Source organism: Antedon mediterranea, chromosome 4 (genome assembly GCF_964355755.1).
Source record: "Antedon mediterranea chromosome 4, ecAntMedi1.1, whole genome shotgun sequence".
In the NCBI taxonomy this organism is placed as follows: Eukaryota; Metazoa; Echinodermata; class Crinoidea; order Comatulida; family Antedonidae; genus Antedon; species Antedon mediterranea.
Window position 1 is genome coordinate 30,146,311 of NC_092673.1, and position 225,168 is coordinate 30,371,478.

General features: G+C 33.0%; 10 protein-coding genes across 12 annotated transcripts; 5 read left to right on the plus strand and 5 right to left on the minus strand.

The window, feature by feature from the left end:
- The first annotated feature begins 441 nt into the window (after positions 1-441).
- Positions 442-13,393, plus strand: LOC140047242 (uncharacterized). The gene is made up of 9 exons (XM_072092142.1): positions 442-501; positions 2,935-3,013; positions 3,235-3,397; positions 3,812-3,933; positions 7,669-7,818; positions 8,613-8,927; positions 9,323-9,377; positions 9,683-12,114; positions 12,306-13,393. Exons 2-9 carry the CDS (start codon positions 2,935-2,937, stop codon positions 12,479-12,481), a joined length of 3,492 nt encoding a protein of 1,163 aa, XP_071948243.1. The 5' UTR covers positions 442-501; the 3' UTR covers positions 12,482-13,393.
- Positions 13,394-14,944: 1,551 nt separating this feature from the next.
- Positions 14,945-17,813, plus strand: LOC140047244 (uncharacterized). Its single transcript, XM_072092145.1, has 2 exons — positions 14,945-16,934; positions 17,142-17,813. Exons 1-2 carry the CDS (start codon positions 15,143-15,145, stop codon positions 17,315-17,317), a joined length of 1,968 nt encoding a protein of 655 aa, XP_071948246.1. The 5' UTR covers positions 14,945-15,142; the 3' UTR covers positions 17,318-17,813.
- A 394-nt stretch (positions 17,814-18,207) lies between these two features.
- Positions 18,208-65,633, minus strand: LOC140047243 (short transient receptor potential channel 4-like). The gene is made up of 11 exons (XM_072092143.1): positions 65,539-65,633; positions 61,456-61,706; positions 32,757-32,881; positions 31,307-31,804; positions 29,660-29,993; positions 29,343-29,479; positions 27,184-27,890; positions 26,516-26,717; positions 24,719-24,895; positions 23,175-23,219; positions 18,208-22,793 (listed from the first exon to the last, which is right to left on the minus strand). Exons 1-11 carry the CDS (start codon positions 65,625-65,627, stop codon positions 22,149-22,151), a joined length of 3,210 nt encoding a protein of 1,069 aa, XP_071948244.1. The 5' UTR covers positions 65,628-65,633; the 3' UTR covers positions 18,208-22,148.
- Positions 65,634-72,864: 7,231 nt separating this feature from the next.
- On the minus strand, positions 72,865-126,508 carry LOC140047247 (coiled-coil domain-containing protein 180-like). Its single transcript, XM_072092149.1, has 35 exons — positions 126,275-126,508; positions 125,555-125,647; positions 125,116-125,303; positions 124,913-125,001; positions 124,257-124,366; positions 123,734-123,800; positions 122,951-122,988; positions 122,400-122,534; positions 121,871-122,130; positions 121,456-121,575; positions 120,966-121,134; positions 120,652-120,774; positions 120,004-120,177; positions 119,462-119,577; positions 118,848-118,974; positions 118,236-118,355; positions 117,783-117,830; positions 116,970-117,232; positions 116,746-116,827; positions 116,301-116,575; positions 115,701-115,847; positions 114,181-114,357; positions 113,745-113,928; positions 105,342-105,407; positions 104,553-104,803; positions 104,055-104,107; positions 102,485-102,650; positions 91,127-91,204; positions 87,292-87,358; positions 85,676-85,820; positions 81,319-81,479; positions 80,373-80,510; positions 77,317-77,428; positions 76,889-77,124; positions 72,865-74,204 (listed from the first exon to the last, which is right to left on the minus strand). Exons 2-35 carry the CDS (start codon positions 125,624-125,626, stop codon positions 74,076-74,078), a joined length of 4,686 nt encoding a protein of 1,561 aa, XP_071948250.1. The 5' UTR covers positions 125,627-125,647; positions 126,275-126,508; the 3' UTR covers positions 72,865-74,075.
- A 5-nt stretch (positions 126,509-126,513) lies between these two features.
- LOC140047248 (OCIA domain-containing protein 1-like) lies at positions 126,514-128,374 on the plus strand. 2 transcript variants are annotated; one of them, XM_072092151.1, is made up of 2 exons: positions 126,514-126,636; positions 127,021-128,374. In XM_072092151.1, the coding sequence occupies exon 2, from the start codon at positions 127,022-127,024 to the stop codon at positions 127,811-127,813; it is 792 nt and encodes a 263-aa protein (XP_071948252.1). In that variant the 5' UTR covers positions 126,514-126,636; position 127,021; the 3' UTR covers positions 127,814-128,374. The 2 variants fall into 2 exon arrangements, with proteins under 2 accessions (XP_071948252.1, XP_071948251.1); XM_072092150.1 differs by having other exon boundaries at positions 126,530-126,682.
- On the minus strand, positions 128,253-131,370 carry LOC140047250 (uncharacterized). The gene is made up of 4 exons (XM_072092153.1): positions 130,998-131,370; positions 129,838-130,123; positions 129,358-129,549; positions 128,253-129,074 (listed from the first exon to the last, which is right to left on the minus strand). Exons 1-4 carry the CDS (start codon positions 131,046-131,048, stop codon positions 129,019-129,021), a joined length of 585 nt encoding a protein of 194 aa, XP_071948254.1. The 5' UTR covers positions 131,049-131,370; the 3' UTR covers positions 128,253-129,018.
- Positions 131,371-133,664: 2,294 nt separating this feature from the next.
- Positions 133,665-145,859, minus strand: LOC140047245 (TNF receptor-associated factor 2-like). 2 transcript variants are annotated; one of them, XM_072092147.1, is made up of 8 exons: positions 145,725-145,859; positions 138,755-138,928; positions 138,135-138,210; positions 137,338-137,436; positions 136,337-136,501; positions 135,877-135,951; positions 135,510-135,599; positions 133,665-135,209 (listed from the first exon to the last, which is right to left on the minus strand). In XM_072092147.1, the coding sequence occupies exons 2-8, from the start codon at positions 138,898-138,900 to the stop codon at positions 133,770-133,772; spliced, it is 2,091 nt and encodes a 696-aa protein (XP_071948248.1). In that variant the 5' UTR covers positions 138,901-138,928; positions 145,725-145,859; the 3' UTR covers positions 133,665-133,769. The 2 variants fall into 2 exon arrangements, with proteins under 2 accessions (XP_071948248.1, XP_071948247.1); XM_072092146.1 differs by having other exon boundaries at positions 138,755-138,925; positions 145,725-145,825.
- Positions 145,860-153,221: 7,362 nt separating this feature from the next.
- On the minus strand, positions 153,222-180,432 carry LOC140047246 (early estrogen-induced gene 1 protein-like). The gene is made up of 9 exons (XM_072092148.1): positions 179,838-180,432; positions 176,391-176,511; positions 167,760-167,903; positions 166,757-166,803; positions 161,105-161,262; positions 160,495-160,805; positions 160,081-160,204; positions 159,657-159,729; positions 153,222-159,324 (listed from the first exon to the last, which is right to left on the minus strand). The coding sequence occupies exons 1-9, from the start codon at positions 179,972-179,974 to the stop codon at positions 159,279-159,281; spliced, it is 1,161 nt and encodes a 386-aa protein (XP_071948249.1). The 5' UTR covers positions 179,975-180,432; the 3' UTR covers positions 153,222-159,278.
- A 4,359-nt stretch (positions 180,433-184,791) lies between these two features.
- On the plus strand, positions 184,792-187,340 carry LOC140046292 (uncharacterized). Its single transcript, XM_072090876.1, has 4 exons — positions 184,792-185,348; positions 185,615-185,674; positions 186,176-186,262; positions 186,592-187,340. The coding sequence occupies exons 1-4, from the start codon at positions 185,090-185,092 to the stop codon at positions 186,888-186,890; spliced, it is 705 nt and encodes a 234-aa protein (XP_071946977.1). The 5' UTR covers positions 184,792-185,089; the 3' UTR covers positions 186,891-187,340.
- Positions 187,341-189,120: 1,780 nt separating this feature from the next.
- On the plus strand, positions 189,121-193,007 carry LOC140047765 (uncharacterized). Its single transcript, XM_072092800.1, has 5 exons — positions 189,121-189,821; positions 190,235-190,288; positions 190,575-190,670; positions 190,769-190,858; positions 192,256-193,007. The coding sequence occupies exons 1-5, from the start codon at positions 189,209-189,211 to the stop codon at positions 192,615-192,617; spliced, it is 1,215 nt and encodes a 404-aa protein (XP_071948901.1). The 5' UTR covers positions 189,121-189,208; the 3' UTR covers positions 192,618-193,007.
- The last annotated feature ends 32,161 nt before the right edge of the window (positions 193,008-225,168 follow it).

The window sequence follows — 225,168 nt, forward strand, 5'->3', positions numbered from 1 at the left end:
AATATAACCTTTCATCATTCATGCCCCTTAACAGACACCGTGCGTCGTGGAGAATATGTACATAATTGATAATACAGTAGCCTAACTGTTGGTACTCGCAGCCAGACATAAGATCAAAGGACTGTTGTGACTAGGCGTAAGTGTCCTGTTGTTAGATTGCCATGGTATAACTAGTTCCTACTGACCATTGACCATGATTTTCTGTGTAGGTACATCTGTGTACTACAGATATATTTTAAATTGCAGAACCAATCTAAGAACTTAATCTTAATGTATTGTTGTAGCTGTTACATTAATTCAAAGAACCACACAACTACGGCGTCAAAGTATGTTGATAAGGAAATATATTGTACTGTAGTTTTTGATAATCTTAAATCGGATGGATGAACAATTGAAGATGAGCCGTTTTCATTGGACAATGCGTCGTGAATTGCACACGGAAGACTGTCAACGGTTTCATTACGGGATAAGACCGTATGTACTCGACATCCATGATTTAATGTAAGTATTTCTGTTTTTAAAATATATTTGTTTCCATTTTTAAACCGTAATACATGTATTCAATAAGAACAATTAAAATTAATATAAAATTTAAAACTTCATCTCCTTCAACAAATATTATTTGATAATAATTTCGTTTATGGTGACCTTTTTCCTTCACCATAAACGAAAGTTTTATCAAATAAAATTAATATGTTAGTTAGTTAGTAGGCCCTGCCGAAGAAGTTGAAATGCTCCAATCTTATGTGAAAAATTAAGTTTAGTGTTTTGTGTATTTGAATATTTAGTTAATCAGATTATAATATTTTAAAGTAATAGCAACATTTGTTATTGAGTGCAAAAAAACCCGATATTATGAGAGATTAGAGTAAGTTATAGAAAATAACGACCTAGGTAAGGACCCCAATGGAAATAGGTTTATAATATTTAAAACTTTCTTTGGTTGGCCTGGTTCAATTAGTTTCGTTTTTTATTGTTCCATATTTGTGTGTCACTTTTTAATGTTTTTAATCAAATGAATTAAATCAAGAAAGCTTTTACTAGATGACGATGTGTTGAAGAGGCCGATGTTTAATTGTTTGCATGAGGTATTTCTATATAATCTTCATGTGTTGAGGTTCCTTTCATTGAAAGCAGAAAAATAGGATGCATGTTTTTTAGTAATACAGTTTTTCTTAACTGAAAAAGTAAAAAGGCCTCCGTATTGTACCATACGGTATCCCATGATTCTAAGCTTAGGTTTACGTTAGTATGTGTTTGATTTATAATTGATCAGTTAGAAACCTACTAACTTTATCTTTACATTATGGCATTATCTTTCCAGTACTATAGGCCAATTCTTAATACAGTGTCACATGTGGGGCCTGTATTATGTTAATGTTACTTACTGTAGGTGTGCGGCATATGATAGTGGCGTCACATGTGATTTATATGTGATACTGTATTACAAAATCTGTCTAGGATACTACTGGAAAAGTTGTAGATACATTACCAAGAATTGGATAGTTTTGTTCGTATTAAGAGGGTTTTAGTGGTTAAATTGATCTTCCGGTTAAAATAATTATTGGTATTATAAGATTATCTATGGCAAGTAATATAAAGAGAGATTAGATAGGAAAAAAAATTCATTATTATATATGAAGTCTGTTGTTTTTTGGAGTTCCTAATTGTGTAATATTATTTTTATTTTATATTTTTGTTTTGAGGAGCTATGCTTTCAGTTAGGCTCCTCCACTTTATAGGCTATAAGTTATTAGTAAAGTGAAATGAAGATTTGGGGCTCTCTTGAAATAATACTAGTATTAGTAAAAACAAAACCACACACATCCTCGTGTGTCCCGTGATCTTTTTTCCAACACATAATAATTATAATAAAATAACCAAAACACGATTGAATGTTTATGTTGTGTTGTTATTTTCCTGAAAGTTTTTTTTTTATATATATGGGGAAATGGTTATTTTTAAATAAACAACCCGTTTTAATTAAACTAAGCTATTTTTGTAAATTGTCTGGTCTTCTTTTGTTAAGTCAAACTTATAAATTTTCTTCTGCTGAAATCCGAAAGATTTGTGAAAGTGAATGACAGCGCTAGAGGAAAAGGTAGGGCTAGAGAGACACTCTTGAGAACACTCGACAACGAAATTAACGTTGATAATGCACGATAGGTAATCCAGCGGTAATGGATCCGGTAAAGGTGTGTCAGTGTAAATACAAGGATATCGGAAACCTCAGGCATGTTTATATTTAAGACGAGCGGTGACCGGAATTTTACCGTTCATTCCCCCTTCCCGGTATTTGGATTAAGTAGGCCTTAGGAACTTTGATACCAAACCTAGACCTATAATATAGAGATATATCTCCTGGTGCCATATACGGTATATAATAGTTAAATATTATATGGAACCCCAAAAGAGTTAAGATTAAGATTATTATTATAATAGGCACAAAAATGTACAAAATATAATACAAACTGTCAGTAAAGCACAAAAGCAGCCTAAGCCACTGTCACCAATTAGGTGTATACCTCCCACCAATGATTAAATGGATACTTCCTGCAACAAACAGGAAATAATCTCTCAAAAACATGAAAGTGTAGTAGTGTGGCTTGGTGGTTATGATGCTTGGCTACCATTCCAAGGGTCCTGGGTTTAAGTCCCGTCACATGTCAGGATTTTTATTTATTAAGGACAAAATTACAACTCCACTCCCAAAGACTTGTAATAAGATTTTGTTTATAGAGCATCTTGTGTATGTTTGTCTTGTGAACCTCTGAGGGTCCCAATGATCAGCAATTGCTGGATGGATCACCCTCACATGTGCCAAAGACAATGCCGTATGAAAGAATGTATTGTCACATAACTTTGGGTCTATCCTTAAATTAATATGTAAAACATTACATCCATATTACGTAATTATATGTTATATGTTTCTAGATGTATTTGAATATTGTCTTCTGCTTTGTCTTGGGAATCAGTCTCACCAACTACGCACTAATAATCGAGGCTGTTAATGGTAAGACTTTTAGAAAGTACATCCAAATATGGAAGTGATATGTCCAAATATAGTAGTGATATGACATCATCGTGTCCATACATTTTCTTGACACATAAAGTGTGATAGTGTAGACAGAGCCTAAGGAAATGTAAGACTGTCATAACGCAGTACAATGTAAAGAAAGTACAATTAAGACCAACGTATAAATGTTTACAAATTGTAATTAACCATTTTATTAGAATGTCCAAATGGATGGGATAGATTCTCTGGAAGTTGCTATCACACACGGTACAGCGATGAGGCCGTCAATTGGAGAGGGGCAGCAAAATACTGTGAAGGCTTGGGCGCTACATTGCCGGTCATTTCATCAATAATTGATAATATTGAGTTCAAAACAAGATTGTACGTAACATATTTGATTACTATTTATAAAAAACAACTTAATAAAATACATGACATCATCAGGGGTTCAACAATTATATAATACGGTTCTAGTCAAAACGACCCATCCGATACTGCATACTATAATCCCACTAGAGACGCAACACAAGGACGTAACGCAACGTAAGTGAGTTGACCAATCACAAGCGATGGATTATTCGAACTGTCAACACGTTTGCGTTGCGTTTACGTCTTTGCGTTAGGAACCGAGCCAAAACATCGGCTTACAACCGCATCATATACCCGATAGTTAAAATATTACAGTTTTTGGCAAATTACAGTATAACCTCGTTAAGTTCCTACTGGCCTTTGACCAGTATTATTTCTATGAATGTTTATACTACAGATATAATATATTCTAAATTTGAATTGCAGAACCAATCTAAGAACTCGTCTTAATCTAAACGTAAATGATCCAGTGTTTACTTGGCTAGGATATCGGAACGACGGTGACGGTTGGAAATGGGTAGAAACCGGAAAAGTAACTACTTACGAAGGTAAGTTCAGTAGATTCGCACTATTTATTGATGTGCTTGAACATGTAGGCCCTACCTAAAGTGTGGTTCCACTAGGAAAGCAAATTGCTTTTGAATTCAAAATTGTATATCAGCTGGTCTGTAATTAGGTTATATGCATGATATGCATATAACCTCTTGATTCTGTCAGAATCTTTATTTATTTATTTATTTATTAGTTATCCGCTTAGTAGCGGATAACTCCTTGTAATCGTCCTGTTTCATCAAATTTTTTTTCTGTATTATACTTCTTTCTTTCTGTCATTTTTGTGCGTCGCGTTTCTCTAAAACGTGTAGACAGAACATATCGTAACTTTGTCAACATATCAACATTTACGTGAACTTGTGCACCTCCTATTTTTGAATGACGTCAGAGTTGCGCAACGTGACTTACGTGCGATTTTATGAATTTCAATGATTGATCATAGACTAAAAACCAAACATAATTTTGTTTTGAAACTTTGTGAAAATTTAAGTCATATCAAGCGCAAACTTTCTATGGATTAAAAATAGCATATTTCACAAAAAGTTACGCGCGCACGCGCGTTTAAAATTTTAACGTGCGAAATATAAACTTCTAATGAACTTTCTATGCGTTTCATGTCATTTTGAGCATGTCAAAAATTCCCACGCGCGCGAACATTTTTACGCACGCGGTGCACACGTAGCGTTAAAAACATATTTTTTTCGCTTGATTTATGTTTTTTCAGCCTTTTCTAGTAATGTTACCAAATTTTAAACAATTTCGACTTAAAATTACGTCATACGAGCACGTCGAATTAGATAATTTGCACGCGTATTTGGTGAAAAAGTTCAAAAATTCGTCAAAATTATGCCTATTTTTAAACAGTCATAGATTCTAAACTACATGGAGAACTTTTTTTTAATTACATATTCTGGAAGTTGATGAGTTGTAGATATCGGATCATGCATTAATATGGCTAACCGGACATTGTGACGTCATCGTATGGCCACGCGAATATAAAATATAGGATTTTTGTCTCTTTCGTCATAGCTCATCACATTTAATAGAGCGCATCTCCACTTATTCGTTGTCCATTTTCATTCCGATTTTAATATATTCTAGATCTATCAACTATCTTTTGCATGAATTAAAAATTTTTTAATTTTTTTAACGTCATTATGCCTAAAAATTTAAATTACGTTGGTCATTAATTTCATCTTTACAGTAAATTTTAATCTGTTATGCCTCGTAAGAATAAAATGTGATAATCACAATTAAAACGTTTTCAGGAAGCTATTGTATTGTAGATACAAAATCATGTGTAAATTGTGCCAATTGAATGTTGTGACGTCATCATATGGCCAGTTAAATAAAAAAAGTCGTATTTTCATCTTTTGCATTATATTTCATTACATTTAAAAGAGCGCGCATCAATATTTCACGTATTCAAATTTCTTCTACACATTAATACGTTGTTGCTGAGATAATTTCATTCAGAAATTTCTACTTTTACATTTCATTTTGAAACCGTCAAGATGTTAAAAATTACAATAAAATACGGGTCCCGTAATTTCACCTATTTTACACTGTTTGTGATATGTATACAGATTGTACTGTGTATACTATATGACACAAAATAACAGAATTCAGAAATAACAACATATCATATTCTTCAGTTCAGGTCATAATGCCTTAATATTTTTCTGTGTGCAATATTCTAACGTATGACGTGCACGTGGCGTTTGTCGAGCGGATAACTAACTCGTCAAAGTGACGAGTTTCATGTCTAGTTTATTTATTCTTTCCTTAGCACTATTTGTCCGTCAATTATCTTGATATCAGTTTCATCTAACTAAGTCAATTTTTCAGAGTATATTCCTTATGGCCAGGAATCGATGTGGTTATGTTTTCACGGTGCGCAATCAAACATTACGCGGTCTACGCGCGATTTAACGAAATCACGTTTGTAATCATATCTTCACAAGCATGAATCACTTTTAAACAAAATTTGGTACTCATAAATTTCAGGTCATATTTCATCATATGGCAATACAATTACGTGCGTAGCGCATATAACGCATGCGTACGCGCGCTTAAAATGTTCAAAATTGTCAGAATTTATTTTCGATGAAATTAGAGTACGTTTCAGGCAATTTTAGGCGTTTAAAAATTGCCATAAGTGCGCAGATTTTTGCACGCGCACTGCGCGTCAAACGTTATTGCGCACTGTTTTTGTCCGATTACTGTTGTATAACCTTTCTTTAACAATATCATCATATTGTATTAACTTTTCAACGCCAAACAGCGTTATACGAGTACGTCAAAAGTGACAGGCTACGCACGTGTAAGTTAACAAAATGGTGAAAATATGCTAAATTTTAAAATTAATATATATCGTTAGAATGCTCGGGAACACCGATTTTTTATTTTATTTTCTTGAAGTGTATGTATCATATGTATGATTTATTATCAAATAAAGAGAACAAAAGTTGATTAAGTCATCATTAATGGCATATTAAATTTACAAAAATTAATTTCGACAATCAAACAAATTATACAATTTTCCTAGGCCGAAATAACAAACTTAACATTAACTTTCTTCCTTAAGAAGTTCATATATTAAAGTTAAAAGTATATAGTTTGACAGTGCATCATTTTTAAAAATCTTTAAAGATGTCATCATAGTAAAACATTATAATTCATTACGGTATGTAATAATCTATCTGCACCAAAGTGGTTACTGCATAGTAAATACACGGAGGAATATTTCCATATTTTTTAGTCAGTTGTGTATGGCTCGGTGGTCTTTGCTCGTGTCTATAGCATTTAAGGTACCGAGTTCGAGTCTCACCTTGGGAAACGAAACAAAATAAGATTTTTTTTTATTATCCGTATTGTTTGTTCAATTGTATTTCTTAGTGTATAGATTACACAAAATGTGGTTTATGACATTATATACGCAGAAGGATCTTTGATCGGATTATGATACCGGCTATTGTATTTGCGTTAACAAGATCCTATCATATATTATAAATAACTAAAGATTCTGAGAAAATCAATCAATCAAAATATCTTAAATCAATCAATTATCTTTATTTAAATCAATGCATATAACCTATAATTCGTCATAGTGACGAATTAAATCTAGTTGTATATTAGATTTTATATACTCATATATGCATTTTTAAAGCTTTTGTATGTTTTTGCTATACATTTTATTTGCGAAATAAAGTTTTTATATATATAATAGCATCTCCAATCAACTACTTTCTTTTTTTTTATACCATATTTAATGAGGGTGATCCATCCAGCAATTGCTGATCATTAGGGACCCTCAGAGGTTTACAACACAAACATTATACACAAGATGCTCTATATAAATAAAGTCTTATTACAAGTCTTTGGGAGTGGAGTTGTAATTTTGTCCTTAGAAAAAATCCTGACATGTGACGGGACTTGAACCCAGGACCCTTGGAGTGGTAGCCAAGCATCATAACCACCAAGCCACAACTCCACTCTCTCATTAAATGGTAAAAAGAGTAATAATAATGCCGCTTTTATCATTATGCTTGTACCAACCCATTATACAGCTGTCACTAGGTAAATCTTAACTAACTATTGACAGTCATCGAGATACGAGTCTAGGTGTGTTACGTACTTTAGATACACGTATTTCTGTCACTAGGTTCGTAGAGACAATGTATACTGTTCGTTCACTATGTTTTTTTATTTGTCACCACTGTTACTTTAAGGTTTTAAAAGCAACGTTTTGGTGGAACCCGAACCAGGAATGTCAAAATGCGCTGCGATGGCCTTATACGGAGACGATACGGGCAGTTGGGATGACTTTGATTGCGAATTTGATTTGCTTTTAAAATACATTACCTGTGAAAAGGTTGTTGGTAAGTTACTTTTTCATTCACAAATTGGTAACCTTGGGTCCGTTCGGGCTTGGTTATTTACTGGGGAATGTTGGTAACCTACACACTAAACTAAGTGATCATTTCCAATGTAACTAATCTATTGGGTAAATAAGTTTTTTACGGCCTGTATAAAATATAACAGCAAATTGATTTAAGATAATCTAATCATATTAGAATTTACAGAAGATACATAAATAAAACAGTAAAAAGTAAATAAATGAGGTAGAAGTACTTAATGTTGAAAAATGAAAGTACTTACATAAAACTATAAGAAAACTTATATAAGATAACACATTACAAAATATCTATAAATTGACTAATACAAATAAAATGGTTTTACTTTACAACAAAATAAGGACTAGTATTCTCGTATTTTCCTGGTTTGCATTTTCGTTCTAATATAGTAGTATTTTATTTTATTATGGTCATGATTATGCTATCAAAAAGAATGAAATATTCTATGATAGAATTCTTCTTTACCTGACTCAAAAAAGTATTACTTACCGATACAAAATACAAAAGCGTTTTAATTTTCAAAGATTGAAATGAAAAGTTTGTGCGGCAAATTTTCGGATCGAACGTCAATATCATCATTGTTAATTCGTGTTACTGCAGTGTGCCACGCCAATAAGCTATTCTCTCCACTCCTTCCAGATCGCGTGCCATCTTCGGAAGTCATTTATTGACGTCATATTACGCTTGCGAATTTATAACTTGGTTTATTTTAAAATTGATTACTGTTTACCACTGTCCAATTGTACTATCTTTGTCAGAACCAAATGTAAGACTAGCCGACGGGCCGAATGATCTGGAAGGCAGAGTTGAGGTTAAAATAAACGACAGATGGGGAACAGTATGCGATGATTTTTGGACAACCGAAAGCAGCGACGTTGTTTGTCGTCAACTTGGTTATCCAATGTCAATTATATTTCGACCCGGAAGTGAAAACCGTGCGGGTCGCGGTAAGATTCTTTTGGATGATGTGAAGTGTACGGGCGACGAGCGCTTTGTGACGTCATGTCCACAAGCAGAGATTGACACAAGTGACTGTGAACATAAAGAGGATATCTGGATAAAGTGTTCAAATGGTAAGTGTTTTTCGATTTCTTTGTAGTTTCATTTACCGGTAATCAGCATAGGAACTGATGCAGACTATAAGTTTTCCCGCTTATTATTCCAATCGTATCATTTATAACCATAGACCAAACCACCAAAAACGTGAAAAATAATAAAGTGTGTATCATTAAACTGAACCTTTCGGTTCTTTTACCGTGATTTTCGCCACATCCATATCGATTTACTTAAGGAAATAGTACTTTTGTCATAGTTCATAGGTAAAATTATTTAAGTATTTATTCAGCATTTTTGTTTCTACAGATTCATAGCCAATTTATATCATAATTACTGATGTTAAACTTTGTCAGATTTACAATAGAGATATCAATATACATACATATCTATGTCTTGACATTTTTTATTTCAGAAACCAAGCGAAATGCTGTCATTCCAAAATGGTTTACGTCTACTAGGCCTACCGAGTATGTAACTAATATTTCTATATTTTAAAAAAAAGCACCTACTCTCTCTAACAACCGCTTGTTTATATAAAATATGTAAACCTAAAATGCAGTTAATCATAAATCGACTTGTAAAAGAGAGATTTTCTTTCTTACGAATACAAGTTAAGATGTTCGGAGAATTGACATTGGCCTACATTACTACTGTGTAAATATTTCTATTATAAATATTTATAATGCCACGTACGTAGGCCTATAAAGGCCTACTATATTTTTGGATTATATAGTATTATTTATTACATGACTGATTGCTTATTTTGTTTTAGATGTCACGACTGGGACTCGGTATGTGCAAATGGTAACTGTTATTCAGTCTGCGGTGATAAGAGTTTTCTTCAGGAGATTGACTCGGAAAACAATAGGCTTCGTGTCTTAACAATACACTCGGATTTAGGTTCTTTAGACAAATATATCCCCGAAGGTTATGGGGATGTCACCGAGATGCAGATATTTTCACAAAACGCTGTGTTGAAACAAAACCTACAGCTAGAATTTAACCTCCGGGTGGTAACACGACGTCTCCAGTTAAGAGACACGGATATCTTAACTTATAACTCCGTCAGCAGATGTTATACCTTTAAAATTGTAGATCATAATGGTGTGCTCTATCACGTGTTTAATGGCAGGCGTCATGGATTTTCCGTAGATATTTATGCTGAAACCATTGATATTCCAGACACTACTTGTTTACACCTATATAAATCGTTACCAGGAAGTTTTCCAATTATACCCGAAGAATATATATCGTTGTCAGCTACATGTGCTGGAGTTCAAACGCTATCATTAGTCGATTCTTCAAAAAATGAGAAGTGTGAAAAGGGTGTTATTCTTGATACAATCGAGTCCGTTATCAACATGCAACCATCTCGAGAAATATTGGAATGGGTGATTAATATCAGGACCAAGGTGCTTAGAGGAAACAGCGGAGTCAGATTCGTTCCAAGTCTGTCACACAATAGCTATGAAACAATACTAGAAACATACCAAAATGATCTTGAAATCTTATCAAATGGCCTACAACGTTTTAAGGACAAAGACACGGATTTCTTTGAGAAACTAGAAATATTAGAGTTGTTTAGAGCAAATGCTGAGGATGTACTTGAAGCAAGAGAATTGGAGTATGCCAATGGACAGACACAAATTGAAATATCGAGGCAGACCATAATACTTCTACAGGAAGAGTTTGATGAACTTCTACCACAACTGGAAGATGTAAGAGAAAAGTTTGAAGACGATGTCAAGAAGTATACAATTAGGCATTCTTTTAAAGCCTTCTTCACTTTGGTAGAAGGTATTGCGTCAGTTTTTTCAGTAGGTGGAGGTGAAGAGAAACTGAGTCCTGGAGATGTCGGACAAATCTTTACCGGGATCACTGATATCTATACACAACTTGTAGATTTAGAGGTACTTATTATTGGTATAAGTGGATTATTTGAAACAATTGATGACGTCGGTTCGTATATCGAGGATAATTCTAATCCATCCTCAGATGAACTTGAAAAGTATATGACATCAATGAGGGACTTTGCAGATTTAAAATTGTCAGCATTGGCATGGCAATCGTTAGAAAACACAGCAGATGGACTTCTTAGCATTGGGACCGTTACTGAAATTCCTTCAGCTGGTGAATATCGACAGATTGTATCAGATGTTGCTGACTATGGGCGTGCCATCACTGAGGAAATGATTAGACATACGCAACTACTACTTCAAAGTGTTGAAGACAGGCAGTGGCTACTTGTCAGCGAAAACGAGGTGAATCGTCTGGAGATTGTTATTGAAGATACTGACTTCGAACAACTTCAACATGGACTGTTATACTCTGAGCTTGATTTACAAACGTATTATCTTGTCTACACCATAAAGGATACAGTCAACACGTTTTGCAAGTCAAAGTTTTACTACCAATTTGTTGAATGTGATCGTGCAAGTCTTCCAGATATGTCTGATTCTTTGCGTTTAGTTCGCCAGAAGATCGGCTCCTTGATAAGAAGTCAAATCAAAGGGTTGACACAATTTGTAGATGGTCATATACAACCAATATTTATTACGAAAACAGTAAAAGATAAAAAATCTTGCGGAAAAAGGAGCAAATATGCAAATATTGACGATTGTCCCATACTATCTCTCAAACGAAAAAATAATTTATACTTCAACATAGATTTGAACAGCACAGAATTTCTTGATCTTTCTCGTGTTAGAATTGAAAAAGTTAGAGTTTATCTAGGGGGAGAGCTTAGTGAACAAGAAGAAGAAGAGGAAGAGGAGGAGGAGGAGGAGGAGGAAGAAGAAGAGGAGGAAGGGAAACCTAAGAAGAAAAGAAAAGGCAGATCTTCTGGTAAAAAAAAGAAAGGAAAGGGTGGTGATAAGAGTGGTGGTGGTGGTAAGGGCAGTGGCGGTAATGGTGGTGGCGGTAATGGTGGTGGAGGCAACGGTGGTGGCGGTAATGGTGGTGGCGGTAATGGTGATGGAGGCAACGGTGGTGGCGGTAATGGTGGTGGAGGAAACGGTGGTGGCGGTAAAAATGGTGGTGGCGGCAACAGGGGTGGAGGTATAATCGAAGAAGAAGAGAGAGGTCCCAAAGTAAGATTGAACATTCATACTTCAGGAGTATTTTTTGATCGACGTGGTATACGCAATTACGAGTTCACCGGTGTCCAAGTAAACAAGAGGTTTGAATATCGGATTGGACAAGAAGGTGAGTACGAAACCAGTAGTGACGTCACAAAAACGTCTGTAAATGACAATTTGACAACATAAAAAACATAGTGGTTAAGTTAACTATTCAAATAAATGCACATCTGACCTCTAAAAGGAATCCTTAATTGTAGTCACCAACAAACATTTTATTTATCTTTTACTGACAATTCTAAATGAATTTTTTTTCAGAATCCCCAATACTGGATGGTGATATATACAGCAATGAAGCCGACTTATATGTCAACACAACTCCATTCACAACTTGGTCAATTCGTGTTCCCGTCCAAGACAATCGAAAATTGCATTTGGAGGGGCTTACTATTATCAAAGTGCTCTTCTATGGATCAGCAATAGTTGAATATTAAAGATGTATTGTCCCTTTGACCAATAAAAAAAAAATTTTTTTTTAAATATTTCGAAAAAAAGTGGGTCATTTTGAAGTATCATTAATAGTTATTAACTTTCACCCAAAATTAGTAAAAAAAAAATAATTTAACCGAAATACAGACATTTTTTTGTTCAAAAAATAACTTTGACTTCCCGTCAAAGTTTTCGATCAAAACATATCTCATAATGCAAGGCGCTTGTTTGGCTACTCTGTATGCATAATCATAAAACTTCCTCGCGATCTGTGTGAAAACACCTTCTCAACCGCGACGAGTTGTAAACAATCCTAATTAGCATCATGTATAATGCATACTCGTGGTTTGAAATCTTTGTTTACTTTTGCTTGTGATGATTTTCCAGACGAAATGTAATCAAGTTAATTTAGCCTACCTGTTAATTACGTAAACTTGTTTTTGGCTCGAATTTTAGACTTAAAGTGAATACCTTTAATATTACTTTAATATGGCCAATTTAAATTTAGAATATTTTTTTTTTCATTTTTTGTGTTTCAAGGGACAATACATCTTTAATATTCACCAGACATATTTATAAATACACAGACAAGTTGGTAATAACAATGATCTTAGTGTAGACATTTTAATACGCTTGAATTAATCAATTACATATTTAGTGAATCGCTAATGTATTTTTTATTTTAATTATTAAAGTATTGGAAGCTTTTATTGAATCGATGGAAAAACAGAAATAAATGAATAATTTTCTATTTCATATCAAAATCCTATAGCAATATTATACCACATGTTATTTTATTTATGGTAACAATTTGTTTTAATTAATGAACTATAGCTTTTTCTTCTTTTTATAGTTTACATAATAACTTGACCTGTTTTAAAATGTACCATTTTTACTGTTTTAAAATACTATTTTGCTATCAACATTTTTCAAAAATATTTGTAATGTTTCTTATTCATTAAGGCGTTTGCTTTATAATAAATTGAATAATGATGAATGAAATGTGATTTGTATTGTTATTAAAATTCTGTCAAATACATAATTTGTTATTAAATACACTTATTAAGATTTAAAATTATAGCAGACTATACAATAATTAACTAAGAGCCAGAGAAAACAACTTTATGCAAAGTAAGTATATGTACACAACTTATAAAAAGAAAAGAATTCTTCTAAAAGTGATGGATTGTTTGAATTAACACTGTGGACAGTTTGAATAAACACTGCAATTGAATTTAACTAATTATTAATATATGTAGGCCTACTCATTTATTGAGTTAATCTTCTTGTATTTTATCAGAACCAAATGTAAGACTTGCTGATGGTCCGAATGATCTCGAAGGAAGAGTTGAAGTTAAGATAAACGACAGATGGGGAACAGTATGCGATGATTTTTGGACAACCGAAAGCAGCGATGTTGTTTGTCGACAACTTGGTTATCCAATGTCTATTATATTTCGACCCGGAAGTGAAAACCGTGCAGGTCGCGGTAAGATTTTCTTGGATGATGTGAGGTGCACTGGTAAGGAGCGCTTTGTGACGTCATGTCCACAAGCAGAGTTTGACACAAGTGACTGTAAACATAAAGAGGATATCTGGATAAAGTGTTCAAACGGTAATTTTCTTCAACATTATATATATTCAAATTTATTAACATTCACCTTAACATCAAGGTATGATTAACAACAACATTTACAAAAATAAACAAAGATATAAAAGAAAAAGCAATAATAAAAGCATTCAATGAGCCTGTATGTTGCATAAAGGTCGCTCAGTATCAGGTGGAGGCCTGAATAATCGAGTGCCTTTCAAACGCCGAACATACATACTTCATCACTGGCTTGATGATATCGGGATCATTTGTATGTATACCATTTAGTTCATTCAGAAACAAATATTTATATCTGTCTATATACAAAATTAAACATATTAAATACATAAATAGACATCATTTTATAAGATTGTCAAAACAACTGCTGTTGTATTAACTCGTTTCAGAAACGCAACGGGAGAATTTTATTCCAAAATGGTTTACAGAAACGAAAAGGTACGTAAACTTTGTTTTTATCAATTGGATAATGGTATAATAAATGAAATCGGAATTGGAAGGATTGCCTACTATTATTGTTAGAATAACATATCTTTATAGAGCCATTAAAGATACTTTTCTTTTAATAATACCAAACAAGTACAAAATATGCACGTTTGGACTGTACTGTACTGTTTGAATGTATAATGATGATAAGCATACATATTTTTATATTTGATAGTTGTGTTCTAATATTGCGTTTATGTTTATTTACAGTTGTAATGACTGGGATCAGGTTTGTGATGGTAACTGTTATTCAATCTGCGGAGATAAAGGATTTGTCCAAGAAATTGATTCAAACTTAAACAACGTTCGCGTCTTATCCATTCATACGGACCTTAGTTCTCTCGACAAATACATTCCAGAGGGATATGGAGATGTCAACGAATTGCATGTCTTCTCTCAAAACGTTGTTCTGAATAAAAACTTAAGACCGAACTTTGACCTTCGCGTTGTGACACGACGTCTCCAGTTAAGAAACACTGACATTCTTGATTATAACCCCGTATCTAGATGTTATCAAGTTTCGTTTCTAAATCATGACGGTGTTCTTTATCACGTGTTTAATGTCAGACGAATGGGAGTTTCTGTAGATATTTTTGCTGAAACCATTGACCTTCCTTACAGTACCTGCTTACACTTGTCAAAATCGGTATCAAAACGTTTCCCTGACATCCCAGTACAATACATAACATTATCAGCTACATGTACCGGAGTTCATTCGCTATCTTTATCTTTTTCTAAAAACGAGAAGTGTGACAAGCGTGTCATTCTTGATACAATTTCATCAATAATTAATATGCAGCCGTCTAGAGAAATATTGGAATGGGTGATTAATATCAGGACTAAGGTGCTTAGAGGAAACAGTGGAGTCAGATTCGTTCCAAGTCTGTCACACAATAGCTATGAAACAATACTAGAAACATACCAAAATGATCTTGAAATCTTATCAAATGGCCTACAACGTTTTAAGGACAAAGACACGGACTACTTTGAGAAATTAGAAATATTAGAGCTGTTTAGAGCAAATGCTGAGGATGTACTTGAAGCAAGAGAATTGGAGTATGCCAATGGACAGACACAAATTGAAATATCAAGGCAGACTATACAGTTACTGCAGAACGAGTTTGAAGAACTTCAACCAAAACTAAACAAAGTCAGAAGAAAGTTTGCATCAGATGCAAGACAATACGCAATCCGAAAATCATTTAAAACATTTTTTAATTTTGTAGAAGGAATTGCAAATGTCTTTGCTTCAGGAGACGTATCAATTACAGATTTTGGGAGTCCTCTGTTAGCAGCATACGGAGACATTTCTTTACTGATGAAAGAGATGACTCAAATATTAACGATATTGAAGAAAGTGAATTCGTATATTGATGGTAACTCGCAGCTATCGTCTTCTGAACTTGATTCGTACATGACATCCATACGTACTTTTGCAGGTTTAAAATTGTCAGCTTTGGCATGGCAGTCATTGGAAAATACAGCAGATGGACTTCTGAGTGTTGGCACTGTTACAAAAATTATTTCAGCTGGGGAATATCGACAGATTGTATCAGATGTTGCTGACTATGGGCGTGCCATCACTGAGGAAATGATTAGACATACGCAACTACTACTTCAAAGTGTTGAAGACAGGCAGTGGCTACTTGTCAGCGAAAACGTGGTGAATCGTCTGGAGATTGTTATTGAAGATACTGACTTAGAACAACTAAACCATGGACTGTTATACTCTGAGCTTGATTTACAAACGTATTATCTTATCTACACTATAAAGGAAACAGTCAACACGTTTTGCAAGTCCAAGTTTTATTACCAATTTGTTGAATGCGATCCCGCAAGTCTTCCAGACATGTCCGATTCATTGCGTTTAGTTCGCCAGAAGATCGGATCCTTGCTAAGAAGTCAAATAAGAGGCCTGACACAGTTTGTAGATGGTCATATACAACCCATATTTATAACAAAAAGAATACGAGATAAACGAAGCTGTGCTAGACGGGGGAAATATGCTAATATCGATGACTGTCCTATACGTTCCCTTAAAGAAAAAAATAATGTATATTTTAACATTGATATGAATAGTACGGAGTTCCTTGATCTTTACCGTGTTAGAATCGACAAGATTAGAGTGTATTTGCAAGGTTATTTCGGTCAAAACGAAGAAGTGCATGGTTCCGAAGAGAAAAACAGGCGCGAGGGGCGTGAGGCAGAAGGTGGTCGAAGAATTATTGAAGAAGAATTGAGTACTAAAGTTAGGTTAAACATTCATACTACAGGTGTCTTCTACGACCGACATGGAATTCGGAATTATGAGTTTACAGGGGTTCAGGTTAACAAGAAGTTTGAATATTTTATTGGTCAGGAAGGTGCGTACTTTTTTTATTGTTTGAATTATGATTTCAATTATCATTATTATTATGCTAAATAATATGTTAAGCGTTGATTTACTGTATTTAATGATGTACTCTCTGTCAATACGTTACTTTGCTAGGCAATTTTTCCATAAATTTTATAAACTATTGCTGTATGTCGATGTGAACATGTTGTTGTTCTATTGTATTTATATTTTTCAGACACTCCAATACTAGATGGTGATATATACAGCGACGATGCCGCATCGTATGTCAACACGACTCCGTTCACGACTTGGTGCATTCGTGTTCCCCCCAAAAAGAATAGAAAATTGAACCTTAACGGCCTAACCAGTATCCAAGTACATTTCTATGGCTCAGCTGTAATTGCATACTGACAAGCCTACACATTCAACTACCTCATTGTGCTTGAGCTAAGGGCTTAGCATTTGAAATCTAAGCCATCAAACATTCTTATAACAACAATGTACTTGATGTACCTAATTAATTATTAGCTAGGCCTACTTACCCCATTTTGTAGCATCGTTTGAAATGCTGCCTCTGCGCGCGTTCAAGTTCGAGTAATATAACAGCATTACAGTTACAGCATTTAATCTAGGCGGTAACAAAAACAGCGCGATATCATTAACCTGATTGGATTAAATTGACCTCGATTAATTGAGAATGCGCAGTAGATTTACGAAGTAGTATAGAAAACACTAGACAACAGATAACAACCATATCTGAAATATTATACAGTTTAAATACTTACTCCCTTTAAAATTAGTGATTAAGATATAATTATGTAGATATAGATATTATTAGATGGCTATTTTGATATTTAAACAATATAACAATAATACTAGCCTTACAAAATAGGGTTGGTTGTTTTACAATGTTTACTAACTCACACTAATATGTTTCACATTGTTTTTGCATTATTCTAACTTAAATATTTATTTAATTTTCTTTATTATGTTAATAAAATATTGTTTAATATTATTGGTTGTTGATGAGCATTGTAATAATGACGACGAGTATTATTTCGTTTTAGTTTACAGAAAGGAAATCAACATTTGTACGCGCGCGTTCACCAACGAAAGTTTCTTTCACCATTAGGCCTATGCTACATTCTTTCTTGCAAAGAGACAATTCAGTCTAGTATATCTACTTTTAATGATCTAAATTTCGTACCTCGACAAATCGAACAACCAATTTACTAAATGATATCGTATAAATAAATAACTATAAATATCAAATCTGAGACCAGCTCTGAATGGTTAGTTACCCGAATTAAAATCAAGGCCTAATCAAATAATGTAAATAATGACTACTTTTTTAGTTGATATTTCTAATACATATTTTGAAGAATCATAAATGTAACATCAAATTTTAGACCTAATTTTAAAGCAAAATGTGTATTGAAGTCTAGCAAGACCGATAGTTCATTTTTTATTTAAAAAACTTCAATAGATCATGTTGCATTTTATAATAATTTATTCAACATGACGTTTATGTAATAATTACGTTAAAGAAAAATTGTTAAAATAAACAGATTCAATAGAGCCTGAACCTACCCCTCTAAACCAAAAATTACACGGCCAATATTTTTTGGCGGCGTAATCACTGGTTATACCCGTAAGGCGATTGGCGTCAAAGCAATGAAACGATCGTCCAACCAAACGCATGATTAGACTACTACCAGGCCCACAGCATAATACTGACCCGATCGTTCGAAATTACGATCGTTCGAGATCCCGATCTTTTGAGGTCCTGATCGTTTGAAATCCCGATAGTTCAAGATCCCGATAGTTTAAGGTCCCGATCGTTTGAAGTCCCGGTCATTCGAGGTCCTGATCGTTCGAGATCGTGATACGGTCTATTCCTCCTCAATTGTTGTTCTTTACACCCTCTAGTAAACAACAAATTATAATATAATGTAATACTTAAAAAGTGAAAGTCACAAATGCCAATTTTTCGTTCAGCAGAATTTGAACAAATGCCGGAAAATATTAATAGGTGATTTTTCAGTGCTTATTTATATATATTACTTACAATTTGACTTTTTAAGTAAAGCAAATACCAACGTCTGGAAGCGCTGCTCTTTGCATTGCATTTTTCAAGTTATCTTTCGTAAATAAAGATTTAAATAAAACGTTATATATTTTATTGTTTTAGACTACAATAGAGTGGGGAGAATGCTCTTTATAATGAGTTGTTTATAGGCTACAATTATTTGTTTGTAAAGGCCACTCTCTTAACATTCGCTGAAGATCATTACTATTATCCAGGCAATAATAGAAGCTTTTATATTCTAGTAATGGTTGCTTCTTCAAATCTATACGCAGCAGTATAAACTACGCATGCGCACAATATATTAACGGCATTCAGGTTTAGTGGTTGTCATTGTTGGCAAAGAAACGGGGTTTTAAGTACGCAGTAGGCCTACAATTTAGCATAGATAATTCCATTATAATATATTTGCTTTACTTTAATAACAGTAAAATAATGTTAAATAGGGTATCACTCCACAATAAAATTACCACTGTTCTTACAAAATGATTAATATGTAATGTCACGGCTCGACACTAGGCTCGACACTAGGCTCGGCACTAGGCTCGGCACTAGCCTGGTGTAACGAAACGAAATTTGTACACATGTTCAGAAATATGGGCCTCTCAACATGCTCACAATGTTCATTAATCTCTGTACACACTATCAAACTAGATTGACAAAAAAGTGTGATGTACCCAAATATGGTAGTGATATGCTCAAATATGGTAGTGATATGACATCATCATGTCCATATAGGGGCACATCATACTTTGTTTGTCACAAGTTTGATAGTGAGTAGACAACGCTTTAGATTGCTGAATTTGTTATGGCAGTTTAAGGCGAAATACGGCTCTACTCATAATCAATTTTCGAGCATTTACCGTACTAACTAATATGTTACGTGTACATTTTAAAAATTCCCATGGTAGTTAAAAATATATAAACTTGCCCTTATATGGCTTTTTTCATTCAAAATACTAACATTTGAACATAGTAAACTTACTTAATAAATATGGTAAAAACACCTTATACTACAGCCTCTCTTTTGGAAACATTAATACATCTACCTTATCATTAACAGCTTAGAAAAGAATTATAAAATCAGTATAATATATAATATTATGAATAGAACGTTTTGTTTGTACACTGCACTTTCATATGCATGGTCAATCCATTTCGAACCCACTTACGATTTACATAATTATATCTCTATAAAATGTTTAATGTACATTTATTATATATATTATAATATATTCAGCTTGTCAATAAATCAAATAACCACAATATTGGTAATTGTTATGAAATATCTTTTGTACGCAAGCGTAAACTTTGTTAATGGCGTATCACCGGTCAAATTCTAAAAAAAAAAAGGAAACCCAAGTACCAATTTTAAACTTTACCAATAAACATACGTAAGAGAAACTAGAATTCAACATCCATATACCTCTTACTGCATAAACTGTAAACAAACATGTACTACTATCCCAGGGAGAATTGCAATTAAAAATAGAGACGACTGTTAGAAGGAGCCTATATATCATAAACCCAGACCACGAAACGACTAGTCATAGACTAATTGCAACGGTCCTATTTTAATATCTTCTAAACAGTCTAAGATATAGAATTAACAGTGGTTCCATAGCTCTAAACCAAAAAAAAACATCCATTGTTTTTAAAACCTATATCTTGAGAATTCTCTAAGTAATCATTATTTTCCCCCATAGTGCCCCTTGCTTAGATCATGGCATCTGGTTAAAACAAGAAGTCATCGTAACAATTCAGTAACAGTTTTAACGAATCTTCAATTTCCCCAAGTGCCATATTCATTTTCAGACCAGCGTGGATCGGAAGTAATGGCAAATAGGCCTAACTAGCCTAGTTTGTGACGGCGTTTGCTCAATGTTTACAATATAGACATTATACTTATTTGAATTAATTACACAACCAAGATGTCCCATAATTATATTTCACGAGAATGGCGACGATAATTAGTTACAAAAAAAAAAGAAAAACAACAAAAATGTCGTTGTCATTTGGTGTCTTTTTAAAATCTCATCGTTGTCCGTATGTATTTTAATGCTTTTGTCATGTACATTGTCCTGGTTGGCATTGTTATTTTGTTGTATCATTCATGTCATTAGGGTTTTTGGACACCAAGCAGAAGAATATTTTGCGCAAGACTAAAGTGTTAAGCTTGGTTTCCACTAGAACGTAACGCAAGGACGTAAACGCAACGCAAGCGTGTTGACAAGCAACAGTTCGAATAATCTATCGCTTGTGATTGGTCAATTCACGTACGTTGCGTCCTTGTGTTGCGTCTCTAACGCTTGGTTCCCACTAGAACGTAACGCAAGCGTGTTGACAAGCAACAGTTCGAATAATCTATCGCTTGTGATTGGTCAATTCACGTACGTTGCGTCCTTGTGTTGCGTCTCTAAAGCTTGGTTCCCACTAGAACGTAACGCAAGGACGTAAACGCAACGCAAGCGTTTTAACCAATGACAAGCTTAGTTATAGACAGGTAGCAATCACAAGCGAATAAGCCATGGCTTGTAATTGGTCAATTCACTTGCGTTGCGTTACGTCCTTGTGTTGCGTCGCTAGTGGGAACCACGCTTAACCAAGCATTACACTTATATTTCTATATCACCTGGACCCATCCTACCCAGCAGAAATGTTTTTAAAATTGTCATTTGTATTGTCGTCGTTATATAATCCTTGTCACTGTAGTAGGTCTTTTCTATGGTATACACTTGTGCTGTTATAGTGTTCGTTACGTCATTCACGTTGTACACATAAAGCTCAGTCTACACTATCGAACTTTATGCGACAAAAAAATGTGTGTGTGTGTCCATATTTGGACATTATGATGTCATATTGCTACCATATTTGGGCATATCACTAACATACTTAGGCACATCTCACTTTTTTTGTGAAACTAGTTTGATAGTGCAGACAGAGCTTTACACTTCAGTAATGTCAAATGTCATTGTCAGTTTCGTCGTGTCATCTTCGTCATTGTAGCCCTCTCCAAAATGTTAAATCATGACGTAATTATCGTTTTGTCACAAAAAGTATGACAGTTCAAAACAAATAAATATTACACTAAAGTTTTTGTAAACAAACTACTATTTACCAGTTTTAAACTAGTTAACCCGTTAACCAGTTAACTAGTTAAACTCTCGATGTGTGATTCATCTTTTTAGAATTTCTTGTATTATTAGCACGAACGCTATTATGATTAATATTATTTACACTGTGTCTCCTTCGCTTTGACGAAGAATGTCTATACGTTGATTTCAAATGCGCTTCATATTCATCGTCTATAAAACGGATGGGTTCGAATCTCTCCCACTCCTCTGGAATTTGAAAACCTCCAATATTTGCCGGCATTGATGGAGACTTTGGTTTTACCTTCTTTCTATGAATTGCTAAAGGTGTGAGCATCTCGCCAAACTCACCATCAGCCCATAATGGAGTTTTCGAGTCTTTGAGGTCTTTGGATATAATGGCACAAGCATCTGACACACCAGATTGCACGGATTGTAGACTATCTGGTCTACTTAAAGGCTTGATGACGTCTTGCATGGCATGGTAGAAACCGGTACCAATGACGCGATCATCAGAATTTGATCCTTCCCGTATCTGTGTCTCCATGTCCTTCATTCGAGAGTCCATCTCTGTTAAAGCTTCAAACATTTCATATTTGAAGCTTGAGATGTCTTCTTTTAATTGGTTGATCCATTGATCCTGGTTACCCTCGTCGTCATCGCGTTTCGCGTCGAAAATATAACGCGATACAAGTTTTCCTATAATTTCCTGTTGATTGAAAAATATTAAGATATCTGTTGTTGATGATTATAGTGATTACATAAATACAGTAGAATCCGTATTAAGGAGAAATTTTCGGGAGACAACCAAAGTGTCTTCGTAATAGGGGTGTCCTCCGCATAGAATGTCTCTTGAATAAGAAAGGGTCTCCCAGACAATGTTAAGCTGGCCCACAATTCAGTATCTAGGACATGTTTTGGAAGAGCTCCTAGTGGCTGTCTGAGTGGCGGTTTCTATATAGTTCGTTACTTGTTATAAAGTAGGCCCACAGTACGATATTGAGTCCCCGTTCGCCATTATAACATAACACACTAACAAGAAAATTACCGTATGTTTTTGTTTTTAACCCTATTAAATTAATTATTTTACCTGATAAACTCGCTGCTTTTCCTCCATAAAAACTTTATTCCGTTCCTATTTAAAAGTAAAATAAAATAATTTTCGTCAATTGAATATAAAATTGCAATAACATAATCAACGTGTCTAAGAACGACAAACTAATAAGATATAATTTCGTTTTACTGCGACACTTACAGGCTCCCGTATATTATACGCTAAAACAGGCCTATATAGAAACAATCCAGAATGTGAGTGTGTTGTGTGATTTATGAAGATGAATCCGGCCAGATGCCATGCTAGAAAGGAATAACCATTTAAATAGCTTCATCATAAGCTTTGATATCTATCGTACATTACATTATCTGTTTATTATAAATTATGCAGTACCCATTTACGTTGTCAATTATGGAGAAAGAATTTCTGTATATATAGTTAGAACAAGTCTGTATAAAAAAGTAATTTTTATTAATAGCATAATAATACAATTATTAGTAATATTGATAATTGAGAAGACAGAATATACAATTTCCTTCTCTTTCTTTCGTTTCGTGTTTAGCTTTTCGGCTATTTCTTTTGTGTCTCGATTTAACATAATCAGTCACTGCTATAAACAGTGTTTTGTTCAAAATGCTGATTTATGATTTTAAAATCACGCGTAATACCGTTTTATTAAGTTGTATTACAGAATCAGTAAATAACCAAGTTTGTTCATACATCGAAATTGGATAAAAAAGATTGTGAAAAGAAAAATTAATTGAAAATAATGTCCAAAAAAGACGAGATAAAAATTGGTCAGCAAATTATATAACAATATTACAATTATTAGTGACACCGGAAAGGACTTTTTCGTTTGACGTGTGTGTTCAAATCACGATAAAAATGTTATGGCCTTTTGTACGCGCATGTCACAAATGTGATGATTAATAATTAATAATATACTATATCATAGTAAGTTTAAAGATTAGTTTAAAGCCCACATGGAATACTGAAGCGGCTTGTTTATAGCCCCACCTAACGCTCAAATTACTTTATAAGTTCAGACATGGGGGAATAAAAATTGAAAATTACTACGAATCTCTGACATCCTGTAAATGCTCAATAATTCAAAACTCATTGAAGCGTCGAGGTTAGGGGGACCCCAGTGTGTACATCCTTTTAAATATAATCTCTCAGTTTTATATACAGATAACATGCCCGGCTAAATGAAACACACGTGATCCCCGTTGATATGGTAAATACAAAAAAATGTTTATTAAGCGTGGTTCCCACTAAAGCTTGATTCTCACTAGAACGCAACGCAAGGACGTAAGCCGCAACGCAAGCGAATTGACCAATCCAAGCGATGGATTATTCGAACTGTTCCTTGTGATTGGTCAATTCGCTTGTGGTACGGCTTACGTTCTTGCGTTGCGTTCTAGTGGGAATAAAGCTTAAAATGCAACGCTACGTAACGTAGAGACGTATCGACGCAAAGTGCGTAATCACAGGTAGGAACTAACGATGCAAAAGTGCTGCAAACATCGTTACGGGAAATAATTTTTTTTTCAGATGGGAAATTAACTAAATTTACTTACCATTTTCTTTTTTCTTGCTTTTTGCATACATACTTTTTCTCTTATATAGTTGACAATATACCAACCCGTTTTAAGCGTTGGTATGACGTTGAAAGGTGGTGGTACCGTTCCTCTTCCTTCAAAATAACTCATCCAAAGTTTAGATCTAGAAAATTTCCATTGCATATCAGCATCTTCCTATAGAAATAATTATAATACATTTTAATTGTAATGCTGTATTACAAATGTCTATAATTAGGTTGTTAAGCCGATTCGTTAAGTTAGCATCCGGTCGTCAAAAACGGGTTGTATATCTGAATGTTTGATTATCGCGGGTTTTAGAGCCTGCATTACATTTTCGACAACACTTTGTTTTTGATACAAAAATCCCAATAAATTCTTAAATTAAACAATGGTTTATGTTGTATCGCAATACTCTTTGATTAGGAACATGACGCGGTCTTCTACTATTTAATTTTAGAATAATTTTACTAACCGCAGCAGTAAAACTCAGTTACGTAAACCCATTTAGGTCACAAAGACCCCCAGTGGGTATAACCTCTTAACGTTATATTTACCAGAGTATCAACTATTGTTTTATTCTAATCTCTCTCTAACAAGGCCAACAGCCATTAAGTCGCGTGCTACAATGCATAGTGATACCGGACCGACAGACAAACAGACCGACAGACAGACAGACCGACAGACAGACGGACCGACCGACATAGTGAACTATACTGACCGAAATTACTGAACATGTTTAAAAATGTTGAAATGTTTAAAAACATTTATATTTTTTTAATTTACACGTGCGTAGCCTGTCACTTTTGACGTGCTCGTATAACGTAATTTCGAGTTGAAAAGTAAGTCAAGAAAACAGAAATCGGGCAAAAAGAGTGCGCAATAAATGGCAATTTTGTAAACGCTTAAAATTGCCTGAAACGTACTCTTATTTCATCGAAAATAAATTTTAAAAATTTTAGGCGCGCGTACGCATGCGTTACATGCGCTACGCACGTAATTGTATTGCCATATGATGATTTATGCCCTGAAATTTATGAGTACCAAATTTTATTTAATTGTGATTCATGGTTGTTAAGATATGATTACAAACGTGATTTCGTTAAATCGTGCGTAGACCGCGTAATTTTTTATTGCGCACCGTGAAATCATAACCACATCGATTCCTGGCCATAAGGAATATTCTGTGAAAAATTGATTTAGCTAGATTAAACTGATATCAAGATAAGGTCATAAAGCGATAAAACGCATAGTGATACCGGACCGACAGACAGACAGACCGACAGACCGACAGACAGACCGACCGACCGACATAGTGAACTATAGAGTCGCTTCCACGCGACTAAAAATGGGATAATAATTCATCAGTTACTTTACAAAATGTTTGTAAAGCATTTCTTGTCTTGTTTGATTGTTGGCAAGATAAAATTCATATTTGCAAGATAACTTCACGATTGTATTGCAAATAGATATATACCAACATACAATGCCTATTATTTCGATATAATTGATGACTTTGCAAAAACTGATTAACTCGAGTTATTTGTATCTTCAATATTGGCCGAAATATTAAAAAACACGCCCTCTGTGGTTCTCAGCAGTACTTCGCAGAGTTTCGAGTGAGAGCAGAGTGCTTTTTTTTATATTACTCTATTGAAGAAAATAAGTCTGTTTATGACCTTATATTTTAAAGTTCTGTTTGATTTATCATAAATATTTTTCTTTTATCTTGTTCATCCTGACAAAAATTGTGCGACAATAACTAAAAAACAAATTGAAAAGATGAAGACGACATACCTCAACACGTGTATACGTACTGCTCATCATAGCAATAAGTACATTTAAAAGAACAACAATGGCAATGATGTGATATGCAGCATACAGCAATGTCGCCACGCTTTCAGTAAACTCATGATTGACATCTCGGTGCAGTCGCAGAATATCAACGTCAGGCAGTCCAAATAACGCCCAAAATAATGTTGCCATTGTATTTAATAACCTGTTTAAAAGAATTAACAATCGTTATATAATCCAATGGCTGCAAACAACGAATATGAACATAGAGAGGTTCAACTCACATGTCTTGAAGAAAAAAAGATGGAAATAATAAAGGTGGGTTGTTTCTATGAAAGACAAAACAAAACTCACATGTCTTGTTAACCTCTCTTGTAAATACCTTTTTTGGGTGGTTTAAGGTTAAAGATTTATTGTCCCCAAAACTTGAGATGAATATTGTAATTTTGTAGTTTTAATAAAATTATTCACTTCCACAGAAGCCAACGCCGCTTGTGCGTTGACCTGTACCATGTACCCATTTGTACTCATGGGTAGAGAAAGGCAAACGTGTCCTTGCCTAAGGACACAAGCAATGCGACTTGAATTGGACTCGACTTTCGGATCTCGCGAACAGAAGTCCATCACACTGCGCCACATGCTCTCAACACGCTCTTATACTAATTACTTACGTTTTAAATGGTGAAAAACATCCATCACTTCCGGAGCCAGAACAGGAAAGAAGATCTTGATCTGAATAATACCAATATAATTGATACATTCCGATAGAGAAAGCAAACCAAACAAACGAAAAAATCAAAAGAAACTTCAGAATGTCTAACATCATTCCTCCAAGAGAAATCTGCATAGGTCCTACATGTCGGTTCATTACCGTCAGACAAATTGGCCTCAGCAAGCTGAGAACCTTAGCGATTGCAAACAATGCTTCCGAGACAAGTATTGGATTAAACGCCTCCCACTTTGCTCTGCCTTCGGCCTGGATTTGCTTCGCTGTTTCTTTATTACCACCTTTATTTCTTCGACCAATAGATGTTGACCCACCGGAAGATGTGTCACTAGTTGATAATGATTTGACGCTTTCTGAAAGTTCATCTATCTTTTCATCTAGAGTCTTTAACATTACGTCCATTTCATAAAGACTGCTGTTGACACCTCGGTTGAATTCTGACTGATCATTTTTAAGACTCTCCACTTGCTTGTTTAAATCATCAATCTTGTCTTGAATAACCTCTAGTGGATTGTCCGTCATGTATGGAGTCGTCAAAGTGGTTCCTCCGCTACTCGTGTAATCAAAATCATCTGTTGTCCCAAGAAAAGAAGCTGTGGCTGTATCTGTCACTATTGTAGCATTCGTTGGAATTATAATGTCTTCAGTATTCTAAAGTACAGTTGAAATAATTAAATTTAGTATCCATTTGCGCAAATAACATAACTCGTCCTGGTGACGAGTTAATTTCTAGACATACTAAAGTATACAATTTGAATAATCATATTTAGTATCCATTTGCGCAGATAACACAACTCGTCCTGGTGACGAGTTAATTTCTAGACATACTAAAGTATACAATTTGAATAATCCTATTTAGTATCCACTTGCGCAGATAACACAACTCGTCCTGGTGACGAGTTAATTTCTAGACATACTAAAGTATACAATTTGAATAATCATATTTAGTATCCACTTGCGCAGATAACACAACTCGTCCTGGTGACGAGTTAATTTCTAGACATACTAAAGTATACAATTTGAATAATCATATTTAGTATCCACTTGCGCAGACAACACAACTCGTCCTGGTGACGAGTTAATTTCTAGACATACTAAAGTATACAATTTGAATAATCATATTTAGTATCCACTTGCGCAGACAACACAACTCGTCCTGGTGACGAGTTAATTTCTAGACATACTAAAGTATACAATTTGAATAATCATATTTAGTATCCACTTGCGCAGACAACACAACTCGTCCTGGTGACGAGTTAATTTCTAGACATACTAAAGTATACAATTTGAATAATCATATTTAGTATCCACTTGCGCAGACAACACAACTCGTCCTGGTGACGAGTTAATTTCTAGACATACTAAAGTATACCATTTGAATAATCATATTTAGTATCCACTTGCGCAGACAACACAACTCGTCCTGGTGACGAGTTAATTTCTAGACATACTAAAGTATACAATTTGAATAATCATATTTAGTATCCATTTGCGCAGATAACACAACTCGTCCTGGTGACGAGTTAATTTCTAGACATACTAAAGTATACCATTTGAATAATCATATTTAGTATCCACTTGCGCAGACAACACAACTCGTCCTGGTGAATTCTAGACTAAGTATACAATTTTAAATAATCATATTTATAGTATCCATTTCCGCAGATAACACAACTCGTCCTGGTGACGAGTTAAATTCTAGACACATTAAACTATCTTTGTTTAGATTAATTCAAATTTAATAATAATTATATTTTGGTTAAAAATAATCAACAACACATAATACATATTTATTTTCACATACTACTCTGTCACATTCTTATCTAAAAAGTTAGCATTTGTTATTAAGAAAGTTTGTAATTTATGTTGTTAGCTTTGTCATGATTGCAAATTTAAATTCAACATGCTGCTAGATGGAACGTATTATTATAAGGTAATAACAAACATCATGTTTATGGTTCGTTCGTTCCTTCGTAAAATAGACCGTTTGAATGATATTTTATATAAGATATGTTCCACTGTACAAACATTAGCATAAACGAGACTGTAATTTTTATGTACATTATTTTTATTTTTTCCATCAATTTATAACTATGGTTTTACCTGAAAATGAATAACAACACGTAAAACGATTGCTCCCCAGTAGAGTGATAACATGACGAAATCCATAAGATTCCAACGGTCCTTCGTATAACGTAGACCATAGTACCAAATTTCTTTAATTTCGACCCATGTCAAACCTATCAAAAAATAAAACAGGTACAGAAAGTTAGATTAATATATGAAAAGGTTGTATGGAACGCTAGTGGTGTAAAAACTAGAGGCATTCTATATTGGTTACAAAATTGTGTAAGTTACTTTATTGGGTCGAAGTGTCTTCTTAATAGGAGTTTTAATGTAGGCTACTACTGTCTACTTACCTATTACCCAGGCGACAATACACCATTCCCACAATGTTGGCGTCGGAGTCATTTCGTCCACCTGGTCATTATTTGGCATCGATTGCATTCCGAGTAAGAGCAAAAAAAGTACATTTGATGACGAGTGACAAACAAACTGAACATAAGGAACTCGCATAAAACTTCTAATTTGACCATACGGATAAATAGCATAAGCGGTACAAAGGACAGGGAAGAACAGAGCTATTAATACTGTAAATGCGAGAGAAGCAGACCAATGGTAGTCGAACCAGGCTGGTAAATCTTCGTACCAAATTTGTGTAAGACATTGCTGACAATGAGGATGAGCAACGAACTGCAAAACGAAGAAAAATGCTGTTAAAATACATTAAAATAAAAGAAAACATTGATAATTGCATCTATCTGTCGTGACTTTATAAACCAGCAATATATAGTATAGCAATATGTTGTTATTGGTTCGACTTCCAGAATTCACTCTATTATTCGATTGAGACAGATTTGTTCGACTCGAGTATGTCTACCGTAGTATGTATAGCTTAGGTAGGCATATTACTTGGTGAATGTATCATTTTGTAGTTCTTAACGAAGCTTGGATCTGGTGCAGGCGAATTGTCAGAGCCAAAATTGGCAAAAACGTATGTAAAATTTAAAGAAGAACTAACGAAAACAAGGGTAGGCCTACATTAAAAATATCTAAACCGGTTTCAGATATTGCACTTTGGAGTATATTAGCATTGTTCCATTAACCCTATCTATTAAAAATAATAGTCCTACTACTTATGTTTTTATTTAGTTCACAAAGTTTAGTTCTGATATTATAATTGAATACAATCAAATATTCAATGTGAAACGAAAAGACAAAATAGTATTAGCTAATATTAATAGCTACATATTGCAGTATATTTTGTCTGCACGTTAACCGTTCCTCGGTAAGTGCTAGTCACAGTAATGAATCATGAGGCAAGCTATTACATTGACAATGTTGTAAATAGTTTCCTATGTTTATGTGACAATCAGTCTGTTAGGTATAATCAATGCATAATGACATTCCAGCAATAACGAGATACAGTAAACTATTATAGTGAAATACGTAACGGAATAACAAAATATCGCGTGCGTTTATGCAGTTTACAGGCCTATGCAATAGTGCAATACAGTAATGCAACGCAGTAGAACCTTCATATTAAACTATTCATCGAGGATAACCCAGAGGACACTTTGTTGGACTTTAAAGTTTATTATTATCTGTGGCTGTTGCTTAAGCTTGGTTCCCACTAGCGACGCAACGTAACGCAACCTACGCAACGTAAGAAAATGCCCTTCCAATAAATTGTGTTTGTCACCGCCTGCGTGAAATCGAACCTGCGATTTTTTGCAGAACTATTGCGTCGTCGGTTCATAAAGCGTGGTTCCCACTAGCGACGCAACACAAGGACGTAACGCAACGCAAGTGAATTGACCAATCACAAGCGGTGGCTTATTCGCTTGTGATTGCTAACTGTCTATAACTTCGCTTGTCATTGGTTAAAACGCTTGCGTTGCGTTTACGTCCTTGCGTTACGTTCTAGTGGGAACCAAGCTTTACTCTTGCGTGCATTGCGTTCTAGTGGGAACCACGCTTTATGTATTGTTTACGCAATCTCTTACCTTTCTTTGTTCAAAGTTAATAGCTATTTTTACTTTATATGGGGCAACTGAATTGGTCATGTCCTCGAGTTCTTCGCCCCAAGGGTCATGATTCAAAATACATTTCTGTTCTTTAGAGTCCCGAATATGTCCTAAAATATCGGCAGCAAACTGTTCACATTTTTCCGCTAGGTCACGGAACTCGGCGGAGAATTCATGATTCTTCTCCGATAGTTTCCGAAGTTGGACACACCTCTCGAAAGCTGTGTTGATTGGATCTGAGCTAGTTAATGAAATATAAGCAGGACTAGCAAGTCCTTTATAGATATTCAACGTCCCAAGGCAATTTTGTAATGTGTTGACTTCTGTGTGGAATGCATAATCTTCCGGGTCATCAATACGAACACCGTATTCTAGAAGATTTCGTATGATGTCATAGTTGTTATGATGCGCAGCTAGTACTATTGGAGTGACGTCTGGATGGAAGTCGCCATTTAGTGCCCGACAATTGAGGTATTCCTACAAACATAAATCAGAAAAAAAAAGAAATTATTCAACATCGATACATAAGCAAGAAAAAAACATCGTATAACTATTATCAACATTCTATCAATATTACTATCAACATTACTATCAATATTATTATCAACATTACTATCAATATTATTATCAACATTACTATCAACATTACTATCAATATTATTATCAATATTACTATCAATATTATTATCAACATTACTATCAACATTACTATCAACATTACTATCAACATTACTATCAACATTACTATCAATATTATTATCAACATTCTAACAACATTACTCTCAATATTATTATCAACATTACTTTCAATATTATTATCAACATTCTAACAATGACTGTAATAACACAATTATTGAAATTAACATTCTATTTTTATTAATGCTGCAGTTTGTTCTATGTTGAAAAGGCAATGCAATTTTATCATCATCAATATTATCAACATTCTCATTAACATAATCAATATTATTAACATTATCTTTATCACCATTACTATCAACATTCTCATTATCAATATTATCAACATTCTCCTTATCACTATTACTATCAACATTCCCATTAACATAATCAATATTATCAACATTATCTTTATCAATATTGCTTACATTCTTATCATTATTCACATAATGATTTTGTATCAACATTGTAATCCCATTGTTGTTATTATCAACATAATTAACAATTGTTATCATTATCACCACGAACATTTTCATCAATATTGTTATCAACATTTTCGTAATCAAATCAACAATATAATATAGTTGTTGAGCATCAATATCATACCCCCCCCCCCACCCGCCAAAATCTTTTTCTCATTATTGTCATTATCTATCAACATTTTCATCATTCTTGACATTATTCTTAAAACGATTCCTCAATCTTGTTATCAACATTTTCGTAATCAAACAATACAATAATTGATAACATTTACCGGTAAATTCTTTCTCTTGATATGTTCGCATATAAGCTGTACGCCTAGAGTAAACTGCTCGTCCACTGATCGTAGCAAGGAATCCCCCAACTGGATACCGTGTTCCAAAAGCACTTTGATGATATCTGAGAATCAATTAAAAGACAATTTACACAATTGAATTACAAGTTAGAGGTTAATAGTGTATCGATATCGGGTTAATGATATGTTTCCTTTATTAGGTGGATTGTATCGATAAATGAATGGAGAGAGAATTACCCATTTTCAAGAAGATGGTTAGATGAAATAATTCTTATTTTCTCAAGAAATTATTGCTCAACAAAATGCCGTGCAAAGTAAAGATTAAGAGACATTTACATGTGAAACGACCTGGGGACAATGATATATATGCTTTAACACTACGAGAAGTTCAGAAGACACTTTATTAGGGGGAGGGGGGTAGATTTTATTAGGGGGACACTTTATTGAGGGAGAAACTTAGGGGAAACTTTATTATGGGGAACTTATAGGGAAGACACTTTTAAATATTAGGGGTGGGGAGGCATTTTTTATGGGGGTGGGTGAGACACTTTATTGGGTTCCGAAAATGTTCTCTTAAGCTTTTATGAAAATATTGGTTCTATATCTTATGCAATATACATACACAGAAGATTATGTTAATTAAGGGGTGGGGGAGGGTGTGGCTATGGTGGGGTGTATGTTTTTTCACCCAGCCTGAAACATGGCATATTTTAAATATTTGATTTGATTTCAAATAAATGAATGGTAACCATTTATAATTAAACTGGAGAAACAAATTCTGTATTACATATACACAGTCTAGTGGTGTATATAAACACACTGAAACAGTTTATGATCACCGTCCATTCACTTGACATAATGAAATGGTCTATCCAGTAATTACCCAATGGTATAAATGCCGACGTTAATATCCTCACTATATCATTGTGTAATATATGGGTCAACTGATGACAAAGGTCACAGAAGTTATTGCGGATTTGGAGGTTTAAAACGCCGGTCTTGTCACGAAATACTAATTTATTTAAAACATCAATTTGAAAACAAGTTGCTGTAACACGCAAAGGATCACACGGACTATACATTTGGGTAATAGACAAATTACCCAATAGTAAATCGTTCTCTGGCGTAGGTTTTAGATAAGTTTTAGCTAATTTGATATACTTAATTTGCATTTAATTTAAACTGATTATTTGGCATAGATAAAATATCCATGCGTACTCATTCATTTTAAATGAAGGTATACAGTTATTTTACATAAAGGAATAATGAATATCACACCAAAATAACATTAAAATCGATTCCTAGGATTCTACAATATGCCTACATTTCTTACCAGAAATCATTTACTATTATGTGTGATAGACATGTAATTTCGTGTGACAGACATGTAATATTCGTGTGACCGACATGTAATATTCGTGTGACCGACATGTAATATTCGCGTGACAGACATGTAATATTCGTGTGACAGACATGTAATATTCGTGTGACCGACATGTAATATTCGTGTGACAGACATGTAATACTCGTGTGACCGACATGTAATATTCGTGTGACAGACATGTAATATTACAGACATGTAATATTCGTGTGACAGATATGTAATATTCGTGTGGCACGCGAGTACCAATTCAATTCAATTCACATTTATTTAGCTGATTGTGTGTGAATATAAAAAAATCTAACACGCGATGATACGCCTATTATGATTAAAAGGATATTTGTTATGACAGAAATTGCCTTTAAAAGTACACGTAGCCTAATAGTGATTTAATTGATTTTTGTTAATAAATGGAATAAATTGACTTACAGTAACAAAGCAACAGAGACAATATTACTCAATATTATACATACAAATTAATATCTCAGCCAACAAAAGTACAATGGGTTTAGACAGAAACAGAACAGACAATATTGTGTGTAACGACTGACGGCTTGGCACGCTTACAAAAACGTAATTAGTATTTTAATTTCAATTAGTACAATGTACAATGGATAGGTTGAAACGGTCTTGTAGCTTAAGCGATTAATTCAATTCAATTCAATTTCTTTTTATTTCGGAAATATCATCCATATTAATAAACGTATAAGCAGAAAAAAAAAATTCGTAAACTCTAAACTTAAGTATATAGAATGCTTCTCCATCTACAATACATTTTGGAGTTATGGAGCATATTTACCCAACATGTTTTTCACTTGCGTCGTGGGTTCAGTGCTAGTCGCCGCTCTTGAGTAAGTTAAGACATGTGAATGGCACTATTGATGTAGTTTAAGATAAACCACTTAAAAAAACAGCGATAAACATACGATGTAGACTTGAATAACATATTGGGAATGAATGAATGTAATATTTTCTATCCTATTATAATGTTTTCAACTTTACTAGCGTGTGCATTATGTTATACCGCCCTCTGCCATACGATAACGCCATAAGATAAAAACTAAAACTGCTTAACTGAAGTTTAATTATAATGATATTTATCGGCAAATTTTAAAAAGTACATACTTTGCAAGGAGCAGCACTAATTGGTTATCCACTTTTCTTTTACTTAAGGTCGATCAAAAACAATAATAGGTCCTACATTGCCACTAGCTAACTTCAACAAATTAACAATAAATATATTTGATCAGTCTTATCAGATTAATTTAAAGTCTGTAATGTGTTTGCATATATAGGCCTATATATATATTTCATATATAGCAGAACACTCGATTATGTATTTGTACAGTGGCTTTATATATTAAGTAGCCAGGTTATGTAAACAAATACATAATATTAATAATAATGCAACAGCAATACTGCACCCGCCACTTTGTTTTAATTTTCGGTTTACATGTAATCGTGTACTAAACCAATAAAAGAGCCAATCGTCATGACATATATTATCGATCAAATAAGTATACACAATCATAAACTAATAGACTTTTAAATAATTCCACTACTAAAAAGAAATGTCAAACAATATCACGACATCAAATAATTACGGTTTATCGAAATGGTCCGAGTTGGCCTCTAGCAGAAAAATTCGATTAGTTAATAAAATGCACAAATGAATGGCCTCGTCTTACAACTAAAATAATGACACAACCATTATATTATATTTATTTATTACTATAATCGTGAATTGATTTACATAGAGGGAAATGGCGAACAGACATTTAATATATTCATAATAAACCGTTAAGGGCACAAATTGTTAGTGACGTCATCGCGGTTTATCAGTTCCTTTCCTAACAATCAATTATATTGTTAATTTTATATGAAAAACAGGCAAAGCATGTAATGAAAACTTATCTAGTTGGTCAACACAGAATGAAAACAACAAATTATAAGTGTAGTATTGAACAATTGATGTGATGGCACTAGTTACAATCCGTTACGCGTGAGGAATTTGTGAATGACGTATACAATGCATAAACGGACATAAATAGAGAGAAGATCGTACTCCTCGTTGCTTAAGATGATTGTACATAATATTGTAGCAAGCTAGAGATGTTTTGAATAAAAGTACGGCACTCGTCATCAGAAGATTTCATAGACGTCACATTTCTAAACAATGTTTAACACAAAATTACACATTTAATTTTACATAAATGGAATTGCATTAATTTATTAGATTTTTAGACTCCGTTTTCAAGCATCACATAAAAACTCATATACTTTTTGCGTCAGATTTTTATTTTTAGTATGGATCGTACTAAAATGATTTATAACTAGGAGAGTAATCCATCTAGTAGATGAAGTGTCCAGGTAGAACACTTGAAATCACGCTACATACACGTTTCATACCTCATTATAACATTGACAACATTGACAAAATGCTTTGGACTTTGAAAAAACATAGTTTCAATAGTAATGTTACGGAAATGAACGCATGGGCATGTTTAAGCAATGCATGAGATTTATGATGGATGTTGTTTAATCTTGCAGACGAATACAAACTTTCTTAAATAAGCAAAATCTATTTGAGTGAATCGGACATTCATGAGTTCTGATTGGTTGTGCGCGATTATCGCACCGCAAAAAGTACATTTAAAATATTGAATACACGCACGACGACGGGTAAATCAAACCAATTCGATTCGTGGTTGTATTTGTGTCGTTTTTTCTATGCTTGTTTTTGTTTTTATGTAATTTATGCTTTGTATTATTGTATTTCTTTGTCTGGGAAATAAATGAATATGAATATGAAACGAAAAAGAAGAAGAACGACGGCTTTTAATTAATATATCCACTCAGTGCTGTACCTCATATTAAAGAAATTGTAATAATTAGTAATATGGACCGAAGGTGTCTGAATCCCAATCAAACACAATTGAAAAAAGAGCTATCAACCAGCCAATCTAATTATCTAAACGAATTAAATTTCACTATTCCTTGCAAATATAAATACTTGCTTTGAATTATTCAAGTGATTCTTGATTTGCCATTAGTGTTGATTGCAATATCACGAAATATACTATCCTATGAATTAAGTTGTATATTGAAATGAGAGTGTACACTCTGTCAGACAAAGTACTCCGTAGGCAGACAGAAGTGATATCATAATTATACATTTGGCCATTTGAAAATTAAAAGAAAAATAAGGAAGAGAATGCATTTGAAGGTTATGATGTCAAAACGTGCATTGTCAATTTATTATTGAATTGTTTGTTCCAGGAAAGATTGGTTTTGTAGCGCGCCTGTATAAAGTCAAATGGCAATCATATGTGTTCTTATTGGCTTAGTCATTAGAAGTGGAGCTAAAATTATCGGTAGAGTAATATGCCTACCTATATTACCACAAGAGGATGGAGAAGATAGTGAGTTGACGTGAGACCGAGTTGACTGAGGTCTTCCGAGATGGTTCAGGGCCGACTAAATGAAATTCGATTCAGTAAAGAAAGGGGAAAGAGAAGAGAGATGGAAAGGGTTCTAAAAATAGAATGGTAGAGAGGACGACAAATCCTCTTTTATATATCAGAAGATGGTATGGTATCAATTCTGTTGAAAACAAATAAACAACTACATCTACTTCATTATTCAACAATACATTTAATATATTAGACTAGGTAATATACTGCGCAATCATCCGCATATTGGTGGGTCCCATGTGGGCATATCAAATGGGGACTACGTTAATGAGGTATTATAGCCTATAAAAATATTCTCTTTCGGGAAAAATTATTATGGGCGGGCACTTCGACATAAAAGAGGCTTGGTAGTACCGTTAAAACACAGAGTAGAACACCTCAACGGTATCCCCCGAGAGAAATCAGAATGGTTGTTTTATACAAATATTGCGCATGTAATTTGGTTTTAAAGACGTTATATTGTAAGGCTATTATCTCAATGTGTAAAAACTTACAACTACGACATGATTGCATAAACAGCAAATCTAAAAGATATCATTAACATAAGCAATTTCCACAAAGTGCAATGTTTTCTATGTAAATGAAAACGGGTGATATAGGAGTGAGTCATTTGTTGATCCACAACTATTGAAAGATCAAAATATACAGTTTTATGTTTGTTAAAATAGGCTTATTTTTAATTTGCAATGTTGGTAAATTTACAGTAGGCCTAATACTATTATTAGTAGCTGTGGTTGAAGTTCGGCTATTATATTATCCGTTTTGCCTTCACTCTCACACTAAAATATATACGGTAACTATAATATGGTTCAGGGTTGCTTAAGCTTGGTTCCCACTAGCGACGCAACGTAACGCAACCGACGCAACGTAAGGAAATGCCCTTCTAATAATTGTGTCTGCCCCCGCCTGCGTGAAATCAAACTTGCGATGTTTGCAGCAATATTGCGTAGTCGGTTCCCTCCCACGTGATTACGCAATACAGCACTTTGCGTCGATACGTCGCTGCGTTGCATTTTAATGGGAACCAAGCTTTACACTTTAATATAATAGACGTAGGCCTACGTATTGCCTGGTATGGTAAACCAGCCTAGCAGATTCAGGGTTGTTGTCCACACGAAAGCATCTACTGTAATATAATGGTTCAATCTATATATCCGATGTAAACTAATTTAGCCTTATGTAAACCAACCTTCGCAGGATTAAACGTGTTTGATATTAATTGCTTTTTACCTTTTAAACATGTCACAGCAATCATCCAATCACAGCGCGGAACTATGTGAAGCTGTATTGACATTTTATTGCATTTTAACTGAGGCTAGATATATTGCATACTGCACACGATCATCAATGTTATCGTCAAGTAATGCGATAAGCATTCAGTAAAGCACGACAGTTTGAAATGTCAAGTTTCTTGTAGAAGGCTCACTATGTTTTAGATCAATCAACTTCATACTCAAAGTCGGATCTATATCACTACCCTTCGGGCAATAACTTTCTGCAAGTCGAGTGTTAATTAAATAATCTTCGTCGCTCGTTTTACATCTTTACTGCCATTTGAACCATTTAAGTTAAAGAGAGCGCAATTGTTGCAAGATATCAGGACACACAGCTCCAATCATGCAATTAAAACATGGTCTGTTTCACATATAAGATTTGTTATAAGTAAAACCATTATCTCTATTAATACACCCTTTGATATTATAGTATATCTATCTTAGGAACATAAGTCATCCGTAAATGCCACAAGTTAAGTTCACAAATAGAGTGAAAGACAAATCAGATTCATAGTCCAAAAGACGTTTTTTAATATAACAATCAAAGTCTCTCTGCTTTGTTTTACATAATTCAAATTTATAATCGGCCTCCTCTCATCAAATTTTCCAGGAATTGATGGGACACGTCATAGGGAATCGTGAATGTGATGTCACTCTTCTCTGATGATATAGTGGGCGTGGCAACTATACAGTATCTTGGTGGAGTTATTTAACAAAAGTCTATAATTTATAAGATAGCTTCTCAAAAGATATCGGGCTTTGAAAGTATCCATAATTGGCAAGTTTAAGTTTTAATTGATGCCAGGTTGTCTATTGTAAACAACTGGACTTCTTAATTGTGTAAACATAAATGAAGAGGTTGAAGTAGAAAACAGATAAAACAGCTTTACTTTGAATTATAGAGCAAATAATATAAGGTAACCGAACTCCTGCAAGATGATTTAATGTGCTTAAAGAGTATAGCTCCGGGTTTATTGCAGAATAATAAATAACAAACAATATTACGAAAAAGTATAGAACGCCGTTTCGCTCAGCAGCTGTCGAATAAGTAAAATTATTATAAATGTTGTTATATAAGGTTTATGTTTTAACCCTTTAATACCCTATCTATCCCTCTCCACCATTTTTCAATATCTGTTCTACTAGAATATTTATGCAAAAAACATATGATAGTGATAACAACAGCCGAAGTAAAACACAAACAAGTTGTTATTATTAACTTAATAAGTTTAATCATGGAGATAGCTCCATGGTTTAATACAGTAAATATAAATCATTAAAAACTATACTGTTTATCATGTAAAGTAAAAAATGGAATCGCATTTTCCAGATTTGCCTATCACAATAAATGTTTTACCTGCTATATACCACAAAGATAAATATATTTAGATTTTGACCTCATGATATTAATATTATGAGAAATGTTACGTTTCTATTAGCAAAACTTTAATAAAGCAAAACTCGTCAAAATGTTATTCTATCTAGTATTTATATTGAAATTGGAAAAGATCTGATATTGGATTTAAAACGTAATAGGCTAACGTTATATTTCAACTGTAGAGTAATGAAATATGTTTTATATAATTACAGCTTGGTTCACACTTGAACGAAACGCAATGACGTGGGCATATTAGTCGACCAATCACAAGCAAAGATTGCGCCAAATTGCGATGCGCTTACATTCCTAGTGGAAACCGAGCTTAAACGACGAAAATGTCAACGATTACAAAATGCCTTGGTTTGTTTGAAAGTTTAACAGACGTTGGAATGTTGCAGAATAATTCCATAACCTACAGGAAAATATGATTTGTGTGCCGAAAAAAATAAAAAATGTATGTAGCTATGTAGCCAATGTGACACACGTTATTTATGCAACATTTCCGTTCCGCACGAGTAAAAATACTTCTACGCCACAACTCTGGACTGTCGTATACAACACCGTACTAACTAATGTTTTGACAGACCGCGCTCTTATTCGTAGAAATTCTAGAAATAACCAAATTTGTTTACAGGTCCTCTGTTGATAGAATCGATAAAAACCATGTTAATTGGCAATGTCGGTTCTTTGGGATACCGTTAGCAACTGACGCCATACAATTATAAAGAGAATAGATTTTGTAAACAATGTCAGGTAACGAAGATAGACCTACACATTCCACAAACACTTTCATCATTACTTAACGTACACTATGAAACATTAAAGAAAACAACACAATCGAGTAGGAAGATTTCTTTCTAAGAAAGCTAAGCTAATTTAGGCATAATCATTAATTATAATAACTTGTTTCAATACATATCCGAATTAGGTAATTTTAGTGATGGTTTAGGATTAGTCAACATGGCATTGCTAGATTGAAGAGGTTCTTTTATCCGAATAAACGAAAAAAAGTATAAAACATCATATCATCTAATAATCCTGCTCAGTTATTATACTTAAGGCTAGTATTATTATCAATAGCGGATCCAGTATTTTAAAAGGGAGGGCCTAAAAATGGTGAAGTGAAGTGCTGGACATCCTGGTTTGAATCTAGCTCTCAAAAAACTGAACCATTTTTTTGTATCTTCTCCTAAACCGAACAATACGTTGTTTTCTGTATTCTTCTAAACCAAGGAGTTTCAGCTAGGGTCTAAATCCTAAAGTGTCTAGTACGACGATTTCCCCAAAAAATAGTATTTTTAGAACAATATTGTTCCTATACTGAACGCACCCCTACACGGGCTCGGCAACAAAAGGTGCATCAGATAGTAGGAACACTTGATCTAAAATTATAACATTTTAAAGATTATTGATAACTCACTCACATACGTTTAATGTTTAATAAGCTGTCATTTCTCAATGAATAATTGTAACTTTGTAATAATACAGACACGCCTGATTTGACACACTTCTACGTTGCCTTCATTTCAAGTTATCATTTGTCAATAAAGAAAACAAATTTATATTGCAACAAAAATACAAGACAATGTGATTTACAGACACGTGATTAGCGAACAGAACATAAAAAAAAAGATCAAATCAGCGACACTTTCCTGTCATTTAGTTTTAATATTAACATTTTGATTATCTTATGGGTAAAGTATACATTGAAAAAATTCAATGCTGCAACGATATACGTAGTGTGCTGAGACAATAAACATTTGATTTTCAAATGTTGTTTTGAATACTAGTCCTGTACTACTCCTAAACTAAAATACAAAATTCAAACACCGATAGAGGGCACGCTATTTAATAATTCAGTCCCTATTGAAGATACAGAGAGATCGAGATTTAATCATCTGTGTGACGTCACCAATATATTGATTTTTATGAGAAAAAAATTAGGCCGAATTTTGTAGCTACCAACAGGACGGTTATGACTTCAAGAATATTTGATGGTTGTAACATATTTATTGGATCATATTCCCAAGTCAGTAATGTTTGTCCAATGTTTACCTGTGAAGTGTCACAGTGCCCTTGCGTGAGAAAAATAATTTGCATTTGCTTGAATGCGTATGTCTAAAACAGGAGTTGAGTTGTATTTCACCAGTTTCTATTTAGGCCTAATAAACTCACGCTTATTACAGTGATATTCGAGTTCGTCCAATTGTCACACACAATATCGATTTTCAACCAAAAAAATTATTCATTTGAATGATGAGGCTTATTGTATTTCAAGACGAAGTTGTTCATGTGGCCATTAGGGAGAGGGAATACGATAATTACCCGATTGGACTGCTTAAGTTGCCCTAATAAAATCTTAGAAAAGAATACACTTCCCTCATAATCGATTTTTTCTGATACATAATCATCTTCAAGAAAATAATAATTCAATACATCTCATTGCCCAGAATGGTTGTTATACAATCTATGCTAAGGTATAATTTACGTTAAAAGGAAAGGTTGGTTTTCAAAAAAATGTACAGTATTACTACACTTAAAAGAAAGTATTGGTTAACGTATTTTAGATTAATTCATTGTGTTACGTAAGAAAATGATATTGTTATCTAGGCTAAAGTAACCGAGTACGTCTAGACTTGAAACGTGATTTTAAGCCATGGAAAACAATAATTTCGAGATGCAAAATAAATAAGTAAATTCGGTGAAACAAAAATACAACAATAACAGGGAATAACAAAAAAGAATCATCTACTAGACTAGACTAAACAAGACTAGACTAAAAAATAGTAATAATTTCCATAGTAGGCGTTAGTTAGTTATCCCAAATACTTTAATGTATAGTTTTGTTTGTTTTAGGAGGCCTTATTAGTTATCCCACATACTTTAATGTACCATTTTGTTTGTTTTAGGAGGCCTTAGTTAGTTATCCCAAATACTTTAATGTACCATTTTGTTTGTTTTAGGAGGCCTTAGTAAGTTATCCCACATACTTTAATGTACCATTTTGTTTGTTTTAGGAGGCCTTAGTTAGTTATCCCACATACTTTAATGTACCATTTTGTTTGTTTTAGGAGGCCTTAGTTAGTTATCCCAAATACTTTAATGTACCATTTTGTTTGTTTTAGGAGGCCTTAGTTAGTTATCCCACATACTTTAATGTACCATTTTGTTTGTTTTAGGAGGCCTTAGTTAGTTATCCCACATACTTTAATGTACAATTTTGTTTGTTTTAGGAGGCCTTAGTTAGTTATCCCACATACTTTAATGTACAATTTTGTTTGTTTTAGGAGGCCTTAGTTAGTTATCCCACATACTTTAATGTACCATTTTGTTTGTTTTAGGAGGCCTTAGTTAGTTATCCCACATACTTTAATGTACCATTTTGTTTGTTTTAGGAGGCCTTAGTTAGTTATCCCACATACTTTAATGTACCATTTTGTTTGTTTTAGGAGGCCTTAGTTAGTTATCCCACATACTTTAATGTACCATTTTGTTTGTTTTAGGACCTCATGATAATAAAAACTAGTTGTTAAGAACCTAATACAACGGTTAATAATTTCAAGCACACACAAATTATTCAATCAGAAACCAAGTTGTGAGCAGATATTGTGACAATTAATTATACATTTCGTTTACATTTGACTGTAGGATTATGGTAATTGGAAATAATAGAAAAGTGACATTTGTAATATTAAACATTGTAAATGATATTACGATTGCAAAACAGTGTTTAAAATTTCATAAGGAGGAGAGATAAGAGATAAATTTATTGAACAAACGCTTTTGTATCGGAGGATTAAGTGATTGCTTACTTGATCTCTGTATATTACTACTGTTGTGTTTACCAGCATAATCATAGCATTGACTTGCCAATAATTAATAATGACGTGGGTGCAGACAATACAGCTTGATTTTTCCCTCATTTTTTTGTGGTTAAAAGCACTTTCAAATAGTTATATAAGGGCCTGTTCAGACTTAGTTATTTACCCGCTAAGTTGGCTTTATGTACCAATTATTGCTACCATTGGTGAGTTAGTAGGTTAGTAATGTCCAAATTTTCCCAGGTAAATAACTAAGCTAAGTTGCACTTGTACTGTCGCATGCCACGCGTATCTCTTGTAATTTCAAACCATGACTACGGCCATGGTTGTAAAAAATTTATAAATCCAAAACCATTATCTTAAAACTATATTATACAGTATTATAAAAAACTAGTTTGAAAAAAAGTGTGATGTACTAAAATTATGGTAGTGATATCCTCAAATATAGTAATGGTATGGTATTATCATGTCCATATATTATGGTCACATCACATTTTGTTGTCGCATAAAGTTTGATAGTGTAGACAGAGCTTTAGGGGATACATTGGCTTGTTTTCCGCAGGGACCCAAACAAGTGTCCTTTAATAAGGGTGTCTCTGCAGATTGAACGTAAAGTGTATTCATTTAATGGCAAAGTGTACACATTCACGTGAAATGAACGAAGAGCAAATAGGCTATCTCCCTTATATAGTGTTCCCTGAATAGAGTGACAAACGATGGAAAAGACGATAGGGTTAACTGTACTACTATTATATTATAGTTTTAAAATGTATGAAACGCCAAAGAAGAAAAAAACATGCAACGATGATTTAATATTAAAACAAAGCAGATCACTGTTTATATAGGCCTAAATCTACAGCATACTTTGGAGCGATGTTTACTTCGTTGATAACTCTCGCCCTATTTAATATAATTAGCATTCGTAAATTGCAATAATTGATTATCAACTATGAATCTTACCAAAAGAATAAACGACATCTATAATTTTAGAACTTTTTGCACATAATAATCGTTAAATATATTATTATTATTAAATAATATTAAAATGCCATATATACTGTACGATATCGACCTGATGCAAATTAGATTTTGTCATTTAATACGTAATGAAATAACTACAATCAGTTGTTACAGGTAATAGAATAAATAAATACATAATGACCACGCATTCATTTTCAACACCACGTGACAGTGCATGTAAAAGTGCCTAAAAACATAACTATTTTATGTATAGTATTCAAGGTTGAAATATTGAAAATAAAGTACGTATAGTAATTATTCAATGTATAAATGGACGGCCTGGATATTTTATTAAATAACTAAACTTTTGAAATATTGATTGTTGAATATAACTCGTAATTTTTATTGACTTGTGGTTGGTTTGGTTTTATGTTGGATAAAATAATGGGGACAATTGAATGATTATATTGATGTTTCTAAAGATAGATGATAGTAATAATTATGGTAACAGACAACAAACAGAGTGAAGAAGAGAAGGAGAGGATAATGACGAAAATGGTAATTTTGATTATGACAACGGTTATTTTGAGGATTAAAATGGTGATTTTGATGATGACAATGGTGATTTTGATGAAAATGGTGATTTTAAAGATTAAAATGGTGATTTTGATGATGACAATGGTGATTTTGATGAAAATGGTGATTTTAAAGATTAAAATGGTGATTGTGATGATGACAATGGTGATTGTGATGATGAAAACAGTGATTTTGATGATGAAAACAGTGATTTTGATGATGACAATGATGATTTTGATAATAATTGTTAATTTGATGATAACAATAGTGATTGTGATGATGAAAACAGTGATTTTGATTATGACAATGGTGATTTAATATGCATGGGCCAAATGGAGAGAAGGAAGGTAAATATTGATATCATTATCATATGATGTCAATCATCTTGAAAATAATTTTAATGATATATATTTGACAATGACAACTTCTTTTATTTTCTTTGTACGATGAAAATTATAAAATAACAACAACAAATACAAACAAAGAAAATGGGAAAATTCTACAAGCAGATGTATATAAAAGACAGACCTCATTTTAAATAGAAAATAAATAAACGTAAATCAGCTCTTAAATTATATAGCTATGTCTTCGCTATTAGGAAACGATAAGGATGGTATTAATTACATTGATGACAATGATGTTAACAATGATGATGAATAAAACTGTTATAACAATATTGATGAAATCTTCATTGTGCTCTTAAAAAATTAAACTGTAGGCGGAAGAAAAGAGAAGAGAGATTATAATAATGATATTTATGATACCTAATTTGCATAACAGATGCGCCAAGAAGTCGCAGACGTAAACTTTTCAGAATGTTTGTCGGAATGAAAGAATGGTTGAGATGGTGTTGTTGATAAAAAGATGAAATGCAACAAGTACGACTTAAATAGTTTATTCAAATATTTAATATTAATTAGAATTTCGAAGATTACAAAAAAAAACCAATCAAGAATTAGTTGAATCATTTCATTTCCTGTGCTGTAATAAAAAAAAATTATTCTCAGTACTGTAAAATTAGAAATAATAATTGTTTGGACGAAAATAATGTTTTTCATCTATATTTACTATTAATTAGAATTTTGAATAAAAATAAATTAAGTATAGTTAATAATTCCATTTTCAACATAATGCATTGTAATAACAATCATATAATATAATATTTATTCTCAATACTGTAAAATTAGAAATAATACTTGTTTAGACAGAAAGATATTATGTTCTGTCTACCAACTTTAATATAATAATCATCAAAACCATTATATAAAATATTAACGATTACTGTATAACCGTTATCGCCATGGCATCGTTACTCAGGCATATTTACAATAAAAACAATGTCTGTAAAAATATCATTTGAGAACGAACGAATTCTTAATGGTCAAAGACCTCGTCCAATTTCTAAATGGCTAATGATAATATTTAGCCAGGTAATCAACGAAGAGGAAAGAATTTTGAACGAATACCGCACACGTATCATTTACGTAATGGTATCAATGGGTTGTTTTACTACGCATAGTTGATTCTAAAATGTTCCTAATACGCACGTTTAGAATTACCAAACACGACGACTAAACTTTCATTTTGATAATACACATGAATTGAATTCTCAATCAAGCTTGGTTCCCTGTACTAGGACTCAACGCAACGACGTAAGCGCAAGACGAGTAAGTCGACCAATCACAAGCAAATTATTATCTAAACTGTCGGTAGTGATTGGTCAACTCGCTTCCGTGTGTATAGTACCTTTAGTTGGAGTTATCCTGGTTTTAATCTACCTGGAATTATTCTGTGGATCTTCTATTAGGAAAAGTAATTAAACTTTTGGACAAACTAAGAGTCAATTACCACCAGGGCCTGGTTGACCTTGAGTGGGGGTGCGGGAAGGGGATTGTTAAAGAATTATCATTGATGTAAAACTCCAACAGAGTGTATATGGATGAAAAGCTAAGAGTAGGCCTACACATTTCATGAACTGTCAATTTAGCAAACAGGGTCAATTAAGGGTCTAGTTGATATAATTGAGGTAGGAGGTAGGGCTGTTAGTTATCGACTGAGATTAATTTCGATGGAAAAAATGGGCTACTGATAGTTGTTTTAAGCAAACTAATTTCTCTATGGTAAAGCAAGAAATGAGAAGAAAGATGAACAGGATCAATTAATTAGGGAGAGGGGCCGGGAGAGAGAGAGAGAGGGGAAAGAGGGAGAGAGAGAGGGAGAAGAGGGAGAGAGAGGGGGAAGAGGGAGAGAGAGAGAGAGGTGGGGGGGGGGGGGGGGGGTTGTCTGTTGTGGGCTGTTGGGGTTGGAAGGAGGTTGTGGGAGAGGGGGGTTGGTGTTGGAGGAACGTTAGAAGGGTGTTAGCAAGTGCGATTTTCATCTAATTACCATTAAAATTAATTCCTCTATGAGGGATGGAGACTGATACTTCTATACCCCATATTAGTAACTGTATCTAAGAATAAGTAAGTAGCTAAGCAACGCACATAGGAATGTCAATACGTCGTGTCCGTTGAGATATTAATGTTTTATCGAAAGATTGAAAACACTTACTAAGAAAATGTGACAGCTGGAATGTTATTTCCAATCACTGAATGAATAAGACACATTTGTTTATTATTTGATTAGGGGCTGAGATTGTTACAGTAATGAGAAAAGGTCAAAAAAAGTTAAAACGATCAACTTTTACGGTTACGTTTATAGAACTGGAACGATGCTAAAAGATCTTATGTCGCTCCTGAAGATTGGTTCCCAATAGAAAGTAAATTGATAAAACTTGGTTACAACTGGACGCAGGACGGACACGCAATGCTATTGACCAATCACGACGATGGATCACCCGAAATGAATAACAGCAATTGGTTAACAACATATTATTGGAAATAGTAAAAAGGATATGGAACCTCCTCCAGGAAAACATTTCAGGAAAAACTGGAGTGCAATTTATTTTTAGTAAAGAGAGCATAATTTTCGGATACCAAGAGGCGCATCAGTTTTTTAATTTAAAAGCCATTAATGCAATTATTCTATTGTAAAATCATTTATTTATAAATGTAAACTAGTTAAATGTAAGCCAACTATCAAAATGGTTATGAACGAGTTAAAAAGGTTTTATGAAACAGAAAAATTTATTTATCATCAGAATTTTGAGGACAGTATTTTTAATAGAAAATGGATAAAATTAGAAGAATTTATAAATCAAATATGAAATGGTTAGAGATTAGAATAATTTTTATGAACCTTTATTTAATTTGTTAGATGGATATCTTTGTTGTTTTTGTTTGTTGCTTTTAATTTTATTTTTCATTTGATTATGTTTTTCCTTTGTAATGTATTATATGATGAAATAAAAAAATAAAAAATAAAAATATTATTGGAAATAATAATAATAACAGCCAAACATGGACCCAGATTAGAAATATTCTTAGCTATTGCCTTTTAATGTTATTGACAAATCATAATTATAATGTATATGTAATCAGTTCTGCTCGAATCGATTAGAACAAAGTACGTTGGTAGAATAGCGACATAATGTGTAGTAAATTTATCCCAGTCATTTTGTGTTCATATTACCAGACTCGCTTGACTGCTTTCTCATTTTTACATTAAATATTCTCATATCAATCATTGAAAAAACAGTAAACTTAAAATCGTTATGTATGGCTCACTGGTTTAATGTTGTTTTAACAATCAATAATAAGCACCGCATTCATCTTTCCAAAAAGTATTAACATAAAACCTGAGATAATTTGTCTGACAGATAAAACTAAATCTATAGATCCATACCACTTTTTTAGAAATTCTCTATCTAATAATAAATAGGTTAACCCACACTCCATAATGGTATTAAATACACAGTACTGTGGAAATTCCACGCCTATTCGAGAATTGCTGATATGAATAAATTGTAAAGGATGTAAAATAATTTATGTATAGGTCTAAAAAATAACAACAATAATAACTACACGAAGGTTTAAATATTTGTATGCAGTTTGAGTTTAAAATAATTAAAATACAAGGATTTGATTAATAATAGGTTAAACAAACATGAATTTATAATACTGTGATTCTACGCTGAATTAACCTCGAACAAACATACTATATCTACATACGTTGTCTATCTAACCTAATAATTAATACAGAAAAAAACTAAATATTTTATATTATAGGGCCCTATTTTCATTCAATTTGGTGACATTATAATGTTTGTAGAAAATAAGTGCCAATAAAAAACTGAAATACTGATTTTCACTTTTAATTTTCCGGAATATACAGGATAAAGGCCTAGTAAATGATATTTGATTGTTAGACAAGTACCGTAATACAAGAGTTATGTCCAATAGGCAGAACTGCACAGAACCAGAATTTCCCGATACAACTGCCATTTATTTAAGCGTGGTTCCCACTAGCGACGCAACGCAAGGACGTAACGCAACGCAAGTGAATTGACCAATCACAAGCGATGGCTTATTCGCTTGTGATTGCTAACTGTCTATAACTTCGCTTGTCATTGGTTAAAACGCTTGCGTTGCGTTTACGTCCTTGCGTTACGTTCTAGTGGGAACCAAGCTTTAGAGCCATGATACAGTATATTGGATTAGAGGTTTATCCACCAGTATTAAAACTATTTCAGTGCATTATAACCATCCCTGGAACACAGCGATGCGCAATCAATAATGAAAAGTAATAAAACACTAATAATATTAAACTATATCTCTTGTGTATCATATATTGCTAGGCATTGAGTACTGAATAACGTATATAAATAATATCAATATTAATATGTAATATGATATTGTACAGATATGCATTGAGCCTGGTTCAGTCGATACTGGTACCTTTCTTACACTACCATGCAATCCGACTTGAATAACTACTTAACATAAATTAAAATAACTAGATGGTACGCTCGCTTCGCTCGCGTACCATCTAGTTCGTGCCCACAGATGGTTCTCGAATACATAGTAATTTCAGCGTAAAAAACTGGCGATTTCAAATGTACGTACGGCAGGACTATAAAACATTGTCGTTTACAGAAACAAATAAATAGACACAATGATTTATGTAGTCAACCAAAATTAGCACCTAGAAACTTGTCACAAAATGAGTCGAAATTTGTTATTTGAACTCATTTAAACAAACCCAATTTTGTTAAATTATTCTTTATATTTCTTTATTATCCAATCAGTAACGAAATATTTTTTTTATAGGCCTATAAATAATATACCAATAAATAGAGTAAAACATTTCCGATTTAATAATTTATTAAAACTGTCACTGTCTCATGGTCGATTGAAATAGTAAAGTACATTTAAAGACCACTAATACGTTTATATTTTTGTAATTATTAATTAATACAAACGTTGAGAAACAACTGACAGTAATAAAGTATATATTATTATGTGTTTATAATCTCAAGTAGGGGCTACCCACACTCACAGTGATAACGTTTATTAGTATATTTGTTTATATTATATATAACAGTACCAACACACTTTTGATTCAAATGGCGATCAAAAGTGGTTAATACCTATTTGCAGTATTGTATAGCATTACAATACTATTTCTGTTTATTCTCCAAGGGTCTATAAATTTACCTACTTGTGTTAAACCATGGAGGTATGCAATAATTTGGAATTTTCCATTCATTGCAAATCAATACATTTCTATAAACGTATATTAAATCTATCAAAATAGTATTTTTAAAAAAAAATCGGCCTGTCTTCAACATTATGATGCTGTACTCGAGCTGTTCAACCGGTTTTCAGTCATTAAAAACAGTTATCGTAGGAGGAGATAGGAAAATGCGAAGCATCCTCGTATTATTGTATGCGGGTATTTTTTACGATGGACATGTATTAGACAGTGTATACCACGATCGCAAAACATCCCTTATTTGGGGCAAATCGTTGAACCTAAATTCGTTTTAATTGTCAATAACTAATTATCTGACTCAATTTAATTAGTAAAAAGGGTTACATCAGGTGGTTAAAATCAGTACCGAAATTACGAACCAACTTTATATACCATCGAGTAAACATTATAGAAGTAAGACGCGATTTACCGAATTTTGCCCTTACGTAAATTTATATATAGATTAACTATCACACACATTCACTCAGATTTAACAGTGACAAAATATTGCGTTTGCTTGGTTCCCACTAGGACGCAACGCATTGACATAAGCGCAACGTGAGTTGACAGTTTACAAACGATTTTCAATAATCCATTGCTTGTGATTTGTCAAACTAATAGCGTTGCGTTTACGTCATTGCGTTGCGCACTTAGTGGGAACCAAGCATTTACCAATCCAAGCAATCCGTTCCTTGTGATTGGTCAATTCGCTTGCGTTGCGTCTTACGTCGTTGCGTTCTAGTGGGAACCAAGCTTGAACTCGATTGCCTCTACGTCATGGCGTTACGTTTCTAGTGGGAAGCACGCTTAAGCTCAGAAAGACGAGATACTGCCGAATTAACCCTCATGAATAGGCCCTACTATTTACTTTCATTTATTTGACATAAAGTCGGGGTCTTCTAACATACAAATAATCTCTATGACTCACAGGCCAGAAGTCGCAGTACAAAATTACAAACGCACGCAATAAAACAAATTTCGTACAAAATTATCAAAATTATACATCACATTTTACAATCAGAATTGTACAGATACGCGTCGACTTAAATCTATAGCATAACAAGCCATTACAGAGGTCGTTTTTATATGTCAAAATAATCACAAAACAATTTTACTAAACGATTATAGTGATTTACAATAAAGATCAAACTATAGACGGTCATTTGTATATCACAGTCTTAAAGTTTGTTGGACGCACCGCTAGGACGTTTAAGCGCGCCACAAGTAATTTGACTAATTATGGCGCGTTGAATCATGTACGTGTGATTTGTCAATTGTCTCACGTTGTGCGTCGCCATTGCGTTGGGAAACAAAACTAAAATGGCAAGTAGACATGTATTCCTACTACAGTTATACAAACATTCCACAGTATTCAAAATATTTAACACAGCTAGAATCTTATCTAGATGACTTGCGATAGTCAGTTAGAACCTATTCAGTGACAGCTTCAGATTCTGGTAAAAAATTAATCTAATGTAAATGCATGTTAATGTGAACCACAGCAATGAACAAATGAAGTTCTGTCTATGCACATGTTTACATAGTCATACTAACATACTGATTATAACGATATTATATCTGACAATTGCATTGCTTATTGATACATATTTAAAAAAAGTTTATGTCTATATTATTTAATTAAACAAAACGTCGGAACCGAAAGTGCTTTGAACCGATTCCTTCTTTATTAGAATGGTAGTAAAAGCAAATTCAAAAGCGTTCAAGAAGTAATGATGCTGATAGTCGATATTAAAATTAAAGGTTATTTGTTTTCTGATAGTACAATGACTTATAGGGAACGAATTAGGTTTCTCAAAATAAAATAATATAAAACAGTGATTGTTCTAAAGGGTTAGTCTATGTTATAGATATTCATATTATATCTTTCATTATATACTTCTTTTCCTGTTCATCATGGATTTTTACATTTTCAAGAAAATATTGATTTACATAAAAACTGTTATATATACTCGATATTTATTAGTTCAAACGTCTTGTTTACAAGCAAACATATATGCACATCAACGTCAACAAACATAATGGTTTCATCATTGCGCATGCTCTGTTAGGAATACTGGATTGATTTATAAACCAATATGTTTGTTAATCATATTCCGTGTTTATAGTTTATTATCTGTCATCAACACCATTTATTGAAACAAGCTTCATACATATTTCATTAGACACAAGAAATTCTGACCTATAAGCAATTCTGTTGAAAAAAACAATCCTTTCAATTTAATTAAATAAGTTTATTATTAAATTCCAATCATCAACACAAATTTCATAAATAAATTAAATAAACCGACTTATCTGATGGTTGGAAAGGAAATAATTTTACCAATAAAAAACACACTTGCACCAATTAAACAATAATGACTAATCGCGTTCAACGTGGACGAGCATGAATGTCTTGGTTACTACGAAATATATTCTACGTTTATAAAGCTCTGTCTACACATCAAACTTTATGTGACCAACGATGATGATGTACCGATATAATGGACATGTTGATGTCATCACTACCATAGTTGGGCATACCACTACCATATTTGGGCACAAAACACTTTTTTGTCAAACTAGTTTGAAAGTGTAGACATAGCTTTAGAGTTCTTTTACCAAATTTCAATTTGAAATTTGAAGATTATATCAACTAGAGTTTATTTTAAAAGTAATTTATTAAAGTCATTGAACGCTGTAATCATGTAAGTTTTTTTTTATTGAGTGCGGCGATGGACGATTGGCTGTTAATACGAATATTTGCTGATTTTTATCATTAAATAAATTCATTTTGACATTTTGAAGTACTTCTATTGCTCCCGCAGGCTTCTAGATGTTAGATTTGTCTTCAATAAATGCAATCAGGTTTCGGTGTTAATGGATTTTAAAAGACCGAAGTGTTCTTGCAAACTTATGAATTGAGTTCACGATCGAAATATAAATATAGCGCTTAAACTGCAGATGTGCGATTGGGTTTCATCAAGGAATTCACAGCACACGTGCGTAAACTATCAACCAAAAATAAGTAATCTTTAAGGTTGTTCATCCGGAAATAACTCGGCAGTAAGCTCTATGTATTAATTCATATCACATTTTTAACAGTTCCTATCATTAAGTGTTTAACCTTAAGCACGATTGGAAAGGTTTTTAGTTTATGAATAGATGATCCAGGGAGTTAATTAACAACTCCCTGGATAGGGGCGAATAATTATAGGCAAGGGGAAAAGGAAAAATCATGGATTAGTAATTGAGTCTGACAGAATAAACAAAATAGATGATTTAAAGAATTAGTAGTACTGTATACCTAATGATAAGAAATACCGGAATGGTGTCCATTAGTTAAGGTCCTATGTAAAGCACCTAGAGGGGTCAGTGATCCATTAGGCGCTATATAAATACTGTTTATTATTATTATTTTATTTATAATTACCTTGAGTTTTGTTTTAATGAGTAAGAAAAATAGGAAATTACAGTAATAATATTGAAAAACCAAGACACTTCTATTGTAGGCCTATTGTTTAATATTAAGGAAAGCATAAATAGAAAATTACATGTAATTCAAAATATTTAAAAGAATGTTAAATCATGCATGAATAAAGATGGCTGCTCCCACTAGGGACAACAACAATATATAAGGGAAGGAATGAATATTGAGGAAAATTAAGTTAATTAGGAACAAAAAATGGGAAAGATAAACTTATTAATATATCGAATTGTTTTCAGTAGTGCAATCGATAAAAACACGAATACGATATTTCCGTTACGCATGCGCACTAATGATAATACAGTTTAACGATTTGTCTTCGCATACATTTTATAAATTTTACCATTTGATGATAGGCCTACAATCGATAAAACCATATCATTGGCGGTATTAATGCTTCATCGGTATAATGTGGAATTTTCCAGATTTGGTTGGTATTAACGCGTAGGCGAATTCAAAGGATGCGGGAAGCAATGCAGTAGGCCTATGACTTTAGGTTAAGTTGAGTACTCATTTCCAAATGTTTAGTCCTTGGGCCTCACTTATTTATCCTGAAATCCTGGATATATTCTTCACTGAAAAGTTTTTTTTTTCAATTACGTGGAATTTATACTGATGTTCAGTACTGTATCTAGATTTCTCATATGTGTTTCAAGTGCATCTCTTAGTACCATATCCATGATACAGGCTCCACAAATGATACAAATGCAGATGCTGTATTACCAAATAATACTGGGCAAATACTGTAGTATGTGGAGATACAGCACTGAGACTCGGGTATCTCTCTTTATAAACCAGCTATTGACACTCATATAAACTTAATAAATCTAGGTTTCTCATATGTGTTTTAAGTGCATCTCCTAGTACCATATCCATGATACAGGCTCCACATAGGATACAAATGCAGATGCTTTATTACCAAATAATACTGGGCAAATATTGTATCTATCTTTGTAACCAGCTATAGACAATCTCAATAAAAATGTTGATTTGTGATGTTTATCTTCATACAATAGACTAACCTCAACATAATACAGGTGTCACATGTGACACATAATGTGACACTGTATTAAGATGATAAAGCAATTGATGCACGATGAGCTGCCAGGTGCTGCCTGAACATCCTCCTGTCATTATATAGCTATTATATTGGCTTTAGGCAGCTGCATGCATGTTAACATATATCACGTGCGAATTATTCATGATTTTGTCAATTTTACAGACCTACAATCTACAGATTAATATAAACCTCAATTACTAAATGTATTGATCAAAGATGTCAAATCACATCAAGCAGGGTTTGTTGGAATAGTCTGCTACCTTGAAACTCCAAATGCAGATTACATTTCACTCCCTAATTTAAAGCTCTGTATACACTATCAAATTGTATGTGAAAAAAAAATGTGATGTGTCCATATATGGACACGATGGTGTCATATCACTACCACATTTGGGCGTGTCACTACAATATTTAGGCATATCGCACTTTTTTTTTGTTATCAAGCTCGATCTTTTCTCTGATAGGCCTACACAAACTCTATAAAGACAACGATTACTACATTTTTAAAGTAAAAGTAAGAAGGAAAGACAAAATAATGATTTGTATTGATGAATTGAATTAACTTTCATAACAGTCAATAATGCGTGTGCTTACTGTAGGCTACATTCTATGGAACATCATCAGCATACTCCAGAAACGTATTCTTCGAAATTCACTCGAACAATACACGCGAGTACAACGTGTTATGGTAGCTCTATTGTACTAAACATAGATGAAAAACACGAAGTCGGCAAAGGGTTACTGTGTCAATGAGGAAAACCTCGCGTGCGGAAAATCTTGCGTGCGGAAAATATAAAATAAAGGACATTATAAAAAAAGGTTAACAAGTATCAACTGTATATCCCCTAGAGCAAACACCCTTATGAATGTTAACACGAACTTTACAAGACATTTTGCCATTTTTAATCATCAGTTGAACTAAGCTCTAGAATCGTCCACTCCGTTTACGTACAACGTGTAAATTACGGATCAAATTTTGAATATTTCTGAACATTGCTGTTAATTGCACGACATGAATTATGGATTTCCAATAAGATAGTTATATCTTAATTTGTTTTGCTTTTGACTATCATATTTATCGTTACTTATAACGTACAAATCCTACAATAAAGTGAAAACTTCATTTACAATAAAACGTTGGATAATTTCATTTTCGAGTCTGATACATTTTGTTAATGTTAGACGCTACCGGATGGATGTCAGGCCTACACGTACGTACGTTATAAACGACAAGGCAATTGTATGTTGATCTTACACTTACAGTAAGTATCGTCGAGGGTGAAAATTGAAGAGTCAGTTAGGCCTAATGAAGATCTGATTATTGGCAATTGTAAGATCTAAACTTTTACAAACGAAACATCTTAAACAATATTTTTTTTTTATTTATTTATTCGGTATATAAAAATATATTACAAAACGACAGTCAAGGACTGAAATGAAATGTATTACAAATGACTAAAAATTAGTTAAAATTGCTATAAAAATAGAAACATCTTAATAAAATTAGATATCGTACCATACAATTAAAAACATACATGAATAAAAAACCTTAAAACCTTCACTTATTACATATCTAAAAAAGAGCTAGTGGTGCCTATTAATTATATCCACCATGGTGGGAACTGGAGACGACCTAAGTCTGCTGGTTTTACAATGAGGTACTTCTAGAAAGCGGTTGACTCTGAGAGACTGAGCTGGCTTATGAAGAGGGGGAAGTATTTCTCTAAACAGCTCGGATTTTAATAAGCCTTCCCCGAAAGACAACACAAGTTTGTTTCTTCTCTCTACAAGAGTAGGTAAACCAGTAACAGACAATGCATGATCATAGCACAAATAGTTGTTACCTAGCATGATACGCAATGCTCTCTTTTGTACCTTTTCAATAGACTTGGACATGTCCTTAGTGATAGCGCCATGCCAAACAGGGGCAGCATATTCTAAAATAGGTCTTATATACGCCATATAAACAGTCAACAGATCATTAATTAAGATTCCTGCTTTCTTCAAAATGCACAAGGAAAATAAACGTCTAGAAGCTCTAGACACAATATTATTAGTGTTAAGTTCCCATTTCAGGTCATTTTGAATGATTACACCAAGAAGCGTCATGTGATCAACTACTTGTAAAATGGAACCACTCAGACTAAAAGAAGGCGATATAATATCATCCGACTTGTCCTTAAGAAAATTGACAACCAAGATATGGCATTTGGAGGGTTTGGGTATCATATTATTGGATGAACACCAAACACTCAGATCATCTAACAGGAATTGCATGGAAGGCAAATCACCTTTGCGAACGACCTCCCCAAGGGTGAGGTCATCCACATATTTCCATCGTCTGCAGCAATCAACACAAGCATCGTTAATAAGTACTAGGAAAAGTACAGGGCCAAGCAATGTCCCCTGTGGGACACCACAAGTCAGTGACTTTGAAGATGACAAAATCCCAGCAAACTTGGTGTTGAGAGAACGGGAAGTGAGAAAGCTGCAGACGATGGGAATTATGGACGACCTCACACCCAGTTCAATCAACTTTATAATCTAGCTGACTGACTTTTAGTCAACTCAAGCACAATTTGCCGAACTATGTTTTGGTAACAATGGGAACAAAAACAAAAAGTAACAAAAAAAACAAAAACAACCAAATAATTCAAAGAGTGACATTTAATTATGTTTATTTATGGTGGGAATTCCGGAATCCGTAATTGTAAGCTTTTGATTGAAACTATCGACGACCTACTAACTGTAGGACTCAAAATCAAAATTCATTGTACGCATGCGGTGAAGTTAAGATTTGATTCCTCGACACAGTTTTGGCGGGTTTTAGGCCCAGGCGACAACCGACTACACACTGCGTAGGTCAAAGTTGATCGTCTGTCGTCTAAAGCTCTCTAACATCGTGTACTGAAGGCCGAACAAGATAAACTCAATAGCAAAGCGTATACTAATTCTGAATTTAAATATTTTATTTCTTTTCTAGTTCATTTGACATGTAAAATATTCAGGAAGACGTGTTTTTAATGTAATTGTAATTCAGAGTGAATGAATAAAGAGGAATGAATAATTGTAATATACACAGGACGTGACTGACGCTTCGTTTTGTTCGTTTTAAGAACACAATCATTTCAAGGTATCTTTATCATCTATGTATAGTTTTATTAACGTGTGAATCCTGATGTATTCTGCTGAATGTTGGACCATATTCAACAAAATGAACAAACTCTTGTAAGATATACAGAAATCTTTATAACATTTTCTATGAACAATTTCTTGGTTTTATTTAACCTCTTTTTGGATGTGATTTGTTTCTGTGCTAAATCTTTCACCAGAACAACATTTAATGGGAAAAGTACGTCTACCAAAAACGCAGGTTCAACAATATAAAGCAATTTATCGAAGAACGTTGTTGTGTGTAATATTGTATTCAACCTCTATTTAAATGTGATTTGTTTCTGTGCTACGTCATATGAAATGTAATGTCTACCAAAAAGTAGGTCTATCAAAAACGCAGGTCCAACAATATACAGCAATTTGTTGAAGAAAGCTGTTTTTAAAAACGACAAAGGTTGTAAAACAAGGCCATATAGATGGCTGCAGTCACGTGCTCATTAGTGTTTACCGACCGACCGACCAACCTACCAACTGACCAAAATTACTGAACATGTTTAAAAATGTTGAAATGTTTAAAAACATTTATATTTTTTTAATTTACACGTGCGTAGCCTGTCACTTTTGACGTGCTCGTATAAGGTAATTTCGAGTTGAAAAGTAAGTCAAGAAAACAGAAATCGGGCAAAAAGAGTGCGATATAACATTTAACGCGCAGTGATGATTTATGCCCTGAAATTTATGAGTACCAAATTTGATTTAATTGTGATTCATGGTTGTGAAGATATGATTACAAACGTGATTTCGTTAAATCGTGCGTAGACTGCGTAATGAAACATAACCACATCGATTCCTGGCCATAAGGAATATACTGTGAAAAATTGACTTAGCTAGATTAAACTGATATCAAGATAAGGTCAGAAAGCGATAAAACGCATAGTGATACCGGACCGACAGAAAGACCGACAGACCGACAGACCGACTGACATAGTGAACTATAGAGTCGCGTCCACGCGACTAAAAACTGGATAGAAATTACTAATGGAATATGTCTACCTTCATGTAACTACTTTAACAAAGTAATCGTCTTAGAGAATTCATTTTAAATGATGAAATTATGTTTTTTCTAACAAACAACTAGTTTAACTGATTAAAATTATCGTTAGAGAAATAAATATTACATTAAATAATCACTTTATCATTCTATATTTATACTAATGGATATTATTCAGCACTTAAAAGGAATATAAGATTGTTGGAGAAACAAGTGAAAATTATGACTGATGGGACTACAGTATCATGATCAGTTTGCGATCTAATTTAGAAGAAGAAATTTAAATAAAAACTGGAATAAAGCATTGGTATGCATAAGTATATCTATTTCAATCTTTAAAAAAAATTCAAAAAATTCTGGTTTTAATTCAAAAAACATTTATTTTATCAAATGTCATACAAATAATACACAGCATAACATGAGGACCAACCTAGATGTAAACAGGTATATGGGTACATCCCTCTACCTTAAACAAAGTTTGGTGCGTACCAGTGCATTTCTCATATTTTACAGTGTACCGCCAGACCTTTGGTACATTATGCTTTCTAATAATCATGTAAAAAGCAACGCAACGAATGGAAAACTACGTCATGATAAAATCAGTCGCGTAAAATGGACAACAGAAAAAAAAAGTTGCAGCAGAAAACTTGTCGTTGGCACTTCAAAGAGGCGGAAAGCTGACGCGTCATGAAATATTGTATCAGCTTTTGAACGCGCGCGTACAATCAATGTTGTGTTCTCCGTGGTCTCACTTTACGATTTAGCTAAATTAATTTTGTATTAACATTAAAATGTGTTGAAGAATATGCATTCCGTAATATATAGTGCAGTGTCGATGTATTCATAGTACGTTGCTCTTAGTATCATGTTACTACTCTCAGTTGTGGCACGTGCAAATCAATCCAGTTATTAATATAATTTCAAATCAACATTATAGTAGAGTAGCTTTACTTGTATTGGCCTATTTAAACAATCAAGTTAAATTAACACAAAAACAGGCAAGGTAGACACAATATCGGACAAACCGTCATACAGGCGTGACCAACAGATACAAGATGAAGTCACGATTCCGTTGTTTCTTGAATATGAATCGCATGCATCGTTTGTGTCTAAAAAAATGAAATAGTACACTTAAAGAGTCGCGCGCTGTTCACATAAGTGCGCGAATAAACTGCCAATTCTCCTTAAAAGTAGGCATAATGTTTTTTTTATGGTGTTCCAAATTGCAAAACACAAATACGCGGTTTTCGAATCGAAAAGTCGTAAATAAAGGATGCAGTATGCTGTAATCCGGTATCAATTATGATTTATCTGACGATGATCATTGCGCGTTCGTTCACGACGACGTCCTACATATAAATGGTAGACGATATTGGGGCTTTTGTAAGCATTACCTTTTTTATCCACGCACCAAATGCTTACAAATAAGCGGGTAGATTTAGTTAGGCCTACAAATAAAAAAATATCGTACTCACCAGAATTGCCATTGTTGATTGCAATGATGAGAGCACTGCGACCCTCTCTGTCCACACAGTTGATGTTCAAATCAGGAGCATTATCCAACGCATATAGAATCGCTTTCTTGTCCCCTTTCTCAGCCGCGGCTAAAAATAGCTTTTCCATTCCTGCAATGTCGATAATGCGTACCCTCGGACATGAGCTGATACTCCGTGCCTCCACCGCATCATCAACCTCGGAATCCATAAAATCCTGCATATTCACCAAACTTAACAAACAAATATAAAAAATATCAACTCTGAAAAATTCAATTTATAAGAAATTGAATAGATACAATAATAATATCCGGTGATTTATTCCAAACAGGACGAGGTTCTCAACTGATCAAGCCCAAAGAAGAAAAAAAAAAATCCCAGTATTTAATTGTTCAGTAAGTTTATCTTTTAACAAAGCCTGGTTACGTACTCCATCTCTTGTAAGCTGCGTCAAAATGAAAAGATTTCGTTGACAAAATGTTCTTGCGCAGTCTCACTATTATCCAATGTTAACGAATGGATACCACAAAAAGTAGACTCGAAAGCTAATGGCTCTGCTGTAATGTTTCATTTTTCTACGCTTGAGTAAGCTCGAAACTTGGGACTGATGTATTTATTATACGGCTGATTGGAGATGAATGCTTTGCGCAAGCGCCAAAATAAGTTCACAGTAACCAGGGGAAATATAAAAACGTAGACATTTAAATTTATAAAATGATATTTAAAAGAAATGAAAGATATTGCGATTAACATTAACATGTTATAACAATTATTATACGTTTCATTATAGACTAGGCGTATGAGTTTCGAGGTACTACATTGATTCGTCCACTATCACCTCCCCCAATGCTTTACACCTTCAAATTTGACGTCAGCAAATAAAATGTATCTTTTATATAGCGTCATCGATGCCACGCGTTTTAGATGTATTCATGTGCGTTAATCAATACTGTCGACGCGTCACTCGGTAATGATTTCTCTAATTTACTCGTTTTGCAACTATTCGGCTACAGTAATAAAGAATACACAAGAAAGACTAATTGCATTCAGGTTTTTCTAGAGTCGATAAGTAAAATATTAATAATATTAACATACCTAGTTAGATTTAAATGTAATGTTGATTCTTAGAGACTTTAATTATCGAATTATTTTGATTGAGTGCGTGATTTACCAAAGACTCTGAATCGAAGAAATAAACAATAGGTGCGGCAGAATCAAAGACGTTATTACTTTAAACCCCAGACTAAAAGCATAAACTTAATGAATCGTGAAGAGCGCCTTTGGGATTTTTTTTTCTTGAATTCATTTCATTTTATATCCGGGATATACGTGTCAATTAATGTATAAACCTTTAACGCACTGTAGAATGTGATCAAAGAAATATTTGATGTAATGTATTACCCACCACACAGATATGTTACAAAATCATGCCACATGATAACTAAGTAAAGGACCATGGGACAATTATTCTAATACAGTTGCTGCAGTAACTAAATTTTTTAAAATCTTTGACCAGTTTTTGCAATCATTTCGCAAGATATTCATTATGACTGTCTCAGTCTATATTGAAACTAAAAATCATTATATAACGCAGTAAGAAAATGTAGTTACTGCAGCAACTGCAGTATAAGATATGTCATTGTTCGAATGCTCTTGGTTCCCACTTACGCCATGTTGCGCCAGCTACAAATTCAATCGATAATTAACCGATAATAAATAATAAACGATAAAGATTCATCCCTGTAAAAAGGTTGTTGAACCCAGGGAAGATTGAAATTACTATTTTCACTCTTCCCGGGATTAATCGATTCCGTTTGAAAAAAAAATGATAATTTTATCATTCAAATCCGATAATTTTTAACCATTTATGAAGTTCAGGTTATAAAATATGACAACAAATAAATCAAAATTGTTATCTTTGTAATTACAATTCAAATAGAGGGGGCTCGAACTTTTGACCACTTAGTAATTTTAAGTATGAACTGATAAATAGATTCTCAGCCTGTTCCTTTTGCTTACAAAATCTGAAGTTTACTTCCAATATATTTCCCCCCTAGAATAATTATTAGATAAGTTCAATAATTAAATATTATCTCTGAGCAAGAATACAACATACAATCAGAAACAGTTATTGCAAAATATTGTATATATACCTACATTCTACAAACGAGTTTGACGTAGCGTAACGGATAATGATGCAAAATCACGCATTAACTTGCATGAATTTGCTTTTGTTGACGTGCATGTTGTAAATCACATTTATATATTTAAAATGTCACCCTTTCTTGGTTTTATTATGTTTAAACGTTATAATTATATAGATTAAACTGGGGGAAAAATTTTATGGAAATCTGGGCTTAGAATAAGCTAATTTGAAATAGGTCCAAATTAATATTCCATGGTAATTGAAGTTACCGCACCGAAAACAATCGAATTAACACAAAATACAATTCACATTTCAATGAAATAGGTCTAATAGTAATTTCCAACAAAAGACAATGGTAGATATTCGCTTATAAAATCGAACGTGATAATCAGCGTAAAATTAACGTCTTAATGTTTAACAAGCGTAAATATGAAAGTTATTATAATTAAGGTAATTTAAATAATGGTTTTCTACCTCCTTTGATCATTATTTCATTAAACGTCACTTAGACGAATTGAGTTTATTAATATCTATAAATTACCAAGTAACTACCGAGGAGTTATTCTTTCAAATACAATATTAATGGCTCGATTTTCAAATTAATATTTGATTAATATTGTAGAGAGATCAATGAGATCAAATCGGTGCTTTATAAGAAAATTCAACGAGGAGGAATATATGTAATTACGAATATCTAATTATGATACATTGTACTCTTATGTAATATAATAATTGTAATTTAAGTATTTCTGAGTTGTTGTAATTGTATTGTATATGTTAAACCAAGCTGTAAGTGGCGGATTTGTTTCTGCTGTTGTTTCTGTGGTATCAGTGGCTGGATATCAACGAAGATACGAAATAAAATAAGCAATGAAAAAATGACAATGCTGTGGGTATCAGTGGCTGGATCTCAATGAAGATACAAATAAAATAAGCAATGAAAAAATGACAATGCTGTGGGTATCAGTGGCTGGATCTCAATGGAAGTACAAAATGACAATGCTGTGGGTATCAGTGGCTGGATCTCAATGGAGATACAAAATGACAATGCTGTGGGTATCAGTGGCTGGATCTCAATGGAAGTACAAAATGACAATGCTGTGGGTATCAGTGGCTGGATATCGAGACATACAAAATGACAATGCTGTGGGTATCAGTGGCTGGATCTCAATGGAAGTACAAAATGACAATGCTGTGGGTATCAGTGGCTGGATCTCAATGGAGATACAAAATGACAATGCTGTGGGTATCAGTGGCTGGATCTCAATGGAAGTACAAAATGACAATGCAGTGGCTGGATATCAATAAAGATACAAATGAAATAAGCTCGTAAAAAATCAAAATGGTAAAGTAAAACTGCCATAGGGAAAGTGCCGAACTTTCCGAAAAAAGGTATATTTTTTAGTTAGGACTAATTTTACTATAATATATATATAATTTGACAGGAATTGGAACCGCCCACTGATTATATTGGAAAGAAATCATAATTTCTAAGCTGTAAAAATCTATGAAAATGAGAAAAAGCCACCCAAATCAAGATTTGAACTAGGAATCTTCATGATATGCAGACATCCTGTATTATAATATTTGTATTAACAAGGAAGAGCGAGATTACAAATATTCCTTGATATTAAGTATAAGTCTTTAATCTAGCTAATGTTGCGGGTTACAAGAAATGTTCGAACAAGTGTCAACATTACAATTTTCCTCCTTTTGTTATATTTATTAATGAGTAGTTAGTTGCTCGATAAGAACGCAACACAAGCAACCAGTAACAAGCGATGTTTTTTTCGAACGGTTGTTTGTCTGCGTCTACGCCATATGCGTTGCGTCTACGAATGGGAACCAAGCTTTATACATCCTAGGTTTATATTCAAAACTGCAACACACTATAATTGCTATATGAAACAATAGCCTACCTTCTGTAGTCATTTGAAGAAGTCCGTCCAAAAGCTCTGTCTTGATATTTTCCTTCCGATGATCCTCTACCGTATTTTAATACTATCATAACATCAGCACATTTTTAGACCAAATTGAGACTGGAATACAAACAATATTAACGTTTAAATAATATAGGCTATTTAATGTTTAATTAAGTAATAATAATACTATTTATTCGGTCATCAATGTAAAAATAAACAGGAATGATAATAGATTCTGCACTCACTCCATACAATACAAACAGTTAAGATAAAACCATATGCAAGAAAAATACAAATAAACTATACATAACATGAAATATAGTGTTTTGTTTGAGCATACTTAATTAAGTTGAAAGTGTAATCTATTATCGTACTGGGACTGAAGATCGCCAAAAATAAGTTTGGAGAAAATTTAGTATTTTTAAGTGAAGATTTTATATTTAAAACATGCTATGAGTTTTAGGTTAACAATAATCAACTCGATATGTCCTTGGGATTATGGAATTTTAACCATAACTTAATGAGTGTGTAATGCCATGCCACTTAACACGCAATACATTCATCTTTTAAAACATTCATTTTATTTAGCTTAAGTGACTGAGTTAGGTTGTACATCACACCTAATGCTTTAGTTAATTCAAATAGATGCTGTGCTTTTAACGCTTAGGTCGATCGTCTGACTAAATAAGCTAATCATTCCAATTTTGTTTTCTGTTTTACAGGCGCATTAAAAAAACGAAAACACATTCGTGCAGTTAAATTCATCATTTGAAAGCGCGCGTACAAAAGCCGTACCATTATTGTCATCAATCGAGCGCGCGCGTACAAAGGTATAGCACATTGTAATCATTTGAACGCGCGCCTACAAGCAATACAATTATTGACATTATTTGAACGCGCGTTACTGGCGCACTGAAGAAATGTGACCCAATTACGTAATCAAACTGCATAGCACGATGAGCTCAGGATGAGATTAGAAGCATAGGATATACCGGGAATACAAATAATGAACGAGTTGATATTTCCATGAGTTGAAAGATTGACTGTCCTATTTAACGAGGCGGAGCAGAGTTAAAAAGGACAGTCAGGCTTTCAAGGAATAACAATTCTTCAAAATATAGCTTACTGAAGTCTCAAAAGCTGGAGGTTATCAAAATGGCAGTGCTATAATTTTTGGCTACGGAGATTGGTTTTCGTAAACGTGCACTAGTCACCAGTCTTGCATTTTACACAATTCTCAAAATAACAAAAAAAGCAACGCAAATGCAATAGACCCATTGAATATAACTTTTACCGTGTGGTAAAACCAATACGGCATGTGATACGAGTACCAATTTATTGTAAAGGATATGTTTGTTGTAAAAATATAGAATTCATGACAGATTGTCGATGAAAAACCTCTTAGATGTAACCTTGAGAGAATTTACACAAACTTGTTTTTTATGAAAAGGTTAAGTAGGCCTACAACTGAATGAATGGATGGTAAGGAATATAAAAGAAATCCTAACTGCTATTAAACAAGTTCACTTTTAAAATAATTTTGTATAATAAAATTGATTTAAAAATTTGAATAAATTACAAGTAAATTGCAATTTGCATTCCTTACTTTATAAACTAATAAAATGTACTCTTAAAGTACATAGAAGCAATGTTTGAATCAAATCGGTAAGTGTTTTACGGTAAGTTATATTTTGAACCAATAAAGCGTTTTTAGACGCTTTACAGAAGAATAAAACGAGAGCAGACCAACTTTATCTTGAGGAGAAGTCGATAGGTTATCAATGAAACGTCATTAAGGTAAAATATAATTACGTTCGATTGATTGATTGATTTGAATTTATTTGGAAATCTTTTAATTTTTCAATAACGACCGTCTCATATAAAAAAGTACCGATCAATACTAGTAAATAAATAAATAAAGTCTATAAACAAAAATTTAAAATGCTACAAGTAGGTTGTTACCACGTGTAATAATATAAATTAGCTCGTACCCGTAATTATGACATTATGAATTATTGATATTACTAGATGAATGTATAATACATGTATTTATATGTTCATAAGTTCAGCTATTGTGTATAAGTACGTTACCACAACCACCAAGGATACATTCTCCGAATTAACAATGCTAAAAATATTTGTAAACACGTTGAATATTTATGAATAAAGTACATTATGGTATTGCCTGGATGCAACATACGGGTTGGTTACAATAAGCAAGGAATAACTACAGGTACGTGTATCATACCTTCTTTTTCTGATGAAGTCTTTCTGATGAACAACTACGTGTATCATACATTCTACTTCTGATGAAATCTTTCTGTTGAACTACGTGTATAATACATTCTCCTTCTGATGAAGTCTTTCTGATAAACAGTACTTGTATCATACGTTCTTTTTCTGATGATAAACAGTACGTGTATTAGACATGATCTTTCTGATAAATAGTATATGTGTATCATACATTCTCTTTCTGGTAAACAGTTACTGTACGTGTATCAACTCTCACTTTCTGATAAACAGTACGTATATTATGCATTCTCTTTATGATAAACAGTTACTGTACGTGTATCAACTCTCACTTTCTGATAAACAGTACGTGTATTATGCGTTCTCTTTCTGATAAACAGTTACTGTACGTGTATCAACTCTCACTTTCTGATAAACAGTACGTATATTATGCATTCTCTTTATGATAAACAGTTACTGTACGTGTATCAACTCTCACTTTCTGATAAACAGTACGTGTAATTATGCATTCTCTTTATGATAAACAGTTACTGTACGTGTATCAACTCTCACTTTCTGATAAACAGTACGTGTATTATGCGTTCTCTTTCTGATAAACAGTTACTGTACGTGTATCAACTCTCACTTTCTGATAAACAGTACGTGTAATTATGCATTCTCTTTCTGGTAAACAGTTACTGTACGTGTATCAACTCTCACTTTCTGATAAACAGTACGTATATTATGCATTCTCTTTATGATAAACAGTTACTGTACGTGTATCAACTCTCACTTTCTGATAAACAGTACGTGTAATTATGCATTCTCTTTATGATAAACAGTTACTGTACGTGTATCAACTCTCACTTTCTGATAAACAGTACGTGTATTATGCGTTCTCTTTCTGATAAACAGTTACTGTACGTGTATCAACTCTCACTTTCTGATAAACAGTACGTGTATTATGCGTTCTCTTTCTGATAAACAGTTACTGTACGTGTATCAACTCTCACTTTCTGATAAACAGTACGTGTATTATGCGTTCTCTTTCTGATAAACAGTTACTGTACGTGTATCAACTCTCACTTTCTGATAAACAGTACGTATATTATGCATTCTCTTTATGATAAACAGTTACTGTACGTGTATCAACTCTCACTTTCTGATAAACAGTACGTGTATTATGCGTTCTCTTTCTCATAAACAGTTACTGTACGTGTATCAACTCTCACTTTCTGATAAACAGTACGTATATTATGCATTCTCTTTATGATAAACAGTTACTGTACGTGTATCAACTCTCACTTTCTGATAAACAGTACGTGTATTATGCGTTCTCTTTCTGATAAACAGTTACTGTACGTGTATCAACTCTCACTTTCTGATAAACAGTACGTGTATTATGCGTTCTCTTTCTGATAAACAGTTACTGTACGTGTATCAACTCTCACTTTCTGATAAACAGTACGTGTATTATGCGTTCTCTTTCTGATAAACAGTTACTGTACGTGTATCAACTCTCACTTTCTGATAAACAGTACGTATATTATGCGTTCTCTTTCTGATAAACAGTTACTGTACGTGTATCAACTCTCACTTTCTGATAAACAGTACGTGTATTATGCATTCTCTTTATGATAAACAGTTACTGTACGTGTATCAACTCTCACTTTCTGATAAACAGTACGTGTATTATGCGTTCTCTTTCTGATAAACAGTTACTGTACGTGTATCAACTCTCACTTTCTGATAAACAGTACGTGTATTATGCATTCTCTTTATGATAAACAGTTACTGTACGTGTATCAACTCTCACTTTCTGATAAACAGTACGTGTATTATGCATTCTCTTTATGATAAACAGTTACTGTACGTGTATCAACTCTCACTTTCTGATAAACAGTACGTGTATTATGCGTTCTCTTTCTGATAAACAGTTACTGTACGTGTATCAACTCTCACTTTCTGATAAACAGTACGTGTATTATGCGTTCTCTTTCTGATAAACAGTTACTGTACGTGTATCAACTCTCACTTTCTGATAAACAGTACGTGTATTATGCGTTCTCTTTCTGATAAACAGTTACTGTACGTGTATCAACTCTCACTTTCTGATAAACAGTACGTATATTATGCGTTCTCTTTCTGATAAACAGTTACTGTACGTGTATCAACTCTCACTTTCTGATAAACAGTACGTGTATTATGCATTCTCTTTATGATAAACAGTTACTGTACGTGTATCAACTCTCACTTTCTGATAAACAGTACGTGTATTATGCGTTCTCTTTCTGATAAACAGTTACTGTACGTGTATCAACTCTCACTTTCTGATAAACAGTACGTGTATTATGCATTCTCTTTATGATAAACAGTTACTGTACGTGTATCAACTCTCACTTTCTGATAAACAGTACGTGTATTATGCGTTCTCTTTCTCATAAACAGTTACTGTACGTGTATCAACTCTCACTTTCTGATAAACAGTACGTGTATTATGCATTCTCTTTATGATAAACAGTTACTGTACGTGTATCAACTCTCACTTTCTGATAAACAGTACGTGTATTATGCGTTCTCTTTCTCATAAACAGTACGTGTATTATACCTTCTCTTTCTCATAAACAGTACGTGTATCATACTTTCTCTCTTTGATGAACAACTATGTATAATTCATACACTCTGATGCATTCAGTAGTTGTATATCAGTTGATAAAATGTAAACGGAAATTAGAGATGTTATATTTATCGGAATTCTGATTGATTTGTTTAGGCCTATTTTGCTTTATAATTATGTTTTTGTTTGTTTTAAACGTTGTTGCACATATATATTTTTAGAGAATCTATACTCCGTAGCATTGCTATATACTGATACGGGGATCACGAACTAACTGTGACCTCCATCCACCCATATATTATACACTGTATGTTTGTTTTAATTCATTTAAATAGGTGGAAAATAAACTAAACGAAATAAGGTTATTAAAATAAATTACCCCCCTTTAGAAACCCATACAACTCCTAAAGTCCTGTCTACACTATCAAACTTTATGTGATTTATGAAATATGATTTCATATCACTTCACTATTTTTGTCAAACTATCAAATTCAAACAAAACCGCGAGTATTACGCGTGTTATGTTAAATGATTTGTTTAAACAGTAAATTAAAATGGAATCGTTAGATACAGTTTGCCTTAGGCCGCATAACTCGAAAATCTCTCGGTTATTCGTACCATTAAAATTGAAAAGAACATGTATAAATAATTTCAATTTTTCTTTTATTTTACGATAGCTCTGGGTATTTAACACGTTATAATTTTGCAATAACTCGTGGCCATATTTAGAAGTTAAACGTTCATAAAATGAAAAAAGACCCACAGGAAACCACATAATTCCTATAAGTTTTATTTCTGACGATGATAGAATGCGCGTGTGACGTTGGTTGTTTAAAATCGTGTGAATGTAGGTCTATGTTAAGTTGTTTTTTAAAACGGCAGTTCACAACTCATCAGGACAAGTGGCATTCGGATAATAGAAGTACATACTTCATGTTTTACGCAGGCGCCAGAAGCTTCACGAATGCATTGATGACGTAATTAATGAGCATCATCATTATTCATGTGATAATTACATTAAAGCGGACAATCACCTGTAGGCCTACAAAGGAGAAACATTACACGAAAACGTAGGGTAAAGAAAAGGGAACGCGGTAGACTGAAGATGGAACGCGATAGATGGGGAAAAGGAACGCGATAGGCGGAAAAGGGGCGCCACATGGGAATTGGAGAACGTGATAGATGGAAAGGGGAACGCGATAGACGGAAAGGGGCGGCACATGGGAAAGGAGAACGTGATAGATGGAAAGGGAAACCCCATATATCGGAAAGTATGAAACAGACGGGAAAGGGAAAAACGATAGATGTGAAATGGAAACGTGCCTTCTCAATCTTGCCATGCCACTGAATCTTGCCATACGCTTGAATCTTCCCGGATACGTTATCATGTTGACGCAATACATTCATTTACTCGTGCTATCATTAGTGTGAACTGTGTAATGTGCTTTAATTTGCTTCTTGGAAGATGTGTTACAAGATACATTGTTATTCTTGTCTCCACGTGTAACAACAATCATTCTTTTCCCTGTAGCTATAATGACGTCTTGTCCAATTCTCCCTCGGCCATAATCATAAATGCAAACAATATATTAGTGTACCGTAACACTTTTTTTTATGTTTATAATAGCCACGATCAGGTAATTTTCTGAATAAGTAGTTCATGACACGTGATTATGGATATTATAAATTGTAATCAGACATATTGAGGAATATATCAGTTAGTAACTGTTACGACAAAGAATAAGATAATGATGATGACGTCTTATGGTGACGTAATAACCCAATCATAAATAAAATCATAATTATGAATAATAAATTTGCATATTCTCAGGAAAAATACTGAATTACAATGTGGTGGTATAACAAAAAAATATGTTTCTAAATTACACATTTGAGACCCTGTGAAGTGTCCCCTTAATAGAGGTGTGTCCAATAAATAAAGGTTGACCATATGTTGAAACATAATCGACGCTCGTCATTCGTTTTCAAATCAGGTGGCCCTTTAATGGGGAGGGGTTATGTCCCCTGAATAGGGATGTCACAAAGAAGGGGTTACTGCATAATAATGTCAACTGAAACCAGTCAATAAACTGCCTGATGCTTTCAAACAAGGACGGCTAACTAAACAAGTAAACTGTATTCTTTATCAAGCATTTTACTTAAGCTGTGACATGCCCAAATATGGTGGTGATATGCCCATATATGGTAGTGGAATGACATCATCATGTCTATATTTTTGTCACATAAAGTTTGATGTAGACAGTAGACAGAGCTTATATATTAGTCAATTAGACAATCCTTGACAACAAAATGAACATACTGTATTGATAATATTAACATATGACAAAATGACAATTAATTACGATTATGAATTTGTGAGAATTATTTCAAAAACAATACAAGGTAAATAAAAAACCATTAAAATAAATAGATAAACAAAAACAAAAATGAACACAGTTATTATTGACCATATTATATTTAATGAAATATTAGACAACTTTAAATGGACGGAATAATTACAATAGTTGAATAAGGCACCACAAATAATCTAACAATAATATTTACAATATTTAAATTAGAACTATTAACATCTTAGAGTAAATTCATTCTTAATATTTCAAAACAGTTTACATTATTACTTTATTTACATAAAAAGAAAACAACTATGTGTTAAGATTCACAATTTAATGGATATTGAATGAATTGGTATTTTTTAAAATAACAACACTCTCAAACTTCGTGGCATAGGTTTACCGGGGACTGAACTCTAATGCTCTGATTCTAAAAATTGCACAGTCCTAGAAATTATAATTTTATGCAGGCTTTTATGTACTACTACATACAAGGAGCAGATTTTGATATTTTCATCTATGGATTATATTATGTGTTTAAAAAAATCACAATCTGCTATAGGGTCATAGGTTAAGTTATGACACTGTTATTCATTGCCTGATAATTGTAAGGAGCTTTTAATTTGCGACAACCGAAGGCCTAGGAATAAGTTAGTTCATGTCAATTAATAGTTCATAGGTCGTTGCCTGGACCAGAAAACCATCAAAACTCTGACAAGTATACAGTGGTGAGCACTCACTGGCTAAAACCAGAGAGCCCCCGAGCCCATAGGGGCCCCTGGCATTAAAACAAGGCAATTGTCGTATTCGATTGGGAACTTTCGTTGTCAACGTAAAGATTCGTTGAATACTTTTTGTATTCGAATTGTAAATTTGTGCTCAACAGAAAGTCATTCGAATAGAAAACGTTGACAACGAAAGCTTTTTCGTTAAGAACAATCTCAACGCTCAAAATACTCCGTTAAAGAAGTACTCAACGGAAAAAATACTCAACGGTACACTTGAATACGACAATTGAAGTATGTTGAAAAACTAAGAAAGGTCCAAGGTCTCTACCGTTCGGGGGCCACTTATCATACCTAAAAAATCAGGGGTTTCAGGCCTCTATGTTACGCCACAACAAGGGAGCACCCACGTACCAGCTTGCCTACAATAAATTAGTACGACCTAATTTATTCCTAGGTTGTCAGCTGTCGCTAATCAAAAGTTCTCTCTGGAGAAACAAAACATATCTTGTTATCTATTTGTGCCATGAATTAAAAACATGAAAACTTTCGTGGCTTGGGTGAATGGTGTTAAATATTTTTTTTAGTATTATGAATATGAAGTTATTTTTTTTAATACAAATCTTTGACTTTTTTGACAGATTGTTCCCAACTTTCGTTCCAACGACGTTCTATTACTAGCTGTTCCTCCCTCTGCTTTGATATCTCTGTGAGCGTTCTAGTAAATTCCTTCTGGTAGTCCTATGGGAAGCAAACATGGTATTAATGTCAAGTTTCAATTACATATCACTTTACTCTGCTATATGACAAAGTTACTATCTGATTAAAACTGTAATGACAATACACACTGTCAACTTCTGTAAACTAATGTTTGGAATGGTCAATACAGACTGTACATACCATCTCAAACAGAAGTTTGAAGAAGTTTACAGTATGTCAACAAAACGTCACTAAGGTGTTTATACCAATTGTGTATGTATTTTTTTGGTTCAACATAAAAGTAATAATTTTCCAGTTAATTATATTCGGAAGCAGATGAATTTATTTAATAGTAATGTAATGAAACAGGCTAAATATTGGTCCAAAATATGGTCTTTAAAATAAAAGTGTAAATTTGTATTGTAAGATAATAAATGATGTAATTTCTGAGACAACAAGGTGCTGTCGCAGGCAACATGCTTTTGTACTGATTAATGGATTTAAGTGGCTATTGCTTAGTTATTTTTATTTAGTGAAATGCATTGTTATCATTATTATTCTTTATGGTTATTTTTTTATTATAACATTTATTAATAAATTAGATAGAGTCTATATTAAGGAGAAACATTCAGGACAAAAAAGTGTCCCTATAACATGGACATGTGTCTCCTAAGTAGTGGTTGGCTTTACTGTAGTGTTCAAACATATATATATCGGTGTTTCAAAAAAGGCGTTCTACTATAATATAGGTATCTTATATCAGTGGAGGAATTATTGATAGCTTAATCATGGAGGAATTATCAATAAATGTGTGACGTGCCTAAATATCGTAGTGATACGCCCAAATATGGTAGTGACATGACATCATTATGTCCATATAGGCACATAAAGTTTGATAGTGTAGACAGAGCTTTATACTGTATATACAGTAATTGATATTTTTAATATAGTATTCCTGTAATCAATATATTTTACCCACAAAAGATAACTGTAGGTGTTTACAGTCTTTCAAACAGTGAAGTAAATGTAATGTTATTATATAATATAAATTTATTCTATTCACCGTCTATAAAATAATTTTAAGTAACTGTTGGGAAATTCATCTCTATTATAATACATATTTTTTATTAGTTACAGCATGACAAATGATATCTAAAATCTATTCTTTTTGAATTTTATATTCTCAACACATATGGCAAATAATACACTAGTAAATATGCAAATAGCTATTTTTGTGTGATTAATATAATATCCAAATGCATCAAGGTATTATTGGATATATAAAATGGATATAACAGAATTATTAATACGCCATCATTTCGTTTAGTTTCAAGTTTGTGAATTTGGATGATGATTTCAAGTACGCAGCTGTTGCGGGATGTACGTTGTGTGACGTTGAAGTGTGACGCTCTGTGACTGTAACAAACTATAAGCACATGTAATGCAGATCACTAATGAAGTGAATATGAATGAATAATATATGTATTAATGCACTGCTTTAGAAAAAAAATAATGGCACTGTAGCTTGGTGCTTGCTTACTAATTCCAAAGTACTGGGTTCAACTCCTGGCTTACTACTAAGATTTCCTCATAAAAATAGATTTATTCATTTTGTGGATTTGTGAGTTTATAAACCATATTAATATTATTCGCTAATATTTTTGCATAAACCAATCTAATTATATTTTTAGATTTATGGGAAAATAAATAAAGTAATTCATAACCTAATATTAAAGACACTCTAATATTTGTTATTTTAATACTAATGAATGGATGCACAATCAAAAGGTGACGTCTAGAATTACAGGTCAAGTTAAAAGTGTTTGTTGTAATTTAAGTATAAAGTTATTAAAGAGCAATATAAATTAGTGTTTAATTTGTAAATTCAATGAATTTAATTTAAAATCTTCATTTCTTGTTTGAAATGGAGGAAGAGGAGAACTGTCAACAACAACGAATAAAAGTATAGTTCAAATGTCAATATGCCTAAATAGAAATGAAAAGGTATTTGTATAATTAATGTGCAAATTGAGGAAATTTGAACTAGGTCCTGCAGCGCAGTGTCTACCATGAACAACAGAGGCTGGGATGGACCAGTACCCTGAGGTAACCCCTACTCTTCCGAAAGATGCCCTGGGTTCTAATGAAAGGTCTTTGCAAACCAACCAGTGTTTTCCAGAGTGCAATGCCATTCACATACCTACAGTATTTCAGCATTAACACTGGCTGGTATTAGAATTCATCTTTTTGCTGGTTGGCTACAACTATGTTTCAAACATATTCTTGAAAATTATGGCTATTGTTATATAGCATTAAGGGCTTGGGTTTTATAATACATGTTAATTTAATTGTAATAGTTGAAATGAAAGTATATTTAAATTATTAGCAAAACTAGTATTAAAACAACAACAAGCAATATACATGACAATGGAAGAAAGATAAACATATCTTTGTTGATTTAAGCTCATTGGGAAAATATCCATGTGTCAGTTATTGTCAGTCAGTCATTACATTACAACAATTAACCTGTGTGTCGTTCATGGTAGGCGCTGCACTCTGGCTGGGTCTGGGCCTAATCTAAATGTTTAATGTGGATGATTGAAAGAATGTTAACAAAAAACAAGACACAGCCCTTGATGATGTGTATGAAAGGTAAAAAAAAAAAGAAAAATAGTATTTGTATGAACTGTGGAAATTCTACTATTATTTAAAACTACTCTATCTACCTTAAAAGCAACGTCCCGTGTCGTGATCAGATTACGATGGCCTAGCGTTGTTTTAGCCGTGGTTATTGAAGCAGTAAGATCATCGGTATCACCTTCCTCAACAAGGTTCTTAGTAAGACCTGACCACACCTTGCTACCTCGTTGAATAAGCGGTTCATATTCATCGTCTTCTAACGCCATGTCTGCTCGTTTTCTACGTATTAACGCACTTGTTTTCAACTTTTTCTTTTCAACTCCTACAAACAAATTTGTCGTAAATGTGAATTTTTTTCACATAGTTCATCATATTTAATAAATCGCATCTCTCAAATTATTATTGTTTAGGCAATTATCTTTCACTTGTGTTACCACAACGGTACCATATCAAAAATTACAAAATATGTAGGTTCCGTATTTTCAACTATGCTGGAAATTTCAAAGCAACTTACTTCCAGTAAGGATATCATCCACAGTGAGTAACTTATCAAACAGTAACAAAACCTGCTCGGATACGGTTGCCAATTTACTTATAAAATCACTTCCCAGGTCAAATGCGCAAGTCTAATTGGAAAGGATAAAACAAAACACAATGTTGTCACCCTTTGTTACTGTTAGTTATCATCATTAAGACTTTCAGTATACGCATCATTCATATCGAAATCATTGTGAATTATATTTAAAAAAAATATGTTGCCAAGAAGCACTAAACGACACAAAATTAGTGAAAAGTCTTTGTATTTTGGAAATTTAGTGTTAAAAATAATGTATTTAAACTAAACTACAGGATATGGATCCAGGTGTTCATTTATTTTTGAAAAACTATTAACACCATCTCTTCCCCGTTGAAAAATTCCGCCTATTAAAGTGAAACAGTTTTGTGACAAGATATTATTCATATCATTAACAAAAAATCAGATGACCCGGTTTATAAATTGATGCTATGTTTGGCAACATAAACATATTATTTTAAGCCTCATCATCATCATTTATTCATAAATACATCATCCTCCTTCCTAATTGTTATCTTAATCACTATAATCATATCACACATTCATTAACTAATAACTGTATTTCAGTATTGCTTCACATGATGAGCAAATTAACAAAATGACATAGCACCTAGATTCACGGTTATGAAACACAGCCATCGGCTAAACACTTTTGTTCACCTATTTCATCATTTTAATGGATTCCAAAAAAAAGCATATTTATTGGTAGATTTAAATGCTAATGGCTCTATTGCATAATTTTGGAAATTAGAAGAGCCTTAGGTTTTGACATTGACAAACACATACAATAATAATATTAGTAATTTGTTATGTTTGTGGTTTTACCATGTGTTTTAAAAAATTAGGCAAAGTGAGGTTATAAGCTCTGTCTACACTATCAAACTTTATGTGACAACCTAAAATGCGATGTGCCCATTATGGACATGATGATGTCATATCACTACCATATTTGGGCATATCACTACCATAGGAACATTACACTTAAGCTCTGTCTACACTATCAAACATCAAAGATTTTCTCAGCATTTTGGTTGTTACTCCAGAAAATACTTGTACAGTACCATAAACAACCGAAACACCAAAATTTCCTCAACAATACTTTATTATGTCCATTTTAAAAATACATGGTGTACCAAAAACCTAACTTTACTAGTGTTTATTCGCATGCAAACCTTTAACCAATATTGGTTTTAATATTATCATAAAGTAAGTCATTATAAAAGTTGAAAAGGCAGAGCCAGTCATCAGACCGAATCACTTTTAATTGGAATAACAACATCCAATAATTACTTGCTAGTTACAATAGTATATTGTTCTTTATTAAGTCACTCCAGATAGTAAAATTATACACAAGCGTTGAGTTACTTTTGGTATAATTGCTTGATTGACAAAAGAGGAAAAAATTGTGTTATATTACAGAAACACATTAAATTTGTCCAATAATTACACTGCACTTATAAGGAAATAAGATCTTGTTCTTACGGCGTATACTGTTATTACCATTTATAAATATATAATGTAGGTGGAATTTGTTTAAAATAATTTGATTAAAATGATGAAATAATTTGATTAAAATGATGAAATACAGTGTTCAGCACAACAGTATTCAATATACCAGCCTTCATTACAGCAGCGTTTTTTTAGTGGTATTACAACATTTCTGCTTGTTCGCATGCATGCTTTATGAAACCCAGTGTTCGGAACAATTGGAAACAATTTGGTACTGAAAATATTTCATTTCATTAAATAAAAGTTTTGGAGTTTGAAAATAACAATCACCTGAAATGACGGACAACTCAAGTACAGACGGAAGCGTCCATAGTGGAAACTACCAATTTTTTACGGCTCCGATTTCAGCGTTCATTGCGATTGAAAATATAATTGTTGTTGTAATAATTGGCTGTACTAGACGATTATGGAAAAAACAGAATATTTTTATCGTTTCCTTGACGTTGACTGATGTTTTGGCAAATTTGTTTTTATTTTTACATTTCACAGTAGAGCATAATTCGCTCAATGTTTTACATAGTAAGGTAAGCATCTTAACTTTATACTGTGCGCTATGCAACACATCTATATTGACCTTAGCCGCTGTGGCCGTGGACAGAGGCATCGCTATTGTTTGGGCACCATTTAACTACGATGTCATTGTGACAATTAAACGTTGTATTATTGTGTGCATTTTGAATGGGCTCATTCCTGCTATCATTTTCATCTTAGTCGACGAAACGTATATAACAATAGTGTTTCCAATAATATATTTTGTATCATTGAGTCTTATAACTTTTGTGTACTGTAAAATTTATTGGAGTTTGAATAGACAAAATCGACTTGTTCTCCAGCAAAATAAAAATGAGTTGGAACGTTCTAAGAAGCTTTTGAAGACGTTCTTAATTCTGATATTCGTATTTTTTATTTGCTTCTCACCGCCAGCAGTCTATTTGGCATTATATACATGTGGATTAACAGAATACAATGGGGATTTTGCTAATGTTGGTATTATAATTGGAAATACGAATGCATTACTGAATCCTATGATTTACTGGTGGCGGCTAAAAGATTTCCGATCTGTAGTTTCTCAATGTATTACAAGATGTAGAGGAACTTTGGAAAATACAGTACATTCAAGTAATTCAATATCGCCTGTCATGTCATCGGAAACATAGGTGAACCAATTTTGAGGTGTGATTCATTTTAAATTGGATAATTTAGATGAACTATATCTATGGAAAACCAATTATAGGTCGCCCACTAAATCAACTTGTATTGTAACATATGTACATAGGATCACTGGCTTAATTCCCATCTGTACATAAAATGCACGATGAAGAACTTTTACACTATTCAAATAGAGTAATGGGACTCACAAATAGAACCCAACACAAATTCCTTCAGTTTCTTGAGGAGAGAATACATTTACACAAATAATAAATTACATAAAAAACACAAACTTCTTTATTGTTACTTCTTTACAGAAAAAATAAATATTATGGTACCTTTAAAGTATTTGTTTGTTTCTCCACTCCATCAATGTATTCATTGTGCCTTGTTGATTCACTCTCGCAAAGCTCTGCCAACTTGCTGGCTTGATGCGGATGACCTAATGTTGGCCGTAACAAAGTCTTGTGGTCAATCTAAAAATAGAAATAATTTCATTTTTAGAAAACAAATGTTCAACAGATAATCTGTATACATTTGTAGCGATGAATGGTTATTGTCATTAATAAATGGAATTATTACATATGTGGCAATATAAATTTAAATTTTGTCAAGAAAAGCATTCTTCAAGTGCAACACTTAAATAAAATTGATTTGTTCGTTTGTACATATCAATCAAAAATCACAACGAAAAGATAGATCTTTGGAGGCTAGATCTTATAATATACTCATAACAATCTGGATTTGGTAAGAACTAGAGCTTTAAAGAGTGGATCCAGGACAGAGGTTAATGTAATGATAATATTTATTCGGTCATCAATGTAAAAATAACCAGGAATGAGAATAGGCTAAAGCCCAAACAGACTCTGCACTCACTCCATACAATACAAACAGTTAAGATAAAACCATATACAAGAAAAATACAAATAAACTATACATAACATGAAATATAGTGTTTTGTTAGAGCAGCCTTAAATATTGAAATTGTTTGTGAATCTTTTATGTCATTTGGTATTTGCTCCCATAGTCTAGGAAAGGAAACAAATATACAGAATTATGAGTACTGCCTTTCGAATTCCAACGTAAAAGCTTACCCGGACATCTTTCACTAGTTTTAATATACTCATTGAAAGAATGGGGACAGTAACCTTTCAAAATTCTGGATCCTTCCCTGAATTTTGCCCATTCGTAACCCCATTTAAACATTGAGCTGCAGTGGCTTAAGGTGGGCAAGAGCCACGTGTGTAGGCTTCAATGATATAGTTATTTATTTGAACAACTAACCCTCTGCTTCTCCCAGCGTTGAAGAGACTTGCTGAAGGTGTTATCCAAGTCAGCTCTCTTGCCAGCAAACAGCCCTCGGTGCTCTTTAAAGACCTCTGAAATTATGAGAGCTGGTACATTTGATGTGCTCTTCTCGGCACGTTCCAACTGGCCACGAAATTCTGAATAGGAAGAATGTAATTAATGTAAATCTTACTAAGGAAAATGCTTATGCAAAATTACACAATATTATTATAGATTAACGCAAGGTTTTTTCCACATAAATTGTAGAAGAACTTATTGTAGATCTGCCAAATTCACTCATTTTCCTCCTCTTCAATGCACCGCCAGCAAGTTTTGGAAATAAGTCCATTACTAATATTGTGTGACATTAGGAAAATATCTTTTCCCCCCGATTCCAAACGTTTGTTAAAATCCTATAAATAACATTAATTTACATTTAACTCCCCTTTTTCAACAAGTACATTCAAAATATATAGCCAAAGTGATTGTTCTTTATAATAAATTGACAATGGTATCATTAACAAGAATTGACACAATTTTATCTTGGTTAATCTACAATCAACTTCTTTTAAAGTTCACACTCAAATCAGTGAAATGGTTTTACTCGTTTGTTATCAACAAAAATACTCAAAATGAAAAATGTCATTACGATGTTATATCAATCTGAGGTAACGAAAAGGTATAAAAAGCCACAGGAGTTGAAAGTACTTTTCTTAATAAAACCCTATTGGCTAAAATGCTACCACTGCTATACAAACATATGCACATTAACACGTAGATTAATAATCTTTGTATTATTGAAAATGAAAACAGTGAAAGTAGAGAGACCTACTTAAATGAGAATAAATAACAATTCTGGCAAACTTTATCTTGTACTTATGAACTACAGTTTATAGGCCAGAATTCAAGGACTTACAATTATGTACTACTGTATTATTATAAAGGTAAACGAAAGATGCCGCACTACTAATAAGATATCGGGTGTACTATATAGAACTATATTATGCGTCGGATTGTTATCAACTTTAATAGGTTTTATCAGTATAAACACATTTATTTTGTTCATTTTCATCACTACATGTGACGTCTTGATTACCGTAAATATCAGATTGTTTAGGTACTTTTGAAGATTGCTTTGAAAATTTAAAATTTTAAGTTTATAGTAAACACAAACAATATTGGTTAGAAATGTTTAGGCAGGGAAGTACACCTCCCTGGGGTAGGCTTTAGACTTCAATACTGATGCAAGCCTGTGGATGTAACACTGAACATTTAGGCAGTTACAGTTAAAACTACAGAGGGACTCTAGTATTCATAAACTTGTGTAGAATAATTTGAAGGAACTTGGAAAAGCGAATAATGAGAATACTATAATATAAAGTTCCTGCTTAACCTAAAAACATCAAACCATTTATTTTCTTCTATTTTTGTCATAAAGAAATAAGTACAGTAACATTGAATGAATAAAGGTAAAGAAAATTAGAACAGTCAAGTGACAAATTTAACACTTTTGACAGGATGTATCTTAATCAAGTTTACACACATTGTATAATTCATGTAGGATATCCTTTGTATAATTCATGTAGGATATCCTTTGTATAATTCATGTAGGATATCCTTTGTATAATTCATGTAGGATATCCATTGTATAATTCATGTAGGATATCCTTTGTATAATTCATGTTGGTGATCCATTGTATAATTCATGTACAGTAGGATATCCTTTGTATAATTCATGTAGGATATCCATTGTATAATTCATGTAGGATATCCTTTGTATAATTCATGTTGGTGATCCATTGTATAATTCATGTAGGATATCCTTTGTATAATTCATGTAGGATATCCTTTGTATAATTCATAGGATATCCATTGTATAATTCATGTAGGATATCCATTGTATAATTCATGTAGGATATCCATTGTATAATTCATGTAGGATATCCATTGTATAATTCATGTAGGATATCCATTGTATAATTCATGTAGGATATCCATTGTATAATTCATGTAGGATATCCTTTGTATAATTCATGTAGGATATCCATTGTATAATTCATGTAGGATATCCATTGTATAATTCATGTAGGATAGCCATTGTATAATTCATGTAGGATATCCATTGTATAATTCATGTAGGATATCCTTTGTATAATTCATGTAGGATATCCATTGTATAATTCATGTAGGATATCCTTTGTATAATTCATGTTGGTGATCCATTGTATAATTCATGTAGGATATCCTTTGTATAATTCATGTAGGATATCCTTTGTATAATTCATGTAGGATATCCTTTGTATAATTCATGTAGGATATCCTTTGTATAATTCATGTAGGATATCCATTGTATAATTCATGTAGGATATCCTTTGTATAATTCATGTAGGATATCCTTTGTATAATTCATGTTGGTGATCCATTGTATAATTCATGTAGGATATCCATTGTATAATTCGTGTAGGATAGCCATTGTATAATTCATGTAGGATATCCATTGTATAATTCATGTAGGATATCCTTTGTATAATTCATGTAGGATATCCATTGTATAATTCATGTAGGATATCCTTTGTATAATTCATGTTGGTGATCCATTGTATAATTCATGTAGGATATCCTTTGTATAATTCATGTAGGATATCCTTTGTATAATTCATGTAGGATATCCTTTGTATAATTCATGTTGGTGATCCATTGTATAATTCATGTAGGATATCCTTTGTATAATTCATGTAGGATATCCATTGTATAATTCATGTAGGATATCCATTGTATAATTCATGTAGGATATCCTTTGTATAATTCATGTAGGATATCCTTTGTATAATTTATGTAGGATATCCATTGTATAATTCATGTAGGATATCCTTTGTATAATTCATGTAGGATATCCTTTGTATAATTCATGTTGGTGATCCATTTTATAATTCATGTAGGATATCCTTTGTATAATTCATGTAGGATATCCTTTGTATAATTCATGTAGGATATCCTTTGTATAATTCATGTTGGTGATCCATTGTATAATTCATGTAGGATATCCTTTGTATAATTCATGTAGGATATCCTTTGTATAATTCATGTACAGTAGGATCCTTTGTATAATTCATGTAGGATATCCATTGTATAATTCATGTAGGATATCCTTTGTATAATTCATGTTGGTGATCCATTGTATAATTCATGTAGGATATCCTTTGTATAATTCATGTAGGATATCCATTGTATAATTCATGTACAGTAGGATATCCTTTGTACAATTCATGTAGGATATCCATTGTATAATTCATGTAGGATATCCATTGTATAATTCATGTACAGTAGGATATCCTTTGTACAATTCATGTAGGATATCCATTGTATAATTCATGTAGGATATCCATTGTATAATTCATGTAGGATATCCATTGTATAATTCATGTAGGATATCCATTGTATAATTCATGTAGGATATCCTTTGTATAATTCATGTAGGATATCCATTGTATAATTCATGTACAGTAGGATATCCTTTGTACAATTCATGTAGGATATCCATTGTATAATTCATGTAGGATATCCATTGTATAATTCATGTAGGATATCCATTGTATAATTCATGTAGGATATCAATTGTATAATTCATGTAGGATATCAATTGTATAATTCATGTAGGATATCCATTGTATAATTCATGTAGGATATCCATTGTATAATTCATGTAGGATATCCATTGTATAATTCATGTAGGATATCCTTTGTATAATTCATGTAGGATATCCATTGTATAATTCATGTAGGATATCAATTGTATAATTCATGTAGGATATCAATTGTATAATTCATGTAGGATATCCTTTGTATAATTCATGTAGGATATCCATTGTATAATTCATGTAGGATATCAATTGTATAATTCATGTAGGATATCAATTGTATAATTCATGTAGGATATCCATTGTATAATTCATGTAGGATATCAATTGCATAATTCATGTAGGATATCCATTGTATAATTCATGTTGGTGATCCATCATACAAAAGTAATACTGTCTGTATTTCGCAGAATTGTACACAAAATAATTCAAATTGATGCAACTTTAGGAAGGAAATACAATTGTACATAACAAATTGGTGCACTCAGTACTGCAGCCAGATTTTTTTATCATGTTGCATAAGTCTAGATAGTTAAAGCAGTACTAAAGTTAAAACCTTAAGTGAAGAACTTAAGGTTTTATTAGAACTGACTTAAGCTAAGTCATTGACTATAACAAAGTTAAGCTAATTATTGCAAAGTAAGTTTGACCTCTGCACTTTTAATATTTTAATCAAGCAAAAACAATTCATGAAAAATGGTTATAGTTTTTCTTACCTTGTAAACAGTGGTTGTGATAGTTATCAGCTTGCGTATAGTACGATTGTAATTTGCTAACGATCATATCAGCGCACAACTCAAAAGTCTCATGAATCGCTTGGGGACGTGTCGGAGGACGCAAGCCCTTCTGACGATAGTACATCTGAAATGTCAAGTTTTACAGTGTGTACTTAATCTGTACACATTTTCATATCACTTTGAACGACAATTTAAAAACTGGTATTGACTTTAACACTTAAAATGAATTGCTTTCAATGAACTCTTGAGTAAATTATATTCTATTATAATAGGAAAGCATTACATCAAAAAAATGACATCAGCAAAAAGTAGCAAATTTAAGAATTTTGAATTAAAAAGTGATTGTTGAAGAATAGAGGTCCTATGTTAAGCAATGGTGTTAAGTAAGAAAAACTTACATTAAAAACAATGAAAAAGAAATATGTACTATATTGTGATCAAAACGGTGTATAATTATAATATATAATCATATTTTGTATAGTATCATTTATTTATTCAATATAAAACAATAAAAACATAAAACCAATTGAGGTATTAATTTTATTTTAGTTTTATTATTTAAAAACATTTAGTAATGGATATCAAATGACTGCTGCACAATAAAAACCAGAATTTAATGACAGAAAAGCTTATGTTTTAATGTGGAAAATTGTGCGATAATGATAAAAGGCTTGTAGCCTTTTAAAAAATGCATTTGCTTAAAGTTTGATCACTAAACTATGACAAACAACGTATGGACTTTAACTAATTTAACGACTTGAACAAAAATAAGAAGAGCCTAAACTGTACAGCTGTTTTTAGCATTCATTGTGCTGTCAATTAATACAATAATCAGGGATTGTTTAGCTGGGTTGACGCAGAACTAGGCCAAAATTATTATTCACTCAGAATATCAATATACATAATATGCAAATGTTTGATAACATTCATGTTTCATAAATAAAATTATGTTTTAAATGCTTTGTAGTTTTACGGCCAATTCAGACAGCGTCGTACGAAGAGGACCGTCTTGAATTGTCGGTGCTGTCTGAGATAAATCCAGACGAGACAAGTTGTCTTGAGATAGCGTAATGCGTAGTTTTTAGGTCGTCTTGTCGTCAACGTTGTCCGAGTTGGCCTTTAAATGTCTGTTAATTTATTTCATCTTTATACTCAGTGACCTCCTCATGTATAATACTGAACTCACATAACACAGAAACACCATCATCCCTATTTATTGCCAACATTCTTGGACCCTTGGTATAAAAATCTCTTTCTATGACCAGATTTAAATTTAACTTTAGGAAGGACATGATACCAATAGAACTGGATCTAGTAGAGTAGGCATAAATATTTTTGAGACAAATTGAAACGATTTAACAGTGCAATTCAGGCATTTGTTAAAAAAGAAAGCAAGTGTAGAGTCTTACCATTCACAAGAAGAAAAAACAACAAACCAAGAGGAGCATGCAGATTAAATAAGTTTGTAGCCAGACCTAAAAGATGACAGACTCTCTACTCTGTAACCACCTACCTACCTACCTACCTTGTATCTTAACAATCAACAACATCATAAGTCAATGTTGCATCTTAAAAATGATTAATGTTAAACTTACATCTGCTGTTGTAAGAAGACCATCAAGAGATTCTTGCAATATCCGCAGAATAGTTGCCAGAAAATGTCTAATTTACACACAAAAAAAATTTGATTAATGATGATGAATTTAGCAGATGATGCAGTACTTTGGTGAGCTTTAGAACAACATAATTCTCAATTAGAACATTTGTTAGACCATTAGTGGCCATTAATATAGAAATTTATACTGGCTAGTTAAAATTACTTACACTGCTGGAATTATCGGGTATTGCCAAAACTGTTTACATTATACCTTTAATAACTACTGTATTAGCCTACTGTTGCATGGTACTGTAGTATAGTATAACCCCTATTCATTTAATACGGGTCCTCTACTGTTACATGGTATTATAGTATAGTATAACCCCTATTCATTTAATAGTGGTTTGGCCGTGGCCGTAGTTTTAAAACATACACTATTTTCTCTCATTCGTTTTACCACTTGAGTAATTACATCATAATTTTATAGAAAATGTGTGAACTCTTAAAATGAGTGTCCCCTAAATAAATGTCCCAAAGGAGGGATTTTATTGTATACCAATAATATATTGGAATAAGGGAGTTTTAAGAGTGAAAAACTGATGAAAACAATAAAAATTATAGGTTAATATTATTAATGATACTTTGGCAAATAAAACATTTAACTAGTAGTTAGTATTAGCATACATTGTTGCGAAAGAAAGTTTGATTAAGTAAATCCGATTCATTTCAGTGCAAATGATACTATTCAATTAATTTTAGATATTAAATTATTAATTTTATGTATTGAAAATATTAATTGAAATAAGTAATTAATTAACTTTTAAATAAGGTTTAGTTCAGACTGGCGACACACTTTTTTTTTTTTTTTTTTTTCAATAACTTTTATTTTCTCCTTTTATCAAAAACATTACACTCAACAGAACGTAACAAAACGGAAAACCAAAGACGTTTGAGGACGTCGCATTATCTCAATCGTCATTCTCTTTTTTCATTATTTCTTTCAATGTTTGATATACTGTACCACAAATACCTCATCATAATCATTTCTTAAGTTAAACCAGGCTATAATAACCCCTTGTCAATAATGATTACCAAGTTTTGCATTTTCAACTCTTATTCCTTAATTTAGTTTACAATACGTTTTTGATATGGACATTATACTTATTTCAATTTTTTGCAATGTTATTCTCCACAGTTTCAGAAAAGAAGAAAGAAAATCAAAGACGTGTGAGGACGTCACATTATAATATTTGATTAAATCACTATACCTCATCATAATCATTTCTTAATTTAAACCAGGCTATTATAACATATTAACAATAATAGTTACAAAGTTTTGCATTATCTACTCCTATACGTTGATTTGGTTTACAAAGTCAAATTCTTTTTCCCATAACCATAATTCACCAAAACAATATAAGAGAAATAAATTGTCAAATTTTACTAATGCGTTACAATGAATTATTTCAGTTGCTTATGGGTGTATTTCATTCAATTGTCGTTATCTCTTTTTAATACTGGTTCCTATTTTTTAATATGGACATTATATTTATTTTTAATTTTTGCGATATTATTCTCCACAGTTTCTGTAAAGAGTATCCATCTTTTAAAGTGAATGAAGTTAAGAATAATTTCATTTATCTTGCATTTATATATATATCTCTTAGCAAGAAGTAGAATCATATTAACAAAAGTTGAATATTTATATTTTAAAAAAAATACCAAAACATATGTCTATATTATTTAATCTAATAGGGATGTCTAATTTCCTGAACCAATAAAACACATCATCCCACAATTTAGAAGTTTTCTCGCCAGATCGTATTAGAAATTCTACTGTTTTTTTGGTTTTTTTTTCCTTACCACAAATAGAACATTTATCATCTTGAACCAGGCCAATTCTGTGCAGTAACTTATTTGTGAAAAGAATTATATGTATAAATCTGAACTGCAGGAATCGTGTTTTAGTGTCAGGATTACATTCGTAAGGCATCCTATAAATTAAACTCCAATCAACATTAAAAAGATCAGAAAAGGAAAAGAAGAAGAAAGAAAATCAAAGACGTATGAGGACGACACACTTAGTTATTGGAGTCTGAAAACTTTGCTTTGTAATACGTCTGAACATACCCTTATATCATGTTTTTAGATCTTAATTAGGTTTCGGAAACACAATTTATGTCGTCCATTACCGGGTGTTTTTTTCTTTAAGTATAAACATCTTTATAACAAATGCGAATTAAATGTTGTCACATTATCAATCACAAACATTCATTAAGGTTCCTGGAAATAAACAGGATGAGGGAACAAAACAAATTTAATGTTATGTGCTGAAAATCATCAATAGATAACTAATGGAAGTTTTGATTTTGTATATTTTGAAGTAACAATGCATTTTCTTCGCTTTGCATTTATGTAATCTGTATAACAGAGTGGTAAGCGTCTTTACAGAATATGATTATTATGTTGTTTGAAGGTTTGCATGGCGAAATAAATATGTTGATATAAAGTTTGTAGTGCACCACATATATTTAGTTCTGAAATGAACTGTTGAGTTTATAAACGTTTCGATCAATATACTTTGATCGCCCTCAGGAGTGAAGATGTAGAAGGTCCTGAGGCCGATCAAACTTATTGATCAAATGTCAAGAAGCTCAACAGTTCTTTTCAGAACTAAATATACATGGTGTACTGCAAACTATATATCAACAATATGATTGAAATAAAATGGTTGTACATTCAAACAATTGACTTTCCTACAGCGTGGTTCCCACTAGCGACGCAACACAAGGACGTAACGCAACGCAAGTGAATTGACCAATCACAAGTGATGGCTTATACGCTTGTGATTGCTAACTGTCTATAACTTGGCTTGTCATTGGTTAAAACGCTTGCGTTGCGTTTACGTCCTTGCGTTACGTTCTAGTGGGAACCAAGCTTAATACTGATCACTGGAAAACAAAAACTCTCTTAAAACCAGGGTCCAAAAAGGTTCCAAATTCTCAGGAGTGAAGATGTAGAAAGTACAGAGGGTGATCAAACGTCAAGAAGCTCAACAGTTCTTTTCAGAACTAAATATATGTGGTGTACCGCGAACTATTATAAACATATGATTAAAATAAAATGGTTGTACATTCAAATACATTGGTAGTCGACTTTCCTAATACTGATCACCGAAAAACAAAAACTCTCTCAAAACCAGGATCCGAAAGGTCCCAAGTTATTTTTTTGTAAAATTAAAGACACCAGTCAAAAGACATACTAGGGCAGGTCAAGATTGTTCAGATTTGGGATAGTTTACTGTGTATAAGAAAGTAGTCCATTTAATATTTATTTAGAATGCCCAACAATTTTGGTTCTGAGCCAGCACTTTATTATCATTCCTCCATTTTGAAAATCACCTTTTCAACATTTGCTGCATCTTACCTACTGTACCCATTCAAACTGGAATCTATAGTAATTAATTAATTTATTATTAACTTCTAGCTTCCTGTAGTAATTAAAAGATAGGCAAATTGTAATCTGCAACATCATAATATATTTATTATTGATACAATTTATGTATGCATCTTAAAGTTAATCTAAGATAATCTCCTTATAATATATGTTTGATCTTGTGTATAATAATAATAATAAATATACATATTTTGTTTGTAATTTAGATTTTCTAGTGTATATTATACTGTATTAGTAGCAATCTAAATATTTTTTAAGCATTTGTATTTTTTTTTTTCTGGAGTTGGAAAGACACATTATTGTCTTTCCTTATTATTATATTTTAAGTATCACTAAATAAATAATTTTATAATAATATATTAAATATATATACTTACACTTCAAGTTCAGGTTTTTCACCGAAGACGTAGTATTTGGGATCAAATTTTAAAGTGTGATTTTTATTCCGTTGATGACTAAAAAAAAAAGATACTTGTAAGTAAACAAAATAGTAATCCTATTAGTTTGACATATATATGCCATGAAAAAAAAATGTATTTCTTTTTAATTAAAAAAATATTTATCATCATCACCATATCATTTTTCATTTTTTTGATTTGAACCAAAACCTTAGTCTTGACAAGGCTGACACTTTAGGACATAAGCCACGTAAAACAACAAGTAACCTTGACAAAATTGATGAAATAAAATTAATCTTTCAAAGCATCATGTACTTCAAAATTCCCAAGTCATTTAATTCTAAACCATTAGTGTTCATTTTCTATCAAGGTGATGTAATGTATGCATACTCCTGGGTGTAGCTAGAAAAATAACAGGTATTGCTTGTCGCATCCAGTTATCGTAATTAGCTAGTCAGAAAAACTTGTTTTAATTTACAGTTCAGTTACAGTTCAAATTTGAATACTTCTCATATGAATTATGATGACAAGCAGATTACAAAAAAACAAATGAGAAAAATATGATGAAAAGTGATGTATTATACAGAGATGAGATTATAATTAAATACAAAATGAAAGAGACAACGATATAAAAACTTTGGAGCGATGAGAGTGTCAAATTTGTACTCAATTTATTAAAATGTAATATACACACTGTAACATAATGCCTTTACGGCACTATCTTTTTTTGTAGTGCATTGAGTGAGTGGCCAAGCGGTTAAAACAGTTGAATTGTAACACATAGGCATATTATCTTGAGGCCCACAAGGTTCTGGTGGTAGCATGAGTCTTTCGATCAGATCTATAAATTTTAGGCTCAGCCACTTTCAAGTAACCAAGTAAAATTCTTTCGGAATGAGTACGGGGTTAGCGTAGCCTGCTTGTTCGCACACAGCCACTGTCGTGGACAGACTCAGACAGAGCACCACAGACAATGATATATCCGTTGGAATGGTGCTATACAGAACTATCATACATTATATTATCATTCCCTATTTTTTTCTATAGTGAAAGCATTACATAATATCTTTTGATCATTTTTAATAATAGAACTTTGAACAACACTTGTATTTTCATTAAAATCAATTATTTTTCCATTTTCCCTATGTAGTTTATAACAATAATTGTCTGTCCAACATGAGAGACATCACAGATAAAGTGCAAATTTTATTCCACTGTGGGTCGATTTCTGACAGCCAAACAGACATATATGTAGGTTAATGGAATTAACAAGCACTTAATATCAGATACTATCATTAATGCATAAAAGTCATCCACGGCATAACAACACGTTCCAACTTAAAAACATTATTACAAGTGAAACTGATGATTACTAATTATCATTTTGCTCGTTAGGTGGGTGTTTTGCGAGCATGTACTTTATGGTTTGGCATGTTGTCGTTTAAAACTGGCATTTGTATCGTTATTTTTCAAATGCAAGATGTACTATAATTAGAAATATATCTTCGTCGGTTCGCTTAAAGACGTCGTTTGTTGACTTAGAAAGTATATCATTAAATATTCTTTTCGTGTTAAATGCTTGTGCGGCACGCATGTAACCTTTAAGTGACTTGCACGAGCAACTCTTTTATAAAAAGTTGAGAAGCATGTACTCAAGTGGTTAATAAAATTATCACTAAGTCTCAACATGGAGGTATACCTCCATGGTCTCAATATGGAAACCCAGCTTACTGTAAAGCTCTGTCTACATTATCAAACTAGTTTGACAAAAAAAGTGTGATGTGTCCAAATATGGTACTGATATGCCCAAATATGGTAGTGATATGACATCATCATGTCCATATATGGTCACATCACATTTTTTTTGTCACATAAAGTTTGATAGTAGACAGAGCTTTTAATTAATACAGATTATTTTGTAACAAAATATACGACAAAGCTTTTTTAAACTAATGTGTTTACCAATATCATTACTGTATTCGGTTTCTACAGTATTATATACAGGGTACATCATTTTTTTCTTCAAAAAACTAAACTATACACGTTACATAATACATTCCTCATTCAACGCACAACATTTTAAATTTGATGAATTATCATCATCAGACGTCAATAATTAAGAGTGTTTTTTAAACATTCATGAGGTATTAAATAAATAAATATTAACAAAACATTTTCAAATGAGAAACTAGACATGAAACTCGTCACTTTGACGAGTTAGTTATCCGCACCACGACAAACGCCACGTGCACGTCATACGTTGGAATATTGCACACAGATAAAGATTATGGCATTATGACAAGAACTGAAGAATATGATATGCTGTTAGTGCTGAATTCTGTCAATTTTGTGTCATATAGTATATACATGCAAAGACTACAGTATAATCTGTATACATATTACATACAGTGTAGAATAGGTGAAATTACGGGACCCGCCATTTATTCCAATTTTTAACATGGCGACGGTATCAAAATGAAACACTTAGATAGCAATTTCAGAAGGAAATTATCTTAGGAACAACATATTAACGTGTAAAAGAAATTTGAATACGTAAAATATAGATGCGCACCCTTTTAAATGTGATGAACTATTACGCAAAATATGAAAATACAACTTTTTTTATTCAACTGGCCATATGATGACGTCACAACATCCGATTGGCAAAATGTTTACATGAATTCGTATCTACAATCCAATAGCTTCCAGAAAACGTTTTAATCGTGATTATCACATTTTATTCTTACGAGGTATTACAGAATAAAATTTACTGTAAAGATGAAATTAATGACCCACGTAATTGAAATTTTTAGGCATGATGACGTCATAACAATTAAAATATTTTTATCTCATGCTAAAGAAAGTTGATTGACCTACACAATATATAAATGTAGGAGAAAAAGGAATACAGATAAGCGTGATGCGCTCCATTGAATGTGATGAGCAATAACGAAAGAGACAAAAATCCTATATTTTACATTCGTGTGGCCATACGATGACGTCACAATGTTTTTTTAGCCTTATCGATGCATGATCCGTTATCTACAACTCATCAACTTCTAGATTTTGTAATAAAAATAAACGGTTCACGGTTTACTTTAGAAACTATGACTGTTTAAAAAAAGACAAAATGTTGACGATTTTTTAAGCTTTTTCATAAAAAACGCGCATGAAATGTTTAATTCAACGTGTTCGTATGGCGTTATTTAAATTGGAAAAGGTCTAAATTGTTTTCAAAATTACTAGGAAAGGCTTGAAAAATATAATTCAAGAGAAAAAAATATGTTTTTAACGCTACGTGCGCACCGCGTGCGTAAAAAATTGCGCGCCCGTGGGAATTTTTGACATGCTCAAAATGACAAGAAACGCATAAAAAGTTGATTAGAAATTAATTTTGCGCATTTTGAAATTTTAAATGCGCGTGCGCGCGTAACTTCTTGTGAAACATGCCATTTTTAATCCGTAGAAAGTTTGCCCCTGATATGACTTAAATTTTGTCAAAGTGTCAATACTAAATGACTTTTGGTTTTTAATCTATGATCAATCATTGAAATTCATAAAATTGCGCGTAAGTCACGTTGCGCAACTATGACGTCATTCAAAAATAGGAGGTGCACAACTTCACGTAAATGCCCATATGTTGTCAAAGTTAAGAAATGTTATGTTTACACATTTTAGAGAAACGCGATCCACAAAAAGGAAGGATGGAAAGAAGAATAATACAGAAAAAAACTGTTGATCTCATACAATCACAAGGAGTTATCCGCTTGGTATACCAAGCGGATAACTAATAAATTATAGAACATATAAATGCTAATGAACACAACATAACAAAAGATAGGTTCAATGACTTAAATATGATACTTAGAATAACATAAAAAAATACTGTATGTTATGTTGATTTTATCGTATTGTTGCTTAGGTTTGTACTTTGTTTAAAATATGTAAAAAAAAATGTAAATATAACTGTCATATTTTATGGAAACTTTGAAAACATGTGAATTGTGAGCATGTGCAGATCTTGGTTTTACTCTAGCGATTTTGTAGGAATTGAGAACACTTCTTCATAGTTATAAAACATTATCATTTAAAAAGAAAATAGCATGATATGACAGATCAAGCTACGTTGATAAAGTGTGTAAAGTGCTATCAAATGACTAATATTGTTGAAAATTAATAATGTAATATGATGTGATGTAATTTGATCTCGAGCATCAGTATGTGTGCAATGTATGAAGTTTACATTTTTTATATACTCAACTTTTTTTTATCTGTACGTGTTTTTTTTTTATCTGTACAACGTTTTTTTTTTAATCTGTACAATGTTTTTTTTATCATTTGCATAATGTTTTATTATCTGTACAACGTTTTTTAATTTGTATGTTTTTTTTATCTATACAAGTTTTTTTTATCTGTACAACGTTTTTTTTATCATCTGTACATTTTTTTTTTATCTGTACAACGTCTTTATCTGTACGGTTTTTTTTTTTATCCGTGCAACGTTTTTTATCTGTACAAAGGTTTTTTATCTGAATGTTTTTTTATTTGTAAAACATTTTTTATTTGTTATTTATAGATATACATTATTATGAGATTATGGTATTTGATAGAAGTTTTAAATAAATAGATTAACCCTATTGCTGAAGAAAAAAGAAGTTTTTTGTCCATTGAAGTTAATTATATAAAACCCGATGTTACTCCTTAATCATAACTATAGGAAAAACACTTTTTTGTCTTGTCTGAAGTTATATAAAACCTATAGATTTTACTTACATAACTACTGTATAGTGGTTTAAGTATGACATGAAATATGTAAGTGTTAAAGAGGGTGTTTACAACATAACAGCGGTACCTCTCACTCTTTTTAAGTACCTAATAACAAGAATGTATAAATGCAATTAAAACAAGCAAATTAACGAAATATGCAGAATGAACAACTAATTGACGATTGGATTTCTCATGGGAATGTTAAACTAGATCTACAACTGGATTATCAGTTGTTTTCCATAGCATCAGTGGAATTAGTTTGTTTTTAACATATTTAATAATTATCAAATGAAAATTATTGAAATCCACTGGGCCAACATTCCATTTTTATTCATAAATTTACAAGCCACATTAAATTATTCCACAACAATGTAAAGTTAATCAAAATCAATCAAAATAAACATTTATTTACTTAAATTGCAGAATAGAAACATAATCAAGAACAACAATGAAACTTAATAATAAAGCCTGTTTTCCTGTCGACGTTAGTCGACGCTATCATCATTAATCGTTAAAAGTTCAACGACGATCGTTTGAAAACGATCAAGTTGAAATGTTAATGATAGCGCGAACATTTGATTTCTAGCGTTGAACGTTAGAGTTGAAACTCCGGTCTTCTTTCTCGACGTCGTCGTAACGCGCAAAAATGAATAGAGGACTCCCCTGCCTCTAGCAGTAGGCTCACAGTGTAGGACACGTACGGGCCTAGGCATACTAATATCTCTATACTGATGGTTCTTCGTTTTCAGTAGGCCTATCCTAGTCCAAATAGCATTTGGGACTAGGCTGAAGACTTTGACCTACCTAATATTCCCGCACTTACTTTCCAGAACATCATTTTATAGTAACTTTGGTAAAGCTAGGCCTAGCTTTGACCGCGCCGCGATGCAACAAAAATAAATGTAGTAAGCAGAATTTGCCATCAATTATGTGACGTCATGTGCTGTATCGCCATGATGATTGGTCAGTTCTTACGTTTTAGCGTTGCGATATCGCTAGAGTTGAACTGGATTCAACTCTTGCGATTGTCAACTCTTGCGATTGTCAACGATCGCGACTTGTAGCGTCGATTACCGTCGATTATTACACCTTTTCCTGTAAATCGCCGACATTTTGTATTGTCATCGTTAGTTCAAAAAGTCCCTTTTCCTGTAAATCGTTAACATTTCTATGTTTACGTTGAAGATCGCCGATTTTTGTTAACGATAGCGTCGAATAGCGTCGACAGGAAAACAGGCTTAAGGTTTAAAAAAATAAGAAACAAAATGTAACATACAAATCATAACTATCATCAGAGAATCATAAAAAGAATGTCAACATTTCAATTCCGATAAATTTCTGTGCAATAAAAAATAGAAAGCAAAAGAAGGTGGCAACCTCCAAAAGGCAAGCCTGAGTGGGAGGAGTCAGAAGGTGGCAACCTCCAAAAGGCAAGCGTGGGAGGAGTCAGAAGGTGGCAACCTCCAAAAGGCAAGCCTGAGTGGGAGGAGTCAGAAGGTGGCAACCTCCAAAAGGCAAGCCTGAGTGGGAGGAGTCAGAAGGTGGCAACCTCCAAAAGGCAAGCCTGAGTGGGAGGAGCCATATATTAACTATGGTTCGTAACAAAACGTGATTATTAATTATATTATCTAATAAAAAACAAGGTATGCCTATGGTTGATATTAAAGAAGATCCAATTACGGAACAATGATGTTATGGCATTTATTAACAACTCTATTGTTGGTGAAGGTATCGGGAGAGTTGGCTGTATTTGGAAACTTAAAGATATGGTTCGGGACCAAGGTTAAACCTGTTATTTTTCCAAATAAAAAGCTGAAATCATAAACCACTGGACAACCAAGGAATTTTGGGTAAATAAAAAACGTAGGCCTATGTCCCTACTGTAGAAATGTTACCACAAAAAATAAACTGAATTCTCATATTCATATAAAATAGTAATAAACAATAAAACTCTTGGGAAATTAAATTTTTTTTTAGTTATGATAACCTAAATTTATGAATCCGATTTAATAATAATCTGTTGTAAAACAATACTGAACAAACAGAGTGGATATTAAAAATGATGAACCATGCCCTTTTCAACATCAATTAATATGAAAATAACTTAATCCTAAATAGAATTGTTAATCATATTCCATTCCATTTGGTATTGCATCATAAAATATAATATATTATCTGAGCTTAAACTCATGAATTTTTATGTAAATAAGGCCGGCTATAAAATAAAACTTTTAATACTACTTGTCCGGATCAAATTATAATCTGCACACTAATATCAATCTTGCCAACAAATAGTAATACCTCTGTCACTCACCTACTAAAACACAAGAGTTTGCAGACACACCAAGCATGGAATTTTTTGGTCAGCCAAATTTCAAAATTTAAAAAAAGGCAGAAGATAGAACATTATTGGTTCCCATATTTCATTTTTTGGTCATTAAATTCTTGCACAATTATCATCTCAAACTATAACACTTTGTGAAAATAGGAAATTACTATTACAACAATTATTAACCAGCATGTAATGCTACAGGGACTGTTAATCACAACATTGGTGATTGAATATAGCAGACATCAATTATAACAGCGTGTTAGTCTTATAAAGTGTTTATCACCAAGAACGACCTCTGGGCGCGTTGTTACGTTTATCCCAGTCGTCTGTCTGAGGAAATACACACTCAACTCCCTCGTGAAAATTCTCATAATTTTCAATTATGTTTTTAAGTATGTTGGCAGCTAGTTTCTACTTGGTACAAAATGGAACAGTGATAGAATTGACACTAATATAACCTGGAATGGCTTGAGGTCTGGTTGTAAAAAAAGTTAAAAGTACATTAGGGCGGGTCAGTTGGTCATCACACGATTGCTTATGTGTTATGGAATGCTGAGTTAGCACTAGCAAAAGATTTCATTGAGTCTTTTATTTAGTGTATCTTGATCAAGACTTTACATCCATCTTTATTTTTTATTTATTTATTTTTATTTATTTATTTTATTTATTCAACTTCTCACTAACTCAGTTAGTGAATGATCTGGACCAACAGGTGGTAAACACCTCTAAAACGGCCCAGTCCCAATTTGCACAGTGGCTGTGTGTGACAGTGGCTGTGTTTGTGTGGACTAGTACACCGGGGTAACCCCCTACTCGTCTCGAAAGATGTACTAGGTTCTTTAAAGTGCGCATGAGCTATGTGTACACTGGACCTACGGTTAATAGTCCTTTTCCGAGAAGACTCGTTCTACCACCGGAACCATGGAGCGAGTGAGCCTCGAACCCTTGCCGATGTTATGGCTACGTAATTACGGTTCCACTGTCTTAACCGCTCGGCCACTCACTCGCTTTATACTCTATGCCAGCCATGACGGCTTGTTTTTGTTACATACCATGGGGTAAAAATGATTTTCCAGTCGGTTTTAATTACATAAACTATTTGCAATTTAAAAGGAATGTTTTTTTTTATTGTTATTTTGATTTGAAAGAACTAAATGTTAACTTGAATTGAATTTTTAACAAGCAGGATTAAATTAAACAAATATGTATAGTACATAAGGCAAATTAGTTATTATGGAACTTTGCTATGCTTCATAAAAATAATGTAGGGATACATGTTATATAAACAATAAATAGAAAAACAAAGAAGATGCTGCAAAATGGTAAGGGGGTAAATATGTAATACTCTTTTAAACCATGTTCATAGCCCCTTCCCTGAACCTCTTGACAAGGCATTCAACTCAATTGTCAAATATTGTAGTACCTTGAACAAACTATGTAACAAACAGTTGATGGTACAAGTCAAGATTAAATGCTAGGATAACACAGGAGGGTCCCAAGATGATGAACAATTAACCTTCCTTCAAGTCTTCACAACTCCTAATATTATTATTAATTAATCACTTCCTTCAAGTCTTATTATTGATAAAAAGGAAATATTGTGACAGTTTCCATTATTTCATAGGCATCCTACAGCGAGTAACTTGCAAATTACATGTTGGATAAACTATTTAATAATTTATCATGCTTATAAAGTCTCATTTGAGGCTTAGGAGGTGGAGTTGAAAAGAAATGTCCTTGCACTAAGTCAGGACTGAACCTGGAACCTTGGAATTGGAAGACACGTTAACCACCAAGCTATATACAGCTCCACTACCCAAGCTACAACTTAAAAAATGTAAAAAAGTCAGAAAGTTGGGCAAAATAAAAGGACTTTGGCTTTGATTTAAAAAAAGGTGGTTCCAAAGAAATGGAGCAGGACAAGTAAATGATCCGTTATCCCATGATTTTTAAGTTTGTGGTATGGTGAAGAGACATTTTGTATGATGATCACAGACTGCAAACAGGTTTTAATTTGTACGTTTAATTATTATCACTGTAAATATAATTATCTTGTCCAGACAATTGACCATTACATTTATTATGATGATAAAGTTTATCTACGGGTAAGTCTTTACAGAATATTATTAATTGCTTTTGCGGCCGCAAACATCAGATGAATAGTCATAGATTCTCGTCGCTTTGATTAATTTTTTTTTTGCCAATGACATTAATCCGTAATCAACTACCACTCCCTGCTTACAAACATTTAGAAGTCGTTAAATTACATAATTATGAAATTTGCATAAATTCATTTTCTCCGAGTTCAAAAGATGACTGTAAGTTCAGTCACTCCAAAAGACCAATTAATAAAAAGTCAATGAAGTAATTCAACATCATTTTAAAGTCAATATTATTTCTTCAATATAAGTAGTGTTCTTCAAATTTAGAAATAAATTTTGGACAATAAATGAGGTACATTATCTATCTACTGTATGGTAAATACAAACAATCAAATAATATACTGTACAGTAAAATGTGTACCAAATTGGCCTAAACTTTTGCCAAGTACTTTTAGTACACTCCACCCAAAACAGAAAAATGTACTAATCGCATCAAGTTTAAACTGGTTGCGATGACAGTTTACAAATAGAGCTATTTCTGATGTGATATACGGTCTGTTGAGATTTAATTTCCGTAGCATAGACTGTATTAAAACTAATGCATAATAAAAACTGTAAACTGAAGCCTTGTTAATCAAGTTAAAAGCAAAGATTTAAAATTTGCTGGCCCTTAACAAGATTAATTAACATCATCGTATTATGTACTCTAAGCACAGACCTGATCTAATCCTAAATAATCCAGATCTTGTCAATTGTACACTAATGTAATTGCAAGTTGATTTGAATTTTAATCAGCAGATATAAATGTGTAAAAAGTTAAATGGACAGTTCTCAAACTTATCCTTTTCTTTATTAATTATTCAAGAATTAGCATATTCATGTAATTAATTAAAAAAAAAAAAGAAGTTGATTAAAAACTTTTAATTAGAAAGTTTTCAATAGACTAATATGTGAAGTTTAATAAATGTATCATCATAGTTTCTATAGGAACAATTGTTTATGATCAGTAACATCATTATTTTAATCATAATGCAAGAAGCTTAAAACTATGTTGAGCTGGCTGTTAATCCTGACGGTTAAAAATCTTTTTTTTTTAATCTAGTCGATTGGTTTATCATTACAGAATAATTAATGTGTTTGTTGTGTTCTTGTTGTTGTTTGTTGTGTTCTTGTTGTAATTTGCTATTAGCTTGCTTTATAACTTTCATTTTAACTAATGATAAACACTTTTGTACACTTATGTATTTTTAAATTTCATATATTTTGTGAGTGGAAAATAAATCAAGCATAAATTAAAACTTTATAAAGAGTTATTATGGAATAGGAAGTAGATGATCCATGAAAAATAATGACAATAACAATGTTGGGTGTAGGGCGCAGTGTGTTTTACTTACAGTACTACTAATCGTGAGGTCATGGGTTCGATTCAAACACTTGTTGCATTGCTGGTATCCTTTGGAAACACACGTTTTCACCCAGGTGTACAAATGAATACCTGGTAAGGTCCAAAGGCACAACTTTGTGCTGATTACTAGCTGCATTATTATGGGATTATGTTTCCATACAGGTTCGATCCGAAAATGACTGGGGTATTAATACAGTGCATTAGGCACTTTATTATTTATTTATATATATGGCCTTACTAGGTTGAAACACCGGTTCTCGTCAGATCACTGAAGTTAAGCAACATTGGGCCCGGTTAGAGCTTGGATGGGAGACCATCCAGGAATACTGGGTTCTGTGTATGGAGCTGGGGTCCCAGTAGGCATTTGAAATCAGCACTGCTGATTCTTATGGCAGCTTCTATAATAATATTATTATTGATTTGAAAGAAATTTAGTAGTAAAGAAGTAATACAAAATCATCAAGAGATTTTGAAAATTTTAGTATAGAAAATTATGATTATATTGCTTGTTTTTTTGTCCATCAGACATAATGTAAGTTTAAATTTAGCCCCAAGAAAAATGACTATTATGCAACATTCATTAGCTTAATGAAAATGTGGGCAGTAAAACAAGGTATGTAAACTCTGTATTTGTCATTATATTTAAGGTGACAGTATAAATATTAGTGAGATTTGTGATTTTTGATTTTGCAATGTCAGTTCCCATGCAAATGAAAATGGCATTAACTTACGCTGAGCCACTTTTTCGTGGATTGTCAATGCTTGGAGCTGTGCTTCTTCTGCTCGACATCAACTTGAGGCGGTCCTTATCGGTGGGCTTAGTATGGGGCCTAGATGATGACTTACTCTTAGAATCATCTACTAGACTGGATTGAGTTCCAGGTGGCTTAGGAAACCCTACAGAAAAATAAATATAGATTAATTATTTTTATTATATATTTAGGTACAGGATAGATTAATTCGCTTCTCTTGTAAAGGTGGCGATCTGTTCATAAGGAATACACATACACAACATGCTCTACATAAACAAAGTCTGAAACAAGTTTGGGAGTGGAGAATTTTTTTAAAATCTGACAGGATTTGAAACCACGACCCTGAGATCGGTAACTAAGCAACTGCCAAGCTACAACTCTATACTTCCACATACATAAATTTGGATAGGAAGTTTCCCACGATTTACAATTTAGTTACGTCTAACACAAACACACTTGCACATACATTTAGAAGACAATTCTAAATACATTTTCACATAGAATTAGACACATTTAACAATGTAAAAGAGCAGAGCTCTAAATGCAGTATAATAACAAATAATATAAAGAGCAGTTCAAAATAAATGTGGAAAATAACAATAATATATTTTAAGTGGATAGCTTCTCATAATCGACAACTTGATTACCTGTCAATCAAACACAAATGTACAAATAGAAATTTGCTTATTTCTACAAGATAAAGCTTTAACTATATTGATTGATAAATTACTGCTGAATATTGAATTATAATCATTTCTTCATGAATATTAATTGGATGCGGATTATGAATCAAGTAAAGCCGACACACTATTAAAATTTACAGGAAACTGTAAATTTGAATTTGTATTAAGTTTGTATAATGGAATAAAGAAAAAAAATGGTATCCTCATTTATATTAAGAATCGGTATCTTCATAAACCATACAACAACATGGAAGCCCATTGGTAGAATTGGGGAACCCTTAAATGCACAGGTGAATCACTGTGACACCCAACTGCATCATTGATATATGTGCCAACCACCATGTACAAGAACCAGCACTATCCTTTTAACTACCACAGAGGATGGCGTCGCAGCGAGCTCTGGACGTCGAGAGAAAATGAGACTGATAGAAAAAACGGAGGAATTTGGTGCTCCCTAAGAGGCCAATATGCAGCAAATTTTGACAAGACAAGATTAAGAAATAACACTTAGTATGGATTTAAATTCAAATATTAATCGATATATAGGGCTTAGTGACTACTTTATGTAAGGGTATAACCAAGCTTATAGGCTTTCATGAATTGAAATAGATTAAATTAATACATAAATGAAATTTGTTAATGTTAACGCAGCTAAATGAAAATTTATTTTATGTAACTATGTCGCAATATAGGACAGGGCAAAAGCAACATTAGTTTAGAATCATAACTCATATCTCAAAATCTTCTGAAATATATTTCAAATAATAGTATTAAATTACTGGGTATTTTTTTGCTAAGTGAAACTATAAATATGTTCTTGGAATGTAGTTTTACACAGAATTAAAATGTTAACAGTGAACACATACTTTTTTGGTCTTCATCCTGTCCAGAATCCAATCTAGCTTTTATTCGTTGTGATCTAACATAAAAATGAATTAAAAATGTCGTGTAGTATTGTCTCAAAATAAATAAAAAAAACATGTTTAATAATAATTAATGGTTTTAAAATTAAAGTCGGTCAATAAGAAAATTAATGGTTCACACAGTATTTTTTTTGTGGCAGCCAGGCGTACATTAAAAAGTATACTATTCTACAAATTTAGTGTGAACCATAATTGGCATTGCTCTTTATACTACTATTGTTCAATATTGAAATTATACTCTACTGTAGAGGCCCTATTACGGGGACACTTTTGGGGCCAGCAAAGTGACCCCTTAGAATAGGGGTGTCTCCTGCAGTGTCAAAACATATTTCCACCCCATTTGTTTCACTGGAAAGTGTTCTCTTAATAGATTTGTCCTCTGAAAGGTTGTCCCAGGGGATTCTATTTTAATGGTATACAACACATGAAACAAGTACTTACGAGAGAATGTTCTTGATAAGACCAATAGCAGAGTCTTCAACTTGGGCTTTTCCTGCCTTCGTGACAGGCACCACTTGTTGCTGGGCCTCGGCCTGGAAGCCTACCTTACCCCCATTTACTGCAATGTTGCCCTGTAGCGTGGCCGATGGTGGTGGTTGCTGGTGCTTAGAACAGTCTAAGTATTGGTTACGATCATCAAATGATTTGAAAATGTCCTGCAGACTATCTAACAACTCCCAGGATGTTATTTGCTGATTAGAAAACAAATAAAATTATTAATATTATAATAAATAATAATTATTATTAAGTTATACAAAATACACAGGAATTTATAATGTGGAAAAAGTATAAAATTATTGTAAATTGTTTAGTAGAAGTTTGTTACTTGGTACCTGGATAGGGCTTATAAAGTACACAGTCTGTTAAAATCATTACTGTACATGTTTAACATGTAAACTTTGTTTACGCTCTATTGGTGTCATAGTCAATGTGCCACATTATTGTACAATCACATGTTAGAAAAGAAAAATTAAAGTGCTAAAAACCCTATGTTTGTTGGTTACTAGGTAATAAACACTGATACCTATGTTTGATTGTGTTAGTTGCTAGGTAAAAAACATTGATCTCTATGTTTGTTAGTTGCTATATAACAAACATTGATACCTATGTTTGCTAGTTGCTAGGTAACAAACACTGATACATATGTTCATTAGTTTCTAGGTAACAAACATTAATCTGTACATTTATTAGTTGCTAAGTAATAGACACTAATGTTAATCCCGTACTTACATCTTGTGCTGTAGAGTTAGATGTAGAAATAGTAGGAACGGTAGAAGTCAAGGTAGAAAAAGAAGTCTGTCAAAGAAAACCACAGCAATCACAATGAGGTGGATAAACATCAACGAGATAGATGATTTTTGTGAGCAAAACGATTAGAAACTACCACCATTTTAGTGGGGAGACTGGGGGAAAATTTGTTTAATATTCAATATATTTAATGATTTTTTTTGCTTTTATTTTAAAGCAAGATTTTAAAGATTTTATGACAATATATTGTACTTTATATTTTAGATGAATTGTCAAATAAAATGTTTAATATCCATAATTGTGTTTTTAGTCATTGGCTACAAGTGTTACAAATGGTATGGTGTTCATATTAAAATTGATAAAAACAAAAATTTGTCACTAGTGATTTAGTTTTCATATCTCAAAGGAAAATGTTCAATCTCACAAAAATGGTCTATACTCAGATGAATCACAATATTAATACAAACCGACTATTAATAGAGAAGTGCATGCAAAAAAAAAAATAGCTACTATGTTAATAATCAATTGTCCCCTCTTCTGTAATGAAAACATAAATAACTAGAGGGTACTCCGAGAGTACAAACCTCCGCCTACTGTAAAATTCCCCTACATAAAATGCCCCCTGAATATTTTTTTTTTTACATTTTTTTTTATTAGTTCTAAGTGTAAATATGTTAACTGCACACTACAAAGTTGTGGATGACAGTGTGGTGTAATGGTTATGTATCCAGCCTCTCACAGTTGAGATCGCTGGTTCAAGTCCCACTGAGGGGGTTTTTTTTTTTAATTATTTTTTTATTTCTTTTTGTTTTGTTTTTTGTGGACCTTGATCTTTGACCCTGACCCTTCAAAATTTAACCACAATTATATGATGTGTCATTGATCATTGTGGCTAAGTTTGGTGAGAATCAGATCAAAACTGTGGTCTCTAGGCAGTAAAATAGTTTTTTGTTAGTTGTGACCTTGACCTATGACCTTTCCGCCTCAAATTCGAACTCGTCCGAGCTTTTTGGGCATAGATCATTGTGTCCAAATTTGGTTAGAATCGGATAAAAACTGTGGCCTCCAGGCTGTTCACAGACACACACACAGACACACACACAAACACACACACACAAACACACACACAAACATACAGGGGTGAAAACATAACCTCCTTGGCGGAGGTAATTAATACACATAACACTCAAGCCTGGTAAATAAGATGAGAAAGCGAAATCCTTAATCTTAACAATTTATTACACTCATCATCACGTAAATGTAAATATATATATTTACATTATGTGAAGAAAATAATGTGTGTTGATATTATAAATTAAATATCACATTAATTTGATTTGTGTTGAAAATAGAGAATAGTGTCGTCTGAAACTTTAATTTGAATACATTATAATGTGGTTGAATGACCGGTTGGTTATGGTCATGTCCATCGAATTTGACCATTATAGTATATTACAGAGCTTTTGATTTGCGACGATCAAAGACCTAGGCCCTATGAATTGATGGTCGGTCACCATAGGGAAAGAAATTGAGCGAGGGTTAGGGTACATCCCAATTCCACTGCATCTTCATAAAACATTTATTTGTTCAACAATGGCATATTTTTTAACAGTGCAATATATATGTGTGTACATTATTTAAATGAATTGACGTCCTAACTTGTTCCTACAGTACAGTACTACAGTGATAAATCATTGTAGAGAAATTAGGTACATTTGGAAATGGTACTCATGGTAATTCATACATTTAAATAAAATAAAAAATCGCATAAATCCGCGACTGATCTTGTCTTGTTCATGATATCAATGAAGATGCCAAGAAGTACTATCAACTGGACTGAGAATTTTCCAAAAAAATAAAAGTTTCATTACATTTTAATTAGTGTTCTATCTACCCACTGTAATCATAGACAAACATGCTAAACATAGATTATAAGAATAACAATGGGTATACAGTAATAGAGGTCATCATAGTGACCTGCTTTTCATTTCTATAGCAATGGCAATAATGTACAATTTTTAAATGTAAACACAATTCCTGGTTAAAACATGGTGCAGATCCAGGGTAGAGTTAAAGAGGGCTACCTCATGCACTTTTTTTGCCAATCCTAGATAACTAGCAGGCAAATTACCTTCATCTAATAGGCTAGGCCTAAATCTTAGTTCATGCCTGCACTTCCCTTTTTTGCGGAAAAAGAACCCCCTGTAAAAATCCTGAGTACGAGCTTGAGTCATAGATATCAAAAAGTAGTTCATAATTTTCATTTTAGCCTCTAGTACTACTGTACCCTCCTCTCACCCATGTGATTTTGGTATGCTTTGCATAAAGACGGGTCCAAATAACAATTGGGTTACTTTCTATAAAGGTAAATCATAGTAACCTACTTTTTAATTAATAATTGAATAATGAAAGGCAACCCTGCAAGAGAATCCTGGTTTGAGACAGACAGCCATGATTTGGTTTCATGTCTATAACGACAAACTTTGCCTGAATCATCCGTTACATTGCGTTTTTTTTAAAACAGAAGTAGTGCATAGTAAAAATCAAATTACTACTTTGCTCATTGAATCACTTTCTTTTTTCACATTTACTAGCAAAAAACACATGATTAGAGAAAACATGATTTCATGGTGCATATGTGATGGTTTGAAACATTGTTAAAATGTATTTGTGCATTTAAGATGATTTTTCAGAGTTTTCAAAGGTTACTTTTCAATTTAGACAAATGAAACTGGGAAAGTCAAAAATAGAGTATCGATTTGGAATAAAACGAACCGTACAAAAAAGTACTAAAACAATAAAATATGATTTCTGAAATATAGTTATTATGTTAAATGGTAATGATTTTTTTTTCAGTTAATATTTTATAAGTGATGTCATATTGATTAGGGAATTAGAGATAGTATTTGTGTCCATAAAATTGAATATTCTCTCTTATCAATTAATTGATACAAATTAAATTATGTATTAGTAATTTCATAGTTTTTCTGTCATTAATACAATTACGTGGGACATGGTGCCAAACACTCCATCAAGGAGGACAGTAAATTGAATAAATTTTGTATATATGTCATCCCATTAGTGACAAAGGAGTTTTTGTAACTTTTATCAATCGAGAAACAAATTTATTATCAATATTAATCTAAAATACATTTCTAAAAATATATTCAATAAGCATGTTTACAATTTTGTATTTTATTAAACATAAAAATCATGTCGTTGATAGAGATGATTTAATAGGAAAGAAAATAGATGAAAATGATAATAAAGAAGATGACAATGTTGTATTGTGGTAATAAAAATAATTGAAGATGATAATAATATTGATTGATGAAGCAGATGATTCTTGATATAAGGATGTTTGCAAAGTGGTGATAACTAGTACCATGATAGAAAGAGGTACAAGATATGATGATAATGATATTGATTGATGAAGCAGATGATTCTTGATATAAGGATGTTTGCAAAGTGGTGATAACTAGTACCATGATAGAAAAAGGTACAAGATATGATGATAATGATAATATAATTTAAATTTTAATCTGATTGTCTGATGATGATAACAAGCATGATAAATGATGAAATAGATAATGAGAAGTATAATGGATGATGAGGTCAATAACAATCATTATAGATGGTACTATATAACACCTAAATAAATTCCTGTCATTTGATTGGACAATGGTGGTTCACATGGTGTGCAATAGTAGGTACTATTTAACGATCATGTAATAGTTTTTTTTTTCCTTTTTTTGTGTATGAAAAAATATCTGCTTGAAATCTAATAGCAGCATTGTCTGTTCTAGATCTCACAGAAATTTCATTTTTCATCTTATCAAATTATTTGTACCATTGCATTTATAAACATTCATTATTTGTATACTGAATGGTGACATTTTCAGATGATGAAATATAGATACTGTACTACTGTATAATAATACAAATTAGTGGTGCAGAGGATAAACTATTATGATTGATGATTATGAATGACATATGACAATAATGATGATGATGTTGAGTGGTAAAAACAATAATAAGATGAGATAGAAACAGAAAAAAAGTAGCAATGAAACTTTTTCTAGGTAATTGTAGTTCTACAAGCAATTTAAAACATAATTAATATGTTCTATATTTATTAATATTTATTTTTAATAAATGTTAAAGTAGTTATAGCATTTAAAAAGGCATAAAATACCCATTTGTATGTAAAATTCATTTACTATGCTTTTAAAATAAATTGCAATCCTTTTTTAGGATTATAGAAGGTTATTATTGTATGTTGCAGTAATTTACAGCGACTCCCATGTGAATCACATACTATACATAAGCAAGCTATTGTAATGTTAAATAATCTGACCTTTAAAGGATATTATTAATAAATGGAAAGTCCAAAAACAATAAAAACAGACTACTGATAACGAGAATCATACAATACTGATGATTTTGCTGACATTGATGGTGACAATTATGGTGTGGTGATGATTTTGCTGACATTGATGGTGACAATTATGGTGTGGTGATGATTTTGCTGACGTTGATGGTGACAATTATGGTGTGGTGATGATTTTGCTGACTTTGATGGTGACAATTATGGTGTGGTGATGATTTTGCTGACATTGATGGTGACAATTATGGTGTGGTGATGATTTTGCTGACTTTGATGGTGACAATTATGGTGTGGTGATGATTTTGCTGACTTTGATGGTGACAATTATGGTGTGGTGATGATTTTGCTGACATTGATGGTGACAATTATGGTGTGGTGATGATTTTGCTGACTTTGATGGTGACAATTTTAGCATGATGTTGATGACATTGATAGTGACAATATTGGCATGGTGCTGTTGATGACATTGATAGTAGCAATGTTGGCATGATGCTGTTGGTGACATTGATGGTGACAATGTTGGCATGGTGTTGGTGACATTGGTGGTAAAAATGTTGGCATGATGTTGGTGGCATTGATGGTGACAATTTTAGCATGATGTTGATGACATTGATAGCGACAATATTGGCATGGTGCTGTTGATGACATTGATAGTAGCAATGTTGGCATGGTGATATTGATGACATTGATAGTGACAATATTGGCATGGTGTTGGTGACATTGGTGGTAAAAATGTTGGCACACGATGTTGGTGGCATTGATAGTAACAATGTTGGCATGGTGATGTTGATGACATTGATGGTAACAATGTTGGCATGGTGATGTTGGTGACATTGATGGTAACAATGTTGGCATGGTGATGTTGATGACATTCATAGTGAAAATGTTGGCATGGTGTTGGTGACATTGGTGGTAAAAATGTTGGCACGATGTTGGTGACATTGATGGTAACAATGTTGGCATGGTGATGTTGATGACATTGATGGTAACAATGTTCGCATGGTGATGTTGGTGACATTGATGGTGACAATTTTGGCATGCTGTAGTGTTGATGACATTGATAGTGACAATGTTGGCATGGTGATGTTGATGACATTGATAGTAACAATGTTGGCATGGTGATGTCACAGGGAAAAATTTCATTTTAAAATTTTGTTTAGCATTATTGCTAATCAAACTGATTTTTAGGCGAGAAACATAGTTTTGTATTGTCTTTTTTGCTACATAATTTTAGAAATGTGTAGCAATAAGGTTGTTTTGTATAGCTTTTTGCTATGCTACACTGGCGAAATTATTCCCTGGTCATGTTGATGACATTGATAGTGACAATGTTGGCATGGTATTGATGGTGACAATGTTGGCATGGTGTAGTGTTGATGACATTGCTAGTGGCAATGCTGGCATGGTTATGATGGTGACAATGTTGGCATGATGATGTTGATGACATTGATAGTGACAATATTGGCATGATGTTGATGACATTGATGGTGACAATGTTGGCATGGTGCTGTTGGTGACATTGATGGTGACAATGTTTGCATGGTGTAGTGTTGATGACATTGATAGTGACAATGTTGCTGACATTGATGTGGCAATGCTGGCATGGTGCTGCTGGTGACATTGGTGGTGACAATGTTGGCATGGTGTAGTGTTGATGACATTGATGGTGACAATGTTGGCATGGTGTAGTGTTGATGACATTGATAGTGACAATGTTGGCATGGTATTGATAGTGACAATGTTGGCATGATGTTGGTGACATTGATGGTGACAATGTTAATTCATTGTGGGCATGCAGAGATATTGGGACATGTGTCCTCACTCCTCACAGGTTTGTAGGTCTAGACAACGACCGACCGATTGACCTGAGCTAGGTTCGTCGATGGTTTTCGCAAATCGAAAGCTCCCTAATGTTGGTGACAATGATGTTGGTGACAATGATGTTGGTGACAATGATGTTGGTGACAATGATGTTGGTGACAATGATGTTGGTGACAATGATGTTGGTGACAATGATGTTGGTGACAATGATGTTGGTGACAATGATGTTGGTGACAATGATGTTGGTGACAATGATGTTGGTGACAATGATGTTGGTGACAATGATGTTGGTGACAATGATGTTAGTGACAATGATGTTGGTGACAATGATGTTGGTGACAATTATGTTGGTGACAATTATGTTGGTGACAATTATGTTGGTGACACTGGTGACAATGTTAATGTTAATGACAATAACAATGACAAACTGAAGTTGACAATTCGAGGTCAAGGATTAAAGATATATTGTCCCACTAAAAAAATATTTTTTTAAATTTTGTTGTTTTGTTTATGTTATTTTAATGTCACATAGTAGTTATTCACTCTCACAAAATATTGGGTCTGAAAAATTTTTATTTACCTGAGAAAAATGTAATTTAAAGCAAAAAATGGTCAAATTGTCTGGATAATTTAACTGTTTATTTTGTCTTTTTATAGGTGAAATCATTTTTTCCCCTGTTTTTTTTCTTATGGAAGTGAACAACTTCATTAAAACTGCAAAATGGCCTATTCAAAGTCCAATTTTAAAAATCTTTATTTTTCATGATTTTGGGGGACAATACATCTTTAACAATGAAGGTCTTAATTTCAATGATGGAAACTAAAAATAGGCCTAAATAGTAAAATTCACTTATCATTTCCAAACAAAATCCAAAACTCACGACAATAATACAAGCTTTAAAAAGAAACTTGATATTTAGAATGTTAGTTTCAAGGACATAATATCAGACAATTTCTAAATGAATCAATTTAACTTCCTAGATTAACTAAATTGAAAATATCAAAATAATCTTTCATGAAATTATGTACAAGAGTAAAAACAAATTAAATGCTAGTAATGTTGTTGAACAGTATCTGTCGTTGCAATGATATATGAAGCCGTCACATTTCTCTATCAATCTTAAGTACACTCCCTGGAGCAATACAGACTAACCAGTTTCATGCCTTAGGCTCATGGGTGTTTAGTTGCAGGGCCTAGGGGAGTATATCCTGTATCATTTTACAGTCTGATGGGTGTAATGTATCCCAATTTTCTCCATAACATAATCTATGAATTAATCTAAACCATTATTGGAGTTTAGTCAACAATATTTTGTTTATTGAAAATATTGTTTTTTTCAAACCAATAATTAGTAAAAACTAACCTTGACAGTTTCGCTGTCCTGATCGGACAGCTTCTTCAGAAATAATGACGATCTATCATCAAACAGATTGACCTCTAGAGTTTTTATTAATTATTGGTTTGAAAAAAAGAATATTTTCAATATACTTATACTAACAAACCAGATGAACATTTTCAATCATAATATTTTGTTTATGCTAAAGTGATTGATTATCTTTGTTGACTTCACTACTTAATTAATTTTGTAATTGACAAGTTTAAGTGCATGTGTGGATAGTCGTTTTTGGTTTGTTAATTTGTAAATACTGCCACTGAATGTTATGATTATTATTACAAATGATATTTCTGAACATTCACTGCAGCAGGATCCAGCAATAGAGGGTGCTACTGTATATAATGTTGATTCTGTGTCAAAAGTAAATTGTTTCTACTATCGCTATTATAGCGGCTACTATATAAACATTTCTGCAATGTCTTATTTCCAGAGTAACATGGTGAACCGTGTTTTAGCATTTCAAAGGGAAGACACTTCATGTGTAACACTCTTAGCAGGGAAATGATTATGTTTGACTTTCTTATTTTCTGGAATATGAAAATGTTTAACTGCAAGCTGTTACTCAAACAATTCTTTACTTCATATCAAATGATAAACAATACTGAACTACAAAAAAAAGCGCTGAAACACCGGTTCTCGTCAGATCATCGAAGTTTAGCAACGTTGGGTGCGGTTGTGTTCTGGATGATCCAAGTGTATATAAAAAGTTTAGTATTAATATGTGCAGTGCTGTCTACATAAACTAAAGCGCAGAAAAAAACAAACAAGTTTTTGGCTTACCTCTTTGTCCAAGTTTGGCTTCTGACACGCATCTACCCGTCTTTCGATGGTCTTCAGGTAGTTCAGGATCTTCTGAGCTTGTGAATTGCTGTCGGCTACCTCTGCTTTGATCTTTACTTGGGTGTTGGTTAACCATCGGGTGAGTTTCTCAATAAATGTCAGGTCAAATAAGTGATTCTTAAATCTGAAATTTTTCAAAAGGCTTCTTTATTAAGTTATTTTAGAGAAATGAAATATTAGAAGTAAGCAATGCTTGTAAGCAAAACAATTAATAAGTAAACAATGGGCCTTAAAGATGTATTTAGACACGAAATAATATTGTAGACATCCACAAGCATAGATTATTTACAAGATAGACTCTCCTACTTTATGTTACACAAAATGGAGGTAAGATTGCCCTTGTCTGGTCTTTATATCAATAAAAGACATAGATTACCTGTCTTCAAACTTGGTAGCAATCTCCGAAGCTTGCTGTAGACGTCTGGATTCCATCCCTTCAAGGTCTGCCATGACAAACCCTTCTGATGAATCAATTTTGGTGGCAAGCTTTTCCAACCGTTTCTTGTAACCATCAGTCTCTTCCGGACAAAAGTTACCTCCATCAGAAAACAATCTTACAAAAAAAAAAACATTTGATTGCATTAATTCATGTAGTAAAACATCAAGAAATAAAAGTTTGACAACAACATTTATATTATATTAGCAGAAAATGATAAATAACATTAGTGGCACAATGACATTACAAAAACATTAGTGGCACAATGACATTACAAAAACATTAGTGGGACAATGACATTACAAAAACATTAGTGGCACAATGAGATTACAAAAACATTAGTGGGACAATGACATTACAAAAACATTAGTGGGACAATGACATTACAAAAACATTAGTGGGACAATGACATTACAAAAACATTAGTGGGACAATGACATTACAAAAACATTAGTGGCACAATGACATTACAAAACATTAGTGGCACAATGACATTACAAAAACATTAGTGGCACAATGACATTACAAAAATATTAGTGGCACAATGACATTACAAAAACATAGTGGCACAATGACATTACAAAAACATTAGTGGCACAATGACATTACAAAAACATTAGTGGGACAATGACATTACAAAAACATTAGTGGCACAATGACATTACAAAAACATTAGTGGGACAATGACATTACAAAAACATTAGTGGGACAATGACATTACAAAAACATTAGTGGCACAATGACATTACAAAAACATTAGTGGGACAATGACATTACAAAAACATTAGTGGCACAATGACATTACAAAAACATTAGTGGCACAATGACATTACAAAAACATTAGTGGCACAATGACATTACAAAAACATTAGTGGCACAATGACATTACAAAAACATTAGTGGCACAATGACATTACAAAAACATTAGTGGCACAATGACATTACAAAAACATTAGTGGCACAATGACATTACAAAAACATTAGTGGGACAATGACATTGGTGGGACAATGACATTCCAATGACATTGGTGGGACAATGACATTCCAATGACATTGGTGGGAAGTAGGACAATAACACTACAATGGCATTGGTGGGACAATGACATTACAATGGCATTGGTGAGACAATGACATTGATGGGACAATGACAGTACAATGGCATTGGTGGGACAATGATATTACAATGACATTGATGAGGCAATGATATTACATTGGCATTGGTGGGACAATGACATTACAATGACATTGGTGGGACAATGATATTGGTGGGATAATGGCATTGGTGGGACAATGACATTGATGGGATAATGATATTACAATGACATTGGTGGGACAATGATATTGGTGGGATAATGGCATTGGTGGGACAATGACATTGATGGGATAATGATATTACAATGACATTGGTGGGACAATGACATTATTGGGACAATGACATTACAATGACAAAACATACTTACTTGAAAGACATAATGAACCTGGCATTTGATTCACGCAACATTTGCAACGTGTCATCCAAGTACTGGCGGAACTTGCGTAAGGAAGCCCGGATCACCTGCATGTAACTGTCAAGTTTTGTGCTAACTTGAGTTGACAAAACCGACAACCTGTAAATAACAAGTAAGCACTTAAATCATTTTGATGTGTTTTTTTTATCATGACAATAGAAATTGTGTGTTCTGAAGAAGATGAAACAGGTATCCTGGCTATTAATTTTCACCACAAATAATGAGAAATTAGTTTGATTTGGTGTTAAGCTTTTTCTACACTACACTTGTTTGACAAAAAAGTGTGATTTGCCCAAATATGGTCGTGATATACTCAAATATGGTAGTGATATGACATCATGTCATATGGGCACATCGCAGTTTTCTTTTCACATAAGGTTTGATGGTGCAGACAGAGCATTAGTCAACTCTCCAACCAGAGACCTAGAACCTACAATAGAAGTCCTGAAGGTCTCACATTTTTATACCTTATAAATTTACATTTGTTATACTTTTCAGGCAAGCCTCCAATGAGTGTGACTTGGGTATCATAAATGTTCTTTCAGTACTTACATAGAAGATTTCGTGGCATTGACAAAAATTGATTCTAAAGAATCAATTTCCTCTCTAAAATTATCCGCCAACTTGTCATGTTCAAGTTGCATGTTAATGAAGCGATCTTTACAGTCTTTTAAAGCAGAGGTAATCCCTCTGGAATGACGACTGACACGCTCCTGATGCATCACCAACTCTGCTGCTCTCACGTTGTGGATGTCGAGCTCTGCACGCCGGCAACGAGGGCCGTGTAAATGTAATCGTAAGTCAAGTTCACTGTTTAACTCCTCAATCTTTAGTAACAAAAGAAAACACATTTATTGTATTCCTTTTCACACACAGCATTGCAAAACTAGTCATAGAATCTATGACGATACAGATTAGTTCTCTATTCAAAAAACTGTTCCAATCACTGACAAAGCAGTTCCAGATATTTATGGTATGAAAACAAAAGAAATCGTACCTTAGCAGCAACCACACTGCTAGCCCGTTCAACAGCTTGGACAGACCATTCCTCAAGATTGTCAATAAAGGCCATTCTCATTCTGCGAAATAAATAATTTCATTAATTTTGTTTTTATTAATATTTTATTCAGATAGCAAGCTAAAACCTTAGATTTCATTCTAGTTTGATTTTTGATGAAATTAACTTTAATTCCAAAATAGTGAATGGAATTGAAAACTTACTCTTTTCTGACGTGCTGGAACAACTCCTGGTCAATAAGGACCTTCTCCACCACAGGAAGCAGATAACTTGAAGCTGGAGACTTCTCTAATGATGGCAAATCCAATATATCTTCATCTTTATCTGTTTGTTGAGAAGCATCTTCAGCAGATGTGAGAACGTAAAATGTTGTTCCTTGCTTCGAGGAAAGTACCTCTTTAACACAAAGTTGGGCGGGGTAGGAAGACGTACCTACTACAGAGTCTCGAGAAATTACAGACACACTCTGTAAATACAACACAATTCGCAATCAGTCTTTGGAAGGAAAATTTGAAATTTAGCGTTCCTAAAGAGCCAACAATATCGGCTGGTGGTGAAATAATTCTTCTCGGAAGGACTATAAGATGCAGGTCAAGTGTACAGTTTGCCTGTGTGCCACTTTAAAGAACCCAAGTTCATCATTTGAGATGAAAAGCGGGTTACGCTGGTGAACAGGTTGACAAAATAGCCCCTGTGTCAGGGGATTCTCACCTATCTGATAGGACAGTTACTACAATGTAAATATAAAAAACAACTGATTGGCATTGGTTCACTGATTGAAATTGGTTAACTGATTAGTAAAACAAGTAAAATTAAACAAATTAATAAAAAACTTGAATAACACACAATAGTATTAACAGCTAAAAATAAAAAAAACAATAAAGGTGGAATAAATAACAATTAAAAGACAAAGCAAATTTAAAAAATATTATAATAGTAAAAAAAAAACAATGTAATATAAATTATGTAAAAATAAAGTAATAGCAAAATGTCTACAACTTTTCTCTTTATCTTACCCTCTTCATTATTTTCTTCCATTTGTGTTTGTATTCAGGTAACAATGTCTGACATAAACATATATATTACTTGAAACCTCACGTTAAGGTTGTGTGTTTTCATTTTTTTTTTTTTTTTTTTTTTTTTTTTATTTCATTTCATCACATACATAATACAAAATTAATATATAAAGGCAACGTAACTATTAAAACGAAATAATACTCTCTCAAAAATAAGAGAGTAATAAAAAAAAAAAAAAAAAAAAAAAAAATATAGGATTATATATAATTATAGGATTTCATACGTTTAAAATTAAATCTACTTTTCTAAATATTAAAAATATCCAATTAAATCAGTATACATTAAATAAAACGTTTTTATGTACAGTATTTTTTAAGAACCTAATTTCAGGAAAAAAATATTCATCATCATCGTTCACCGAAATCATTAAATGTATGAGAAAGAGAACTAACCCCAGTTTTGGAAAGCCTTCTGCTGTCGGTTGGACTTGGTGTAGCTTGGTTACGAGAGCTAGACCTTTGTTGTTTTCTTAGTCTACTCTGCTCAGCACTCTCTTCTTTCTTTTTCTTTTCCTAAAAACAAATTATTTGCATAGAAAAATTTCAAAATAGATGCCATGGTGTTATTCTAGAACATCAGCATCTACAGTAAATAGGTGTTATGCCACTTGCTTTATGTAAATCAAATTGAACATTAATGTTTCGTTTTCATGCGGCTATGCGCATATTGATTGGCATATAGTTGTATGGAGCACAGTATGGAAACGTGCTGGAAAAGCTTTGAAAGACCCAAGTGTGCCATATGTTGATGTGCATTGTAAAAAATGTGTAACCAATTAATTTTTTGTCTTCAGTTAAACAAGTAGTAAAACCTGGATAATGGGATGGTTTTTTTGTATTCAAAACAATAGTGAGAAATCTCCTCTATCTCCATAGGGAGAAAAGAAACTGTGACGAAAGTGTGATGTGCCCAAATATGGTAGTGATTTGACATCATGATGTCTATATATGGGCACATCACAATTTTTCTGTCGAACTAGTTGGTAGACAGAGCTTTAGACTTACAGTTGGATGAAGTCTGTCCACTTCGAAAAACTTGCAGACGGATTTGTCATAACGCTTTAACTCATCCTGTACCATGCCTGGGTATTGTTTGACAATGCTGAACTGTTGCTCATGGAATGTATCATAGCTGCAAATAATATAGATTTGAAAAGTGAGGTTGCAAACAAAATTGAGCTGCCAAAAAAAACAGTCATTGAAGCTACAGTCTGATAGTATACTTGATGTTTTTGATACTTGAACAATCCGTGGATCAAGAGGTTTTTTTAAGGTTGTATTCTCAAAATTAGTCATGAATCAACTATAACAAAAATAAGTAATTTCAAAACCCATGCAAGAACTTAGAACAACTGTGGAAATGTGCAGTTTGTTTTTCCGTGTTCTGGACCCCAATTGAATTAAGTATTTTACTTTTTGGGGATTTCCATTTAACTCGAGCCTTACTGTTGTACTGATTGATTGTATTGTTTGTAACTCCTGTGGAGTAGCTTTGCGTCAGGGTGTTGAGTAATTGGTCAGATGTTTACAATGTAAATATTTATATTGTATGTATTTGTGTGACTCTGGTTAATCAATAAAATCAATCAATGAAAACTTGTAATAAACCATCTTCTTACCTGCTTTTGATGTTGTCCAGTGCTAGCATAGCCTTAGACAGTTTATCCTTAAGTGTATCTTCTGTGGCTTCTTGTCTCATCCTGTCCATTACAATATCTAGATTTGCTTCCATATCCTGTAAAGTTAACAAGCACAAATGTGATAAAATATTCTGGGACATGGGACACTAGTTTACTCCAAGCATATGATATCATCTATACACAGTGAGTGAAGAGAGAGAGAGACATAAGTATTTAATACAAAGTGTGCTTTGAGGAAAACAGGTAGCAATATTGTACAGTATCATAGAGTTGAGTTGAGGCTTGGTGGTGGATGCTTGGCTACCAATCCAAAGGTCCTGAGTTTAAGTCCTGTCAGTGCCAATTTATAACTCCACATCGAAAGATCTGTAATAAGACTTTGTTTATGTACACCCTCTTGTGTATGTTTGTCTTGTGAACAGGATTGCCACCTTTAAGAAGGATAGTGAATTAATTCACTTATGGTTATCCTTGGCAATTTTCCTATCCATGTAACACAATTTGCATTAGTAGGAACTAACCTGATTTAGATTGTCATGTTCATGACGACAAGCCTCTAACATTTCTTGAAGTTTTCTTTCTTGCTTTGCAAGGCCAATCTCGTGAACATCCCATAGATGTCCCGCACCTTGAGCATACTTGAACAGACTGTGTAGCTGACTTGCATAAGCTACTGACAGATTCTCCAAAGATTTCTAGTAAAAAAACAAAAATTAGGTTTAAACAATCTTTATGCAACTGATGTTCTACACAAATTATTATTATTACAACAAGAATGAGTGGACAACCAAAATATACATGCTGTAGTTTTTCTTAACAAAACAAAAATGTATTTCAGAGCCAAAAACCTAAATCTATGTGTAGAAAGCAAGGATGTACTAACACAAAATGATGCACAAAAGCTCTCTGACAGTGGCGTAAACAGCTATGAGTGCTCACTGGTTAAACTCAGGGGCCTCAAAGCTTTGAGGTAGAAAACAGGCACTCAAATAATGTTCAAAAAGGCCTAAAATTCCAGAGGTATCCAACGTTGGAGGGTCACTTAGGTTCCCTAAACAAGTGGCCTGCTCCATGATCTTCTATACCTGTTAACAATGGCAAAGTTCATGTACTGTACATGTCTATATCATCTTGTGTCTCTTTACGAAATGATTGATTTATTGACTTACATCCATGGTTTGAAGAATTTCTTCAAAGACTTTCTGTCGTTCGCCAATAAGTGGAAGAAACTTCTCTTCTATCACCGACAAGACTCTCTCCTCTGAGCACACTCCGGCCTCCATCAAAGAACTCTGTAAATATGGAGAAAGTAAATGCATTGTCAAGTTCACATTGGCATAATTCGGTGGAAACATAAAAGGTAACTGAAATCCTATGGCTAAGAGACTGTGTTTCCATCTGACAGGATTTGAACCCAGGACCTTGGGATTGGTAGCCAAGCATCTTCACCACCAAGCTACAACTCCACACGAATCATACACACCTTGTGATTCTCCATCTCCGCAAGACAACCTTGACAAATCCGTTCATATTCTTCATGCATCTTATCAAGATATGCAACATGGACTTGTTCGATTTGTTTGTTGATAGAGCCAATTTCATTATTCCATTGGTAAACAGCAGCCTTTGTAGAGCTCGGAGGCTTCATTTCCCTGAATATAATTGATACAAGAGATTACAGGTTAAAACAGGAGGTGGGTGAAGAGGAGAGGGGCAACAAGAAAAGGAATAAATTAATTTCACAGGAGAAACTTAAATGGAGAACCTAGGATTATAATGCAAGAATGTGAGTTGAGTCACATTCACATTAGTTAAATAATGGAAAATCATATAACAAATTGAACAGCGCCGTATTCTGTTCAGAACAAGTGTGAATGTAGCTTTAGCCTGTGTAGTGCCTCATGCTGTGCCAGGTGGCTTAAGCTAAGCCTTATGCTTGAGCATTGCAAGGAAATACTAGTAAACGTAGGTACCTAAGTGACTGGATTAGCTTAAGTCTTTTTGTATTCAGTTCATCTTGCTCTTCTCTCAGCTGTTGTATAAACTCATCGACTTTAGGTGGCTTGGTGATGTCATTGCTCTTCATAAAATTTCTAAAATATAAACAATATTATCATTAAATATCTTTGTGGTAAAAACTGTAAATTGACATAATATTTATATGCATTACTGTACTAATAATTTCAACTTACTAATTTTGACTAAACTAAACTCTGTCTACACTATCAAACTAATTTGACAAATAAGGTCTGATGTGCGCAAATATGGTAGTGCTATGCTTAAATATGGTAGTGATATGACATCATCATGTCCATAATGGGCACATCCCATTTTTTGTCACATAAAGTTTGATAGTGTAGACATGGCTTTAACCAGTGAAGGACTTACTGAAAGGACTTGATAGCTACTTCAGTGTTTAGTTGCCTCCAGTCTTCCACTCGGCCTTCCCAAACATAATGTAGGTCTTTCTCACGCTCAATGTCTGCTTTCATCAAGCGGACATACAGGTTACTATATGAGCGTCTATTATGAATTAAGGTTTGGTTGACAACCTGTGACTCTTTCTCTATGTATCGACTCACATCTGGTGGCATTAGGTGAGCTATCTGTTCAAGAGACTTGGCATATGCCTTAAGGACTTCTCTAATCTACACAAATAAACAAGAAATAAAGTATAAAAATATCTATAATAGTGCCAATTGTCTCAGACCTACAGTATTGCTAATCAAAATTACTGTTTACTCTACCATAGCAGAATCAGTTGATTTCACCCGGTTTAAAACAGGTAATTTACTAGGTCACTTAACACTAAACAGGTTTATTTGGTCTAGTTCCTATAACTGATCCAGTCTCAATGCAGGTCAATTTTTGACTGAGGAATACTAATTCTGTGCATCCCCCGTTACGATTCAATTACCTTTTGCATCCGTTGGCCTTCATAGCTTTGAAACTGCTTATCTAATTCTATGATCCAATTTCTACGATATTCAGATTGCTTAGCTATGTCATTCCACAATTCTATCAATCCTTGTAATGTGTAACCTCGCAACTCCTGCAAATAAAACATTTTCCAGTGAGGTTTACTGTGGCTGCTTTGTGAGTTGTTTATTACAGTGATATTATAGGCATAAGGAAACACAAGTGTCTTTACAGCCTTTTTGAAAAACAATTATATACTTTTAGTTAGAAATCAACAGCAAGTAAAATTACAGAATAGGAAAAATGAAATATCAAGTTTTTATAAAAGCATGTCCAAACTATAGAGGGTGCTATAACATTTAAAAAAATATACAAAATCATAGACTATTAGAAAATCTAAAGATTGGTTTCTATAGCAAACATGGGTATGTCGGGAGAGTTGGGAGGTGCGACATTCTTTCTAAACTAATTTTATGTACACAATTAATAAAAATACGAAAAAATAAACAATTTATTGCTTAAAAAGTGAAAATAAAACAGATATTTTACCACGTCATCTTGTATTTTAGACAGGAACTGTTCAATAACTGAAAAAAAAAAAGATGATGTTGTATAATGGCAATAGCTTCCTCCTTATAAATAAGTAAATCTAATATATTTTGTTAGTATCAAGGGATCTGATTTGGAAAGGTTAGTAAATTTCTTAATTTGTTCTGTACTTTTAGGAAAGTTCAGTGCAACATTCGTCACATGTTCCAACTGTACAGTAGAACCTCCATTTTACGTACGGTACGGGACCGAAAGGCGTACGTAAAACAAGGGATTCGTAAAATCCAGGTTGACCTTAAATTGACCCCCAAATACGTAGATCGTAACTAAAAAGGCTGCCGTGTTTGCCTACAGCATGCAGGTGGTCACTAACTTAGCTAGGCCTAGACTAATCTAGGCCAGGCTAGCAAGATGTGAGGCCTAGAAAAGTACAGTATATACAGGCTGTGCGACTTAGTTTAAATAAAGTGTTATAAATAAAATATCAATGTTCTTGTATTTTCTATCAATAAAACAGTCGCTGCTGTAGGGGAATGCATATTGTTAAATTGCGCCCTCAATGTAAGAAAATGATGACGTCATCGGTCATTTAAGCGTACGTAAAATCAAGGGAACGTAAAATCAGGGTACGTAAAACGAAGGTTCTACTGTATAAACAAAACAATTTTAGTGACTCTCTATCTAGGAAATTTGAATACGATACTATAGTAATTCACCAAGACTACATTATCTAAATTTTATTTTATTAAGTAGCTAAATACATAAAATAAATTATTATTGTACCTTTATCATTGTCTTGCATACTAGAAAGTAATTGTTTTCCAGAAGCAGTAATATGAGGTTCAAACTCCTGTCAAATGAAATATAAAGACAGATAACTAACATATTAGCATTTATAAATAATGATTATTACATGAAATGGTGCCTACACCCCTCATGATGGAAACAGTGGTGTAACGGCTTTGATATGAGCGTACACTGCGTACAAAATCAGGGGCTCCAGAGCTCAAGGGGTCCCAGAGCTCAAGGGGCTCTGGGACCCCAGAGCATGTGCAGTCTAATGCGTCGGAAGGCCCCTTAGAAGTGCTAAACCAGGGTCATTTGTCTTGTGCATTACGGCACTGGATGAAAAAATATCAGGATGTTGTCCAGTTGGGCATAGTTTGGGATATATTTTATTTATTTCTTGTTAAACTGTGTTTAATGAGGGTAAAACAAAACCGTGTACTTCGCATTCAGACTTAGTCGTATGCTGTATAAACGTGGTCTGGACAGGCACTAAGTTACATCAAACAGGGTTATTAACCTTAGCAATGATTGACAGTTCCTGCTGCAGATCTTCCACGGCTTCTTCGTGTCGTTGTCGCCTGCTTTCACTGATTCTGTCTATTATATCAGAACCAGATTGCTCTTTGCCTATAATAGAAATGTACAAACCAAAAATGCTGTAAGTTTTCATTACACAATCTAGCTAGCAGTCCAGCCTCCGTGGACAAATAAAGTTGAATTGAATTAAACAAAATGTGGGTATATTATACTATAAAGCATTATTCTTTGGCTCATCATATAAAATTTACAATTTATTGTACAAACTCATCAAGAATGAAACGTATTAAAAAGTAAAATGTATGGAAATATTTACATGCATGCAATTTATGCATTGTGGATGTATACACTAGGTATCAACCAAAACATCCCAAAGTCTTTAACTTTATAAATAAACTAAAACTACAAACCAGCTACACCAAATATGGTAGCGACATGCCCAACTATGGTAGCGACATGCCCAAATATGGTAGCGACATGCCCAACTATGGTAGCGACATGCCCAACTATGGTAGTGATATGATATCATCATCATCATCCATATATGGCCACTTAAAATGTTTTGTCACATCAAGTTTGATAGTGTAGACAGAGCTTTAGGTATTAGTTTTATATCAAAGATATTTAAATTCTTACTGATGATATCACTTAGACCTCTGACATCTCTAGCTGCCGTTATATGCTCTGGCTCAACTGATGCTTCTATTGATTTCAAAACCGTTTGCCTTAAAATAAAAAATGTAAATCAATAAAACAAAATTGGTATTATACTCTAGTTTAAGATATAGTTTACTCTTACAAAACCATCCTCCTGGACTTGAACTTTGACCCAAACCTACCTATACAATACAGGATTCTCCGACTTGTCATCATTTGGGTTACCTTCAATCCACAGCACTTGACGTTTATTCAGTGACCTTTCACCCATCTCCTTCCTATTTTCTTTAACAAGTGGGATGCCATTTTGTTTAGGAATAACTTTCTTAGGATTTGCTTTTGATTTCTCTAAAGCTTGCACAAGTTGAACCTATGAATAACATAATTTATAGTATTATCTAAAGTATTTTGAAAAAAATTTTAATATAATAATTACCATATATATTACATATTTTATTATGTAACTATATACCTGTGTGTGCTAATTATATGTAGTATGTACAGTATACTTTACAATAATTTGGTAAAAAATATGAATACTGTGTATGTGATAATTAGAAAACAGTACAATAGTTACAAAACAATGATACATTTTATTGATAGACCAAGGCTTCCTCTTACCTCTGCATCGAATATCTGTCTGTACACTTTACCACTTTGAATCACCTTGCAGGGTTGCTGTGTGTTAGCCATATTGTTGTATGACGCTTAGGCCTAGTCAGAAAACAGAAATAAAAAAATCATGTTGGCCTTAGTCTATAACCCATCAACAGTGATGTTCTTTAAAAAAAAAAAGGTTTCGGAACAGCTGGTTGGTTGATGTAGCTTGACAACTTTCATATTTTATTATAAACATTTTTTAGAGAGGACTAATAATCACAATGGCAATGCGGCTGATGCCGGCTCTTTATGGTCATCGAGAGTGGATATATTAGGCCTATCTAGGCTAGGCCCTTCTAGTCTTTAGTTGGTATATATATAGGCTCAGGCTAGGCCTAACTCCTAGGCCCCTACACTTTTTAACTCTAGTAGGCCTAGCCCACTCCACTTGCTGCTTCTTATTATATTATATAGGCCTAGGGGGCCTAGCAAATTTTAGGCCTAGCCTCTCTCTTATTATTATATTAGCTAGCTAGCCTATCCTAGCTAGGCCAGGCCTAACTGGGCCTAGCACTAGGCCTAGGCTAACTTATGATAGCTCCCCCAGGCCCTAGCTAACTAGAAAGGTAGAGTATACCTACTATATACTAGCTAGGGGCCTTAGTCTACTAGCCTACTACTACTATTATTATTAGGCTAGCGACGTTTTTATTTAAGTTAAAAATATTCTATAATATATACCGGTTTCAGAACCACAGAAACTGTTTTCAATATTGCAAGTTTTAGAATCAACAGTCTAAACTATGTTTAGTGAAAAATAACTAGTAGAGTTAATGATTTTTTGGAATTAAACTGCCACATTTTTCTCGGTTTTCTACCTTCGAAGTAGTTGTTTTAGTTCGCCGTAGCAACAATATGCGCATGCGTTATATGGCAATAACTTTATTTCTATCCAAACGTTGGTGGGGTAGTTGTGTTTCGTGTGAGGACCGGAGCTGAGTGGGATTTGGTGCTGAAGTTCTGGATAAAAAATACTGCATTTTCCTTTGAAATTTCAAATGATTGCAATATATACTTAAACATAACTGATATTTACAACATAGGTATTACTTTTATCACATAGTTTGTGATGGCGGCTAGCCAAACTAGGTAATAAGCCTAGGAATGTACCTAGGCTAGGCTTGCCCTCGTACCAACCAGCAGGCTCAATTTAGGAGTCCCGACCAAACAGAGCACCCTCTAGAGGTCCCAGATGTTAGATTCCAGCTAGTGCCTACTTCCATACCGAGAATGTAGAAGGATCACCGTAGAGCACACACCTACCTACCTACTGCTCTGATACAAAATTGTTTTATGCCCCACTAATTTAAGTATTGGCCAGATATACTCTACTAGTACTAGAGTAATAATAAGGCCTCAATCAATACCACCAGCATGCAATACATTTCAATAAAATAAAAAACTACTTCTTATTAATATTTTTGTAGGATGGCATACTCTGGCAGTGGTGAGACAAATTCAGCAGGTTATCCACCAGTTAATCAAAGTCGTGGACGACGTGGAGAAAAAGTGCAAAACATTAATCTTACTCCGGGTGATTTGGAGATAGTAGCTGAATGCAGGAGGGAAAGTTTTTACTACAGATCACTGCCACTTTCAACATTGGCTGCGATAGGTACTCACCAACTAATAAGAATGGGCTACCTAACAACAGGGCGTCTTGGTCAAATACCAAAGATTGGCTTTGCTATGTTAACCGGGTATTTAGTTGGCAAAATATCGTACGTTAATGAGTGCAAGAAAAAATTTATGAGGCTTGAAAATTCCGAGGTTGGAGAAATGTTAAGGAAGGGAAAAAATATTGGGCCCGGGACATTTGCTGGTGTACCAAATATTGCAATGGAAACCGAAGAATATGATGAACGTGAAAGTGAAAGGAACGCGATACGTAGCAGTGACCCACATGTTAATCTTGATATCGACACGAGTACATTACCATCACTGGATGATAAAATGGACAGACCAGAAACACTTTACCAATTTGATAATGATTTAAACGAAAGTCAAGCAGCTAAACCAATGACCACGTATGAAGAATTACGAAAAAGGAATCGTGATCAATCTAATCGCAACACGATGCAGAATAATTTTGATAATAAGCAACTTGTAGCATCTGATAGGAGTGGTTCGAAACCGCGTTCTAAACATTTTGAAGATACCGGTTTCTCAAAATCTGTGAAGACTAAAGTCAATACTTATGGTGACTCTTGGGACGAATAAAATCCAATTTGTGGAGAGTCCCGAGTCAACTAAAATACATACAATAACTATATAATCATTGAGTGATTAGTGTTCTAAATAAACATTAAACATTGCGGAATATTGACATTATCAGTGATGAATTTCATGAATAATTTGTAATTGTTGTAATGAGATGAGTAACATATAACATGATGGAAAGTTAGAATGAAATGAATAAACTTGAATCAGTAAAACTCTTGTGTAACTGGTGCTGATTTTACTTTTCATGTTATTGTTAGTCCACCAATCGACGTTTTGATTTTTGTCATTGTGAGCTCAAGTATTGTGTGTGTGTGTGCCAAAATATTTATCTTTTACTAATTTTGGTCTAATTAACTAACTAATTAACAGTAACATATCTGCAACATAAACATTATCTGTACTAATTTTAGTCAATATTACTATGACAAATAAAAAATATCAATAATGATGAAAAGAGTCATATTTATTAATACTGTAAAGAAGCATTCACTATTCTTACTCATTAAAAATAAAATAGAAAACATTAAACAAATGCCTCGATTAGATAACTTCACCTATTTAGGATATCAGAAAAAAAAGAAAAATTGTGGTGCGGCATGTTGGTCTCTCCAACTACAAAAGTACACTATGTTGTGTTCTAGCAGTATATTTTGCAAATCATCTTTCTTGAGGAGAAGACATTTAGAATTTGCGAATAACCATCTACCTAGTTGTAGACCTAACGTGATTGTGGTTGTTCCCTGGTTCTAACAATTGGTTGCAATTAATATAAAGAACCAGGATGCATCCAGTCGATCTCCTGCAGACAGAACCATTCATCATTGTGTGTACCATGACCACAAAGGAAAGCACAACCTAGTTGGTAACTAAATCTATTTAGGGTGAGCAGGGAGTTCTAATAACAACTCCCTGGTGTGAGCAGTTTTAATTCTGCTCCATTCACCAAGCATCCCCAATTATTCGTGACTCAGATGTAACCCCAATCCCTGTATTATTGTCCACCAGTCAAAATATTTATCTTGTTACTAATGTCGGTCTAGAACCCAGACTATAATACTGTATACAATCATAGACAAGAATTTACAGCAGAGTCTCACCACCTGCAGCAGCCAGTTCAGCTTTAAATTAGAATTAATTCCAAATTAAAAACAATTTGCGTACAAAAGCAAACAATTAAAATTTTGACATCTGTTTAAGTTATTTTAAATTTGATGGGCGATCAGTGAGGGGTTCTTTCCAGACGAGGATGGTAAATGTTCTGTAGAAAAGAAAATTTTTAAACAAATTAAAACATTTGAGATTATATGTGTATGTATACAAATGTCGATCATCTAGTATATACATTTTGTTCTATAGTATTACTAAACTTGTGTCTAGAATATTTAAAGCAGGGTTCGAAAAATCATCATGACCTTATAGGCCTCAGTGGGTTTATTTACCGTCACTTCTACTGCTGTCCTATAGTTTAAAAACAGAAAAAAGTGGGGTTCGTTTGACCCTCGAATGCCCCACTGGCTACAGGCATATATTTACTACCTTACCATTGTTGTTCTGTGTTGTAGGCCTCACTGGGAGGGGGATTGCCCCGGGCTGACCAGGTATCGGAAGCTGCTTCTCAATACTTTTAGGTATCTCTCTGTTGTTGTTTTTCATGTTTGCTTGAGTGTCACTTTCGTCTAGAACTCTTGAACTAATAATTTCATCATCACTGGGTCTTGGTTTTCTCTCAGCAACTTAATAAAAGAGGGAAATATTTATATTAATAAAACAGTAATTAACTATACAATAATACTTTATTCTCAGGTTCAGGTTATCAAATCGCAATGAAAATAGTTTTCCAGAAAGTGAAATGAATCACTCTGAATAGTTAAAATTCTAAATGTCTTTATTAAATCTAAAACACCTGAAAATCCACGAAGAAGCAGACAAAGTTGTTGACCAGTAAAGCTTAAATGTCGTTAATGAATGTGAAAGCAGCAACAAGCTACATTGACAAAATACCATAGGTTTACGGTACTTACTTGAAACAGGTGGGTGATTCTTGAGGTCCTCTAATGCAACATTTAACCGTTTAACTATAAAAACTTGTGTTCTGTTTTTCATTAGAGACTTAACAAAAATTTGGAAAGCAGTATGTCCGCGTCTTTTTAGATAGCCAAGGAATGTTCTACACCTCTGCCTCGTTGTGGTCTGTGACATTATGTCTTCAACGGTTTCTTGATCAAATATTCGTTCTGAACGCAAGAAATCGACATGGTCTGAGGGGTTGATGTTATCACAGAGAAAGGCAAAGTTATTTTCAATAACCTGTTGAGGAAAGCAATGGGTTATTATTTATATATGAAATAAGTGTTTAATTAATAAATTATTTTATGTTTACCACATTATTCTAAGTAATTAAACTGTCCGGAATGTGGGATGTCTCCCCATTTATTGAGTTTGCTACGTTGTGCATGTGGTTCGTCCCGGCCCCGGTCCCGGCTCAAATACGTCATGTAAAAGGGAAACCCCCATGTATTTTTTTTTTGTAATTTTCGTTACCAAGCTGCTAAAGTTCTGGCCAATCAACAACTATGAATTTTTGCGCGCAATATGTTACGCACCAGTAGTTGCCCAGGGAATAACCATGTCCAACCATTGCATTCTAAATCTTGCAGTCGAACGGAATACAGTAGGCTTATGGTATTGCTCATGGAGGATACCTCCATGGTATTGCTTAATTGTGTGATAATTTAAAAAACAATTATTTTAAGTACGTGCAAGGTAAGTAATTTTTCGAACAATCCACGCATGCATCCTGGGATATTTTGTCCAGACGACGGTTTCTTTGGCATTTAATATCAACAAACAAAAATAATATAATTCAGTCACAACTAAACGAAGACATGGAATAATCGGCTACTGACTGCCACCCAGAGGTCTTATTAATCACTTATCTAAATTGATTTCTGTTTCTTTATTTGACTAAACATAAGTTAGGGATATTCTTTTATTTTGCAATACTAAAGGTAAGCCTCTATTATTCAAATATCATTATTCACATTCCACCCACCGACCACCGACCACGTCATCAAAATTTATTCAACAATAAACAAACATACTTCCTGAATGTCGCCGACATTCCATGTTCAATACAACATACTTAGCTAGGCCTACAGAGCACTGAATGATCGTGTCTTACCTCACAATGCAGGAAATGTTCATATTCTTCTTTTATTGAAAATCGTGCCATATTTAGACCTATAGAGAGATTTATCACGGGGTTTTGACTAACGTCGAACACAGCTTCGTTACTTTTGTAAGTACAGTATTGTAAGTCTTCAGTCAGTTGTTACATCGAGGCTATAATTACTTAGTCTATTACAGTATTGAAGTCTGTATGTAGTACTGTAGTTTAAGTGTTGATTTAGGTGAATAACTGGTCTATAACTGGTGATAGTTTAATTTCGACAAACAATCGGTGATAAATCGTAAGTCTCGTCAAATTGTAGTACTGTATCAGACGACGTGAACATTCCTTGGTTCTCATGATTCGTTACACCCGGAAGTAGCATGATTATTTTTGTATTGTGCAAACTGGTAATGGACCCGTCCATTTTCAGTGTATAATTCTTAGGCCCTTCTTATTAATAATGAATATTAACATTAACAGTAGTATTAACCATTTGACATTAATCGTTACTTTATGTTTAATAGATTATTTGGATTAATTAAATTCAGGTCGGTTAAGAATGTTTATTTTTAGTATTTAGGTCCCTTGCGAAAAGTCGTACGTCCTAATTACGTCATGCAAAAGGGAAACCCCCTTAACACTGTTGATATTATACGACGTATGTGTTATACAGATTCGACAACCACAATGTTAAAGTAATTAATTTTCTTTTATTACAAATAATTATTTAAAGCAATCATGCATAAATTAATTAGGTGCACTACTGAGTGCAATAACGTTAACAAATATTAAACAATCAAATTATCAAGAAAAGTGCGATATGGGTGTATATACAGTATTTTTTTAGGCAAGGTAACTAACTACACTAGTAACTAACTACACTAATAACTACATATACTTTCAAAACTATGCTTATTTAAACTAAGCCTCAATATGAGGTAGCTTAGTACTATATTACTATTACACTTATTTCCAATGAAATTGCCTGATATATGATGACTATACAGGTTGAACCAGGGCCTTGAGATAAGGAGGGAAAGTACAATACCATTAAACCACAATACTTTCAAACATGTCTACTCTACTACTACACCTCAATATGAGGCTTAGTTAGATAGCAGTACTCGGATGCACAATTCAAGGAATTTGATTAAATCCACAATCGAACCAGAACCTCAAAATGAGAAGGGAGGACACTACACCAGTAATAATTTACAATATATAGAAATGTATACTGTACTATTAATGTTCGATATACAAGACAAAAATCACTTTGAATGGTTAATAGTTTTTTAAACATTGTTATATACTGTACAAGTTTACTTTACTATAGTCTGGCTGGTGAGTTCATTGGTGGTTATACAAGAATAAGAATAAAAAGCAGACAAAACAACAGCTAGCCAGTAGCTGTTTTTATTAATTTTTTTTCTTATTTTCTTGTACAATCCACCACTCTAGCACAGTTACATATTCTACTTAATATTTGTTAGATACAATTTTTTTAATTTATACAAATCCACTAATATGTCTTATGTATATCATACATTTTGAATGAATAGTAAATCTTTCAGAAACCCAAAGTTCTTTCCTACTTTTAAAAATGCATTCTGAAACTTCTTGAAAAATGACCAGCCCAAGATTGTCTTTGAATGTATATACAGTATTATTTTACCTATTATCATGTTAAGAGGCAGTTTTTTGTGTTTGTTATTTCAACATGCACCGAGTATTCATATGCGAGTCATGAGGCAAGTGTGCTGTAGTAAGACTTTTTTTCTTATCTTGGCCACAAAAAAACAAAACAACTCGTCAGCTCATTTATAAATCTCAGTGCATGTCAAGTTTACTCATTAGCAGTGAATGCCAGTGAGTGGCACAAGGGCCTCAAATTTACTCCTACAAGAGGATTGGTTTAGACCACTCGCTTACAGAGTTCAAAATATTTGTTCTAGAGCCAAACACAAACAAACTTGAGAATAAACAGTAAAATGAAATGGAAATATGGAAATTCTTTATTCCCAAATTGAAAAAAACAAAACAAAAGACAAAATTACTGGTGCAAATTTCAAACCTTCTGTTTTCTAAACTAATAATTAGATAATAGAGTAGGGATAATCTATTATTATAGCGAGACAATTACAACAGCATTTAGGCCTCTAATATAGAGCCTCTTCTGACACTACCTTGGATTGCTACATTTCTATACTGTATGCCTACTTATTTACAATCATTCATTGATAACATTCCTGCTACCATAAAAAATATATTTTTAGATAGAATAAGACCACAATATTTCTATTCAAGGCCGTGTCAATATTAGACTAATATAAGACTTTTGAAATGATAAATAAAAGGAAATTAAAATTATCTTCTAGTATAATCTTAAAAAGAAACTCCAACAGCTTAATACAGTAATACAGTTTTTTTTTGTGATATTAAAAAAATAAATCACAAAAAAAACTTAGTTTAGATACGTTCTTATAATTCTGAATATATTTTATCATTTATAATGACTTCCGTTTTGTCTTGAAAATAGGGACTAAAACATTGGATGTCTAGAAAACTAAGATCTAGAAAACTAAGACCTAAAGATATCTTAGTTTTCTAGCTAGAAAACTAAGATATCTTAGGTCTTAGTTTTCTAGACTAGAAAACTAAGATATCTTAGGTCTTAGTTTTCTAGACTAGAAAACTAAGATATCTTAGGTCTTACTTTTCTACACTAGAAAACTAAGGTCTTAGTTTTCTAGATCTTCGTTTTCTAGACACACCAAAACATTTCTATTGCTGCTTTAACTCAACACTCACTCTAATAAACATAGTGTCTTCTTTTATGTAAGCATTTCTGCTCTTCTCTACTTCATTTGGTGTAATAAACAGTGGGCATCCTGTCGGGATATTACGTTCAGATTTCGGTCTCTGGAACGACGTACTGTTTGGTTCTGGTTTGAAACCATCCATGATGTGCTCGAAGTTATTCTGGTCGATTAACATGAACTTAACAATGTGTTTGAAAGGCCACGGCAGAGTAGCGTCATACTTACCACGCAACAACATAAAGAAAATGGAGAAGTGCGAGCCTTTGCCGACTCCATCACCATTCAGAAACAAGCGGCAGCACATCTTATAACCGTGTGGACCAGAGTAGAACACTGGTGAGTAAATAGATGACCCCTGCTGTATTGCTTCTCTTCTCTTTTTTCCATAATCAGAAATTTTCCAGATTATGATTCCATTATGGGTGGCGTTTTCATTCTCAGTTATCTTCTCCTGCATTTCCAAAATGGTGTTTTGCAAAACAGCTAACTGCGTTGGTAACGATGTCATGCTGCTCTTAAATTCTTCTAAAACTTTCAACCTTTCATTAATCTTATTAATTTGTTTTCCAATCTCTTCTGATTGGTCACTAAGTACCTGCATAGCATCCTGGTATGTTTTTCCATTTCTGTCCAAGATCCGCAAATCTTTCTCTAATTTCTTGATCTGTCTTCCTTGCTTGGTTACCATATCTTTGAGACTAATATCCTCCTTATCTGCAACTATGGCATCTACAATCTTTGCAAGCCCTTTTCCAACCTCTTCAACAGTCTCTGTCTTCTTGTCTTTGATCTTAATATTCATGTGACCTACTTCAGTAGCAAGAGATTCTACAGGAGTAGCAGTTGCAGTTGCACCTATGTTATCTCCAATCTTTGCAAGTTTATCTGCACCCTCTGAAAACTTGTTTAACTCTTCTTTAACTTTGACATTAATATCTTCACCTTCTCCATGACTAGCAGTACTTGCTGCATTTATGCTATCTCCAATCTTTGACGGACTCTCTGCAGCCTTCTCATAATTCGAATCCTCACTTACTTGAGGTCGAAAACCACTCTTCAAGTGAACTTCCATGAATTCCTTTACAAGAATGGAAATAAACTGCCGTACTTCAGCAGATTTCAATAGCGTCGGAGTTGCCAACAGGCTTTCCGATGCAAGCTGCTTCAGCTGTTCGACATCCTCCAATTCAGAACTTGTTGAGGCACCTGCTTGTTGTTCATCACAAGAGTCTACAGATTTGCTTTCTGGTTTACCAAACGAAATCTTATCTTGCTGTTTTATTTTTGTATTGAAATCTGATTTGTGGTACACTTTGAAGAAAGGTAGAAAGGCGCGGCAGAGTAAGGTTAGATGCTCTTGGATGTTATCTTGCAAATGTTTTTCAGCTGTGTACAAACTCAACTAAAAATCAAACGATATTTCTAATTATATTTAGGTGATTATAAACTAAATGCAAGGAACAATAAAAAAATGTATTCTACTTAAGCTTACTGCAGTAATATGTTAAATTATTGAAATTTCTTTTTCATATACAATATTTCTATAAATTAGAGCAAACTGTATTGCAGTAAATGTAATTTCTGCAGTAACTGCAGTAGAATAAGTTTGACATGATTCTTTTAACATTTTCTACAGAATAAAAGTAATAACCATTAGTGTAGTCCAGCGTCAGTGTACAATGTAATTTCATAATTTACTTACTTTTGTGTTACAACCAAATTGTGCAAAGACACAGTTGTTGCTTTGAGAACGGGGGCAGTCTCCGGTTTCATTATCTTGATGAGATGATAACTATAAGAAAAAAACACATGGTATTTTTGTTGTTTAACAGTTTCATCAGAGTTACACTTGTTTGTATACAAAATTAAATAATTAATACACACACTGTAAGTTAATAGTAGCATAATTAAAAACTCTGATAGCCAAACTTTTTCATAGATTTAAATCCTCTATTAGGCACAGTACCAAAGAGTCTATGAATGGATATTTTCAACCTAGAATATTGTTTGTTTTTTTAGTATACTTGCCTAACCAAATTTCGTATATTGTTTATTTGATTATAACTTACAGTATCTCTGAAGAGCTTCTTCCCACAATACTGACATTCAACTTCTGATTTTGGACATTCTGTGGTGTTGTGTTTCTAAAAGAAAAAATAAAAATTTGAACAACTTTCTACAATAAATATTATAACAAATTCCACCTGAAGTAAAGTTCAGAATGATTGTCCTTTATGAAGTAATGTGGACATAAAAATACATCAGGCACTTTAAAAAAAGGACCTTGCTCAACGCAGAAAGCAATGGAAAACCATATGAACTGGATGACATATATATGGATTTACAATAACAATTTCTATTTTTTTGAAATTTAAAAGATATACTGTATCTGTTTGGTTAAGCACCTTAAGCATTTTTGGTACTCATTGGTGCTACATCTCTTTCAAAACGCATTGGAGAGGGATGGAAGTGGTTCATATTCAAATATGGCACTTCTTCATGACACAATAAATATAAATTTAACAATACCTTAAGAAACTTATATGCAATCGCACCATTACAGCGTTTGCAGTAGAATGGCCGGTATGGACATTCTTTTTCAGTGTGAAATTTGTATGCTGCTGTTTGGATGTATTTTCCACAACCAGGATGAGAACACAGTTTGGTTTTGTAACTACAGTTGGCTTCATGGGCCTGAAATAAAAATGTAAAAAAAAAAAAAAATAGTTTGCTTCGTAGAGCAAAGTGATACATACTGAAACTGGACGTATGGCAGTTACTGTTTCAGATTAATCATTATAATATTTGGATCATAAGATATTAGCTTTTTTCTGTAATTGTTTCTGTAATGTAATCAATGATGCAAATTTATAAATGTGTATATAATGCATTTTATTTAATGTTTTTACAATCTTGAATTTTACCTACTTTTGTATTTTTGAATTTTATGTCTTTTGACGTTTCTTGTATGTATTTTAATGTTTGCGCTGATTGTACATATTGGGCAAATAAAGGCTGTGTGTAACTGTAAGCAAGCAGCGCATTCATCATAATTATATTATTTGAACATTTTTCATAACCAGATGTGAAAATGTTTACATACTTTTTTTATTACTATGTAAAGTTTTTGATATTCATATTTTTATATATACATATTTTAATTGTTTTAACTCTGAGAATTTTTACGTATGTTAGTATTGGAGTGTGTGTTTCTAATATTTATTGGTGCATTTCTTCTCTTTATATGTATTGTTTTTATCGTACTTTTTATAATAATCATTATTATGTAAAGTTTTTGATATTAATATTTTTATATATATATATATATACATATTTTAATTGTTTTAACTTCTCCTTTGGAGATCAATAACATTATTCTGATTCTGATTCAGGGGTGGATCCTTTTGAAATTGTGGAGTGCTAATTGGAGATGCCCAGGCTGCATATGCCGCACGCACCTCCAGGGCGGCGATCTCATAATTTTATCTTGACTTTAAAAAGGCAAAAGACTACTGCTTGATTTTATTTACCTCATAATTTCCAAAAACGCCCTTCCAACTACATCCATTATTGATACATTTAACAGCAATCGTTATAAACTCTCGTTTTAAAACAAAGTCTGGAACAAACTGTAGAAATGAAAATGTTATAAAACCAAATACAACATATGAATGAAATTAAAATTAAAACTAGATTATGGTGACTTTGGTCACCATGCTGAATTTGTAATACTGTAGGTTCAAATTACTGGCAATCGTGCATGAACAATTTACATTTTTTCTTTAAAATTAAATATGGTGAAATGAATCAGAAATGAAATGATTAAAGATGTATTGTAAAACCTGAAATATTAAGATTAATTAAATCAGATTTGAATAGGTTATTTTGTAGTTTTAATAAAGTATATCCCTTTCATAAAAAAAATAAATATAAAATGACAAAATAAATAAATTCAACCCAAAACCCATTGGCTGACAGCCAATTTGACTATATTTTGCTTTAAATTACAGTTTTTCAGGTAAATACATTTTTTTTTTTTAATTCAATTTTTTTAAAAAGTGGATAACTATTATGTGACATTAAAATGGAATATTTGACAAAAAGAATTAAAACAAATATTTTTTCAGGGGGACAATACATCTTTAAATAACCTTTAAGGTGAGGTTATGTCTATAAGAGCATGATCATCTTTTCGAGTTGAACTGAATGGAACTAGTGTGTGGAACTAATGTTGACACTGGAACTGATTTGATGATGACCAGATGACCAGAATTCAAGCTCAGTGTGAATATAATAAAAAAATTATGTAAATAAAAAGGATAATCACATCAGCATCAATTGTAGAATCTCCTTCAGAACAACCTTCTTGTAAACATCGAGGACATAAATGAGTCTGAGAACTTCTAAAATAAAAAAAATTTCCCTCAATTTATAAATGTGTATCTTAATAATATGACATAAAAACATATGCTGCAGTTAATTATTAATTTGTATGTTAGGCTATAGATTAATAATTGATCGCATATTCACTGTGAGCAATAGAAATAAATAAAATTTGAAAGAGAACTATAAAAAACATTGAATTAAACTTGCCTACCTGTAAGGGGACCATGTAAAAATTATTCTACTACATACAGTAACCTCTGTTTAATATCTAACCAATTCTTGCAATGATATGTAAGTTTAAAAAAAAAATACACTGTTTATTGCCTGCTTGCATTGAATCAAACTAAAATATATTACTGCAATAAAAAAATATAGTTACTGCAGTACATGAATTTTGACATGATCCCAATCTGGATGATCCAAGTTTACATACTAGATTGATTAGCTTACAAGTTTATAAAAAATAAAACACAGAATTAAATAGTTTGTACAAACAAGACCACTACATAATGAAACTGAGACTACTCTCAGAATGTACGGACAAACATGGTTTATACTTACTCGATTAATGTTTGAAGGCAATCTTTACAGTATCTGTGTCCACATGAACTTTGAACTGGATCATTAAGTATCAATTCACACTGAGGGCAAAGGTGTTTTTCGGGATTGATCTTGACAGTTAAAATACCTCGATTAAAGCCTGGCATATTATTAACATTTGGTCTGTGTCACCTGCTGAATGTCAAAATACAATCAGTTGTGATGAGTCATGAGTTTGAAAAATTGTATAATTTAAATCAATGTTCCGCAAAAGTTTTTATTTTGCCCAATCACTCAGGTAGACCCCACAATTAGGGCTGAGGTAAGAACATCTTATGGGGTATGGACCTCTGGTCCCTGGAAATTTCATACTACAGTAATTTGATATTTGGAGGGTCAAAATTGCGTTGACCTGACCCACCGACCAATGTCAAGAAAAAAGTCAGTGCAGCCTGGAGGTTCCCTTTAACGCACATAACACATGTCACTGTATCACATATGGTTCACACAAGATTTTACATTACATTGCGATCACTAGTCTGACACACAATAAAAGGCACTTTGACATTTGTGTATCAACGTTTGAGTAGGATAATTAGTTATTGACAATTAACAAATTTAGCGATTTGTCCCAAATACTGTAGGGGTGTTTTCTGATTGTGGTATACACTGTCTAATGGATGCCCATCTTGAAAAATACCCGCATACGAGGATGCTTCGCATTTACCTATCTCTTACTACGATAATTGTTTTTTTTTAACATCTTTAAAATAGGCAGTTACAAGGCTAAAACATCTGCCGTCCTTCAAAAAAGACTAGATAGAGTGACAGCTCAATCCATTAATTGACTGCAGTCGAGCTCAGGGTGTCACAAAACCTAAGACCACAAAAGCTAAGACCCACTAAGACCTAAGATCACAAAAGCTAAGACCCAAGATTACAAATATTTACCTTTCGCACCTGCCTTGTATTTTAACTCCAACATTTATTATGAATACCACACCTTAGAATTACCACTTTTATGAAAAAGAATCGCATAAAAAGTAACAAATAAATTCTTAAATTGATGATTTCAGACGTTTTTCACGCACCTACCCCACCATGTTATTGTTCAATATTTTTGTTTCTATGGAACGTCAACAAATTATATAGAGGGCTATAAACTCTGTGGAGTCCATCTATTTTAACAAATTTTTTAGTGAAAATTATGTTACAGTACTTGTTCATTTAATCATAATTTTAACATAGTAGGCCTAGGTTTAATTTATTAATGCTTGTAACCCTAAATATCATTAGATATTGTACCCACAACAGAATAAATTTCACTCGCAATATTTTTGTCTGTGGAGCATAATACTTTTGTTTCACAACATTTAGGGAAAGGTTTAACTCGCGACTGGTTATTATTAGCTCGCAAGAAGTGGTTTTTACTATGGTGGTTAGGCAGCGCCTGAGTCCGGGATGACCAAGGCACAATGATGCTGACCAGTGTTTAATTTAGATGATCACCAAACCCATGGTGGTTAGTGATGAGGGCATATCATGTTTCGGGTTTTTTTTTTCTCTTGTCATCACGAAGTCACTACACTTTGTGTGGATGAAACAATGTAAAATTCAAATTGTAATGATAATACCTGTAGTATAATGATGCTAGTACGAAGAATAAATACCCGAAAATAAATTTTAATTTAAAAATCATGATAATCACGGGAATGATAACTAAAGGTTATATAATTATGCATAGGCATATAATATGCAAAATATAAGCTTAAAAAAATAAAATAAAATAAATGCTTATTATTACTGTAATATTAGTTTTACGCACTATTATTTAAAGGGATACAAATTTTTCATACAAAAAAAGTAGAAAGTGATTGGTAATTGATATCGACGTGCGCTGATATACCAATCATTATTCGTAACAAAAACGCGTAAACACAATAACGATGCACAATCCATGTTGGGCCATGCAAGAAGTTAGATATTTACTCTGTGCATATGGCTTCGGTTATGTTTGGTTGAAACAATACATATTGTCAATTTCTTAATGACTTTAAGTTAAGGGTTACAGACATTGTGAAACAAAAATTACATCACATTCTAAGTTGAAATATTATCGTTTAGTAAACATGACATCATAAGTATAGTTACCATATTGTGAATGTTTATAATCTTAAGTAGGCCTACATTATTATTTTAACTAAATTTCACCTTGGAACTCAAAACCTAAAAGGCGATTTAGAGGGCTATTCCTGTTACCTGTACCATACAAAGTTTTTTGTTTTGTTTTCTTCCTGTTTTTATACTTGTACTATTATTGTTGCTCTTTTGGCGCTCCATAAAAACGAAAATATTGAGCATGGGGAGTAGTTACATTATAAAGAAACACGTCTGTAAAATCATCAATTTAAAGGATTTATTTATTTGTTTGTATGTGTTTCTCCTTCTTAAAGTACTAAATTTAAGGTGTGGTATTCAGGATAAAGTTAGTTAACAAATTTGGAGTCAAAATACAAGGCAGATGCAAAAGAAAAACATCCTCCAAACCAACACAATGTAGTAAATATATACCAACAAATAACCCATCAAGTTGTTGTAAAGAAAAAAATATACATTTACTCAACGGGTGAAAATAATGTGAGTTTATCTATGTTTTGTGGTAAGTATTTAATTATATTTATGGTAATAAATGAACCCTACTGTGGGAAACTGGAAGTACGGATAGGGGGATCTATACTGTAATCATTCAGGGGTGACGGACATGCGCGGTAGAATAATTTTAGACCGGAGTGGGTACAGGTTGTGTATATCCATCGTTGCTGAGTAGAGGCAGTTACTATTTAAATTATCAGTTAATCGTTTCCAGGTACGTTGTAATACTGTATCATAGATTAAGATATACACGTTATTGAATCAATTGTTGTATTTAGTCATGATAATGAATAGTAGTATTGTATTAAATGTGTTATTTATGCTCATATATGTAGTTATAATTGATGATAGATTGACTCGCCGATACAATGTGCGAGTTCGGATTTCAATATGGCGACCAATGTTGGGGTCATATCTAGTTGTAAATAGTATTATGTTAATAACCTGGTTTTACATGTATTTATTTAATAGATTGGGCTGAATGGAGATGGAGGCTGAGTAAAGATGGGTATGCACATCCAAAATTAACATCGTTTAATCCAGGTATAGATGTGGTTATCACTTGTTATATATTTATAATGATAATAATGTAACGCTGATGCTATGTTAGTCTGGGCTCCAGACGGAGTTTTGTCTTAATATTTGTAAAAATATAAATATTTTTGCACATATGGCGTTTCATACATGTATTAACTATTACTTGAGTTTGGATACTCCGTCTGGGGAAACACGCAAAAGTCACATGGTTTGACACCAAGAATTCTTGGTGCATAGATTATCCATTTGACTAGTTTCAGCCGCATCCGATTGGCTACACACTCGTATGCTGTTTTAATATTCATGTTTTAGAATTTCAAAGACTCACAACAACTAAGATAATGCGCATGCGCTATGTTACGTTTAGACAATGTGTGTTGTGTGGAGGAGACGTACACACGTGTGTACTTTTGTACATTGATGAAAGTTTCTGAAGGTTAGAAATGATTTTATATGCCTAGTAGTGTGGTAAAAATTTGATGGGATTTATCTCCAAGAACATGAAAACTCTTCTTGATAATGATAGGCTAGCTTCTCCGCAAATCGAACATTTAAATGATTTATTATGCGGAGAGTATTTAATTCCCACCCAGAACCTGTCCTGTCTGTGTGGTGGTGTAGCTCTGTTGTGTGCCGGTAGTGGTATGTACCTTTTTGACGTTTTATGGCAGGTCATAGGCCTACGTACGAGTTGAGTAGGCCTACGAAGGAGGCCTAGACAATAATAAACAAAACAACTTGGCAACACGATTTTATACAGTATTTCAATAATTATTCAGTCTCGATCGTACATTCAGCACTGTACGGACTCGATTGTTTCATTTTTAAACAAAATGATCATTGGTTGATTCGAAATCCATATTTACATACCGCTCGCCCCATATAGCCAAATACGGTATGATAACCTACGTCATTCTTATCGGATGTTTGCGGTCTGCAAATCGATTTCTATATGTGTTTCACAAGTCTGTATTTTCAGACAAAAATCAAAACAACGACGTGTGGAATGACTTAAAAAAGACAATAAATACATAATGCTATGTGTATGTTTTGCACTAAAGATAACGTACTGTAATAAGTATAACAATGGTTAGCAATTGTGCAAATGTGGATTATTATGTATGGTTGCTTTCGTGATCTTAGGTCTTAGGGGGTCTTAGCTTTCGTGGTCTTAGGTTTCGTGACACCCGTCGAGCTCAATATAATATAATTTATATAATAGAATATAGGGCGACTAAATTCAGATTAAAACAAGAAATATTTCTTACAAAAAACACAGCTCGCTTGTTGATGTAACAGTTTTAAAGATATGTAGTCCCCCTAACAAAATTTTTTTTTTACATTTTTTTTTTAATGTGTCATTTTAATATCACATATAATAATATTTATTCACTTTAACCAACAACTGGATTTATTGCTAAGGGATCATGTCATCAAGGCTAGACTAAGTCAACAAGTGATAAATGGCCAGTACCAAAAGGTGCTATAAAGGAGGGATGTCAGACCAAAATCAGTCCGGGCCAAAATCGGTCCGGCGGACCAGTTTTGGCTGCCAAAATCAGTCCGGTGGACCATTTATGGCTGCCAAAACCTGTCCGGCCGGACCAATTTTGGCCGCCAAAACTGGTCCGGCCTGGATAAAATTGGTCCGGGCAGTAGGACTGTTTTTGGCTGCCAAATATGGTCCGGTCTTACAAATATATAGTTCGCAAAATGAGTCATAATGTATATATCATTAAAAAAAGGCCATGATTAGTCATTATATTGAAAACTACGGGTTTTATTTGTTTTTTTAATATTATAAATTAAGCCTGTTTTTTTTATTATCATTATTAGTAGTAACTCATCAATAATTAGTACTAATTGTTAGGCTTTTTGTATACAATATGTATCTCTGCCTGTTTTTAATCCATTTTGGTCTTTTTTAACATCTTCGTTTCCCCATGATGTTAAAAACAATTTAATTTATTAATTATTTATGGTTAATCAATCAATATATCAATTCAATACAATTATTATAAAACAATTATCCAATATTGATTAGGCTGAGGAAGGAAAAAGGCCTCAATCATAAATAAAATCTAGCTGGCAATATCAGCGTCTCATACCCGTTCATGTGAGTGTGTGGCAGGCCGAAATATGAGTGAACACCTAAGTCATGTTTTTAGATAAAATACATTTATTTATAGTATTTATCCGACAAGATAACTTACTAATATATATCATGGGATATTTTTCTAGCTATAAACAACTTAAAACAGCATCATAGGCCTAGTAATTCAATTAAAATCGACAGAAGAAAAGCTCGGACCGATTTTGGCAGTGGCGGACTGCTTTTGGCCACAATTTTAGAGCCAAAACTGGTCCGGCCGGACCGATTTTGGCCCCGGACCATATTTATCGTGACAGGGACATTCAAGTGTGAACAAATTGTATCCTATAATACAAACAAAAACTTTACTATGGACTGTTTTGATCGTAATTCAATGACAGCAAATTTTTATAATATCAGCCTAGATTGACAGTCAAATGGAAGTCATTGTAAATACCTGCCTATTATACCAAAATAAAGTACGAAGTGGTTAGGATTCCGGCAGAATGAACGCATTTTATTGGTCAATTGAAAATTGCTCATGCATGCACATTTTTATAACATCATGTACACAGTTCAACACCAATTTTTCCGACTGGTTGGATGGCTTAGTGGCGTGGTACTGCGGCTAGGGGTTTAGAGGTTTTGCTGGTCATTGTAGGTTCAATTCTCGATCAATTTTTAAATTTTTTTTTTAATTCAAAAAATTGTATTTTATTGACCATCGTCTTTATTCATCATCATCTTTACCCACCATTGCCTAGAGGGATGTTTTTTTTTAGTTTTAGGTTTTAGTTCTCAGTGGAAAGTTTCTGTCGGAATCTGTTACAATGGGCAGTTGAGTTCCGGTGCCGGAATCCTAACCACGGCGAATAAAGTATGGTTTATTATTATAATACCTGCCTAGGTTGACAGGCAAGAACAAAGTCATTATTTATTTATTGAACAAGATTTTACAGATTACTGTCTACATGCATCTATATAATCCAGATGTGCTTTGGGGTTTGTAATTTTAGCATGACCTGTCCTAGTTTACAAATTCCCAAAAACGTCAGTCTCTAGTACTATAACTGCTGCTTGCTTTCAGCTTCTAAATGAGTCATCCTCTTGGGACGTACCTGGCTAAAGCAGCAGCAGCGTGAAAAAACACTTAATGGCAGCCAACAACGACGTGCCAAGCTGAACGGGAGCTGAACATCCTACTAATATTAGGCTAGGCCTGGCCTAGGCCTAGACTACAATCATTATAGACCTGCCCTACAATATTTAGGCCTAGGCCTAGGTAGAGTTTAGAGAGCCTACTAGGCCCTAGGCCTAGCCTAGATCCTTCTCTGGAGGCTAGCCTAGAAACTTGACAAAATGACAGGCTAATAATGCTCCTGGGCAGGCTAGGTCTTTCTCTACTCTCTAGCTATGCCTAGCCTCTGGTTAAACTATGTAGTAGTACTACTACTACTAGGCCTAGGCTAGGCCTAGACTGACTGTATTGTTGTTGTTTTTGAGAATTCAAATAACATCCAATAAGGTCAAGCTTGTTTGTTGCGTTTTCAAACGATATAATGAATATGCATCGATTCGTATCACATTACACAACGACCCTAGACAGCTAGCTAGGTACCTAGCTGTATTAACTATTTAATACGCTAGTTCTAAGGCAGAACAACATTTCGCTCTTTTACTGCTAGTATTTCTTAAATTAATAGTACAAACCTTGTAAAAATGGTATGCAAGTTAACCTAAACGATATTTCTTCTTTTTCGCGCCATTTATAGTGCCCACAAAAGGGTTAGGGTGATATTCTCCCTTTCCGATCCCAAAGGCGGGAATGTGGTTGTTGTTTTGATCGTCACAGATCACTAATCTAAGTACGTACCTGGACGTACACGCATGACAGGGCATATCATGAATTATTCATTTTTAATATTATTTTAGAAAGATATATTGTCCCTAATTTTTTTTCTTTCTTTCAATATTTTTGTTGGATGCAATTTTAATATCACGTAATAGTTATTCACTTTGACCAAGAACTGGATCGAAAAAAAAATGTATTTATCTGAAAAAATGTAATTTAAATAAAAAAATACTGTCAGACAATGGTTTTTGGTTAAAATTAACAGTTTCTTTTGTCTTTTTATAAATTAATTAATCATTTTTTTTACCGAAGTGAATAACTTTATTAAAACTGCAAAATGGTCTATTTAAAATCTGATTTTATTAATCTACATTTTTCATGTTTTTGGGGGACAATATATCTTTTAACTGTTTCCCATGAATATTCATCTCCATGGTAATATTATTAATATTTTATAAATCTTAGTTGAAATAAAAAATATATAACTACTAGAGGGTGAGCTCACTTCGCTCGCTCCCCCTCTAGGAAATACCCCTTTTACACTATCACTGTAACAGCGGTGTAACCCCGCAGTTGTTAGTACACCGGGTCGTTAAACGCCGGTGTTGTGGTTTTTATTGACTGGTGTAAATGGGAAAATCCAACCACCCCGGTGTGGTCTCCCCGGGGTGAAACGAAGCTGAATGTTTTCCGGTGTACCTTCTCCGGTGTAGTCGAATCTACACCGGGGACAAGAAGTGTAAACGGTTTTTGTGGTTCAACACCGAGCTGTTAAAGGTCATTGACGTGAAAATGTAACATTTTGTCACAGAAATACAATATATTATGCGAACAAAATAGGTTTTTTTGCTTAAAATACACCCTTTTTGCTTAAAATAATAATTGTACGATATATTGTGCTGTTCGTTATTTTATTATTTATCTATTTATATTTAAAGGCAAAAACAAATTTGTGATTTTTTTTTCTGCTGAAAATATTGAAATTTTTCGTGTGCATTCTACCTTACCAGAAAGCCTAAAATAATGTAATATTGGTGTAACTCTACCCTGGCCGATTCTATATGTAGGCCTAATTATTGAAAAAGGGAAAAATATATATAATACTGAAGTCTTTAGGAACTGAAAAAGTAGGCCTACCATATAATAATTTTCCTTCATTGATACATTGTTATGCTAATTAACAAATATATTTTTTATTTTAAATACTTACCATACCTACCCTATTTTTACGACGCCAACCTAACAATTTAAGGCCTATTTGTACGTACAGTCTACAAGGCGGAAATGCAGTCATTTTAAAAATAAAAATAATTGTTAGGCCCTAATTTTTAAAGAATAAATGATAATCTTAATAGCCACAAAGAAAATATAACACTGGACTACATTCAAAATTAAATAAATTGTGTGTAAATTCGGATTATTATGTTTTTATATGAGATTTATCGATATGTTCCAGTATTTTAACATAAACCATTAGTCAGTTAAGTTCCACGTGTGCGCTTGCAATAGTGATTTGATTGACAGCACCGGGGTGATCGATGTAGTGTAAATGGGCGCAACTCGAGTTCATCTCGCAGTTTTTTTGGCTAGTGTAAATGGAAATTGCCTCCGAGTTTAACTCGTGTTCCTCTCTCAGTCGATAGTGTAAAAAGGGTAGGAAAGGTAGACGATGGTTCTTGGAATGATAATGACTCGGGTAAAACGGTTTTAGAAGGACGTTCTCCTTGTACGTTTTCTGTCGGTTACCATTATTATGCTTGACATTCGTAAAACTAAAGCCTGTTTTCCTGTCGATTATTATTCAAAGTGACTTTTTATTGGGGACGTTTTGGGCGTTTATTCAATATTATTTAATTTAAGCATCTTTTGAAACTAACTTCCGCGACAGAGTGGGCCGTTTCGACCCAAGAAGGAAGACGTTTTAGACGGCTTCCAACATGGGCATAGACGTATCCCGGTTCGAACGCGACAAAGATAGCCCACAGTTATTCCTGCCAGCTTACTCAATAAAACTCGGCTATCGGGATTTCACTCGATTTTAAACAAAAGGTCTTATCGTCAGATCTCCCTATGTAATTTTATAATACTATTCCCCACAATATACTCCGATGCTTTATGGCGTATGTTTAATTTTATCTTTATTATTTTCAGTATAATTTTTATTTTGTACCTTTACACGCGCGGTCCGATTCGAAAGAAACAAAAAACTAAAATGGCTATATAGCCACTAACGGCCAACTTAGTTGAAACCAGGAAGTTGCAAGGTGAACTCATCGTGAACCCGGAATTACTTGGACCGCGTACAATTGAAATTGAATTGGAAATCTACCAATGAAATCAGAAATTTGGTGTTAAAATCCTTTACTTTATAATATCTTCCTAAGATAGAAATATGGAACAATGTCGTAATAGTGGAACTAATGTTATCAAATCAGGTGAGTGAGTGGCCGAGCGGTTAAGACAGTGGAACCGTAATCACGTAGCCATAACATCGGCATGGTTCTGGTGGTAGAACGAGTCTTTTCGGATAAGGACTATAAACCGCAGGTCCAGTTTACACAACTTGCTCGTGTGCACTTTAAAGAACCTAGTACATCTTTCGAGACGAGTAGGGGGTTACCCCGGTGTATTAGTACATCACAGCCACTGATCACCAACTGGGCCCTCTGGGAGATCAGTCTTTGACTGAAGAGGTCACACGCGTATAAAGATAAAACAAACAAACAAACGTTTCACGGTACATCTGAGATAGATAAGGTAGGTAACCAAGGCGGAGATATGTCCCGTAGTTTTTCCATTGTGCTCGATCGCCTATATCAGAATTATCCATAATTTATATAGATTATAGGAACATCTAGCATTGACAATTGAATAAATTGGTTGTCAAGTAAAGTTGATCAATGGTTTATGATTATGGTAAGATAAAAAGTTTATCCAATGCCAAAAAAAAAAAAAATTATTTCAAAGCTGACTCTAATGACATACATATTCAATTGATTAATTTACAAAGTGAATGACTTGACTAAATAATTTAGAGTATAAAGAAACTGAAATTGAAAATTATTTAATGAAACATTCCAACTGGACAAATTAAAATTTAAAAAAGAAAGTACTTAAGAAGTAGAAACTAAATAATTATTAGGTTGAGTTGCTACTTGTTTACCATTGCTTATAAGTTATATCGCTCAGTTGAGTCATGTTAAACCAAGGTTCTTTCAATAATTACAACAGCTTCACAAGCGATTCCTTCTTTTTGCCCTATGAAACCCAACTGTTCTGTGGATGTGGCTTTTACGTTAACGTTGCTGATGTCCGTTTCAAGATTCTCTGAAATAACTTTGCAGCATCAATATAAGGTGCCATTTTAGGGGCTTGCGCCATGATGGACATCAACGTTTCCAATGACATAGCCTTTTGTTTTGAATTTGCCATAGACATCACGTAATAAATCACCACTATCTGCACCTTTCCATTGTTTGTCTGTATCTGGAAAATGTCGGCCTAGGTCACCGGCTGCTATCGCATCTAACAAGGCATCACACAGTGCATAGAGTACAACATCCCCATCAGAATGAGCAATGATCCCAAAGATCAGTAAACATCTTGGTGTAAACATTGATGAAACGCTAAGCTGGAATATACTCGTGCGAAGGCTCTAAAAGGTTTAGGTATGCTCAAACGATGTAGACACATTTTTCAAAATAATATATTATTAAGAAATATTGCAAATTTTATTATTATTTTGTTCTACTCTACTTTCTGCTATTATTATATTATTTTGTAACTTTGTAGGTTTACTTGTAATTTGTGTTTTTCATATTTGTATTTTGATGGAATAATTTGTATTGTAATCCACCCTTTTCAGCTTTTGCTGCTGGTGTGGAAGTTGTTTTAAACCATAATAAATAGATAAATAAAAATTATCCCACATTTAACTTATTGTATTGTAATGTGGGGTAATTGTGGCTCGAGCTTTATAAAAAGAGTACAAACTGTACAAAATAGAACAGCCCGAATCATAGTTGGCCTATCTTAGGGCACACCAAGTAAAGATGCACTTGAGAGAGTAATATGGCTTACCCTCTCAATTAAAGATAAGTATGAATGTTGCATGTTAATTTATAAAGTTATGACGGGGCGTGTACCTATATATCTATCAAATCTGGTTAAACAAAATAATTTCAAATATAACTTTAGACATAATGATACAAACCTCTAGGCCTTTATGTTCCGAAACCGCGCACTGAGTATAAAAAACGTATATTTCTTATAGGGGGGTTATAACCTGGAATAAACATAATATTGATATCAACAAGATGCCACAATCTCTGAACGTATTAAAAAAAGAAATTGCAAACATATTTAAACAGGAAGCCTAATGCTGTATTATTTTATAAATTCTTTCTTTTAATGTTTTTCTATAAATATGTATACACTGTATTATTTGTATACATGCATTACCTATCACGAACTTGTTGAAGAACACCTTTATTTTATGGTGAACGAGCTTTATATTTTGTACTATTGTAGGCCTGTTTTATAATTTCGTGAATAAATAAAGGTTCTGATTGTTCATAAGGAATGGGAACACCACCTAAAATAACTGGCCCTTCTCTGCCGACTCTATGCACATCAAAACCAAGACCAATACGAATCATTGTTTAACCTTACCTCTCAATCTTTTATTTACTGGATAGTAGGCCTACAAGGAAGGTAGGGTTATTTACTTCTTTTAAATATCAAAGATAGTTTGTACTATGAGCTATTTTGTCATAAGAAGATACCTGGTATATTGGCCAACATCATACACTATCAACAACCTCGATTGGGTGCGGCAACATGGGATTCCCAGAGAATTTGGGAATCCCGAAAGAAAGAGGGGGTAATTCCAAAAAGTATGGAAGGCCTTCACTGCCTTCTGCAGCGCCTTTTTCTGTTCGGCCCTTTTATCAATTATGATTTTTCCAAGAAAAAAAAAAGTACAAGCCGAATCTTTAATGACATACATTTATTTAATTTTATTAAGTTACAAAGTGAAGTGACTCCTCAGCCTAAATGTTAGAAAATAATTTACAGCTTGTAGTAAAAGATATTTCACATCTTTCAATTAACTTATGAGGATTGAAATTTCATAATTCAATACCAATAATCTTAAATATTAATTTCCATTACTTTTAATTCACATAAACAACATATTTATGGTAAAATACTTATACAATATTGTTTGATTTTTGTACTACTGTATAATACTGTATATAAATAAACAAGCTAGATTGTCCACAACTGTTGGCCATATTATAATCAGCATACAGTATATAGTATCTCTTAAAACTCACACTACAAACGGATTGAAACGATGGGATTGGAAGAACTGAACTAGCTAAACATTAAACAAACTTCACTATAAATAATTGACATACAATCATTAGTATGTTATAGTACAATATAACCAATAATCTTGATACTAGTATTATGTATTTAGTACAGTAGGGTAACACTATGTTTTTTCAACAGGTATACAATTTGATATGTGAAAAACTAAAAAAAAAGAAAAGAAAATATACACTTTTTTCCCTCCAGAATAAACTTTAAAGGGAAAAATATTGCGAAACTCCTACATAATAGTGAAAACAGAAATAACACATTATATATGAACAATATCTTAAGTTGGATAATTCATATTGAAGAAAATAAAAATAATCATGGTTTAAGTTTTCTTAAAATATAGTAAACAGATGAATTTGAAATAATTGTTGACTTCCTCAGGTAGCGCATAACAAAACTACCTAATTCAGTAACAAACATACAGTACAACACTCCTCCTTTCAGCTGATCTTAAAAAGATGTCCCCTTGATATGTCTATTGTACTTTAATTGTTCATTTTGACTAATTTTTCTTCTGAAATTGTGTAATTTACTATTTGACCACAATAGGGGACAATAGGCCTATTGCTTAGATGTGTTTAACAAATAAATATACTTTTTCTTGTATATTACAACACAAATTTAATTATATATCAGATAGGTAGGCCTACAAACGTTTTCATATTCAATATTTGAATATTCTTTTCATTCATTGCCCTACACATATACAACCACAGTATAACGAAACTGAAAATTATTTAATGAAAAATATTTAATGAAAATTTCCAATTGGACAAATTAAAATTTAAAAAAGAAAGTACTTAAGAAGTAGAAACTAAATAATGCAGTAGCGCCAATAATTATTAGGTTGAGTTGCTACTTGTTTACCATTGCTTATAAGTTATATCGCTCAGTTGAGCCATGTTAAACCAAGGTTCTTTCGATAATTACAACAGCTTCACAAGCGATTCCTTCTTTTCGCCCTATGAAACCCAAATGTTCTGTGGATGTGGCTTTTACGTTAACACTGCTGATGTCCGTTTCAAGATTCTCTGAAATAACTTTGCACATAGCATCAATATAAGGTGCCATTTTAGGAGCTTGCGCCATAATGGTGATATCAACGTTTCCAATGACATAACCTTTCATTTTGACTTTGCCATAGACATCACGTAATAAATCACCGCTATCTGCACCTTTCCATTGTTCGTCTGTATCTGGAAAATGTCGGCCTAGGTCACCGGCTGCTATCGCACCTAACAAGGCATCACACAGTGCATGGAGTACAACATCCCCATCAGAATGAGCAATGATCCCTTGTTCATAAGGAATAGGAACACCACCTAAAATAACTGGCCCTTCTCCACCGAATTTATGCACATCAAAACCATGACCAATACGAATCATTGTTAGTGTGTGTTTCCTTACCTTAATCAACCTATACCCAAAGAATGATATATTATTATATTCTTTGCTATACCTTATCTACAAGAGTAGGCCGCGCCTACAAGGAAAAGGGAAGGTAGGTGTGTTGGCTTATTTACTTCTTTTAAATATCAAGCAAGGATAGTTTGACTATTTTGTCATAAAATACCTGTTATAGGCCAACAAATCATACACTTATCAACAACTTAACCTCGTTTGGGTGCGGCAGCGATAGGGGATTCCCAGAGAATTGCTCGAATTCGGAAAATCATGAGAGAAAAAAAGAGGGGGTAATTCCAAAAAGTATGGAAGGCCTTCACTGCCTTCTACAGCGCCTTTTTCTGCTCGGCCCTTTTATTACGTACATTCTTGTCCGCAAAATTGAAATGTCTGTTGTTGAAAATGTATTTTTTCGCCGAAATGGAATTCGATAAAACGTCTGAAATGACGTGTACAAAGTTCTATGATTGGATCTTTGGCAAAAATTATTGTTTTACCGTATTCAATTTATTGCAATTTTATAAAAAAAAATGTAAATTATGGTTTAAAAATAAGCATAAGCCGACTCTCTAATGACATACATTTATTCAATTTATTAAGTTACAAAGTGAATGACTTGACTAAATGTTAGAAAATAATTTACAGCTTGTTGTAGTAAAAGATATTTCACATCTTTCAATCAAATAATTTGAGGATTGAAATTTCATAATTCCATACCAATAATCTTAAATATTAATTTCCATTACTTTTAATTCACATAAACAACATATTTATGGTAAAATACTAATACAATATTGTTTGATTTTTGTACTACTGTATAATACTGTATATAAATAAACAAGCTAGATTGTCCACAACTTTTGGCCATATTATAATCAGCATACAGTATATAGTATCTCTTAAAACTATAAAAGGGCACCATTCACGCAGACTACAAACTGATTGAAACGATGGGATTGGAAGAACTGAACTAGCTAAACATTCACTATAAATAATTGACAGTATGCATACAATCATTAGTATGTTATAGTACAATAAACCAACAATCTTGATACTACTAGTATTATGTATTTAGTACAATAGGGTAACACTCTGTATGTCTGTCTTTTCAACGGGTATACAAATTGATATGCGGAAAACTAAAAAGAATGTAAAAACCTTTTTTTTCTCTCCAGAATAACCTTTAAAGGGCAAAATAATGTGAAACTCACACATAAAGGTTAAAACAGAAATAATACATTATATATTAACAATATTGTAAGTTGGAGGAATCCACTACTGTAAAAGGTAAATAATAGGTTTTCTTCAAATAGAGTGAACAGATGAATTTTAAATAATTTATGACTTCTTCAGTTACCTACATTAGTAACAGAACATACAACAGTAGAACACTCCTCCAAGAGGCAAACTTTGTTTTGTTCTAAAGACTAAAGATGTCATCTTGATAAGTTTTTCTACTGTAATTTGTTTTGACTAATTTTTCTTCTGAAATTGTGAAATTCACTATTTGACCACAATATTGCTTAGATGTATGACAAATAAATATTACATTCTTTCTTATATTAATACAATACAACTTTAAAAACTAACATTTTAAATTATATAAGACAAGTAGGTATGTTTTCATCTTCAATATTTGAATATTCTTTCATTCATTGCCCTACACATATACAACCACAGTATAAAGAACATTAAATTGGAAATTATTTAATGAAAATGTCCAACTGGACAAACTAAAGTTTAGATAAGAAAGTTGATGAGAAACTAGAAACTAAATATAAAAGATATGAAAATAAAATAAAACTATATATGTTGTATATTATTGAAAGCAAAACTAATTAAAGCTAAATTAATTTCCGTCAACATTGATTTTTATTCATCATATTCTTCAACAAAATTATATTCATTTTGTTATTTGTTCATATTATTTCAAAATCAAACATTCCAAATGTCATCATAATGTATTTGAATACGGTTTCTGTTGATAAAATAACATAAACAAAAATATCTATTACCACTAGAAAACTAGCTATTTTTTTTATAAGCTATAAAAAATTATAAAAACTGAAACGGAAGACGTCTAGCAGAAAAGAACCAACAGAAAATACCACTCAAGATCTATGACTAAAAATGTTATATCAGTAAATCATTAATAATTCCTTTTAGAAAATATTCTTGGTCCAGAAACGTGAATGGCACATGAAAAACATACAAATTCATATTTGAAGCAAAATAAAATCTCCAATAATTAAATCATAAAACAATATATTTAAAATAAAAAATTGTTGTAATAATTTCCACCAATTCAACAATACATATATCTCTTTCTTATCAAAAAAATCAGGTTCTATATAGTTTTTTCATTTCATTTTCATAATTAAATGAATTTTCTGTAACATTCACAAATCAATCTATCCAAAGGGTCTCCTCAATATAGAATATACTGTATATAAAACATGGTTCTACGTTGTAGGGGCACTTTTGTTAAAACAACTGCCAGTAAAAGCAATTTTTCTACAGAATTTTTTAAACAATTTTTGTTCCTGGCCAGCAAGATAACAGTCACAAACTATACATTTAATAAATAATATATATTAATAAATCATTATGCAATAGTGGAGGCTTTTTTCTCTCATAACAATCAAAACTTTAAATACCAAATTCAATTTTACTCTATAGCACTTTACCCCAATAAGAAGCAACCTGACGAGATTCTGCTTATTGTATGTTGTTCATCTGTTATTTAAAATAAATATAAATGATAACCATGCCATTCTCTATTTAATATTATAGTTGGCATTATTCAAATGCCAACTATATTTTGATAATTGATGCCATTTTTTTCGTACAACAGTTCTTCATTGGTTCAAATGCACTTGGTGAAATGTTTCAAACACATTTCAGAACATGCACCAAACTCTTTTAATGTCTCAACACAAAAATTGGAAAAACCAAATGCACCATGGAGGCTTTCAAGTTGGTTGATCATCAAACATCCAAACATATTCAAGCAAAAATTGAATGAGAGAATGCTATTTTTAATTATTTTTACAGTGATTAACATCCAGGGTGCATCTGAACCAATGGAAGAACTCTTGTATAGAAAATAATCAGCATCTGGAATACTAACAACTTATTTATTTATTTTAATGTTAATTAGCATTCAATACTAACTAACTTTCATATTAATATCAGTCCATGTGTGTAAAGATCCGTTTACGACAAAAAAGTTGATGAAACCTTTAAAAATTATCATTCTGCAAATAAAGTTATTTACACACTTCCTCTTTTGATTTCGGTTTTCCCTCCACTAAAGCCTCAAAATTAAAATTTATTAGATGTATTTTTAATCAATTTTGCAAAAGATGGTTTTTGAAATTGCTTAGTTAATGCTTAATCTACTCTAACTTTCCTAAATTCTGAGATTGCTCGAGTTTGCAAACAAAAGTTTGCCAGTGTTAGTTTTTACCAAACTAGTGTACTTTGCCAAAGTTTTTCAACTGGTCTACACAAGCAAAAATTTGAAACTTTTCTTGACAAACACAGGATTTTTGCTCAAGTTTGCAAACAAAAGTTTGCCAGTGTTATAGTTTTACCAAACTTGTTTTCAAAGTTTTTTCCGAGTTCCTTAAAACTACTGTCTCTGAGTAATTGTTTCCACCTGCAGAAACACATTGAAAACAACTTGACTAGATTTGATTCGCTGAATTCACAAATCTCAGAAAACTAGTTTGTTAAGTAGATGGATGTCCAAACTGTTGCTAACTAGTTTTCTGCAGTTTACCAAAGTTTGATCTGCAAGAAACTTTGCAAACATTTTCTCTAAAGGTTTCTAACTAGTGTAGACTTTTGTATAAAAATAAATTGCGTGACTTGCTTGTTAACACACAAGTTACCTAAAATTAAAACCAACCCATCCTCATAAATTTTCAGAAGGGGAGGGCAAAGAAAATATTATTCTTTTGGCCTAACTTTCTCCAAAAACACGGTTTCAATATCTTTATTTGGACCAGATTTTTGCACATCATTTGTACAATAATATTCACTATATCCATGATACACTAATAGATATAATGAGGCCTATACTAAAAATGTAGAATTATATACAATATGAATTTAATAAAATCTATATCTTTTCTACATTGTCATTGTAAAATGCATCACAACAAACATTTTTCACGATTGAACGATTCACCAAGCACTTGAAATGCATCACAACAAACATTTCTTAATTACAGTCGCTCCAAAATTAACCTGGGTGCTATTTTTGGAGAATTGACTGCCTATATTTTAATAAATTATTCAAATTATTATAAGCCAATAAAATGTTGGTAGTTAGATACCATTTACCTATTTTGAACAAATTAGTAATATTTGATATCTACAATGTTTATAACCATTGAGATATTATATGGCCTTACAGATTGCACATTTTACCCAACAATAAACACATAGTATATTAATCGTAATGTTCACATAAATGATTAAATATAACAATAATAATTATCACGAAACTGGTTAATTATAATAGTAGTGTATACCATGTAGACAAAAACGGTATAATTAACATTTTATGTGTAAGTTAGTAGATACTTAGAAATAGTAATACTAAAATAATACTATATTTATTAAGATTTTGTGTATAGATACTGAAAACAGGTAGTTAATTAGATGCAACAAATGTCATTGTACTTTAAAAGAACATTTTTAAGAAACTGTGTCAACATTATTTTACTGCAATTTACTGCAGTAACCATGCTTTGTTCGGCATTAACATGTTTATCTAAATATTTGCTTTTTTAAAGATATCACACGCTCTGTTTATTACACTACAGTGACTACTTTATAAACTACATTGAAACAAACTATGTTATTGCAGTAGCAGTTACTGCAGTAACTTCAGTAGAATAATTTTGACACATTCTAAGAGTATAGAACAACCTATCATTTCTATCCAGGAGTATTTAGATCCATTTTTTACTTATTTTTACCTAAGGTAGAAAGATAAACACTTGTTACCATTTTTTCCCAGCAATAGTTCATATGTGTTCTGTTCTCATAAGTTAGTATCTTTGGGACTTTTAAAGAATTTATTGTTGGTTGAACAACTTTGGTTTTTCTTAACTTTTGGTAAGCACACATATAACTTTATGGTAATAAAATAATTATATGAAAAATCCCTTACCATTTATTTAGTGAGCTTTATATTTAAATCTATGGAGAAAGGGAATTCTTTTATAAACCATTACAGTGTCATGGAAACATACTGTAACAGATTAAATATGGTAAGTCACCAGAAAGATAACCTTTGACATTTGTGTTTAATATCTCAAACCCTTTTTTATTTAATTAGAAATTATAAACTTTGAAAATATTTTTGTATTGTTAAAAAATATATCTTCTTAATTTTTTTACAGGTGTGCGCTGCAATAGCTTTTGTAGCTTTGTAAAATGGAAGTTAATGCAAAATAAAAGTACAATTAAATTGTCTTACAAATAGAAAAAGAATGTGTATTTAAGAAAATTATAAACCATATGCACACACCAATAATAAAGGGTGCTTTTTTCCCCAAACCATGACTTGCATGTATTTCATACAGGATATTTGCATTGATATTAACTTATGTAAACATTTGAACTATTGATTCAAATAAAGGAATTGATCGTAACGCAAGATAAAGTCATTTTTGGGTCATTAAACTTGCCTATGATATGGCCTATGGACTAATGCTGTATTTTGATCATAACGTAACGTATTTGTAGATACAGCAGCGAGAACTGGGTGCATGGTTCTTGTACAATCACTAACACTCAAGTATTTCAACAAATGATTGATCGAGGTATATAACTATACCTGTAGTTAAACATTGTTTTCAATTAATAATCAACATTACTATATGCACATCATACAGATGATATAAATAATCATTAATTATACCACAAGATGTACATGATTAAGATTAAAATATTCAATATTATTAACCAATTAAAGGACAATATCAAGCCCAAGGTGATGTAGAAATTATATTATATTTGACAAAACTTTTTTTTATTATTATTATGTCCTGGTTGAGACTGATGTGTAAATGATTTTCATAAACTAAAAACTGTTGAATTTAGTGAATCTACAACATTCATTGATATTGTGAGTTATTGTCAAAAAGAAAAATTATGGTCGATTCAAAATGTTGATGACATAATTAAAATCAAAGTATTGATCCCGAATCAAAGATACTGTGCGTTTTTCTTTTTACTTTCGTTCATTAGGACATCGGTTAATATATCTTGATTCTAATTGGTATTGCATTGATTTGAAGCACATGGAACTATAAAGGCGTGCTAGGAAACAAAACATACGATTATCAACAATGTTTTGTGGAAAAAAACTTGATAGGTTGTTCAAAAAATAGACATTCAGAGTGTTATAGATATGTCAAGTCCGAAAATAATCACGAAGCTCGTACATACACATGCATGCTGGGCTTGAAGTCTGCTATCGGTTGCCATCTGCATTTCTCAAGTATCACCACCTTGTTCGATAGTTATCACAGCCAAATACTATAAATACTGAAAAGGCTGTGAAATTTATCTTTAGACTGTGTTACACCAATTGCCTGAAAATTCTATCTTTGATCTATCACAACTTTCTCAAAAACTCCTTCTGACATTCTGAAAATATGAAATATGATTATTTTAAATAAATTATGTAAAAATATGTGTATTATTTCATACATACATCAAACAGCAAGCAATTTCCAAAAAAAATGGATGAACTATACTTGCTTATAAACTTAGTGAGTGGAGTAGAAACAGTTGCGAGCTACAACTATGGCACCATGATCAGGATTGAACACTGGACCATGGGATTGGAACGCAAGCACCCACCAAGCTATAGTTCCACATTACAGATAGCTATAGGAAGTTTGTTATGTATGTATGGGCACAATATTTGTTAGTGCTGTGCATTATGATATGACTACAACAAGTTTAAGAAATGTTACCTATCCTTAAGTCGCTTGCTTCCAAGAGCCGTGGAACCATCTTTGGCAATAAATAAATGAAGTCCAATTTCCTCTGTAGAGAAAGAATTTTAATAATTAAAATTGTATAGCTAAAAATGACAAAACATATTAATAAACATAATAATAAATATATATAAATATATTGTCCCCCTATATTTTATTTGTTGTTGAATATGCCATTTTATGTGACAAAAACATGTGATGTGCCCATATATGTACTTGATGATGTCATATCACTTCTATTTTTGGGAACTTTTTTTGTCAAACTAGTTTGATAATGTTAACAGAACTTTAGATACAATATCATCATCTGCGGCTATCTGAGTATGGACTGTTCCATGTGTTATAATCTCCCCATCGTCTCCTTCGCCATCTTGCTTTTTTTAATATATTATACCATTACCTGAGACACCCTCTTCCTCTTTGTTATCAAAATTTTGTGTACTGATTATGTCCTTTACAATCTCATCAGCATCTACTCTTGTGTCATCAACCCTCTTTTGTTGCTGTGACTCTTCGGGATGTTTCTGTGGATTAAACAATTAACTAAATCATCAAAACTATTATTACTTTAAATAGACTTTTAGTTTTATAGCACTTTATAAATGGTCATTGTCTCGAAAAGAAACGGTGAGGTATGTATGGGCGTTGTTGCCAACCTGATGGCGTGTTTCACAGACAATACCACTGCCTTGGAGGGGAGTCCTTAAAATGTTACTACTTTTCCAGTTTTGTTCTCTCCAAGAAGGGGGAAAAGGCCTTTGTCTGTTTATCCAGGTAAGGAAATAAATGTTTGATTTTGATATAATAAACATACCCTTCTCCTTTCATTTGATCCCACACCTCTCCACGACCCCGACCACGATCCAGATTCTCGTGCTCCACCTCCACTTCCACTACCAGCTTGTTCTTTCTCTGGCATTGGTTCTGTTAAGCTGGTTGCACTAGAGAAGTGCTCTGTCAGACTGGATGATCTTGAGTGCGTACTGCCACTTCCTCTAGACTGCTGACTGCCGAATTGACTCTCATGGCTGTTGTAACTTGAACTCCTTGAATGGCTCTGCTGAAATTCTTCTTCGCTTGGTAGACATTTCACTTCTGGCTCCGCTGAAGTTATTTGCACTAAACCTAAAAGGAAAATAAACATTATTGTAATGTGTGTAAATCACTTTATATGCTTATATTAATAAATGAATAAAGATCGGAGAAACCCATTAAACAAAATATTGTAATGTCTGTACTGTTAAGTATATTCCCAAGGGGGCCAGACACCAAATTTGGTGAGATTAACAATGGATTCTTGTATATGCATAATAACCTAAATTAACAAGTGGGATTATTTCTGTTAAATATGTTATAATACATAATGGTTTTAAGAGACAGGGGAGTTAATTTATAACAACTGTAGCTAGTGTATGTGCACTAACCTGAGTTTAAAACACTTGGCCTTTGTTTAGTAGTGAGTCTACCACTGCTACCTACATGACTGGTTGTTAAAGAACTAGAACTTGTATCGCCTTTAAGACCACGTTGTAATGTTTCATCGCCATCATCCTGTAACAATGTCATGTTCTGTACTGTTGGCCTATAAACAACAAAAGATGACAAAAGGTTTATTAAACTTGCTTAAGAAACGAAAAAATTCATCTTTGTATTAAGTAAATCAATTTGCTTAAAGTCATTATGTTTGTCTTCAGCTTAGACATTAAGGTTCATGCATTGCTTAAAGCTACTTTCGTGCCTGAAGACGGCCTGAGAGATATAGCGCTGTGCGTGCGTTATACACATCAAGCATGAATTCGGTTATCCGTTGTCAAGGGAGGTCATTCATGCTCAGTGCTGATTGAACGAAACAAAAATTCAGAAAACAATTGGCTTCCTGATCCATCTCTACGAATTCAGAGCCCCAATCAGATACGGATTCAAATTGTACTATTTTAGAGAACGATTCTATGCTTTACCACTGAATCTATTTTCCACAATATTTTTCTTAGGGCACAGGACCGAATCCAGGTGCGATGTAAAAGCAGCTAAATATCTTGACATAAAAATAGTGATAAATGCCAGTGTACAGCAGCTCCAGCAAGATGGATAAATATTAAAATGATGACATTTATACTGGTGCGAAGTTTAATAGTAAATAATTTCTTCAGTTAAACTGACAGAGTTTGACATAGTCTTTGGTATCTTAAATGTTGTATAATCATATTTGTATAATTTGTATATAAATGTTGTAGAACAGCAACAAATTTACAAATACTGCAGTAACTGACAGTATAGTTCTATTGCATCTTTGTCAGGAATATTTGTATATCAAACATTTGTAAAAAATGTTACTGCAGTAACTGACAGTATAGTGGACTATGTTATAGTGGATTATACTACTTTAGTGGAGGCATTTTATATAAACATAACTTTGTACAACACCAGCAATTCACATGGATTTAAGTAGGATTCTGAAGTAGAATATAGTATTCCAAATAATAGCTTATATTGTTCCCAATATCTGAGTATGCAGTGCAATAAAAAAATATTGCTTAATCTTTACTTTGGGGTTGACAGATTTATGTACATTTTATAGACAATAATAACATTTTATAGAAATATAGAGTGGTACTGTAGATTGAGCAATTCTTCATAATATTCAGAAAATGTGTTTCTTGCATTAAAATAGAGTATCCGATAAACTAGGTGTCTTGATTTTTGGACAGGGTTTTTTAATACCAACATCATGCCATCTAACTCAACATGTGTGAAAGCTTTAGCTGTGATATCCTATATATTCATTTAACATTCGAGTCACATCAACTGGCTGAACATCTGAGACAATTTGATGCTAGACAACAATTTTGCATTGTTTCCACTTATCCCATTATTTATATACCAATAAAACCACTCCTATTGTATGAAGTGACTCTTCTAAAGGAAAGTACTGTAGTGAATAAAATATGTGCAAAGTATATTATCAATCTAATAATCTATTACAGTAGTTGTTAGAAAACATTTCTATCCGATCCATAAATCTAAACAAACATTTAAAATAATTGGTTTATGAATTACACAATAAAGTGTCATACCAATAACACTATTGTATACAGTAGTGACTCTTCTACAAAAAAGGATCTTGTCATTTTAATAATCTAGTAGTAGTTAGCAAAATGTAGTCAAGTTGTTTCTACAACTATAATTGTTAGAAAACATTATGATACTCCTAAGTCTAAATACCTTTGGAAACCTCTCTATCAAATCAATAAATCTAAACAAGCATTTAAAATTAATTGGTTTATGATTTACATAATAAAGTGTCACGCGCAACCTTGATGTGCTATTGAGAGTTGAAATTGAAATCAGTGCTGTATGCAGTTAAGCAAATTAACTGTAGTAAATTAATAGACTGTACAGTAAGTTAATTCCTTAATTCCTGAAGAACCTAGTACTATCTACTAGCAAATGAGCGGTAATAATTAAGAATAGTTGTGCACAGTTACTCTTAGATTATTAATGGTTTTATATTGAAACCTGTAGTATCATGGAAGAATTTCATCGAAATTTATAATAGGGAGCTTTGATTTGCAACGACCAAGGACCGACGACCAACCTAGATCAGGTCAATCTAGGTCGTCATATGAACCTAGACATCTACCTGTCTTGAGGCGAGGAGCCATTACACACGTCCCAATATTTCCGCGTGCGCACAATGACTTAACATGATGTAGTTTGGTTATAGCAAATCAAAACCTCCCTAATTCTGTACACAATGTGCACTACTATACTATATATCAGAAAGTGTTCAACTTTCCATAAAATGAATAATCTTGGGATAGACGATAGAGTCAGTGTGGTTGCCAGTGTTTTCAGAATTTAAATTTGGGAAAGTTCTGGCAACTAATGTTTGAAAAGTGTACTAAATAAGTACAGTACTGTAGTATTAAAATGTATACAACATGATATAGAAAAGTATTAATAGAATCATCTAAAAATCTATAGTATATTGTGGTGTACATTGTTATAGTATATACATATACAGGAAAAGGGTAACCATATTAATGTATCCTGAAAGTAAAGGTACCAAGGTACTCTGTACATTGTGGAAATGACAAATAGTGTAACTTGTGTTCTACAAACTTCTTTTGTGGGTTGCTGACAATTGAATGAACTTGACTTCAACTTAGTGTAATTATTAACACAGAATAAAATAAAATATAATAAGAACACCAGTCTAGACTTTGTTAGTATTAACTGTCTTGTGAGGACAAGGATTTAGAATTTCCTTAATGGATTAAATGGTCTGGTAGTGAGACCCTTAGACAAGAAATTGCCAAAAATACAAATGATTTTTGTTTTGGAAGACTTTTAGATCAAAATGTGTAACTTACAATACTGATAAAATAACACTATAAATATAAACTACATCAAGATGTATTGTCCCACAAAAACATGAAAAATGAAGATTAATAAAATCAGACTTTGAAATGGGTCATTTTGTAGTTTTAAATTCTGTACAGTAAAAAAAAAATAGAAAAAATAATGTTTTCACTTATAAAATGACAAAATAAACCGTTTAGTTGAACCAAAAACCTATTGGCTGGCAAACAATTTGACTATTTTTTGCTATAAATTACAGTTTTTTCAGGTAAATAATTTCTTTTCCAATCCAATTTTCTGTCAAAGTGAATAACTATTGAGCGACATTAAAATTGCATACAGGTATTCAACAACAAAATATATTTTTTTCAGGGGGGACAATGCATCTTTAAAGGCCAATTCTGTGGGTATCAGTGGCTAGATCTCAATTGAGATACTGTACAAATACGCAAAAAAGAAAACATTAAAGTAAAACAGCCAGAAATAAGTGTACGTTCGGAGAATGCTATTCCTTCAGAACAAAACAGACTATAAAAAAACCGCCCGATTTTGGTAGCATCCACTGAGTACCATCAAAATATAAAAAATCTCAGCAAAAACGTTTTATTTCAAAGATTTACACATGATTATAATATCAACTTATTAACATGAAAATGCTATTTGAAATCTAGAACGTAAAGTACAGCATTGAATTACTATATCATCAGATTTGGTTATCATATTTGCCATTATAGTGTTTGTTGTAGAATCCGAGATGGAATCAATATGTTACCATTAAAGACACTAACAGTATGTGGAATCTGAAAGATATTTCCAATTATTCTCATTGCATTCAGCAGGTACCTGGAAAATCTGCATTAAGCACTGCAGGTACCTGGGAATTTATTTGGGATCGAAGATGCTGCAAGCAAGCAAATAACTTTCTTAATGATATCAATAATTATTATTTCCAAATCTTACAATTAAAATTAACAGTAAAATAACTGTATAGTTATATTATATCCTTTGTGTTCCCTTTTGTAGAGTCAATGTTCTAAAAAATGGTTACATCAGTAGATTAAGTTTATATTATAATAGTTTAGTCCAGGCCCATCCCCATATTGACATTTTTAATTCCAATCTTTATCTGTTTCGTCGTAATTTAAGTGTTTCTCAGTTGTTGTAATTGTATCGTATCTGTTAAACCAAGCTGTAAGTGGCGGATTTGTTTCTGCTGTTGTTTCTGGTTTTAAAAATAAAATAAAAAAAATAAATAAAATTATCCTATAGGAATACTAATTATGATTACAAATATTAAATTAATGTTGTTGATGTCATGATAGATTTACATATTTATAAATGTTGAACTGTAAATGTATCTACAATTCCTGAAGTGCTTTATTTATCATTCATCCTCTAATACAGAATGCTCACACTTTTCCATTTTTTGTGTTTTTAAAAAGAACCATCCAGTAAAAATCCAGGCTACAGCCTTGCTGTTGACTTTGTGTACATCAAATTTGAAATAAATAAATTACTGTAAATGGTAATATACTGTGGAATGTTAATTACAATCATTTATATAAAACATAATTGAACTTTGAGCTAAGGATATAGGAACCATGGAAATTAAAAACAAACCGACAATTTAGATCAGAGGCCACAAGCAATGAAAAATCAATTTGTTCAGTAGATAGCTCAACTAATTGGATGCAAGTTTATGAGATGTTGGTGGTAAAGGTGTAGTGTCTGTTGGGAATGCTGTGCCCTTTAAAAAGGGCTAGCTTGTTATGATTTATTACTTACAAATGACCCTTGTTGAATAATTCGATTTATCAGATGGCTTTTCTCTCCCTGTATCTTGAATAAAATTAATATTAACTAAAACGGTATTGGTGGTCTCTACTCTAAAGTAAGGAGACAACCCAACTTTTTTGGAGTGACCTCTTGAAGCTATGAGGTACTGTAGGTATTTTATGCTCCCAAGAGTTTAAATAGAGGACAGACATTTCTACAGAATTCTGAGACCAGAATGGAAACATTCAAAGATTTAGCATCTATTTTTTATAAAAATTTAAGTAAAGTGATATATTTCTTCTTGGTCGTTCATGGGAAAGTGTCCCCTTAATAGGGATGTCCATTAAATAAAGATGTCTTAAAAGGGGGTTCTGTTAAATCTGTATGTTGGCTTATCTAAGAATACAGAACACTATGTACAATATGCTAATTAGGTATCCAATTAGGAGCGGATACACTTGCAATTTTACAATTGTTTGTCCGTCAACACGAACTCAAAGTGCTAACTTAACTGTCACGTTTGAACAGAATGATTGCAAATGGATTGTGAAACTCTAAAATTGACAATTACGATAAATCCGAAGACAATGTGACTGAAGCAGTTGCCAACATAACTTCTTATCATTCTCTATAAAAAAATATGACCATATAGGGCCAGAATACAATACTATTATTACTAGTTTGCCTTTCTTTAATCAAATTTAAGTGCATATAAATTTTGTTGCAATATTTACGAGTTCAATGCACTTCTAGAACCATGCAAACAAACCCTAAAAAATCAAAACAAATTTTCCCGAAAATTAAATATGTGCGTATGGGCAAAATGAAACTGAAAAACTAATGAAATTTCCTATATTACAACAGATAAAGATAATTAATAACAATTTGTTAACTCTGTAAAATGAATGTGGCAATTGTTTTGATTATACTGTACTTACGCTTTAAACACAGAGTCACCTGACAGTAATGACATCTCAATCTTTACCTACAAAAAGAAAGTAAAACAAACCATAAATAAAAATGAAACACCAAGTGTACACTTAATTACTGTAAATTACATAGAAGCGTCAAATGTACTGTAAAATACCATGGGTCATAATTTCAATTACCGATAGTAAATAACTACATAGGACACTTAAACTTTGTGAAGTTATTATTTAGTAATTTTTAATAATTTTCTTGGGAGGAGTGGAGGGGATAATGCACATTGTTTATTGAAGAAACTAAAAATAAAACAATACTGCAGTAAGGAAATATAATTACTGCATTAGAATAATTTTGACATGATTCAATTAAATTTTTACAAAATGATGGCGATCAGATAGGGGCACCGGTATGGTATCCGGTCTTTGGAGACAGAGGGATATTGTCGGTTTATCCAGGTAAGCTATAGTAGGCATGAAATAGCTTGGCATTTGAACACAAGATGACCCATTGAACAGAACTTTATACAAATAACGATGGTCAAAATGCAAGAAGATTAGAAAATAAAGGAAATATGGATTTACTAGAGATTAGAAATTCATTCAAACGTTGAAGTGCGTAGATTTAGTAGCAGAAAAATTGACTGGTATTTTAAATTAAACTTGCAGCGGAATTGGAGTTAATGGATTATTTGACACAAAACCATTCTTTTTCTCCATTTTAATTTTTAATTTCAAGATACTGCTTGTATGAAATGTGTGGTTTCTTCTTACACTATAGCAAGTGCCAATCCATGGCTCACAATTGTCTGCCCGTAGCCTACAATTGGTACTCAATAGTTGATAAAAATACCACCAGCCCTCACTTCACACTTGTGAATTCTCAGCCCCAGTGTCGGTCTCTGGCTGGCTAATAGTGTAAATAGGGTCTATTAAAATTATATGCTTTTTTTCTTGGTGTGCAAAAATTACAGAATAAAATTTGTGGAGATTTTGCCGATTGGCCATTGAAGATTACCTTGACAGTGCTGTTATCTTGGCGTATCTTGGAATCATAGCCTTCTAACAAACAGCGTCTAGTGACACACCCTGCTCCAGCAAACTCAGCTAAATTCAAATCTACAAACCCATATTTCATAAATGATTTACCTCCTTTGATTTCCTGCAATTAAAATGAAAATATTAAATTAATTTCTAAAAATAAAATGCTCGAATATGTTCAAATTACTCTGTATCAATTTTAATAGTGTTTATGCCATTTGAACATATTTTAATGGAAGTTGCACAATACAATGAATAAATTATTAAAATTAATATTAAATTATTCAATCCAGGCACCAACACAAACATAAGGTGAATCACATACAGTACTGTAGATATTGTACATTCTTTCGATGTAAAAACAATTGGATTGAAAAAAAAACCCTAAACAACACTCCAACCTGAAAAAAATTTAAGATCAAACTGTAAATTTAAAAAAAAATTGTTGTCTTAATAATGTGTTTATTTTTTGTTGGAAAAAGTGAATAACTAACTGGACAATACAAAATAACATATATTCAAAGTATCATATTCATACATAATTTTTAGTTGGGGTTTTCTGTAAGATTATATAAAAATTAAGCATTGTACTACTAGTTGTAGTAGTATATAAATGAAATGTACAAATTGTATCAGTTTGGATTAATTAAAGTAAACAAACCATAGATCTACTCAACAAAATGTCAAAATTGCGTGTTTATTGAAGCATGACCTTAAATCTAATTATCAATCAATACAAACTGAATGCTCGTCAATAATTTACTTCCGAAAACATGTATTGTTTACGAATCTAATATTAATAAACATAATAATATTGCACTTTTTATTTTTATAATTAACTCTGCAATTATTATGACATTTGACGAATTATATCAGACCTTACTACATTGTAAATGTAGTTGTAATAAAGTTTTTTGAGTTTCAGACAATACCCACCCATTATGGAACTGTACCATTGTTATTGTTGTTTGGGGTGTATGACAATGTAAGGTGTTGGCTTTTTTTTAAAAATCAATCTCTACAATAGAATGAGATTACATTTGTTACCGTACTTGGTGGTTATTGTCCTACATTTTAAGTTTCGGACTATTCGGAAAATTTTCCAACTCTTTTCCTTCTAAAGTTTCACATTGAAAATGTACCATACTAATTACAAACTCTTTCGTTTTAATTATAAATTCTTTTTAAATTAAAAAATCACTTATTATAATTTTATGCATTTGCGACAGATACAACGGATGTAGTAATTAGATCTTGTTGCAAATGTTTACTATAAAGCGAAAACTAAAATAAGATAGAGTCCACTTTAGACCCCTAATACAATGGTTCAAGTCAAAAGACACAGTTTAACTGTGCACATACTGTACAGTCAAGTGGTCTAATGGTCATTTATCCAAATTTCTACAATAATTTTTTAGATTAAGTACAGCATATCATATAATTTTTTACTCGGGGTACCCGAGTCTAGTACTTACTCATTTTCTCCTTCTCTTCCTCCATCTGGACACTATTGAGTAAAAAGTGCGATTTTTAAAGTACTACTCCTCCCTTATTCGTTATAGTATTGAGCTGGGATTTGGCATGAACATACTACAGGGACATGTCCTCAAAGCTATAGAGCCGGATTTTTAATTTTTTGTTAATTAATTTGTTTAATTAAGAAGCCACAATGTGTGACACACACCACAGCATTATGTAGTTATATGGTTATATGCGGATTCTTGGCGTAGTGGTTATCACGTTTGCTTAACACGCAGAAGGTACCTGGTTCGAGCCCGGACGAAACCTTTTTTTTTTAATTTATGGTGAAAAGTACTGTATACGCAATATGATAATTATACAGAGTATATCTTATTTTTATTATTTTTTAAAATACTTATTTTGTGTAATCGGTAATTATCACTTTTACACATGTTTATTTTGCTTTGTGCTTATTACCATTTATTTGTAATTTAAATGGATTAAAAAACTTTCTGTAACCCACATTTTTAATGTAAGAGGTTTCGTAGTGTAGTGGTTGTCAAGTCTGCTTAACACGCAGAAGGTCCCGGTTCGAGCCCTGGCGAAACCTATTTTCTTTACTTTCTAACTGTATACGTCTGTATACAGCTTCTTTCGCTGTACCCCGAGTATTGCACATTCGTGCTTGTTAAGCTTCCATGCCCTTTAATTTCAAAATCTTGAATTGACCACTGAATGACTTGTTTTGTAGCTAATTAAAGAACGATAATTAGTGTAAGACTCAAGAGGCTGCTAATCTACCAAATACACAGGACAGGTAATACTGGTAAGATCATAATTTTACCGCACGTTAAAAGATAGAGTGACTGACTGACTGCCATATATTCTCAACTGTTTAAATTGTATTTCTAAATGTAAAGTTGCAATAAAACGCTCTAGTAGGCTTAGGCTAAGGAATTATGAAATTTTTATGTGACATTTTTGTAACTAATAAAAATATGTATGTTGACACATAATTGATCATATGAAATATAGTATGTACTGTATTTCATTAAATATAGCTTTTTTTTTGTGCAAAAATATCATGGATTGCTAGATTTAATAATTTGATAAATTTATTTTAAATTAATAACCTCTGCTCCTACAGTATTAATTGCATATAATGTTCAATCTGCCAACATTACCTACAGTAATTCTCAGTCAATCACTGTGTCAGAAAACAATTCAAATTAAACAAGGACAAATTTGTGTAAAAATTGTTTGTCAATTATTTACTACTTTATAACTTTTTTTTATACTTACAATTACAATCAATTTTAATGTAATATTTACTATGATTATTATTATGAATATGAATTAATTAAAACTACTAAATAACATATATTTTTAATTATTATTATTATTACTTACTACTACTATTACTAAATACTAAAGAAAATATTTTAAGATTCATAGCTTAAATTAATATACAGTAGCTCCAAGTAATTCATTTTTTTCAATCAAAATCTTCAAATTAGGCTAGAGTAGTTGGGTGGCTTTTGCTTAAAAGAGATTGAATCACTCACTATTCAACCAAAAACATTACCATCTGAAAGGAGAAGATTGTTTTAAGAAATTTTTTATTAAAATTGCAAATTGGTTTCAAAAGTTATATCATGGGTTCAATCCAAAACAGAGTCTAATAATTATACTGTCAATTTGTTTTATCATTAAACAATTTTGTTCTTCTTGTTCTTTCTAAGTTCTTCATTTGCCTATTTATTAATTCAATTCAACATTTATTTCGACCAAAATCAACATGTATACAACCAAGAAACAACTTAAATAAATCCAAAAGACTATACCATTTGTGGAGAGGGGAATTCGATGAAAACCTCTACTTTTCGAGTTATATCTCACTCTTCAAGGAGAAGGGGCTATTGTTGGTTTATCCAGGTAAGCTAGGCACGAAATAGACAAATATATCCAAAAGACTGACAATTACCAGTCAATTGAATGCAGAGAACATTTTTTTTCTGCCAAAAAGATTCTAAATTTATACAATGCATAATACTATCTTTTTTCTTGAATTGGGTTAAAATGTCACACCCTAAAGTTTGTTTATGGTTTGCTGTTAATAATGACAACAGACTGAATAATCATTTTAGAATAAACAATAAAATGGTAAACAATGTTTACACATCAATAAACCTCAACAACAATTACAGAAAATAACAGAAAATATGTACATTCCAACAGTTAAACTAACTGTACTGAGGCCCTGTTTCTGCTGCCAACTAAATACCGTATATTATACGGTATTTTTTGAATACCGTATATATACGGTATATTTTTGGCAGCAGAAACTGCGCTCATAAAAAATATACCGTATTTTGTATACCGTATTTTTTTTTTACGGTATTTACAAATTTATACCGTATTTTTTGTACCCGTTTCTGCTGCCAATAAAAAATACCGAATTTTTTTTTTACATGACAAAAGGTCAACATTAGTGTTTTTATTTTCTGTCGCTGTACACACGTGTATAGATATATTCGGTGAAAATGTGGAGCAAAGACGTCACAGTTTCACTAAATAAATGTGTGTGGGGAAGCTAAAATGTCTGGCCAACTAAAAGGTAATAAAAGGGACAACCACATTTATAAAGACATTTCTAAAAAAATAAAGCAGGAGTATGGAATAGACTTGTCTCCAAAGCAAGTAAACTCAAAGCTGAAGAGCCTGCGAAAGCAGTACAACATTGCAAAATACAATAACTCGGGGAGGGAACGAATTAATTGTCCCCATTACGATGTTTTCTGTACTCTCACAACATCTCTATCACAAGGGCTAGGCTGTTGAAAGTGAGACGTAAAACTTCCTTTATTGCGACTTTTAATTATCGATCAAATAAATGAATGGCAATTTGGGTAAAAAAGATGAAATTTAACACGACCACCCAAGAAGTATTGTTAGCAGAAATGGGGGTATAAAAAATACCGTATTTTATACCGTATTTTGAGCAGTTGCAGCAGAAACAGGCCCTATGAGATCAAAGTAAAATGTATGCTACTGTACTAATACACTTCATGTGAGTTAGGGTATCCTTTAAAAGTTTGAGATATTAGAGATGAGACAACCTTTAATAAACAGTACTTTAAGAGGTTATAAAGTGGCTTCTTGTGGGTGCTGGAGGTAAAATCAAGGGCCTAGAGATGGAAAGAGATAAAATAAACATCACAACTCATTTTACCAACAATTACAATGTTTTGCCAAACTATTAAATCATAAAATAAAATGTATCAATTTGTAATACTGTATTTGCATTTTGTTTGGAACTATATAACTTAGATTAATAAATTATTTTTTTTAATTTTTAATACCACACACAAACTCAAATTCATTTGAAGTAGTGAAGCTGTAGCTTGGTGGTTAACAATAACATGTTGTGCCTTCTGATCCCAAGGTCCAGGTTTCAATTCTGACCTAGTGCCATGACCCAAGCCTCAAATGAGACTTAGTTTGTAAAGCATGATAAATTATAAAATAGTTTATCCATCCTGTAATTGGCGAGTTACGCGCTGTTGGATGCCTACCAAATCGCAAAAATCGAAAGTGCAATAATTACAAATATTGCATAATATAAATGGTAAATTATAATGCCAGTTGCTGGTGAAACGCTGAACAACGAAGTCAAATGCTAATTTTCAGTATTCACAATCACAGTACTGTCTTGATTAACAAGAGTGCTTTAGTGAAACTGAAAATAATAATAATCATTTGATAGAAGGTCAAGTAGAGGTCGTCTATAATTGAACAATCAATACAGAGTAATAATGAACATGGGGGCCAGGGACAAACAACCAATACAATGGCAGCTCTACTACAGTAGATATACTGTAGTACATGTCATAACAATGCAATCACAGCTGTCGCCAAAACACATCCTAAACAATACAATATGAATACTGAACACAAAGGGATGAGTTGAAATGTGTTCAACCATGATATTCATCTGTGTGAAGACACTATTGTTCATCATACCACCATGGAGAAATAACTCTATGATCATACACAGTGTTTAGAGATGATACACATTTTGAGATTTTACAGTATGTCAAATTATATATTCCTATTGACTATTGTTAATGTTAATTATCATCCCAAATTATTATACTGTACAGACTAATATACTTGTAGTGTATTATTTAAAATTTTACAAAATAAAAATACATTTTAAAATTATTACAGGCAAAAAAAATATATAACATTTAAGCATCACCACGAACCACAACTGATTTTCGAGCTACCTCTGTTTAAAAAAAATTGTATCTAAAAAAATGACCAATATTAATAGGTATCCCAATGTAAAAATTCAAATTAATGATGGTACTTTTTCTTTCAGTTAATCAGAAGGAACTTACTGAACATAAACTTTTGCAATTTAAATGATTGAAATCGGATTATCCATTCAAAAGTTATGGTCCGTTAAAGTGCCCAAAAAACAGTGATTTTTGCTTGAAAAATGGCACTTTTTCTAATTCTATTTGAACCCATTTTTGAAGGGTTATAACTTTTATACTAATAATTTTAAAGTTCTTATTTTTTCCAAACCCATAGATACAACAGAGTTGTACAAGAAAAAATTTTTTTTGGGTGTCCTCGACATTTTTTTTTTTAGATATCGCCCTACAAAATTCGTCCGACGGCTTTTTACGCGTGATTTTCCCAATGCCTCAAAAATGTCCAAAAAGTTCCTGTCTTTAAATGATTCATAACTTTTGAACCAATGTGTGAATTAACTTCTTTTTTTTTGCATTACATAAAATGTAATATGTATTTTAGTAAGGTTATTTATATTGACAGGTAGGTAATTCTGAAATACAACATAAAATATTGTTAAAAAATGTTAAAATGTGAAAAAAAAAATATTGCGTTAAAAAACTGTGTGGGTATTGTTTCTTTTCATTAAATATTATTTTTCGTAAGTATACATTTTTTTAATAATTCTAGTATTTAAAGTTATATTTATAATCATATATTATTTAAATTGATTTTCGAACCGCCAAAAATAAGAATTAAGCCCGTGCTTATTATGTGTTCGATTCCATTTGGAGCGCCGGGCCGAACGTAGACTCGGCCGCGCCTACTACAAGTTAAGATAGGCCCCTAGCTTGCTAAGGTCTAAATAAAAGCCTGACGCTAAATTCTGCCTAAGAAATATCGGGAAGAAATTTTTTATTTAACAAAGTAATTACCTCAATGGTATAATTGTAGCATGTTTAATTTTATTTTCCTTTCGATTATTCTAACCGAAAGTTGCACTTTGAATTGAAATATACGGAATAAAATTTAGGCCTAGAAACAGCGTAGACATACAACGGCAACACACAGGCCAAAGCGCGTTTCGGCCGCCTACATAGAATGGCTTACGGCCGCTGCATAGCAAAATCAAAGCTTCTTAAATTTCTTCGGTACATTTCTTCCTAACGTACTTGCTTTATATAGTAGATTTATAAATATTCCACTTATTAAATAATTTAATAAATCGGTAAAATTGACGTTTCGAAGCATGAGAGGCGACATTTTTCGACATGCCTCGTGTGCGGCGAAGACTAGTTCAGAAAATGGAACAGTCCACTGCAGGGGTTATCCAATCATTAATTAACGCGCTAATACATGCATACCATGCACATTGTCTGGGCGATGATAATTTAGTAATAAGCGGAGAACTGAATCCCCCCCGTAAGGAAAATGGTAAACACTGATATTTATGGTAGGGATTATTTTTTTCAGTGGTTGGTCTTGTTGGCCTCTTCGCACGAGGTCCACGCAAAGTCAAATAAAACGATGTAGTTTATCAAACAGAAATATAAATTAGCTTCAATTCAATACTAAATTAGCCAGATTTTGATAATGAGAAAGACTAAAAAATTCAATTTTTATCGTTAAAATTGACATTTGAGGCGGATGTACATAATAATAATAACCGATTTACATATCAAAATAAAGAGTATTTAAAGCCTGATAACATGCAACAAAAATTACTCCACCACCTATTATGGACCTCGTGCGATCGTGTTTTGAAAATGGGTAGGTGTTTTCCAAAGTTATTTTTAGCGCGCGGATTTCGGCTCGCCGGCTTTTGTACCTCATTTTTAACTTGCGTTTTCTATTAAAATATTTAATAAACATAGATTAAAAATATATAAAAATAATCCCTTAAACAAGATCTTTCCAGACATATAATTTTTATTCACATGTGTATATCAGAAATAGTATATTTTTAACTTCAAAGACACGTCACTTTTTGAAATTTCACGAACGTGTTAAAATCGCGGTAACGAAAATCCGCTTCATTGGGATACCTAATATTAAAAACAACAAAAAATTCAACATGCTTAACAAATATATTTTTAATTTTATTTTAACTATTCAAATCCAGCTTTTTGATTAAGGTTTGCTATAAATAATACTATTATTCAATATGTGATAAAGTTGTAATTTACGACCTACTGTACTATACTACTATTTATTGTTATTTGTTTGTTCTTTATATATTTTTGGTAGTCTGATTATTAACGTACCAATCCATACTAACTTATATATTTAATGAAATCTAAACATTTTTAATTTAAACTTTTGGGGATCTTATGAATACAAAGGAATTCTTAAATTGTGTTCTTTTAAATCTGTCAACACTTGACAACATACTAACAGTAACTGGAAATAATTTCATGGGTGGATTGCTTTTAAGTGGTTTACCTTGAAGTTTAGAAATGGTGTTGAAATGGTGTTGAAATGGAGAGTAAGAACCACTTGAAAAATTGTTTGACTTTCCCAGAAATAAATGAGGGGCAATGGTTTAATAATACAACCAATCCTAATCAGGGGAACATGTTGTTGGGCTTTTCCAGAAAGGTACAATCAATTTATACATAAGGATATTTTTTGTTTCTTTAAATGGCAAAATCTACCAAAACTTTGTATTATATTAAACCACATTTAAACACTGAAAGAAATCATGTTAACAATTAAAAAAATAATAAAATTTGAGAAAAAGAACATTTTTTGAGCAAGAAAAATATATTTATTTTTTTAATTGCTCTACAAATGGATCATTTGAATAGGGTAATTCTATATTTCTCTCGGCAGAAATATTATTTACCTTTCGTATTGACACTCTACAAGAGCAACTGTCTAATATACCAGTAGTAGCATTGGCACTCATCTTGCAGTGGAACTTAAACCTAGCTCCCCAGTTCACTGAATTGTTCACAACTTCTTCTCTGAAATAATAAAAGAAACTCACGTCACTTACTTAGAAAATTCTTCTGGCTTTCACAAAAGAAAGTGGTCAATAATAAACTGTTGTTACAATGTACGTGGGAAATTCCAATTAATGTAGAATATTCTAGATTGATTGTCATTATAATCAATTTCTGAACAATTACACTATGCTGGTTAACATGAAAAAAGGAATGATAAAAGTTTACAATAGTTTAGTATAGAAATCAATGGGTATGAGGTAGATATCATCAAACGAACAAACCAAAAGAGGTGTTGGCCATCAGTACAGTTACCTTTCTGATTGTCCTAGCAAAACTCTGAAATTCAGGGAATAATTTCGCCAGTGTAGCATAGCAAAAAGCTATACAAAACAACCTTCTTGCTACACATTTCTACAATTGTGTAGCAAAAAATATGATAGAAAACTATGATTCTCGACTAAAAAATCAGTTTGATTCGCAATATTGCTAAACAAAATTTTAAAATGAAATTTTTCCCTGAAATTTACACACACCAGCGGGGAACATATCATACAAATACAAAGCACATGTGTTGATGTTTCCAGTTTTGTAAGGCGATGTGTACAGTAAAGGATTTATTTATTAATAACGGTTTACAGATGGTCACAGAAAACTAGGCACGAAATGTACTGAAGCTGTGTGTACACTAATAAAACTAGTTTTACAAAAAGTGTGATGTGACCAAATATAGTAGTGATATGCTCAAATATGGTAGTGATATGCTCAAATATGGTAGTGATATGCTCAAATATGGTAGTGATATGCTCAAATATGGTAGTGATATGCTCAAATATGGTAGTGATATGCTCAAATATGGTAGTGATATGACATCTATACAGTAAGTTTGACAGTGTGCACAGGGCTTTAATACAAGTAATATAATCAATTGTTTTAATCTTTTATCTTTTCATATTTTAATATACTGAATGTTTAAAAAAAAAGAGAAAAAAAAAAATGAAATAAGAAAATTAACAAATTGTATGGAAAAAAAGATAGTTTAAACTGAAAATTTGGATTTTTAAAAATATTCCCAGTAATAATTACAATCACCTTTTCAGCCTCTCTTTACAAATTTTGTTACGCATGAATAGCGTCGCCGTACTCTTAATTTTCTATAAATAATTTAAGAAATGTCAATGGGTGTTTACAGGACACCAGTGCTAAATTCCTACAGTATCTCTACACTTAGTTCATTGGCCTGATTCATATACTGAATAAAACTTATTTCAATTGTACACAGAAGCTCTACTGTAGATTTACATTTTATTTAAACAGCCAATAGGAAACAATTTACAGGTAAAATAAAAAACCACAAACGTTAATAAATGGTGGCAGCCCTAATACAGTTACTGTTATTAGGAAATTATCAGTTTTAGATTTTCTATTCAACCGATCCTTTTAAAAAAACATTTTTTTAATATAAATTGTTAAATTCTCAACACATACATTACAAGAATTTAAAGAACGTGTCCTAAATCTAACCAAACATGCATGGTATTTTGGTCTATTGAAATAATTACTGTACAATTCTGTTACTCATTGAAAGAAATTGAATGACCTGACCAATCATAGATACAGTAATTCTCAACCACAATCATGCTTTGAATTAAATACTTACAAAACGGTTTTAGTGTAAAAACTATTAAAAATAATTGCTTAATTAAGTCAAATCTTATCAGTAAAAAATAAAATTCTTCAAATAAAAAATAAATGTATGACTTAATAATAATACTGTACAGTACAGTATAATAAAAGGAAACAGACGTAAAAATCGTCAAACGTAAACAAAGTACAATTTTTTAGCCAAAATGATTCATTTATAAATAAGTAATCAAATTGTTGAAAGAATGTAAAAACAATAGCCGACAGGAAATAATGTCATTAATTAATTCAACAGAAAATTGAATACAGCAAATAAATAGTTAGTCAGTATCAGAAGTAAAAAGTCTAATCTATTATTCGCTCTGAGTTCCATCACTCTTTCCTGGTCAGTATTTAGTACCATACAGTACACTACACCCAGTAAAGTAATTCAGCAGATCCCAGTCTGGTCCCCCTAAATTTTGAAGATAGGACCAGTTAATTAAGCTATGCACTGCATTTCTTTTAAACCATTTTTAGGACCTCTCCGCCCCCATTTTCAAGCTCCTGGTTCCGCCACTGTAAATGCTGGAAAGTTTTTGAAATTCAATTTATTTTATTATAAACATATTTTATCTAGTACAGGATTAAAAAAATCAGTTATAGATAGATGTAGCACCTGTTTTATATATGGTTCTGTGTTAGGTAGCCTACCTGAGCAAGTACTATCTAAGTAAGTACAGTTAAAAGAGTTCATTATTACTGTGATTAGTGGAGTGTGGTAAACTGTATAGTTGGTTCAAGGTAGGAAAGGGTAGTCATGTTCAATGACAACTCTAAACAATGAATCTACTGGTACTTTCACTGTACAACAATGAGGTTTTTTTGTGTAGGTGCAATCTTGTTTGTCATGGTTATCATAGCAGTAACATTATTAAAATCTGTTTACTAATACCATTGTGTCGTCATGCAGCAAGTGCCTGTGGGCTTAATTGTTAAGTTACTGTACTGTATTGGGAAATACCTTTTGGAAACTTTGTATTTAACCATTTTTTTTGGACATATTTGTATATAAACCGACCACATTTTTTAAAATGACACAATTGCAATCTAGACTACATTTCCTTTTTAAGGCAGTAGAGGAAAGATGGAGCAAAACATTTTGATAAAATTTATAAATATATTAATTACAGTGGCTACATCTACAGTACGCCTACAGTACAGTAGGCGTAAATGCAATCCACATGCTATATCTACGAAGATTGGGTCTCTGGCCTTCAAAAACCTAAAAAAAAAAAAACATCATCCCACTAGGCAAATTGTGAGAAAAGATGGTCAATAAAAGAGAATGGTAAGTCAAAAATAAAAATGATACAATTGGTTTTGTGATATTGTGATACCTACTATGTACTGCCCATTCAGCCACTTTGACTGGCTTACAATGTACCAATATCACAAGACATTTGGCAATGACTGGTCTTCTATCAAAAAAGCCATAGCACCCCTGATATTACAGTCTGTAGATATTTTATTTACTCCAAAGCGTATATGCAGTGAGTTCGGTCCACATTACTCTTGTGTCAAAAAATTTGTTCCGTTTAGTTGAGTTCCATCTAGGCATAGGCCCTATATTTCTTTAATTTGAAAGTTGAGCCTCGAGTGATATTAAACTGTTTAATTTAACGTAATTACATTTAATTTAAATAATTTCATTCATAACTTACCTTGAAGACAGCTCGGAAAATGTACCTCCATCCAGTAATCGTACTTTTGCAAAAAGCACACAATTCACGAACGGTATGGAATCAAGTTGGCAAACCTCAAAATTTACTTGGAATTTAAATTTCTTTTTCTTCATCATGTTTTTACAGATATTACAAGGTTTTTATTATAAAAGATTTCATGAATATTTTAAATCTTTCAATCAGTCGTAAGTACAATCTATCTTTGGTTAATAAAATCCGTGCTAGGCACCGGTAAACTCAATATTTCCACTCAATAATACTGGGATGAACAAACACTGCCCCGCAAAAATCCTGCTGATGAGCCAGCTGACCACGTAGTATAGTAGACCGGCCCTAGCTAGCCTAGGCTGGCATCTGCTGGGCTGGGTGATATGAGCAATATAGCCTTACGTGCATATAAACCTTATAATCCTTCGCATTAAAATACACTTATTAAACGGTTTTACATCTATAAAATACTTTAGAGTTACATACTGTCATATATTGTTAATATTCGGTGAACTTCAACAATAAATTTAAAGAAAATCGGTGACGTTTTTATTGTTTTTGTGTGTGTTATAAAAACCGTCGCGAACTTTACCACACCACCAACGTACGTAGTGTGTCTTGACGCATGCGCACTTGCACGTGTGTGATGGGTCGCCAGTTTGATTATTTTATTTATTTTTAAAATTTATTTTATTGTTTCTCACTTGTGTAAAACAGTGAAACTTTAAACACTGTATTAAAATAAAAATACATTAAAAGCAAAAGTTAAAAAAAAAGTCCCAAATAAATAGATATAATAAATATCACCGTTAAAATCAAGTAAATATAGTTTTTGCGGTGTTTGCCTTTCTTACTTAAAGAGAAAGAGAAAAGAGAAAAGTCCCAAAGAGGGGGTAGTATATTTTAACATACTATTTTTGGGGGGACTTTTGGGACTTAAAATAAGTACAGTACAGAGTTTCAACGGCTCTGAAATAATACTCTGATAGCGTCGGAGAAGAACTTGTACCACCGATCCAAGTTAGCTGCGTTTTTCCCCGTAGGATCACTTTGAAGGTAGAGTCACACGGAAAACAGCTAAAGGAATTAAGGAATTAATACATAATATGCATACGAAAACAAAATATATTTATTTTTGTCACTTCTGGAAATACAACAGTAGGCCTATAGCCCACGGTACATTCCTGATGTAATGAGTTTTGTTGAATATGTCATTTTAATGTCACATAATAGTTATTCACTTTGACAACAAATTGGATCGAAAAATACAAACCGTAATTTAAAGCAAAATATATTTATATTGACTAGAAGTCAATATGGGGTTTTGATTGAATTTACCGTTATGTTGTCTTTTCAGTTTTTATTTCAACAGAAGTGATTGACTGCGAAAATGGGATATTCAAAGTCTTTTTTATTAATCTTCATTGTTCATGTTTTTGGAGGACAAAGCATGAGGTATTGCACAAGGAATCGTCAAAGTTATAGCATAAAAAAACAAGTGTGAGTAAATTAATTTCTTAATCTATTTGTACTGCACTTTTTAGGGCGTAAATGGCATTTGAATATAGTAAAAATATTCTTATATTATACTTTTATTTCTTTCGGTTCCTCATAGTACATATTCAATTCAAGTTTACAACATTTATTTTATTTCCAAAAATAATAATATAATTCTTTTCAGGGTTGTTATTGTTTTGATGATCTTTGACCCATGTCTCAGAACGCAACAGTTAAAACTAATTTGACGTAAGATCCTATGATCTGGTTTTCCCCGGAAAGTTTAGAAAATAGTCATGTAAAACAGTTTCTCTTCTCATTGATTTCTTCAACACGGATCAAGAATGAAGAGTCCACAGCAGATTATTCTGACAAATGTAAATGTAAATACTATAGGCCTACAGCATATTCATGAATCAATTGAATCACACATGCGGTTGTTCTTGTTGGAAGTAAGTTCGATTTCTCACGAATTAGTTTTTGAAAAGAGAAATGCATGTTATAATGTATAATATTCAAAATGTTATTTATTTGAATATGCATTATTCAGTGTTTTTTTGTACCGACGTATTATTAAACAAAATGTTTTTTTAGTCTCACGTGGCTACCGTACTTCATGTTTTAGGTTGACCATAATTACGTTTATGATGGTTATAATTACTCTATGGTTGTACTTTTCAAGTAAATGCAGCAGATCGTTATTTAAAAGGAAGTTATATAGCCAACGTAAAAAGTGGATAGGAGGCAGGCCTATCAATCGAGGGAAATTGATCGTGTTGATTTTCATCTTTCTAGTGATATGATTTTCTAAAATGACTGCATGTTGTATTGTTTAGTTTATTGCAGGTCTATAATTATACTATTTAGCTACGACATTAGTTTATTTATAATATTTACATTTAACGACGTGGTGTTTCCACATTAGTGAATTACGAATGTTTACAGATTTTAACATTTGAGCGTTTCCTAGTAGAAGGCTTTGTGAAATTGACGTCGACAAACACGTGTCCTCTATTGTTAGTGTTCAATACCGTAACAATGTGCCATGGGCTGTAGTTTCTGCATTTGTTTATATTCGCTTACAGTTAAGATACAAAATGGCGAGTTCCAGACAGAACTTAGAATTGCACCTGAACTATACTGATGCGCCTACGACAGAAATTATTCAGACATTGATTACACGTTATGGCGACAATGAAGATTTTAATACTTGGTTAGATTTGCTGGAAGATAGTACATTACGTAAATGTAAAATTACAGTGAAAATCTTTAAAGATACTAGAAACGGTCCTTCTTCTTGGAAGTAAGTTTTGCGTTTTAGATTACATAGCATATTGTCACAACACATTTTGATATCGACTAACAACAGTATTTATTTCTATTTTTTCAAACAATTGTCGTTGGATGGATGTATTTTTTGTATTTTCGTCCCACTTTCATTCAATCAGCTATGTGTTTATATTGAAATTAAATTATATAAATCTAATACATTTCCCAATTGACGTCAACGGTGCAGATCCGTTTTTAATAGTGGGGGTGGGGGGGGGGGGGAAGTATGAAAATGAAACATTTTGCGAGCGAAGCGAGCAACCTTAGAAGGCCGCCAAGGGCGGTTCGTCCCTGGAAGGTCGGCTCTTTGAGTATACTTTATAGATGGTTTCAATTCATTTCTGAACACATACAAATTACGCCCAGAAGAATACAATTATTTTGGGTGACGCACTTTTTAGGCACTAGTCCTGATACCCCACTGGTTGTATTCACACAAAATATATACACTGTATTGGTATGTATTTTCTGAAATTACATACGATATGTCGATAGAAGTCTTACTTTCTATTTCATTTCAACAATTCAAATACTATTATGTCTATAACTCACGATCATGTATCTTAAAGATATTATTATATTGAGGATACTATGTAGGCCTAGAAAATCGTAAATCTTTCAAGGCTGCAATTGAGAAACGTTGGGCTGACCACCCACTAAAATTTCATCGAGGGGCCTATAAGCACTGTATGCTTGGCTTCTATACCCAGGATATCCTGGGAATCAAGTAAATAAGTAGAGAAAAGAGGAAACTGTAACGGTAGTATGCGTAAACGAGCTAGTGATTACGTAATTGTTGTAGAACGTATGCCTATCTGGGTTGATTTGCATAAATGCCAGGCGACGTCGACGTATAATAGAAATCTCACTGGAGTGTGGCTAGTTCAGACAATGCCAGCGTATAGAGCGGAGGTATGAGTTAGTATCAAGATATTACACTACTATGGAGAATTTACACAATAAAATATCTCGATTGTTATAAGCCTTACGTGTTCTTTCTTACGTGTTATCTCAACTCAAAGAAGTGGCCAGTGAGGCCGCAGTTACAGAAACACATTAAGAAAAACAAATATATATATATTGCTATGACGTTATCCAAATTCCTTCACTAGCACTGATGAAGGGCTATAGTGTTAGTTGCCCGAAAGCTCTGCTAACTTTTCTGGCTGTTTTACTTTATATGTATATAGGCCTACAGTACGTCGGAGAAACAAAAAACACTCTCCGTATGAGAATGACACAACATAGATCAGCTATCAAAACATTAAAGCTTGATCAACCTGTAGCCGAACATTTTAATTCAGCTGGTCACTCGATTGCAAATTTCAGAGTTATTGCAATAGACCACGATGTCAAATGGAGCTACAAAACTCGCAAAGACAAAGAAAACCACTGGGAATTACTACTTAAAACCACAAAACCTTTTGGACTTAACATTAGGAACATACTCCCAGATCGGTAAAATTATTCCATTGACTACCAAAATTTAAGTTTCAATATTAACCACCATTTAAGCTGTTTTTTAGTCTCATTCCAAAATTGTTTATATCTCTACCAAGCTACCTTCTTTGTTTTCCACTCTTATTCAGACTCCACCCTGGCTCCCTTTGTTATATTTCTTTTATTCCTGTCCACCCAGGCAGCACTTGCCAGCTTTATACTCTGACGCTATCCAAATTCCTTCACTTGCACTGATGAAGGGCTAGTGTTGCCCGAAAGCTCTGCTAACTTTTCTGGCTGTACTTTATCGTTTTGATTTAGATTTTCGCTTTTTATTTTTGTATCTCCATTGAGATCCAGCCACTGATACCCACAGCATTGTCATTTTTTTCAGTAATTTGCCTTTGGATTTATATATTTATATATATATATATAATTTTCGTTACTTTTTACAATTTTTAATTTATATAAGAGGTAACCGGAAATAGAACATACTAATGTAAATTCGAATATTGTTACCTCCTTTTATCTCCTGCTTGACAGGTAATAACATTTTTAGGGCATCTTCATCAATTGATAAGTTTACAAACATTCCAGAAGACGGGTGTAATTCATTATTTTTGTTATATTATTATCCAGAATGATGTTTGGAAATATGAAGCTTGTTATTCCTGCTATCCCAGTAATTACAGTTTTATTCAGGGATACAGATTCAGAAATCAACAAGCCTATAGCGTCGTACCTAGAAAGCTTACAAGAGAACGAGGATGGCGACCGACAACGCGCACTTGAAGACGCATCAACAAAGTGGAAGATGGCTCGCGACAGATTGGTACAACAACTACAGGTGGTTGCCATAGAAGTTGCGATCGAATGCGACAAAAGTAACTGGTGCTGTAGTGTCGGTGGGTGGTACAATTTTGGGTATTGTTGGATTGGGCTTATCAATCGCAACTTTTGGAGTTGCAGCACCAATAATGATAGCTGGAGGTGCCATTGCGGGTGCAGGTGGAGCTATGGTAATTGGTTCCTCAATTGCAGCTGAAGTATTATCAAGCCGAGGAGCCAAAGAAGCTGATAAATTGATAAACGAGTGTAACGTCACGTTTGCTAATCTGCAAGAAGTTCGTAAGAAATACCAGGATGATCTGAGAGTTCACATGAAGGTTGCACAAATGATTGACAAAGTTCGTATCGTTTTTGAAAAGGTTAAAGATTCCATCAGAATTATTATAAGTAAGTTATTATAATACCGTACATTGATCGAGAGTAATTGTATTCTCTTAAATATTATCATTAATAACTTAGACTCCTTCTATAAATAACATCTTTTCTTGCTCTTTACCATTATACCATACTTCAACAATTAATTACAATTAGGGTCGTTTGACAACTGGACAGACTAACGAAGATCTGCTGCTATTAATGGACCTTATTTTACAAAAATCTTTCTTCTTTATAACGTGTATCAATCATAATAACTTTGTATAAAAACCTTTCAGCTATTGGAAACAAGATCACGCAATTTATTGGTACCATTAAAAAGGAAATTGTTTGTAAAGGTAATACGTTTTAATTTTAAAAGTTTTTATTTTGTAGATAAAACATTGACATGCCTAATATACATTGTATTTAAAGAAAACATGAACACGAATTGCAACGCAAGCGACAGTTTGAATATCCTTCGCTTGTGATTGGTTAAAAAAGGTTGCGTCCTTGTGGAAACTTTAGTCTTTCCATCAATTTGTGTTTTAATTTATGAAGGTTAAAATGTAACGCAGAGTATTAGCACTTTTTCGTAATAATATTTAAGATATGTTGGATAAACTTCCCTTTCAGTCACTTTAGCATTTTGATATAATGTGGCTACTGTTTTGCAAAACATAACACTTCTTAATTATGTATAATCCCTAGGCTTTAGCTTATTTTCTGTGAAGTCATGAATGTTTGTATTATCTTTAATTTTGAATTGCCATGTTACCAAGTAATCTGTTGTTTTTTTAAAATTGTTTTTGCTAGTCGATAATTTACATAAATACATTTAAATATTAACTTTATTCTAGTCTTTGGATCTGGTGCTAAAAATGGTTTTAAAATCGTTGATGCTGGTAAGGCCGTCAATGGAGTTGTGAGGTTAACGGTATCAACAGGTAAGATCCACATGAACACGGTTTTTACAGAATCTTACACTTTTAGAGTACTTTATTGCATACATATTGACCCTCGTCCTTTGGATTTGACGTAAAGCTGTTGGTCCTGTGTTTGTACAGCTCAGGTTTCTCCCGGTGTCTTGATCTTGGTAGGCACTGTAAAAACTTTTGGCCGTGGGTCCGTAGTTAAATTTCCTCAGTTTCATGTTAAGATTGAGGGTATAGGAAAGAAAAGAGAAATAAATGTTCTGAAATGAAAAATGAAAAAAAAGAATAAATACATTTAGATTTAGCTTACCTTTTCTCTATAACATTTTCAATTTGTTTAGTCGGAAGAACTCTTGATGAAATTGGTGGAGCTACATTTCGGGTAGCTGGTATGTCGCTTAAAATAGCTGGAATTGCCCTTGCTGGAGTGGCCATTGCATTTGATATGTACACACTCATCACAACATCAATCGATATACATAAGGGTAATCTCGACAAAGCTGCTGATGAAATCGAAAAGATTGCAGAAGATTTAAAAAATATGACACCACCAACGACTGAAGATACAATGATTGAATCATTAAAATCAGTTGCAGATGAACTTGAAATACCATGTGACGTCTTAGACATCGATAACTAGGGAAGAATTAGTAACCATGATAATTATCATCGATGATTACGACCAATAGGCTTTATGTTTTTTTTTCATTGATCTTTTATATTTGATATAGGCCTAAGCATAGTATATAATAATATTTCTAGGATTGGCTGTAATTTTTGTTTTCTCTAACTTATTCTAGCCGCAAATATTGCCCTGGTTCAATAAGAACTTCAAACTACGATCGAACAGGTTATTTTTTATATATTTAGATATATTAAAATGTTGAATCAAAGTTTTTGAATTGACAAATATCAGTCCATCAGTTGGTCCAGGATGATTAAAAACCAAATAAGTTGTTTCTTTATGCAACGCAAGTATAAAAATATGATGTAATAAGAATGGTCTTTAAAACAGTAATGATATGCAAGTATACATGCAAACCGTAACTACATTATAGAATTACGAAAATCAAACTTTAGAAGTAATAGAAATGTGATAATACTGTAAGAAACATTGTATATAATACAATGTAATCAATTGAATAAAATATTTTCAATTCTGTTTTTTCATGTGCTTACAAAACAATAATAGCATAGCGTCAAATGTATTTATAAAGCTTTGTTCCCACTGGGAGATGCAACGCAAGGACGTAGACGCAACGCAAACGAGTTGACCAATGACAAGGACATTCGAACAAATCCATCGCTTGTGATTGGTCAAATCCTTTATGTTGCGTTACGTCGTTGTGTTAGGTCTCAAGCATTAATTCAACTCTGATGATGTTTTTTGATCGAAACACAAACGTGCACAAGGCAATTCACTGTCTGTTTGTAGAAAATAACCTAAACCTGACGAGACACTGATCATCAACATCACCCAGAACCACCATGTTTAATTCGTTCTCTATCTATAAATATCAGAACTGGCTTTCACAGCAAGGCTAAAAATAAACACGTACCCTCTTTTGTTCATTTCCCGTAACGTATTATTTTCATGCATGGGTTTGTCGATTGTTCCGTATTGATACAAAGGAATGAACCCTAGTTTATCTACATTACTACTATGCTTGCTGTCTAAAAACAAAATTACAAATGGCGAGCCGTAGACAGGGAATAGAATTGTACCTGACCAATATTGATGGGCCTACCTCAGAAATTATTCAAACATTAATCAGACGTCATGGCAATGATGAAGATTTTATCACATGGTTAACCATTGCAGAAGAGATCACTTCACGTGAATGTGAACTTAGGCTATAGTGAAAATATTTCAAGAAAATAGGGATGGTTCGATTTCTTGGAGGTAAGTTAATTCGCTGCCCTGAATGGCTGCAGTGGAAAGTACCATTTGGTAATGGAAATGATTATAAAAAAACTGATTTTATATTTATTATTAGAGAGGTTTCAAAATCAAACTATACTCGTTTTGTAGTTACGAATATGACTGGTGATATTCGTCAACGCGAATACGCTTTACGAATATGAAATGGGGATCAGCTTAAAAGTTTCACAAATGTGTGACGTATCCGTTTTCGTTATCGTATTCGTAAGGTTGCGAAACCTCCCTAATATTACGCAATTGCAATATAAGTAGGCCTACATTGTTTTAGACATTCTGAACAGGCTAAAAATGACTTAACACCTCCATGGCTGATATTGACTTTTCACGATCGTCACAATTCAATTGATTAGCTCAGTCCCCCGTAAATACTTTACAATTTTTCGACTGCCCTTGGCTTTCCGATATTATCATTTTAGTCCCATTGTGTTTCTAAATTCAGAACGAATGACTTGTTTATTTGCTTACATACGTGTCGAAATCTATCTCACCTTTATAATTATGTAGGCTAATTTCATTGACGTGAAAGTGGTTTTGTTGCTCTTGTTTTGGCCATAAAAGTGTTAGGAAAGGAAGGAAAGCCATGCCAAAGCGTCGGTTAAATGTGTTATATATACGATTCACATCATATTACTCCTTTTACTTCTTGCTTCATCAAAAAGTTTCCACTTTTAAGATGTACTGCACATAAAATGAAAACCAATCGCAGCTCAGGAGAAAATGCTTTGGCCTATTTACACCATAAGACATGAAATAAAGTCACGGTATACGGCACCTATTCACTCTTGCAAAGAAAACAAGGCCATATACATAGCTGCAGTCGCGTGCTCAAATTTGAGTTAGTGTTTACCGAACGACCAACCGACCGACCGACCATCCGACCGACACAAATAGCTGTAGAGTCGCGTTGCACGCGACTAAAAATGATGACATTTTTGTATTCACCCGAATGAATTCGCCCAGTGGAAAAAGTATTAGTATTATTAATCTTTATCTTTTAAGCAAACTTATTTTGCAGAATGGGGTTTGACATCATGAATGTTGTTATTCCTGCCATACCAGTGATTGAAACGTTTCTTAGTGGCATGGGCCGAACCAACAGATTTAAAAGAAATTGGGCGTTAGACTACCTAAACAGTTTACAACGGATGGAGAATGACCGACTCGTGATTGACGGTGCGTTAACTCAATGGAAGATGGCTCGGCAAACATTACTGGAACGACTACGTGTAATAGCTTTGGAGATAGGAAATCACAGAAAGAACTCAAGTTATGCTAAGATAATCAGTGCTACAACGTCACTGGGTGGAACACTGGCAGTTGTGGTTGCATTAGCCACAGTTACTGTAACTGCTGGTGCGGCTACGCCTTTTCTGGTGGGTGGAGGTGTTGCCGGAGTTCTAGGTGGAGTCACGGCTGGTGGTGCGTCGATTGCGGCTGATGTATTGTCGAAGAAAGGAGCCGAAGAAGCCAACAGACTGGTTGATGAGCATAATACGGCATTCTCTAAACTATGTCAAGCTCAAATAACATACCAAGATGGCATAAGAACCCACATTAAAATTATAGAGACGGCTGGCAGAGCAGTGCTATTTGTCAAGAGAGTTAGAAATGCAACTACGGTTTCTCTATGTAAATATATAATTTTTAAATAACATTTTTATCTAAAAAATCACATGGTATTTTATATTTTCATAGTACTTCTTATCTGAATAAAACAGATAACGTATACATTCTTTTCTCCTTTTAGAATCAAACTTAACAAAGCAGTGCTACAGCAATGACCCGAATAAATCGATATAAAACTGATAAACATAAACATTGATCATTGATATTGGTGTATTGCAATAAAACGTTCCAATACTCCCTTTTTTTGGTAATTAATTTGTTTATGGATTCGCCTTGCCATATGCAGTTGGTATTTGGAATCGAGGGAAATGCATCCTAGGATAATACCCACTATTGAATACCTCCATGATCGAATGCGACAAGCACCTCATCTCATCGCCTTCATTAAAATCTTTTTTCTTTATCTTGTTCAAAAGGTATGGGACGAAAAAGCAGAAAGTACATTGGTACAATTAGAAGCATTGCACAAGGTAATACTTACTGTATTTTTATAATATTACAGAGGTACAAATCCGTATTATACTTAATCACAAAGATGATATTTGGTCAATTGTGTGCGAACCGGTGTCCTTTGGACGATGCTGACCATGTTGTACCATTTGAAATATTGGACGAGGCGAGTCGACGTGAAAGTGTTTCACGTTGCGGCTTACGTCCTAATGGGAACCAAGATAGATGTTCACGTATATAAATATATATTGAACACTTAAATACTTTTAAGTATTAAACATTAACATGTTTTGAAATATACTGTAGTTGGAAATGTTCCTGGTACGTTACTAGCTGTTTTCCGGGTCGAGACCGATAGTGGTACTGCCATCACTGTGACAATAGAAAACGTAGCTCAACCAGGTAAGATGAACGGATGTATTCTTTCTTCATTCATACATGCATTTGCTTACAATACAAATAAATAAGTGAAATAAACACAACACTATTTTATATTGTAGTTGGAAATGTACAAGTCACGTCACCACCGAGTGTCAACAAGCTGGAGACGAATAGCGGAGCCGGGGTAATGCAAACAGCTGTATCGGCAGGTATGGCTTAAGTGGATGATATTTTTATTTTATTTATTTTATTTTTTATTTTAACGATATTTAATGAGGGTGATCCATCCAGCAGCTGATGATCATTTGGGACCCTCAGAACAGATACAATACACAAAATACAACAAAAATAGAAAAGTTAAAGAAAAACAAAAACCAAACAAAATTAAATAAATTACATGAGAATAAAAATCTGAAAAAGAAAATTTGGAATATAGAAATAACTGATATGTTAAATTAAGCAAAAATATATAGTATATTAGAATTAATGTTCTTTGCCTGATTTTGCAATATATATATATATATATATATATATATATATATATATATATATATATATATATATATATATATATATATATATATATATATATATATATATATATATATATATATATATATATATATATATATATATATATATATATATATATATATATATAAGTATCTCTTCAGCGATCCCGCCTCGTGAATAAAAATACTGAAAGATGAGGGCGTATCAATTTGATCTCTGTTACGCGTGCGTACAACTGAGGACTAGTGCTGTTCCGCCGTACCACGCCGAGAATGTTAAAGAGTCGTTATCCAATCGAGTTCGAACATTACCATGAAAGCCCCAGTGGTCTAATGGTTAGGACATCTGCATATCAAGCAAGTTCGAGTCTCGGTTGGGGCGACTTTTTCTCATTCTCACAGATTTCCTCATCTTTATCGTTTCAAATTATTTAATTAAATTTCAGTATATCACCGGGCGGTTTAGAATTAATGTTCTTTGCCTCTTGTGTGTATATATATAAATATATATATAAATATTTAGATCTAATATTTTACAATTTAAAACCTGGAAAAGGAATACATAGTTTGGAGAAAAGTCATAAGTCTAGTTTTTAAAGATAGATAGAGGAAGATCATTGTAGAAATGAGGTGCATTGTAGCTGAAGGAGAGTTTGAAAATTTCAAGAGAGGGTTTAGGAATGTGAAGATTTCCTTTGGAGATTTGACGAGTAGCCATCCTCCCATTGGCAATAATGTTCGTTAGGAGATGGCATAAGCATTGAGGAGCAAGGAAGAAGATTTAGGGTTTTGAAAGTAAGAAAACCAAGTTGGTAGTGGAGTCTTTTCTGAAGAGGAATGGTATGGGCTAGTCCAAAGTGATCATCAGAGAGGTATGACATAGGATGAAGTTTGAGAATAATGCGTAAAGCTCTGCTTTGGATTGTTTTTGTTTACTAGAGAGGTTAACTCGCGAGAGAGTGAAACTCGCGATGCTTTATCACTTCTTCAAATTTTCTATAGTAGGCCTAGTATTACATAATGTTTCCCAATATTTCAAAATTGGTGAAGAATAAACACTTATTTCATTTCTGGTATTTTTTCTGTTTATAAAGTCGCCAGGGCGTCTATAGGGCTTACGGATAACTTCGCCGAAGCAACCATGACGATAGCTGCCGGTAGTTTGATTCGATCGCTAGGAATGGTGGCTGAATCAATTGCCATTGGATTCGATGTATACACAATCATTTCAACAGCACTAGATATGAACGCGGGGAATCTTGATGAAGCTGCTGCTAAAATTGATCAACTTGTACAGACATTGGGAAACGTTACGCCACCAACGTTAAATGATGTCATCATTGAATCAGTCATCCCAGTTGCGGGTAATCTTGGTATCCCATTTGAGGGGGACTATGTAGTCACCCGCACCGCACATGTGTTCTACTATAAAGAAGAATGGGTGGTCACTTCGTAGAATAAACATGTCTGATCATTATAACGTTGCAAACGTGTGTGGTTATTACCTTCAAAGTAATCGAAGACAATTCAAAATACTATAAATTATTTCCTAGGTACATCAATAACGTATAACCGGAAATAGTTTTTGTTGTATATAGGCCTAACATTTTCAATTCAATGTCCATTTAATGAAAAGCTCCGGTCTCAAATCAAATTGAGAGGATCCGATACAAAAAAAACTTATTTCTGCAATGATTAGTAGCGCTAGCCTACTTAAGTTGTTTCAAAATAAAAGTGGTTGGAAGGAGACCAGTATATTCAATTTCTAATTATTAATAACATCGTGTGTATATTTGTGTTTAGTGAGTTAACTCAAAATAGATAAACTGACTTACCATTAATGTGACAGAACAAAAGTTGATTCCATTAAATGCTTCATTTATATTACAATGCGTTTATGATATTCTTCGTAATGAATACTCTCGCATGACATATAAAACACAACTACCATGTAAGTAATAAATGGTATACTCCACGCTCATCGGAGTGAATGAAGTGATTTACAATTACACCTGTAATAAACCTGCTAATAATGCATCAGGTTGTTCATGTGTCGAAAAGCCGAAATTTTAAATATGCATGAAAACGATTAAATGTGGATTCCAAACATTGAATGAATGACTAAACAAATTGACAACTACACCTGTAATACACCTGCTAATTATGCATCAGGATGTTATGTCCCGAAAACCCGAATTTTATATATGCAGGAGCAAAATTATATTTTGCCAAGTAAAAATTAAACAAACAAGGCCAACAGCCATAAAGTCGCGTGCTACAATGCATAGTGATACCGGACCGACAGACAAACAGACCAACCGACAGACAGACAGACCGACAGACAGACGGACCGACCGACATAGTGAACTATACTGACCGAAATTACTGAACATGTTTAAAAATGTTGAAATGTTTAAAAACATTTATATTTTTTTAATTTACACGTGCGTAGCCTGTCACTTTTGACGTGCTCGTATAACGTAATTTCGAGTTGAAAAGTAAGTCAACAAAACAGAAATCGGGCAAAAAGAGTGCGCAATAACATTTAACGCGCAGTGCGCACGCAAAAATCTGCGCACTCATGGCAATTTTGTAAACGCTTAAAATTGCCTGAAACGTACTCTTATTTCATCGAAAATAAATTTTTAAAATTTTAAGCGCGCGTACGCATGCGTTACATGCGCTACGCACGTAATTGTATTGCCATATGATGATTTATGCCCTGAAATTTATGAGTACCAAATTTTATTTAATTGTGATTCATGGTTGTTAAGATAATGATTACAAACGTGATTTCGTTAAATCGTGCGTAGACCGCGTAATTTTTTATTGCGCACCGTGAAAACATAACCACATCGATTCCTGGCCATAAGGAATATTCTGTGAAAAATTGACTTAGCTAGAGTAAACTGATATCAAGATAAGGTCATAAAGCGATAAAACGCATAGTGATACCGGACCGACAGACAGACAGACAGACCGACAAACAGACCGACAGACAGACCGACAGACAGACCGACCGACCGACATAGTGAACTATAGAGTCGCTTTCACGCGACTAAAAATGCCATGCACAACCATTATTGCTCTCATTCGATTCGATACAGTACGGTACTCAATATTAACTGAACGGTAAAAATATGTGTGTACCGGTATGTCTCATCAAGAGACGGCATCATTTGTTTTTAACACGGAGAGCTGTTGTTAAATGTTGTACTCGGCAAATAGAATCTCATAGGCCCTCGCACGACGCATTATTGATATTGGTTATTGTTGACTCTCTGATGTAGACACTTGCCTTGCAAAATTGTGTTTTAGTTTAGATGCAAGAAAAATTAAATCAGGTTACATCCCTTTAGGTTTGAGGGAAAACAATTTTAAATGCAAGGAAAAATCAACTAAACCTAAATTTCTATAGTAAAAGTCTCATTGAAGTACAGTATATATTGATATATAAATTGTTTTACATTAAACTAACAGCAGCCCTCAATCACCATTACATGGTCATGGTATTGTAAGTTCACTCACAATATCGACATTAACGATTCAATCACTGTATTTTTAGCCGTTGGTGGCTCCATGTTTTGTCAAATCTTCTACAACTGTTTGTGTTTGATCAGAAGCTTTGTCTTTAAATATCGCCCCCTCTAGGAAGTGTAGACGATGGTTCTCGGAATGATAATGACTCGTGTAACAAGGTTTTAGAAGGACTTTCTGGCTCGGACGTTTTCGGTCGGTTACCATTATTGAAATGCTTGCTTTCGTAAAACTAAACCTACTCTCTTTCACAGTGTCTTAGGTGATTAATTTAGCTTTTAAAGTATGGTGTTTACTGTTCTGTTTTTAGGGCGGAGATGGGGAGGCGGAGTTCATTTGAGGGAGGTGCTTATTCGAGGAGTACGTTAAATTGTTTTGTTTTAATAATACTATGAACATTTATAATAAATATAATAAATCCTCAAATAGATATGAAAAGTGGTAAAAAGAATAACAAACGCTTGGTATTGTAGATGAGTCCAAATACAAATAGTATAATTGTGTTGGGCGGTGGACTGGGCGGCGATTATTATTCAGTTCTTCCGATGTAATTTTATACACTATTCCCCACAATATACTCCGATGTTTTATGAATCTATATATAAATTATGGTTAATTCTGACATAGTCGAGCACAATGCAAAAACTTCGGTACAAATCTCCGCCTTGGATACCTACCTTATCTATCTGAAATGTACCTCGAAACGTAGATTTGATAACATTAGTGTTCACATCGACGCTATTGTTCCATATTTCTATCTTAGGAAGATATTATAAAGAGTTTTTTAACAAAATTTATGATTTCAACATTAGATTTTCATCTCAATTTCAATTCTTCCCGGTCAAAGTTATTTCCTGGTTTAAGATAAGTTCACCTTGCAACAACCTGGTTTCAAATATTTTCTCTCTTTTATGCAAAAGGGAGCAGTTAAAATAATAGATTTGACCCTAAAGGTGACTGGAAACAGGCACTTTCCATCAATCAATACAGTGTCCCTTTGGAAGACGAAAAAAAAAATCAGATAGTAGGACTGGAGCTTAACTGGAGCCATTAGTCATAGGCATTTCAGTTTTTTGTTTATTTTAAAACATACCGCGCGTGTGTGAAGGTACAGTAGTTAAATAATAGAAATTATATGCAAATTAATAAAGATCAAATTAAATATACGCCATAAAGAATCAGAATATATTGTGGGGAATAGTATTATAAAATTACATAGGGAGATTTGATGATAAGAAATTTTTCGAGCGAAATCCTGAGTTTTATTGAGTAAGCTGGCAGGAATAACTGAGGCTATCCGTGTCCCGTTAGGACCGAGATGTCTGCCCATGTTGCAAGCCGTAATGTCTTCTTTCTGGGGCCCACTCTGTCACGGCAGTTAGTTTCAAAAGATGATTAAATTAAATAATGTATTAATAATTATTAGGATGGTATTCATTTGAATAAACGCCTCTCCAATAAAATATTACTTTGAATAAAAATCCCCTCCCCCCCCCCCAACAACCCAACTATCTAATAAACGTACATCCACATATTTATAATAACACAATTATACTATTTGTAGTAAAATTCATCGCACTGTTATCTACAATTTACCAAGCATTTGTTATTCTTTTTACCACTTTTCATATCTATTAGAGGATTTCATTTGATTATAAATGTTACCATATTATTAAAACTAAACAATTTAACATATATCCCTCGAATAAGCACCTCCATCAAATGAACTCCGCCTCCCCAAAGGGCCCTACCAAACAATAAAAAACTATACTTTAAAATGTTATTAATCATCTAAAACACTGTGAAACAGAGTATAGTTTAGTTTTACGATTATGTCAAGCATTTTCAATAATGATAACCGACAGAAAACGTATAAGGAGAACATTATCATTCCGAGAACCATCGTCTACACTTCCTAGAGGGGGAGCGAGCGAAGCGAGCTCACCCTCTAGTATATTTAATTGATCTTTATTAATTTGCAGTATAAATTATATATTTTGTTTTTATATTTTGTCAGAATTAAGCATAATTTATATATAGATGCTACCTTACAACTTGCGCATAAAATCAAAATAAATATAGCAACCAAACTCGTATTATATAAAGCCAAGCTCGTACACGGGTAGGCTTACGTCCCGGGATGAATTGTGACGCTCTGTATTCCGCATTATTTATCCGGGGTGGTTCAGCAACCCGGGTAACTCTTTACATCGTTTACGCCGACATATCTGCAGATACGACTCGGATTGCACTATTCCAGATTATTTTCGGAATTGCGATTGCCTGCGATGTAAAAGGGTATAATTTATATTTATAGTTAAAACAAAGTTATTTATCGTTGTTGTTTTATTTTTCAGATCTATTTTAATATTGACTTCCTACACAAGATCAACGCGATACAAATAATTATTATATATGTGAACACAGGAGAAATAACAGTCAGAGAGATGGTGTAAAATATCAATGACAAATGTTTTATTCAAATAGGAACTAGAACTAAAAACCAAGCTGAAAACCAAACTGGACAACCCCAGATTGACCGGACAATAATGCCAGCATACGTCAACTAGAAAATGTAGTAAATTAAAACAATAATTTGATCGTAATTGATAATATAACCTATCTATTTAATAAGCATAAAAACCATTATATAAAAGTGCGAGGTGCAACTACAACTGAACAATACGTAAAATACCGTTATTAACTAATAGTTATAAAAAGAAATCATATGTAAAAGAAATCCGATCACTAAACTTCAATACAAATCGTTCGATTTGTATTTTAAAGTAGCATTTCTACATGTACACAAGTATATGTATACATTATTACATTCTATAGGCCTATCATTAAAGAGACTGACTGCCTTACTTTATACTAAAATATTATTAACTTAAAAAGGACACAAAGTAACTGGTCATCATCACAATCTTAAATAACACAATTATAGTTATACAATGTAGTAGAAAACAAAACAGAATGGACATATTTGGTAGGGTATTGATTGAAACTGTTTTTCAGTGGATTTGATAAAAAGGTAATCATAATCATTAACAACAATTGTTAATTTATAAAGCATAAAAATAGAATAACAACAAAGGAACTCGAATCCCACCTTGCATTTATACTTTATGCTATGTTTACCTCGGTTACATCTGAACCCGTTCTCTCATCTACTTATTGCAATTCCTTGCCGTACATAGGCAATACAGTATTATGCTTGTCGATAACTTTACTCTTCGACTTCTAACTTCTTTATAACAAAGTTTCTGTTAATGATCGTTATTAATTTTCCTTTATTAAGACGCTAATCCTAATAACAGTAATGTACAAAATAACGCTCCGCATCATTATATGTTACATATTATAAGTGAACTATTTGTTACCACGTAGCGACATCGGGCCGGCTACACTGAAATTTGGCACTTGGCATCAGAGCGTCTGCGGAAATGGTTACGTAACATTAGTTAGAATCGTTCATTCACGCTTAGTTTGATAGAATCAGTAAAAGTATTCTTTCCACTTTTTAAACAAGACAACGAGCATTACTTATATATTAAAATTAAGAATTAAAACAAAATGTATATAGCAATAATAATAATCAGGAACATGAATTCAATATAATAAAAAATAAAAAAGCATGTTCTTTGTAATCGACTTTCTAAAGGCAAAAACAGTTACATATTTTGATTGATGTTTACTTTTACAACTAACAGCCATCTTCAATATCTCCTTCACATGGTATTTCAAGTTCACTCACAACTGACATGAACGATTCAATCATTGTATCTTCAGCCGTTGGTGACTCTGTGTTTTTCAATTCATCTACAATCTTTTGTATTTCATCAGCAGCTTTGTCAAGATTACCTTTATGCATCTCAATTGATGTTTTGACGATTGTGTATATATCCAATCCAATGGCCAATGCACGAAACGCCGCTGCACCTACTGTAGTTATTTTTAACGACATGCCAGCTATTTTGATTCCAATATCATCAAGATTTTTTCCGACTAAATAAATTGAATAAGAATGAAATTATTGCATTATAATAATGCTTTTTCTGGAAAAGAATATAGGCCTAATTGACCAAAACATACATAACCAATGTTAAAATATTCACACTCGTAAAAATGTGAAATATTATGAAGTTTAATTAAAAATACATATTTTCTGCTTAAATGAGCGATGGCAGTCTTACCAGTTAATGCGGTGGATTTCAGTATTCCAGTGAAGACCTTTCCACTTTTGGTTACTATCTCGATATCTTTTTGATTGCTAGATCCAACTACTAAAATAAAAATAGATATCTGAATATAAGGCATACCTTTAGTTAGTGTAGCACTAACCCAGAATGACATTAGAAAACACAAGAAATCTACAACAAGTACAGTTTGATCAGGGAAGACTGAACACTCTTCACTGGTCTGATACTGCTTCTGAATACAATCCACCGACGTCGGTATCCTTTCCGGAGTTTTGAAAAAATATTCAAAACCTTCTTATCAGTATTGCATGAGAAAACTTACTATCTCAATTAGATATACTGTTAGGAGCCTGCCACACAGGCAAACGCACTTCAAATGATCACCTCAACATTATTCTTCTACAGTTACTGCAGTAACGTATGATATCAGTTTGCTTCAATGTTGAAATGTACTAATAATTGCATAAACAGACAACCAAAAAAAACGTTATTGCAAAAACTACAGTAGATTAATTCTAACATGGTCTCTTACCTTTAGAGGTGATGCTTTTGATTGTACCGATGAACTGCATAATCTTCTGTCCGATAACTAAATGATTAAAAAATGATTACCTGTTAGATAGACAATATTTAATAGAAATTAACCCACCCACATAAAAAATACCTTTTGATTGTTTAAGCGTCCTCACATGTTCAGAGTATTTTTAATAATAGCATCACAGTGTACGATTTATTATGAGAAATATTAGAATTCTTAATTTTGCTGACAGCTAAAATAAAAGAATTTCAATGTTAATTTCTGGAAACTAAAATCGGTATGCGTTAAAACTATACTTCGGGCAACATGTATTTATAGTTATAACCTTTCTGGTAGGAAATTAACAGAAAATGTTCAGTGTGCGTACTATGTACAATTTCAATTTAACTGGCTTACATAAAGTAACCTTGACTGTCTTTCCATCTTTCTTGAAAAAGGTCACGACTTTACCAATCTTCTGTGCAGTTTGTATGTAGATTTTAAGATCATTTTGATATCTCCCTTGAACTTCTTGCATATTATCACACATGGCATTATACCCTTCCATTAGTTGATTTGCTTCTTTAGTTCCTTTACTTGATAATATGTCAGCTGTAATTGAGGCACCAATTGACGTAGCTGCACCCGCACCCGCAATGGCACCTCCAAGTAACATTAAAGGCGATGCAAGACCAAAGGTTAGAAAACTAAGTCCAAATCCGACCGCGCTCGTAACACCACCAACGACCGCTACTGAGGAACCGGTTACCTTGGCAATATTCGACGAGGATCTATGATTTCTGACTCTCTCAACAATCGCCTGAAGATTTTCTATCAATGTATTCCGAGCAATCTTCCATTGAGTTGATGCTTCTTCTAGTGCCAGTCGGTCCTCGTTCACTTTTAGACTATCTAGATAGCGCATTAATAGCTCGGTTGTCTTAAATTCTATTGCCAAACTACCAAACAAGTTTTCAATCACTGGTATTGCAGGAATAACAGCATTCGTCAATACAAACCTCATCCTTAAAAAAATTCAAACAACAAGAAATTTAATTCAACTTTCAAATCATTTAAACATACACTCATTTTAGTTAAGCAGGTTAGGGCCTAAATAAAAATATCATTAATTCCACAATCTTTTACATACACGCATTTTGCGTACCTGTATCACCAAATTAATTTGCTGGTTTTTGATAAATTATAATTTTAACCTAGTGCTTTCTACACATTATTCATAGGGTACGGTTTTTAGTCGCGTGGAAGCGACTCTATAGTTCACTATGTCGGTCGGTCGGTCTGTCGGTCTGTCGGTCTGTCGGTCTGTCTGTCTGTCGGTCCGGTATCACTATGCATTTTATCGCTTTCTGATCTTATCTTGATATCAGTTTAATCTAGCTAAGTCAATTTTTCACAGTATATTCCTTATGGCCAGGAATCGATGTGGTTATGTTTTCACGGTGCGCAATAAAAAACATTTCAACATTTTTAAGCATGTTCAGTAATTTCGGTCAGTTGGTAGGTCGGTAAACACTAAGCACGTGACTGCAGCCATCTATATGGCCTTGTTTTCTGCAGGCCTACTTGACGTTGATATTTGTACAATATTCGACACACATGGAAAATATTAAATCATAGTAAAAAGTTAGGCCTATTTATTAGAAATATATTATGATCTTACTTCCAAGAAAATGAGCCTTTTCCTGTTTTTCTTTTGACTATTGCAACCGTAAGCTCTCGTCCAATTGATTGTTTGATTTTTTTGGCGATGCTTAACCATAATTTGTTATCCTTTTCATCACCATTCAGTTTAATTGATTGCTGAATACGCTCTATGTCAGAATCAGTAATATTTTTAAGAATTATCTGTGAATTCTCCATACTTGATTTGTGTAGCGTTGAAGAGGTGACTAAAAATGAATCCATTTACAGCGGGTTAAATTACAAAAAGCAACGACAATGCACATTTTAAAATAAAATCATAAACATTTGATCCAAATGAATTTTTTGCAGCTTTGATGCTTCAAGACATTTAGGTTTTATTGCCATTTACCCTTAATTGCAACAGGATTTTTTTTTTTCATAACGTGGCTGAATAGATACCTAATCACAAAAATGTGAAGACCAAAGTTTGCTTCAATAAATTTGTTATCGCGCGCACCAGTGTTGTATTTCTTTTATTCTTGTCAACCCAGACAGCATTTGCCAGTTCTTATGCTATGACTTTATCCAAATTCCTTCACTTGCACTGATGAAGGGCTAGTGTTGCCCGAAAGCTCTGCTAACTTTTCTAGCTGTTTTATTTTTTTTGTTTTGATTTAGCTTTTCACTTTTTAGTCGCGTGGAAGCAACTCTATAGTTCACTATGTCGGTCGGTTGGTCGGTCTGTCTGTCGGTCTGTCTGTCGGTCTGTCTGTCTGTCTGTCGGTCCGGTATCACTATGCGTTTTATCGCTTTCTGACCTTATCTTGATATCAGTTTAATCTAGCTAGGTCAATTTTTCACAGTATATTCCTTATGGCCAGGAATCAATATGGTTATGTTTTCACGGTGCGCAATAAAAAATTACGCGGTCTACGCACGATTTAACGAAATCACGTTTGTAATCATATCTTCACAACCATGAATCACAATTAAATACAATTTGGTACTCATAAATTTCAGGGCATAAATCATCATATGGCAATACAATTACGTGCGTAGCGCATGTAACGCATGCGTACGCGCGCTTAAAATTTTAAAAATTTATTTTCGATGAAATAAGAGTACATTTCAGGCAATTTTAAGCGTTTACAAAATTGCCATGAGTGCGCATATTTTTGCGCGCGCACTGCGCGTTAAATGTTATTGCGCACTCTTTTTGCCTGATTTCTGTTTTCTTGACTTACTTTTCAACTCGAAATTACGTTATACGAGCACGTCGAAAGTGACAGGCTACGTACGTGTAAATTAAAAAAATATAAATGTTTTTAAACATTTCAACATTTTTAAACATGTTCAGTAATTTCGGTCAGTATAGTTCACTATGTCGGTCGGTCGGTCTGTCTGTCGGTCTGTCTGTCGGTCCGGTATCACTATGCATTGTAGCACGCGACTTAATGGCTGTTGGCCTTGTTTGTATGCGAACTGAAATAGCGAAAATCTAAATCAAAACGATAATGTAAAACAGCCAGAAAAGTTAGCAAATAATATGATAATTATATATATATATATATATACCGGGCGGTTTAGAATTAATGTTCTTTGCCTCTTGTGTTTATATATATAAAAGTATCTCTTCGGAGATCCCGCCTCGTGAATAAAAATACTGAAAGATGAGGGCGTATCAATTTGATCTCTGTTGCGCGTGCGTACAACTGAGGACTAGTGCTGTTCCGCCGTACCACGCCGAGAATGTTAAAGAGTCGTTATCCAATCGAGTTCGAACAATACCATGAAAGTCCCAGTGGTCTAATGGTTAGGACATCTGCATATCAAGCAGGCGGTCCGAGTTCGAGTCTCGGTTGGGGTGACTTATTCTCATTCTCACAGATTTCCTCATCTTTATCGTTTCAAATTAATTAATTAAATTTCAGTATATCACCGGGTGGTTTAGAATTAATGTTCTTTGCCTCTTGTGTTAATATATATATATATATATATAATAAATCCAAAGGCAAATTACTGAAAAAATGACAATGCTGTGGGTAACAGTGGCTGGATCTCAATGGAGATACAAAAATAAAAAGCGAAAAAAAAAAAAAAACAGCCAGAAAACTTAGCAGAGCTTTCGGGCAACACTAGCCCTTCATCGGTGCAAGTGAAGGAATTTGGATAACGTCATAGTATAAAGCTGGCAAGTGCTGCCTGGGTGGACAGGAATAAAAGAAATATAACAAAGGGAGCCAGGGTGGAGTCTGGATAAGAGTAGAAAACAAAGAAGGTAGCTTGGTAGAGATATAAACAATTTTGGAATGAGACTAAAAAACAGCTTAAATGGTGGTTAATATTTAAACTTAAATTTTGGTAGTCAATGGAATAATTTTACCGATCTGGGAGTATGTTCCTAATGTTAAGTCCAAAAGGTTTTGTGGTTTTAAGTAGTAATTCCCAGTGGTTTTCTTTGTCTTTGCGAGTTTTGTCGCTCCATTTGACATCGTGGTCTATTGCAATAACTCTGAAATTTGCAATCGAGTGACCAGCTGAATTAAAATGTTCGGCTACAGGTTGATCAAGCTTTAATGTTTTGATAGCTGATCTATCTTGTGTCATTCTCATACGGAGAGCGTTTTTTGTTTCTCCGACGTACTGTTTGCCACAAATATTACAGTATATGAGATAAATGACGTTTTTGGTTAGACAATTAATTGATTGTCTTATCCGAAAAATGCGGCCAGTTTGGTTACTCTAAAATTTTTCAGTAGAATCAACCAATGAACAAGTTTTGCAAGATTTGCCGCAAAGGTGACTGCCCAAATTTTGGCTGTCATGAGAGTTAATTTCACTCTTAAATTTGGATCTGACTTATATATCACGAAGGTTGGGAGGTCTACGAAATGCAATAATGGGTGGTTCCGGAAAAACAGTCCTGAGACGTTCTGTGGACTGTAGAATGGGCATATGTTTCTCAATAATAGCCCGTAATGGAGGCAACCTAGGGTGGTAGGTTGTGACCAATGGCACTCTGGTCGATTTTTTTGGCTGACGTGGTTTGTACGTCAGTGTTTGACATCGAGGAATATCTTTTGCTTTCTTTATAGCAGTTTCGATTTATTCCTTCTTGTAATTTCTATTCCGGAGATGTCCTTCGGTACGATTCTGAAAATCTAAATCTGAAGAACAGATACGTCTGATATGTAATGCTTTACTGTACGGTATGTTTTTAGTACAGTGTCGGGGGTGACAACTGCTAGGGAGCAGGTACATATTTTTATCCGTGGGTTTACGGAATAGGTCAGTTTTGAGTTTACCATTTTCTATGGTCACTATAGTGTCCAAAAAAATCAACGCTACTAGTGGATTTGGTAGCTGTAAATTTGATAGTTGGGTGGGCTGAATTAATATTGAGAAGAAAAGATTCCAAATTATCTTCACCATGGGTCCAGATCATGAAGTTGTCGTCAATGTATTGTAATATAACGATATACTTTTATATTTAAGAAATTGACCTTTGTATCGGAATTCAAATAGGTTCACAAACTTGACCCAGAAAGTCCAGAGGAGAGTTTGTCTAGATGTTTTAATGACCATTTAGTTTATAATAGAATCCCTAAAGAATAACTTTGTGACTGTCCCCATCGTAAAACAATTAGATATTGACAGTTTTTAAGCAGAGATTCGACAGGGCCAATTCATCATTGTAACTTCCCCAGATAAGATCAATCACTCCCACTTAAACACCCCTGGATCAACTTAGGACCAATCGTTACCCTCACAGATTACGTAGTGACATATGCAAATGAACCGGAGCTAATAATACTCCCAAGTTTCAGAAGGGCCCAGACACACCTCACAGCCACTTCTTCAGAAGAATATCTACACCTCACAGCCACTTCTTCAGAAGAACATCTACACCTCACAGCCACTTCTTCAGAAGCAGACCTACACACTTCACACCTCACCGACAGCATCATTGATCCTCCGTTCTTTATCTATACTTATAGTTGTATATTGTACTGAAGTATTATACTGAATAAACAATATATGTGTTACGACAGTCAAGCGAGTAAGAGTCTTCATTAGTACCTCAACAACGCAACACTATATTACATGGTGGAAGACCCAAATTTCATAAGGAACAGAGTGAGAAAACAGAATAACAAGAAAACAAGAAATAAACACTTAACAAGACATGAAGACGAAGACAAAAATAACCATATTTGTTTGAAAGGAAAAAACCAGAAATTTACTTTTACACAAAAGACAAGCTGAAATTATATTTGAATGAGATCGAGACAAGCAGAAATTTTATCAAATTATGACCATTGGATGAAGACAAAGAAGATAATCGAGGAAGACACAAGAAGAATCAAAACAGAAGCAAGCGGACAAGAACTGTTTCGTTTGGACACTTTCAACTTCACGCCGTTTTTTTCGATCGTTTTTTTTAACATTTACTTTTTTTTGACCATTTTGAACATTGATGAACACCTTTCGCATTTTTTTGAATTCGTTGTTTGAAAATTTGAACATTGATGAGCACTTTAACATTTCTTAAATTCGTTGTTTGAACATTTAAACATTTTTGAACACTTTTTGCATTCCTTTAATTCATTTTTAATTGGATCCGAAGCATTTGGGGTAAGTCAAAACCATTTTGATTTTTGATTTGTAACCTTGATTGAAAAGTGAGAATTTACATATATACACACTAAAATTGTTTTTTAAATTGTTAAAATAATTGTTGAATAAACCCGCCGATAATAATAATGAGAAAACTCAGAACACTGTTAACGTAGTAAATGACGAAACCAATGTTGAATTTGTAGACGAACATGATATGACACCCACCCAATTGCAATCTGATACCTTTACACATCCAACTAAAGTAGAACTCCTTAACTTGCAACCTTACATTGACTGTGTAGAGAATAACATGGGATTAGCAGCCCAATTCCAAATGAAAGAAGAACAAATTAAGGAACAAACTAATCTAATTATGACAGCACCTAATGATTCAAATATGAAATTAAACCGAGGTAGATTTAAAGCAGGACATTTCCAAGTTTTAGTTTCATATTCTAAACCGACTTCAGCCAAACGCAACACCGATAAAACAAAACAAGAATCTAATGATCGCAAATTTTGGTGGAATATTGACAGATATAACGATACAGATAAATTAATTAAAGAGATTATTAATGATAAACAGATACCGATAAGTGGATCGCCAAAACGATTCATAAAACGTTTGTATAATGCAACGAGTTACTGATTTAATTTTTTTTTGCAAGATTATTTTTAAATTACAACATTTGCTAAATTAATAATAGCATAGTCGGCGCTACTGCAGTTTCGCACCACACCGTTATATCTTCGATTTCTCACCTAAACTTTCGTTTTTTACACTCACAACATAATATTATGTAACATTTTTATACGATTCGACCACTTACGAAGTAATTTTTTAAAAATAACAATACTTTTCAAAACATTTTAAACAATACTGAACTCGCTGTCAACACACTGCGAAATGTTCGCCATCTTATATTTATCACTTAATTGCCTGAATTTATGCTTCATTTTACGCCAAAAATTGTAGAAACTATAGAAGGCAGTGTTATAAAATCCGATTACACATATAGGCCTACCACTATTTAGTTTTGAAAAGCAAGAAATGTTTTCAGCTGGCGAAATAAAGGTTAAATTAATATTTAAGTTTTAGTATTACTATTATTATTCTCATATCGTCGCCGTTTTGATATGTACAGCTGGTTCTTTATAAAACCACTCTAATTTGCAGTTTAAAAATAAAAACAGAAAATAAAACATACATTGATTTCTGGCAATTTTCTGAATCTAAAATGGCCACAGTTCAATCGAAGTTTTCGCCAAAAAAGGAGCTGTTTTGAAAGGCATTTTTTATTGTGATAAAGGTAATATAACGGTGGCTAAATCATGGGAACATGTTACATAATGGCCCAAAATTGTATGATGTGAGTGCGAGAAAAAAATGAAGCAAGAAATCGAAGATATAACAGTGTGGTGCGAAACTGCAGTAGCGCCGCATAGTCTACGTATTTGATGAGATTTGTTTAGTAATGATGTGATTTCAGTTAAAAGAGAATTTAATTTATGTTTAAGTATTGATTTTGTAACGAGTTTTTTGATAAAGATTAAATTTGAATTTTGATGATCGATATATTGAGATATTGAAAAGAACGACAATCATTTTGTAACAAATATTTTGTTTAACCTTTGAGTCGTTAATCTCAAGCATTAATACAAAAACAGGAGATTTTCTTAGTACTTTTAATTGTAATTTTTTTTGACATTGAGTACAAAAGTCGAATTTGTCGATCGATTGAAATCGTAATTACCTGTAAATATAAATGCTTAAATCGATAAAGTTGTGACGATAACGATATATTGTGGATAAGTTTGTGTCAACGGGACACACAAATTTGTTTCTTTAAAGTTTTAAGTGATTAAGTTTGATATTTTGATTTTAGGCTAATCAGCCACAGTTTCTTGAGTTTTATGTTTAATTTGATGATTTATTTTTGAAGACCATTAGAACGCGATGAGTTGTCGCACGATTTGATTGATGTATTTTCAATGTAACATACTATTTTTAAGTTTTGTATTTTTATTTTCAACTGATTTATGTTTGATTTACGCGAATTTTTATACCAAATTTATTTTTAATTTCAATTTTTTAAGAGAGAGAAGAGAGAGAGTGAAAGTGATAAGGTTACACTTCAGAGTCAATGGTTTTGGCTAACTCAATTTTGCTTATATGTATAATAATGTTTTTTTTCTTTTATATAACTTTAATTTTGCATGCCACTATTATAACCATTTTATATTTTAAATAGATTAGAAGAAAAAAAAAAGGGAAACAGAGGGATGTAATATAACGATATACTTTTATATTTAAGAAATTGACCTTTGTATCGGAATTCAAATAGGTTCACAAAATTGACCCAGAAAGTCCAGAGGAGAGTTTGTCCAGATGTTTTAATGACCATTTAGTTTATAATAGAATCCCTAAAGAATAACTTTGTGACTGTTCCCATCGTAAAACAATTAGATATTGACAGTTTTTAAGCAGAGATTCGACAGGGCCAATTCATCATTGTAACCTCCCCAGATAAGATCAATCACTCCCACTTAAACACTCCTGGATCAAATAAGGACCAATCGTTATCCTCACAGATTACGTAGTGACATATGCAAATGAACCGGAGCTAATATACTCCCAAGTTTCAGAAGGGCCCAGACACACCTCACAGCCACTTCTTCAGAAGAACATCTACACCTCACAGCCACTTCTTCAGAAGAACATCTACACCTCACAGCCACTTCTTCAGAAGCAGACCTACACACTTCACACCTCACCGACAGCATCATTGATCCTCCGTTCCTTATCTATACTTATAGTTGTATATTGTACTGAAGTATTATACTGAATAAACAATATATGTGTTACGACAGTCAAGCGAGTAAGAGTCTTCATTAGTACCTCAACAACGCAACACTATATTAAAGTATCTAAACCAAAAGAGTGGTTTATTTGGTTGGAGGGACAGAAAATTGGCCTCAAATTGTCCCATAAATAAATTTGCAAAAGATGGCGCCATTTTTGTGCCCATCGCTGTGCCATGAATTTGAAGGTAATGGTCATTTCCAAAAATAAAATTGTTGTTGGTTAAAATCAACATGACCAGTTCTCGTAAATGAGCTTTAGTAGGCGTTTTGCCTGGAATTTGTATGTAATTTAAAATACATGCGTCGGCTCCTTCTTCGTGAGGGATATTAGTATACAATGATGAAACATCTAATGTAGCCAGAACAGAATAATTTTGAATTTGGTTAATTTTGCGGATAAAGTCCGTGGAGTCCTGAATGTATGAAGGGAGATCAGTCACATATGGTCTTAGTAAATCATCCACATATTCAGATATTTTCTCTGTAGCAGTGCCATTGCCCCAAATAATGGGTCTACCAGGATTGCCTGCTTTGTGGATTTTAGGTAGGAAATAAAATCTGCCTGGAACTGGATTGACCTGTGCCAAATGAGGTCCAATCTTCGGATCGATGGAGTGTTTTTTACCATCACAGAAACAGATTTGGCCACCTTATCCGCAATTTCCGGGGTGGGATCCGTTGTAAGTTTACGATAATGAAGAGGATTGTTTAGCTGTCTTAAGGACTCCTCTTCATAAAATTTGATGTCCATGGCAACAGTGGCAGAACCTTTATCAGCGGGTTTAATGATAATATCATTACGCTGACGCAATTTTGCAATGACCTGCCTCTCTTGTTTTGAGAGATTGTCACGTTTATCTGGACTCGAGACGTAGTTTTGTACATCCTCCTCAATAGCCTGAATAAATGTTTCTAAAGCTGGACAACGATTTTTAGGTGGATTCCAGGAACTTTTTGGTTTAAATTTGTTAGCGTTGCCTTCGTTTTGCGTGGTGCTGCTGTCTGAATCAGCAAAATGTTCACGTAATCGTAATCTTCTGGAAAAAGACTCCATATCCAAAGATAGTTGTTGTGCGCCGACCTGCCTTGGTTTTGGGCAGAATTTAAGTCCTCGGGAAAGAAGTTTTTTCTCTCCTTCGGAAAGTCGGCAATTAATTTCAACAACTGAATCAGAGGTGTTGCTCCGATTCTTGTTATAAGTCCGAACGAACCTTCTGCAGGGTTTCCTAAAAGCCCTAAAATCATCCGAAGGTAGAGTCATTTGTGTTGAAATGACCAAGTCTGCAGGTAGACCAAATTTGTGATGTCCCCTTCGGCCCATTGCCGTTGATTGCTTACGGCAATCATTGGCGATAATTCTGAGTTTGTTTTGAAACTCGGATGCAGGAAAAAAAAAAAAAAAAAAAAGCGAAAAGCTAAATCAAAACGATAAAGTAAACAGCCAGAAAAGTTAGCAGAGCATTTGGGCAACACTAGCCCTTCATCAGTGCATATATATATATATACATATATAGACCTACTATAATTTGCACTTTGAAAAACAAAAGTATCAACAGAAATTTGTAACTTACGGATTATTTTTAAAGTTGTAGATGTGCCTTCTGTTGCAAATGTAATTTCAATGAAGTAAGTTATAATAGTTTCCGATATATATGAGAAGGTTGGTGCTGTATGTAAATTACATTTTGGGAGGCTTTCCGGAGATAAACACAAAGTTACCGGAACAAATAATCTAGATTGTGATTGGTGCATTATATCACGTGACCGTTCTTTCTAATATTTTGTTAGTTGCCTTTGAGCTTTTAAGAAAAGATATCATTCATATATCTATCCAATCATTCTTTATTAAAAAAATATACGTATGAATGTCACATACATCCCATGTCACAGATTTGACCAAGCATAATATTCAGGGCAGAATGAAGAAAGATAAATAAATAAATACATTAAAGAAAATAGTAAATAAGCCTACACATAAAAAAGCCATACGATTTAGTTTGTTGCAATATACAATTTTCTCTATTAAGTTAATTCATATTGTTAGGAAGCAGTTTTTTTTTTTATACCAATTCATATTCGCTTAATGTTGTATTTATTCGTTTCATTTATCTTTATTTATACAAAACACATCTTGAAAGTGGCTTAAGTTGTCTGTTTATTAACAATCCACAGCTTCTGAACGCTACACATATTAGTCTACATGGTAGCCCTTTAGTGTCAAGTCATTATCAATGCTGCATAATTAGGTAATTGTTTGTGGGCTTTCCTTATATTATTTTCAAATGTGATAGTCAATTTCTATGTATATTAAGAGGGGTGGAATTATGCCTCCAGCTATTGAATGACCGGGTAGCGATATCTGCATAGATGTTGTCAAAGTTCCTTGTATTTATTCTGTAGCCCATGGAGTCGTGTCTGCAAGTGTATTGCTCTTTTTGTTCTGTTTAAGTGAAACAAGACATTTTTATGAGTATAAATCCAATTTACACAGACAAGCGGTAATGTTAAGCGGAAAACCGCGTAGCTTGTCCCACGTAGAATCTGTATCTATCCTGAGCGGAAACCGCCCGTCCGCTCCGCGTTGTGTGTAAATTGTCATAAGGAATTACTTGATTCTGTAGTTTTATTACAATTACCGCTCGTCTGTGTAAATTTTTCTTTAGTTGTTAAAACGTTTGTCCAAATTTTAAATAAAATTTATGGATAATGTTTATATCTAGTATTTTGAAAGTAATCAATTGTCTGAAAACAAGGCCATATACATGGCTGCAGTCGCGTGCTCAAATGTGAGTTAGTGTTTACAAACTGACCGACCAACCGACCGACATAGTGAGCTGTAGAGTCGAGTTGCACGCGACTAAAATGGGTTATTCTGTGTACTAACACTACAGATCTGTATTGACAATGATGATGATTAAGTCGGGATTGTATTGTATCAACAGTGTTGTAAACGATTCTATATACACATTGTATTTTTAGTAAGTTCCACGAAGAACCTGTTAGCAAGAACCTGGTTCCTTTGTAACTAACGACAATATCCTGTATTGAGAATACCTACACAATTTTAACAAATCCATCTCTATTAAATTTTTTTGTAAATACATACTTTCAATTTGAAAAATAATCCTAAAGATATTCGAGTCAGTACCGTTATTCTAATTTTGTTATAACAAGATTAATATCTTAGCGTATCCGGGTTTAGAACGTCGCCTAACGGGTCGAATACAACGTTCGTCATATATTATTGAACAGCTAAAAACTATAATTTTATCGTATTTTCACTGGCAAGTTTTGTAAAATGTTACTTACCAAAATAAAATAAAACTTTTAAAAATTAAATCGTTGATAGACAATTTGGTACAAACGTTATAATTGTCTGATCTTTAATAAACGTAATTGTGTTTTACGTTTTAACCCACACTAAACTATAACGTTTTAAAAAGTAAATGGTCTCAAAATTTCGCCTCCAGTCAGTTAGTCAATTAAAAAAAATGATTGTGTTGGCCACGTTTTGGATATATCCTAAAAATATGTAGGTCAGTAGGAATTTCTTTTCCAGACCAAAATGGTGTTACCGGGAAAAAAAAAATATACACACAAATGATAAAAAAAAGAGTACATATTTAAACAAAAATTGTCATGTTTCTTTTCATAGCACCTAGGCTCACGCTAGCTATAAATACTGTTTCGCAACAAGTAAAAAAAAGTGTATTAAATAAACATAGGCCTAGGTTGTTTAGGAAAATGTTACATAGGGCTGCTGGTAGCTATACCTAGTTAGCCATTTTCAAAAGCCAAAAACGATCAAGATCAAATTAAAACTATTTCCGTGTTATGCTATATTAAGCAAATTTACATATTATTTCAGATAAAAAATACTGAGTTTCATATTGTTTTATCTATACGTAATTACACTGGCATTAAAGATATAACATTAAAATGTAGGCCGTAATGAGTCAGCGCCTCACCCACAGTACGATTCTCATCGCGAGGAAATTCCCCAGATATCGATCAAAACTACTACTACAACTACTACTAGCCGGGCGTAGTTTGCGTGCTGGGACGGCTGGATTGCCGCTAAATAAATAAAAGTTCGAATTGAAAACAAAAAATACTAGATGGTTCTCGAATACACAGTAATTTCAGCGTAAAAAACTGGAGATTTCAAATGTACGTACTGCAGGATTATAGTACATTGTAGTTTACAGAAACGAATAAATAGACACGATGATTTATGTACTCAACTAAGTCAACTCATTTAAAGAAACCCAATTTGTGTGTTGTGTGTAACATTAGGGTTGAGGGATAGGGAAGAAGATATGGGTACAAAGGAGAACAATTTTTCAATATTTTCTTTATCTACTCAGTAACAAAATATATTTTTCATTTTTATAGGCTTATAAATAATATACCACTTGATACAGTAACACATTTGCGATTTAATAATTTGTTAAAACTGTCACTGTCATAGTCGATTGAAATAGTAAAATACATGTAACGACACTACGACGTCTATAGGTAAATGCGAAGCATCCCCGTATTTTTGTGTGCGGGTATTTTTCAAGATGGAAATCAATTAGACAGTGTATTCCACTATCGGAAAACACCCCTATTTGGGGCAAATCGTTGAACCTAAATTTGTTTTAACTTGAGGGTGACCTCGCTTCGCTCCCTCCCCCTCTAGGAAGTGTAAACGATGGTTCTCGGAATGATAATGACTCGGCTAAAAAGGTTTAGAAAGACATTCTGGCCCTGACGATTTCGGTCGGTTACCATTATTTAAATGCTTTTGATATTCGTAAAACTAAACCTACTCACTAACCTGTTTCACAGTGTCTTAGATGATTAATAGCGTTTTACGTATAGTGTTTATTGTAGATATGAAAAGTGGTAAAAAAGAATAACAAATGCTTGGTAAATTGTAGATAACAGTTAGATGAAATCTACTAAAAATAGTATAATTGTGTTAAAAATATAATACAATATTGTGTGTATAAATGTGGATGGGCGTTTATTAGATGGTATTTGTTGGGGGTGGCGATAATTATTTTAATTGACGTTTTATTGTGGAAGTGTTCCGGGCGTTTATTCAAATAAATACCATCCTAATTGGTATACTAAATACATTATTCCGCGACACAGTGAGCCTTTTTGGCCTAAGAAGGAAGACGCTTTAGACGGCTTGCAACATGGGCAGAAGTATCCCAGGGTCCTGACGGGACACAGATAGCGCACAGTATACATAAAGTCCCGGCAGCTTACTCAACAACTCGGCTATCGGGGTTTCATTCGATTTCAAACAAAAGCTCTTATCATCAATTCTCTCGATGTCATTTTATATAATTATTTCTCACAATTTACTCCTATGTTTTATGAATATATTAAATTTGATCTTCATGTACTACTATACCTTCACACGCGTGGTCCAAAAATAAACCAAAAACCAAATTTGCTATCGCCACCAAGCCCAACGGCCAACTTAGTTAAAACAGGGAGTTGTTTTACAACTCCCTGGACGAAACCAACCGCAGCGAACTTGCAAGGTAATAGGCACACCTTACCATGAACCCGGAAATTACTTCTACCGTGCGTAGAGTTAAAATTTACTGATTGAAATCAGAAAATTTCTTATAAAACCATTTATAATTTCTTCCTAAGAAAGAAATATGGAACAATAGCGTAGTACTGAAAACTAATGTTATCAAATCTACGTTTCTCGGTACATCTGAGATACATAAGGTAGGTAGCCAAGGCGGAGATTAGTACCGAAGTTTTTCCATTGTGCTCGCCTATGTCAGAATTAACCATAATTTATATATAGATTGTCAATAACTAATTATCTAACTCAACTTATTTAGTAAACAGGATTATGTTAGGTGGTTAAAATCAGTACCGAACGTATGAAGCAACTTTATATACCATCGAGTAAAAATACTATAAGTAACGCGCGATTTACCGAATTTTACGTATATATATAGATGTATGTAATGGGATCGTAGTACTGAACACTGTGGTTTTTAGTTAGACCAATCGTTAAAACAAGTTGTCTTCAGTTAGAGCAATCGTTAAAACGAGTGAACTTTAGTTAGACCAATCGTTAAAACAAGTTGTCTTCAGTTAGACCAATCGTTAAAACAAATTGTCTTCAGTTTGACTAATCGTTAAAACAAGTTGTCTTCAGTTAGACCAATCGTTAAAACGAGTGAACTTCAGTTAGACCAATCGTTAAAACAAGTTTTCATCAGTTAGAACACTCGTTAAAACGAGTGAACTTTAGTTAGATCAACCGTTAAAACAATTTGTCTTCAACTAGACTAATCGTTAAAACAAGTTTTCTTCAGTTAGACCAATCGTTAAAACAAGTGAACTTTAGTTAAGATAAGATAAGATAAGATAAGACAAACCTTTATTGTCATGAACACAACCAGGCGAACATGGAATTGGTTTTCCTTAGATGCTTAAAAACACATACAATATATAAAACATTAAAAATAACAATATAATACATTAAAACTATATACATTAGTAAACAAACTATCTTTGAAATGTTGAGTTGGAAACATGAATAGAGTTGTGGACAAATGATTTACAACATATTTATCATTCAATGGGTGTGAGTTATCTTCCATTGTTTTCTTAACTTGGCTAATAACATCGCGCCTGTAAACTTCGTCGATAACATTGACATTCTTTCCTATTATTTTACTAGCAGTTTTCATTATACGGTCAAGTTTCTTTTTATCATTAGAACTCAGACTATTCAGCACAGTTGAAAGTTACAACACTAAGAATAACACTCTGGTGAAACAAAAAAGTATATCATTATTCACCTTGAAAGAGTTCAGCTTTTTGAGTATTTGCATTCCAATGTAAATCATTATGTGGCAGTCTGTGTACTGACACTACGGATCTGTATTGACAATGATGATTAATTCGTGATTGTATTGTATCAACAGTGTTGTGAACGATTCTATATACACATTGTATTTTTAGTATGTTCCACGAAAAACCTGTTAGCAATTTTAACACAATCTTAACAAATCCATCTCTATTCAACTTTTTTGTAAATACATACTTTCAATTTTGAAAAGTAATCCCCAAAGATATGCGAGTCAGTACCGTTATTCTAGTATCTGGGTTTAGAACGATACAGTATTTGCATTCCAATTTAAATCACAATCTACCGTTGGTCCTAAATATTTATGTTCTTTTACAGTATCTATCTTTTGGTCGTTTAATACAATATTATCAATAACACCTTTCTTCTTTCTGAAATCAACAATTAATTCTTTGGTCTTATCCGCGTTTAATATAATTTTTTTTTTCATACACCACGACTCAAACAACTTAAGTGTATTTCTATACTCATCTTCACAGTTATGTTGAATTATACCCGTAACAACAGAATCATCTGCATACTTAACTATACTAACATTATTACTTTCAATTTTGAAGTCATTTGTGTAAAGAGAGAAAAGAACAAGAGAAAGAACACACCCCTGAAGGACACCAGTGTTAGTGAAAGAGTACTAGAAGAATGTCCACATATCCTAACCACCTGTGGTCTGTTTGATAGAAAATCACCAATCCACAATATTATATGTGAATTAACATTTATATCACAGAGTTTCCGGAGCAGAATATGTGATTTGATAGTATTAAAGGCTGAAGAGAAATCGAAGATCATAGAGCGAACATATGGTCGCGGTTTCTCAAGAAGAGTTACTTGACTGCATCACTTACCCCTTTCTTACTCTTATACACAAACTGACACGATCACGTAACTCATTACATTCATTTAGAAATTCAGAAAATGTTTAACAATGGATTCTAGACACTTCATAATGATCGATGTCAAGGCAACGGGTCTATAGTCGTTGTTAATACTTGGTTTAGGTTTTTTAGGGAGTGGTGTTATTGAGGACTTTTTCCATATCACAGGTATCGTTAAAACAATTTGTCTTCAGTTAGACCAATCGTTAAAACAAGTTTTCTTCAGTTAGAATAATCGTTAAAACGAGTGAAGTTTAGTTAGACCGATCGATAGAATAAGTGGTCTTTATAGTTAGACCAATCGTTAGAGCGAGTGTTTTTTAGTTAGACCAACCGTTAGAGCGAGTGGATTTTAGTTGACCAACAAGTAGATTTAGTGGTCTTTAGTTAGACCAACCATGAGAGCGAGTGTTTTATAGTTAGACCAACCGTTAGAGCGAGTGATTTTTAGTTGACCAACCAATAGAGTTAGTGGTCTTTAGTTAGACCAATCGTTAGATCGAGAATTTTTAGTTAGAACAACCGTTAGAGCGAGTGGTTTTTAGTTGATCAACCAATAGAGTTAGTGGTCTGTAGTTAGACCAATAATTAAAACGAGTGGAATATTACTTTCGGGAACTAGTTTACTAAGACGGAAATAAACACAGGTACCGTCGTATAACGTAACCTTTCTTTCTAATATTGTGTCAGTTGCCTTTGAGTTGTAAACAATGATCCCAATATTTGCCCCCAAAATAGTGCTAAATCTTATAAAATATCACTTTTGTTTTTATTGATATGCCTAATACAATAATGTTTAAAATAAAAAAACCTTAAAGAAATGTAGCAATAAAACAATACCCAGCAGTATTATCAAGAAGTGGGTGACAAGGAATTATTCAGTGTTTGTAGTATATACAATGCTTGTTCATGACGTAATTACATTATTTTTTAGTATACTTACTTATTATTTACTCTTCCCTGTTGTAATTGTTAAAACGTTTACAGGTCTATATTTTAAATAGAAGTTATAAACAATGCGTTAGCAATAGTGTTTTGAAAGTAATTTATTTTCTAAAAAAATGGCTTATGTAGCAGTCTGTGTACTGACACTACGGATCTGTATTGACAATGAGGATTAAGTCGTGATTGTATTGTATCAACAATGTTGTGAACGATGCTATATATACATTGTATTTTTAGTAAGTTCCCCGAAGAACCTGTTAGCAAGAACACTGGTTCCTTTGTAACTAACGACAATATCCTGTGTTCAGAATACCTACACAATTTTAACAAATCCATCTCTATTCAACTTTTTTGTAAATACATACTTTCAATTTTGAAAAATAATCCCCAAAGATATGCGAGTCAGTACCGTTATTCTAGTATCTGGGTTTGGAACGATACAGTATTTGCACTTCAATTTAAATCACAATCTACCGTTGGTCCTAAATATTTATGTTCTTTTACAGTATCTATCTTTTGGTCGTTTAATACAATATTATCAATAACACTTTTCTTCTTTCTGAAATCAAAAATTAATTCTTTGGTCTTATCCGCGTTTAATATAAAACATTTTTTCATACACCACGACTCAAACAACTTAAGTGTATTTCTATACTCATCTTCACAGTTATGTTGAATTATACCCGTAACAACAGAATCATCTGCATACTTAACTATACTAACATTATTACTTTCAATTTTGAAGTCATTTGTGTAAAGAGAGAAAAGAACAGGAGAAAGAACACATCCCTGAGGGACACCAGTGTTAGTGCAAAGAGTACTAGAATAATGTCCACCTATCCTAATCACCTGTGGTCTGTTTGATAGAAAATCACCAATCCACAAGATTATATGTGAATTAATATTTATATCACAGAGTTTCCGGAGCAGAATATGTGATTGGATAGTATTAAAGGCTGAAGAGAAATCGAAGAACATAGAGCGAACATATGATCGCAGTCTCTCAAGAAGAGTTAAGACTGCATCACTTATTTCATTTCATTTTCATTTCATTTTCATTTCTTTATTCGACAACAAGCGGTCCAGGGGTTGCAACAGCAACAGAGCGCCATAACACATTTGTGTCCGCAACCCCTGTAACATACAACTTAATACAAGTTAAAAATGAATATAAAATATACAGAATATATAAAAAATTTAATTAATTTGTATTACTGTGTTACACAATTTAAAATACACCTATACAATTAAAATAAATTTAGCATTGATCAAGCAGATATTTTTTCAATTTCGACAGGAAATTTTTCAAAGGAAGCGTAACTGCTTGATCTTTGATTATGGAGGGTAGTGATGACCATATAACAGGAAAATTGTTGATAGACGAATATTTTAAAGTATCGGTACGTGCAAAAGGGTGGACAAATGTGAATAATTCAGGATGGCGTTGATTGATATGGATATTATTATTTACAGTACTACAAAAAGTTACATTATAAAAACAACAAAATATAAAGGAAATTAAAATCATTAAACGTCTATCACGTAAGGATAACCAACCCAAAGTTATTAAACGTTCGTCGTATGATATAGGTCCGTAGTGGGGTCCCAGAATACGTCTAGAGGCCCATCGCTGAACCTGTTCGAGGCGTTTTATGTGTCCTCCATTTCTGGGGCCCCACGCCGGCAAACCATACTCTAGAATAGGTAGCACCAAAGTTTTGTACAGACACGAAATCGCGTCTGGAGAACAATTTCCGGCTACAGAAAAAATAAAGCCTAACATTCGATTAGCTTTAGATATTAGAATATCGATTTGAACATTCCAATTCAGTTTAGAATCGATACTCCTAAATGTTTATGGCTATCAACCACCGCAATTGTCTCACCATTAAGAAAGTACAACGGCTTAACAAAGTTACGCTTTCTGGTGATATGCATTAATTTAGTTTTATTGACATTGAATTTCATTTGATTCTTATCAGCCCAATTAGATAAAATATTTATATCATTTTGCAAATTAACAATATCGTTGGCATTTTGTCTGTGTCTATAGAGTATTTTCTTACTCTTATACACAAACTTGCACGGATCACGTAACTTATTACATTCATTTAGAAATTCAGAAAATGCTTAACAATGGATTCTAGACACTTCATAATGATCGATGTCAAGGCAACGGGTCTATAGTTTTTGTTAATACTTGGTTTAGGTTTTTTAGGGAGTGGCGTTATTGAGGACTTTTTCCATATCACAGGTATCGTTAAAACAATTTGTTTTCAGTTAGACCAATCGCTAAAACAAGTTTTCCTCAGTTAGGATAATCGTTAAAAGTTTAGTTAGACCGATCGATAGAATAAGTGATTTTAAGTTAGACCAATCCTTAGAGCGAGTGTTTTTTAGTTAGATCAATCGTTAGAGCGAGTGGTTTTTAGTTGACCAACCAGTAGAGTTAGTGGTACTTAATTAGACCAATCGTTAGAACGAGAATTTTTTAGTTAGAACAACCGTTAGAGCGAGTGGTTTTTAGTTGACCAACCAGTAGAGTTAGTGGTCTGTAGTTAGACCAATAATTAGAAAGAGTGGAATATTACTTTCGGGAACTAGTTTGCTAAGACGGAAATAAACACAGGTACCGTCGTATAACGTGACCTTTCTTTCTAATATTGTGTCAGTTGCCATTGAGTTGTAAACAATGATCCCAATATTTGCCCCAAAATAGTGCTAAATCTTATAAAATATCACTTTTGTTTTTATTGATATGCCTAATACAATAATGTTTAAAATAAAAAAACCTTAAAGAAATGTAGCAATAAAACAATACCCAGCAGTATTATCAAGAAGTGGGTGACAAGGAATTATTCAGTGTTTGTAGTATATACAATGCGTTCATGACGTAATTACATTATTTTTTAGTATACTTACTTATTATTTACTCTTCCCTGTTGTTAAAACGTTTACAGGTCTATATTTTAAATAGAAGTTATAAACAATGCGTTAGCAATAGTGTTTTGAAAGTAATTTATTTTCTAAAAAAATGGCTTATGTAGCAGTCTGTGTACTGACACTACGGATCTGTGATTGACAATGATGATTAAGTCGTGATTGTATTGTATCAACAATGTTGTGAACGATTCTATATATACATTGTATTTTTAGTAAGTTCCCCGAAGAACCTGTTAGCAAGAACACTGGTTCCTTTGTAACTAATGACAATATCCTGTGTTGAGAATACCTACACAATTTTAACAAATCCATCTCTATTCAACTTTTTTGTAAATACACACTTTCAATTTTGAAAAATAATCCCCAAAGATATGCGAGTCAGTACCGTTATTCTAGTATCTGGGTTTAGAACGATACAGTATTTGCACTCCAATTTAAATCACAATCTACCGTTGGTCCTAAATATTTATGTTCTTTTACAGTATCTATCTTTTGGTCGTTTAATACAATATTATCAATAACACTTTTCTTCTTTCTGAAATCAAAAATTAATTCTTTGGTCTTATCCGCGTTTAATATAAAACATTTTTTCATACACCACGACTCAAACAACTTAAGTGTATTTCTATACTCATCTTCACAGTTATGTTGAATTATACCCGTAACAACAGAATCATCTGCATACTTAACTATACTAACATTATTACTTTCAATTTTGAAGTCATTTGTGTAAAGAGAGAAAAGAACAGGAGAAAGAACACACCCCTGAGGGACACCAGTGTTAGTGAAAGAGTACTAGAAGAATGTCCACATATACTAACCACCTGTGGTCTGTTTGATAGAAAATCACCAATCCACAATATTATATGTGAATTAACATTTATATCACAGAGTTTCCGGAGCAGAATATGTGATTTGATAGTATTAAAGGCTGAAGCGAAATCGAAGATCATAGAGCGAACATATGGTCGCGGTTTCTCAAGAAGAGTTACTTGACTGCATCACTTACCCCTTTCTTACTCTTATACACAAACTGACACGATCACGTAACTCATTACATTCATTTAGAAATTCAGAAAATGTTTAACAATGGATTCTAGACACTTCATAATGATCGATGTCAAGGCAACGGGTCTATAGTCGTTGTTAATACTTGGTTTAGGTTTTTTAGGGAGTGGTGTTATTGAAGACTTTTTCCATAGCACAGGTATCGTTAAAACAATTTGTCTTCAGTTAGACCAATCGTTAAAACAAGTTTTCTTCAGTTAGAATAATCGTTAAAACGAGTGAAGTTTAGTTAGACCGATCGATAGAATAAGTGGTCTTTATAGTTAGACCAATCGTTAGAGCGAGTGTTTTTTAGTTAGACCAACCGTTAGAGCGAGTGGTTTTTAGTTGACCAACCAGTAGATTTAGTGGTCTTTAGTTAGACCAACCATGAGAGCGAGTGTTTTATAGTTAGACCAACCGTTAGAGCGAGTGATTTTTAGTTGACCAACCAATAGAGTTAGTGGACTTTAGTTAGACCAACCGTTAGAGCGAGTGGATTTTAGTTGACCAACAAGTAGATTTAGTGGTCTTTAGTTAGACCAACCATGAGAGCGAGTGTTTTATAGTTAGACCAACCGTTAGAGCGAGTGATTTTTAGTTGACCAACCAATAGAGTTAGTGGTCTTTAGTTAGACCAATCGTTAGATCGAGAATTTTTTAGTTAGAACAACCGTTAGAGCGAGTGGTTTTTAGTTGACCAACCAGTAGAGTTAGTGGTCTGTAGTTAGACCAATAATTAGAAAGAGTGGAATATTACTTTCGGGAACTAGTTTGCTAAGACGGAAATAAACACTGGTACCGTCGTATAACGTGACCTTTCTTTCTAATATTGTGTCAGTTGCCATTGAGTTGTAAACAATGATCCCAATATTTGCCCAGAAATAGTGCTAAATCTTATAAAATATCACTTTTGTTTTTATTGATATGCCTAATACAATAATGTTTAAAATAAAAAAACCTTAAAGAAATGTAGCAATAAAACAATACCCAGCAGTATTATCAAGAAGTGGGTGACAAGGAATTAGTCAGTGTTTGTAGTATATACAATGCTTGTTCATGACGTAATTACATTATTTTTTAGTATACTTACTTATTATTTACTCTTCCCTGTTGTAATTGTTAAAACGTTTACAGGTCTATATTTTAAATAGAAGTTATAAACAATGCGTTAGCAATAGTGTTTTGAAAGTAATTTATTTTCAAATAAATGGCTTATGTAGCAGTCTGTGTACTGACACTACGGATCTGTATTGACAATGATGATTAAGTCGTGATTGTATTGTATCAACAATGTTGTGAACGATTCTATATATACATTGTATTTTTAGTAAGTTCCCCGAAGAACCTGTTAGCAAGAACACTGGTTCCTTTGTAACTAACGACAATATCCTGTGTTGAGAATACCTACACAATTTTAACAAATCCATCTCTATTCAACTTTTTTGTAAATACATACTTTCAATTTTGAAAAATAATCCCCAAAGATATGCGAGTCAGTACCGTTATTCTAGTATCTGGCTTTAGAACGATACAGTATTTGCACTCCAATTTAAATCACAATCTACCGTTGGTCCTAAATATTTATGTTCTTTTACAGTATCTATCTTTTGGTCGTTTAATACAATATTATCAATAACACTTTTCTTCTTTCTGAAATCAAAAATTAATTCTTTGGTCTTATCCGCGTTTAATATAAAACATTTTTTCATACACCACGACTCAAACAACTTAAGTGTATTTCTATACTCATCTTCACAGTTATGTTGAATTATACCCGTAACAACAGAATCATCTGCATACTTAACTATACTAACATTATTACTTTCAATTTTGAAGTCATTTGTGTAAAGAGAGAAAAGAACAGGAGAAAGAACACATCCCTGAGGGACACCAGTGTTAGTGCAAAGAGTACTAGAATAATGTCCACCTATCCTAATCACCTGTGGTCTGTTTGATAGAAAATCACCAATCCACAAGATTATATGTGAATTAATATTTATATCACAGAGTTTCCGGAGCAGAATATGTGATTGGATAGTATTAAAGGCTGAAGAGAAATCGAAAAACATAGAGCGAACAAATGATCGCAGTCTCTCAAGAAGAGTTAAGACTGCATCACTTATTTCATTTCATTTTCATTTCATTTTCATTTCTTTATTCGACAACAAGCGGTCCAGGGGTTGCGACAGCAACAGAGCGCCATAACACATTTGTGTCCGCAACCCCTGTAACATACAACTTAATACAAGTTAAAAATGAATATAAAATATACAGAATATATAAAAAATTTAATTAATTTGTATTACTGTGTTACACAATTTAAAATACACCTATACAATTAAAATAATTTAGCATTGATCAAGCAGATATTTTTTCAATTTCGACAGGAAATTTTTCAAAGGAAGAGTAACTGCTTGATCTTTGATTATGGAGGGTAGTGATGACCATATAACAGGAAAATTGTTGATAGACGAATATTTTAAAGTATCGGTACGTGCAAAAGGGTGGACAAATGTGAGTAATTCAGGATGGCGTTGATTGATATGGATATTATTATTTACAGTACTACAAAAAGTTACATTATAAAAACAACGAAATATAAAGGAAATTAAAATCATTAAACGTCTATCACGTAAGGATAACCAACCCAACGTTATTAAACGTTCGTCGTATGATATAGGTCCGTAGTGGGGTCCCAGAATACGTCTAGAGGCCCATCGCTGAACCTGTTCGAGGCGTTTTATGTGTCCTCCATTTCTGGGGCCCCACGCCGGCAAACCATACTCTAGAATAGGTAGCACCAAAGTTTTGTACAGACACGAAATCGCGTCTGGAGAACAATTTCCGGCTACAGAAAAAATAAAGCCTAACATTCGATTAGTTTTAGATATTAGATTATCGATTTGAACATTCCAATTCAGTTTAGAATCGATACTCCTAAATGTTTATGGCTATCAACCACCGCAATTGTCTCACCATTAAGAAAGTACAACGGCTTAACAAAGTTACGCTTTCTGGTGATATGCATTAATTTAGTTTTGTTGACATTGAATTTCATTTGATTCTTATCAGCCCAATTAGATAAAATATTTATATCATTTTGCAAATTAACAATATCGTTGGCATTTTGTCTGTGTCTATAGAGTATTTTCTTACTCTTATACACAAACTTACACGGATCACGTAACTTATTACATTCATTTAGAAATTCAGAAAATGCTTAACAATGGATTCTAGACACTTCATAATGATCGATGTCAAGGCAACGGGTCTATATTCTTTGTTAATACTTGGTTTAGGTTTTTTAGGGAGTGGTGTTATTGAGGACTTTTTCCATATCACAGGTATCGTTAAAACAATTTGTCTTCAGTTAGACCAATCGCTAAAACAAGTTTTCCTCAGTTAGAATAATTGTTAAAACGAGTGAAGTTTAGTTCAATTCAATTCAATTCAAAGTAACATTTATTTTCTTCAAAATAAAACAGTCAACAAAATGGTGTAAAGAAAGGTAATATGATTGAAGAAGGCATGATCAAAAAAGCAAAAATCTTGTGACAGACATGCCTAAACAAAGATTAGATAAAAACAACACGGAAAAAGAAAATAAATAAATAAATAAATAAATTAAAATAATAAAGAAATAACAATATAAAAAATTTACATAACATGGGTTAAACTAAATAAGTAAAATAACAACAAAAAAGAACCAATTTTGGTATAAATAAAGAATTGATTCGTCTTCTTCTTGTTACTCATCATTAAAATTATTATCATAAAATGTAATATAATAAAAATTAATACTTGGATGTGATATATCTTTTAAGTTTAAATGAAAAGCTTTTCTTAGATACAGCAACTTTAATATTTGAAGGTAGTTTATTCCATAGTTTAGGTCCACTAAATCTTATGTT

Coding starts and splice junctions, on each gene's coding strand:
- LOC140047248 (XM_072092150.1), top strand. CDS start 126,663: ATGGCGGCTAGCCAAACTAG. Junction 126,683..127,020: donor ATGGCGGCTAGCCAAACTAG/GTAATAAGCCTA, acceptor ATATTTTTGTAG/GATGGCATACTCTGGCAGTG.
- LOC140046292 (XM_072090876.1), top strand. CDS start 185,090: ATGATAGCTGGAGGTGCCATTGCGGGTGCAGGTGGAGCTATGGTAATT. Junction 185,675..186,175: donor AAAGGAAATTGTTTGTAAAG/GTAATACGTTTT, acceptor ACTTTATTCTAG/TCTTTGGATCTGGTGCTAAA. Junction 186,263..186,591: donor GAGGTTAACGGTATCAACAG/GTAAGATCCACA, acceptor CAATTTGTTTAG/TCGGAAGAACTCTTGATGAA.
- LOC140047244 (XM_072092145.1), top strand. CDS start 15,143: ATGGGAGTTTCTGTAGATATTTTTGCTGAAACCATTGACCTTCCTTAC. Junction 16,935..17,141: donor ATATTTTATTGGTCAGGAAG/GTGCGTACTTTT, acceptor TATATTTTTCAG/ACACTCCAATACTAGATGGT.
- LOC140047245 (XM_072092147.1), bottom strand. CDS start 138,900: ATGCCAGGCTTTAATCGAGGTATTTTAACTGTCAAGATCAATCCCGAA. Junction 136,502..137,337: donor GCGTTTTTGGAAATTATGAG/GTAAATAAAATC, acceptor TTTTTATTTCAG/GCCCATGAAGCCAACTGTAG. Junction 135,952..136,336: donor TTGCATATAAGTTTCTTAAG/GTATTGTTAAAT, acceptor TTTTTCTTTTAG/AAACACAACACCACAGAATG.
- LOC140047250 (XM_072092153.1), bottom strand. CDS start 131,048: ATGGCACGATTTTCAATAAAAGAAGAATATGAACATTTCCTGCATTGT. Junction 129,550..129,837: donor GAATCACCCACCTGTTTCAA/GTAAGTACCGTA, acceptor TCTTTTATTAAG/TTGCTGAGAGAAAACCAAGA. Junction 129,075..129,357: donor TACAACACAGAACAACAATG/GTAAGGTAGTAA, acceptor TCTTTTCTACAG/AACATTTACCATCCTCGTCT.
- LOC140047246 (XM_072092148.1), bottom strand. CDS start 179,974: ATGATGAAGAAAAAGAAATTTAAATTCCAAGTAAATTTTGAGGTTTGC. Junction 160,806..161,104: donor GCCAAGTGTTTTAAACTCAG/GTTAGTGCACAT, acceptor TTTTCCTTTTAG/GTTTAGTGCAAATAACTTCA. Junction 159,325..159,656: donor AGCAAGCGACTTAAGGATAG/GTAACATTTCTT, acceptor TCATATTTTCAG/AATGTCAGAAGGAGTTTTTG.
- LOC140047242 (XM_072092142.1), top strand. CDS start 2,935: ATGTATTTGAATATTGTCTTCTGCTTTGTCTTGGGAATCAGTCTCACC. Junction 3,934..7,668: donor AAAAGTAACTACTTACGAAG/GTAAGTTCAGTA, acceptor TGTTACTTTAAG/GTTTTAAAAGCAACGTTTTG. Junction 7,819..8,612: donor TACCTGTGAAAAGGTTGTTG/GTAAGTTACTTT, acceptor TATCTTTGTCAG/AACCAAATGTAAGACTAGCC.
- LOC140047765 (XM_072092800.1), top strand. CDS start 189,209: ATGGGGTTTGACATCATGAATGTTGTTATTCCTGCCATACCAGTGATT. Junction 190,671..190,768: donor AGAAAACGTAGCTCAACCAG/GTAAGATGAACG, acceptor TTTATATTGTAG/TTGGAAATGTACAAGTCACG. Junction 190,859..192,255: donor GCAAACAGCTGTATCGGCAG/GTATGGCTTAAG, acceptor CTGTTTATAAAG/TCGCCAGGGCGTCTATAGGG.
- LOC140047243 (XM_072092143.1), bottom strand. CDS start 65,627: ATGATAGTATTAAAATACGGTAGAGGATCATCGGAAGGAAAATATCAA. Junction 61,707..65,538: donor TCTTCAAATGACTACAGAAG/GTAGGCTATTGT, acceptor TTGTTTGTTAAG/TTTGGTGAATATGCAGGATT. Junction 27,891..29,342: donor GTGTTGTTATTCATTTTCAG/GTAAAACCATAG, acceptor ACTGTACTTTAG/AATACTGAAGACATTATAAT.
- LOC140047247 (XM_072092149.1), bottom strand. CDS start 125,626: ATGGCTAACACACAGCAACCCTGCAAGGTGATTCAAAGTGGTAAAGTG. Junction 119,578..120,003: donor AACATGACAATCTAAATCAG/GTTAGTTCCTAC, acceptor TTAACTTTACAG/GATATGGAAGCAAATCTAGA. Junction 77,429..80,372: donor AACAAACAAATACTTTAAAG/GTACCATAATAT, acceptor CTTTCCAATTAG/ACTTGCGCATTTGACCTGGG.